Here is a 288,358-nt window from a genome sequence, read left to right on the forward strand (position 1 = left end):
GCTAAACTCCTGTACCTAGTGTTTAGACCTCTTCACAAATGATCAAGGAAAGGGGTGATCACTCACTTGCAATGCCATTGCCCAGTGTTAAACTGTGGAGACTAAAGAGCAACCCTCCCATTGAGGGAGAGGCTAGGCCATTGTCCTCATCCAAATTAAATAATTCTCTGCTATTTTCATTTTGTAACTGCTTGGGAAACCAAAGTACAAACAAATAGTTTCAGATCCTGGTTGGTGGAGAAGATAGGCGTTCCACACTCTTGACTTTTTCTATCTTATCTATCCAGCGTGCCCAGGTTTCTTGAATCAAGTCTCTTTGTTTTGCATTAGTGTTTCATCTTTGTATGAAGCCTCTCTCTACTCCACCTTTGGGTATAGTAATGTTAGAACACAGTTTGAAAACTGAACGTAACAAAAGACAAAAACAATTTTCTGTACCTGTGTTCCATATTTTAGATGGCGTTGGGAAATCACAAAAATAAATTGGGTACATCTTTAGCAATCGCAATACAACTCAGGAGGCATACATAGTTTATTGTTTCACACAGGTGCACTTAGTTGACCAAATAAAAGCAGAAACTAACACACAATAACACATCTGCATAAAATGAAAGGAGGTTGCAAGACATTTCAAAATTCCTATTTCTTCATTCACCTCATGCAAGTGATTTCTCTTATTTCACAGTGGACAGACTATATACATTCCTGCAGGCATATATACTATTGACATGCTAGATTTGGCTTCTTTGGCCTAAATCCAATCTATCTGTTTTAGATTCTGCATAATACATGCTGATAATAAAGACTCTTTGTTAGATGGCGTGGCATGCAGCAGGGAGAGTATGGGGGACACCCAAGGGATCAGTCAAAAGTGGTATATGAATATATATGTTAATGGCCAATTGTATCTTATTTTGTTAGCATATCTGAAGCATTTTATTTCCATTATGTGAACTGCCTTCAATGCCTTACACATAAAATTAAAGTGCAGGAGAGGAAGTGCATTCTTCATCTCCTTTGTAGCAGCACTGTAAAAGGTTTAATTTCTTTTACTTTCATAAATTTTGCATACTTAATAATATGCCCAATCACTAAAAGTATCAGCAGTAATGCTAGTACTACCAATAGTATAGTTGCTTCCAGGTTTACTAGTAGTATTGCTATCAGTAATAATAAGATCAATAAAAGTAGAATTGGTAATAGTACTATCATTATTAACAGTAGCAATAACAGTAGATCTACAACTCCTGCCACAACCAATTGTAAGATCACTATTACTAGCTGTAGTGGTGCTACCACTACTAGGAGTAGTTTTTGTAATGCTACTACCAGCACCAGCAGAACTGTCAGTGATTGCATATGTGGTGGTAATGCTACACTAATAGCATTGGTGTAGATGCAAATACTTGCCATGTGTGCTTATCTATAATAGATAGGAGCAGGATCACAGGTATATTGAGGGTAGTGGGCAAGATTACCAAATAAGTATATGACTATGTATAGGTGACGAGAAAAGAATATGGTGGGGAGGTGCAAGATATCCAGACAGGACTGGGCTATCAGATGCACAGTAACCATTTACATTGTATCTTTGCTATTGTAATGGCTCTGGGGACTGCACTTGATCTCCTGTTTTAGACTTTGAAGGAATGCCACAAAACCTAAGACAACTTAAGTTAAAAGAAGGCATACAAAATAAAGTTGGGAATTCAATAGAATCAACATGTTTTATTTCTGTACAATGTTTACTTCACCTGTACAAAAATGGTCGACTTCATACAAGAATGAAAAGCTTCACTGAGCCTCTGCTGGCCTACGCCCAGAAACAGCTATTCATTTAGAATAATGTGCTACCCTGCTACTCCTACTATTCTATACTCCCAAACATCACCTAGATATAGTGTTCATTCTCAATAAAGGGGTAGGTTTCCTAAGTTCTGAGCAGACTTTCCCCTTAATAACAAAATTGTGTATGTGGGGGCTGGGGGAGAGGGGGCATGAAATGTATCAATCATGTTTGAAAGAATATGAATTCATGTAACAAGAAGACCTTAAAGAGTTTGAGTTTTTTTTGTCTATCTTCCACATTAGATCTCACCCCCTTTCTCGTCCAACAATGTTCTGTGACTGTACACACTGGGGCTACCTAACTTACTGTAGTCAATTTTATTTACAATTTCGTTCAAATAAAATGGGAACCTAACCCCACTGGCCGAACCTTCCCTACACAAGAAACATAATGGAACTTGGATATGCCAGTTCCTAAAGAGGCAGCATATATCAAAATAAACCCTGTTTTTCACACAAGTTGAAAGGATTTCTGATCCTAAATCTCTTGCCATATTATTTTACTTGTGTTCAAGTGCAAACAATTTTTCATGGAAAAAACATAGCTTGTAGGTAAATTACATTTAACCAATGCACTCAAACTAATTAAACCTTAATAAAGGCGGATGAAGTACAGATACCGTACAATCTACATGCAGAAAATGGTCACAATGCCAACATCTTCAGACCAATTTCTTTGCTGTCCGACAACTTTTTGTCATTAAATATAAAGAGATCCGTCTGCAGGTCCAACATAGCCTACTCCAATTAACAAAACATCAATCAAAGTCCATATTCCAAGACCTCCAAAGCTGAAGAGTTTTCCAAGACCTTCACGCCACTGGCCCAGATAAAAACGATCTGCTCCAAATCCACCCAGTGTAATACTGCAGGAGAAAAAAGACATATTGAGACACAGTGATTGAACCCAAAAAAAGAACTTGCTTTCATACAAACGTAGTGACACATCAGGGATTCATCGTGGCCACTAGGAGAAGATTTTAAACCTTTGTTGAACCTAAGCAAAACTGACAGGATAGGGGTACAATTAAAATCAAAGTATGAGCTTCACAAGATCGCACAACATTCAACCCTCTAGTGTGTGTTTAATTTAAAGGGATAGTCCAGTAAAAATGTGTATTTAAAAAATAGATAGGCAATATTAAAAAAAAAATACTAGCACTTTTTGTTTTAAACTTCATATGTAAAATTTTGAGCTATTCAAGCTCAAAATTCGCAAAAGCAAGCACATGGGCGCATCCATTTTGTGAGATGGATGCCCACCTGTGCTGGCTTTTGCGGCACTGATGAAGGAAAAGCCAGCCAGCTTTAGTAAACAAAAGCTACCGCTGGGTGGCTTTTCCTTCATTGGTGCCGGGACTCGGACCGGAGACCAGAGCAGGAAAGCTGCAGCTGAAAAATAAGCACTAGTTGCAGTTTTTTTTCTAAGTTTTCCGGGCTGGAGGAGCCCGGAAAACTAAGAAATAAAACCGCAGCTTTAAAAACGATGTATGTATGTTTGCGGTCGCTTTTGAAGCAACCGCAAACATAAATACAACGTTGTGTTTGAAAACGCTGCGGTTTTTCTTTCCAAGTTTCTCAGGCTCCTCCGGCTCGGAGGAGCCTGAGAAACTCGGAAAGAAAAACCGCAGCGTTTTCAAACACAACCGCGTTGTGTTTCTGCCTGCTGTGGCTATCACTTTGGGTCTCCGGTGCTCCCCACGGGGGGCCTGAGAGCCCCAAATGGGAAAGCAGATTTAGGCAGAAACACAACCGCGTTGTGTTCCTGCCTGCCTTGGCTTTCACTTTGGGTTTCCGGTGCTCCCCACGGGGGGCCTGAGAGCCCCAAATGGGAAAGCAGATTTAGGCAGAATCACAACCGCGTTGTGTTTCTGCCTGCCTTGGCTTTCACTTTGGGTCTCCGGTGCTCCCCTGGGGGAGCACCGGAGACCCAAAGTGATAGCCACAGCAGACAGAAACACAACGCGGCTGTGTTTGAAAACGCTGCGGTTTTTCTTTCCGAGTTTCTCAGGCTCCTCCGAGTCGGTTTTCTTGGAAAGAAAAACCGCAGCGTTTACAAACACAACGTTGTATTTATGTTTGTGGTTGCTTCAAAAGCGACCGCAAACATAAAAACAACATTTTTAAAGCTGCGGTTTTATTTCTACGTTTTCGGGGCTCCTCCAGCCCGGAAAACTTAGAAAAAAAAAAACGCAACTAGTGCTTATTTTTAAAAAATAAATAAATAGCACTTACCGAGATTCAGCTGCAGCTTTCCTGCTCTGGTCTCCGGTCCCCCGTCCTCCGCGTACAGCACCAATGAAGGAAAAGCCACCCAGCAGTAGCTTTTGTTTACTACAGCTGGCTGGCTTTTCCTTCAATAGTGCCGCAAAAGCCAGCACAGGCGGGCATCCATTTCACAAGATGGATTGCGCCCATGTGCTTGCTTTTGCGAATTTTGAGCTTGAATAGCTCAAAATTTTACATAGGAAGTTTAAAAAAAAAAAAGTGCTAGTATTTTTTTTTTAATGTTGCCTATCTATTTTTTAAATAACATTTTTTACTGGACTATCCCTTTAACACATCATAGTGTGGCGAGTCAGAAGAAGAACGCGGACTCCTTACGGGCATTGTAGTCAAAGTTTTATTTAAACAAAACAAATAATGCCCATCTTTCCCTATCACTATGGGTGGTCCCTGCCTCCTATATTAACTAAGGTGCTCGTCAGTCGGTCGTGATTGTCCAAACCAAATAAGTCCACCGTCCAAATTACCCTCACTGACGCTACCACTATGTAAAGCTAACTTGAATCAGGAGAAGAACAAGTTACTTTCTTACCTGGTAACATTCTTTCGATGGGATGGTCCGACGACGTATTCCATATCTATGACATGTAATCACCACAGCTGTGCTGCTTCGGAAACTTTTCAGCGTCTGCGTCCTGCGTCGATGCGTCGATGCGCCGTCGTCGAGGACCTCCTCCGACGTCATCTGATGTGATAAGTAGGACGCACGACGCCCATAGCCTCAGTTGTAGTTTTTTCCCCCAGAACGTGTGACATAAGTCAACTGCCAGTCAGACACAAAGCCTTGCGGAACGTAAGCTGCAATCGCAAAAGAAATTCTGCAGCGGGGAAGGCAGGGCGGGAGCGATATGGAATACGTCGTCGGACCATCCCATCGAAAGAACGTTACCAGGTAAGAAAGTAACTTGTTCTTCGAGGGGATTGGGTCCTCCGACGTATTCCATATCTATGACAGACTCCCAAAGCAGTACCAAAGCAAGGAGGAGGGAAAGAATTTAGAATCAAAATTTAGAATAGCCAATCAAATAGCAGAGCAAAGGACCGCCTTGCCAAAGGCCAGATCCTGTGCTCGGATGGAATCGAGGGAATAGAGACGTACAAATGTATGTACTGAAGCCCAGGTGGCTGCATCACAGATGTTGCGAATAGGAACACCCCTCTGCAGGGCAGTAGACGCAGCCATACCCCTGGTAGAATGGGCCCGCAAGCCAGCCGGTGGATCCTTACCCGCCAAGCGGTAGCACTCCGAGAAGGCCAAAATAATCCAGCGAGACAAAGTCTGTTTCGTCACAGCTTGCCCCAAACGCTTTCCAGCGTAACCAATAAAGAGTTGATCATCCACTCTGACCCGGGACATGCGTGAAACATAAAAGCTTAAAGCTCTCCTAGGATCAAGCCTATGGAGCCTCTCCTCTTCCTTACCAGGATGCGGAGGAGGATAGAATGCCGGAAGAACAACCTTCTGGGCCAAATGAAATTCCGTCACTACCTTCGGAAGAAAAGAAGGACGAACTCTAAGGACAACCCTGTCCTTGTGAAATACAGTGAAGGGAGGCTTAACTGAAAGTGCCTGTAACTCACTCACTCTGCGAGCGGAAGTAACCGCAACTAAAAACACAGTTTTCAGAGTTAACAGCCTCAAAGGGCAAGAATGTAAAGGCTCAAACGGAGCACCCATAAGAAACTTAAGAACAAGGTTTAAATCCCAACCGGGCACCAGGAAAGGTGACGGAGGGAACACATTAGTGAGCCCTTTCAGGAACTGTGAAATCAAAGGGATTTTAAAGTAAGAACACTCTTCAGACGAGCGCTTAAAGATGGACAGCGCCGCCAGGTAACCCTTAACGGTACCCACTTGCAAGCCCATGTGGGCCAAAGAAAGTAAAAAGGACAGAACCATGGGGATGTCACATGCAAAAGGATCCACATTCTGAACTCTGCACCAGTCGCAGAACTTACGCCAACGGCAACGGTACAGAGACTTTGTTGCTGGCCTTCGGGCCGAAAGCAACACCTCCATCACGTCCTCAGGGAGGTCCCAATCCTTATACCTCAACCTTTCAGAAGCCAAGCGTGAAGGTTGAGGGATCCGACCTCTGGATGGAGAACCTGACCCCCCTCCCGTGAGAGCAGATCGTCTCGGTAGGGAAGACGACGTGGAGGGCAGATGGATAAGTCGAGAAGGTCCGGGTACCATGTCCTCTGAGCCCACGCCGGGGCAATGAGGATCATCCGGGAACCGAACTTCCGTAACCTCCGCAGCACTTGCGGGATGACGGGGACTGGAGGAAACGCGTACAGCAGCGGGAAGGACCACTCCACCACGAACGCGTCTCCTAAGGCTCCTTTTGGAGGAAATTCCCGCGAGCAAAACCTTTCGCACTTCCGGTTGACACTGGAGGTGAAGAGATCCACTTGAGGGGTCCCCCAAAGGGCGAAGATTTCCAGGAGAATCTCCTGAGCAAACTCCCACTCGTGAGAGATCGCGCTCTGCCTGCTCAGAGCATCCGCCGTCACGTTTTCGGCTCCGGCCAGATGAACTGCCGAGATCGAAACTTCCTGCTGGATGGCCCAGAACTCGAGCTGCATCGCCTCCCTGCACAGAGGAAGTGACCCTGCCCCCCCCTTTTTGTTGAGGTAGTGCATGGCCACTGTGTTGTCCGTCAGGATCAGGACATTCTTCCCTCGCACAGACGGCAGAAAAGCCTTCAGGGCTAGCCTGACGGCCCTCAGCTCCAACAGATTGATATGGAGTCTGGACTCCGACGGAGACCAACGACCGCTGACTGTCAGCCCGTTGGCATGAGCTCCCCATCCCGTGAGGGATGCATCCGTCACGATCGTCACCTCCGGCCAGGGAAGCCAAAATGGAGCCCCCCTCATCAAGTTGCCTTCGACGGCCCACCATAGAAGGTCCCGGGCGACCGAGGACGGCACCTGAATTGAGTCCGACATCCTGCCGGAGGACTGCGACCATTGCGTCTTGAGTGCCCACTGCAAAGATCTCATCCGCAGGCGAGCCTCTGGCACCAGAAGAATGCAGGATGCCATGAGGCCGAGCAACCTCAAGAACTCGAACGCTGGGAGCGTCTGGGCATGCTGAAACTTGTGCACCATCTGCTGAATGTGAAGAGCCCTCACCTGGGGAGGAAAACACAGCCCCAGGGAAGTGTCGAGCACTGCTCTGATGTACTGGAGCCGCTGTGTTGGCGTCAAATGAGACTTCTTTAAATTGAGGGAGAAGCCCAGCCTGTGAAGGGAGCGACAGGTGACCGACAGATGATCCAGGACTTGCTCGGGAGAGCTCCCCCTGATCAACCAATCGTCCAGGTAGGGGTAGACGTGAATCCCCCCTTGCCTGAGATGCGCTGCCACCACCACCATGAGCTTGGTGAAAACCCTCGGGGCGGAGGTCAATCCGAACGGCAGGACCCGAAACTGAAAGTGCGAGTCGCCAACCGCGAACCTCAGGTACTTCTTGTGCTTGGGATGGATCGGCACATGGAAGTAAGCATCCTTGAGGTCGAGTGACACCAACCAGTCCTGAAGCTGAAGGGCCTGGAGGACTTGAGAGAGTGTAACCATCTTGAACCTGTCCTTCCTGAGGAGTTTGTTCAAACCGCGCAAGTCCATGATGGGTCTCAATCCCCCGTCTTTCTTCGAAACCAAAAAATAAGGGGAATACCATCCCTTGTTCCTCTCCGCTACAGGCACCAGTTCTATGGCGCCTTTCTCCAGCAGGGCTTGAATTTCCTGCGCAAGGAGCGGATCCGGACTCTGCAAAGAGAGGTTCCCCGGTGGATTGTCGCAAGGCCTGTGCCGAAAGGGAAGACAGTAGCCGTGGGTTATGATCTCCAGAACCCACACATCTGAAGTAATGGTTTGCCACTCTACAAGATGCTGCGCCAGCCTTCCCCCAACCGGCGAACCATGGGACATGGCCTCACGACTGAGTGGGAGCGGCTGCGGCGTTACCTGAGGGCAAAGAGGCAACTGCCCGAGCGGCCTTGGCACCACGGGTACCCTGTCGTCCACCTCTGGTACCCCTGCGTTGGCCTCTTTGACTGCCAGCTCCTCTCGCTTTACTGAAGGATGAGTAATAGCGAAAGGAACCACCCATCCACTGCTGTCCCCTAGGACGAAAAGGCGAGGTTGGCGAACTGCAGCGCCCAACGACTCCGCTGCAGCTTTTGAGGTCTGCAACCTCTCAAGGCTCTCGTCAGCCTTGCTGCCAAAAAGGTGTTCACCGTCAAAGGGCATGTTGAGGAGCCGGGACTGCACATCAGGAGCAAACCCCGACTTCCGCAACCACGCAAACCTGCGCATCACGGTGCTTGCCGCCATGGACCTACTGACGCATTCAGCTAAGTCCAAACCCGACTGAACGGACTCACACATGGCATCCTTACCATCCTGGACCATAGCAAGGAAACCATCCCGTTCGTCCCCTTCGGGAATATGTTCAGCCGCTAACGCAACACAGTTCCACAGAGTGTGCGTGAAACGCGACAAGGCACAAATGGAGTTGGCCGCCTGAAGCGCCATACCACCAGAAGAAAACACTTTCTTCGCCCAGCCATCAAAACGTTTGTCGTCCCGATCAGGAGGGATGGTAGGGTACGACGCCTGCTTCGCCGGGGCCGTGGCCGCCTGCACCACCAGACTCTCCGGAGTGGGGTGCCTGGTCAAGTAGCAGGGGTCGCCACTGGCTGGACGGTATTTTCGCGACAAGGATCTGCCCACCGCCGGGAGACTCTCCGGAGCAGTCCAAGCCGCCGCCACCCTTCTCTGTAAAGCCATATGGAACGGCAGAACCGGGTCAGTTGGGGGACCAACATCAAGGATGTCCGTCAGATCATCCTGCACAAATTCCCCTGGGGGAGCAGACCATCCCAAGTACTCAGAAACCCTAGCCATAAGGCGCCGGTACGAGGAATCAGCATGAGAGCCAGGCTCAGGCCTACAAAACTCCACCTCCGGAGAGGTGTCCAATCCACTGGCATCATGCAGTGACTGTCTCAACTCGTCAAACTGACTATGGCCCGAGACAATTTCATCCGGAACCTGACTAGGAACCAGGCCATCAGAATCCTCATCCGCCTCTGAAATATAGTCCAGGTGGCGAAAAGAAGGCACTCGAGAGTGCTTGCTCTTAACCAGAGCCTTCCTAGGCAGGAGAGTTGCTAGGTCTGGAAAAGACCCGGGGCTAAGCTGATGTCAGTACTGTTGGGATTGGGGGCTAGCTAGTCTTTTGGCTGTAGCTCCTGAGATTCTATCCGGGGCTACAACCAAAAGATCAGGGGCTATAGCCCCCTTAGCCCCCCCCCTAGCAACGCCCCTGTTCCTAGGGTGTCCACCCGTGCCCTGGGGTACCTCCGACACGAAAGGCGTCGATGGCGTTGAGAACCGGCATCGAGGAAATCGGCGTCGACGTCAGATGCAGCGCCTCCAGAATCGGCGGCGTCGACACAGCCCTCGAGGCCGGAGCCCCGAGCGTGTCCCTCGACGACCTGAGCGTCGACGACTTCCTCGGAGCCAGAGCCTCGAGAAAGCCTGTCGACGCCCTCGACGCCACAGACGTCGATGCCTTCTTCGAAGACCTCACAGGTGCACACGGTCTCGAACGCGTCGAGGACCGGGACCTGGAACGGGTACGTCGAGAACGAGTCCCCTTGTCCGAACGGGACCTCTCCCGTGACTCGTGCCGACCACTCTTGCGAGCGGTGTCTCTCGAACTCACACGACCGACCCCACTCGGGGGCGCGGACGGCTGAGTACCCTGCGACTCAAGAATCGCCAGCATCTTCTTCCCGAAGGAAGCCCATTCCTCCGGCGTCGCACGGCTGGAGGGGTAAGCGACGCGCCGGGCAGAGCCCTCCGAAGAGGACCTGGAAGACGACCGGTGTCGGCGCTTCCGAGAATGCCTCGAAGAGGCTGAGGAGTGGCGAGACCGACTCCTAGAAGGAGACCCACGAGACTTCCGACGATGACACGGAGAGTCACCCCTCGAATCATCCGTCGAAAGCCCCGCAGACTTCGACTTCCGGGGCTTGGACACCCGACCTACCGACAACTTCTTCTTACGTTCGCGTAAGGCTTTGGACGTGAGCGACTGGCAGTCGATACAGACATCCGTGTCGTGGGCCTCCCCGAGGCACCAGAGGCAGGCGTTGTGCGAGTCCGTCACCGACATCTTGGACCCACACTCCCCGCACTTCTTGAAACCCGGACGCGGGGTCGAAGACGAAGTAGACATCTTCAGAAGGATTTTCACAAACGAACAGGTTCGAAGAACCGAGAAGAACAGAACTCCAAAGAGTCGAGGCGTTTAAACCGAGAAACACGAAGCAACACGTTCGCGGAAAAAACGGAACTGAGGCTATGGGCGTCGTGCGTCCTACTTATCACATCGGATGACGTCGGAGGAGGTCCTCGACGACGGCGCATCGACGTCATCGACGCAGGACGCAGACGCCGAAAAGTTTCCGAAGCAGCACAGCTGTGGTGATTACATGTCATAGATATGGAATACGTCGGAGGACCCAATCCCCTCGAATTACTCTTTTCCTGCGGTACTCCTATTACCAGACTACTTGTAGGTTAATCACAAAAATATAGTCTCCAGAAATGGATTCTTGAAACTGAAAAACCCAAGGGCTTTTCCTTATCAACTCCCTTGGTATGCTCTTCCGGGGTGGCTAGGGAGGGGTTATTGCTGTCGGGTCCAAACCTGGGGAGTGGACCAGAGAGGGAGGAGTCGTCCCAAAGTGAGACATGGTGTCCCCCTTTCCTTAACACCTCCCTACCAGACATTCCCTCTTCTACCCAACACCATTTTGAATCCTATACCGTTGCCCCCTCCCCAATTCCAACAGGTACCAACACAAAAGGGAGGCGTAAGAGACCCACCAGGAAAAGGAGAAAACATATCATCCAATGTTTTACAGCACCAGGATTGTTCCCCTTCTCCTAACAGCATTTTTTTTTATAATTTTCCTACCAGCACTTGGAAACACTACAACTCCCATAATTTCTCCCCACTGTCTTTCCCCAAAAACACTGGGACAAAGAAGAGGCAACTGGAGCTATGAATATTACCCACAGGAACCAATGTACCATGTATTCCTATGGCCAGTCTCCATCTTGTCCCATTAGGAGAGTTAGGCAAGTCAGGCAGAGTACACATGCACACTTTGAGCGAGCTGGGGATTCTGGAGGAAGAACAGAGGCCAGGAGGAAGAAACTGCAGCTGGAAGAACCCTGGACGGCCTGGAGTAAGAAGGACTGCCAAAATGCTGAGCCTGTGAATAAAGGGAAGGATGCAGTATGGCGAGGAGCTCAGTCTCCAGGGAAGCAAACCGGGAGCAGCTGGGGTAACCTGGCAGTGCCCAAGCCAGAGCTCCTCCGCTGGGTCAGATACTAAAGCCCAGACCACAGGAAACATCCTATTTTAAAACATGCAGCTCCCAAAAATTCGAGAATGCTGTTTTAGGGGAGCTGGTGAAGTGGGAGCAAAATAGGAACATTGCATTATGGGACTTTAAGTCCAAAGGTATTTTGTGTATGGTGGAACTTTTGGGCAAGGCGGATTTATTAAGACGGATTTCTGAACTCTGTCCTGGAGGTGCAGAGGTTCAGAAGGCCAGCCTAGTTTCTTGGAACAGGGTAACCTCTTGACAAGCCAGACCAATCAAGGTAGCGATCGCGGCGGTCAAGACTAGGTCTCAAGAGGGGTGAGGGTGACTGAAAGCCCGCAATGAACACACAAAGCAAGGACACTTACAAATTACTCCAAACAGGTGTTATATTAAAAATATATACACATTTATTACAAGGCCTTTGTAACATTGACCGTAGCGAGAAATCACAATAAAACTCCAGTAAACCAACACATACCAAACCAATATAATATATATACAAATACAAACGCGTATAACGAGTTAGACGCACAAAATGTGTAGACCACCTAGATGGGGAGGAAAACAGGCAGTGCGAATAATAATTAGACCCAGTCCGCCTTCAGAGGCACCTAACTAAAAGGAAGTCCAAGCCCTACAAAGAGTGGAGCCCTGTGCTCAAAAGTACCTGCACACGCTGGTGAAAACGGGCAAAAAGGGGAGTCTCTTCAAGGGAATCAGGCAGTTTAGTTCGGTGAACAAATGAAGATGAACAGAGCTCCGCGACTCAAGCGCAGCCTCCACTGTGGGCAGAAGCAGAGCGCGAGTACGGAAAGGCGTGCTGTTTGACACAGCGGGGAAAAGCTATGGGCTCCTGCAGGAGGGCGACCAGTTCCTAGCTATGCTACACACCGGTCCCCGATGCAAGCAGACCCAGGCTTCTCCGCGTCCGTTTCAGTACTGGCAGGTTCAGATAGGAGCAGGGGACGTCTCGTCGTCGTGTAGATTCCGCAGCAGCAGAAGTTAAGTTGGGGACGTCCCAAACGCAGTGAACCTGCACAGTTTGTTACCACAGCAGGGCAACGGAGCGGCCGTGTGTATTCCAGCCAAATGTACACTCCTCACTTCAGACCTGGGAATGCCAAGTGTACGAATCGTGTGAGAGTGACAAGGACTCGATATACAACATAACCTGACGGCGGTTACAGAGCAAGACTCCTGGGTAGGCTGGTCAGTCTGCTGGATGGCCCAGAGACACTTCCCAAGGCTTACGTGCAGGAGATGGTGAAGCTGCCGAGAATAGTTGTTCCCACTATTCCAAGGGTCAAAGTACCAGTACAGGCCTTCTTGTTCGATCCGAAGTAGAAAGGGTTTCACAAAGCGACAGCAATGCAGAGGAGCAGTCCTTCAGCGGGTCACCAGCGATTCCTCGGTTCAGCCTCGTGGTTGCAGGATACTTGGCTCCTGTATTCCTTTGTTCGTGAGAACTCAAGAGATCGACATGGTAGTGGCGTTTCCAGCCCCCTCTTATCCACGGTTCCCTTCGCGCCAAAACGAGGGGACCCAATGGGAGATCCGCTCATAAAACACTCACACTATCTGTGGACTTCATCACGGACCACAGGGGTCCCAGGTATTCACACCACCCTAGACTCTCTGGCGCCCAGGATGTGTATTGGGACCAGACATCCCAGCCCCCATCCTGGAGGCAAACACAGGCCTGTAGAAGCCCGCAAAAGCATCTGTGTTTCGCGGGAAAGTACATGCCCAAATAAGGAAGGCCCCGGGTCGGCTCGACCTGGGGGAGGTGAAGGGGGCAAGACGGTCAGCGGACAGGACAAAGAGCCTCGTGGTCTGGCCATTTTGGGAGCCAGGCCACCATTTTGGGCTAAGCGCGAGAGACGCGCTTAAAACGCCAAAAGGAGCTCAAAAACACAAGAAACAATCGCTGCCACCAATCCCGTCCGTGATTCACTTGCACCGTTCATTTACAATCCAAAGAGTGTATCTAGGGCCTGTAGAAGACTAGAGACCCAAGCGAGCAGTAACTTAGCTTACAGTGCCCTCTTGTGCCATGGTGCACGAAAGCTGCAACATGATAAAGAAACTGCGGAAAACAGCGTTTCCCGGTACTGACTGTCTTAAGGGCATGTCAGTTTCCCTGTAATAATGGAGCGAAAGCCCAGAGGAGTGCGGCAGAAGGCTGCACTTCTCTGGCAAAGTCTAAACAACAGCAAAAAGTTTAGGGGTTGCCACATGGAAGGAAAATTACCCACAATTAAGAAATCTTTCCTAACAGGCAAGGCGGTGCACAAGAAGGGGCATTTCTTCCAGGGTAACGGCGAACCAGGCCGAGCAGAGCGACAGGCCAAGGGACGGAACCGAGGTATTGAGAAACCTTGAACACCCCGGCGAGAGATAGTTACTTCTGAAGAGCTTTGAAGGTTGCGGCCCGATCTCAGACGAGGGAAGTCTGAGAGGCCTAGTGGAAAACAGCTTTCTGTGCAAAGCGAGAGGGTTGAGCCTGGCTGAGGGAGACCCATGAGACGTTAAGTGACCGAACTGTGATGTTAAAGGAGGGAAGTAAAACATGACCCGGACTTGGGAAAGTAAAGCATTGTAAAGAACTGTAAATTAAAGATGCAAAGTAACAGAGTGGCCCGGCGAAAGAGGATTACCCAATTGAAAGTCTCTGTGAAATATCCAAAGAGAAAGAAACTGAATTGCAAGATCTGAACTGTTGTTCGGTTTGATCCCGGCAGAGGGAAACCTTGATGTGAGAGATGTCTTTGAACTTCTCAGTAAGTACTGTGTTCGAAACTACATTTATCAAGAGGCCTTGGTGTAGGAGAGGAAAAAGTGATGTTTGAGGAAAGACTGTGCTATGAAGGTGTGATTGAAGCTTGGGCAAAGGAACCCCAAATCATTGTGATTGAAATGTTTGAGCCCGGTAGAGGGAGACCTGTACAGAATTTTGTTAACCAGAAGGAAAGAAACTTTTGTTGAACTGTATTCGTGGAAGGCAAGCTGGCCTTCGTCCACAAAACAAACTGCATCCTTGTGTCCAAAGCCAGAGTGTGTTGCAAGGTCCAAGTGTGCCAATTTAACCGGTTCTACAAAATGTGGGGAAGGGAGTTTACTCAGCCATGCTGACATTTATTTTTAACACTGATGTTCCTTTTTGCATTGCACATCCCTTTACACATATATTGTATTAGAAAGAGGGCAGGCATTAGGTTGATTAGTATAAGCCACTTTATTTTGACTAAAGACTGACTAGGACTGTATTTTCTTTTTGTTTGATGGTCGAGAATATCCCCAACTTAGTTCTAGGGCAAGACATGAGTTTTCCAACCGCTTTTAAACCATCAATAAAAGGTTTTGTAACTTGCAGCTCTTTGCTCAGTGTCTACTTGTGATACCATAATTCTCTCACAAAACTGAGGTCAATCTTTTGGGGTTCTCCTAGGACCAACCTTTCAATAGATGAATTATGAATGGTCTCCTGCGATTCATCTCGTTAAACTCTTCAAACCTTAATTGGATTACTTGACTTTTACGTCTTATCCCTCTAGGGATTCTCTCATTACTCCTTGTTTCCGATTCGGGATTCTCATCATGTGATTTTACAGACCCTTGATATACTTTAAGTTGTTATTCAATGGCCAAATTTCTCTAGACCTTTGCTCATATCTTATTTCCTTTTTAATCTTATTTTGAATGAGTACAGGATGTTGAGTTCACTTTATCTCTTCTATTTCTCCTTTGGTATTTAACCATTCAAAAGTCCGTTTTATAGAGTTCTCGTTCTTGGGTTCCCTTTTCCTCCATATCAACTCTTTTTCAGATTTGGTACTGGAAGAGTTAACTGATTGCTATAGCATTCCTTTGGGGTCTCCCCACGCCTCCCCTTCTCCTGGTTACCTTCCCGATGATAGGAGCATCTCCATGGGAGCATTCGTGGTTGTGGCTACTTCTTCGTTGTCCAGATTGTGGGTATCTCTCCTGCTATGGTGTCTCCTTTTTGCGTGGTTTCCCCATTTCTGGACAGTGCTGGGGTCGTTCAGCACTCGAAAGTAGCGACTGGGGCTTCCAGTCGGCAGTGGTATCAGCAATGTTACTTAACACCTGGTCCACCAAGGATTGCTATCCCTGGTCTCACCACCACCTTCGGATGGGCTCTGGCCCTTTCAGCTTATCGGGCTCTTCGCTTGTCCGTGTTCAAGACTTGATACACTTACGCAGGTTTGAAACTTGCAGGCTCTGGAGTGTCTCTCACTGGTTCAGTGTATGCAGCTTGGGGAACTCCCCAGCTGGCGTACAGCCTCTCTCCCTCTGGTCTGCATCACGCAGTTCGGGACCTTTCTCAGCTGACCCGAGGTGGTTTCTCTCTATCTTGTTCCCAAATGGAGTCCCTTTTATCCACCTCTTCAGGGATTGGAGCTTATGTTTTAAAGACATATGTTCTATTTCAATTGGATAACAATGTCCTTTAGGATTTCCCTCGTCCCAGTAGGGATAAATCACAGTTTATGGTGTTATTGCTTCCTCGTCCCAGTCTTAATCCTTGATGGAATCTGGTGTTCTGAAGCATCCCATATAGGTCATAGTGGGAGTCCTTGTCCCAAAAGGGGGGGGGAGGTGAGTGTAGGTCCCACTCACCTCTATCCATAGGGAGGGTTTTGCAGAGTGGGCTCACCTCCCTAGCCTCACAGGAAGGGGCACCCCATTGGGGAGAAGTGACAAGTTCCCTTGATTTGTCACAATAGGCAATAATAAAACAATTAAAGAACCTAAAAGGGAAGATGTGTTTTATTCAAATTAATTTGATTTCATAGTTAAGTTATTTCTTATGACGTGTAAGCCCAGAAACAATCAAGCCAGAAGTCCTTAAAAAATGAGCACCTACTCTAATCCCTGCCCATAACCCCATGCAACAATGTTTGCAGGATCAAGAAAAACCACCAACACATTGCATTACATGGTCAGGCTGTTAACCTAATTTCTTAAAATGTTGTTAGAAGCTGGTTAAGCCAAATAATGCTTAATCTGGTAAGCGCAACACCACAATTTCAAAACAAGTAGCAGAATTGACACAGTTACACTTGAAATCTGATTACAGCACGCACAATGGACAAGTGACGATGCAACAGCTCCCTAACTGCCAATCCAGGACCTGATGGTTAAGACGAGTGAAAGGACAAAGTAAATGTAAGTTAGTCATCTGAGTGACTCTTGTACTCCTAGTACGATGGTCCCTTTTACCATACTGATAGGATTTCCATCCACAGGGACTCGAGTGGGCACATTGCAGCTATAATTTGCAGGATGTACTAACACCCACACATGTTGTGCTCTTCTCCCCATCAGTCCTTTTCTACATGTTTAAGAGAATGGAATTTTGCACAGCTCAAATACCTAAATGGGGCAGAGGGAGTATTTTAGGGAGGAAATAGGGCTATGATGTAGGGAGTGTTACACAGAAAGAAACTTGAACTTACTTCTACATCCCATCCCTACGGATTCGGCCAAATGGGCCATTCTTTAGGATGGTGTGCACTTCTGTCTACAATCACATTTTACCTCTCTTGCCTTGCCGGTGGAGAACTAGTTATTTGCATCGTAGTCCGTGTGCCCAAAAGACAATTCCAGCTCTGAAATGTGAGTCAATCATCATGCGACACATGCTTCTGCCTTGTTCTGTCTCATCAGTAAATTGTGGCTGAGGTGCAGAGGCCTCTAGGCACAGACAGTAAAGATTCCATGTCTGCATTGCTTTTTCACCTTTGGGTGAAAACCCAAGTGTTTGAACATTGTAAAAGCCCCTCTACAGAGAACAAATTACAAACATGTTATTAAGTAAAGTCTCTCAGAATTGGGCAGTTGACAAAGAGATTGAGCATAGAAAGTATAGTTTCCAGATGGTGGGTCGGGGGGCCCATATGGGCACCCTACACATCACAACGAAGTACACACACCTTCGAAAGGCAACCAAATCGGCCATCACCATAAAGATAGCTTTTTAGCAGAAAGTTAAACAATCCAGCATTCAACAGACACCTTGGAAGCCAACATTACATTCATCAAAGGTAACAGTGCTGGTCAGAGGTATGTCGCACATTAGCATGGTGCAAGGTAAACTTAAGTGCTGCCTGGACGTCCATATGATGCATGAGTGGTCTCTTCAGAGGAAGGATTCAGGAGAATAGTAGGGAGGAAGATATCCTGGTTAATATAAAAAGGTATTAAAAGTAGATGAGAAAGGTGGACAAGTCTCAAGCACTAGCCTATCTGTAAAGAAAACCATACCAAGGTTCCACAGCTAAAAGACCCTGAAGTTCAGTCAAGTGGCAAGCACAAGTAACAAACACTAAAGGGCAGTCTTCCACGAAATGCACATGAGGTTACCAGAAGCAATGAGTGGAACAGGAATGCGCGCCTGAACCACTGGCACAACAGTGACATAAATGGGAAAAGAATATGCACAATACCATCGAAGTGCCTGTTAACAAAAGGTTCAAGGCAAAACACCACCATCTGCATTATGGTAAGCCAGAATAGCAAAGTGGGAGCACCAGCAAGAACTCACTTGAACCTCAAATCTACCCAGGCTTGAGACAAAGGACAAAACATGGTCAAGCAAAGAGATGGTTAAGCCCTGTGTTCTGTGAGCAGTGACAGAATATGATCTATTAGCTTGCATAATGCCTGTTTTGTTGTTTGCAAAATGCAAGTTGTGTTGAGAAAAGGCAAACGTGACCATAAGCCCAAGCAGCACCAAGGTTGGTGTGGAAGTGCTACAAAAAGTGACCCTCTCAGCCCCCACCCGTTGAAGGTAGGGATTCTTTCAGAATGGAAGGTGAAAAGGAGACTCTTGGTCAAAGCGATGGAACTTTAAGAACAAAAAGATGTTAGTTGTCAACGGGCTAGGATCACCATAATTAGCATGCAAGTGCAACTCAGCTTAAGCTCGTGTATCACTTTGTCAATGTGCAGGAGAGGAAGGAATGCATAGAAGAAAGCATTCTCCCATGCGACGTGTAGGCCATACCTCCGAGCCATCCCATATTCCCATCCACTACAATGAGCCTGGGCCAGTGCACCAAGAGTGACATTTAGTTTCTCCGGCATATCAGAACTTGGGATTCCCTGACCTTCATCAGAAAATGCTCAAAGAGGTAGGGGAATCCCTTTCAATTCCGGAACATCTATGTAGATTGAGCAGTGCAAGTGGTCTCATAAGTCATGATCCCAAAGGTTGTTTGGGGGGGGGGGTTGTTCAGGATGACACTCCTTGCATATTCCAAAGAGCTTGGGGTGATGGAGATCCCCCAGTTTGGAGGTGTAAAGAGGGACCCTGTTGCAGCAGATTAAGGTATTCAGTATATAACAGATGATTTCTCATAACATCCTGAGAGACCGGCAATATAAAGTATTTTTGCTGATAAATGTCGATTCCAACTCTCTTCCAGTAGAACCTGTTTCCTCCTCATTTTGAGATGAACATAAGGAGTGGCCAGAATACAACAGAATATGAACCCAATATTCTCTGAAAGGAAAGGGCCATGGCACTTAGACAAAGCTGGAATGTGCAGATTTCAAAGCCTGAACACTCTGGAGAAGTGTACTGCCCTTGCCCCACCAATCTGAAATCCCAGGTGCAACTGGTCGATGTCAGGGTTTGTCTGGTGACCAGAGTAGACTCATTTACAGTGAGGCTCAGAAGATTCAGCAGATTGAGGAAAGGGCAGAGGGGTGGGAGTGCCATTATGAGGCAATAATTTAGATTAGAGGTAAGCCTCCTCTTATGAGAAAGGCTGCCAACACACATCACCTTCAAATAGTTCTGAAGAGCAGTGCATAGCCCAAAAGGGGAGTACTTTGCAACAGAACTAAGAAAATTATATTGGGCCTCATCACAACTCTGGTGGTAGCCGTGCCGGAGTTCCATTTTTTCCAGCACCCGCAAATGTGCAAGAACCGGGTCATGACGAGTTCGGCGGACCCGGTAACTGCCCATTTGCGGGTGCCGGCAACAAGGGGCTGCCCATCCCCATTCGGCCCCATAGGGCTGAATGAGGATGGGGACGTCTGATGCACCGGCGCATTTAGAGTGCGGCCAGTGCATCCAATGTGCTGTGCTGGTGGGTCCCGGTCTGCCCGCCAGGTCAGTTTTGAAGGCAGTCCGATGGGTTCTGAGTGATGAACTTCTATGCCTGGAGTTGGGGGGGGAAACATAGCACTCGCCTATCAAAGTGGGATACAAAATCTAGGAGTAGTCAGGAGTCAATCTTTGGAATCAGGGTTGGGTTCCAAGGATGAGCCATTTGTTTATTTTGTTTATTGATTTATAGGGTCATGGCTAAAGAACAAGGTTCTGCTGCTTCCTGTGCTGCCCACTGGAGAAGCTCTCGACAACTACACCCATTTTGTAAGCCATGAAAATCAGACAAAGATCTGGATCTGTCCAGCTTAGTGGCAATGGAGTCTGGTTATGATCATATTTGGCAATGGTCACCAGCAATTTGAAGTTCTTCATGACCTCAGACAATTGCTTGCCTGTGGAAAAATGAAACCGGTTTAGGCCTTCAGTTATAAGGTCCAATATGGTGTCTTGAGCTTGCAGGAGGTTAGTTTGCTTGCGCCAGGCTAGTCCGCCTAACTACTCTGCTGTGCCCATACATAATAAGCTACCCCACATGTCAAGAGGAGACCTGCATGGCATCAGCCAGGCACCCTTGAAACCACTCCTTTAGAGAGAATGTAAGGTCACTGGAAAACTACCATATCCTTCGATAGCAAATGGTTCCAGCAAGCCACAACAGCATCCATTTTGGCTTGCCAGAGGTGCAAGGAACTGTTCTGGTCCACTTTTCTTTATCTCCTTTGCCAATATAGTTCTCCTCTGTGAAAACTGAACACTGTTTTGAGAAGTGAAGATGCTTCTCATTCTCACTTGGTAAAGGTCTAGAAAAGGCATCAGTCTTCTAAAGTGAGACATATTTTCTTATCCTCCTTGGGGACAATGGCTTGTATTGGATTGCCAGTTCTTTGCATGGCATTTGTATACCAAACTGGAGTTATAACAGTGATTCCCACAGGCTTAGGTCCAGTAACTTCAGTCACAAAAGTTCCATTACCACTTTCAATCAGTCATGGATAGACTTTTCTGACTTGTTGCCAGTGGCAGGTTGAGAGGATGAGGAAACCGACACAGGCCTTGCTGCTAGAACCACTGAAGTATGGAGTAGAGTGGTATTAGAATACTTGATCGAAAAACATGCGACCTATTCAATCTGACCGAATTCTTCTGATCTTTTTTCAGTCAAACTAAATTAAATAAATATATGGGGAGGGGTGAGGGTAAAGGTTAAGGTAGGGGGAGGGGTGGGTGCGGGGGGAGTGGGAGTGGATATCCCACCGTCATTTCAACAAAAAGAAAATAAAGAGGTTCATAAAATACTCCTTTTGAAAGGAGAAGTTATTAAGCATTTGTACAGCCTTTCAGGGAGGCATTCATGAACTGTTTTACCCTGCCCTCATCCCCACCCCTCCCCAGTGACTGGTATGACAATTCCTACCAAAGGATGAACTGCAGGAGTATCCCCCAAACCCTACATCATTCACAACTAAATGTACTGGAGGACTGTGGCTGTATAAAGAAGATAGTTCACATCCAAATGAGAAGCAGAGGAACTGATAATTCTCAGTTAAAATACTTCCAAGACAGCTGACAAACTCAACAGCAAACCAGAGTTACCCCTTGACTTGGAGTACCTCTTAGCCACATGCTGAACAGTAGGACAATAAATCTCTGCCAAAAGGCAATGGCACGTCTAGGTGCAAGAACAGGCACTGAGGGGATGGACTTTTCTTCCTCATGAGAGACTATCAAAATACTTCAAAAAGATGACCAGTATAACTAACTTAGACATAATTATTACTTAAAGTACTGCACTTCCCAGTGAAAATTGTCTCAGAAAGACATATTTGTAACCCTTACCTAACAGGTGTGGATGGGCAATGTCCATAGTTTTGACTCGTAAAGTAGACTCCAAGTATTGAGACCCAAGAGAAACTACCTAGTAATTGCTCTAGTGGACACCTGACATGTCATGCAAAAGGGCAGGAATGGTTTTCAAGATGGGGGGATGCTTCGGACAATGGAGGGAGTAATATTCAATCCGTATATCGTGTGTTTATTATGAAATGGTTTCAGGTCTGGATGTTATCCCAAGTCAAAATGGTGGATCAAAGTCTGGGATATCTTGTTAGCTGAGAGAGTATGCGCTGCAAAGGAAGGGAAGCTCCACCAATTCCAAGCAGCCTGGGCACTCCTCCTGGATTATGACCAAAACGTCCCAGTCCTGACTTTCAAACCTCGGCTGATACAGACATACCTCTGCCCGCTGGGACATAGATGGGAAAAGGGACTGAAGGATGGAGGGACAGGAGGCAGGGGATTGAGGGGGAGAGAAGGAATTATTGCAGTTTGTTTTACATTTCTGCAGAGGTTGCTAAATTCTATGTAATGTTGCTGCTCCAGCTGTGAAACGAATGCAATGCTTTAAAATAAATAAGATATTAGCCCTAACATTAAAAAAAAGTATAAACTACAATGGGAGGACAAAAAAAAAACCCTTGTTCACCCTCCGGTTGCACAACAAAAACAAATACATCTTAAAACTCTACTACAAATTAGGAGACACCTTGTTGAGCGATGGCATGAAACTGGCCCTTATAAAAAAAACGAACTCCTCGATGCAGAAACTGGATCAAGCAGCTTAAAAGATCTGTGAATACTGCCAACTGGACAATGCTGTTTGGATGGCTTAAAACAAGCAATGCTCAAAAATGTTGGTCTCATTACAATGAATATAGGCAGACTCTTCCCCCTAGGAGCTAAATCCAGTCTCTGAAGAAAACAAATGGTGTGCACATATTGCAGATTTATATCATGATCTTACCCCAAATTGTTGTAAAATGATTCTTCAGTTTGAGGATTTTAAATCTTAAAAATTGAACATATACGAGGACTCTCTAGTGAATATTATTACCAAACTACAGCTATCCCGTGCCCCAGGCCCGGATGGTATACCTAGAATCGTGATGAAGGCAGATCCGGACCTATGGGCAAAAATATTAAATAAACGGTATAATCATATACAACAAACTGGTTTGATACCAGTTAGTTGTCATAGTTCTGTGTTAGTGCCGATGTTTAAAAGGGGGATAGATTGGACCCGAATAACTATTGTCTTTTGTCAATGAACGACTCTAGCCAAAAGATTTTTGTAACAGTTATATTAACAGAAATTATCAACTGGGTGAAAACAGAAAACATCCTGTTGAGACTGTTTTTCGTAAATCACATAACACAATCACTATTATTCCGGTTCTGCAATATTTAATTGCAGAAACTAATAAATTCAAACCTAATTTGTACTGTTGCTACATTGATTTTATCCTTGTTTCACATACTCTATTTTGGAGCAAGCTTAGGGACTGGGGTACAGACACCTGAATTACAGTTAGATTAAATACTACTGGCTTGTATACTAAAAGTGCGGCACAAACAGGAGCCTGAAACAAGGCTGTGCCCTAGCCCCTATTTTATACAACTTGTACAGAGCCGATCTGGATCGAGTGCTATCTAATATACACAATTTTCCATCTAAAACCAATGGGGTACATGTGTTGTGGCTCGCCCATTTATCATATTTGACCAAACTGCTACTGGGCTCCAGCGTTCATTGAATGCTTTGGTAGAGTACACAGCTAGAAACTCCATGATGATAAATAAAACGAAAACAAAGTGCTTGGGTAATAGCATGAGCGGTAAGGTTTTCCAGGAAGGGAAATTAGAGGAGTACCCTCTTGAAAATGTTTGTGAATATACTAATTTGGGTTTTCCCCATTAGAACAAATCCACCTTTAACCTTTTATGAGGAGCGAATAACGAATATAATTTGGAAAAAATGGCTGGTTGTAAGACATTATGCGATACACTGTGGCGGCCATAATGTCCAAGAGGCTTGCTGGAAGTGTATTGCACAGCCATTATACCAGGTATATTATATGCGCTGGTGGTGATGTCATTAGTACGAGTGAAATGGTTGGATCGCCTGGAAGCGAGGATTGTGCGCACAGAATATTTCTCAATCCGTGCCAGTGGAGGCACAGAGGTTGGAATTTGCCCAGATGGCTCTTGACATTGTGGCAAGTCCAGAGAATCCTCCTATTGCTAAACTTAGGTAGAGCAATCAAAATTCTAACTGGTTGCTAAAGCTCCTTGGTATAAATATGAATAATGGGGGGAGGGGGGGTGGCTTCCGATTAGAGCTTAATCATTATGCTATGGTTCGCTTGGAACCACTTCTACTAGAAAAATACTTTTTTAACACTACCCCAAATTATGAAAGGAGAATAAAAAAGAAATCAAGACTATGGGATATGGCCAGAAACATTGATATGCTGCATGCTAAGAAAAGGTTGAGATCATTTTCGTACCAGAGTTTTATTATGAGTAAACCACGTAGTTATTTGATTAAGCTATGTTACCTGGAACGCAAACTTTTTCTATATTGCAATTGAGATTGAATATATTGCCTACAATGGAGTACATGGCCAAGTGGAAACAACTAAAGTATCAGACTGCTATTGTCGTCTTTGTCATTCATGGGTGGAGTCCAGCCACCTTATATTAACTATATTTATTTTAAAAACAGTATTATAAGGGCTATGCAGAATATGTTGTACAGATAGAAGACATTAGGAATGACCAATTTTGGCCTACCTTAGTCGGTGCGGCATCTATAGTTATAACATCTGCCACTTTTGCAATATGGAAAGAAGCACAAAATATTTTTTACTGATGTTCCTGTCTGCTATAGACTACTACCAGATCATAGTAATTAGGTTCTTATAAAGGAAAGGTACATAGGTATTCTTTTCTTATCCATTTTAATGTGTATATTTGTTTTAATTGTTTTGTATTTTGTTTTTAATGTGCTGAAAGTTTGTAATTAACTATTGTAAAATAAATAAAATTAAAAAAAAAAAATAATACTGACCACCTTATGGGTATCAAATGGCACCCGTATCAACAAGCTGATGAATAAGTAATGACTTGAAGATAGGCCACAATTCACTCCATCTGATGAAATAGTGGATCATCCTGAGGCTTCTTCAGGACTCCAAATTCAAGGAAGTCGCAAAGCTAGAATGTCCCAGGACAGTTTCAAAAAGGAGAGGTGTGCTACCTATGAAAAACTTTGGGGAGGAATCTGTCTGGGCCCCACATGGGGACCAGAGCCAGCTGGATGGGTGCAACCAAACTGCCTTTTTGGATCAGACTCTTATTACCATCTCTTTCTTCCCCTTCAAGCAGAGCCCATTACACAGTGCTTCACCACCTTAAGGTGCACCAGTGAAACCAATTTTAAAAAATCTCGGAGCGACAGGCTGCCAACTTGTGTTATTTGCATTTCTAATGATTCTGAAATGGAGTTTGAGTTTCAAAAGAACAGGGCATTCCACAACCCTGGGTCAGGTGTGCCACATTCATCTTACACCTGTTCTCAGCCAAACAAGGGAGAGTCAGTGGAACAGAGGAAGAATCTCAGAGGGCCCCAGGTATCTTGCAGATTTTATAGCCTTGTGAAGAAGCCACAGCTTACACAAGACTCCCACAGATGAACGAGAAGTGTGTGGAATCACACCCCTGTGCCTCAGTCGTTCCCCTGAGCAGCCTCACAGCATACTCTTGATTCAGTAATCACAATGGGTATTCTTACGGTCACCTCTGGAATAAAACCTAGAGGACATTCTGGAAGAAGCAGTTACACGTGAGGTTTCTGGGAGTAACACATAACGGATTGCAGTAGTTTCCTCATCACAATGTACTTAAAAGGCCAGAGGGGGCTGAAACCTTCCTATTTTTAAGAACACTCACCACAAAAAAAGGGTGCAGCCAGGCCAAAGATTGTATAGTGTAGTAGGACAGGTTGTGTGGTGCTGTATCAACAACATCAACAGAGCAGCCCTGGGCAACATTTAAAGACAGTCAACAATGGCATTAAAGACTACCCTTTTATTTTATTAAACTAGCATTTTCATTACAGAGATGGTAAAGTATTACATCAACTACAAATATTTCTGGTCTCTATATAGCTGTATGCAACTATGAATCTGATTCAACATTGTTGCACCCAAACCTTATTTCTAGCTTTGAGGTTTTATTAATATTTTTACCTACCTTAGAGCCAGAGCTGTTGACCATTTGTAGCCACCTGTCCAGTTGCAATACAACATCTTTGGAAAAGATCGATTACCTGAAACAAAATAGTTTAGATGGTAATTCCTAGGGGAGCAAATGTGTGAATACATTGGCAAAGTTCATTAAAAGAAGCTTTGCTGTGGGTGAAACGGCACACAACGTTATAGATCACAGGTGTTCCATTTTAAACATTTTGCAAACAATTAAGATTGATGGATGTAGCAACATTAAAATAAATCACTTGTCTCCCATTTCTGTTGAAACTTATTACACTAACAATATGGCAAAGTCTGAGTGAGGTATTGCATTGCAGTAAAATTCGCTTAAGTCTACGCATTATTATTAATTTCCCAAATAACTCTGCATTCTGGCTAGAGAACACTATAGCTATATTTTACTGACATTTTGAAAATATATTTATTTATTGGACATTTGTATGGGGGGTGGGGAGGACATGGGAATCATGAACAACAAAACAGTTATATTGACCTTGTGACAATCCTACCACGCAAGTGCTTGCCAAGCTGGTAATTGCAAGGGGAAGAGGGCTCGGGGTGGGGTGGGGTGGCGGGGAGGTGCTGGGGGGCCAAAGTGGCAATGCTGGGGGGCCAATGTGGCAAGTCCCAGTGGAAAAGGGGGGAAGGAAGGAAGAGTGCAGTGGACAGGGAGGACCAGGATGGGCTAGTCCGGTAAAGGCAACCCGAGGGCAAGTGCTGGCAGAGGATGCTGAGAGGACTGGTCGGCGTTGGTCTGGCCCCTGTATGAATCAGAAGGGACCAGGCCCCAGTCACAGCTGCAGAGGGAGAGTTAGAATAGGAGGGGGAGAGGGAAGGAAGACTAGGAAAGGGAAGTCTCGAGTAGTTTCCAGAACTTAACAAGATCCGGCTCAATTCAGAGGATGGCAGGGAGGCCGTTCCAGAGGGAGGAGCCAGGCGAGGAAAGGGATCTACCTCCCACTCTCTGCTTGGAGTTTCACATACAGAGAGTTGGAGCCAGAAGGACCGAAGGACTCTGGCCGGGAGGTATTTAGGGAGGCAAAGCTGGATGTAAAAAGGTCCCAGGCCCCAGACAACCTTGTGGATAATGCAAAAGGTCTTGAATTTAATCCTTGTGGTCACCGGGAGCCAGTGGATAGATGTTAGGGCTGGAATGATGCGGTCCCTAGGCTTGAGGCCAAGGATAAGTTGTGCAGTCCTATTCTGGATTAATTGGAGGGGGACGAAGGGAGGAAGGAGGCATATTGAGGAAGAGGCTGTAGACTAGCCTAGAGAGAACAGGGCTCTGGAGACGTTGAGCTATTTGGGGGATGGTGAGGAAAATTAAGATGTTCCTCAAAAGGTGGAGCTGAAAGTTGGTCTTCTTGGCAAGGTTTGTGATGTGTGGAGAGAAAGAGAGAGAGAGGAGTCAAAGATGATCAAGTTTTTTTTGCCTCACAGGTGGTTGGGGGAGGGGACCTAGGGAGTCAGGCCAGCGAGTGGGGGTCGGGGGGGTAAACAAGGAGCAGACATCCCAATGAGAAGGATCTCTATCTTGTTGGCATTAAGGCGGATATCAATGGCAGAGCGCCATGCCTGAATAGCAGTCAGATAGTCAGGTATGAGGGAGGAGTAGGGGGAGGATGGCAGCTTGAAAGAGCTGTGTGTCATCTGCACAACACTGGCAATGATGGGAGAAAATGGAGATCAGGAGGGCCAGAAGGGCCAGGTAGATGTTGAAGAGCCATGGCGAAAGGATAGAGTCCTGAGGGACGCCACAGGTGGAGAAAGGCGCATCTCTGGCAAGTACCGAGACAAGTACCGCTTTGCCACTGTGTTTATGCTGTTCTGACTTGCCTTGCTTTGGTGGACGTGGCGGACTTCTCCTGTTGCCAGGCTGTTCAGCGACATTAAACGTGAAAAAGGTGAGGTGTGCCTGTACAAGTCGGGCACTCTTGCTCAAAGGAAAAGCATTGAGCACTCGAAGTTAAAGGGACCAAGAGCGATCTCAAAGAAAACAAAAAACATGCCCAGTATTAAAGCCCACAGCAAGCGCCAATCATGGATCGCAGTGGGCAGCCACACATGCTATTATTGAGAAAGCACAATCTATGCCCAATAGGGTCAACAATGAAGGAAGGCATGACCATCACTCCGTTAACTGCCCCACCTATACATTCCCCTTTGAATGCTCTTGTTGACTCCTTGAGGTTGGCAGCAGCCGTAGACCAGCACACTCCCTTGGCCCCAGTGTCAAACCAAGACTCAAGGAGGATGGTAGATAAGATTACAAACAATCTACCTAGCGATAACCAGTCACAGTGGATGGTTTCATAAAAGAGATGATAGACATGTACTTAGCAGATCATCCAATTGTGTTGCCTGGTGTAGGTATTTGGAAATGAGAAGACCAGCCTTCAACACTTTAGACCTACTGACTTTTATTTGCAGAAACAACGAGCTTCTTTAATTCTGGGGAAAATGGGGCACATGTTGTTTGCTTTTCTTTCTCAAAAAGGTGAAGATACTGTTCACAAATCATTCTGTTGAGGCTAACGGTGTTCGGGAGTCTTCTCCAGGAGATGAGACTATTGCCTTTTATTCTCTGGAAACTGTTTTCCTAGGGATCATTCATCATCAATTCCTTAAAGTCTCGTATTGTCTCTCAAGCCTCTCTGTTCATTTCTCTATAGTTCTCCAGAGAGGTCTCCAGCTCACACCCTCACTGGGGTTGGTTGTACTCCAGCCTCCTTGGCCCAGCCCCTCCCCTTTTTGGGAAGGCTTCCTGGACAACTGTTAGCATGGTCCTCTGCCTCTCTGTTCATTCAGTCTTCCTCTCATTCACTCGACGCTCACCTTTGTTTCCGGATGACAGACGCCTCCAGCTGGGTCTCAAGTGCCGTTAGGGCCGTCAGCAGCAACTCTCTCACGGCTAACTTCTTCTTTGGGGATAAATGTCTTAGTAAGTCTCTATAAACGGGTTATAACAGGATAGGGAACAACGGGTGCAACTTGGACTACTGTTTCCTTATGGCCGGACGTCAATAGGCCCACTCATAGGCCACCTCTTCCTCAGGCCCCGGGCCCTCCTCCAACTCTTCTCTCTATTTCAAAAGACAAACACCAGAGACCTGTATCACTATGACATCCTTGGAATCTTTCTTGTTCTAGAGCATTACCATTGGTCCAATTGTCTGCCTCTCCCAGGTTGTAGCCTCCCTCCATTATGACCTCATCCCCAAGGTCTCCCAGGTTGTAGCCTCCCTCTATTATGACCTCATCCCCCAAGGTCTGATTGGTTTCTTGCTAGAGATCTTGTCCTGGCTCTGACGTTCCTTCCTTTCCTTCCTTTCCACCGCCTTGTCACACCTGGATACTTCAATTCAGGACCTCAGGAGGGATCATGCGCCCTGGGCCGCCTCAAATTGCAGATGTGCCGGCACAGCAATATTTGCATAATGAGAGGACATCATAGGTAAATACTTTGCCGGCAACCAATACCGGTATCAATATGCCCTCAACAAATGTGCCCATGTCTTTGCGGCCTAGAGGGAGAAATTCTCACTCCTTCATTATGAAATGTAGGGAAGGAGATTTCCCCTCGTATGAGTTGGATCGATATATTTAGTGACGTGCGCAGTCTGCAAGCTGTCTCTACAAATGCCATTGAACAAATGAATGTATTTCCCAATTCACTAACTCAGTAATCAGATTGTGGGTTCCATCAGGTGTTGTGGCAAATTTAATGTGGCAAGAAAAGATGAGATTGTTCGATATGGGTTTCTTTTTGGCTCAAGATCCCGAGTGTTTGACTACTCAACCACAGTGTGTTATTCCAAAACCAAACATCTATCACAGCACACAAAGCCTTATGCGTAGGGAGGAAGACCAAGACCAGAGAGTGTATAATTAACCACAAAACCTGCATGTGCCCTCTGTTCTGAACATTGCAAGTTGGAATACGAGAGGACACACATTTACGAGCCTCCTTACAGAAACTTCTAGTGCCGTATCACATCATTGTCCTCCAAGAAACCTGGTTGACCTCTCTACCATTATGGGATGGTTATGAAGCAATCTTGCTACCGGCCCTACTCACAGGAGGGCGTCCTTCGTCTGGTCTACTGGTTGCTGTGAATTTGAAATTGGGTTTAACTATTAGCAAATGGTCTACAGAAAGTGCATATATTCAGTTGGTGAAAATCAATGCTGGATCATGGCTTATAGCCATAATTAATCTGTATCGCAATCCGGTGGCTTTACCAGATGAGGCTTTCTACACTGCATTACACAGAACCCTGCATCTAATCAACATCACTCCTAACATAACACATACCATCAGATTAGGAGATTGAAATCTTGATTGTTGGAATCCAAATCGCCAAACGAAGAATGTGAAAATGGATGTTTCACATGGTCAATGGTGCCGTAAGCTATGATGTTCCAGCCCAGCCTACATGGTTTAGAAACAACAGCACTAGCACGATCAACTATATTTATGTAGACAAACCACTGTTTAATCTAGTAGAGAGTCTGCAAATAGTTGAATTACCACAGTGATCATGAATTACCACATAGTGATCATAAATTATTATCATTAACCATCACATGAGTCTGATCTGGAGGGAAGATCAGGCACCACCCAGGAGGTGGCAATTAACTGTGCAAAAAATAGAATAAAATGGTCTGAGGTGAAGGTGGGGGTGTTTAGACATCTGTTGGAAAATAACGCAAGGTTAGCTACTCTGTGCCATTAAACAGACTTACTACTACCCTTTATCAACACTATGTCGGGGCCCTTCAAACCCTGTGTGAAACATCTCCATAGTTTTGATCATGAAATACAATGTGTGCGTGCTGCATATCGGAAGAACAGAAAGTGTATTATTGCAGCAGGTAACAAATCCTGTCAACAGGAGTTAAACCATGCTAAATGAGTCTATAAAAACTGGGTAAAAGCAAGGAAACATCTCATGTACCAACATGATAAAGAACATATGTCTCACGCAATGGCAAACAAAAATTCATCACAGATGTGGATGCTACTTAATAATCAAGTAGGCAATTTGCAAGCTGACTCGCAATTGGTGGTCGTTAACGAACAAACATGGGTTGAATATTTTGGCGCTCGTATGCAGATACAAATTTTACGAACATAAAAATTAGTCGCTTCAAAGCAGCGAGATGGTCTCTAGAGTTCTCACCAACAAGTATTGAGGGTTTGATACGACAGGCCAGTACTTCCAGAGCTGCCGGCCCGATGGTATTAATACAGCATTAAAATCAAATATTCAAGAATGGGCGATCATACTAGATCAGATCTTTAAACAAATTGTGAAAGAGCGCAAGATCCCCGCCTTCTTGGAAAACCTCAATAATTATTCCCATATTTAAAAAAGGAAATCGCTCGTTGCCACAAAATTATCGGCCCATTGCCTTTTTAGACACCCCTGGCAAAATGTTCTCAAAATGAGTACTTCGAAATTTCAATGGGTGGACCAAGACCAACCAACTCTGATCCGTGCCAAACAGGTTTTGTTCCTGGGATGGGAACGCATATAAGATTGCTGTGTCTGAATGCCCTGAAGGCTTAGTGTCAAGCCACGAGACAACCCACATTCTTTGCATTTGTGGACCTACACTCCGCCTTCGATTCAATCTCAAGGGTATTGCTATTGAATGAACTAGCAAGAGATCAATGTCCTACTACATTATATGAGATCATTTTTGTATTGCACTCTGAAACATCGATTACAGTACGGCTTTCCTTAGATGGCATATTGTCTGCCCCGATTCAAACAGCTTGGGGATAAAAGCAGGGGTGTCCGTTGACCTCCTCCATCTTTAACTATTTCATACACAATCTTAAAAATGTATTTCCTAGGATATCAGGCTCACCAAAACTAGGCACATATGCAATCAAGGCTCCGATGTATGCAGATGACCTAGTGTTGATTTCTAAAACCCAAATGGGCCTGCAACATCTTCTTGCAGCATTTGAGACATACATACATCAAAATGAACTTTGAGCCAATACACAGAAGACCCAAATTGTAGTGTATGAACCAAAAAGGACTGGCCCTAGACATTTCAAATGGATGATCAACCAGGTAGAACTGCAAACAGTGGCTCATTATACGTATTTGGGAATGGGCTTTGAGTGTGTGAACCATGTGAGATCTCAATTGGAGTGGGTGGAGAGAAAATTGGAAACCGCTATTGCACAAACAAAACTAATAATGCATAAATATGGGAAGTTTTCTGTTAAGCCGGCATGGGTGTACTGGTACCAAAAGGCAATTGCAGCAATACTATATGGACTAGAGACTCTGCCTATTACAACTCTGTTTAAATTTGGTATGTGGGAAGCCAGATTTTGGAAACAAATACTGGGCCTATATCAGGTTGTGTGCCACATACTTGGATTAGATACGAGCTTGGCCTTGTTTCCCTTCACTCGCTCTACAATTGAAGACTCTGTTCCTTATTCAGGAAATGTCTTATTTCAACTCATGAAGATGTTGTAGTGCAAGTACTATCTGGGTACATGTTTAGAACTAAAGACCACTTTGTGACCTCTTGGGTCAATAAGGTCTGTCAAATTATGAGTTTTGCTGATATATCTATTGAACTACTAGTCTCCAATCCGAATAAAGCTAAAAAAAGGCTATATGGGGCTGATTGGATCAGCACCTGTGATGCATGTCTGACTTACCAAGGAGGTAACTTTAGCCAGTTCCCTCCCAAAAAACTGCATACACCGTTTCCTTATTTGCTGCAAGCTCCAACTCCTGCTTATAGATATGGAATCATCTGCTTACGCTTCAATTTGTGGCCTACAAAAGACATCTTGTTGAAACGGCGTATAATTCGAGCGAGTGATAACCTGCGTCATTTTTGTTCTCAAGAAGGAAGGTCCGAGTCTTTAGAACACTTGATCACTCAGTGCCCGTGCTTGAAGTCTCGTAGATAAATCCACTTTGCAAAGCATTGTAAATCCGTGGGAAATCTGGAAGAAAAAACATGTTGGTCTGTTATTCTGAGTTGTCGGGAACTACAGATTCAATTGGCCACTGTGAATTTTCTGACAAGTCTACGCTTGGGACCAGAATTGAATGCACAGTCCTAAAATACTTGGCCAATGGATGATTAGCTTAACGAAAAATGGGTCTGGTAGAGTCAGTAACATCATACATGGTTGTAAAAACAAGTGTTTAATGACTTGTGCTCTTCCGAACTCTGTTAGATCAGTAACTGGCCAGTTGTAAGCCCGTTACGTTTGTCAATCTTATTTAAAAAATGTAGTGATGTAATCATACATTTTAATTGCTTTTTAACTTTTGTATCTTTTGAATCTTATGAATTTGCAAAATGATGTATGTGATTGAAATAAGATTTTTGTATATTGTTTTTCTTTTGTATGCAATTTTTTTTATTGCGTTTTAATCTTTAAGATTTTTACAATTGAAGAAGTAGCTCAATTTCATAGAAGAGAACAGAAGTTTGAGGATAAAATTTACACTAAGAATCATCACTCAATACATCATTTAACCATTTGCTCAGGCACCAGGTCCTTTTGTGACGGGAAGTTTTTTTTTTAAAAACATCTTGTAGGATGTTGTATGTTGCCAACATCCAACTGGTTTTTTCTCCCGTCATCAGTCTTGACCAGCAAAGGTCTTCATCCTGCAGCGTGAAGTTTGAGAATAAACGCTTCAAGTAGAGTGATCTTGGCTTGAGGGTACCAGGGCAACACAAGAGTAAGTGGCGGATAGACTCTTTCGTTTCAGCAGAACCACAAAGTCTGCATCCGACTGTGTTGGCCAGCCCCCGTATAGATAGGATTTCGTTTGTAGGTAATAGATTCAGTCTTGCTCTTAAAAGCAAGTTTAGTTTTATTTTTGATGGAGATAATTTGATAAATGGTGTATCTCGTTTCATTTTTTGTGATTCCAAGGTAGGTGAGTAGTCAATCTATATGCCGATGCTTTCTCGCCCGTCCTGATCCAATCAAACTCCTTGAATTGTTTCAATACCTTCACTGGGTTATTCATAAGGGTTTCCTTGTCCAGCGCCGCCTCGTGAAGAATTTCTTGAATTCTCTGGGCCCATCTAGTAAGCATCTTGCAACCAGCGTCTTTTGTTTCTTGTATGATGAAGTTGTAAACAGAGGGTCTTTTCCGCAAGAAAACATTTGTTTGCAATATTATTGAAAGGTTGATTACGTGAACTAAATTAATCAATAAAATAAATAAATAAAAGAATGTGGTGGAGGAGAGAACACTCTTGAAAGCACTCTCCTGCTCAGTGAAAGAAATATATCTTTCAAGTAGCTAGACTGTATGTTTGACCATGTGAGCTTTACGGAAATAACAGAAGGCAGAGTCAACTGCTACCCCTCCCTTTAATACACAGATAGTGCAGATAGTGCTGGAAAAACTTGCAGAAGGCTAGAAACTATTTTAACTAACCGTAGAGGATCAAACTTACAAGATGAAAAAATACAGGTAAAACAAAATGTATTCTAAATCAAAAAACACATAGTAAAATCACAGAGGAGCAAGTGAAGATCATTACCATCAACTGTAGGTTTAAGGGAGGGGTAGCCGTGGACTATGCCTTATGTTCTTTTCGTATTCTCCCTCTTGAGCCAGGCCCCCCATAAACAAAAAAAACAGGGTCCCGCCCTAGATCTACTACTTGCCTAAGACAACCCATGTGAGCTTTAGCCACCCAGCAAACCCTTTGCTTTCTTTTCTTCTGCCAACTTTCTCAGCGGTCCTATTCTGTAACTTGGGCTGGACACAGCTCTTCCTCCCCCTCTTCTCTACGGTGCCCCTTAAGGTTTTATACTTGGTCCTTTCCTTTTCTCTCTCTACACATCCACCCTCTGCTCTCATTTCATCACTTAATCTTTCCTTTCATCTGTACGCAGATGATACACAAATCTATCTTTTTCTTCTTTTGACTATTCTGCAATCCACTCTATCAACTTGCCTTTCTGCTGTCCAAAACTGGATGTCTCCTCATTTTCTACACCTCAATCCTTATAAAGCCTGAGGTTATGTTTTTTCCATCTTCAACTATTCTGGCTCTTCCTCCTCTGCCTCTCTTTTTTTCCTTCTTCATCTCTGCCCTTGTCCTCTTCTGCACACAATTTGGGGGTTATCTTTGATCCCTCACTTTCCTTTGAACTGCATATCTTCTATTGCTCGCTCCGGTTGCTATGCCCCTTTAAAAATCCTTCAGTTCTGCCTGGTCTTTTTTTCGTAGCGACTACTGCTCCTCTTCTTGGCCTTACTGCCTAACATCATCTTCCTCTCTGATCCATTTATAATTCTTTGGTTCATCTTCTCTTCATCTGTTTGCTCCTCTAGAACAACATCTTTACTGTCCATTTCACTGCTTCCCTTTGAATCACGGCTTCTCTATCATTTTCTTTCTATTTTGCTAACGTACTCACAGTTTGGCTCCTCCTTATCTCTCTTTGCTACTCTCGTTCTCTTATTCTATTTTCTCTCTCGGGCTATCCAATCACAGAAACTGTTTCTTCTCACTGTCCCCAAACTCCCCTGTGCATCTTCCCGTTTCTGATCTTTTGCCTTCTAAGCCCCTTAACACTGGAATTCTCTCCCTCTCTCCAACCGATCCCAACCCTGTACCACTTGGGGGGAGTCCCCCAGGGCTCCTGCCTCTAACCCACACTATACAATACTTATACCAAACCCCTCTTTGACCTCTTGCACTCAATCGGTATCACGTACACAAGCTTGGCTGATGACACCCAAATCCTCATCCCCATCACTGGCCATTGCACTCAGGACACCATCACAATCAACAAAGTCTTCAGCACCATTCAAAACTGGATGGCTATACACGGCCTCTGTCTGAAAGATGATAAAACGGAGCTCCTAATTGTGGGCTCCCCCTCTCAACTAAAAGCACTTGACAGTAGCTACTCTTCCATCTGCACTGATGGCATATCAACCCCATTCCTCAAACAGGTGAAAACACTGGGGGTTTACCTGGATGCCGAGCTGTCAATGTCTAATCAGATTAACGCTCTATCTTCCTCCACAGCCTACACCTCCAGACTCATCCTTGAGCAGACTATTCATATCACCTGATAACTGCCTAACACTTGCTCGTGCTCCAATCCTTTCCAAACTGGGCTATTGCAATGCACTCTTTCTGGGCACATCAGCCTCTAACATATCCAAACTGCAGCATCTACAAAACAAAACACTAAGAGCCGCCCTTGGACTAAAACGCAGTGGCCACATCTCTGCCACTAGACGCAATGCCCACTGGTTGCCAATCAAAGTTTGGATTGTCTACAAAACATTTACCCTGGTCCACAAATGCATCTACGAAGAAGCTCTGCCCTACCTCAATGACTATCACCCGGAAGATACCTAGCTGCACCGTAAGATCCAGCGCCAGCCTCTTTCGTCACTCCACAGTACAAACGTAAAAGGGCAGGAGGCGCCAGCTTTGCTATTTCTGCTCCCACCCCCTGGAACCCTCTACCGTCTTCCATGAGAAATAAACAATCCTACAAAAAATTAAAACAATTTGCCAAAACCTGGCTTTTTGATAAATACGACTAACCTCTGTTTTTGCTATTACTATATCACTTTAATACTACTCACCGATTCAGTTACTGCCTGTAACAAATGCTGTGATACCCTTAGGTTTGGGCATTGCACAAATGCCATAAATAAATAAACCCGTCTTCATCACTTTGTATTTTTCAGTCTAACCTGAAATCTCATCTTCTCTCCCTTCTTTCTACTTAGTGACTTTCTGTTCTTCTCCCCCTCCTTCTGTTTTTAGTTGTTTTTTTGCATTATCATGTAAATTGTACCATTTTCTAATATTTTTTAATAGCGCTTTTGGCGAAAGGCGCTTTATAAATTCTATAAATTAAATGAAACTTAACATTTCCTACGGTGTGGCCTAACTGGCTTGGCCACCAACAGTTTTTCCTTTCTCCAGCTCCTCTCACCGAAATTACACCAGCTCTCTTTTATCGCTCTCAAAGTCTGGAGGCTTCTGCTTCTTTTTATACTTCTACTAGAGTAATACTTGTGGGTCCGCTTCCCCATTTGTTTAGGACAACGTGATTGGTGCGGGTCCAATGGCCCCACTACCACCATAACTGTATACCCCCTGTTATTTATATCCGGTCTGATAATCTAATCTGGCCTTTTTGGTGGCCTGAGGACCCAAATAGCCTGTCCACCATCATGGGATCAAGCAGTGGGAGTCATGCCGGTCAAGCGAGACAGCATTCTTGCTGGAAAAGCAAGTAGGTTAATTTGCAGTCAGTATATGCAGCAAGCCGAAGCATAGTCTGTGTGCTTTTCCTTGCTGCATGTATGTCTCGTTGGGATCCGTGGTCCATGCCAATGCTTGCACACTTTTTTTAAAAAAAATGTAACCATTTTTATTGATTTTATCTCAACAAACACCACAAACCAAACTTACAGTGCATATAATAAAGGCCACTGTTTCACCCATTCCCATCCCCCTTCTGAGCCTACTCCCCCTCATGTTCTGTTTCTCCGTCTTGCAGTAGGGATTCCTTTTCAATGAATGGTTTCTGTTGGATCCCGGTCACTTGACCCATCATGCATGGGCCCAAATAATTCAGCTATTAGTTGTCTCCAAGCTATCAAGGTTCCAGCTTCTTCCCTCCCGCCCCCACCATTGCTTGCTTCCTGCCATACTGTAGTTTCTGCCTCTGCCCATTTCTGTAGATCTTTCCACCATATTTCTATTCTTGGTCTATAACATGCCTTCCACCCCATAGCGATTCTTCTCTTTGCTAGTTCATACGCCAGGTCTTTCAATTTACTCACATGCTTGCGTTTACGTGGTCTAGGAAACCCTCCTATCAGGCAAGCCCACACTGTATCCACCTCTATTTGAATCCCTTCTTCTTCCATCCTATGTGCTATTTCTCCCCAAAATCTCTCTATTATTGGGCATGACCAGAACATGTTTACCATTCTGTTTTTTTCGTCACATTTGGGGCATGATTGTCGTCCTGCGTTTTTGAAGTTGGCTATCCTTTGGGGTGTTTTATATGCTGTGTGAGTTATATATAATTGTATCTGTTGTAATCTAGCATTTCCTGACACTTTTTTGTGATATCGTTGGGCCTGCTCCCACATCCCATCACTCATTGGGGCACCCACTTCCTCTTCCCAGTCCTGTCTGAGTTGTACCATTTCCTTGCTCACTTTGGCCATCATCAGGTCATATATTCTAGATATTTCATGTCCTCCCGCTATGTCATATATTGCGTCTATGGTGGCGTCCGGTTCAAGGCTTGCACACTTGAGGTGTGATCTGCACGCAGCTCTACTCTTTGCCCATGTCCTTCTAATCGCATTTGCCTTATCAGCGGTCAGGAATGGGCCCGCTCCTTCACTGCTTAAGAGATGCATTTCCTTTTAAGGGATCCTACGCTTCACATGCTGAGCTGATCTCTGGGCACTAAATGAGGGGACTAAGGAAGTTCTTGGAAATCTGCCGTTTCCCACCTACAGGGGTGGGCATTGTTAGATTGGGTAGTCTCCCACAAGGTGATCTAAAAAATAAATGGGATACAAAATACGATGCAAGCTGGATGGAACGGACGAAGTGGATGGAACGGATGGAAAAGATGGAGCGGATAGATGGATGGATCGAATGGAAGATGGATAGAGTAGATGGAGTGGACACAGCGGATAGATGGATGGATCGAATGGAAGATGGATAGAGTAGATGGAGTGGACAGAGCGGATAGAGGGATGGATCAAATGGAAGATGGATAGAGTAGATGGAGCGGATGGAACGGATGAAGGGGTTGGAACGGACGAAGGGCATGGAACGGACGAAGGGCATGGAACGGACGACGGGCATGGAACGGACGACGGGCATGGAACGGACGACGGGCATGGAACGGACGACGGGCATGGAACGGACGACGGGCATGGAACGGACGACGGGCATGGAACGGTTCGAAATGATAGAGTGATAGAGCGGATAGAGTGGATGGAACGTATAGAGTGAATGAGCGAATATGGAGTAGATGGATCAGATGAGAGAATGGAATGAAGGAAGAGAATGGAACGAAGGAAGTGGACGAAGCAGAACGATTCGAAAGGATGGATTGATAAATGGATGGAGTGGACGGAATAGATGGATAGATGCAGTGGATGGAATAGATGGATAGATGGAATAGATGGATAGATGAGTGGATGGAATAGATGGAATAGATGGAACAGATGGAGTGGACGGAACAGATAGAATGGATGGTACCAATGGAGTGAATGGAATGGATGGAGGGGATGGAACGGATGGAGTGAATGAGAACAATAGAGTGGGTGGGTGGAATGGATGGAGTGGACCAAGAGGATGGAGGAGATGAGTGGATAGAATGGATGAGTGGATGGAACGGATGGAGTAGATGAAGCGGATGGAGTAGATGGAACCGGATGGAACGGATGAAGTGGATGGGAAGGATGTCTGGGCGGGTAGAATGGAGTGAGTGGATGGAGGAGATGAGTGGATGGAACCGATGGAGCAGATGGATAGATGGAGTGGATAGATGGAATGGATGGAGCAAATGTAGCAGACAGATTGGATGAACAGATGAGATGGATGGAAAGCACAAAGGGGATGGTACGCACAAAGGGGATGGCACGGATGCTAGTAGATGGAACGAACGTAAGTGGATGGAACGGGTGAAGCGGATGGAACTGACAGAACGACTGCTATGTATATGTATCCCCATGTTACCCTATCCATCCTGTTGCTTTATATACGTATGCCACTATGTACGCCCCATGTCCTGTTCTCATGCCTGGCCGCAAGCTCTTCACTGATAAACCACCATATCACACTACTACGCTTACTCTCTCCTATACACCATCATTCATTCATCACCAACTAGAACACAGCTATGCTATGACACATTCGGCCTAGCTGTTCTCATACTAACATGACCCCAAGAACACCTCATCAGCCTAATAAAACATAGCTAGCTGAGCATATTCTGGCTATCTGAGGCATCTCCTCAGGCCTAACGCAGCCAGAACACCCTCCAGACTGAACACATCCAACTGATTTCCTCAGCACCACACCTACCGCTAAGAAGCAGCTATCATGCCACAACCACACCAGCTTTACACATATCCGGTGTGTCTATGCACCATACGACTCTCTCTCTCTCTCTCTCTAGTGACTTGAGCTGCGGTTCCCAAAGGCGTTCAACCTACCAGCGCTGAGGTCATACCAATGATACATAAGGCGCTATATAAATGCCAAGTAACATAACATAACAGAAAGTGGCATAAGAATGGTGGCAGAAGCTATGACTCATTGTAAGCAAACCATGAAACAAGAGGTAATGGTAAAGGAAGTGAAATGCATCCATAGAGCATGGTGTGAGGGGTCCGAAGTGAGGGATGACGTTTTCTCAAAGTTTGCCATATTTCTTCAAATAAAACGGGTGTGATAAACGCCTATCTGTCCCCATCTTAACCAGAATGTCCCTACCTAGCAAAGTAAAAACAAAAGAAACACAACCTTGTGTCCAAATGTATCTGACCCTCACGCTTAACATACACAATCAAAATATATAAAGGTAAATACATTGGCTTCCAGTTCAAAACAATGTATATGTTCAAACCTAAGTTTCCCACAAATGAATCCTTGTGACCAGGGTTTGTCTCCCTTCCCCCCTAAATCAATCCAGAAAGACTTTTACCAAAGTTCTGTGTCAACAATGTTCTATTCAGCTCAAGGAAAAATACTTCTCTCATTCAACACTTCTTCCAAATGCACAAAGAAAAGAAATGTCTCTTCCATAAAACACTCGTTTAGAAACTAAAACCCATTTCTTCCAGCAAATGTTATTTTCCTGCGGCAAAATGATCACTTAGTAAATTGTCAACCTTTCCTTTTTATAAGATTTCTGTCAGAATAGCATACCAAAGGTCTCTTGTTACATAATAAATTGTCAAAAGCATAAAGCAATTATGAAGTAAATATCTTCTTACTTCAGTCTTCCTTATAACATCCAAGTTTTCTACTTGAAAACAAATGTTCCCTTCCCGGTTCACTTGCCTGCCAGAAATGGAATTAAAGGGATAGTCCAGTAAAAAATGTTATTTAAAAAATAGATAGGCAACATTAAAAAAAAAAAATACTAGCACTTTTTTTTTAAACTTCCTATGTAAAATTTTGAGCTATTCAAGCTCAAAATTCGCAAAAGCAAGCACATGGGCACATCCATTTTGTGAAATGGATGCCCGCCTGTGCTGGCTTTTGCTTTTGCGGCACTAATGAAGGAAAAGCCAGCCAGCTGTAGTAAACAAAAGCTACCGCTGGGTGGCTTTTCCTTCATTGGTGCCGGGACTCGGAGGACGCGGACCGGAGACCAGAGCAGGAAAGCTGCAGCTGAATCTCGGTAAGTGTCATTTATCTTTTTTTAAAAATAAGCACTAGTTGCGTTTTTTTTTCCTAAGTTTTCCGGGCTGGAGGAGCCCGGAAAACTTAGAAATAAAACCGCAGCTTTAAAAATGTTGTATTTATGTTTGCGGTCGCTTTTGAAGCGACCGCAAACATAAATACAACGTTGTGTTTGAAAACGCTGCGGTTTTTCTTTCCGAGTTTCTCAGGCTCCTCCGAGCCTGAGAAACTCGGAAAGAAAAACTGCAGCGTTTTCAAACACAGCCGCGTTGTGTTTCTGCCTGCTGTGGCTATCACTTTGGGTCTCCGGTGCTCCCCCAGGGGAGCACCGGAGACCCAAAGTTAAAGCCAAGGCAGGCAGAAACACAACGCGGTTGTGTTTACATGCTGCGGTGTTTCTGCCTACAGCTGATTTCCCATTTGTGGCTCCCGGGCTCTCCACGGGGGGCCCGAGAGCCCCAAATGGGAAATGCTAAATGCTGCAGTGTTTCTGCCTAAATCTGCTTTCCCATTTGGGGCTCTCGGGCCCTGGAGCCCGAGAGCCCCAAATGGGAAAGCAGATTTAAGCAGAAACACAACGCATTGTGTTTCTGCCTGCCTTGGCTTTCACTTTGGGTCTCCGGTGCTCCCCTGCGGGAGCACCGGAGACCCAAAGTGATAGCCACAGCAGGCAGAAACACAACGCGGTTGTGTTCGAAAACGCTGCGGTTTTTCTTTCCAAGTTTCTCAGGCTCCTCCGAAAAGTTGTATTTATGTTTGCGGTCGCTTCAAAAGGGACCGCAAACATAAAAACAACGTTTTCAAAGCTGCGGTTTTATTTCTAAGTTTTCCGGGCTCCTCCAGCCCGCAAAACTTAGAAAAAAAAACGCAGCTAGTGCTTATTTAAAAAAAATAAATAAATAGCACTTACCAAGATTCAGCTGCAGCTTTCCTGCTCTGGTCTCCAGTCCCCGTCCTCCGCGTACAGCACCAATGAAGGAAAAGCCACCCAGCGGTAGCTTTTGTTTACTACAGCTGGCTGGCTTTTCCTTCATTAGTGCCGCAAAAGCAAAAGCCAGCACAGGCGGGCATCCATTTCACAAAATGGATGCGCCCATGTGCTTGCTTTTGCGAATTTTGAGCTTGAATAGCTCAAAATTTTACATAGGAAGTTTAAAAAAAAAAGTGCTAGTATTTTGTTTTTAATGTTGCCTATCTATTTTTTAAATAATTTTTTTTTACTGGTCTATCCCTTTAACTTTATTTACGCTCTTCTTTAGAACAAGGAATTGCAAATTCTTAAAAATCCCACTAGACCTGCAGGGCGAGCGACTTCCTTAGTTTACATACTCGACCTAAGAGAAATGCACTTACCCCAAAGTGACTGGTGATAAAATATTTACCAGTGCTTTTTGTAAAATGGTGCATGTCGCCATAAGCACTCCATTTGTTGCAATGCTGTCAAACATGCACAGTGAAACTTGTATTTTCCATTTACTGCAAAGTGTGTTTGCAGTAAATGAAAAGAACAAGTTACTTACCCCTGGTAACGTTCTTTCGATTGGCAGTTCCTCCCACGTATTCCTCATCTTATGATAATATATCTCTCCTGCTTTGGAATAATTTTTTCGACAGAGGGTGCTGTATGCAGTGTTGTCGAGTCGTTGTCCCTCGAGAGCCTCCGTCGACATCATCAGCAGCATAAATAACGTATGCAGCGCCCGTTGGCTTCAGTTCTGTTTTTCTTTTTCGTCTCCAACGAGGAATTACCAAGCAAACCCAAAACCGTAGACTCTCAGAAAGCGTAGAGTGCAATTACAAGTAAACTGTACAGCAGGGTAGGCTGGGAGGGGTGATGAGGAATATGTGGAAGGAACTTCCAATAGAAAGAACGTTACCAGGGGTTAAGTGACTTGTTCTTTGAATGTATTGTGTCCTCCCACATAATCCTCATCTTATGATAGATAATTTGGAGGTGGGAGTACCAATTAACTAGATCTAATCATGGACCGAATGGAGGATGGCTTTTGCAAAAAGCCATTCCCTGACTGGTGGAAGAATCCTGACAGTAGTGTTTTACAAAAGTATGAATAGACGACCAAGTGGCCGCTGAACAAATATTTACTGGGACACCCCTTTGAAGAGCCACAGAGGTTGCCATGCCCCTTGTGGAATGAGCCCTTAAACCCTCGGGCGGGTCCTTTCCCGCTAGTCTGTAGCATTCACTAATGGCCAGGATAATCCATCTGGATATTTTTTGTTTGGTGACTGCAAGACCCAATTTGGGACCAGTATATCCAATAAAAAGTTGATCAACCTGGTGAAATTTAGCCATCCTGTATATATCAAAACAGAGCCCTTTTTGGGTCTCGTGTATGTAGCCTCCCCTCCTCTTTTCCTGGATGAGGAGGTGGGCAGAATGTTGCCAAGGTAATTTTCTGTGACAAGTGGAAGTTGGAGACTACCTTAGGTAAAAAATAAGGTATTACCCGGAGAGTGACTGTCTTTGTCGAAAATGGTATGAGGTGGTTTGCAAGAAAGAGCGTGCAACTCGCTTACCCCGCTGATGTTATTGCGATAAGCAAAACAGTTTTTAATGTAAAGAGCCTTAAAGGGCATGAATGTAAAGGCTCAAATGGAATAAATGTCAAAAACTTTAATACAAGATTGAAGTCATAAACAGGAACATTAAATGGAACTGGTGGGTATACATTAGTAAGGCCCTTTAAAAAGTGGACAATTAAAAGGGCTCTTTTATGAATCCTCCTCCAAGAAGCATTTGAAAACAGAAACACTGCTAGGTAGTCCTTAATGGTTGGCCAGATTGGCTAAATTGAACAGAAAGGAAAGCACCATAAGTGTGTCACATAGAAATGGATCCACATTCTTATCCTTGCACCAGTTGCTGAACGTATTCCAGAGGCAACGGTACAAAGATTTAGTTGCTGGCCTTCTGGCCAAAAGCAAAATCTCCATTACGTCATCCAGGAGGTCCCAATCCTTGTATCTCAGCCTTTCAGAAACCATGCGTGGAGGTTGAGTGTCTTGACCTCTGAATGGAGAACCTGACCTTCCACTTACGAGAGAAGATCCTCTCTTTGCGGAAGACGTATTGGAGGGCAGATGGACAAGTCGAGAAGGTCCGGGTACCAAGTCCTCCTGACTCAATCATGAGCAATCAAGATCATGGATTCCCCGAACTTTCTCAACCTGCTGATCACATGAGGAATGACAGGGACTGGAGGAAACGCACACAGACCATGAACGCGTCTCCTAGAACTCCTCTTGGGTGAAATTCCCTGGAGCAATACCGTTCGCACTTCCGGTTGACACCGGTCGAGAACACATCCACTTCAAGGGTTCCTCCATAGGGTGAAGATCTCTCCAGGGACTTCCTGAGATAGTTCCCACTCGTGGGAGACGGTGCTCTATCTACTCAGAGGGTCCGCCGTTGTGTTCTGCTCTCCGGCTAGGTGAACTGCCGATGGCGATTCCTTCTTGAATTGCCCAGAACTAGAGCTGCATTGCCTCTCTGCACAGTGGTAGTGACCCTACACCTCCTCTCTTGTTGAGGTAGTACATGGTCACTGTGCTGTCTGTCATTATCAGGACATTCTTTCCCCCATACAGGAAGGCTTTCAATGCTAGTCTGATTGCCCTCGTCTCCAACTGGTTGATATGTAGTTTGGACTCCGATGGAGACCAACAACCGCTGACTGTCAGATCATTGGGGGCTCCCCACCCAGTGTGTGAGGCCTCCGTCACTACTGTTATCTCCGGCCATGGTTGCCAGAAACCTTCTCCCTTTAGGATGTCGTCTCTGCAAGCCCACCACAGAAGGTCCTGAGCAACTTTCCAGAGGATTGGGACCACTGAGTCCTGAGAGCCCATTGAAGGGATCTCATTCTCATCGGGACTGTCATGCACCAGCCCTGGAAATTGGTTCACCATTGGAAGTACTACTAACATGGCTTCCGGTTCCCCAACTTCAATGGTCTAGCTTATTTCAAGATGGCCGACGGAACCTATAACTGGCAAATCAGACCAGCGCACTGTGCGTTGTATCATTCCTTGTTACGTGCGCTGCCAGTCTCTCATACCAACTAGCCTTACTTCTCTTTCCCGTATTTCCCTTTGTTCAAGCCTTTCCTGACCTTTCTTTATACTGCCACTCGCGGTGACTCTAAGCTTGCAGGTAAGGTGACCGGGTCCTATCTAACTGTGTTTGCAGTCACGACGCGTACTTTCAACCACTACGCGTATTCCGTGTGTGTGTCTCTCTCGGCGACTTCTCTTAGCCTCAGCGATAGGTACCCGCTCTTGCGGGTTGTTAATTTCTCTTATCACTATTTACCTGTCTGGTTCTGTCATCTCCGTTTCCTTTTCTGTGCAGCTTTTGTATCCTGTTCGGAACGCCTCTTCTACGTTCTGTCTGTTAGGTGTTCTTCCCGGAAGACTGTGTGACCGCACTTTCTCTACGGTCTCACTACCCACCTGTCTACCTCAATCTGGAGGAGGAATGAGTGGAATCAGTTACCTGTTTTCCCCTACATCATCGGAGGTCTGTATCCGTGGGATCGGCAGACCAGATCCTCTACAAGGAGCAAGACTTCTTGTTAGTTATTGCTATCATCCTTGAATACGGACCGGATTCCAACCGGGTTTTCTTTTGCCAATCAGCTTTTTCCCCGTTTTAGGGTGTGCTCCTCGGGTCACCTCCGGATCTGTAGTATATTCAAACCACGGAGGCTGCCGGGGGAGCGTGGCCCTACCTATGACAAAAAAAAAAAGAGAAGAAACCTGGTAAAGGGGCAAGGATCAAGACGAAGAAGAAGAGAACAGTCAGCATGTGTTAGGGAGAATTCTCTCTTTAGGCTGAATTTCCTAACCTAGTGAGTCCCCCAGCAGCTTTGCTGGATTTCTGGAGTTTGTTTTTTTCTCCTGCCAAGAGTGAGACTCTTTCTCCCACTCTTGGAGATGATTTATGGTGTTCCTTTGACTGTCAATGTGTTTTATGGGCTATGGGGTCCTTTACTCCATAGGGTCTCATGTGTTTTTACTATGTGTGTTACACAGCACCCTCCGTGCAGTGACACAGGGGTGTCATAGTGACACCCCACCATAAACTCCCTACCCTGGGACTGACAACTGTCTCCCAGGGCATGTAAAGTCACAATTGGCTTTACTGGTCCCAAATTATTAACAGAAACCAGTACAAACCATCATATTGTGGACGTACTGGTCGGGGCAATTCAATTGCCCCGGGGTCTGTTAGTCGAGGGGGCATGTCTCCGTCCCCCCTGATCGAGATTTGGCTGGTGGCAGTGGAAACTACTTTTTATATTCGACCGCGAATATTTCCCTATGGGATTTTCCCATTGTTCGAGGCTACCAACTTTAATTATTTAATTCTCATACCTTCGAACATACCGCCAGTTTATTTAATTAATATTAATTTTCCGGTTGGTATTTTTTGTCAGGTCTCGATTCTAAACTGGCATTTGTGTTCTCTTCTGTGACTCCAACCCAAGTCGAGCCCTTTGTTCCACTTTTTGGCGGGCTTCTCCACAGAAGCCTCCAAAAGTGGTGCCACTCTGTCTGGGTACCACAGGGGGCGTGGGAGGGGGTTTAGGCACCCTGGACTGAGTTACCTTGGTAACTCAAGTCTCACTCTTGTGTGATTGGCCCAAGTGGTGAGCCGGCCGGCTCACCACTTAGCATGTTTGATTGACAGCTAGGCTAAGTGAATGGGGGTATGCTGCATAAAAGCAGAGCTTTGGGGACTGGAACTTCAGAAGTCGCCACAGGACCTGAGAATCCGACGAGGGAGAAGCTGAGCCGACCTACCACGACGACACCACCGGTGGAGCCCTGCGGAACCGACTCACCACTTCCCGACGACAGAGAAGATCTCCCGGCTGGAGAGGCTTCTTCCCGTGACTGGTGGGCACAACCAGTTTACCTTCTTTTCTTCGCACCCCAGACCGGTTTGTGGTCGAACTGCCCGTGCCAAGCACCCCGGCAGCCGGATAGCCACTTACCACTGAACCGCGAATCAACGGACCGTTCCTTGTACCTGAGAAACTCTGTGGCTGGTTTCTTCCCTGGCAGTGCAACAGACTCCTGTCTTCCTCCCCGACGAGATCCTCTCTTCCCCCGACTTGCATCCGCTGCCAGGAACAACTGCCCCCACTGGAGTGCTCTCACCACTTTAAGGTACCGTGTCCGCCAGGCCTCCCTTTCTAAAGATTGCTACAAGGTAATAATAACCCCTTAACCTTCTGGACTGGGCTGGCCGCCTTGACCCTCTAACTGGTCCCTTTCTTTGGTCCAACTCCTTTTTGACCCGTTACAAGACTTTTGTGCACTGAAACCATGTGACCTTGGACACATTTCGTTTTGATCCTCTTAAAGCGGATCCGGCCTACTGACCCTGAATTCACGGTGTTACTTTGCCTTCCTCTCTTGTTGTGTTCGTGAAAAGTGTTGGGATCTGTTTCAATTTATTCTCTGCTTTTCTCTTCCTTTTTTAAAACGAATTATTAGAGTGCCATCTACGTTAAGCGCTCACCGCTGTCTGAAAATAAGTGGGGCTTTACTTAAGACTTGTCTAATATTCTTCTAAGGGAGTGTATATCTTTTAGTGACTGTGGTTTTGAATTGCTTACTATTAGTGCCTGTGTGTTTTTCTAGATGTGGTTTTAAATAAATAATTATATCTCTTTTACACCAAGCCCTGGTCAGTGTTTACTTGTTCTATTGTGTTCTCTTGACCTATTGTGAATACTCTGTATACTGCCTAACTCTTCTTGAGGGAAGTCTGACTGCTCAGCCACAGCTACCAAGTGAATCTGTGTGGTACAGACTGCTACAAAGCGGGTTTACTGTCAAACACCTGTAGTCCTAAATCTTTTGCAGTGGTCCCAGAGGGAACTGCACAGGTTTCTGCCTAACAGCATGGAGGAGGTTCCTGAAGAGGCAGGAGGGGAGGAGGAGGTCCAGCCAGACACTCTGGCACCAGGAAAATGCAGGATGCCACAAGACCGAGCAACGTCAGAAAATCGAAGGCTCCGGCCTTGCTCCAGAATGCTCAGATACTGAGCATTCTGGAATTTTGTTATCGTCTGCAGAATTTGTTGAGCTCTCACCTCCGGTGGCAAGACTTTTCCTGAGGAAGTATCCAGGACTGCTCCAATAAATTGGTATTCCTTGGGATGGTATATGGGAATTCTTGTAATTGATGGAGAAGCCCAGTCTGTGGTTCGAGTGGCAGGTTATGCTGAGATGTTCCCGGGCTTGCTCGGGTGAACGAGCCCTGATCAGCCAATCGTCCAGGTCAGGGCAGACGTGAATTCCCCCTCTTCTGGGACCTGCTGCCACCACTGCCATCAACTTGGTGAAACCCCCTCAGGGCAGAGGTCAGCCTGAAAGGCAGAACTCGAAACTGATGAGAACCGCGAACTTCAGATACTTTCTGTGCTTGAGATGGATTAGCAAACGCAATTAAGCATCCTGAAGGTCCAACGATGCCAACCAGTCTTGGAATTGGAGAGCCTGAAGTATCTGAGAAAGGGTAACCATCTTGAACTTGCCCTTCCTGAGGAACTTGTTCAATTTTCTCAAGTCCAAGATGGGTCTCCATCCTCCGTTCTTTTGGGGGATTAGAAAATACGGGGAGTACCATCCCTTGTTCCTCTCCCCTACAGGTATATGCTCTATTGCACCTTTCTCTAGCAGGGTCAACATTTCCTGCACAAGGAGCGGATCTGGAATTTTGACAGTTGTATCCCAGTGGATGATCCAGATGCCTTTTTTGAAAAGGAAGGTAGTAACCTTGGGCTTCCGTTTCCAGTGCCCATGCATCTGAAGTAATGCCCCGCTATTCGTTCAGAGACTGAGAAAGTCTGCCTCCCAACAAGAGTATTGTGGGTGAAGGCCTCAGAGTTGCTTGGAGGTGGCTGCTGCAGTGGCTGAGGGTACAGATGCCGCTGCTGGGGCTGATTTAGCACCCCTTCCTTGTCCGCCACGAGGAAATCTTCTCTGACCCCTCTGTCCAGCTTGTCCTTATCCTCTTCCAATTGAGGAGTAGAAACCAAAGGACTTATATTCCGAATAGGGTTGTTGAGGTTGTCTACTTGCGGCACTAAGGGATTTAGCCACCTCCTATGATGTCTGCATCTTCTCCAAACTTTCATCCGCCTTGCTACCAAACAACCTTGAGCCATCAAAGCGCATGTTGAGCAGTCTTGCCTGCAAGTCTTGTTCAAGCCCAGACTTACTAAACCATGCAAATCTGCGTAATAACATGCTAGCAGACATGGATCTGCTGATGCTCTCTCCAGTATCCAAACCAGACTGGAGGCATTCACTCATTGCCTCTTTACCATCTTTAATGATCTCCAGGAAGCCGTCTTTGTGTTCCGGGATGTGTACAGCCGCCATAGCAAAACTGTCCCACAGGGTAAAGGTGAATCTAGACCGTGTGCAAGTCACAAGAGTAGATTAAGGCCATACTGCTTGCAGTAAAAACTTTACATGCCCAGGCATCTACCCTATTGTCGTCCCCGTTAGAGGAGGATGGAAGGATAAGCTGATTGTCTGGTTGACGTAGCTGCCTGAACTACCAAGCTTTCAGAAGTGGGATGCCTGGTAAGGTATTCCGGGTCACTGCTGGAAGACCTGTACTTCCTTACAAAGTTTTTGTTAACTGCAGGCGCAGCTTCCGGGGTATCCCAATTAACAGAGGGCCATTTTGAATGGTAAAATCTTGTCCTTCAGAGGACCCTGTTCCAAGATGTCTGTCATGCCATCTTGTTCACATGATGGAGCATGCCTACTCCACCCCATAAACTCAATGACCTTTCCGATTAGCTTTCTGTAGGATGAATCTGCATGTTCAGAGGGGTCAGGCCTGACAAATTCTAGTTCTGGCGAGGTATCCAAGCCACTTGTTGACTGGAGATTGTCATACAAATCTCTCAGTCTTGATTCATCTGAAATAAGTTCTTCCGGCACAATGGGAGTGCCAAACTGCAGACCAAACGGTGGTGAACCCTTATCAGAGGGTTGGTCCTCCTCATAGATTGCAGACAGACTTAAAAGTCTTTCTTAGGTACAAGTTCATAAACCTCGCCTTGAACCAATCGCTTCGACAATATCGAAGTAGTTGAAGACTGCTTGAAAATGGCACCGGTTTACTCGGCGTCAACATCGATAGCTCCGACTCTGATGGAGTCGGCAAAGTTGTCGAGGCCTTCGACGCTGTGTGGTTTTTTGTCGAAGCCAAAATAGGACTCTGCTCTGGACTCGTCGACATGCTCAACGACTTCTCGTCGGATCGAGAACTTTCGATGCAACACCGGCTTTGAGCTCGGTTTCAAATTTGTAGCTTTTGACTTCCATTTGGCGTCCCTCGGAGCGACAAGGGCATGGCTCTTTTGCATTTCTTTCGAGGGGGTCGAGGCAGCATTCACGAAAATTTGCAACATCTTCGAATGAAATGCGGTCCACTTCGTCAGGGAATCTGACTTCGTCTGGCATCTGATTACCTCTGTGGAGGAATCACTTGAGGTTGAAGGAGACCTATGGCGTCTCTTCTTTGCCTTCTTTGAAGAAGACGACGACGAAGACTGCCCCGATCGGCACCTTTTGGACTTTTTGCACCGGGATGAGTCCCTCGAGTCGCCAGTCTTTCTCCCGCTTCGAAGATGACTTCGATGCTAACCTCCACACCACCAGTTTACCTCTACGCTTCCCCAAGAGCTTTCTCCGTCATAGCCTGACAGGACCCACAATCGTCGGTACGGTGCCCGGAGCCCAGACACCAGAGGTAAATGCAGTGAGGATCCATAATTGACATTTTCGAGCCGCAGTCATGGCATTTTTTAAAACCCGAGTTGGGCATCAAAGGAGTAGATGAAGAAGACATGTTCTCATGAAAACTGAAGTGCACCGTAATTTCTTCGAAGTGTAAGCTTGGAAAAACAGAACTGAGGCCAACGGGTGCTGCAATGCGCTATTTATGCTGGTGATGATGTCGACTGTCGATGGAGGCTCTCGAGGGACATCGACTCGATGACTCTGCATACAGCGGCCTCGGTCAAAAAAAAATCTGAATCAGCAAAGCTGGAGAGATATATTATCATAAGATGAGGAATTCGTTGGAGGACACCAGCCACCGAGATAGGTTTCTAACATCCCAATACTCACCAGAAAGGTCGAGTATAATGCAAGATGGTACTCGCCCTGCATAAAAACTACTTGCCAATGCTAGTGGGTTAGTACATTTTTCTAGCCCCGATAACCACAATGTTTTCTGTTAAGACATAATTGCAACTGTTCCTGCCAGGACTATACTTCTACTTCATACATCTGGTTTCTCACCTAGTTTACTCTCCTGCCAGGAATGGGTTTCAATTTCCCACAACTATCAATGGTTTCCTCTCTTTTTGGTATTGGCAATGTGGGTTCCAGGTTTCTTCAAACTGATGTCCCGGATGACGGGAATTGTACCCCATTCGCCCTTCTCCCTCTGCTTTATAGGTTACTGGCTGTTGTCAATGTGGGTCCAAGGTTCCCCAAACTGATGTCCCAGGTAAGGGGAACTGTACTCTCGCTCTTGTCCCTTATGGAGCACCCTGGGGTTACCTTTTGCTTCAGGTAAACTCACCAACTTCTTTAGGTCTCTCCGGGTGATGTCAAGGGTCTACAGTGCTTTTCCGCTACAGTTGGGACCTCGGGTCACGGTCAGACCGTCTGCGGTCCCCCAGCACTACTGACAGCTTTTCCGTCATTGCTGCTGCTTACGCGGTGCTTCCCAGGAGCTTGCCAGACTACATCGGGATGTCCGGTAAGCCGGTCTGCGGAAGCAGCCCTCTGTCTCTCGGGAACGCTTCACTTTTTCTGCTGGGCTTCCCGCTGCGCACACTCTGCTGTTTCCTATTACTACTATGACTTTGGACGGGGCCTTCACTTCGGCTTCTGCTGCGCACATCCTGCAGTTTCCCGTAACAACTTCTACTGCAACTCCTGCTGCTTTGGCTGCTTTTCTTCTTCTTCACTCCTTCACTCCTACGTTCCTCCTCGGCTGCGGCTGAGCTTCCCATTTAAATGTCCTGCTCAGGTGTTCAGAATTAGTACAACTAGACTGCGCATTCTGTTTAACGTCATCAGTGATCCTCATCAACTCTTCTTTCTTCTTCTTCCTCGTCTCAGTACTAAATACATTCTGGGCATTAAGTCCTTAACATTTTTATATTTCCCAAAGTTAGGTTGTTTCAAATGATGGTTAGAGGAAGCATTAGATGTCATATCAACATTGTTTAATAACATTTCTTGGATTAGGATATTTACTCAAGACAGGACTCTTTAAGTTAGTGGTTATCACTTGTGATTCATATATTCCAGAAGTACAAACCCTATTCTGTTTTGTTAGTTTTTCCCATTTTACTGTTGGGGTTTTTACATGGGTGGGTGTTGCATAGTGGCAACAGGCCATCAGGTGTCTGGGGATTATAGGATTTTCATCCTTACAAAAGGATGAATACTGCGTCCCTCCCAAGGGAGTCACCACTTCTCCCAGACAGCCAGCTTCTCCCATGTGATCCTCCTGCATAATACCACCCCCAGCAGCTGCCTTACCCTGGTCACATGGGAGGAGATTTTAGGCTGGGATTATTGATGACTTTGTAGGAGTCATCACAGTGGCTACTCAAGAAGATATATGAACACCTCATTGTAAGTCCCCCGCTCCTATGAAATACCCAGTGGAGACTAGATTCAGAATTTTTGGATTCTCTTCTGAAGTGAATATTAGTGAATCATGTAACCAGAAAATGGGGAGATAGGTCTTAATATCTTGGTGGGATAATTGCCTTTTAGAAAGTGAATAACTATGAACCATATAACATAGAAATGAATGGATTAAATATCTTGCTATGTTTAGGGATGTTTTAAATTGTGCTCATATATTCATCACATGATAGTTTATTGATGATTTCTTATTTATTGTGAATTGTATAGTGTATGTTTACTTGTTTCTACACTTTATTGAATTTACTTTATTCGGCATAATCAGAATAATATTTCACTTATCAGCGGTCAGTATTGGGCAACCCCCCATTTCATTTCTTATGAGAGGCATTTCATTTTAAGGACCAGTACCGTACTTAGCATGCAGGGGTGAGTGCTGGGCACTGCATGAGGGAACTAAGGAAGCTCTGTGGAATCTGCCATTTACCACCTCCAGGCAGGGCATCATGAGTTATGAGGCTGGTGGTTCCCCCAGGAACTCCGAGATCTTCAGCCCCGCGTTGTGAACCCTGCATAGGTGACTATAATATACTCAAGCCCCTGGTTGGTCGCTGTGCAAGCGAGAGCCCATTGGCACCCTAAACACACCAACTACTCGCAGTGGCTCTTACATGGGCCTATAAGGCACATACAGGTGTGCTTTTCCCTTCCAGGTGTTGTCTCCTCCATCTTATTTTCTGCTTTGTTGATTATTTTGGTAAGCATTTTCCAAACTTTTTTTAAATGCTGGGCCTACCCTTGAATAAGAATGATATTGTCGGAGTCCCCCAAATGCAAAAAACAAGGGGGGTCCTGGGAAGTACCTCTGCCATACATTAGTCCTGGTTATGAGAGCCTTACCCAGATTCTTTAGCTCACTATCATTCAAATGCAAGACATGCTTATATATTCTATTAAAATCAGTCACTGTTCTCACTTATCAATGAGTTTTGTGCGCTCCCAACATCTCACTAGGATGCCCTTCAGTCTGCACTAAGGGGGCCATCCCTATATTTTGAGGAACACTTGTTTGAGTACAAGCTCAACTGCCTGTCCTCCTCAATTATCCTCCTTCACTGCAGATTCGGTGCCCGAGAAAGTGGTAAAAGGCCCTTCAGCCGTGCTAGTCAGTTAGAAGACCCAGCTCTCCACCATCCTGGCTTAATTCCAAAGCGAGGTCTGAATACCCTGTGATTTTGGTCTGCTTTCACCAATGAAGCAGTCCATTGCCAGTTCCTGCTATCATTTGCTAGATTTTCTGTAGCAGCTTGGTAAGGCAGTTCTGACTTTCAGAAAGCGCAGTCTTCAGTTGTTGCCGGGGGATTGGGCTGTCGCCTGCATATGTCTCAGTGGAGTTATCTCTTCAATGGCACTGGTCTTTGGGGTGCAACTATTTCTGGAATTCAAAGTTGTTATCTGGTCCAGCCATAGATGAACACCATGGCCACTAGTAATGACAATATTGATAACGCAATCTTGTTCGGATAAGACGTTGAACTTGCATGAATACACATCTAAGCACTACGTAAAGGCACTCCACCAGACAAGACAGCCCACCCATCTCTCATCCTCGGAGTCAGAGGCCACATGACTCAATCCAGGGGCATTGCCGCAAAAATGGTGGGCATCTCAGAATCTCTCTCCCTGCCCCACCTCCAGATAGCTCACAGCTGTGGCTGGGTTCCCCTGGTAGACCAGTCAGAGAGCCAACATTGTCACACTCCCTCTCGAACACAAACACCCAAAACCACACACCGCCCCCCTAATGAGGGGCCTACTGACTCAATTGGTATTGTAGATCAGCTTGGGCTCTGTCTGAAGCTGCTACATGAAAAGCATGCTAGCTGGTAGAGGACTTGCACTACCCATTGTTTCAGTGATAAGTCATGACTACATTTGGCATAACCCAAGGACCGCTAGGTATTTCAATTAAAAGTATAGATTATTTGGAGGCTGGTTCAAGCTGTATGTGGAAGTGATGAAATGTTACAAGAATGGTCAATCAGGTACTCCTAATGCATATCTTCTTCACAACTTGCTGTGAACGCTTGTGTTGCAGCTGGCTAGACCATACTGCACTTTGAAAGAATGAAAAGACAGTAGTCTTAAATAAATTTGGAAACCTGGCCACTAGGGGCCCCACACCTTTTTTTCTGCAGTCAACACCCCCAAACACGTGTTCCACAAGTTTATGCCAATCACAGTCTTTGTATCATATAAGCAAGGCGATGGCAGGGAGGGAGCTGTGAAGAAGGAATAGCTTTCGGCTTAGTTTACCTAAATCGCCATCTCTCCTTTAGCCTTGCTTGAGCTGGATCCCAACTTGTTAGGTCCAATTGCACAAAATCAGAATGCTGAGGGCAGGATGGGGAGAAAAACCACATATGCCAACACGTTTCAACTAAAGAAACATACACTTAACTTCTTTGCCAAAAGAAAATTCCCACCTGGGAAAGATGTCGGGTGAATAATTCTTACAAAAAATCATTGGCATAGCTAATATCGTTGAACTACACATTTCTGCAAGGAACACAAAACTGAACAACTACAGATGTTGCCTTAGGTCGTTGGAACACACATGAAGTCTGTGGGGAATGAAAAAGAACAATTGTATGTACAGCCTTTGAAAAAACAGGACACAATTCCCTTGGGAGTAGTGGATTTCCGCACCTTGTTATCTGGTGAACCAGAACATTTAATAAAAGGATTGTGACATATGAAAATCTCTCATTCAGTACAATAGATATTATGCTAATAAATTGTGCAGCCTGAGGAACATTAATGTCCTTATTTAAATGAAAATATGATATATTTAGGCATGAAGGAAGGAGGCCTTTAAAACTACTTTATCTGCACGAAAGACAGATAAACATGCCTGACAAGAGAACACATGCAATTATGTAGTTGTTTTCATTCGGTTAGCCAGCATACATTCCTCAGAAAGTTTATGACTGGGGAAAATATAATAATTATTTTGACTTTCCACAGAAGGGTATTTTTGTACAAGTCACTTGTATCATACCATGCTTCAGAACGTGCATACAATATTACAGGGATAGGTAACCCCAAATGAGAAAAGGAGAGCTGGGCGAGTGATTGAAAACAGAGCTGCATGAAGGATGAGAACAAATCTAGTCAGATTTTCCCCATATCTCCCCTTTTACTACACCCTTTTCCTAAAGGTCAGCATCAGAAAAAAGGAATGACTGATCATATTCTAATGGTGCCAGGCTTCAAACCATGCACCTCCTACACAAAATTATATCCTAGAGTTGGTCCCTATAGGCCTTGTCTTCAGTATCAAGATCACAAACAGAAAAGGTGCAGCCCTCTTGCATTTTTTATAACACACCTTTCTTCAGGGCTTTGTTCTTGCACCTTTTAGGCTCGTTACAACTCAATGTTCTTCCTCCACAGAGGAAGAGCGAGATGAATGGCTGGTCAAAGAGGATTCCCTAGTGGTGGACAAGGGAGGTGCGAAGCCCGCCCAAGAAGAGGCATTCTTACCAACAGCCCCTGCATCAGCCGCCTCAAAACCTCTCTGAGGCCTGAGTCACAAAACACCAGTGGGAGGCAGGCTGTCTCAGCATCTTAAAGAATGGCGAAACATTACTTGGGATGCTTGAGCATTGGAAACCATAGCCCACAGCTACTGCCTTCCTTTCATTCAGAAACCTCAGAACCATCCACCGGGGAGCCACTCTGAGGGTTCCAGATCCACTTCTTGTGCATGAAATTTTGACCCTGCTAGAGAAAGGCGCAATAGAATCGGTGCCTGTAGCAGAAAGGAACAAGGGATGGTACTCTCCATATTTCCTAATACCCAAGAAGGACGGAGTACTGAGACCCATCTTGGATTTGAGATACTTGAACAAGTTCCCCAGGAAGGACAAATTCAAGATGATCACACTTTCTCGGATCCATCATGCCCAGCAACGGTAGGATTGGATGTGGTCAATGGACCTTCAGGATGGTTACTTTCATGTGCTTATCCATCTCAAAACACAGAAAGTACCTGAGATTCGCCGTTGGTGGTTTTCATTATCAGTTTCGAGTTTTGCCTTTTGGGCTGACCTACGCCAAGGGTTTTTACCAAACTGTTGGCGATGGTGGCAGCTAGTCTCATGAGAGGGGCGATTCACATCTACCCCTACCTGGCTGATCAGGGCGCGTTCTCCCGATCAAGTCCTGGATCATCTCAACGTCACCGGCCACTTTCTTCAGCGACTGGGCAACTCCCTCAATTACAAGATAAAGTACCCCCTCTGAGGGAGATTCCTAGACATTTGAGGTTCTATTTTCGGTAGGAATTGTATTTAACTTCACGATTCACATTGAGGATTTAATATAAAACATTCGGAGCATCCCGAATCGAACTATGCGTGTAACGTCATCACGCCACGACATGATAACGTCATGCAGTAAATAGCTGCCATTTTGAAATCACTGAGACTCAGTCGGCAAAACCGATCAGACGTGAGAGGGCACAGGGAACACGTAGACCTCATTAAACAGAATCCATGAGATCTAGATATTTTGGCACACTGGTAATACATTGTTGTCAGGAAACCATGGGAACTTTAGTACATTAAGCACAATTTATTTTACACCAAAAGGCTCCATTTTCGATTGTGCATGGCATTACGAGTACCAAGACATTGGTAACATTACAAAGTTGAATAGTAGTTTGGTAGAAGAAAAAGAAGACACATCCTCCACTATGGGTGAGGATACCAAGGGATTTGGTAACTAAGAAGGACAACTAGTTTTGAATAGATCAAGTAGTTTACATTTTTGTTTTCTACTCATTAGGGATTACTGGATTTTCTGGTCAACTTTATCAGCTATAATATTACTCTCTGAACATAGTCCTCACAGTTTGGAGTGGGCTCAACCAACTGACACTAGGTGAATATTAATGAAAAATCATGATAGATATGGATTACCTAACGTATCTATAGAGTAAGGTTATGTATGGATGTTCGCACTAAATAAGTATACTCTCTGGTTTCAGGTTTTGGAAAGCAACAAGCAGCTTAATGCATGAAAAAGTATCAATAATAGCTGCTAGGGAAGGAATTTCCCGAAACGCGTAGAGCATATGATTTTTTTGTATTGATGGATTATGAATTGTTGATGTATGAATGTTTGATTTATTTTGCAAATGACAAAAAATATAAATATATGTACAAAAGAATCTGGCATTAATGCTTTCTTGTGAACAATCAATTACTGATTTATAAATTGTGTAAGAAAGTGACTACAGAAAGAAATTGATCTAGATGGTCTAAAATATTGCACTACATTACAATTTGGTGTGCAGGGGACGGGAGTTTTCCACAAGGTTGTGGACACCTGGTTGAGTGATTATGTAATTGGCAGAGTGAAGATTCTGCTGTGAAAGGCGAACAGTTGGGCCTTTTCCAGAGATGATGTAGATGTCCCATTTGTATTAATTAGGGCCAAGGTACAATTGTCTCTAGAAAGCACCTCCCCATAGGCCCTTCTGTATACTGAAGCCCTTACAAGTGTCAATTTCTGCATCCTCCTATGTTCCATTGACAAAAGCCTTGGGGGCATCCCTAGATTGCCATCTAAGCCCCGAAAACTAGGCATTGCGGGAGAAGGATAATCACAAAGAGACTGCATCTGGCTTTATCAGTGACTAGTGAGTCTATTTTAAGAAGTTTACATGCAATCAGGTGTTTACTCTTACAAGTGAAGACAAGCGAGCCTACTGTAAAAGAAAGAAACCATCATCCAAACAGCTTCCAGTAAATGTGTGCCTTCCTTCAAAGAGGTATTAGCCAATCACTTTTTTTTTTTAAAAGGGAACCTTTTTTTGCTGTTGCACTTCATCCCGTCTTCTGACCATCTCATTTGCAAGGTTATTTTTTTTTTAAAACTTTGGTTTTTATTAGCATTTTGTAAAACATAAAAACAGAAAAACGGGGCCTAGCTGAGGCCCCCTCCCCACTCTTTCACGGCCCTCCCCCTCCCACCCGCTCACCATGTCCAAACCAAACATAACAGCAAAAAAAGAGACCAAACTTTCACATATTTTCCTAGGTCTTTGGAGCGCCTCAACATGTGACCCATTCAGTTACTGGCCAGAAGCCGACATCGCCCCAGGCCGTGGGGATCCCCCGATTGGGTGCTGTCCTTCACTGCGGTGGTCGCGCCCCAGCCACCCGGGGACACGATTTCGGGACTAGTGGAAATCCCATCCCCATGCCTGCTGGACCCCATACCATTCAGCGAGGAATGAGCTTGAGTCATTGTTCACCAATGCAGTCAGTTTGTCCATCAAGAACATGTTCTTAAGTTTTTTGGTCCAGTCGTCTTTAGAAGGTGTTTCCGGGCTCTTCCACCTCTGGGTCAGGGCTACTCTGCCTCCTTTCAACATGGTTTCCCACATCCTAGGGTACCGGTGTATTTCCGTTTACTCCGGGGGGAGGCCCAGCAGCATGGTCAGCAGGTTGAGGGGTAGAAGTTCCTCAGTTACCTCCGCTATCCAATCTCTCACCGCTTCCCAATAGGTTTGTACCTTCGGACATGACCACCACATATGACTTCTAGTCCCTAACTGGCCGCAGCCCCTCGGGCATTCAGGGGATAACCCTGCAAACATTTTCGAGAGTTTTACTGGATCCCTGTGCCACCCCTGCAGGATTTTAAAGTTGTGTTCCATGTCTGAGGTAAAAAGATTGCCATGAAACGATATCTTGAAAATGCGAGCCCAGGCGTCCTCAGATATCTCCTCCCCCGCCAGGTCATTCCAATAACCCCGGAATCCTCGCCTAGCCTGGAGGTCATGAGTGTTTAGGACAGTGTACATGCGGGAGACCGCTCCCCCTTTCTGGAGGTTGCTGAGACCAGGAGTTTCTCGAAGGGCGTTAATTGTCTCCGCAGGTTGGGGCTCCACACGGGGTCGCTGAGGATGCCCTTGAGGCCGAGGTATTCGAAGATGGAGGGTCCCGCCTCCCAGTCCCTCCCGGAGGTCCTCATAACTCAAGAATTCTCCCTCCCTGAACAGCTGGCCCGCCCATTCCATTCCCGCATCTGACCAACTCTGGGATTGTCTGAACCTCTGCTGCCCAATTTCAGGGAGGGCCCCCACAAGGAAGTCATGGGGGACGGCCATGAGGAAAGATGTGCTGTTCGGGGGCACTCCCTCCAAATGTCCCAGAGAACACCCAGGGTCGGGTGGGATAGAGCTTGCTTCGCAATCGACCTGCGAGGAGCCCACAAGAGGTCACGGACTTTTAGAGGGTGGACATCCATGTCCTCTAGGTATGACCAATATGTCCGTAGACCTTCCTTCATGTGTTCTAGAAGGACCCACAGTTGCGCTGCGTGATAGTACAGTTGGAAATCTGGAAGACCAAAACCCCCCTCCTCTCTCGGAAGCGTCAAAGTGGCCCTGCCAATCCGCGGGGTTTTCCCCTGCCAAATGAAATCTCGGACCCCCTTGTGTAGGTCTATAAATGTTTGAGCGGGTACTCTGGTAGGGAGGGCTGTAAAAAGGTACAGAAGTCGAGGCAGTATGTTCATTTTGAGTGCCGTCATCCGACCGTACCATGAGAGGATCATTCCTCCCCATCTTCTCAAATCAGCAGCGATCTCGGATAGCATGGGTTTGTAGTTGGAGGGCCCTAGTTTTGTTAAATCCCTAGTGAGGAGAACCCCCAGGTATTTTATTTTGTTCTTGCTCACCGCTATCCCATGAAACCTAGTCAGGGGGTCTAGTACCGGGTCCACCAGTCGCATCGGAAGGAGGACAGACTTGGCGGTATTTATTTTTAGGCCTGAGAACCTCCCGAACGAACCAACCAGGGACAGGAGGGAAGGGACCGAAGAGCCCGGTTCCACCAGGTATGCTAGGATATCATCCGCAAATAGGGATAGCTTGAATTCCACCTCTCCCCTTCCGATACCCCTAATGTCTGGGTGGGACCTAACCGCTATGGCCAAAGCTTCCATCGTGAGGACATACAGGAGGGGGGAGAGAGGGCAGCCCTGTCTAGTTCCTCTAGTAAGGGGGAACGATTTTGACAGCACTCAGTTCACCTGGACCCTTGCTGTAGGGGCTCTCTAGAGTGCGGCAAACCAGCTCAGGATGTGCAACCTAAAGCCCATTCGTTGGAGAAGGAGAGTCATGTATCTCCACTCTACCCTGTCGAAAGCTTTTTCCAAGTCTAGGGACAGGATGCATGCCTCAAGATCAGAATTTTGGGCAAAGTGAACCAAGTCTAACGTTTTGCGGATATTATCCAAACCCTGTCTGCCCCTAATGAAACCCACCTGGTCCCTGTGAATTAGCTTCTGCATTATCCCCTCCATCCTCCTACCCACCACCTTAGCCAAGATCTTGACGTTGATATTGAGCAGCGATATGGGTCGGTAGGACGAACACTCCTTCGGGTCTTTTCCTTCCTTGGGAAGGACCACTATAATGGCTCCCATCATGGTGTCAGGGAGAGTGCCCCCCTCCAACACCGAGTTGAAAACTTTCGCCAGGTATGGAGACAGGGTGGATCGGAACCTCTTATAGAAATACACCGAGAAGCCATCCTCCCCCGGGGAAGTCCCCACCTTCATACCACCAATCGCCTTCTCCACTTCTTCCTCGGTTACCCGGCCCTCCAACCCCTCTGCCTAATCTCGTGAGAGGGAGGGTATCTGTATGGAGTCGAGGAACTCTTCGATATGGGCATCGCCGCCGTCGTATTCCGAGGTATATAGTGTCTCATAATATTGACGGAAGGCTTCGCTTATATGGGGGGGGTGTCAAATCCCATCGTGCCCCTGCTGTCCATCACTCCCTTCACCATTCTGCTTCTCTGGACCTCCCTCAGTTTCCAGGCCAGGATCCTGTCCGCTTTGTCCCCTTCTCATAGTTTTCTGTTTGACCATTTGGAGGCTTTTCTCCGTTTTATGGAGTAGGTTTTTCAATTGGAGCCTGTAATCCTCCAGGGTGGCCATGCGGTCACGCTCTAGGGTTCCTGCTGGGGAGCCCCCCGGTTGGATGCGCGCTATTTTTTCCCTCAGAGTTCTCTCCTGGGTCTCCCTTTCCCTTTTCTGTCGGGAACCAATTTTTATGAGCACTCCTCTTAGTGTTGCCTTAAAGGCGTCCCAGAGAGTATGCGTGCCCACCTCCCCATTGTCGTTAAGCTCGAAGAACTCTGTGATGGCCTCCAGAACGGTCTGGGCATGGATCTCGTCTCTCAAGATGGCGTCATTGCATCTCCAGCATCCCCTCCGTTCTTTGCACCAGTCCCCTGCCAAGGGCACCCTGACCAAGTCGTGGTCTGACCAGGGGACGGGATCTATCCTGTAACCCGCTATTTGTGGTCGGAGTACCTCATCCGCAAGGCTTTGTGGGAGGGGGAGTAGTATGAGAAAGAGTGAGCCCCCTCTCGGGGGGTGGGTAACGTGTCCACCAGGTTCAGGTCATCATTCACCCTTTGGAAGCAGCGGGACGTGGCGTCACCAGCGGGTCTGGGGCTCGGAGCACCTACCCGTTGTCTATCTCTGGATGGGTCTAGGACCATATTAAAATCGCCTCCCACCACCAATGGGCCTTGGACAAAGGTTTTCAGTCTTTCCCCCGTTCCCTTCCAGAATTGGGCCTGGCCTTCGTTCGGAGCGTATACAACCGCCAGGGTTATGGGTGATCCTTGTAGAGAGCCTCGTACAAAGAGGTAACGGCCTTCGGGGTCCTTTACGATGGAGTCTTTCGCGAAATTCAGCCCCCTTGCAATCAAGATTGCAACCCCTCTTTTTTTCCCTTTGTGAGATGCATAGAATATCTCTTCAATTCCACCACCCCGCAACCTGGGCTCCCTCCCCCTCGCCCAGTGTGTCTCCTGCACAAAAAGCAGGTCCAGCTTGGCCCTCCTAAATTCCCTACTGATTAGGGATCTTTTCGTGGAGGTGTTCAAGCCCCGCATATTCAGGATTCCCACCCCTAGGGCCGGTCGGTCGTCAGCCATAGTCGCTGTCGCCTTTCCCCTTGGTCACCGGTGTCGCAAGGGCGCTCACTCCCTGCTTACTGTATTTTCTCGTTTGGATCTCTTTGAAACGTTTCCACAACTTTCCCCCCCAACGCGTTCCCCACCCTAAATCCACCAACATGTGAACAAACCCCCTCCCCCCTCCCCAGCGTCCAGCCATGTAGTTCTTCCATTCCTGGGTTGTTGGCTGGACCACCAGCCGATTCCCCCTCAGCCAGGCGTCGGATCCCAAGCTTGCTACCGTAAGCCTCCCCCGGACCTCCTATTTTAGTTACTCTCCCGGGCCTTGGTTGGAACATCACTCGGTTCCCACAGTTATGGTCCCCTCTATGCCCCCTTATACTTGCAGTTCAAGGGGGTGCAGCAAACCAGGTATCTCCAGTGTCATTCTGCTTTCTAGGCCCGATGGCCTCCGTGGGGTCGCTGGTGTCACCCCTCTGAGTCGGCCCGGTCATCCTCCATGGGCGTTGGTGGTGTGTTCGGTTTCTTGAACTTTCTCGCGCCAGTTTTTCTCCTTCTGGGGTTGAGCTGCCCGGGGTGCCCCCTCTGAGCGCCTCCGGATCCACTGGTTCCCTCCGGGGGCGGGTTCGCCCACATAATCCTGAATAGCGCTTTTAATGTCCTCCTCGGTTACCAGCGTTGTGCGTTGGCCAGAGTATTCAAAGGACAGGGAGAATGGATATCCTCATCTGTAGGGGACCCCCTTCTCTTTCAGTTGTGTTAGAGGGCGGCACATCCTCCGTTTGGCTAGGGTGTAAGCAGAGAGGTCTTGAAAAATGGCGATTTGTGCGCCGTTGTATGTTATCGCCCCCGCTTTCCTCGCAGCCTCTTGAACTTTGGCTTTCTCCGTGTAATAGTGGAAGCAGGCCAGGACCGTTCTGGGGCCCCCGCTCTTCCCCCGGCCATGTGTACCCGGTCAAACGTGAGTTCCGTTGTCATTTCCTCAGCAAACAAGAGGGTGATGATGTCTCTCACCACTCAAGTCAGTTCTCTCTCCGTCTCACCCTCAGTCTCTGGAATTCCAAAGAACCTTAGATTGTTCCGCCTTTATTTTCATATTCGTCCATGATCCTGGCTCGCTCTTCGTCCCTCTTCTCCAAGGCTGCGAGCCGTGTGTCAAATTGGATTTCCTGAGATGTGGAGGATGTTTGATAGTTTTCCACTTGTAGGACCCTATCCTCAATTTTGTCTACCCTTTGGTCCAGCTTCTCGAACTTCTGGGCAATGTCGGATCTCATTTCTCTGATCTCCTGAAGGATGGAGGCGAAGCCCTTTTCCATCGTCATTGCGGGTTGGCCCGCAGGTTCCGTGTGGGTCATAGCGCCAGTGGGGAACGCAGTCGTGTTTGGTGGTTCTTGGAAGAGAAACGTTTGTAGGGCCTTCTTCCAGCTCATGGGGTGTCGTTGGTCCTTTGCGCGGGTCCGCTGCAGTCTGGGGGAGGTGGGGGGCGGGGGGGGGAAGAGTGCTGTGCCACCCCAGGTGTGTCGATTCACTCTTGCGGCGTGGTCGTGGGGTCTCCCTGCGGGGTTAGGGTGTTTATTGCCCCCCGGCTGCTTGGTGGATCGTAGCCCAGTGGGTCCCTGAGGGTATGCTGTGATGACCCGGGGGTCAAGCTGTTGAGGGTCTCCGGGACGTGGGTTCCGGTCCTAGTTTAAGGTGGGTCAGTCCCCCCAATCGGGCCTGTTGAACGGGAGGGGGCCTCTGGGCGGGCACTCGCCCCACCGGGTCCCGGCGGGGGCCACACACCCAGGTTCGCCTCGTTAGGTCCCGACAGGTTGTCTCGCGGTGTCTGGGGGGTCTTCTCTGGGCGGGTATACGCCCAGTATCCTCTGAGCCTCCGCCGCGCTCTTAGGTCCTCCTTGCTGGGGGAGGTGGGCCGTGCGGTGGCATGCGGCGGGCGGCGGGCCCGACCAGGGCCCGCCGCCTGTAGTCCTCCCCGGCAGTGGGGCTGGGGATCCAAGGCTGGTGGGCGGGAGAAGGCTGGGAAGCCGCCGCCTCCCTCGTGAGTGAACCGCAAGCCTCCCCAGGGGGCCTGAGCCGGCGCCCACGCCTCTCCGGAGGCCGATCGGGGGCGGCGCTCTCTTCTTCCGTTCGGGCGCGTGTCCCACGCGGCCCGCGCCGTCTTCGCCGGGGGGGTGCAGGCGGCCCACACCCTTAGGCTGATCCTCCAGATTCCCACTCCAAGCGCCACCTCAGTGGGGACTGCCCGCTGCAGTGCAGCAGGACGAGCCCACCCGTCTCCAACTCCTGTGTCGGCGGGCCTCGATTTTATCTTCCGGGTTCGCGGCCGACCGGGTCCTCTGCGGCGCTCCCGCCGCCAAGTCCACAGCGCCTGTTCTCCGCTCTCCCGGGGTCCTCGGACCTCGCTGTTTCGATCGGTGGGGGGCCCGGGGGTTCCCCCGCACTCCAGCCTCCTCTCTTGCCGCGGGGGGGTCTCGGGGGGAGGGCTCAATCCCCTCTTGCGACCCGGCTGTTGGAGGAGCACGCGGACCAGGCAGCCATTGCCTGCGCGCCCCCTGGTGGCCTCCGTGCAAAGTTATTTTAATGGATGTTCGCCCTTTTGGATCTCACGGGTATTGTGGTTAATATATGAATGTATTATGGAATGTATGTAACTACTGATCACCTTTGTGTCTGAAAAAAGTATTGTGCTTGCTCTGCTAAACAAATGAAACAGTTTGGTAACTTTAAATAAGCCTCCATCCTAGTCAGGTGCAATGCCTTATTTGGACCAAAATTCTGTTTTAAAGAGACACGTAATTCAACCAAGTCCTCTAATCAAGTGAATAAAAAAACAAAAACAGACCGATATCGAACCGTTTGTGTATGGGGCAGGATCAAAATGGACACAAATCTTTTTTTTTAAACTATCTGGTTTAAGTCAAATCTTACACTTACCAAGGCAGTGGATATAATCACGTACTATGCAAGTTGCATTGTAACGCTGCCGGGGACAAGAGACAGTCATGCAGTTTGTTGAATTACTGCATATATAATCGGTTGGTGGAAGCTGCCAGCAGAATTGGCATGTCATGTTAATTATGAAGTTCTGTTGTTTTTGCTTTTTCTGATCCTGTTGAATCAAGAACAATGGGATCCATATAAAATCATCAAGACAGTACATTAGCACACATTGCATATTACCAGTCTTTTTGTAATTGGCATGTTCAGTTATGTGCAAGTGAAGGAACGTTTTTCTATAAACATTTCTTATAAATCTTTGCCCTTCTAGGTTTCAATTTTATTCAAAATGTCATCTTTTAGGAACTTGGAAGCAAACTGCAGGTTTGGAGGTTAGAGTCATGAACTTTCTTTCACTAAATGAAGATAATCCTGATGTCTTAGACAACCCCACTACATAGAAACACAAGCCAACACTTTCAACCTCAGTTTCTCCAACAAAAGATGTGGAACATTTAAACACTAATCATTGTCTTTGCATATTCTGCTGTTCAGTTCAAATTACTGCTACATTTTCTACCTGGTTAGGTTACTTTGGCAGGGACAGAACATGCAACCTATTCATTGAAGAGACCGAGCATCATTCGGGTTATTGTGTTCAGTTTAAACGTTGAGCCCACAGTATAAGTTACTCACCAAATGGCCGTACTTAACCCCGGTTTCTCCAAACCCAAGGGATATCTTGACCACCACCCTCCCTCTTAAAGTGCATGCAGTTCTTCCAAGTCATTTCTTGCAGCAGAATGCACGATTACCTACTACCTTTCAAGAGATTCTCCATGCCCCTTACACAAAAGAGATTTTAAAGCAGTTCACTAACATGTCACTTTTAACCCAAGATCTTCTTCAGACGAATCTTGCAAAACAGTACATTGGACCAGAATTGATCATCAAAATATCAGTCATAGCAGAACACATGTGTAGCAGCACATGCAAAGGTACATGGCACTGAAAGCAAGGGCCCCCTAGCCCTGACTGCATGCTCATGCCGGTGTAGGTATAACAGCATTTCAATAGTAATCCAATTTGCAGGACACCACTGTAAGGAAGGCATGAAACAGTGAAGACAGACACAAGTGATCACAGTTCAAGGGTCTTTATTGAACTTCAATGGTTTGGCAGAACGCTGATCTAAACCTAAATCTAAAGATGGGAGCAAGCTACGACCATCAAATTAAAAAAAAACGCAGTCCTAGTGTAGTCTGTCAAAATAAAAGGATCTATACTAATAAACCTATTGCCAATCCTTACTTTTAAATACAAAATGGTGTGGGATAACAATGTATGCAAAAGAAAAGTGTTTAAGAAATGATATGTCAGGATAGTTGAGCAGTTGGGTTCCCAATTCCCCCATGTTTTCAGCATGGGTCAAGGCGGCATGTGCGGGCTTCGCACACACTCTTGCTTCTTGACCATGAGGTAACAGATCAACACACAGGCATAGCGGCCTTCCACCAAAGTCTCTCTCTCTCACAATGACAGTTTCTTATTGCAGAGGGCCTGATGTAACAAGCAAAACACAAGTTCCTTTCCTCTGTCAGGGTTTTCAATTTCAGAAATTCAAGACTGGTGTCTTTCCTTCGGGTTCGGACCACGGGTCCCCCTCGTCCGAGCTCAATTACTCTTTTCTACAATGTTCGCAACTTGGGTCTACCTTGCTCGGGCTCCACCCACCCCCCTCGTCCGGGCTCAGATCCCTTTTGATATTGGAATCGAAGACTTTCGAAAGTGCAATGTGTTTTGCTTAAACCATCACAGGACCACTTCGATTCACATCAATCTTCTACTTTCGTTTCTCTTGTCAGGATACTGTACAGAGACCTTCGACTGAGCACATTCACAGTGCCGAACCACTCTGTCGACGGTATCGTATCTTTACTTGTAACGTTCAAATATTCACCAGCAATTTAGTTTCACTCGCATCTTTCATCACATACGCTTAACAATATTAATTCCAGCACTCCTTTTACAATGTTGCCGCTTGCAACCTTGTCTTCAACACAGACTGGTCTGGCAACGGTCTCCCCAACTCACCGGCTGTGTTGTTCTCTGTCGGTTCGATATTCTTGGAGCCAAGGATTATACCATAGCGTGCGTTGCTCCTCCCCGCCTTGGTCAGTTACGAGGAAGGACCCTCGGTAGCTCAGACACAAAATGCAGGATTCTTCAGCGAGGTTTCGTGGTTTTACATTTTCTGCCTTGAAGGTTTCTTGAAAATAACGTCTTCCTGCCAAAAAGGTCGAGGGTATTGCCCCTCTCAAACCTCTCGTGTCTGGTCTTTCTCCCCGTGTTCAGCTGGCAACTCTAAACTGCTGCACCTTTGTGAGTTTTGCCTCACGCGGAGTGCACTCTCATGCTCCGCCTTTTATCCATGTGGGGAAGTGTAATGGAAGTCACGTGTGAGTGATTGTCGATAATTGCCTCACCTCGCCTGAGCATAGTATTGGGTCAGGTCCACGGCTCGGGTACGGGTCTGTTTTCTCCCAGAGCAGGTGTCCATGAAAAAGTGTTTGTGCAGGAAAAGGGGGTTGGGTTTCTAAATATCCCATCGCTAGGATAGGGTAAAGGAGTTACAGGAAAGGAGGATATCGCGTCTCACCATCTGGTGTCCCACACCCAGAGGAGCCCTCACCCAGGTGATCCTCTCGCACTGGTCCACCCCCAGCAATTGGATCCAAAGGCGATGGCCGTGCCCTGGCCACCTGAGAGATCCCCGGGGACTAGCGGGTGACACACCTAGTTTCTCACACCACCCAGTAAGCAATGGAGGTCCTGGACGCTTGCTTGCCAGAAGTATGTAACAATTTTATTGTAACTTATTTTTTATTATAAGTACCTTATAATCACAACAATTAAATATCCTATTTACAGTTAATTCCATACAATGTTCAAAATAGTTTCTATATAGATCCATCATTTCACCATATAATAAATTAATGCAACATAAGCATAAAATGTTTTCCAAAGCACTAAAATATCCATAGTAAAATCATGCCCATACGCTAAAAGGATAGTTCTGCAAATCTTTACAAGACTTTCACAGTACAATAACAAATGTTTAGTTGTTTCAATTGTCTGCAACCCACAAAGTCGGCAGTCGATTGTCTGTTTATTCCTAATATAAGTGTATGTAACAACTGTAGTTGTATTTATTTCAGTATGGGGTGATGACACAAACACAGAAAAGCATACAGGAAGCAGACGCAGACCCAGGATCGGGTGCCTTTAGAATATTATCAGGGCAGCTAGAGATCGGTGACTGGTTGATGGAGAGGTAGCAGGATACAGAAAACCTTGGACTTCAACAATATACAGACATACACATAATAAAGTGTTGTAATTCATCTTATAAAATATAATTGCAGTTGGGCATCAGAGTGGAGGAAGATCTCTGGGATAAGGCACTTCATGTAGTGGGAGCTCCTTCACAAAAAAACTCTGAGTATGGACTTGAACCATTCAAGAGAAGATTCCATTTTGGCACTCTTGCATTCCAGGAGAGTGGGGCAAGTAAGGAGAAGGAGCGGATGCAGCGCATGGGGTCTGGGGGCTAAAGTTAAGAAGGAGAGTTCTTGAGGGGTGTATGGAATTCCAGTCAACATAAGGCTGGTGCAGGGGTAGGCCAGGTGTAGATTTTTACAGAAGAATAAATAATTCGGCATTGAGCCAAAGGCAGTATGACAACAGTGAGCAGAGAAGGGGCAGGTACAAGGTAGTTTGTAGAGCGGTGGGTGGCAAAATTCAGGAATTTATTAAGAAGCGAGAAGGAGTAAAGAGGGAGACCAAATAGAAGGCTTGATGTAACGCTTATGTTACGCTCACCTGGTATCCACGGGGACGCCACCCAGCCCTGGTTGGATGATTTGCACTCTCAAACCCTCTCCCCGTCCCTGGGTAAGGCCTCTGGTTAAAGATGGGTCTGCAATATAGAAGAGCTGGATTCAATACCAAATTGTCTTTATGTTTTCCCACCTCCCTTGGCTTCAACTCCTTCGTCCCCCTTGGGCCCTCGCCTCACCTTCATATTGTAAAAAGTGGATTCTCCGTCCTGCTCCTCGTGGCAGGGGCGCGTAGATGTGGGGGGCGAGCAGCAACCAAGTTACTTCACTGGTACAAGCCCCCTTGTGGGAATCCAGGCCTGCTGCGACTCCGTAGGTTTGCTGCTTTATAGTCTTTATATGCAGTTCTTATGTTCCTCTTAGTTCGAATAATAATGTCTTGCTGCTTTCCTTTTAGGTATGGAAAGGTATTTTGGTGTTGTCATGCAGTTTGAAGATGAGCATGGGCCGGTAGGCGAAAGCGCGGTGTGCGTGATGCTGTGCGGTGAGTAATGCGCAGCGCTGTTTCACATTTTATATTGCTAACCTATGTCTTTTCTCTCCTTGCAGGTTGCAATGTTCCCCGCCGAGCGCCGTAATGTTCCAGCAATGATACTGACCAGGAGATGACTACCCAGGTAAGAATTGTGTGGCTTTCTTCATTCGGGAGGAAACGTGAGTAAACGCTTACTAATGCTGTCTTTCTTTCTCCTCTTTCCAGGTTATGGTATTCCAGGATGCATGCAGTGCCGGATGATGGAGTTCGTACCTTCAGGTGAGTGGAAAAGTCGGCGATGGATTGAGGACAGGATACTGTTCCAGGTAAGTTTCGTAGTGTTCTTGCTCTCTCTGCAGGTCCTTGGTTTCAGGTAAGCTGGCATCAAAGGACTGGACACAGTGAGCGTTACGCTACCCACAGCAGAACACCACAAAGCATGTTCTGCTGTTTGGGTGCGGTTTAAATAGCCTCAGGTAAAGTAGTCCAGGTAAAATAAGCCCAGGCCTGCCACACCCAAAGTAGTCCAGGTAAAGTAGTCCCAGTCCTGCCACACCTACAAGACTAGACCGCATAGCTCAGTTCCTTGTAACTGAGCTACGTGTGTGCCTCCATGTTGGCTGAACACCCCCCCACGCCCCAAGTTAAATAGTCCCAAGTAAATAGTCCCATTCTAATGTTGGTCTTCATGCTGGTTATGAGCCTGGCGCAGAAGGCACCAGGACTGACTCCAAGAGAGTCTTGTATGAGGTTTTAAGGCCTTTGACCTGGCCCTAACTGGAAGGCTGACTTGCCAGTGAGGGCCAGGGGCAAGGGTCATGACAGCTTACCTCTGGGGTCCTGCAGGAGTGCCTGGTCCGGATCGACAGGCGTGTTTCTCGGGATATGATGCGGTTCCAGGAACAGGGCGCTGACCCAAGCCACTCTCTCCCCACTGTTTTGCTGTCAGGCTATGGCCCAGCGTGCAGTGCAGTTGGGAGTGATTTGGCTCAAAGTAATAAGGAAGATGGATGTGAATTCTGATGGAACCCAAGGATAAACAAGTGAAGTGCGTTATTATTTGCTGTCTAAACCTATTACCCTTCTACCACCCATCCACTACCTCTTAGGTTGTTCATTAGGGGAGAACCAAGACTCACCTTCAGTGTTTTGACAGCTCACACCAGTCAGCATGACAGCAGAACCAGTTTCCTCACTGGATAGTTATGGCCCAGTCCTGCTGCGGCGCACAGGATGCTGCCTGTAACTTCCAACTCGACGAAAAGGTAGAGTCCTTTAAGGTCTTTCAATGTCCTCACTGTCTCTTTAAATGTTCTCAATGCCTTTAGCAAGTTCCTAATAAATGGCTTAGGATATGCCGAGTTCCGCAGTGCGCGCATTAAATGTATGTAATAACTGATCCCTCCTAATGGTTTTCTCCTGCAGCAGCCGCAATGAAAAACAGCATTTATCAGCTGTGCAGAGGAAGCGGCCGTGACGAAGAATGCTGCTGTCCGCTGTGTAGAGGCGACAGCCGTGATGAAGAACGCTGATGCCAGCGGCGCAGAAGCGGTATAAAACAGCGTTTGTCGGGATCCAGAGTGTGAATGTGGCGGTCGCAGGACTTAGTGTGTTTTCCTTTGCAGGTGCAGAGGAACGTTGCGATGGCTCCGGCGCGTGTAAATATGAAGGCGGGTGCTTCTTACTAGTGTTTGCACATTAAGGGTGTGTAGTTGAGGCCAGCTGATGTTCTGGAGAGCAAGCGGACTACTGCTTAGCTGGAAACATGTAAGATGGAAGAAGCTGCAGGCTCGGAAAGGTAAGCGGACCGCTGATCAGCGGGAAGCAGGTAAGTTTGCAGATAAAACCCTCCGGCACGTGCCTCAGGCGAATGGCAAGCGTTACACCACTTACCCTCTTGCTGGTAGGAACGCTAAACACTGGGTGTGGCCCAGGGTGGGGGTTTTATAACCCTGGGCTGCACCTGGCCACTAGACAACCAGAAATACAAGCTGTATGGGCTGCTTGGGGGCCATTTTGGTTTCCAGGAAAAGTCCCAACTTGGCAGCAATTTTGGCAAGGGCACTCACTATGTGCAAACAGATGCTTACGCCAACTAGACACCCTCATATTCCACTGCTGGCCAGTATTGCTCAAGTGTTTCTGACGAGAATATGAAATTCTGTTAGGGGTCATGACACTTGAGTCATGGCTAGTCAAGTTTACTGAGCACAAGAGTGCTTTGGCTGAGTGGTGGGCGAGATGGGGATGATTTTTTTGATGTTGAGAAGGTGGTTTCTGGCAGTTTTAGCAGTGGTAGTAATATACTTTGAATGTATGATCACTGTCTATCAAAAATGTCCCCAAAGGTTTGAGCCTGGGGTGAGGGATTGAGGGTGTCAGGGTAAGCTGCTTTTCATTTATCAAGTATGATGTAGCTATGGATTAACTTAGCGCATTTCAGAGTTATTGTAATGTTGTAACCCGACATCAGTGGTCTGATCAGACCCTGTTCTCTATGATGCTGGACAGTGGGGGAGGTGTGGGGTGGATTCTTTTCTTCTTTTCCGTCCACAAAGTATTTTGTACAGAGTTTTTGCCATTATAACAAAGAAACAAGTGCACAAGGGTGTCACAGGACTGGATGTATTATGTGCTATGTAAATATAACTAAAAATTCCCATTCAGGTCCTGAGTATGCAGAGCTCTTTCTCCTTCAGATGAGGGGATATAGAAAAGCTTATGGAAGGACAATCCAAATCTTAAAGAAATAGGAGTTGCGACCAGGCCCAATCCTTCACCTTGTCAGCAGGGCTAGAGGGTGCTCTGTCAACAAGACACACATGTTGGTTCATATCCCCATCCTTGCCAGCATGTATCTGTGCAGAACCATGCCTCCAAGTATGTATAATAACCAGTGTTTGTTTCCCGTTTCAGATACCAGCATTGTAGAGAGAAGGAAAAAAAGAGCTGCAGAACACGAGAATCGCCACGCATCGGACTGAAGCTCCAGCACGGCAGACACACAAGGGGGATGGTGGGGGGGGAGAGAAAGAAATCAACAGATGCCACACAGCGACCCGAAGCAGAAATCACACAGAACAGACCGGAAAAGCTCATCTGCGAACAAGGTGCAAACAAAAAGAAAACCACTATAAACTCAAAAGAGAATCATTTACAAAAAGGGACCCACGAAAACGAGCCCCAAACTACACATTTTCAGATCAACATTCCAACAATACCAAAACGACCGAGCGACATACCGAGCGGAGAAAGTGGGCAGGGCTAAGCCCGCATTTTAAACCTTTCCATGCATATATACGCCCTGGGAGGGGGTGGAGGCAAGAAAATTGGTAAAGGACAAAATGGTCAACCAGCACCAGGTCAGGGTTCGAATTTAAGATAGGAGAGAAAAGCAGCTCCTGGATATCCTGCATTAACCACCACTGGGGAACGAGGAGGTATTACAAAGTGTTCCACAAATCCAACTTCCACATAAGATGCAACCATATACTTTTGTCTATTATTTATGACCCCTTATGCTTCAAATGTTGTATAGATGTGTCCTAATGTTTATCGATTTCCCAAACGCACAATAAATTTACGTAGGTGTATTTGTTCAGCATCACATGGTCTGGGGAGCCAAAAGTAGCTTCTGTTTGCTGTTGGTGTGAAGCTAATCAGTCTCTTCTTGGCTACGTAGCTACCAGCTCTCCATAATTTCGAACCATGCAGTGGTAGGATATTTTGAAAGGGGATACGTAACAGGACATGTGGATGTATCAGGTGAGGTCAGAGGAGAAAATGGACAGCAACCAAAAGGCCAGCAGGAGGAAGAAGGGAGCTGTGGATTTTCGAGAAGAGTTTTGGAGCAGGTGAGGCATTGACATAAGAGGGTCAGTGGTTCTGTAGTGTAAGTGTGCTTGATTGTGAGAAAAAAGTGTAGAGTGTGTAGTACAAGGTGTGTATGCAAGAAGGCTGATGCAGAGAGAAAGCAGGATGAATGAATTGTGGTGTGAGAGGAGGAGTAGTGTGGGAGGAGGAAAAGCCGTGTCGGAGGAGCAGTATTGGTGTGGAAGGAGCAGTATTAGTGGGAGAGGAGTAGCAGTACTAGTCTGGTGGGACGCCCAGTAGTGTGGGAGGAAGATGAGGTGTAGTGTGGAGGATGAGTTGTAGTAGTAGAGTTGGAGAAGAAAGAGAAGAGTTAACATGCAAGGGTGGAGGCAAGAGTGAGGTGGAATGAAACAGCAGAGGGACAGAAGATTGTCGCGGAGGAGTCAAGGAGAGGAAGTAGGTAGATTAGAAGGATAAAGTAACGGTGATCACGAGTGAAACCAGATAAATCTTACAGAGCAATTACAAGGCACGACCCCATTCCCAAATAAAACAAGGGAAAATTAGGTAGTCCCTGAGGGAGTCAGGGAGCCTGCTTTTAGGGAAAACATAATTAGAATAGGCCAGATATCAGACACTAGGGGTCAACAATCGATAGCACAGGTCATCAATTGATAGCACAAGAGGGGCAGACCTACAAAGAACTCAATCAAGACGCTTAAACTGTCCTCGAGATAAAAAGTGTTTATGTGGCACCTGTGACAGAGTGAACCTTTCAAGGAAAGAAAAGTGAAGTCCTAAGAACAAAGGTGTAATTAAAAAAGTGATCCACACCTCACAAGAGGAAACCGCAAAACACAAAAAAAAAGGCATTTCCCAAATTACTCTTTTAAATCACTGGTTGTCATGGGACCAAACTGCTCATGTGTCATGACAAAGAATATTTATATGAAACTATGGGGTGGGGGGGGTCAATAGAGATAGAAACATGTTAAAACGCCACTTAGGATGCCCTTTAGTAGGGTTTTGCAAAATAAATACATCATTTTTTCTTTAGGCACAAATGGCTGCCAACTATTAACTGCAAGATGCTGCCTGAAAATGCTATTGAGCCAGGTCAAACAAAAAAGATAACACTTCATCCAAGGACTGTGTTGAGATTGTATGCTTTACCCAAATTCACTTACAAAACTGGAGCCACTATTTCCTATATTGTCTGCTTTAGTGTCCACACTCTCCTAAAACAAATTGAAATGGCCTCTATCGGTTATTAGTGGTTAAACATTACTGATCAAGGACAGGTGTGGAGACAAACCCTTGCCACTACGGCAGAATCAGGCTTTTAAACATTATCACGTTGTTTCATCCCCAAGTGTTTTTTCGATGTCATTTTTACACAAAAAAGTACATTGAAAAAAATTATCGAAATATAGAATATAGAGGGAGTTCAGGGGTTAAAAGGGTTGGGAGCCCCGAGTGGCCACCAGGGGGCACACGGATGAGCAACCTGCCTGTGTGAGCTCTCTCCTCAGAGGTCCGTAATGTGACTTGAGCCCCACATTACGCGCCCCCCACCCGGATCTATAGTGGAGCAGACGTTGGAAGACCCCTCCCACCAACTCACAGAAAACCCAACCAAAATTAGACACATATCAGGAGAAACCCGCATCCGAAGTCTCCTGCCCGTGAGGACAAAGAAATCCCAGGGACCACGGGACCTACACAGCTGTCAACTGAAGAGGCCGCGTGCGAACTCCCGCTGCCCGAGAACCCCCGAGTGAGTGTGCGGCGTCCCACCCCCCCCCTCTACACATCCTCTGGGGATAATTTACTGCGGCCCACAAAGCGATACACCCGCGGGGCGGGAGACCTGGCGGCGTCAGTCTGGTGAGCCCCCCTCGGAGGAACCCTCCCCCCGAGCTCTGCCGGAGTCCCTGGAGGTGTCGCCCTACCATATGGGCCCTGTCCCCGGCCTCTGACCGTGTCATGCCCTTTGCGGGCCTCCATCCGGGATGGCGCGACACGGGCGCTCTAACCACTGCGGGCGTGCCCCGGGTGCCTGTCTGCGCTGGGCACAGCCGCGGCGGCGTGGACGTGGTCCCGAACGCCCAAGCCAAGGGCACGCAACATCTACCTGCTCTCTTCCGAACCGCAGGGGCACGAGACTGCTGAACGCCCTGCTACCTGCAAGCACTTAGGAAAGCACCAGATATATGTACGGCACTCTCACAAGAAAACCTCCTACCCGGGACTGCTCCAGCAGCACAACGCTCTGCCCTGGCCCTGCAAACTGCAAATGAAGTGGTCTGCCTCAGAGAAAAGAGCAGTACCCCAGGTTTGGGAGCACCAAGGGAATCCCACTAGGAGGAAATAAGTATGGATTGCTCCAATTTAGAGGCAATAAGGGCTGTTGCCCGAAAGACTATACTTCTGCACTGTGCAAGGCCTCCCGGCCCTCCCACAAGCACCCCAGAGCATTGCGGCCCAACCCAGCAGCCAGATAGCCTCCATTGTCGGTGGTACCCCGGACCTTCGGTGATTTATAACAACCCATGAGTACCACCAACCAGTGAAAACCGAATCATACATAGACTGTACATGGGACTGCGCTTCCGTATGCTTGCCCGCCCCCCCTGGGGAAGGCACCCTCAGACGAACCCCCCGGAGAATAAGCCCTCTTGCACTGTGGATCGCCAATTTAATCCCTCAGGCACCTCTCCAGCCCCTTCACGAGCTGCACAACAATCTGAACACGTGGATCTGTCCAGTTGCCACCGATCCACTCTGCTGCACAGAGGGTAAGGCCCCCGACTTAGGGGAGTGTGCCTCCTCTGACCCAAGAACCATTCTATGACCGCGAAAAGTAGGCTTGCCAAATTCGCCTATGCCTCATCCTCCCTGGCCCCTGAACGTAAAGCAACAATGGCAACAAATGCCGCAGAAGCGGGGGCCGCTGCCAGCAAAGGGGACATTGCTGCATTGTTATCTGAGATAAAGACCATGGGAGCCAGCCTAGGTAGTAAGATCGACAGAATTACCCAGAGAATGGACAATTTTGAAGAGAGATTGGAGGGTGTCGAGAACAATCAGGCCTCGATTGACACCCTTGAAACCCAAATGGACAGGAGGATAAGAAACATCGAAAAGAAGGAGGAGGAGGAGATACGCCTGAAAATGGACGATTTGGAAAACAGAGAAAGAAGGAATAACCTCCAATTTTTCAGAATTCCGGAGTCCGAGGGAGAAACCGAAGACTCACTCAAAACCACAATACATATCATAAACATTTTAATGGCAGATGAAGAGATAGACGAGCCCAAAACTGAACGGATCCACAGGGCAAGTGGACCCCCCCGGTGGCCCGCGTTCTGTCCTTGCAAGATTCCACCGATACCATGACAGAAATAGGATCCTGGCAAAGGCCAGATCTGGGGACTCGCTCACAATGGGGGATGCCCAAATTACTATCTTCCAGGACCTATCGTCGCTGGCGTTAAGGCGCCTCTGCAGTCCCTTGACGAAATGGCTCAAAGAGCAGGGCACGAGATATAGGTGGGGGTACCCCTTCTCCCTCACATTTGAACACGGCAGCGCAAAGATGATCCTTCGGTCCGAGGAAGAGATCAAGGACTGCATTGCGGACATTCTTGGAACAGCCCCAAGAGGATGTGAAATAGGCGAGACTGAACACATAGGAATGCAATGGGAACTCCAGGGCCCTAGAAGAAAAAGTGAAAGGATCAAGAAAATATCGATGCCCAAACAACAAGCCCGAAAACGGGAAATGAAGATGGAGCTCATGAAAATTGCGAAACAACGGATTGAAATCCACGATTGAAATGTCTGGAAACAGTCACTCACTGGTACAGAGCGATATGATCACTGTCAGGATGGCAGCGCCTGGCTGCAGAGCCCCCCCCCCGAAGTAAGGGGGGAAATGAACTCCCAAAGAAAGGGCCAGAGAACGCACGTATTGTTACGCCCTTGTTTCTTTTTTATTGTTACTGTTGAAATATATGATGTTGAGGGGGGGGGGGGGACGGGAGAAGGGGGCTCAATTGTATGTCACGATGGTATACTCGAACAGGACCGTGAGGCAACGGTCCCCACTGGTGGTCCGATGCTGGACTGAACATTTTCACCAAGTCCGAGTCGGACGCCGTCAAAGTGCTGAAAATGGCACATCTTCAGTTCTTGGGTTCAATTGAACGCCATCAACTCAGGAAGGGGGGGAAGGGAGAAGAGAAAGTTGGGAAAAGTAGTAGCACCATCTGAACGAATCCACAATATCAATGACAGTATGGGACCGAGAGATCGAACAATGGTCTGGCCGCTGGAGTGAGCAATGCCCCAATGACACCCAAAGATGGCACCACCTGATGAACTCAAAGTGAGGGACTCGCTCAGAGTGGGGACCATTAATGTGAAATGCTTGAACTCGCCAACCAAGAGGTCATTGGTGCTCAGGGAATTTCGTAGATCCAATATTGACATACTCCTCCTGCAGGAGACCAAGTTTGCCAAAGGGGAGGAGCGAAGCATCCTGGGGAAGCGGGGAGGCCTGGAGTTTTGGGGTTCCGGCCCACTCAGGAAAGGAGGAGTCGGAATCCTACTCAGGAAGGGAATCAAATTTGAAGTGGAAAAGGCATGGTCCGACGTGGGGGCCGTACTCTCCTGATAACGGGAAAAATAGCAAAAGTAAAAGTACCGATTGCCACAGTATACGCACTCAACACTGGACAGACCGCATTTCTTGAGAAAACGATCCCTAAAATAATGTTAGAAGCCACAGGGCATATCATCCTGGGAGGAGACTTCAACCAATGGGCTGACCCGGATAAAGACTGGAAACCGGGTAAACCCGAAACGAGAAACCAATATAAGGGAGGGCGCACCGAACTGGCTGAAATAATGGAACTGTATGACATGAAGGATGTGTGGAGAATTATACACCCAGCGAAAGCGGATACACCTTCTATTCAAACCCCCACCACACATTTACGCGTGTTGACTACATATATCTCACAAGCAACCTCACAACCACTACACAACATTCAGACATCATCCCGATAACCTGGTCGGACCACGACATGGTACTAGTAGATATCACCTGGGCAGATCTACCTGTTATGGGAGGGAAGTGGCGGTGTAACGAGACCCTCTGGAAAGATTTGGTTTTCAAAACTGCCATGGAGACCGAAATTGATGAATATTTTAAAATGAACAATGATGGGGAAGTTTCCAAACAAATGGTCTGGGGGGCTGGGAAGGCCACATGGAGAGGCATTTTAATATGAGAGGGGTCCTCCAAGAAAAGGGAGCGGAAGATCATAGAACAAAGGCTACGGACTGAAATATGTCAATTAGAGGGAGAGATGAGGAAAGACCCTAAGGTAGACCCTGATAGAATGAAAACAGCCCAACAAAAAAAGGGAAGAACTACGGTTGCTGGAACACGATCAAGTAGTACACAAATTGCAGTTTTTAAAACAGATTTTCCGAAAAAAAAGGGGACAAGGCTGACGCTCTTAGCCGCCAGACTTAGAGAACAAAGAGCGGAACGCAAGGTAAACGAAATAATTGAGGACTCCACTCCCCCTACCTATACCCCCCGCACCATCCCAGAATCCTTTGCCAATTTCAATGAGAAGCTATACACCTCTGAAATAACCCCTGGCCAGTTAAATATAAACACTTATCTATCTCCAATCACCATGCCCACAATAACGCATGCAATAACCGAGCTCCTCGACTCCCCAATTATTGAACAGGAGATCCAAGATGCAATTAAAAGGTTAACAATGGGAAAATCTCCGGGGGAGGATGGTTACACTGCTGGTTTCTATAACACTTTTACTAAGCAATTAACTCCTTTCCTAACGGAATTATTTAACAAAATAATAGAGACAGGCATGGCACCAGACTCCTTCAAAAAAGCACTGATAATAGTGATCCCCAAGGATGGGAGAGACCCTAAATATTGTGGATCATACCGCCCTATTTCCCTCCTTAATCTTGATGCCAAAATCTATGCTAGGGTACTAGCTGCCAGACTAGAAACGCTAATGCCCCGCGTGGTCCATCCAGATCAGGTCGGGTTTATACTGGGGAGACAGGGAGCCGACTCTATGCGCAAAACATTACACCTTATCCACGTGGCCCACAACCTCCCCAACGACCCTGTCCTATTGTCAATAGATGCAGAGAAGACCTTTGATAGAATGGAGTGGGAATTTTTGGGAGCAGTCTTGCAGAAGGTTGGAATAGGCCCAAGAACTAGAAAGGGAATACAAGCGATATACACATCACCCAAGGCATCGATATTTGTAAACGGAGAATACTCCCGATGGTTCGAACTGAAAGGCGGGACTAGACAGGGATGCCCCCTCTCTGCAATCCTATTTGCACTTTCGTTAGAACCCCTGGCACAAAAGATGAGAGCTGACCCTTTGATAGAGGGGATGCAGTTAGGGCCAAAAGAATACAAAGTAGCACTCTATGCAGACGACATTCTCCTCCACATAACTGACTCCTCAGAGTCCATCCCTCACGCCCTGAAACGAATGGACGAATATGGCCAATTCTCCGTCTTCAAAGTAAATAGGACCAAGTCCATTTTGTTCCCCCTCCAAGGAACCGCAGAAGGGAATGACGCCAAGTTTCTCCCATTAGGCCTTAAGCTGGAACATACCGCTCTGCAATATCTGGGCATACACATCAACAAAACCCTGAATGACCTATTTGAAGCCAACTTTCCTCCACTCCTCCAGCGAATTGCAGCCGATCTTAAAAAATGGAACAAACTCACGATCTCCTAGCTCGGCCGAATTAATGCAGTCAAGATGGTATGCCATCCCCGTTTCCTATACCCCTTCCAAATGTTACCAGTACAGGTACCAAAAGGGTTCTTTATTGAAGCCAAAAAGATTATGGTAAGATTCATATGGCAGGGGAAGAAAGCAAGAATCCCATACAATACATTAACGCTTCCCAAGGACAAGGGATGGGTCGGGCTCCCCGACCTGAGAACTTACTATAAAGCTGCCCAGTTGCGCATCCTAATCCCACACCTCAGATCACAAAAACCTCCAAAGGGTCCAAATGGGCAACCACTATCTGTCCCCGGCCATGGTATCGGAATGGCTATGGACTCCACAAAAAAGGGTACAACGGAAAATCAAAGGCCACCCCATTGTGAGCACCATATGGAGTATATGTCGTACAGGCAAAGAAATGCGCAAAATCACCACCTGGCCATCCCCGCTAAGTCACTTATGGTCGCCTGGCATAAACAGCCATATACCCAACGTGGTTAGGTTCCAAACATGGTATGAGGCGGTCTTGGAGAGAGTGGGACTGCTGCAGAAGAAAGACTCGTTCATCACTCTACCAGAACTTACCGAAGCGCTAGGTATAGGCACCCTACCCAGATTCCAGTACATCCAACTGAAAGGGATCCTAACGAAGGCAGAATGGAAAGACAAACTGAACAGAGACCTGACCCCATTTGAGAAAATCTTAGACTCTAAATCCGAGATGAAAGGCCTCATATCTGTAATGTATCAAGAATTAATAACGGCAGGAGACGGATCCACAGAACCCCTGAGATCGAGATGGGAAAAAAAAACATTGGGGAAGAAATACACCCAGACCAATGGGAAACAATGTGTAGAGCGGCCTGTCTCCAAAACGTCTATATCCAGTCAATACAAACTTCATGCCATCAAACTCCTACACAGATGGCAATACGATCCACTTAGACTTTCCAAAATGTCCCAAACAATGAGTCCAACATGCTGGAGGAAATGTGGAGAAATAGCCAGTTACTGGCATATGTCGTGGGGCTGCCCGCGCATTCAAGTATTCTGGAACGAGGTCCTGGAGTGGATCAAAGAATTAGAAGGTATCCAAAGAGACGCCAACCCCTATTTAATACTATTCAGCCTAGAAAGAGATGAAGATGATTGGACCAGAGTGAAGGGTTTGACCCCCCACTTATTACTGGCAGCCAGGGCCCTATTGCTGATCAAATGGAAATCCGCAAAGATACCTGGAACGAATGAATCACCTTAGCCACAAATATCTACCTAATGGAAACAATAACCGCCTCTCTACACAGCAAGGCCGCCCAATGTGAAACCCTATGGATGGACTTTAAAAATAAATACTTTGCAACAAACCCTGAGTCCCAATCGGAGGAGCCTGGTGGGTCCTGATGGACAATGCAAAACCTGACTGACAACAATGGAAGAGAACTCATAATAGGTGGTCACAGAGCGACCAGACAACAGTAATATGACTAATATGCTTTCGATGTTCCCCATGTTTCTATAACATTCAATAGATGTGTGCTAAACCAAGGAAGGGAGGGGGGAGGGAGTGGGTAAAGTTTTCTAGTTAAGGTAAATACACCCTGAAATAAACAATGACACATATGGTGCAAATGTCTTTTGATACAATGTGCTCAGTCTTTGTCACGCAACCAAATGTTAACAACGGTGTACCTTATAATGTGTATTTTATCTTTTTGTTTCTTTGTTAAAACTAATCAAATCAAACTTTTAATAAAAAAAACGGTTGCGAGGGGTTTGAGGTAGGGTTAATAATAAAGTGATGGAGGGGCTTGGGGCACCCCCCCCTAAATATTTCAAATAAATAAAATGAAAAACTTAGTTTTTTGGGAAATAATTTATTCTATTATTTCAAATAAAAGTAAAACGACATAGAACCCTTTCAAGCCCCCTCCAATATGCATGCAGGAAGTAAGATACTGCGGCGAGATCTAGCAGATCAAAACAAATTCTTTGGCTAAAGTAGAACCAACAGACAGGAAAAAAGCAATGGCATGGGAAACTGGGCCACTACTTGCAAGCACATCAAACAGCCTTCATTTTAAGCTCTGAGTGAAGTAAGCGATCTATTGTGGGGAGACCTGCCTTATGAAACTGAAGGATGCCATAAAGGTCTGCAACTCCTCATCGTGGCAGTTTCCAGGATCTGTGCAAAAGAAGGGAAGGATAGAAATCAAATGCTTAAAGGCCCACAATCACAACTCCACAACAGTGTGTTGTCAAAGCAATGCAGCAGTCTTATCCATGGTAAACAAAATCATCTTCCTGTGTTTAGGAATGTTAAGTGGGCACTGAGGCTGAGAAATGGCCTTCTGATCTGCAAAGGCTGGGTATCTGGCTCCAAGGATAGAAATTGGGACCCTGGCAGTGTGTCCAGGAACAGCATCAGTGCGGATGGATCCCTGAGTGCCTCTGGCGATGAGGGGGACTTGGAAGGCGAAATCTCCCCTTCTCCGCTGACTTTCAGTAGTTTATCTTGCTGGAGGGTGCTGGTGGGCCCGGCAAGCAGCCGACAGTGATGTTTTGATGCACGGGGGGTGCCGGCATGGTGAAGAACGGGCACTCCGGAGTTGGATTTCGAGGCTCTCAAGATGGTGCGGCAATCACACTCAGCGCGGCCTGAGAGGAGTCTGAGCCACTGCTGGGTGTGCTGGAGGTGATTGTGGGAAGCGGCTTCCCCTGGCAGGGGTTGGAAATCCGCATAGCATGTGGCGACTGAGTGAGGGAGCCCCCTGATGCTCTGACAACAGGAGCGCTGTGACTGAATACGGGGAATGGGGCTGGAAACTGCCCGGCACTTGTGTAAAGAGCAGCAGGCAAGCTCCATCTTTTGAAGCTGAGAGGGCTCCGCGCGAGGTGCCTAGTGAATGGCCTGACACAGAATGGAACATGGGGTGCTTTGTGAACTGCCGGCAAATCAGTGTTGGTGGAACAGTGAGGCAACATGATGGCAGGAGCTGGACCGGGTTGATGGTGTTTTGATGGGACGACATTCACAGAAGCTAAGCTTTAACACTGCCAACAGAGTTTAAGGTGTGGTGCAGGGCAACACGTTGCGCAGTGTATGCATCTATAGAAGCAGTGTGTCACCTCAGAAGTGGAAGCATCAGTAGTGTAAGTCAGTGAAGTAGTGATGGAGTGCAGCATGACATATTCAATGCAGACACAAGGTTATTGAAGGAGTGTGGGATCGAAGGTGAAGCACTTGGAGACACCCCCATCCATTCCCTGATTACTGCAAGTGGTGATGGGGGGAGAGCGCCCATCAGCCCTCAGTCCGGAGTGAGCTGTTTGTAGCAGTGTGACTCCAGCTCACCGAATAGTGCCCAGACTATCCATCTTGGCTGTCCTGCTGGCGGTGGAAGAGGGAAATGGCTACACCCATCAAGTCTGCGAAACGGGGGTACATCTCCACAATGCTTCAGGAAAGTAGTGAGGTGGTGGTGGTGGCACAGGTCCACGCGACGGACTCCGGTGACCACCCAGGCGGATGTACAGGAGCTTCTGGCTGCCATTAGTAGGGAAATAAAAAAGCATAGCAGAACTTTCCAACAAAATATTGGCACTTGATAAAAGGGTGTCTGACGCAGAAACAAGAATCTCATAGGTTGAAGATACAGTGTGTGAGCAGTCATATGCCTTGGAGAAATGGTCCAACAAGATTAAGGCTCTGGTGGCTTGTTCCAAGGAACTGGAAGATATGCAGGAGGACACAGAGAACCGCTCCTAGATGAACAATATTCAAATCCATGGAATGCCAATTTCGGTGTGAGATTGGGAGTGCCCTGCCTTCATGGAATCTCTCTTTAGGTCCATCCTAGATCTACCACCATCAAATGCTCTGGAACTGAATCGGACACATCGCACGAGATCTCGACTTACAGTATCGCAGGTGAAACCTCCTGATATCCTATCCAGGGTGCAATTCTTCACCATGAAAAAGTGAATAATGACTGCTGCAAGAGCAACCGCGTCAATTTCCTTACGAAATAACTTGCTCACCCTGCACCAGGATTTGGCTTCATCCGCTTTGGCAAAGAGAAGGGCCTTCAGACCGCTAACTAAATGGCTAAGGGACAGAAGAGGCTTACAGATGGGGTGACCGAAAGCGCTGTACTTCTCCTTTCAGGGCAAGTTCTGGGGGGTCAAAACCACGAAGGAGGCGAAGAGCTTGCTGAAAGTGAGGACAGGGAGGTGGAGAAGGGGGAGGGAGGTGGAAGCCAAAGCCCCAGTGGGTGCATGGCAACATCTAAGAGGTGGTTGAAAACAGGGAGAGAGAGGGAGATTAAGGGCCGTCTAGGATGATTTGAAGGGTTATACGGTTGTTCACTTGTTTACTAGGCTGGGCGATGGGCCTGTCGGCCGTTGGTGCAGAACTGTTGTGTATGGTGGTACGTAGGATGACACTGTGGTGACTGGGCGGTGGGAGGAGACTTGAAAGATGAGGTGGCGGTTCCTCCAAGTAGGAAGGCCCTACGCGGTTAGACTTATGGGGGGTGGGTGGAGGTTGTTTGTTTATGTTTACATTGGATTGCGAGGGGCTGGGGGAGAGATAAATGTTGAAAATTGTTACTTTGAGCCAGGGGATGCAAATGTTGGTCAGACGAGCAAGAGCACCAGGGCTGGTTACCAAAGCTGTGGAGGTATGACGATCCAATGTCATGGCTCTGACTGATCCTGACCCCGCAGTGGAGAAGCGAATATGGCTGAGCTTAATTTTACAATAAATAGGAAGTCAGGCCTTAGGAGGATGCAAGAGATGTCATTCTCCACTGTATTTCTGCAGGAAACTCACCTGCTTCAGAGGGATGAGCAGAGCTCGAGACAATTTCTTGCTTTGGTGGGAGGGGGGAGGGGAGTTTGGCTATCTTATTGGGGGTTGTGGGGGAGGAGGCGTCCCAATCTCCAAAACAAAAATTCCTCAGGATCCTTTGGGGAGGTATATTTGTGTCAAAGGGTAGCTATGGGATCACTTGTTCACCCCGATTTCCCTTTCCGCTCCCAACACAGGGCAGGACCGGTTCCTAGAGGAGGTGGTGTCTCAGGTACTGCCCTTTGTTGTGGGTGATAGATTGCTGGGCGGGCGATTTTAATGTGGCACCTAATTCATTCATGGATAAAACCCTGCCTGCATCCAGAGTGGACCATAAACATTCCCTATCGTTTACTACATTCATTCCGGGAGTTGGGGTTGCTGAATGCCTGGAGGGTTTCCCATTGTGAGGACTTTCTACTCACATGTGCACGGGAGGGTTTCTAGGCTCGACCCAATACTGATCCCCAATGGGCTATTCCCAAGTGTACGGGCGGTTCAGATCAGACAGCGCACACTTTCCGACCATGTGCCGGTGAGGCTTTCTCTGGCGATTCTGGATAGACCCATGCCTACTAGAAGAACATGGAAATTGTATGATCCCATTTTGGCAGATCAAGTTCTGTGCAAAGACGTTGAAGAAGCCATTACAAATTACTTTCTGGAAAATGGGCATGTGGGCCTGTCTCGGGCAACTGTTTGGGATGCCATGAAGCCGTCATTCGGGCCGAGCTGATTAGTTGGTTGGCAGTGTATGTTACAGAGTGTAGGCTGGTTCAGTTGGAGAGGGGAGTGTCAGCAGCAGAGGCGGAGCATGAGGCATCAGGATCACGTGCCTCCTTGCAAGTGTTAAAAGTAGCACAGAAATGAGGAACACATGGCTGATGAGTCCGCACAGCTCCTGTTGTAAATGAGGCAATTCTGTTATGTGAATAGCAATAAGACTAACAGTCTCCTGGTTTCCAAATTAAAGATGCAAAGGACACAGAATAACATAGCCTTGTATAATGCTCATGGAGAGTTGCAATGGGCAGAGCCAGATAAAGTAGAGATTCTTCAGAGTCACTTTTCATCAGTATTCGCTGGGCAATCCCTATCCGAGGGGATGCAAGGTTCAATATTTGTGAGAAGCAGCAGACCCACGCCTGACCAACAAGCAGAGAGAATCCGTAGAGGAGCCTATACTGCCATGCGAAGTGGAGTAGGTGATCAAATCTTTGAAAAACAAGGCTCAGGGCCAGGATGGGATTACAGCCGCCTTTTATAAGAAGTTATGGCCCTTTCTCGTTCGACATCTGATGTCTGTGTTCAACTCATTCTTGGAATCCCAGGGATTGGGGTGGTGGGGGGGGGGGGGGACATCCAGACTATGGGTACATAGTCAGCGGTAATGATTCCTAAACCTGGGAAGGATCCGGCCTGATTTAACTTGTATCGTCCAATCACATTGACTAATAAGAATTCAAAACTCTACTCCAAGAGCCTAACTCGGCGCCTGATGGAGGTCTTGCGTACTATTATTGATGGGGATCAAATGAGTTTAATTTCAAGACAGAGTACTTATGATAATATTAGGAGGGTCCTAGACATCATTGAGATGGGGTGGAGTTGGGCATAGTGGTCCTAGACGCTTAGAAAGCGTTTGATAGGGTGGACTGGGGCTACATCGGGCATACCTTTGAGACTTTCAGGATTGGACCCAACTTTGTTAAGCTGGTTCTTGCCAACTATCTGGAGCAGTTCATTTCTCTTAGAGTTAGTGGGCACGTCTCTCAGAATTTAGCTATAACAAGAGGGACCAGGCAGTGCTGTCCCTTCGCTCCGCTGGTTTTCACGCTATCAATGGAGTTGTTTGCCTGTCATGTCTGGAATAAGGAGAGAACCACTGGGGTATCCATGGGGGAAGGTGATAGAAGATCCCATTATATGCAGATGATGTTCTCTTGACGTCGGCAAATCTCTGTGCAGCCTTGAGATCTACACTATTAGAGCCAACATCCCGTCAGAAATTAGCAGGGTTTACTGTTAACTATGACAAATCGCATGGGTTGGACATCTCAGTCCATCCAGAGAATCGGGCTAATATGGAGGCACTCTCGCCAATACGATGAGTCGAGGGACTATCCCTTATCTGGGGGTTCAGATACTGAATAGGATATCCAAGGTGTACCATGCTAATTTCCCCTCCCTCTTTAGGGAGTGAAAGTCAGATCTAGCTAGATAAGGGGGGGGGGCAGGAGATCTCCTGGTTCCGCAGGATTAATGCCTTTAAGGTGAGAGCAAGGGTTGCTAGAAAAGTCCCAACAAAGCCTTTAGGAGAGGGAGGCCTGGGGGTCCCAGACGTCTTTAGATTTAATGTGGCTGTGCAGCTCCCTCATGTATGTCCTGGCCGGGGAATGATCCTGCACCAAAGTGGAGAGAAATAGAAGAGGCTTCAATATGTTGGGGGCAGGGACAGCTTGTGGGGCGCTTCACTGCCAACTTCCACTAGACACCCGCTTAATTATTTGAAGCTCACACTGTGTAGATGGAACATTCTGGTGGGAACAAGCCGGCTTACACCCATCTAGAATAATCCCACCTTTCTGCCAGGATGTGATAAGGCGAGATTTGAGGCTTGGGTCACCATGGACAAGTGGGGGGGGAGATAAGAAACTTTGCAACAACTAATTACTGGATATAAGCAGGCTTTTTCTTACTGAACTGGAGAGGTTTTGTTAGGTACAGTTGCACCACTGGGCATCTCACCCATTAAAATTGGGGAAACTAGACCTCTAAGCCCCCTGGAAATGACTCACCAGGCGGGTGCCAGTAAAGCCAAATTGTTGAATCTATATAAGCTATTAAACACAGGGGTGGGAGTGCCCAGTCTGCCATATAGTAGTAAATGGGGAGATCTCAATAGAGGATGATGTATGTAATGCGCATTTGGGCCAGGATGTGTAAGTCCTCCCACTGTGCCACTGGCAAGGAAAGTGCATACAAAGTCTGTTATAGATGGTTCTGCTATAGTTGGTATCTCACCCCACAAATGCTTCACCATAAAAACCTTGCCTATCCTGCCAATTGTTGGCAGAGATGCAATGTCACAGGATCTCTCGTTTACATGTTGTGGGAATGTGTGAAGACTGATCACTTCTGGAGTGAAGTTTTGGCTAGGAGTAAAGAGATTACAGGGGTTCATTTACCAATGGAGCCGTTGGTGGTGGTGTTGGAGGACACAGGGATGGGGACTTTCCAATGTCTGGACATATAGCACATCCAATAGGACATTTGCAATTAGCAGCTAGATTGACCATTGCCCGGAAGAACATTGGAAGAGCCCGGAGGGTCTAATACTACAAACGTGGTGGGTGAACTGCAGGGACATCTTGGTATCGGAAAAGATCACAGCCATATGCGAAGGGAGATATGTAAAATATATGTGGTCACACGGAAACCGTTCACGGACTATGCAGAGAACTACCCGGCTGTTGCCATGAAGCCCCAGCTTCTTAAACAATTCTCACTTCTTTAAGGGGCTAGAGGGGATCTTATATGAAGAGATGTGTGAGCTATTGACTGCGGGAGGGGCGAAACTGGGGGTGGGGGGTGTTAAAGTTGGGCTTGGGGATATATATTTGGGAAGGACGATAGGATGGTGACCACCTTGATATGTACCTTGGATTTAATGCTGCACATTGCTTATATTTGTGTCTGGCTCACAACTGTTTAAATAAAAATGGTTTGAAATTGGGACCCTACCATCAGAAAAGGCTCCTCAGACTACTTCTGAAAATCCATTGATCTAGGCATGAGAATTGGGAATGACAAGGAGTCAAAATGCTAACAGCTGTTGCTTGGTTTATCGCATACTCGGGCAAGTGAAAGGCAGTCAGCACACCAGAAACTGAGACACAATGCTGCCAAAAATAATATTTCTATTTGTCTTTGGTTTCTCTGAAACTGACTGTCTCAGTTTAATAATTTCCTCGTTTTACTTGTCTTCTAATTCGTTGTTTATCATAACCTTCTTTCTTAGCTTAGATATAACAGAAATCTTTTCACATTTATAGATGCCATAATGAGAGTGCATTTGTTTGGGCCACTGGCACATTTTATGGGACTTCAATTGTTGGAAATTATGGTATGCTACTGAAAAGGCAAGTTCACCATTACACGGCTGGCACTAAATAATGCCAACAAAGCCTTTTGAGGCCCAGGCGCTTGGAGTAGTCCCGTAGTCTTGGCACTTGACCAATAGACAATTATGGATTTGAATGTATGAAATGGGGCGATCCAGGTTGATGAAAATAATGTGTGTATCCAAGAAAATGAACCACGAGGCAGAAGATGTAGAAACCTGACCAAGGGGATATGGTCAACTCAGTGGGAAAAAGGGGAACAGCCAGCCAACAAAGAATGGTTCCATTAAGAAGTCCTAGTACCGCCCATTTTGTTTTAGGGGCCTCCTTTGTTCAGGGCAACCATGAGGTAGGCCTTAAATGATCATTCTGCCCATGTGGGGACTTTGTGAGCTCAGTGAGACAGCCCTCATTTTGGTTTTCACTGATTTAGACCAGTCTCTGCCCCTGGGATGTCCATATTATATGCTGTGGGGGTGTGGTCTTGGTTGAGGGGCACATTCTTGGCCAACCAGATTGTCTGGCCTCCTGACCCTTTGTCCCTTTCCCATTATTGTGACTGGTGGGCTGGCATTGGCCAGCCCTTGTGAGTGTTGGTATTAGGAACAATGTTATTTTTTGCTGCTTTCCCCTCCATAGACATCTATGTAAGACCCCAACCTTTTGTTTTGAACCTATCCTGATTTTTTAAGTTGGGTACAGTCTTTCTGCTTTACTTACCTTGCTTAGTTCAACTGCTGGGGGGGGCACTGATCAGTCTCCAGTGCAAGGGGACACTGCCGCCATTATGAAATTCCTTGTTTATTTTAAGCGGCACACATCACCTTACAGTTAAGTGTGGCAGGGGTAGCTTATATCCCCTTTTCTTTTGCTTTAAGTAACATTTATGTTACTTGCGTGATGTGTCCAGGATGAGATGGTGGCAGTAGATAATTTTGTACCGTGTTTAGCTTTTCTCACATGCAATTTTGCATTTTACTGTGTAATGCCTTTTAGAGTCCTGCATACTCTAAAATGGCAGAGCCACAACACTTCATCTTGGCCTTTGGCCTTCTTCCTGCCCTCTCAGGGTTGATTTTTCCATGAGGCAAACCCTTTTGTAGGCGAAACAGTATTATGTGTTTGTGGCTAGATGTGGGGGCTGGAAATGTGTGGCCCCAGTCCACATCCTGATCATAGTGTGTCTGTTGCTGGGCAGTTGTGGTGGCCGGAGGGTGTCCACAGCCCATACGAGTTTGAATTTATTTATTTATTCATATTTGTTAAACGCACAACAGCCCATGGGCATCGTGGCACTGGTTACATACAGTGAGAAGCTTAGTTACAGTAGAAGCAGAGCTATAATTTTACACATGTTGCAGAATACATAGAGTTAGGTGCAGTGGGAAAAGAGGGGGTAAGAAGTTAATAGGGTTAGATGCTAGTTGGAGAGAGGTTTTCAGATTTCTCCGAAAGGCAAGGACGGAGGTTTCCGCTCTGAGGGAGGTAGGGAGCAAATTCCATAGCTTGGGTGCTGTGTACGGGAAGCTTAGCCCTCCTCCTTTGGTTCTGTTGATGTGTGGGACACTGAGTTGATTGGTGTTGCGTGTTCTGATGGGTCGGGCTGAGGTGGGTCTGGATAGTGTTTCTGATAGGTATGAGGGGGCCATGGCGTTGATGCATTTATGCGCGATAGTAAGGATTTTAAAAGTGATGCGGTCCTTGACTGGAAGTCAGTGGGCTGCCTGTTTGGCTCCAGAGATGTGATCTCTTCTAGGAATGCTTAGAGCTGCTCTTAGCACATTGTTTTGATAGAAGTGCCTGCTAAGAGAGCATTGCAGTAGTCTAATTTAGCACCTGTGGTGTTTCCTGCTATTGAAAGGTAATTGGACTTGGTTAGGAAGGGTTTTATGGCATTGATGAGTTTGGTGCTTAGGGCCGGGGCCGAGACAATGGTATTGACTTGCTTATCCATGGATAGCGTGGCGTCAATGTGAACCCCTAATGTTTTTACGGAAGATAGAACAGGAATGATGGAGTTTTCAATGTTGGAATAGCGGCTGTCTAGCTTGGTTAAAGTAGAATTTTGACCGAGGATGAGAATCTCCGTCTTGTCTCCATTGAGGCAAAGGCCATTCTCAGCCATCCAAGCTTGGATAGTGGCGTAGATTTGTTGTAGTGCTGCAGCATCTTGGACATAGCAGCTGGTTAGGGGTAAGAGTACTTGGCTATCATCTGCATAGTTGGTATGTGCAATCCCAAGAGCATAGAGTTTGTCAAAGAGCGGCTTTGTGAAGAGATTGTATAGCATGGGAGCAATGCATGACCCTTCTGGGACTCCGCAATGGATGGTGGTGGGTGCTGCATTTGCTATGTTAGAGAATACTTTCATTGCTCTGCCTTCTAGGAAGGAGGAGATCCATGAAGATGCTTGAGTGGAGAATTGTGCTGCTTGCGTAAGGCGAGTGGTGAGTGTTTTGTGGTCTGCCAAGTCGAAGACAGACTGAGAGGTCTAGGGGGAGGAGGAGGGCAGGCTTGCCTTTATCCAGAATTTGAGTGATTTGGTTTTTTAGGTCTAATAAAGCAGTTTCTGTGCCGTGCCCTTTAGGGAACCCAGATTGCCTCCCCCCTTCTCTCCCCCCTCCCCCCAAGATAGAATTGGTCTCAAGGTGTAGTTGAATCTGGCTGTGAGCAACCTTGTCCAGTATTTTTTATAACCACAAAAGTGATGTGTGGCAATGCTCTGGGCAACCCTCCACACCACCGTTTTTTAGCCCGTCTGCGTCATTGCAAAAGGGGTCCAGCCATATGCAAATCAGTCAGGTACTGCCACCAATGGTAGCACCCCAGCCCGAACTGCTAGGCCAGGTCCCCTCTGCACAGAAACACAAGCAACCTCAGACATGTTTCGGCCTTGTTGGGCCTCCTCAGTGAGGTGCAGCTTGGTTCCCTATGGCGCAGCGAGCAAGGGACCCACGTCTGGACATACCCTCTCTCACATATTGAGACAAACTGTGACCACAAAAGTGATGGGTGGAAGGTTTTGAACAAATCTGTACCACTGGTCTACCAAGTCTAAGACAGCCAAGAGGTCTAAGGTGGAGGAGGAGGGCAGGCTTGCTTTTATCCAGAATTTGAGTGATTTGTTTTTTTAGGTCTAATAATGCAGTTTCTGTGCCGTGCCCTTTAGGGAACCCAGATTGCCTTTACCCCCCTAACTCCCCCCCCCAACATAGAATTGGCCTCAATGTGTAGCTGGATCTGGCTGTGAGCAACCTTGTCCAGTGTTTTTTATAGAAATGGGACGGTGGTTATGAGCCGGTAGTTGTTGGGTTGGGCCAGATCTAGTGATGGTTTTTTTCAGGAGGGGACGTACCCATGCCTCTTTGAGACTGTCAGGGACTATGCCAGTTTTGAATGAAGAGTTGATAAAAGCCGTGAGGAGAGGGGCAAGGTCCTTAGCACAGTCTTTTTTGATCTTAGGTGGCAAATGTCTCCCTTGCAGAGGGAAGGTTTGAGAAGGTCTACAACTTCGAATTCAGAAATGTCTTTAAAGGAGAATTTAGGGAGATGGTGTACTACGTGATCATGCACAGTCTGAGGAGGCCTATTCTGGCTTAATAGGGCTTTGAAGTGAGCCTGGATTTTATTTTGTAAGAGGTCAATTTTGTTCAGCATAGCAGCTTGAATGCTTGTGCACCAGGCTTCATCCTTAAGAATTTCATCAGTGCTGGTAGGTGATGGTGGTGAGTTCCTTAAAGATGGTGAATAGTTCTTTAGTTTGTGAGTTAACATTAGCTATTTGTATGTTATATTTTTAGCATCTGCCTTTTGTTTGATCGCATGGTCTAAAGTTCTTCTGTGGACCAAGAGATCGAGTGAAAAGACTTCTTTTCCTTCTTACATTCTAGTGGTGCTATGGCGTTTACTGCGTTAGTGAGGGTGTCCCTAAAGATATCTGCTAGGATAGTGGGGTCTTGTGAGAAGGGAGGTGATAGGCATGGGGCATTGAGATATGGTCGGATATTATCTGCGGTAAGCTTCTTGGAGATTCTAGCTAGAGTGGATGGGGCGGACGTGTTGATTTTAGTGCATGAGGCTGCAGGAATAGTGAATTGAATGCAATTGTGGTCTGTCCATGGGTAGGCGAGGTTAGATGTGATGGAAGAGGTACAGTTGTGGTCAATAACCCAGTCAAGAATGCGACCTTTAGAGTGGGTGGGACTTTGTATTTTTTGGGTGAAACCTAGATCTCAGAGGTCTTTGGCAAGTGTGTTTGCGACTTTGTCATTGGGATCATTGAATCCTAGGTTTATGTCTCCTAAAAGTAGGGATTTAGTGGATTTTTTGAGATTGTCATTCAGTAAATGGATGATGTGTCCCTGGAAGTCTGCAGAGAGTCTTAGGGTGGCCGATATAGGAGGTGGATATTAATTGTATTATTGGGTGATAGCAATAGTTTTACTGATAATATATCTACGTTACCCTCCCATACATGAGGGCTTGGCCTAATGGATAGGGCTTCTTTGTAGATAAGTGCACATTCTTGTTATTGGTGGGTTCAAGGGTCAACTCCAGCTAGGATAAGAGGAGGACTCCTGTGGCCACTCTGCAGATGATCATTGAAGCCATGATCACTTTGAATAGAAGCATTCTGCTGAAGATCCGTGGATCATCATCACAGCCAACCAATATAGCCTCCAGCAAAGTCCCAGCAAATTCATGCTCCTTTGACTGATCTCCTGTAGGCCTTCAACGGTGCTGCAACCCCTGAATCGCTAGGAACTAGTCTCCGCCCCTTGCTCGAGGATCCTGCCCTTGGAGACCATTGAAAGTGTCCTTAGACCACAGTGTGGATTGACCAGCTCCATCTTCTTAATTGCAATGGTCACCATCCTGAGTTCAAACCTGGGACTCTGCAGACTCTCGGCTTGTGACACAAGAGGAATTCTCTAGTAGTCGCAAATCTCCAGCACGAAAAGAGGCCTTGGAAGCCCAGCTTCTTTTGTCTCTGCCATGAGGGTCGTTTTTCAGAGCATGATCACAGTGTTCATCGCTCTCTCTCGCCTGCCTATTTTCCTGGGGGGTCCGTGAGGTCATCTGCATTGAGATGGTAGCCTTCTCATCATCCCAGGGTTGTCCAGCTGTCCAGTCACAGGAACAGCCTCGCCAGAACATGGAACCCCTAACAAGCCAGACCCAATCCCGATTCCGTAGGTCCCCCTACTCCACAATTAAGTCAACTGTCCTTGTAGTGGCCGAACTAGATGTTTAGTTAGATGGCGAGGATTATGGTGATATGATGCAGACTATAAACGCAGAACAAATTGTCCGTCCCTTGTTTATCACTTGTTTCTGATATCCTTATTTTGTGAAACCAGTCATGTGTTCTTGATTTATGTTCACTAATCGTTTTGTATATATTAATTGGATTATGCACTATAACACATGAGCTTCTCCATTTGTCTGAACACATTAATTCATTTTTATAAATAAATAACCTGCAATTTGCAAGGTAAAAAAAGAATGAGCTGCAATTTTGATTTGCATAAAGTTGTAGTTCGCCTGCCTCGGATTGTGACTGGCATACCTGAGCAGAATTACATTTAGTATTCTGCCACCTCCACACAAAATAAATTAGAACAATTTGTGTTCAATGACAAAAATATTTCCTGCGGGACATCTTTATATGTTTGCTTATATTGTCCCAGTCCCGACCAGAGTTGGGGACGCCCTCAAGTTTAGAACATAGACCCCCCTACAGTAGAATCAACACAGAGTAAATTGGCCCAATCAGATTGTATTGTACTTGTCATTTATGTATTACCATTATTATAGTCCCTATGTGCTGGTAGCGGGAACAGCCTTGATGGACCATGGGAGTGTTGCCGGTCATGGAGTAAGATTAGAATGTCTGTTTGCATTTGGCCAAATAAGGCTTATCAGGGCTAACCAGGCTCCAGTAGAGAGCAACCCTTGCGGTCAGGCATGTGGACGGGTGCTGAGAGGAATCAGGGGATGGCGTGGTGCTAGAGATTCGCTATGCGTTCAGCGTAGCCACATTTTTCTTAGTTCTTTGCTGCATTCTATGTCAGAGTTCTTCGAGAAGCGTAGCCTGGTGTAAGTAGGCAGAGAATTAAGTGAACAGCACTACCAGATTTTGTCATAGTCCTTGCTGTATTCGGATATGTGCAGGTAGCCGTGCCTGCGTCCAGTGTCCACCAGAGTGGTGCGTTATACGTACCGAACAAATTCAGTGGCATATTGTTGTTTGTGTACCCAATCAGGTATTGGTTTCTTTTGTCGATTCTTGCGGCTGTAATAAAAACAGTCAGAGACAGCAACAGTCTGCCCTCCAACTATTAACAAGAGGAGCACAGGTTGCACTTCCAGGTTCTTCTAGGCAGATAGCGTGGCGAGTCTACCCATATATTGTGCGCTTACTGAACCTCCTCAATTGTTACCTTTACCATGGGTGGCCCATCCTATAGTTCATACATGCGAAATAACTGCTCATCCCTCAAGTCCTTCCAGTGCAATTATGGGGCTGAGCTTTATTGCCCTCCTGGAGTAATACACAAGATACCCCCACCTGGCCTTCTGGTGCGAGACATGGCCTTGGCACAATTCCTCCCATGATAATTCCCTGAAGTGCCTCCCAATCTGTCTGTTTGCGATGGAGGTGATTCTATCACAACTACTTAGTACGATTTGCCCGTTTTCCCATACATGCCAGGTGCAGTAACTAAGCAATACTGTGACATTTCATATATGAAGGACTATGTTTCAGATAATGGTTCTTGTGGGAAACCATGGTCTTGATTGGTGTAGGATAGTTTGTGTGGTCCTGCCCACTGCAATAACGGTCGGCGCTGCCTGGTGCTGAGTATTCCTATGTTCGGATTGGGTATTGGAAGGTTTAGAGGGGTTTCAGGATAATGCAGCAAATAGCCAGGTTTTTAGGACTTTTTTGAAGGAAAGGTAGTTCTCATTGCGCGGATGTGCAAAGGAAGAGTGTTCCAGATGGTGGGAGCTAGGATAGAGAAGGCCGAGCCGCCAACTCTAGTGGAGTGATATGGGGGAATAGCGAAGAGGAGAGCTGAGCCCAATTAGGGATTTCTTGGGGGTTGGTAGTGAATTAGTTTGTTCTGAAGGAACTCAGGTCCTGTATTATGTATGGCTCAAGTGTGTGATGCACATGGATTTGAAGGTTGCTCTTAGGCTAACAGGGAGAAAGTGTAGTCGTCTGGGTGCAGGGGTGATATGTTCTCTGGGTGAGAGGGCAAGGAGCAGCCTGGCTGCTGAGTTTCGGATTTGTGGGAGTTTCTTAAACTGGCATGCTGGGGCACCGAGATAGAGGAACTTGGTGTAGTCAAGGCGGGAGATGATGATGACCAGTATTGCAGAGACTCTTTGACAATAGGAGAGGTAGCAAAGGATGTTTTAGAATCCGTAAGTGGAAGTGGCAAGCTCTGGATACGGAGCTGATGTGTTTAAAGAGAGATAGGTCTGCATCCATGAGGATTGATGTTTGTTAGTTTTCTTTTTGTTTGCAGCAAACTGACCGCAATTAATCTGCTTGGGCCCACATTTTAAACGCAATTTTTTTTGGGTTCCCTGCCTCCAATGTTAAGGAACTGGGGAAAAACCCCTGCACCCTTGAAACCCCAAAATACCGAACATGGGGACACCCCCGCAACACCCACTCTCCATGTTCGGTATTTTCAAAAGCATGCGGGCAAAGTGCACAAAAGGTCAAACCAAACATGTGAAATACAATCAAATGTTTGATTCGATCAAACTTTTTTTTTTTCTTTTTTTCAAACGAATAGGCTAATGCTCGTCCATGGTGCATCCAAGATTTTTTTTTACCAGCGGTGGAGGCAGCAGGTGGGGCTCCCAGGGCTATTGGCCAAAGTAAAGTTTGGGGAATCAGAGCAGCTTTGCTGCATATTAGGATTTCTGATTTTCCCGGGTTGAGGATTAGGTGGTTGGTCGTCATCCATAGGTCGATACCTGAGGGGCAAGAGGAGAGGTTGAGAAGTGGGGAGGCTGGAGTCTTGGGAATTTTTTTAAATGATCTGGGTGTCGGCTGTGCAATTGTAGCAGGTAAGGTTGTGTGAGCGAAAGAAAACCGGCAGTGGGTTTAGGTAAAGTTCAAGAGGAGGGGTGAAAGGGAGGCTCCTTTGGCACCTCTTTTCTGACGGGGCGAGGGGAGGAGGAGAAAAGTGGGAGGAGAATGATTTGCGAGCAACTGGAAATAAAAGTGGTGATCCAATGAAGGGCAGAATCTTTGATGCCTAGTGTGGGGAGCTTGTTCATGAGTATTGTGTGGTCAATGGAATCAAAGGCCGCGAATAGATCCACAAGGATGAGTGCAGCACACCCTTCAGAATCAGCAATTGTTTTTAGGTCATCCCAGATAGAGACTATAGATGATTCTGTTACACAGAGGGGTGGGAACCCTGATTGGGTCGAGGAGTCTATTGGCTTCTGTGAAAAGACCAAGTTGCTAATATGTCGCACAGTCAATTAGTTTAGCCTAGAAGAAGGTGTTAGAGATTGGGCAGTAGCTTATCAGGAGAGTGGGTCGAGGCTGGGTTATATCAGTGGCAGTTTGACATCGGAGGTTTTGAAAGCCTCTGGGAAGGTGCTAGATGAGAGGGATATATTGATGATGGAGCGGGCTGCGCTACCAGCACAGGTGGAGGTAAGAATCTTTCTTTAGAAGGGGTGGTGGGCAAGGATCTCCAGGCGAGCCCGAGGGTCGGCTAAGTGCTAGCAGGTTGCAGAAATCCGCCTCGGAAAGAGGTGTGGACGAAGAGAAAGTTGGTAGGGAGGGCGAGGAAAAGTTTAGGATTGAGAGACGGCCAGATGTAGAGAGCAGGAGCCAAGCTAGTTTTGTGGTGATGGTACGATGTCTTTCAAGCGCAATGTTATGAAAGTAGTTGGAAAGTTAATCGCAGAGAGCTTCAGTTAGGGTAGGTGGGGGTGGGGGGTGGTAAACAGCTAGGGGAATTGAATTCACCTAGGATTATGTGGAGGGAATTGAATTCACCTAGGATTATGTGGAGTTTTCTACATGGATTGTTGGAGTTGAAGATTCTGTTTCCATAGTGTTATTTTGGGTTTTTCTTGATTTTGTACAGATGTGCGCTGTTCAGTCTTGTGGGCGAGTGGTGTTGAAGTGAGAAATGTATAGTGCGGTGATCAGAGTGGGGAGACTAGACCTGATGTGCAGAATAGTGCATCAAGGGTGTGTCCTGCAATGTGGGTCAGGTGGGAAATCAGTTGTGTTTGGCAGAAAGTTTCCAGATTGTCTGTGAAGAAGCGGTTCATAGGGTTGGCAGAACATCAAACCAGATAGTGTCCTAGAAAAGTGAGCCGAGGTGCTGGATCAGTAAGAGGGAGTGGCAGAGCGAGTCTGCGAAATTCCAGTCGTAGGAGGAGGAAACTGTGGGTAACGGAGGCCTAAGGTGGAACTTCACGAGAATAGATTTGCATTTAGTGATGCAAGGTAGATTCTTTGTGGATAGTACTGTGGAGGATGGCTAGACCTCTCCCACCCTCCCTTATCCCCGCTCTGCTGGGCCTGTTATGTACTAGCAGGGAGTAGCCATGTCAGAATGCCTTGTGTGTGGTGTTGAAGTCAGTGAACCAGGTTTCAGTAATGAATAGGATGTCTGGATTTTTGATGGCTATGAGGTCAAAGATGTTATGTGTATTTTTGGCGACCAATCTGGCATTGATGAGTACACAGGATAGCGAGAGAGAAATCTGGTGCGTGGTCCGCTTTACAAGTGGTAGTGTGTTGGGCCTGGTGGTGGGGTGCAGGGATATCTGAGTGCATGGAGGGAAGTTCAGTAGGAGGGAATTTTAAAGGGATATTGGTCTGGGATGGGTGTTTTGGACGGGAGGTGAAAAGTGCTAGGACAGGGTTGGGAGTGGGCGGGGAAGGCGGAAGAAAGTAGGGCTGGGATGCCCAGTGGAGGAGAAGGGGAGCGCAAAGTGCCTGTGGCGGTCTGCAGTGAGAATGCCCTGTGCAATTTGTGGGGTGTTTGCGAGGTACAGGAGTGTGTGAGAGGGTAAGAGGGTTTGCTGAATGGGCTGTGTTGGACAGGACGGCTCATGCTCTGCTGAGGGAGGGGAAGTGTGAGTTAGGTGCCTGAGGGGGTGGGGTGGAGGGCAGTGAGGTGGTAGCCGAGGGGCGGTGTAACATTGCCACACATGAGGGTGGGTTCAGCAGAGCGAGTGGTTTATAGTGCGAGATGTACGCTGAGGTGTAAAGATAGGGGAGGTGGTCACGTGCCAGCAAGCTGCCTTATTTCTGTGCTGTGCTGGTGGGGGCAGGCTGGGTTGGAGTAGGACGGGCGGAGTGAGTTGTGTGTGAGTGGGGATGGGTGTGGTACATCTGGGGCCGGCATGGCATGGCGAGAAGTGAAAGCTAAAATCACCTAGAATCAACTTTGGCACACCAGTTGAAAGACACTCAGGTTCAACTTTGGCATAGTAATTAACTTTGGCACTGTAATAGAACCACCTAGATTTAACTATGATGGAGCGAAGGGAAAGGGCCTACATTATTATTATTTTTTTTTAAATGTATTACCATTGGTTTCCATAGAAACTTTTTAGCTTTTACATGATGTGTTTCCAATCAACAAAAACGATGATGCAACACTGCAGTATATTTAAAAAAAGGAGAAAAATAGGAAATGAAGAATCAAAAGAGGAGAAGATCGAAAATAAATCCTTTTAACTATAGTGTAGATTAAAATTTTTAACGTTCATACATTTCCTTAAAATGAAAGTAAACGAACGACATAAAAAGTTAATCTTTCATTTTCTTCTCGTTTATACCAATTAAAAATTGATTTAGTCTTTCCTTTTCTACTCCAGTTTTGCAAATATGAATGACACCAAGTCAAGCAGGGAAATGTTAGTGACAGCCTAGTCCCTTGCAGGTGAAGTTGCCAAATGTCATCTTTGGTTAAAGTTCGATAGTCAGCAAAGAATTATCGTAGTAAATTGAATCGGATGTCACCCATTGCTTCACAATTCATAATCAGATGGCGTAATGATTCTCGTTTCTGTCCGCACAACCTGCACATAATCTCTTGCTTCTTTGACTTTCCTTGCTTCAAGAATCTCTTTAGTAGGGAATAAACTGAAGCACCCTACATTTACTTTGGCAACAGCAAAGGAAAACACTCACATTTTACTTTGGCACAGCAATAGAACACCTAGATTCAACTTTGGCAGAGCAACGGGGAAAGGCTGAAATTCAACTTTTGTGCAGCAACAGATACACCGAGATTTGACTTGGCACAGCAATAGAATACCTAGATATATCTTTGGTAGAGTGAAGGGCAAAGGCCTATGGCAACAGCAAAAGAAAACACTTGGATTTAACTTTTGTACTGCAACCGAAACACCTAGATTGAACTATGGTAAAGAGAAGGGAAAAGGCCTAAATTAACTTTGGCAACAGCAAAGGAAAACACCCTGATTTGAATTTGGCACAGCAATAGAACACTTAGATTTAACCTCTGGGTGTTTTTTGATTAAATGAATGGGCTGAATTTAAATACATTTTTCTGCCTCCTTCCGTACTGTTCAACGGGTACAGACTCATCAAAAACATTTTAAATGATTAGTTTATGTTTTTCTTCAAAGGGAATCTAATATTCAAGCCATGTATGGCTTTAAAGAGATCCAATATTTAATTATGATGGTAATCTGTATAGTTTTGCAAAGCACATACACCCTCCTGCCATCCCTTACTTTGTGTACTAAAGAGACCATAGCTTGGGCCTATATGCCTGCCCTCTTAAATGCAGCACACACCTGTACAGAGGGAAATGAAATGGATTCCCAGATCTAAGACTCTCCTAATGGAATGCAAACTTGCTAATTAGAATAGTTATTAGGTATGCAAAAGGTTATCCTCAAGGTTTGGAATACCCAAAGACTGAGGATGAACATCTGCATCACAGAGGAGATGGGAGGTATTCATTTTATTTATTTGCATTTTTAAAACACTCACGCAGCCCGGGGGCATCGAGGCGCTGTTACAGAAATGTTTGTTTGTTGTTGTCTTAGTTGCATATTTATAAGGCGCTTGAATACCCAAAGGTTTCTAAGCGCGGACCCAGGGATCGAACCTGTGTTGCTTCGCGTCTTCTTGCTTCCAAGGCGAGCATGTTGCCACCGAGCTATCCTCCCGGGAACTCAAGGTGCCTGTGCATGGTCGTTCCACCACGGCACATGAGCTGAAATTAATTTTCCATTAAAACTCTTACCTCAGGGATAATACATTTTAGTTGCAAGCCACTAGCCAGGCATAAAAAGTCATCCACCCTCTCAATTCTTCACATCCAGCACACCATTTCTAACTCATCTATTGTCATTCGCCAATGGAAAGTGGCAAGTACACATTTTAAGGCCTGGTTACATTGTCGAACATGGATGAGCAAGTGCTGCACTCATACAATAAAACAAAAGAGACTGGCATGATTCAAGAATCTGTGAAATAATGCACCGGAAGGTAGCATCCTTATATGGAGAAAAAAGTAGTGAATGAACTGAACAGCGTAAAACAGGTCAGCAGAAACTGTATGCATTACAAGTGTGCATATATAAATGCCCGGCAGTGGACATATTGTAGACAAATCTTATGACAGATATTTTAGCTCACTGAAAAAGTTTGCAACACGTCATTAAAACTTCTATAAAATAAAAATGTTTACTTACAACACAATGGACTTGTGGTTTCACTTTGCAGTCAAATGTGGCTGGCTTCCCATAAACACAGGAGTGGTTGGTTTCACATATAATACAATCTGGAGATAATCTGCTACAAAGTCCACCACTTGGACACTTAGCCAGATAAGAGGGTGATTCAGTGCTCTCTGTGGAAGTTAACAGACTTCAGTTTACAAAGCGCGTAGACAGTTCCACATAACTATTTATTTTATGAAAGCTGATAAAGAATGCAGGGATTGAAATGGAAATGTTCTTTCCAGGAGCTAAATACAGCTTCAAGGTATCCAGCAACACCCAGACTGCAGGTACTACCTCTGTGGAATGAGGACTTAGTAGGTGTCGAATTGCAAATCTAACTCTAAATGCTCCTTTAGACATATTTACAATGTTGGTCATTTTTTATCCCTCCCAAAAAATACCCTTATGTGAAGCCACCATTCCCCTCCTCCAAATACAATTTTGCACCCATTTCTTTTTCCTGTAGGATTGATGTGGAAATTACATAAACACAAAAATAAAATGGGCGCTTTTCATTTATATACTGTCTCACTGCACTATGGGTGCTATATCGTGCACTTTGGGACTGGGGCCACCCAGTCACCTTCAAATGTTTCAGAAACTACTATATGTATTTACAGCGAACCAAAAAGGAGAAATATCTGTAATGCTTTATTTTTTTTATTTTTTATTTTAGTATTTGTATAGTGCGCTACAACCCAAGGGCATGGAGGCGCTGAGAAGAATATGTATGCTGGCTTGCTTAAGATAGCGGCCCAGTACAATGGATTAATACAGTTACATAGTTTACAATAGGTTACATGTCAAGTACAGTAAGCAGTACAGTATTCAAATGATGGCGATAGGGGGAGGCGAGTCAAACAAAAAGCTTCGTCTTCAATGCTTTACGGAAGGTTGTGTGGGATTCGATCATCCCGAGTTGGGCAGGGAGGGTGTTCCAGTAAGTTGCAGCCAAGGTAGGGAAACTGGAGCCACCGGCTCACTCTTCGTGTATGAGGAACAATGGGGCGATTCGTGTATGCAGACCTGGAAGGTCTAGTGGGTGTTTTTTTGATGATCCTCTGAGCTAAGTAGATGGGTGCCAATCCATGGATGCATTTGTGTGCAATGGCCAGTGTTTTGAAAAGGGTCCTTTCTTTGACGGGCAGCCAATGAACCTGCCTTCTAACCCGCGAGATGTGATCCCTGCGAGCTGTACCAGTCGCGGCCCTCAGGGCATTATACTGAGCTACTTGAAGTTTCAACAAGTTCTTTTGGGATGTACCGGCATAGAGTGGGTTAAAGTAGTCTAGCGTAGATCCGATAATGGCCCTCGCAATGGTGATGCAGTTTTCTTGTGACAGGAACGGCCTAACTGCATTGATTAGTTTGGAGTGGTAGGCAGCCGAGGATGCAATAGCATTAACCTGTATCTCCATGGTCATGCTAGGTTCCAGGTATACACCCAGTGTCTTGATGGCTTGGGACACAGTAATGGGAATGTTATCTATTGTAAATGAGCTTTATTGCGTACCGAGTTTACTCAGTGTGACTGTGGATCCAATTACCAGGAGTTCTGTTTTCTCACTATTTAAGCACAGCCAGTTTTCTGCCATCCAGGACTGGATTGTGGAGTAGATGAGATTGAGAATATTCCTATCTGTAGGGTAGTCACCAGTCAGTGGGATAAGCACCTAGGTGTCGCCCATGGCGTCAAGAAGTTGGAACAGTGGCCTATGAAGAGGTTGTAGAGAGTGGGTGATATGCAGGTCCCTTGAGGGACACAGCATTTGATAGGGCTATGGACAGCACTCGAGGAGTCAGAGAACACCTTCATCACTCTCTCTTTGAGAAAGGATGATATCCGTTCACAAGCTTTCGGGGAGAAGTTGGCAGTGGAGGACAGATGATGACATAGGGTCTTGTGATCTACCAGATCAAATGCCGCAGACAAGTCTAGCACGAGAAGGAGAGCTGGCCTACCAGAGTCTCTTACATCATCGATTTGATTTTTGAGATCCAGTAGAGCTGTTTCTGTGCCGTGGCCTGAAGCCAGATTGGCGCAGACCTAGGAGTAGATTTTCTTCCAAGAATTTTTGAACTGGCAGGTAGGCTGTTTTATCAAGTATCTTTAGCAGGAAGGGGACTGCAGTGATCGGTCTGTAGTTCCCTGGTACCATTGGATCAAGGGATTTTTTTTTTTTTTTTTTTTTTAGGAGTGGTTGGACCCAGGCTTCCTTCAGGGAGGTAGGGACCTGGGCTGAGCGGAAGAATGAGTTAATGAAGGCGGTGATGAAGGGGGACAGGGCATGGGCGCATTCCTTACTGATGTGTGCTGGGCCTGCATCCCCTTTGCAGTTGGTTTGGTAGATTTGATAAGATCTATAACTTCTGCTTCAGTCATGTCAGAGAAGTCAAAAGTAGGTACCTCCTCAGCTGTGATGGTCAGAGGAGTAGGGGGACGTGTGTCTATGATGGACAATAGAGCTTTTTGGTGCGCTAGACTTTTAGTTTGCAGAGTGTCCAGCTTATCTAACATGGCAGTTTGAATAGTGTTGCACCAAGACTCATCCTTGATGATGGTAGATGGAGGGGTAGTAGGAGTCCCAAGTTCCCTGAATATTGCAAAGATCTCCTTGGTCCCAGATTTGGCATTGTTAATCCTTGTATTGAAGGATGCAGCTTTAGCCTGAGTGATGGCTGCTTTGTATTGTCTAGAACAATTTTTGAAAGCGGTTTTGGTGGTTTCGTTAGGGTTTTTCTTCCAGGTTGCAAGCAAGGTCCTTTTTAATGAACGTAGTTCCATAAGTTCTTGGGTGAACCAAGCATTGGAAGGCTTCATTTATTAAGTTTGAGAGGCGCTATGGTGTCTACTGCGCAAGCAATGACTTGATTAAAGGCATTAGCGAGGAGGCTTGGATCATTGGGGAATGGAGGCTGGAGAGCAGGAGCTAGGAGGTGTGGAAGAAGATTTTCTTTTGGGCCCAAATAGTTTATTTTGGGCAAATCCATCCTGCAGTTTTCAAGCTACATGGGTTCAATGGAAGAAAATGGTGTAACTATGGAGAAATAAATGGGAGAAGGCAGAAAACAGATTTTTTTCTTTGCTTAACAACTTTTGACACCTGCCCATCCATAGGAAAATATGCATCATTAAAATTCTAAGAGGTTATGCCAACCTGGATAATGAGCGGAAACACACTTGTGACGTCAGTCAAGGTGAGGATTAGAAATTGAGTATTTGAGACCCAAAACAGGCCGTTCCTACCCCTGAAAAGGAAGAAGACGGCCAAACACAGGCAAAGGATCACAGAGATAGTGTGTGAAAGAAGGTAGCACAGGCATTTTCATTCAAGGCGCGTGAGGGGGGCTCTGGGGCAGGGCCGTCTATGGCTTTGGACCTCGTAGGCCCCCTGTCCCATTTTGGGAAGGGTTTTTGTTCCCCTGCGGGTCTTCTCCTGGACCAGGTCCCACATATTCCTTGTTTTAGATATTATGCAGGTAACACTATGATTCAATCTAGGAATGTGCTGGGTATGCAAGCCGACATGATGGCCTATGCCATTGTTATGCAGGAAAATCAAAATTGATTTAAATCCCGGTATGTGCTAGGTGTGCAGACCAGCACTATGAGTCAATGGCCCTCATTACAAGTTGGCTGGTGCAGTATCAACGTGCCGGTATTAACGTTTACCGGCACGTTACCTCACTGGCCAACTACGATTTTGCCGGCAAGGTGGCCAGAATGACCTCCAGCTAAAGGGTGGAGGTAATTTCGCAAACCTTACTTGCAAAAATCATCGTTATTACAGGGGCCGTTAATGGCAGCACCTTTACTACTGGCACACTCCCCCATAGAGTCCAATCGGACTCCATGGAATGGGAAGTTACACCGCCACTCGGAATTCCACCAGACCGAGGGCTGGTAACGGTAATACAGTTTGACGGTATCCTGGTATATTTACTGCCAGGATACCGGCAAACTTGTAATGAGGGCCAGATGTATGAAAGATAATTGATTTTGTCAGCAAACGCAAAGAGACACTCTGGCAATGCTACCATTATGCCACAGGGCTGATGAATTAATTACTCTGAGAGCTACGAATGCAAGTAAACATACAGAGCTCTGTAGTTGTGATGCAGGTAAACAATAGGAGTCCAGCTTGCTATATTTTAGGGATGCAGGCATACAAGATGAGTTAATCTAGCTTAGATGTTTGGAATGCAGGCTTAACAGTTCGCTAAACACATTTCATACTTTGAAACCACAAGGAACCATCTAGCTATGTGGTTGATGTTCCTGTAGGAACAATGAGTTACTACTAGCTATCTGTTTGGTATTCGGCAAATACACAGAGGTATGCAACTGTTATGCAGGCATGCACAAAGGGTACATTTAACTTCACAATTGTTATGAAGATAAAACAAAGAATTAAAGTTGGTATGTGTTTTGTACTCGGGCTGAATTAATCAGTTAATCTAGCAACGGACTAGATATGCATTCTGAAATATGCTGAGCATTACAAATCTTTATTAAGGCAAACACAGTGTTTCAAACTAGAAATATGCTAGGTATGCGAGCATACAACTAAGTTATGTCATTATTATGGGACTTGGGAGCGAACCAGTATTGCTATGTGCATGGTATGCAGACGCCTAGAACTGAGACAATCTATGTGTTGATTATGCTATAGAATATAAGGACAATTTGATATGCTGAATATGCAAGTATACAACATAACAATGCAGTTTTATTACACTCAGAAACAGTGGATCAATATAATCTTGTGCTAAGTACACAAGTATCCAACTGACCCATACAACTGCTATGAAGGCATAGCTATATGCTAGGTATGCAAGCAAATGGAGTAGGCAAATGCAATGCAGGTAGTTAAATGAGGTAATATTTCTAGGATTTAAAGGGGTAGTTTGGTCAGAAATATTATTGGCCTAATGGATCGGGCAAGTATTTCAGAGCATATATCGATTGTTCTTAAATACATTTCAAATGCAACTTACTAGATCTTTTCTCTCTTTAACACATGCAAAAACGATGGCCGGGTACTGCCATCTTGTGATATTCTTATCCGTTGATCTATCGCCCTAAGTTCAAGTAGCCTCTCAGCACTGATTCGGTTCACCAGTCCCCAACGGTGACATCAGTAGACTCGCTCAGAATGAGCACCACCTATTTCAATGACTTTAGTGGGCAGCGTAGCCAAACATGCCCCGTCATCACCAGCATCATAACATTATCTAAGGCAGAACCAGGAACTTAAACACACACATCCACAAAAAACACAAAACTTTTGTTCTTTTTTACTAAACGGACATAAACATTTTATTTTGAAGAAAACAGGAATAGTCGGGAGTGTAACAAGTAGCTTTCATTTTCACACAACGATGAAAATAGTAAAGTTAATGAAAACTTTTTCGAACACAGTTCATAGCTAGTGAACGTTGCATCGCTCTAATTTTTGGTGCAACTGTGAAGAGTGATCTAATGCCGAATCCGATCATCGTTTCATTAATCCAAGTCTTTCCGTTCTTCACAGAAAGTTATGTTCCATGACCGATGAGTAATCTATGCACATTGCGCTCAATTACAGAGGAGAAATGAGTGCTTTCAAATTAAAATACATGCAACACTTTCACATCCGCACGTTTCTATAACCTCTAGGCTGCCATGTTGCTCTTTGTTAGTGCAACCGCGAAAGGATAGATTGTTGTCTGGCGATCGTTCCAGATGATAGTTCTAATATATTTGTTGTTGAGGATTATTGTCCAAAATACTGTTGAAGAAGCCGTCGGCCGGTAGGCTGTACCCATGACAGGCACACATCGGAATCAGATAACTATGTAAAATCGAGAATGCAAAAACATACTTCAGTACCCACTTTATAATTGAATATAAACAATTATATTCAATTACTTAATTCTTAAGTTGGCAATAAATTTAAGTTACAATTAACTTGAACAATGTCTGTTCTTTTGGGTCAAATTGAACATTCATCCATCACAACGTTCATCATGTAGCACACTTTCCATCCACACTTGGATAAATATTATTTAAAATATTGCTTACATTGTTTTTTGAGATTCCATTCTTCTGATGTGATGGAGGACCAACCGCTTCGAAAGACAGAAATAGAAACTTAACTTGATTTGGGGATTTGTATTGGCATTTCCCTGAGGAACCATGCAGCAAGCTGCATCGAGGCTCAGATATAGCATCTAGTGGGGAGAAAGCAATACAGTACAAACAGCTATTTGAAATGTATACAAACAGGTGTTTTCAGTGGCTTCCTGAAAATAGCCAGGGACTCGATCTGTAATAGAGCGGGAGTGAGTTCCAGGCACGGGGACCAGCCACCGAGAAGGGCCTATTCCTCCCAACAAGTGGTTTTAGAAGGGGTTGGGGGGGGGGGAGATTACCAAAAACCCGCCGGGAGTGCAGCACGTAGGATTGTAAATCATAATTTTTGATGTTAAATATGCTAGAGCCAAGCCACGAATAAATCTAAAAAACGAGGCACAGCAACTTAAACTGAATCCTCTGCTGGATCGGAAGCCAGTGAAGACTTCTGCGGAACTCAACTGGTGATTTCAGTTTTGCGCCACTAAGAGGCGCTGTAGCTGACATATTGGACTGCCTACAAGGAGCACATTACAATAGACTAAATGGCTTTGGTGAGAGTACCTACCACTGCCGATCGATCCTGCTCTGATATAAAAGGGAGAAGAGGTTTGAGAAGCTTCATTTGGAAGTATACAGACTTAATTATCTGATTCACCTGCAATTGCAACCCAAACCAGACTGCCAAAAGCATCCTAGGTTCTTTACAGATTCTGTTTATTTGGAAGCAATCCGAATAGTGTAAAACAAAGTATTATTGGAAAAAGCTTTGCCAATTTATTATTGGAGCCGAATACAATAATTTCCGTCCTAGTTGGGTTCAACTGAAATTTATTCTCAAGCATCCATAAGCAAACCCGTTCTACGCACTTTACTGCGTAAGCTTTCAATATAGTGACTATTATCATGTCTTTGTGGATTTTCGACATATTTAGTCCTTGAAATTCTTAGTGCAGTGGATTCAAGGACACAACAATGGGACCCTTTTATCTAGAGTTCACAGCATGCCCGAGACAATTTTGTTTTTGGTAACACATGCCACAAAAATGAAAAATATTAGTGGAGATCAGTGTACTGAAAAACAACAAAATATTGTAAACCACATATGATATTTACTTCTATTTTAACTGTACCAAAGCGCCTGTTCCCACTAAATTTTATTTTCTCAAAGATGACCTGAGGCGCGGTGCACATAGGCACGGATTATCCAATACATTAATAGTGATCTATCCCCCAGGTCTCAGCTTGGAGAAGCATTTGCCCAGCAGAGAGTTGGAGGGAGGGGATCGAAGGTATCGTGAAGGAGAGTAGTTTGCAAGAGAGCTGCAGGTAGCGTGTTCCCACATCCCAGACAGCCTTGTGGATGATGCAAAGGGTCTTGAATTTGATCCTTGAAGCAAACACAAAGGCATCAGTTTTTGTCCGGTAGAATGGCTGGAGCCTGAAGGGATAAAAGTGAGGGAGAGAGAGGTACAGGGATCATGAAAGAGTCTTCAGGCACAAACAGTGCATTCCAGGGGTAAGTGAAAGTCAACAAGGAGTAGTTTGGAGGCAGAAGTCACAGGAGGGGGTGTGAGGTCATCACATTCAGAAAGGAAGGAAGACAGACACAGGGCCATGGGATATGCACATAGTGGTGTTGGGGGGAGGAGAGAGGAGAGGAATGAGAGAGAGGAGAGAGAGGAGAGAGAGGAGAGAGAGGAGAGAGAGGAGAGAGAGGAGAGAGAGGAGAGAGAGGAAGAGAGGAGAAAGAGAGAGGAAGAGAGAGGGAGAGAGAGGAAGAGAGAGGAAGAGAGAGGGAGAGAGGGGAGAGAGGGGAGAGAGGGGAGAGAGGGGAGAGAGGGGAGAGAGGGGAGAGAGGGGGGAGAGGGGAGAGGGGAGAGGAGAGAGAGAGCCCCATCTTGCAGACACAAGACTTTCAAAGGAGGAATAGTGCAGGGTGGGTATGAGAGAGGTAGGGACCAACTCTGGGGAGATCAAAGCTACTCCCCCGCCAGATTGGTTGGTCCGAGAGTTGGAGAGGAACTTGTAGACCTCATTGAGGAGGGAGTCAAAGCAGTGACAAAGCTGGCATTGAACCACGCCTCGTTGAGTGTTAGGGAGAATTCTCATTCTATGGCCATTTCCCTTACCTATAGTGTCCCCCAGCAGCTTTGCTGGATTTGAAGGGTTTGTTTTTTTCTCCTGCTAAGAGTGAGACTCTTTTTCCCACTCTTAGGCATTTTTGCTATGTGTGTTCCAGGCTATTTTTGTGTTTAATGTCTATGGGGTTTTCTCTCACCTCCATAGGAACCATCTTTATTCACATGTGTTACACAGCACCCTCCATGCAGTGACACAGGGGTGTCGTAGCGACCCCCAAACATAGACTCCATACCCTGGGACTGACTACTGTCTCCCCGGGCATGTAAAGTCCCAATTTACTTTAATAGTAAATTTTTATGAACTAAACCAGTACAAACCATCTTACAATGGAGGTACTGGAAAGGTTAATAGTTTTTCCCTTATGTTCATTTTCGAGAGGGTACCGTATAGTCCCTCTCTCAAAAGTTTCTGGCTGGTGGCAGTGGATACTACTGTAAATATTCGACCGCAAATATTTTCCTATGGGATTTTCCCATTGTTCGAGGCTACCACATTTTCTGACAGCCTCTAACATACCGCCGGTGTATTTTAATATTAACTTTACTCTGGTAGGTTTTATTTGCCAGAACTTTAATATAACTTCTTTCTCGTGTCTTTCTCTAAACTCCTAGCTCAGGTCGGGGATCCTTTGTTCGTCCTTTTGGCGGGCTTCTGCCAAAGAGCCCTCCTTTCGGCGCCACTGAGTCTGGGGTGGGTCCATTGTGCGGGAAGGGGAGCAGGACCCCTGGACAGGGTTGCCTCAGCAACCCATGTCACACTATCCTGATAGGCTGGAGGGTCTCCCGCCAAGAGGACCACTCCACTGTGTGAGTGACAGCTAGGCTGTATGAATGGGGATCTTTATGCATAAAAGCAGGGTCCTGAGGACTCGAAGAGCAAGACGTTGCCACTGGAACTAAGAAGCCGAAGAGGAGTGAAGCCAAAGACATCTGCAACGACTGAACCACCGGTGAAGCCCTGCTGCAGCGTCTCACCACTTTTCTAAACACGACGAGAGAAGATCGTCATCTGAAAGAGCCTTCTTCCCTTGAGCTGGTGGGGCCAACCAGTTTGCCAATTGCCTTCCCGGACCTGCCTTGGTCGAATCGCCAGTACCCTGTACTCGGAGGCCAGATAGCCAGGCACCAGTGCACCCAGACCACGATTTAAAGGAGCGTACCTTTTATTCGTCGGGCAGCACCGCGGCTGGTTTCATCCCTGGGTAGTGCAGTAACTTGAACCATCCTCCACGACGAGAGCCTCATTTCCTCTGATGGATCCCCCGAACTGCATGGACTACCAGGAACAACCGCCACCGCAGGAGCCCCTTCATTTTAAAGGTACATTGTTCCGCCAGGCCGCCCTTTCTGCGTGGTAGAGCTAAAGGTGTTTTAAATTCTTTACCTACCTGTTGGGTTGGCCGCCCCTCTCTCTTAAACATTGTCTTTCACCTTCTGCATCCACCTTTTCAAAATCGTTAACCAAAGACTTGACTGCAGCTACAAGAACATTTTGCTCCTGGGCCCTTGCCCTGTACCACTAACTCTGGCACAGGCCTACTGACGCTGGCTAAATTTGTCAGAACTGCCTTCTCTAGATTGCTTCTCAACTAGAACTGTGTTGGTGTACCTACTTCTTATAACCACCCTTTCCTCCCCACTTTTAAACCTTGTGAAATGCCATTTTGCTCAGTTTTCATTTAAGTATTTTCTATACTGATGTACTGCCTTGCTTAAACTGATTCACAAACTTAGGGGGAAGTGTTGCTAGGGTGTGTAAGGAGATATTTCTGTATAACTTGTGTTTTCCCTCCCTCGTGAGAAATTGCTAGAGTGCCACTTGTGTTCGGTTTTCACTATGCCGTTTTGCTCAGTTTTCACTCTTGCTCAAACTTGTCTACAATTTAACTAGGGAGTTGTGTATACTTTCTTTGATCGAATTTAACTGGCTTTAAGAACGGTGATAGATGTGTTTAACTAGAAGTGTATAAAATATATATATATATATATATATATATATATATATATATTCTTTTTACTACAAAGCTTTGATCAGTGTTTCCTTGTTCCATAGTACGGAAGGCCTATTGCGTAAAACCTGAATACTGCTCATCTCCCTCTTGAGATAAATCTGACTGCTCAGCCACAGCTACCAACTAAATCTTTGTGGTACAGACTGATACCAAAGGGGATTTATTGCTCTCACCTATAGTCCTAATCTTCTGTAGTGCTCCCTAAGGGAAATGCACAGGATTCTGCCTAACAGAGAGCAAGGACGTCGAGATCAAAGTATTCAAGAAGGAGGCAGTTGTCACAAGAGGCTTACTAGCTTCTGTGTAGATCTATTCCCGCAATCATAATGATTTCTTCATTGATGCAGGCGCGCCTGGTTGTCATCCACATGTGGGCCTCCACAGCAAGATGTAAATGTGCAAAGACCACTGGTGCATGTTCATATTTGCACATTGGAAATATATATTCCTTCAACCGTTATTTAAATACTGTACACAGGTGTTTCTAGGTGCAACAAGACGGGGGAAGAGAAACAGGAACAGAACAAACAATCTTACTAGTCCTTGTGTTATTCAGATCGTGCAAGTGCAAGGGGGATGGAGAGGAGAGGTACCAGGGGGAGGGAAGGGGAGAGTGCTAAATGCTAGCTTGAGTAAGTGCCTCTGGGGTGGCCAGCTCTAAGTAAGTGCAAATAGGCAGGGGACTTTAGTGATTGCAGATACAGTCCATAGTTCGCTGTAGGCCCAGAGGCAGTGCATGGGGCTAGTGGTCATGAAGGAGCCTGGTCCACATAAGCTGTGGAACTGCTAGCCCTATTGGGCATGCATTCTATACAGTAAATACAGAATAAGCAGAAATGTGTTTTGTGTTGGCAATAAAAAGGCTGTGGCTTTTTATTAAACAGAATACTACTAAAAACATAACTTAGTATTATGGGTATTCTCCAATAAAAAGGTGTGCAGCGTTTTCTTAGTTCTGTACTTTTGGACACTTGGGCCACGAAATGGAAGTTGCCCTTATTTGCTCACAGGGTGTCCCCAGTGCAAGCTCCCAGGGTTGTGATTTTGGGACCTGTAAATTGGCTGATGAGTACTCATGTGCCTGATGGCAGTTTCCTTCCAGGTCCATGCTGCCTTTCCTGCTCTTCTTTTCCACAACTTTCAGACAACAACTGTTGTCCTGTGCTTGCCCAAAAGTACCTTTTCCAGGGGTGGGCGGTATCCGGGCAAACGAGAAGCCGGGTCTGCGAACGCAGAGTCAGATACAATTAGGTCAGAGTGTTCTTTCTGCAAGTCTGCTCCAGCAGCTCTGCCTACATAGGGCAAATGTGCCCTGGGCCCATGCCAGCATATTGCTACTTGCCCCCGCTCCTCAATGGCCGGCCTGTGCCGACAGCCACTTCGCACCTATATGCTTTGCTTCCTGCCTTTCCCCTCTTTTATTGTTAGAGTATTTGAAGAGAGGGTGAGACACTGGGGGTTTCGTTGTAGGCACAACCTGACTGATGGCACCTTTTGTTGTGTCCCGAGTCCCCTCCCTGTCCAACTCTTCCTGTGTGTCCTGCATCAGGAGTGAACAGGGGGCTTTGGGGGGTAGGTTGCCTTCCTTATGGTCGTCTATCGCCCCACCGCCCCTTATCCCTGCAGTACGCCGTGGGCAGCTCCAAAGCTTAAGGGCCTGTGCCCGTGAGCTCCATGGGGGTGCCCCCCTCATTCTGCGGCACTGGTCATAAGGTTCAGAGGGTGGCCAGGTAACCAGTTAGCGCAGCAGAACGAGAACATCAGCAGGGGAGAGAAAGCAAAAGAAAGCATAAGCGTAAAGGAATGTCTTCAGTTGCTAAAACCTGAGGTAGTCCTGCTAAAGTTTGAGAAAGGCCGGGTGGCTTTGCCAGAGGGAGGGACCAGCTGAGGAGAGAGATTTACCCCCCCACTCTCTGCCTGGAGAAGGGTCTAACCCTCAGAGTTAGAGGTGGATGAGCAGCGGGCTCGAGACGGAAAGTGCTTAGGAAGAGAGCTGGTTGTAGTGTTGTCCACGGATCCAGAAAGCCTTGTGGACAATGCAGAGTATCTTGAAATGTATCCTTGCAGCCACTGGGAGTAATTGGACATATCTCAGGGCTGTAGAGATACAATCCCTTGGCTTGAGGCCAAGGACAAGACTTGCAGTCCTGTTCTGGATAAGTTGCAGAGGGCGAAGAGTAGAGGCAAGAAGATTTATAAAGAGGCTGTTGCAATAGTCCAGCCTACAGAGAACTAGGGCTCTGGAGACAGTGAGCTTCTGGTGGGAAAGTGAGAAAAGGAATGATACCAATGATGAGGTGCAGCTGGTAGTGGGACCTCTTAGAGACATCTGTGATGTAAGGAGACAAGGAGAGGGTTGAGTCAAACAGGACTCCAAGGTTTCTGGCTTGAGTGGGAGGGAGGCGGGCCCATGGAGGGTGGCCAGAGTGAATTTAGGAAAGATCGAACAGCAGTCCTAATTGAAAGGATTGCAGTCTTGCTGGCACTAAAACAGAGTACATTTGAGTGAAACACTTGAAATAATTATACAAGCATTTATTGATGAAAAATAAATAATTTACTTCACAAACAGTAATTCACTAAAAAGCAATTTTTTTTAATCATTTACCTGTCAAGTCACGTGCTATTTAATTTTTTTGTACGATGAAAACTGCAGGCACTGAGTGGAAGCTTGAAACTGCCTTTGTTAAACATTGTAAAGAGAGCCACACATTTAAATCTCTAAGTCAACCTTTCCAAAAATTCTAGTTTGGGAGAGCAAACATCTTTTGCAATGTTACGTGGCACAGCCTGGGCCCTAGAAACAAAATCTGGTTAAATTCCATGTGTTTGCATGGTCAGCACATTCAATGTCAGGTCTTTCATGGATTCAAAATCCATCTGCTGGTAGATTGGCTTTGCCATCAACTGTTTGCTTCGTTTGGTATACTCCTTGTTGTAATGAGACATACCGAACATTCCTACAGTTTTTGCTTGTTCCCTTTCAATGTTCTTGTTGTGTGCAAGTACAGCCAGTCTTGTTCTGGCCTTCATACCATCTTATGCGGAAAAGTAACCTTTTAGGCCTGTACTTTAGGCACATATTGTGGAACTATTCACAATAAAGAAGATGGAGGTAAATCTGTTCAAGGGAGGAGAAACTGAAAGTTGGAGTTGCTTTCAGTGGTTAAAAAACATTTTCATCTTCACGTGACATCTTTGGGACTCATATTGAGCCGAGAGCCACCCTTGCGGCGTTAAGCCCGGCCGAGTAAAGCCCACTGGCTGTTGTGCGGCTGTTTGGCGCGTGGGCGCATCAGCCACTAAGCCTCACTGCAGAACGTGAAGAATAAGGTAAGCCTAACCGCACAATTAAGTATCATCTACCGGCATAGTCTTGGGGAGTCTGTGGAAGATTACAATCTCCTTCGATCCTTACTAGGAACTAATAACCTTCTACATAGACCCTCTAACCTGAATTATACGCATTTACTGCTGAACGACTTGCCACTGCTAAAGATTGGCTCTCTCTGCTTACTACTTTTACTTTCTCCCTCGCTACTCTTCGGAGCCTAAATGCCGCCTAAAGCACGCGGGGCAAAAGCGCCCTACAATTTACGGAAAGGCAGAACAAATCATCCCTATACACCTACTATCAATCCAAGTGGTGGGGACAGTTTGAAATCGCCAGCTAACGTTAAAGGCACCATTCCTGAGCTATTTAATTAAAAAAAAAACTTGCCTGAATGCATTGACGAACATACGGAGGTGATACTTCCAGCTGAACAGAACGCAAGCCGACCACTGGATGCTACATCCTTTGACGATATTGACAATAATTCGTTATTGGATTTATGCCGGTCCATACAAAAATCTATGGCCCCTCCTCCTAATTCAGGAGAATTAGGGATTATCGAGATGGGGACTGCCAAGAAAGCTGCAAGTATAACAGTGGAGGCTCAAGTGCTACAACCTGCCAATTCCCCTCAGAGAACTTTATGTTCTGGGCGACTGTCTGAATCACCAATTCTACTGATCGACTTAGAGGAGCTAGAGCAAAGTAAGGCCGACCAACCTAGTGAACTTTCACAGTTAAACTCTGCAGCTATTACTGAGATACAGGCGTCCTTATCCTCTCTCCAATTTGCCCTAAAAATTCTCCTAAAACTATGCGGTAGAATACACGTGAATACAATTCTACAGTTGAATCTCCCCGTTCCAGATTTAGATCATGAAGTAGGTCATGTAGAGGTAAAGGAGCCTCAGATTCCATCTAGCCAAATTAACGTCGAGGGCAACGAACACCCGACAAATGAAGGAAATGCTCGCCTGACTAAGAAACAGCGTAGAATGGCGAAAAGAGCAGCCTTAAGAAATGTTCCGGTAGAGGTGGCCTCTCCACTACCAAATACAGCAATTCCACAACAGAAATCTAAAAAGGCTAGAAAAAGGGCTCTTAAAAGAAAGAAAAACCGAAATAAAGGTCCGGGTACACTCACCAGTTGGATATCGACGGAAAAATCCAAAGAAATTTCCGCAGTGAGCAATGCTAGCCAAGACTCTATTCTTACAGAAAATCATTCAATTGACAATCAGTTTTCCACCCCTCAAAGGAATAATCCTAATAGTACATTTGAAAGCATGGAAACTGATAGGGATACACCGGCTCTAGCAAAGGAAGAGAATAGAGAAGGAAATAGGATTTGCATTGTGTAGAATCTGAATCAGCAATGCCGTGGTAAATGGCTTCCTCGGACAGGCATGCTCGAGAAACTTCACCTAATACCTCAATTAAGAGTTATTAGATCTGAGGATTTCTCATTTGTTGAGCCTTTATGTACCACTAACCCTAATGTTACAGCGCTGCATTGTACGGTCCTGGCCTCAGCTCAGCTGATCCGTAAGCATAAAGTCAACTTAGCGCAAGTAGGATTGGGGGTAGATGTGAATCCTGATGATGTAGACCCTCTGATCAAAGAGGCTCCCGAGTCTACTAAAACTGACAATAAAACTAAACCACCTCCTCTTGCTGGGACCAAAGTCCAAATGAGTGACATCCAGAACACTCTAAAATGGCTCGCAGAGGCTTTGCCCACGGTTATAAATCAACCCTGAACTTGCTCATTACTATCCTGGAATACCAGGGGTTTCAAACATATTACCGCAACTAATGGCTTGTTACCTTTCATTATGAACTATACCTTTTTTCTGCTGCAGGAAACTTGGCTAACCGCCCCAATTATAATAGATGGATATAAATTGTACCACACTTTTGCCAAAAAAGGCCAAAAGGGAAGACCTTTTGGGGGGTTGTTGATCGGTGTAAGTAAAACTATAGCATCTAGTGAAATTACTAACGATCATGAGGATAATATTAATGCGGTGGAGGTGATTATACCGATCAAAAATAGTCAGACGAAACTCTTGCTGGTCAATGTTTATAATCCATACGATGCATCAATGAGTGATCAAATACAAGATAGACTACACGATTTACTCACTAAGTGGACGAATGAACACCAAAATAATTTTTTTGTTATTGCTGGAGATTTCAATTGCGCCATCAAAGGGGATGGTGGTACATCTAATAACAAATATTTACACCCGTATCCCCTCATGCTTCAGAATTATAGCGATAAAGAAGGGGAGAAGTGGTTGTGTTTTATGAAGAGCTGGGACTTGGAATGTCTAAACGGTCGAACTATGAGCGACCGCCTGGGACATTATACTTGGAAAGCAGGTACTGCTCGCCGCACTCTTGATTACTGTTTCATTAGCCCGGAGGTGGCTTCCCGGGTTAATGACATGGAAATAATAGACAATGACTGGAGTGATCATAGAGGCCTGAGTTTAAGTCTGAAATGTGATCCGGTATCTCCTTCAACAATAGCTATAGGAAGTGTGTTGGTTAATCATGCTGGTTCACGATTAATATGGTCTGAGAAAAATATAGCTAAAGCATGTCAAGATTGTGGTGAATGGGATGCTGATTATCACACTATGTTTGTTAACCTCTCAATAGAACAACTCGAAGGGTGGATTTATAATTTTACGGGTAAGTATGCTACAAAAAAATCATTACTTGTTATTAGAGAACAGGGCTCGATTGAGGTTTATGACAAAACAATTTGTGATGCTAAGCGTACTCTGAGAGGGGAGATACGTAGAATCAGAGCCCACTCCCATCTAATTATGGATACACATACTAAGATCAAAAAGATAAAAAATAGGTATAGGACATGGTTAAAACACTGGAACAGATCGAAAAAATTGGTAAACTGGCAAAAAACTGTGAAGACTATTTGCTCGAGAAATCCCCGGAACATCTGGGCACTTCTAGGAGAAGCTAGGGGAAGCAGGGTAACTCCCCAAATAAACCCGATTGATGCGGAGGAATGGGTTAATTTTTTGGAAACGCGTAATGGTATGACAGCAGCTAACCCCGGAACCCTTCCAACCATCTCTTTAGTTCCAAAGCCGTTTCCTATTTCCCTAGAAGACCTGATAGGTAAGATTACTAAACTTAAAACCTCCCGAGCCCCGGGGCCTAACGGTCTCTCTAATTTACTTATGAAGAGTAACCCAGTTTTCTGGGCTAACCTTTTGAAAATCCTCTTTGAAAAAGTCTTAAAAGAGGGAGTAATACCCAAGACCTGGCAAAGAGCAATTTTAGTGCCTACTTTTAAGAAAGGCAATAGATCTGATCCTGCCAATTACCGTTTGCTATCTATGTTAGATTGCTCTGGTAAATTATTTGCCTCCTTACTGTTACAGAATTTACAATCTTGGACTGAAACGGAAGGGATTCTGGACCGCTTTCAAAGCGGATTCAGATTTGGTTACTCTACCACTCACAATCTTTTCATCATGAACAGCCTTAGAGATAAAGCTCTACTCCCCAATAATCCGCCACTGTATGCCTTATATATAGATTTTAAGGCAGCGTTTGACATGGTTAATAGAGAGAAGCTATGGAGGAAGCTTAGGGGCCTGGCGTGCCCTGAAGGCTTGCTCCATTATCTGCAACTCTTTACACCATAACACCACAGTCCAGTTGAGGCTTGACGGAAGTGGATCTACAACTAGGGTGATAGAGCAAACAAGAGGGGTGAAACAAGGCTGTGTCACCGCACCCATGCTATACAATTTGTTTGTCTCCGATATTCCAAAATGTATCAGAGAGGTGAGTAACTGCCCTCCCAAAGTTGGCTCCCAACACTGCTTAATTCTGGCGTACGCAGATGATGTGGTTATTTTTGACCACACATTTAGTGGCATACTACACTCGGCCGAGCGACTTTGGGAGTATGCGGAGGAGAATGAACTCACAATTAATCACACGAAAACAGAGTTGATCCTATATAGTCATGGCAAAGTGAGCCGCCCCAGAATGACTATAAGAGCTCAGGAAATTCAATATACCCATAGCTATAAATACATGGGAGTTGAATTCGACTCTAAGGGTAATTCCCAATCATGTGTACAAGCCCGCAAAACAAAAGCAGCGCAACTTACCTCCATGATATATCAGTTCACTCGTAAGAAGAGTGGATATTCCATGTGGGCAGCCCGCCAACTTTATATCCAGTGCCTGATACCCACGGTAATCTATGGACTGGAAGCCCTAGTTAACCTTAATTTGGACTGGCTGCAGAAACTGGAAGGACGTTTTTGGCGAAAGCTGTTGGGATTGCCACCGGGAATACCTATGGCGATACTAAGATTAGAGCTAGGTTTACCCTCTCTAAAAGCTCTGGTCTTGAAGAAAAGAGCCGAGGTCTATATTAAGATGCATACTAACCCGATTAATCCCCTTTTGATAACCGTGAAAGAAGAAATCGACAGGAATAAGCAGGCCCGTTTTGTGAGAGAAATGAATGCTCTATTTAAGGCGATAGAATGGATCCCTAACTGGGAGGACAATTTTATAAATCTAAAGTCCCAAATGGCAGAACGACTTAAAATTTGGGACTGGCAAGACAATTTTAGCCATCTTGCGAGTCTTCCCAGTTACGGATTTATAACTCATGTTTTATATACCTTCAGGAGAGCACAAGGATATCTCAACCTTTGCCCCTCGGCTAATTTAAGACGCTTCCTATTACTCCTACGTATCAACCATCTACCAGTCCTAGCGGTGTTGGGCCCTGAACGGGCCATTTCTAAAACAGAGCGTTTTTGCAGGGTATGTAAGAATAAAGACTTACCTGAAACTGCAAGACACGTTCTCACACTATGCTCTAGATTGGGATTAACTTACATAAAACATTATAGCAGATACGTACACAATCTCGACCATATTAAGTCCAAAGACTTCTGGATAGCATGTATTAACACTTTGAATCCTAGCCTACATTTGGCCCTTTATAGAGTATGGTATACAGTTAAGGGAATACTAGAAATTTGAAGGCTAGCTTACTCTCTTTGCATCAATAAATAATAATAATAAATGAGCCTTTATATGCTATCACATGAAACTGCACGAAAGTTAACTTCTGGCTATAACCTGTGACATTTTTAATAAGAATGAATATGAACATGATTTTCAACGTTTTTTTCTTTTCTTCATTTTAATGATGAATTGCTGTCTAAAAATTGCTTTTTAATAATTCAAAAAATGTCTTTTTAGACTTATGTGTAAAGTTTTTGTTTTTAAAAAACTATCACATTAAAAATAAATAAATTTTAAGGGTAAACCTAATTTTTTTTTGCACAAAACACAATGCTTAAACAAAACTATTGTTAAAAACCAAGGTATACATTGTAAACTCATTGGTCACATTCACTTAAAAATACAAAACGACCCCTTGATTTCTTCCTTGTCCACCCTCTCCATGCGGCTCCCCTAGTTGCGTGGCAACGCGTACACAACGCAAGCCGGTCGATGGATCGGGCTTGTGTGCGTTGTGATAGTTGCTGTGTGGACAAAGAGAAAGCAGTGAGCACTACTGCTAGTTCTCTGTTGATCGTAATGTGGGGCAACGGGGCTGGTTAGTAAAGCATACCTTTTCAAATAATCTCGGTCTGTAAGGCTCTCAGTCGAAATCAGCACGCGGCTCTTGCTGCCGTCGGCCATGTGTCCTCTAGTTGGTAACGGTCGCCATGGCAACACCTAATATCAGCTATAGCTCTATCCTTGGTCTATGTTGTTGTGTTCAAGCGAGCAGGCCGCCATATTGGAATGGTCAAAAAGACGAGGAAACCTCCCGAAATCAAAAATATTTGGGTGGCTGCCTTCTAGATGTGCAACCAAGAATACTTTTAGTTGTTAGTGAAGTTAATTAATATAAATATAACTCATCCTCAACAATCTTAAAATTAATTTAGATGTACATGTCAGGCGCTACAGTACGCTTGTACAAAAGTCGCAGAGCTGATTTACTAAATGCTGTAACTTTACAGAGACGCAGGCCTAATAGCAAATAGAGGTACCCCTCTTTATGTGCCACAGTTGGTTAGGTGTATTGTTAATATACAATCACTCAGTATACTCCAGTGTGCTCAATCCCACTCGACGGATCCCCTACTAGGTGGCACTCATCCCATGCAGGGGTGTAACAGTTGTATTTTTTTCAAAATGGATTTCGCGACGTGCCACACATCATATTGATGCTTTATGTCTGGAAACTGCTCTGGCATGGCCTTGGCAAGTGAAACTTGCTTGTCAGTGACCATCAGGCCTATGTGCAGTCTTCTCGATTGCAGAAGGTGAATGGATTTGATGAAACCATATTTTTCCATGGCACCAGAAGATGTACATTCAGTTACCTGCACAACCACCAAACTCACAATTGTTTGGCTTTCCAAGTCTTGGAAGTGGTAAGTGCAGTATTTAGCAGAAAAACTAGGACTCTTGCACTGTCCATCGATCGACAACTGTTCGAGTGTCCATGCATGGCTAATAGCAGGGAACAAGAAATCTTTCTGACATTTGTAGTATTGGGTTTTGAAAGGAACTGCAGTCCCACAAACTTGAAAGTGTACTGAACGTTGATTCGCAAAACAACAATGCAGATGAACAAATTACATTTGCAGCAGGCACTTTTCCAAGTATAGGTTAAGCAGACCATGAAAATGAGTTATGGTGGTGTACACGGCTACCCTTGATCTGCGCGTTGGTGCCTTTCGCTAAACGAGTCAACTCCACCAATGGCTCCTCACAAATACACCAACGCAATTTATGATCACATTTAACCATTTTCATGATCTCGATCAGGCAGCAGTCGAATACAATGTATTTTGGTTCCTTTAATAGCCAATAGTCTATGGGTACAGTGGATTGTGATTCGATTGAGGTGAATAAGTCCTCAACACTAGGAACAGTGTAGTCCACATCACAAGCACAATTGTCAATTAGTGGCAAAGATGCTTCCGTTATTTCTGTATGTGATACTTCCGATATGTCCACATGTATTGGGGTAACAGGTAACATGTTTAGCTTTCTAGAAATAATTTCTTTACAGGGTGTTGATTGTGTGGGCGGTTCTGCAAGAAATTCAGAAGCATCTGCCGAGTGTCTGTCTCTTCGGTTTGACCTTCAGTGGTGTAACAATGATCCAGACGCACTTTTCATGGGTCACCGCTGACATTTAATTCAAATTCTGGTCATTGGGCTGCTGCATCACGACACAGAATCTTGCGCGAACCATGCTCAGCCTCAACATGTAGCTGCTCCCAAGTCACGTCTGTTTGGCAACCGACATCATTGGCTAGTCTAGATGTCCGAGTCTTCGTCGCAGGCCTCCAATTTAAGAGAAAATAAACATGCTTAATTTATAGCGCACATACAGAATAGATCAATTACAACTTGAAAATGTAATATCAATGGAGCAAGTCCTAAACACATTATTTTTGTTTAAAAACCTTTATGTGGGGGGGCGCTGTTGCGTTCGGAGAAGATGGCCGCCTGATGTCGTGCTCCGCTCCATGAGGCACCTTCCTTCCAGAATCCTGCCTTGATGTCCGCTTAAACCTAAACCCGACCACCCGTTCTGACTGCTGGGGGTCTCGGGCGTGTGCTGCCTGACCACTGTCCTTTCGGATTGCCCCCGCTGCAGAGCTACAACCCGCTGAAATCGGGCCGGGAGCTGGCGCTGCTCCGGCCCATCTCTCAGTTCCAGGGGAGTGTGCCTGAGACCCGTGGCTTCGGGGCCTGCTGTGGGGGAGGGGCGCTGTGCCGCGCTGTGCTACCCTACCCTACCCTGCCCGACGCGGGACCGCGCCGATTCGCGCTGCAACCTCACCCCCCCTGATTGGGACCCGGGAGCCATCACCAGAGTCCAGAGCTGCCCGCGCCGTCGCCCCCCCTGGGCGGCGTGCTGCCTCCTGCAACCTCCAAAGACCTCGCCTGGAGACCAGCTTTTTTGGACGTCTCCGCTTTGGGCGGCCGTGGTGAGTCGGTCGGGGTCCCCCGGGCACTTCCCCCACCCGCCTTGCAGTGACATTGATCTGGGATTGCACCGCCTCTCTCCCGGAGGACTCTTAACGATGTTTGGGCCCCCTCGCACCAGCGTTCACTGCGGTGGCCTTCAGACTCTGCCAGCTTTACTGGGCCCCTGTCCCCAACGTGAACTACAAACACTGCTGGGGGGACCAGATCTCCTTGGGCGCTGGGCCCCCTCCATTCTCGCACCCCCTGGGTGCCAGTGTGCCATACCCAGTGTTTGCCCCCAGCCATGGATTTTGCTACCTTCTATACAACACTAGCGGCAGGCCTCCACGTCGGCGTTGCGCCCACTGCCCTCAGTCCCTTCATCCACCGGCAGATCCTCCATTGCTCGACACAGGGAGTGTATCCTCAACCCATTCTATTGCATTAGTGCCAGTAGCCTCTACTTGTTCCATCTCGGTTGCGGCTCACTGATCCGTGGGCCCCGGCCCCCACCCAGGATTATTCGCGCCGGCTGCACTGGTGGGCTCATCCATTGACTACTTGTTCCCACACGCTCCTGCTGGCCGAGGTGGTCCCCGTGGTCCTTGACCTGTTGGCCGCCGGCGTCCAGACCCCCTCCAACCTGTGACACTGCATTCTACCCAGATATAGAGGCCTCCTGTGCGTCCACAGCACCCCGGACAGCCCGATCGACCTCCCGCTGTGGCCTGGCCTCTCCCCTGCCCGGCCCCGGCCGCCACCTGGGCCTTAAGACCACCATACATTGGCATCATGACAAAGGGAACGGGAAAGAAACAATCCTCGATCAACATGTTTACAAAGACCCCGGTGGGACCGGCGGTGGAGACAGCAGGACAGGAACCATCCAATCCATCAACGTCAGAACCGCCCGATTCCAAGAAAATGATGGAATACATCCGGGAGGGGTTCACCACACTCCATAGCAAACTGGACAACATGAATGGCACTATATCCTTCATCAAGGCGCATATGCAAAGGACCGACGGTTGGGTGCCGAAATCGAGAAACGAGTGAGCACCACCGAGGATGACTTGGGCTCCCTCCGAGCAGAGGTCGCTACACTCTCTGCCCGAGTCACCGAAGTCGAGAAGAAAAATGAGGACCTCGAATCTCGCTCGAGGCGCAACAACCTCCGCATTATCGGTGTACCGGAGGATGACATACGGGAACCCATGGAGGATTATGTAGAGGGCATGCTACTACAATTGCTGGATTCCCCAAAACTCTCCCCACAATTTGCAATTGAGAGAGCCCACCGGGCACTCACGGCAAAGCCCAGACCGGGCGCGCCACCACGACCTATTATAGCCAGAGTCCTAAATTTCTGCGACCGTGACACTCTCCTTAGGGCAGTGAGAGCCATGGAAGAACTTCTCTTAGGCGCGGCCAGGATCCACCTATACCCGGACTTCTCGGTGGCGGTCCAGCGGGAGCGCAAAACCTTTCTGGCAGTGAAGAGGAGGCTGCGAGATCTGCAGGTTGAATATGCCATACTATATCCAGCCAAATTGAGAATTGAACATGCAAACCGGGTTTACTTTTTCACGATTCCTGAGGAGGCCTCCAGGTTCATTGATGAACATTTTCCTGGCTGAATCACATTCACAACATACATTGTTAATGTTTTGTTCCTTGTTATTTTTGTTCACAAATTGAGACATTGACTTACTACAACATAGACCATCTGTTGAGTGAATGGTGCTGGGGACCGTCCTAGCGCTCATCCACTATTATAATATCCCTTTAATATGTGTTGTTGAACCCACACATCGGTATGATCCGATTGAGAAACCATGCATCCCGAGTTTGTGTAAACTGTTTCTCTATTATGCGACCGTGCCTTGCCTACCCGGAAAGGTCCCCTCCCGGGTGGCACCCGATACCTTCACTAGGCACCATATTTACCCTTACATTGCCTTCCGGATCGGAGCATCACCGCCAGGCCAGTTCACAGGCCCCCCAGGCGTTGATGCCATTGGTTTGGATTTGGTTGTTTGGTTATGGGGTTATCATCCCTCTGTTTGGGGGAGGGATGTGGAAGGGGGTGGGGGAATTGGGTTCTATGTTAAAAAAGGCTTGGTATCCACAGACGTGGTAGAGTATGGGGCATTATGGAGCAGACGGTATTGCAGACAACTATGCTGTGCACCGACCATGGGGGGCACCGCTCCATTTACTCGCAACTTCCTACGACTACCCCTGGTCCGATGAGTGAGGACACCTTGACACTCATGAGTTGGAATGTGCGGGGGCTGGGAAACTATAAGAAAATGAGGCTACTACAGCTCCAAGCCGAACGCCACAGGGTTAAAGTCCTGTTCCTACAAGAGACACATGCCCGAACTGAGTATTGTGAAATGTTTGCCAATACATGGGGCTCTCAGAGGTATTATACTGAGTATTCTACCCAAAGCCGTGGGGGGATGACCCCAATTCACAGGAGCCTTAAGTTTAACCCCATAGCTACACTGATCGACCCCCAGGGTAGATATGTACTACTCCATGGTAGCCTGCAAAATAAGGAGGTGGTCTTGTTAAACATTTACGGTCCCAACATTGACGATCCCGAATTCTACTCACACCTCACGTCTCTCCTTGATAGTTTCCTGTTGTTACCAATCCTTTGGGGAGGCGATTTCAATACAATATTTGATGTAGACCTGGACAGATTGGGCTCCAGACCCAGTCAGCTTTCCAAAGCTGCTTACACTACACTCATCTCTCCCCCGCCTGGCCTTTGTTGATGCATGGAGGCTTCTCTATCCAGACTCTCGTGCTTACTCCTTCTAAGCCTCGGTACACAATTCTTAATCCCAAATCGACAGATGGCTGGCATCTGATATACTCATAAGGAGTGTACCTAGCCTAGCGTTCCTACCCAGAACTCTCTCTGACCATTCACCGGTGACTATCACCCTGCGTTGGGGCCCAGACCGTGATCGAACCAGGCACTGGAGAATGAAGCCACACTCTCTCCTCAAACCTGTTTTCAGCTCTGAGTTGGAGTCGGCGATTGAGGAGTTCTTTGAGATCAACACCAACACCAACACGGTGTCCTCACAGGCCACCCTTTGGGAGTCCTTCAAAGCCTTTCCAAGGAAAACGGCATCCTTGAAACTATTCGAAGGGAAATTGCCATAAGCGAGGCTACACTGGCCGCACTGGAAGCCCAATGCACGTTACACCAAACCCATGAAATCCTGGTGTCAATCGGTACAGAACTTGATACCTTCCGCTCCCTTGCGGACCGCGAACTGAGGTTTTTGGACAGCCGGGGCCTGGCGAGGAAATACGGCGAACACCCAAGCCGCCTCCTGGCTAGACTTCTCCGCTGAGAGCTTGGCGCCCCACCCATCCTCGGAATAGAAAGATCTGACGGAACTCTGGCCACTTCGCCCCAAGATATTAATTCTGAATTTCTCTCCTTCTATGAATCCCTATATGCCCAAGCGGACTCCGCTACGACATCGGAAATTGATGCTTACTTAGATAACCTCCCCCTCAAGATCCTTTCCCCCTGAGACCATCGGCTCCCTCGAGAATCCATTCACCCCCGAGGAGTTCTCGGAGGCTGTGGATTCGCTCTCTTCGGGTAAATCCCCAGGATCAGACGGAATTCGTGTAGAATTTTACAAACATTTTAAATCACTCCTTCTCCCTCGCCTGATGGCCCTTTGGGGTCAGTGGAAAAGGGCCAGTTCCCCCCTCCCCCCTCCCCCCTCGCTTCATGAAGCCATAATAACCGTCTTATTAAAACCTGGTAAACCCTCCACCCAATGTGGCTCCTACTGTCCACTTTCACTCATCAACTGCGATGTCAAGATCTATGCCAGATTACTTGCCTTACGTCTCGCGCCCTTCATGCCTCACATCATTCACCCTGATCAAGCGGGCTTTATTCCGGGACGCTCCACCTTCTTGAATCTGAGGCGCCTCTTCAACATTATAAGACGGGTGAGCCCAAATATCCACGCGGTAGCAGCGACACTCGACATGCAAAAAGCTTGAGACTGTCTCATGGAAGTATTTTTGGCAGGTAATTGACAAATTTAAGTTCCGCCCCCACCTGCCACTCCTGGGTCAAATTGCTCTACTCCAACCCTGTAGCCAGAGTTCGTACTGAAGACCAATGCTCCCCCCTCTTTCAAATAGCTAGGGGCATAAGACAGGGCTGTCCCCCCCCCTTATCTTCGCTGTAGCGATGGAGTCATTTGCGGACATGCTTCGCCAATGCCATGCACACAGGGGCCTGCGCACCACCGGTTCCTCGGATATAGTTTCCCTATATGCAGATGATGCCCTCCTCTTCATCCGCTCCCCTGATACTAATTTGGCCCCGATTTTGGAAGATGTTGTCCCCTTTGGTCGAATCTCCAGCCTCAAAGTGAATTGTTCTAAATCCACTGTTTCCCCTCACTGCTAGCACACCCCCCCTGCTGACACCCTGGGTTTCGCATGGGCCCAATCCGCCTTTACCTACCTAGGCATTGTAGTGTCACGCCAAACTGAACGGGTCTTTGAAGAAAATTACCAAAGTACCTCACAAATCTTACAGTAAAATCACTGGGCTGGAGCAAACATCCGCTTTCGCTGGCGGGCAGGATGGGGATACTACTGAAGATGGTAGTACTACCCCAGCTTCTGTACAGGTTCGCCAACATTCCACAGTGGCCGGGTAGTGGGTTCTTTCAGGCGTTGCCCCATACCCTCAACACCTTCCTCTGGCACTCGGGCGCAGTCCGGCTTAAACTCAAGACCCTAGCTGCCCTGATGGAGGTTGGTGGCTTCGGGGTTGCCAGTGAATTCGTCGAAAAAAATTGGTCGACCAGACAAATGGTCGAATCAAATTGGGCGAAAACCATTTCGTCGAATTTTTTTTTTTCTATTTTAACCCTTTTTTTTTTTTTTTTTTTGGGGGGGGTCCCCCCCCAACCCCCTTTTTTTCTCTAAAAACCCATTTTTTAACAAAACGAAAACCCAAAAATAAATATATAAATAAAAAAAAATTTTCGACGAAATGGTTTTCGACCAAATTGCGTCGACCAAATTGCAGTCGACCAGTTTTTTTTCGACGAGTTGACTGGACACCGGCTTCGGGGCTCCTGACTTCCTTAAGTACTGTCTGGTGGCGCAACTCCAATATACCGCGTATTGGTTCAATACATCAGACCCTCCCACCCCATGTCAGGCTCGAGAAGCTATCAGTAAACGACTGTGACATCCATTCCCTGGTGATTACACCTATGCCGATGGTGTTTGACCCTCTCGACCCGGCGACCTGCACATCACTGGCCCTATCCAAAACGTGGCAACTATTGGGCATCACCCATCCCTTTCATGGTAATCTACCACTTTGGAATTTCCTCCCAGAGGTCCCACAGGTGCCTCCCTTTATTGTTCGCTGGTGGGCTGAGGCGGGATACGAATTGCTCCGGGACATTTTCGAACAGGGCAACTTCATGGAGTGGCCTGACCTACCGCTGTCTCTTAGGCGGAGACCTTCCGTTTGGCTTCAATACTCATCCCTCCGGAAAATCCTTAAACACAAATACCCGAGCTTCCTGGCATTACTACCTGATGAATCTGCAATCACGGAACTCTCCTCACCCTCCCCCATGAGAGGCAAAGCCTCCAGACTTTACACTTTGGTGCAGACCAGATAGCCCCCCCACATTTTCCAAACCAAGCCATACTTGGGAGGCTGACCTCGGACTGGAGATGACCGACAAACGATGGGCCCATATGTGCGCACGCATTCATGGGGTCTCCTTCAACTCCCGCTTCAAACTGATCCAATTCAAGTTGCTCCACAGGTACCACTACACCCCGACCAAACTGCACCATATTTCGAATTACCTCTCCCCGAGTTGCCCCAGGTGTGGCTGCGGCGATGCTGGCTATATCCACATGCTCTGGTCCTGTCCCCGCCTTACTCAATTCTGGGTTGCAGTGTGCTCTACCATGTCAGATATCCTTGATCACCCTATCACCCCATCCCTGACGAAGTGTCTTTTTCATGACTTCCCAGAACTCCACCGAGACTCAATGAAGCTGGCTGGCCTCTGTATGCTTCTAGCAGTACGCTCCATCCTACTTTGTTGGCTCCGGCCTACCACACCTACTCATGCACAGTGGCTCAGGGCAGTCACATGGGCTTCGTACACCGAGGAATCCTGGCCGATACAGCAGCCCGCCCACTCCAGACCTAGAGATATCTGGTCAAAGTTCTGCTCGTTCATGTCTCCTGCTGATGCGGACTCAGACCCTGTATCTCCAGCCCTCTCCTCTCGCCTCTCCCCTTCTAACCCCTGAACAGCCTCCCCTTCAACCCGGTACTCACCTTGTATGTGTCCCCCATGTGTATAAACTGACTTTAGTACTTGCTCTATGTATCTGTAATGCCTGTTTTGCTTTGATTATACATGCCCTGTTTATTACTTGCCTGTACCTGTGCTGCCAAGATAAATAAATTTAAAAAAAAACTTTATGTTATGTAACCTTGTTTGTAGATTTTCTTGAAACTTTCAAATTGGATTTGGCAAACAAGCTCAAAAACAACATTTTTAAATTGTATTAACCTTGAGATTTGCTCTTCCACCTAAAGAATCTTATATCCCTATATCAAAATATAACAAAGTGTCATTACGGAAGCAACTAAAACATATGGATTATAAATGACATTTTAGAATAGGTTACGTATACCTCTTGTCCTTGTGTCTCTTGTCGGTCCCTTCAGTAGCACAGTCCTTGTGCATAATAAATTCAAAGAACATTGAATACATTTTCAAATAATGTAATGATAAAAATTTCGATCTCACAAACTACATCTTGAGAAAGTGGTTTTAATGATTGTCGACCTTGGAATATGAGTTAAACTATATAGAAAACCAAGTTTCATCCGCAGATTAACATTTCTAAATTAATAATAATGTGAAGTCGAACAATGTGTTTATGTGTAACATTTTTAAAGTACATACATGAAAACTGTACCGGATAACCTTTAGAGATGTCACAGGGAGTTAGTTCTATTTCACCCTGGAAAACATATTGATTAAATTGTGTCCCCTTTAATGCCTTGTAATGTTATTTTGTTTCACCTATTCCATTTTTCGCTAAGCAGCTAAAGTTTCTGACCTAAAGCAAACAATTAATATGGTGAAAGGGTCTATGTTATTCAGTGACCAAGTACTTTCTTCAGAAGGTTTACTTTCATTATTGCATGTATTTCTGCGATAAATACATCAAGGTTGTTGATTTAATGTTTTGCATTTGCTGACAGTATAGCAAATCACAACAAAAAATGGCAACTTAAATGTAAAAAACATATTTTTAACGTATAACCATTAGTATCAATCAATACATGTTGCCTTGTATTACCTCAACCTCCGGACCGGTTGCAGTAGAAAAATCGTAAGTTGTCGAAGTTCGAGGGTCCGCCTATGTAATGGTAATTGAAATAAGAAAGATGTAAAAGCAAAATCACAAAAAATTACATGAAAAGGGTTGGTATTGACAAAAAAAAAGCCTAAAAGTTAACATTATACATAACAATAATCAATATGTTTTAGGTGCAACTTGAACAAATACATATTTTGTGTAGTCGCATGTGAAGGATTATTCTAAAAAAAGACTTGAGTGAGGTCGCTGTGGACTCCTGAATAGTGGTCAATGTAGCAAGCTGGTCCTTTAATCGATGCAAATAGCCAGAACATTGTTAGAAAATGTACATTGGTATTATACCTTATACAACATCAAAAACAAAAAAAAATAGGTGTGTGCAAGTCTCACCATTAGGATGTTGGACGTGTCTGTGGTTTCTTCCATGCTAACGGTCTGCACTTCCATTTGTGTGGTCTACGTAAAGACAGACATGGAAATGTACCAAAAAAGATGACATTTTAAAAAGACGCAATGCGAGTATGTGTTTGGCAAGGCTCCCATTGCTTAGAGCTATTTCGCAGAGTAATCTAAAGTTACAAATGTTAAACCAAAGAAGATTGTGTCAAGAAGGAAAGACATGCAATGAAATATCAATGGAATTTTCCCCCAAAAGCTAAAAAAAACTTTATTTATGGTACCTGCCCACAGACTATTTCCATATGAGTGTTCACTTCAAAGACTTATTATACATGCAAACCTAGAAAACTGTAAAATACATGTAAAAATGTAGCATCCGCTACTCACCTGGGTCAGCTTGTGCCAAGATTCAGTTGGAACTGCATTGGGCAGTAGTTTTCAAATGACTTTGGGCAACGCTTTTTGGTGTATTGTGATTGCTCATACATATCTTCTGAGAAGTGCATACTGCGGACGCGGAATCAATTGCCCTTCACGTCATCCAAGACATCCTTGGTTCTGCTTTCAATTTTGGACACTGTAAATCTACAGTTGGAGAGCCATGCGTTTATTAAATTGAAATCCTTTGGAAAAACATTAAAGTACTGTACTATCACTTTTAGCATGGCTGGTTTTACTGCAACCGAAAATGATACAAGAAAGCATTGTTCGATTGCCCTTATGATCTGTTAAAGAAATATAAAAAATTATTATTAACAAAAAAGTATCTGTGGATACCAAGATGGCCACTGCACGTTGAGGTGCCGTGTGTGAGCGCGCCCCGTCTCAATCTTAGCTTAAGGTCCTCAATCCAGCCCTAAAAGCAAGGATTCCTTATCTGGGTCGCAGAGGAGGGCAGACAACACATGGTCTATTCCCTTGAGATACCTCCTCAACACGCTGACATAGAGTTCGGCAACCTTGCCGAATATGGGTGTGGCGGACCGTGTTGGGAACTGCTGCCCGCTGGCTGGGGAGGTGCCCCCAGTCTGCAGGAAACATGCCCCTCTCCTCTCCCACTGTGGTTGAATACCGCAGGGGCCGTGGATGGGCCCTGTTGATCGCCGCACAACCAGGAAAGTCCTGGAAATACTCTGGAGAGGGTGTCTGCAGCAAGGGAAGACCAGATGCCCAACACAAGCAACCCGACAGTGCGGGATCAGCAGGCCGGGTGGCGAGTGCCCCTCAGTGTGATGGACTTGGGAATGGGAAGAGGCGCGCACCCTGTGCAGCAGATGGGCAGTCTCCATCGAGGGCCACACGTGTGCAGCAGCAAGAGGGCAGGAGGTTGGTTACCTGAAGGTTTTCAAGCCAGGGATTTCAGGAGCCCTTCGACATGGTATGGTGGAGGCTGTGGGCTTGATGCCAGTTTTTATCTCGCCGGGGGGGGGGGAGGCAACATGTGTGTGCTCGGAACATTTCCTTAATGCAAGGCGCAAGGTGGAAGCACTGCTCGGGGCCGATCAGGATGGTGGTTGGATAAGTGCTCTGCGCCCAGTAAAGTACGCTTGACGTGGCAGTAGGCCCAGGGGTCGAAACGTTTCAGCCGACACTCCACGGTATGGGCACCGCTGTAGGGGAGTAGGCTCATCCCACCTGCTGAGGAGGTAGGGCAGTACAGGTGGGGCAGTGCAGGACCGTGGATCACTACTGGTCTCTTCTCTTCAAAACACATGCCAAGAGGCAGGAAAAAATTGGTTCCGGCAGCACACACTCATTCGCAGTCAAACCAACCCAACGCATTGGAAAAGTTCCTGGGGAGGCAAGTGGGTACACCCGCACTTACAGACATTTTGGTTCAGCCTCTCAAACTGTTCCCCCTCCGGACCCGGAAATGGCAGCTTCCAGGGAAGATTTCACTTCCAGCTTTTGAGAATTTCAAGAGAAATTTTTGGCCTCCTTTCAGTCACAAATTACCTCAGAGATAAAAGACTCACTGGCAAACTTTGCTTCACTGGGGCAGCGGGTGGACAACAAACTTGCAATTCAAGAGCTGGAGTAGGACAGCAAGCAGTCTGATATTGCATTGGAGGAACTGGCTAGATTTACACACAATCTGGAAATCCAAACAAGAAGATCTCGAGAATCGGTCCAGTCGCTCTAATATACGGGTAAAAAAACTGTCCGCAATCTGTGATGGATACTGAACTGAAAGAGGTCATCATGCAGATCTTTAAAGACATTATAGTATCTGAGGAGGAAGTGCACATACCACTCGACGGGGTTTGCAGGACGGGTCCGAAGAGGTCCGAACCAGGTGCTCGCCCGAGACATTTTGGTAGCTTGTGCACTTTATCCACAAAAGGAGCAGATATTGAGGGAGGCTCGTACGGCGACCCCGATAACTTATAATGGGTCAGCAATACATCTGTATCAAGATCTTTTATCTGTGACTCTTCAAAAGCGCCGGAACATGCAGGTTGTGGTTAAGAATCTTCAAACACTCGGGATTAAGTATAGATGGATGTTTCCTTTTGGCTTGCTTTTCTCGATTGAAACGAAAAAAATAGACAAAGGTATAGCACTACTTCAAAATGAGGAGGAGGGCGGACCCCACAGAATGTAAATGACTGAGGCAGCTAAATGGGCGTGGGGGGGGTGTTAGATCCCAACCTCCACAACTACTACATGGTGGCCCAGCTGACAAACTCCCTGGCATAGGCTAACGCAATGGACCACCCAAAATGGGTCAAGATCGAACAAGCCAGAAGCCTGATCCCGCTCAGCAATCTTTTATACACCCAAGCGGTAGCACACAGGCAATGGCTAACCATTCTTTCATCGACCAAGGCCACCTTGAGGATCTGGGATAGCACACTACAAAAGAAAAAGATCCCCTATGGGCTGGGCCCTCTTGCTCCAGTCATCCACAAACCAGACTTCACCCCGGGACTGCAAGCGGCAAACTTCCACAACTGGACCCAAGGAGGACTACGAACTATCTCACAGCTATTCAAAGATGCACCCCCCCCCCTAGACTTCTTGGAATGCAAGGCCTGCTTTAATCTACCGGAAACTGACGGGTTCACTTACGCACAACTTTGCCAATGGGTCTCCCACCCAGCAAGCAAACAGAAAGCCACCAGGGCACCCTCTCCACTGGAACTCTCATTATCGGAAGGCCGCAGGAGAGGTCAAATCACTAAACTCTACAAGCTTTTGCAAGAGGATATGCTGGTCATGAGACAGCATACAGGGCCAAATGGTAAACGGACCTAGGACCTAACATCAAGGACCAGACATGGGTTGACATCTCTGCCAGAAACAACTCAGCCTCCAGATGTATCACCAACAAAGGGGTGCTCAAACTGCTTTATCACTGGTACTAGCCACTGGAACGTCTGCACCACTTTTAAAGCTTGTTGGATCCAAAATACTGGAAACAGTGCAGGCTCGAGGAACATACTTCCATATGTGGTGGGAATGCCCGCAGGCACAATCATTCTGGGAGCAGGTACTCCAGACAATGGAAGCCATCACCCACCGCAGGCTGCCGCCGACACCGTAGGTGGTTCTTCTGGGCACCCTATCGCCGGACTGTTATCCAAGATCTGGACCTACTGCAAAACCGATTACCCATCTGTTACTAGCGGCCAAGATCTCACTCGCCCGCAGATGAGAATCCCAGGAAGGCCCCCTACTTCCCCTATGGTGGACCAAGGTCTGGGATATTCTGGTGTCAGAAAAGGTCACAGCAGCCAAAGATGGGACATTAACCCGCTTCACAGATTGCTAGGACCCAGTCTTGGAATATGACAGAGACTTCCCAGCCCTGATCTTCCAGCCACGACAAGCGAGACTCACCCTATGGCCCTAGGAGCAGTTGGAGAGGCCAATGAGAAGGGGAGAACTCAAAGGGAAAAAGGTTCAAGTCACCAGAACGATGGCATCGGGGGCGGGGGAGGAGGGGAAGCTATTGGGTTAAAAGCAATACCAGTGTCACTGTTCAATTGCGAAAACTGTAAACTGCTGCGTCCAGATTTAAATTAAGTTGTTAAAAAAAAAGAAATGAGGAAGAACTGCTGGAACAACGGAAGGAGTGGTGGCCTTGAAGGATCTCTGTCTCAAGAGGCCCAAACCTGGGGAATGGACACTAGCTGTTCGAAAGAGAAGGAATTTCAAAAGGTGCACACAAAAAAGACTGGAGAGCCCGACTCAGAGGCCCAATCTCTAAATTAGCAAAGTAAGTGGGCACACTGCTTCCTTGATGGGCCAGGATCAATGAGACATTGAAGATTTTGCTGAGTATGCAGAGACGGAGCGTGACATCCTGGAATCTGTCCGCTCAGGTAGTCGATGGGGGTGGTAGTATACCCCACACATGGCCTTGGTCTAATACAATAAACTATAGGTTCTGTGACTCACACCAGGGGACTCAAGGGAGGTAGGGGGATGTAATGGTTGGGGTAATGTTTGGGAAAGATAGTTGGAGGAGTAAGGGAAATCAGGGTAGGGGATTGTGCTGTGCAATAGATGCAATTAAGATGTCGCTAGATTTATCAGTTGATTTAGATGTCCCACATTGTGGGGTTGAGAAGTACCCAATTCAAATGCCCGTTAATGAATATTAGGGGCCTCAACACCCCGATTAAAAATAAGAAACCGGAGAGCTTGTTTTGGCGCTACCAACCAATGTGCTATTACCAATGTGCCATTTGTTCTCAAGATAATTGACAAACTTGCCTATTTACAGTTACAAGCCCATGTCGAAAAATATAACATCTTGGGTACCTGTCAGTCGGGCTACAGGGCTCGTCACAGGACTGAAACAGCAATGCTAGTTCTTCATTCTACCTTAGCTAGCATAGCTGATAACAATCACGCTGCTTTGCTCATGTTATTAGACCTCTCCGCAGCCTTCGACCTAGTTGATCACAGCTTACTGGTGTCAAGGCTCGGGGAGGTCGCCAACTGCTCCGTAATTGCATCCAGATGGATTGCTTCCTTTCTGGGTCCCAGAATGGTGAGGGTCTGTGTTGGCGATAATCAATCTTCTCCAATATCTCAGACATGCGGAGTTCCTCAGGGCTCCTGCCCATCGCCTCTGATTTTCAATCTTTATATTCGTCCCCTTCTTGACCTCTTAAACAAATTAGGAGTGCGATACACGAACTACGCTGATGACACTCAGGTGGTCATACAGCTAAGTGGCGCCTATAGCAGCGATACAGTAACCATCAATAAAATATACAAAGCCATACAAAATTGGATGGCCTGCAATTCACTTGCCCTGAACGACAAAAAAAACTGAACTCCTCATCGTGGCATCTAAAAACACCCGGGCGAAACTCGACTCCAACTATGCTAGTTTCCACATTGCCAACAATACCATTCTCGTCCAGAAGAAAGTCAAGACCCTAGGCGTCGTTCTTGACGAAGAACTTTCTATGAAGTCTCACGTCTCCAGCATTAAATCTAGCTGCGGTCTTATAAATAAAAGAATAGGCTATATTCGACCATTCATCTCGGAAGAAAACTGTGCCCTTCTGTCCACTGCACTGATCAATTCTAGATTGGATTATTGCAACAGCCTCCTAGCGGGCACCACAGCCTCCAATATCCAATCATTACAAGTGGCTCAGAACAATGCTGTTCGTAATATCTTCAATCAGTCCTGTCGTACACACATTTCCATCTTTAGGAAAAAACTTCATTGGCTTCCCGTTAAACATCGGATAACGCACAAGATATTAACCACGACCCACAAATGCCTCAGCCTCTGTAGCCCCACTTATTTGTCAGCCTGCATTAGCATTAAATCTAACGCGAGGAACCTTCGTTCATCCTCTGCCACTATTCTCAAGCATCCAAAATACAGGACAGCCAAATTTGGAGGTACCACTCTTGACGCTCAAGGTCCCCTTCTATGGAACAAACTCCCAGCCCAGATGCAGCAGATTCAGGACTACACTGCATTCAAACGTGCTGTAAAAACCCACTACTTCAATCTGGAATAACTCTTTGACACCTCTTTCTTCTTTGCCATGTGTGTTTGTTTGTTCAGTTTTATGTGCGCCCTGAGGCCTACGGGCATGTTGGCACATTACAAGAATTAAAATAAATAAATAAATACATAACCAGACTAAGTGGCTCTTCAAGAACCCCATATCCGGAAGCTGGACAAACGCAGATTACGATTGAGTCAATATCCTGCAATATTTCCAGCCAATGCACTGGGCAAGTTGGTGGGCGTGTTATAGCGCTTAGGCCTGGTACCCAATAAAAGTATTCTGTACACTGTCACATAAGGAAGGAAGACGCATATTTCTGATTTTAGATCTAAATGCCTTTACATTCACTCTAGCTACAATCTATGCTCCTAACTCAGGCCAGGAAGGTTTTTTGAAATACACTTTGGGGCAACTCTAACCCGGTTACTAGTCTTTCCATCAAAGATTTATCATCGAAGGCAAGTACCATCAAATTTTTTCCAATTAAAAATGTTGCATCGAATTCCCATACATAAAGTGCAAAGTGTTTGTTCATCGAAACCCTTGCATCGAATGGATATTCGATGAAACATAACTTTACAGGGAGCTGTCCAATCATTGAATTTATATTTTTAACACTGGACAGCTCCCTATAACTTGTGGTATTAGTTTAATGGGGGAGTCTCCATCCCCCTCAGCCCCCAGAGGTCCTCCTCCATGCCCCAACACCCCCCACCAACACCCATTTACAAAACGTAACCCTTGTCCAGTGCTGAAATCTTTAATGTATTTCAGCACTGCACAGCTCCCTGTAACTTGTGGTATTTAATGGTTATTGGGAGAGAGGGGGGAGGGTCTCCCCCTCGAACCCCCCTCAACTCCCAGAGCTCCTCCCCCTAACCCCCATTTTCAAACATTAACCCTTTCCTCAACCCACTGAATTTCCAACTCAAACATACATCTATTTTAAAGGTATGTTTGAGATTGAAATCCATCGAAATTCATTCAATGGAAGTGCATTTTCATGGAAATGCATTTCAATGAATACATTTAGTTGGATTTTAATTTGATTGAACATTTTTCGATGGAAAGACTGGCTACCCTCGAACCCTCTATGGAAGGGGAGCTACTACTCTTGGGGGACGTTAAAATGTCCTAGGACCCGGTTAGAGATCGAAGTATTGTTACGCGATACATCAAAGCGCCCCCCATTTGAGGCATTACAAAAGATGTGCACAGCTCTCTTTGGTGGATGCCTGGCTCTGGGAAAAAGAAAAGAGCTATACATTTTACTCACTTGTGCATCGTTTGTTCTCACGCATAGATCATGCTTGGGCCTCAGTCTCCCTGATTGATAGGATTACCCATATCGAGACCCATACGAGCTCGCTGTCGGATCGCTCACCAATAACGATAGACTTAAACCTATGTAAAAAGACTCAAACTTTGGGCATGGAAATTCCCACTGGAATGAATGCAAGATCCTGTGATCAGAGAGAAAATAGAGGTACATATACAAGAATTCTTTCAGCATAACCAGGTTGGGGACGCTAAATGGAGTGTAATATGGGATGCCTTGAAAGTCATGATGAGGGGGGTTCTAATAGTGGAAGAGGGCGCGAGATGTAAACCGAAGGAGCATCTCAAGCGGGTACTTAAGAAAATAGAAACAGACACTAGTGCGACTTTACAAAAAGAGTTCAGGGCCGCTTCTGGGAGGCTTAACCTGTGTGAGACAAAGAAGGCAGAGAAAACGTTGCTTTCCCTTAAGCAAAAATACTATATAAAAGCTAATAAAAAATGGATCGACTTTTAACAACTCAGCTTCACCACAGAGCGGCTTCCCTAATTATACAGCGGATCCAGCTTCCTTCTGGTGAGGTGGTTACCGAGACCTCCTCTCACATCCTCGCACGATTTCATGCGTTTTATACAAGATTATACCAGTCAGAACTCCCAGACGTTCAAATACAGCTAGAATATTTGGAGACAGTGGCCTGCCCTCGCCTAGCGCAGGTAGACAGTGAGCGCCTTGAAGGAGTTATTACTCTAGAGGGGGTACTGCAGGTAATTCATGATCTCTCTGAATAAGTCGCCAGGTCCAGATGGGTATCCCGCGGGTGTCTATATAACATTTCAAAATATTCTTTTGCCCAAATTAACCCAATTATATAATTAATTTGCCATCTCTGGTGGTATCTCCCAGACCATGGAGGAGGCAAAAATAGTCTTGTCTCCCAAAACAGGCAAGGACCCGACTAATTGTGGGTCTTACCGTCCTATTGCTTTAATGAACGTAGACGCAAAGATTTATGAAAGAAATGTAGCCAATAGGATGAAGGACCTACAGCCATCTTTAATTAGTACAGATCAGACTGATTTATTAAGTCCTGACAAACGCATGATAACATGGCACATATTAGAAAAAAAATTAAGATTACGGTGGTTCTTGTTTCCATCAATGCAAAAAAGAATTTGACCGGGTGGAGTGGTCATTTCTTTTTCTCACTTTGGCAAAAATGGGGTTTGGACCTAAAATAATATACAAAATTAGGGCTAATTACAGGCAACCCTTAGCGAGCATATCAATCAACAGCCAGTTATCTCCCCCTAATTGGTTATAGCGCGGGACTAAATAAGGGTGTCCTCTGTCTCCGCTTTTATATGCTATACATTTGGAACCGATACTAGCCAAAATTAGGCAGACAGAGGCGATTAAGGGAATTTAGTTCAAGGTTTTTCACATAAAATCATGGCATAGGTGAAAGATTTTGGTGGCTTCTGATCCATTAAATACCTTGCAAGCAGCAACACGGGAATTTGTGAAATTTGTGAAGGTGGCAGGGTTAAAAATAAATGAAATTAAATCAGAGGTTTTGAATTGATCTCTGCCCCCCTCGGAGATGCAGATGTTACGGTCTGGTACACAATTCGCATGGGCGCAAAAAGCGGTCACACTGTTAGGGGTAAACCTACAATCAAAGGGGTTTTCAATGCTAATTATCCCCCTATGTTGAAGACAATTCAATCTCATCTACTGGGATGCGGTCCCCTCACAGTATCTTGGTTGGGTAGGATCAACTCGATAAAAATGTTTATGCTTCCAAAAATTCTATATTTGTTTCAAGCATTACCTAGTCGGGTGCCCAGCTCATTTTTTTGAAATTTGCACAAAGCAGTCTCTGCTTTTATATGGAGAGGTAAACCCGCAAGGATAGCTTTGTGTATGTTAATGGGCTCTATAGAACAGGGCGGGATGGGCCTACCAAACTTAAGGTAATACTATCATACGGCCCCGATTAGGGTTCTCAAAGACCGGTGGGATGCAGACTCAGGGGAAGATGGGTAGAGTAGAGATGGAAAGGGCAGTGGGGGGTCCCAGGTTGGGGATAGTGTATGGCTACCTAAGCAAGACCGTCCAATTAAAAGCAAGCTAGTGTGATGGAGCTTGGTGGAGGAGGTCTGGAATACAGCTATGAAAAATTATCAAGTGACATCGTTTCCCTCTCCACTGACTCCATTATTTTTTAACTCCCAATTCGCCCCAGGGCTGGAACCTAATGCTTTTGCGGCGTGGAAGAAGACGGGGTGTATAAAAATAAGAGACATGTTTCAGAGGAGTGAGCCTAAACCGTTTACGCAATGCAAGCAGGAGCTCGCTTCCAATACTTTCAAGTGAGACATTGGATTCTAGCTCCACCAATACGAAATGCTGCAATCAGAGATTTTACTCCATTTGAAAAATATGTCACATCCAGCCCTGGCAATAAAGCCCTTATATCAAAAGTATACAAATTAACGGTGGATATCACTCCCGAAACATCAATAAGATGCAAACAACGTTGGCAATTTTCACGGGGGGAGGCGATTCCAGATGAGGTTTGGGAGGATCTGTGACGTAAAATACCTAAGCTTACCAGGTCACTTTAAATTAGAGTGTTTTGGTACAAACAGTGGCACTACACTCCAGATCGTGTAAGAAAAATGTTTACCACTAGCTCTGACTTATGCTGGAGAGAATGTGGAATGCTGGGGGGACTGGAAGTATATCTGGTGGAGCTGCTAAGGCTGACGCAATACTGGGGAGAGGTTAAATACATATATGATCCAAATGTTTAATCTACAGGGACCCAGGTCTTCAAAGATCATGTCTTTTGGTAGTGATAGAACAATTATTGAGGCAGAGTCCAAAACATACTGTGAAGGCATTTGCGATACTTCAGTTGGCGGCTTTGTTGGTGATCGCGCAGAAATGGGAATCAAAGAAGGCTCCTCACATCGCCGATTGGTTCTCCAAGGTCTGGAACTTTTTGGCTTTGGAATGGGTGACGTACTCCATCCAAGGGGAACATTTCAACTTTTCCAAAGACTGGAATACGGTGCTGAAATGTCTGCAGGAAGATTATAATGTGAGGTTTTGTCCGCAAACATTTCGAATTACGGGAATTATGTGATAACATCTTTAATAGCCTGCAACTGCATCGCAATATGTTCTACTGTACTATACTTTAAACTTTGCAAAGTGGGGTCAAATGGGGGAGGGGAGCAAAGGGGGAATGTTCATGTGATGTTTATCCAAAATGACAAAAAACATTTTTTTTAAATGATCAGTGAGTAAAACAAACATCTAATCTCTCTGATAATAAAAATAAATTTACTTTATAGAAAATGGCATTGAAAGCACATTGAAAACACGCACTGCTAAAAATTACATCTAAAAACAATACTCTAATGTTATATGCTAATTACAGAGATTAAAATGCTTATATTGGTTGATATTGGTGTAGACTTTTTAAATAAAATAAAGTGAGAAAAGGGTATACATTGCAGAGATTACTTAACCAGGACGGGAAGATACTCACTACCTTATTGGCCAACAGACTTAAAAAGGTGATAGACAAATTGAGACATTCAGACCAAACGGGATATTTCCCAAATAGGAATATCACATGGAACCTACGCAGGCTCCATCATGTCATCTACTGCACCAGGGGCAGTGGTGACTTATGAAGTGGCCTCACTGGACATGGTCAAAGCATTTGACTCTGTTCGATGGCCGTGACTCCTGGCTACACTGAGTAAATTCGGAATGGGACCTACATATATCAAATGGGCACGGCTACTGTACAGTAAGCTAGTCATGAGAGTGAGAACGGGAAATCAGATATCGTAACAGTGGGAGCTGGAGAAGGGCACGAGACAGGGTTGCCCTTGGTCACCTATGCTGTTCATATTAGCTGAAGAACCCCTGGCGGCATAGCTGAGGGAGGAATACCTGCAAGCGGGGATAGACATACATGGTGGGCGTTACCTGATCTCATTATATGCAGGCGACATGCTGTTATACTTACAACACCCTGAGACTAACTTGCAATATATTAGATGTCCTGGAGCGCTATGCAGACTTGTCAGGAATCACATTTGGAAAACAAAAATCGTGCGTGTTCCCTCTGGCTGGGTACAGCGGGAGGCCAGTGCAGTTTACTGGAGCTTCCAATACAGTGGGAGATAGACACGTTCCGGTATCGTTCCGGTATCTGGGGGTAGTCATTTATCATGACCTCGATATCAAACACACACACAATATTCAGAAAACTGCTGACACATGGCAAAGTCCATGGGTTTCTGGACAAGGTTGCCACTCTTGTTGATGGGGAGAGCAGCGCTGCACAAGATGGTTGTTCTTCCCAGGTTTCGCCACTATTTCACCAATATCCCGTATGAGATCCCAAAGGACTTCTTTAAGAAACTAGTAGCTGTGTGTCATGGGTTTCTGTGGCGCAACACTAGATATAGGATGGCACTCAGAAACTTGTAGAGACCTTATGATCAGGGCAGGATCAAAGTCCTCAACTTTGATGTGTGCTTTGTGGCAAGTCAATTGCAGTTTGTCACAGGTTGGTTGTCGGGGGGGGGGGGAGAAAGGGTATACATTGCAGTATAGAGCAATAGAAAGTGTCCTAGTAGGGATTGTTGACAATACAGAAAACTACACTAAAAGTGGACTAACCGTTACTTGTAAGCAGATTCATCGAGCAGGTTAAGAAATGGAGAGATGCCGATCTCCGTTGTGGATTTCACAGATGTTATCTTGGTAAGTGTTTGTAAAGGCTTACATAAGTTGGTGTGTATGTGAATGTCGGACTGTTTGTTCGCACCCACCAGACCATTATGACAATGTTTGATCACCTGAATCCAGCCAGTGCAGCCCCCTGCGAGGGCACCCCCACAGGTGCGAACTGCCATTGATGCTGGAGGGGGGATGGATGAGGATGGGGGGAGCACGATAGGCCAATGCACGTGTTATTGCACACCAACATTTTACAATACTCTTATATGTTTGGACGTGTAGTGGACTTGCAAAACATTTCTCACAACTGTTCAGCTTGAAATATTTTAATTTTTTTTATTGTGTTTGGTGAGGTGGATGTCAATGCCACTACAAATTATACTGCTGCAGCCGAGGTACCAGCTGCATAAATCCATGGTATTGTCCGCCGTCACTGGGGAATTCATCACGAATGGCTTGAACCACACAGGCAGGTATTACTCTTTGGATGCGAAATCCCAGTCTTCCATGAATCCACTAGGTAAACACGCGATAAGCTACAAGCCTATAGAACCTGTATAAGAGATACAGATGTAGTTTAGTGCAATTAACCAAATAATTGAATTTTTTTATTTGTACTATCTTGTAAAATGTACAGCATTGTTTTGATTTAAAAGGTACCTTTTCATACAACGTATTGACAGTACTTGTGATTTCAAGTAAGGATCAGTTACAAATGTGAACACACATTAAAGAAAGAAAAGTTAGGAAATTATTCAATTTACACAAACATTCTCACGTCAGTGATCCGTCGAACTTAGGTTATGTGTCTCTATTGTCAAATAAATAAGATATATAGAGTGAACATACTCATTACTTGTATTATAAGAGCAAACTGTAGCTTGAAGTTCGTGCATAAGGACCATCATCATTCGCAGCACAGATCTTGTAAGGCGGCAGCCCTGAAGTCATGCAGCTCAGTAACGCATAGTAGTGGTGTCTCTTCTTCAGCAATGTAGGCCAAGCAGCCAGAGTTTTCTCTGCAACACCAGTTCTCCACCAGAGTAGGCAAAACCTCACAATGAAAGCAGGTACACCAGGTGGAAACGTCTTCCGTACGACTGGGTTCAGGCTCCAGTGATTTCACCTAATTCCACATCGTCTCCAATTTTATCTCTTTCAAGGATCTCCTTTTCCGAGTATTTGGGCTTGTACATTCAGGGCTGAATTGTTGCCAAAGTTCCTGAATAGTGAAGAAGCACAGAATCAAAATGAACACCTTTTTGTTTGTGTAAAGCAATGAAAAGAGGTTTCCCCATTAACACTGAATTTTAAAGAAAGACAAGCAAAGAAACAGCCAATGTCACAAAAGCACGTCGTAAAAAGGCAAGATTAGTAGTCCCAAACTGTAAAAATTCCCATGGACACATGCCTAAATATTGTTGGGTAAAGACCTCTGTACATAATATAAGAAATGAAAAGCGACTACTGGGTTAATACATTTTAGGGCGTAGAAGTACTTGGCAGAGAGCTGAACAGAGTAAAAACAAGTCAGGGAGGATCCAAATTAAATACACTGACACGTAGGAAAAAGAAACTCCAATGATGTGCGATCAGAAATGGCTTGTTTATACTTGTCGAGAAACGAGGCGTCTTGCCATTTCCATGGAGACAAGTCAATAGATTGCGCACAGAGTACATTGACATGAGACGTGCATTGGCGTTGTGAAAAGGGGCGTGAGCATCTAGTGATAATGTTAGGGGCCGGTGAAACGCATCAGTGCCGCAAGGGCAGTTAAACTTTGGGTGATAGATCAAGGGATAAGAATAGCACAAGATGGCTGTACCCGAGCCGTTGTTTTCGCATGTGTTAAAGTGAGAAACACTCAGTTAAGTTGCAGTGGCAATTTATTTAAGAACGATCAATATATGCTCTGAAATACATGCCCGATCCATTTGGCCAATAATATTTATGACCAAACTACCCCTTTAAGGCTACTGGAGGCAAGGTCAACTGTTGTGAGTAATCAGTACTGCGCTAGTATCCCAGTGCGATTTGTATAGTAAAAGAGGATAATATGTACATCATATTACCTGGGTGTTGATGGTTTCATTTGTCAGGGGGTGCAGCAGACCAGGGTTTGGGTGCCATGCAAACAGAAGGCACACTTAGCCTCTGCCATTCACTAGCTTCCTGGACAGAGGCTTTCCTGGGAGACTAAGATAAATCCTGGCCTCCCAGTCAGGTTACCTGTTTTGTTAAATTATGGTTGGGTTGGAGGTGAGGAAGGAGGAGCGGACGGAAGAGAATGAAACAGAGGAGGGGGAAGGCTGGGGCGTGGGCTGCACTGAGAAGAGGGTCATGCCAAATACAAGATTGTGGCCAAGAGCAAGTACAAAGTGAAATCGGCTGCTACAGATACAGCTCTTACTTCATCCACTTGCAGGAGATAGCTGTACGCCTTGCCGAGATCAGACCAAGTCCTGCCCAAGGCTTCCAGGTCATGTGACGTGCCTCGTTCAACTTTAGAGCATCAGGAAAGGCAAGTGTGGCACTGGCTCTGCTGAGGTGAGAGCCGAGACAAAGGTTAGTGGCCAAGAGCAAGTACACAGTGAAATTAGCTGTTGAAGAAGCAGCTCTTACCCATTTCATGTGAGCAGAGATGCGTTGAAACCTGCTTTTCCTCAAGCCCATTTGCCTTATTTGGGCAAGAAAGCAGGCATATGTTAGGGTTCATTTGTTAAACTAGGAAAGCCTTTGTGTGATCATTTCAGATGTTCTTAGGAGCAACTGATATTTAAAAGTGGGAATTTAGACAGTGATAATTTGGATACTTACACAGTTTTGGCTTTGATTATGGGGTGCAATCCTTTCAGCAAAGGCTGTTTTGGAGCTGTGTAGTATGTAAAAGCATCAGAGGGTTAGCTTCCCTATTACGCTGCTCACTATAACATGGACATCGTCACTAGCCGCCACACACAGTTGCATACCCTTTAAAGCCTACAACTTACATTAAAGTTAATATTTCCAAACAGGGTAAACAGATCTGTAGCTGCTGAACATATATGGCATTTGCCATCCCTGCCTAACAAAGGGATATATATAATGAGACTAGATTATGTATGTTTGGATTGAATCAATGCAATTAAAAAGAATGCATCAGTCAAGGACGGTTTGCTGTCACAGCTACTACTTGAACAGTAAGAGGAGCCCTCTGCGACAAACTAAATTCTGTCCTAAACTATCTTCTTGACTTTTATGGACTTAGTACAATTCAATATGGAATGTCAAACACTTTTCTAAGGGAATGCAAACTAAAGGTCCCACAGTGCACTTGCTGGTAGTTCAGAAAATCTAGGTGTTTCTATATTACACCTTAAAAATTCAAATCAAATTCCCAGCTGTCAAAAAGGTTAGCTTTCCTTGCACTTTCCAAGACAGGGGGGGAAGATTACTAACAGGTCTCAATTCCAGTACTTGGTACCATTTTGTAGTTCCTTGGTTTCAGTCTGTAGTTTAGTCCATTAGTCATTGATGCTTGTCCATACCTTTCTATCTGCAAATTAGTACACTTGTTTTTAGTCTGCACTACTCTTGATAATTCGCTTGCTGCTCATTTTCTCTGCTTTCGTTGATTTTTTCCATCCACAGCTCTTTATTACCTTATCCAGTTATTTATTTATTTTAGTTAGTTCCTTGTGTAAGGTTGTATGTCTGTTGTCTATTGTGCCATATGTGTTAACAGTGGGCTGCTTCTGGTTTGAGAAGGGGTTCACTATTTTGCTCCACCAGGACGCATCTAGATCATTGTCTTGTGGGCATGTCCTAGTTTGTGCTTTAGAGACGTCTAACTAGTGCTGAACCTACCCAGGAGCATTCAGAGCGAGACACTGTAATCAAAACTTGCTCAGAATGACAGTCCCTGTATGGTGGAGGGAAATCCTGAGCCTATTCTGTCCACAATCAATCGGATGTTTGTTTTAGTAGTGTAAACCCCTTTTCCTTGGAGGTTTCAGCATAGAAAGGGCTCAGTGCCGTATTCAGAAGCAGGCTCTGAATTTTAGTCCTTTTTTTGTGTCTGCCACTCTCCACACGGTGGTGGTTTTGGGCACGTAGTTTACAGGACCATGAGAATGTGGGCACTACCAGCAGGGGGAGCGGGGCCATGTATGAGGTGATTTCACCTCAGGTTTGCAGGGAGCTCCCCTGCTGGTGAAGGAAAATGGAAACGCTGGTTGGGCATATCAGCCCGACGGAGGTTTGTAAGGAGAGAGAGGAATCCGGGTTGAAGCCGAGACTTCTCCAGAGGGCACCGAGGCCCTCTGTCAAGTCTGTGACTCCAGCCCCCTTCACCTCAGGCCATCAGCGTATCAGCGTATCGGTGTGGTTGGCAGCTCTTCCCCTTCCCCACCTAGGACGGAGAGTGAGAGCAAGCCATAACAGGGACCGTTCATTACTCGGCTCACGAGGCAGCCGGGGCTGAGCAGGTAAAAGGCACCCGAAGAGGCAACGGGAATTCCCGTTACCGCTAGGCAGTCAGCTGGGCTTTACCAACGGGCCGGGTGTTTTGCTTCATTTTAGCCAAACGTTACTTGGGTGATACTGGTTGTTTTCACCTCTGGGTGCACAGAGGTAGAAGGTTGTTTACTCAGCTTTGTGTGTTTTACATGCTCTCGCCTCGACCCTGTCGGTCGGGTGCCATATTCAGTCGGTGGTTATCGGCCATTTCGTCAAGAGAAAGATCAGTGACAAACTAAGTTGGTAGCCAGACACAGGGGGGGGGGGGGGGGAGCATTTTTCTCTCAGGAAATGTCTGTGACCCTAGGTGTCAACGAGATATCAAAGGTAAACATGTTCTGCAACAAGAAAAACTAGTGACAGGAAGAGTTATTTATTTGTCACATGAGAAACTCACTTCCAGGGTGCACCTGTAGGCTTTACTCCATTGTACTTATCAAAGGTAAAAGTGTCCGGTCAACCCTGAGACTGTATGTTATGTTAAGTTAAAGGTATTTATATAGCGCACAGTCACCAATGGAATTGGTCCTGAGGCGCTCTTGCGGATCTGCAAACAGGAAGGAGGGCGGGTAAGTTTAGTCGGGAGGAGGGGAGTAGGAGAGTGGTAGAAGTGCTGTGCTGTTGGCAGATTCAGCTCGGTATACACAGAGTGCTGGGCTTTTGTGCAAGTATCGGATCGGGCGAGACCTTAGGTTTTTATGTGTTTTTGCTGTGGTGTGGTAAAGTGCTTGCAGATTTCTGGGAGGGAAATGGTGGTGTGGGTTTTGTGTGGGTTAAGTATGCAGAAAGTCGAGGGTTGGGTTAGTGGGGTCTGTATTCTGATGCCAGGCAGAAAAAGATGTTATTTAACACAGTAGTATCTGACATCACCTAGGTAATATCTGTGACCAGCTATGTTAGGTATGTGAAAAGGGCAGGGTTCACTTAAAGAAGAGAAGTTTGACATAAGATGGTATCTATTTAGCGCATGTGCAAATAGGTCATACACAGGTATGTTATGAGAACCCCCGTGGTCAAAGATCTATGGTGATGTAGGGCCAATCTGCATATTGTTTTATTATTACGAACGGTCTTCCTAATAAAGATACATTCTGATAAAGCGGACTCCCACTCAAACAAAACAAAGAAGTCTGTGGTTGTTTATTGGTCGTTGACCCCCTATGAGTGTTGCTTTACAGGTCAAAACTCTTTGTCTTTACCTGCATGCACCCTCTTTGGGTAGCTCCTTCCTGATGGCCACCGCACTCCCTTGGGCTATATAGGACTCTGGCACATGTGTGCCGTGGAACAAGTTACTTACCTGTAACTGTTGTTCTCCAGCATGGGTCTGGCATGGATTCACATGCTCATGAATATTCCCCGTCGTCAGGCTGGGAATCCTCGGTAAAGAAAAAACCAGTATCAGTTTCGTTTCTGATCTGTCTTTCGTAGTAGTGACCAATCACTGGTCTCTGCGTCATACTGACCACAGCCAATGACTGCCCTCTACCTAAGCACCGCCTCTGGCAGCCATCTTCAGATTTGGAAGCACGTGAAGTGGCAGTATGACCAAGTGAAGAGCCGCAGAGGGGTAGGCGGGAGGGTTCGCATGTGAATCCATGCCAGACCCATGCTGGAGAACAACAGTTACAGGTAAGTAACTTGTTCCTTCTCCAGCATGGGGTCTGGCATGGATTCACATGCTCATGAATAAAGAATACATAGCAGTACACACATGCACAACCACGGGAGGTGGCAAAGGCTCAACATTAAGCATCACATCAAACTCAACATTAAGCATCTTACCTCCTCACCAGGCTCACCTCAGGCGAACAGGTTGCGCAGCACTGCTTGGCCGACCCTGTACTCCTCCCTGGAATCCCGATCGACGCAGTAGAATTTCATGAAGGTGTGCGTCGACCTCCACGTAGCAGCCCTACATATGTCCAGCAGGGGCACACCAGAAAGAAACGCCGTGGTAGCTGCGATCGCTCTGGTGGAATGGGCTCTCGGACGGCCAGGCAGCGGTCGGTTTGCCAACCGATGACATTGCATGATACAGCCGGAGAGCCATCTGGAAATGGAAGCCTTCGAGAGAGCCTTCCCCTGATTGACAGGTCCAAAGTTCACAAAGAGTTGTGACGTCTTCCGAAAACACTTCGTGCGGTCCACGTAGAACTTCAGCGCTCTAGCCACATCCAGCGAGTGCAAAGTCCTCTCAGCAGGCGACGGGAAGAACACAGGCAACACCAAGGGTTCGTTGAGATGGAAGTCAGACGGTACCTTGGGCATGAAGGAGGGGTGCGTCCTGAGCACTACCCTCGTGTCGTGAAAAGTCAAGTACGGGGCCTTGCAGGAAAGGGCCTGGATCTCTCCCACCCGTCGTGCGGAGGTGATGGCCACAAGAAACGCTGTTTTCCACGACAGAAACTTCAACGGGGACGAGTGCAGAGGCTCGAACGGAGGTCCCATGAGCTTGGTCAGCACCACGTTGAGCTCCCACGCCGGGGCCGGAGCCTTCACCGGCGGGAACAATCTGAACAGTCCCTTCATGAACTCTTTCACCAGACGATGAGACCACAAGGAACTCCGCCCCGTGGTTCTGGTGTATCGGGAGATCGCAGCAAGATGAATCTTGATGGACGAGTGTGCCAGTCCAGCTTTGGCCAGCGTCAGCAGGTACGGCAGTATCCGGGGAGCCGTAATCCGTAGAGGGTTAATCTTCTGTGCGTGGCACCAGACAGAGAACCTCTTCCATTTGTGTCTGTAGCATTTAAGAGTCGAGGACGCCCTGGCCTTTGCAAGAACCTCTCTGCTGTCGGCCGGTATGTCGTATCCTCCAAACTCTAGCGCTGCAGGAGCCAGGCCTGCAAGTTCAGCGATTTCGGGTCGTGGTGGAGGATGGCGCCTCCTTCCCTGGAGAGTAGATCCGCGTCCACCGGCAGCTTGATTGGCGGGGACGCTGACAAGTCCAGAAGGACCGGGAACCATATCTGCCTCGGCCACGCAGGTGCGACGAGGATCATCCAGCACCGTGACCTCTTGAGCTGGTTGACGAGCCGGATTAGCAGTGGCAAAGGAGGTAACGCGTAGAGGAACAGGCCCTCCCAGGGGAACGAGAAAGCATCGCCCATGCTCCTCGCCTGGGGAAACCTGCTGGCGAACCTCCGGCACTTGGAGTTCGTCGCCGTCGCGAACAGGTCGATCTGGGGTGTGCCCCACCGTCGGAAGAGGCGATCCACTAGATCCTGCCGTAGTTCCCACTCGTGGCACGAGCGCAGCTCCCTGCTGAGTGAGTCAGCAATGGTGTTTTTTATCCCTGCCAGATGAAACGGCACCAGAAACAACCTTTGGGCGACGGCCCAATGCCACAGGTCCTGCGCCTCCTTGGACAGTGCTGGGGACCTGGTTCCGCCCTGTTTCCTGATGTAAAACATGGTGGTGGTGGTGTCGGTGAAGATCCTCACCACCTTGCCCTTGAGGGACGGAAGGAAGGACCTGAGGGCCCAGAACACTGCACGGAGCTCCAGGACGTTGATATGGAGGGACTTCTCCGTCGGGAGCCAAAGGCCTCTCGCGTGCAGATTTTCGGTGTGCGCTCCCCACCCTTCCAGGGAGGCATCCGTGGTCACTGTCTCCTGGTGGTCTGGGGTCTGGAAGTCCATGCCCGCCATCAGATGCGCGCGGGTGCCCTACCACCGGACCGCTCGGCGGAAACTCTCGTCGAGTGTGATCCTCTCCTCGAAGCCGCCCGTCGTTTGGATCCAGCGCGCGTCCAGGAACTCCTGCAACGGGCGCATCCGGAGCCTGCACATGGGAATGAGGTAGATGCAAGAAGACATCATTCCGAGGAGGGACTTGATGGACCTCACCTTGGCCGCGTCGGAAGCCAACATCCGCTGTATCTTGCCCAGGATGGACCTGGTCCTTTCCTCCGACAGGGAGGCCAGAAGGGACACTGTGTCGAGCTTCGCTCCCAGAAACAGTGCGTTTTGCGCGGGTACCAGGTGGGACTTGGCGTAGTTCATGGAGAATCCCAGGTCCGTGAGAAGTTGGACGGTCCTTGCCGTGTGCTCCACGGCGAGCTCCCTCGTCTTGGCTCGGATGAGCCAGTCGTCCAGGTAGGGGTAGACGTGGATCCCCTCGCGGCGCAGCTGCGCCGCCACCGGTGCAAGGCACTTGGTGAATACCCTGGGTGCCGACCGTAGTCCGAAGGGGAGGGCTTTGAACTGTTAGTGACGCCCTTGGACCACAAACCTGAGGAATTTTCGGTGCCCCTTTAGGATGGGAATATGGAAGTAGGCATCCTCCAAATCCAACGACGACAGGAAGTCTCCTTCCTCCAGCTGACCCAGGACGTGCTGGAGGGTGACCATCCGGAACTTCTGCGCCTTGATGAATTTGTTCAGACGTCGCAGGTCTAGGATGGGGCGCCATCCTCCAGTCTTCTTCTTCACGAGGAAGTATCTTGCGTAAACTCCGGAGCCCCGAAGCCTCTTTGGGACGAGTTCGATGGCGCCCTTCCTGAGCATCGCCCTTACCTCCAGGAGAAGCTGAGGGACGTGAAGCTCTTTCCTGGCCACGGGGGGACGCGCGGGCACCTTCTTTGAAACTCGAGCACGTGGCCCCGGGCTAAGGCGTCCAGCACCCAACGGTCGGTGGAGATGGACTCCCACACGCTGACGAAGCTCGCCAGCCGGCCTCCCACCGGGGTGCATCGGTGGGGGCCCAACCCCACAGTCGGTTCAATCCTGTTTCGACGAGGCTTTGCCGCCTTGACCTCCTTGGCGACGACGGCGGGGTCCGGCAGACTTGCCTTGTCCTCTGTAGGCCTCCTGAGACGACGAGCGGGCCGCTTGACGGTAGGTGGAGAAACCGCCGCCGGAACCTTTGGAGGCGCCCTTGCCTCCGCTGCTCCGAAAGGGCGTCCGTCGTTGCTGCAGAACCCCAAGGGCCCGGGCCGTCTCAGTGTCCGCTTTAATGGCCTGAAGGGAATCGTCCACTGTTTTCCCAAACAGGTTGTTCCCATCGAACGGCATGTCCAGGACTCTGGTCTGTACGTCTTGACGGAAGTCCGTAGCCTTGAGCCATCCACGCCGCCTAAGGCACACGCCGTTGCCCAACTGGCGAAACCCAGTGTCGGCGATGTCCGTCGCAATAGTGATGGCGTGGTCCGACGCCACCTCACCTTCCTGTAGGATCTCCAGGGCATCCGCCCTCTTGTCGTCCAGTAGGAAGTCCAGCAGGGGAGCCAGTTTGTACCATAGCTCCCTGTCGTAGCGGGCCACGATAGCCAAGGCGTTGGCCGCTTTAATCGTCGTTGCTGCAGACGAGATGACCCTGCGTCCCATAGTGTCCAATTTCTTTCCCTCGCCGTCCGGTGGGGAAGTCGATGTGGAGGCCGCACCCCCCCCCCCGCTTTCTTCCTGGCCGCCGCGGAGACGACGGAGTCCGGGGTAGGCTGCGCCCGGAGGCACAGGGGGGCCGCGTCCGGGACCCGGTACTTCTTCTCGTACCGGTCTCTTCTAGCTGGCGTAGTGGAAGGGTTCTGGAGGAGGGCGAGGCCCTCATCCCAAATGTCGTCCAGTAGAGGCACCGCGAGGACCGTCTTCCTCTTGGCCTCGCGCCGTTGATAAAGGAATCCTTCCTTTTTCTTCTCCTCAGGGCAGAGTTGGAAAAGCTCGGATGCCCTGGCGATCATGGAGTGGAACGAACCAATCTCGTCGGGCGGAGAAGCCCTGGTGGGAGGTGACGACGGTAGATCCTCGTCGTATACCTCGTCGTCCGTACCCGTCGCTGCCCTGTCAGTCCCCGTATCATCCCCTCGGGTGGACGGGGAGGAGGGCTGGACGGTGCGCGACGGCTGAAAAGGAGGTGGAGGGTGAATCCTTCTTTTCTTGGGTGGGGGAACACCAGAAGGTCCCGATTCAGGATCCCCCGACGGGAGAGGTTCCTCCGTCGGCAACGGTAGTCTCGTCCTTATCTCTGAGCATAAGGACTGTATAGCCAACAAAATGGCCGCCGAGTTGTCTTGCGGCGCTGGCAGAGGGGAATCCGACGGGCGATCAGGGGCCCCGTCGGCACCCTCGACGATGTCGTCGTCACCTGCGTCGGGATCCATCCCGACGGGCCGGTCTTCTTCCACGCCAAGGCCGTGGCTTAAGACCTCGATCAGCTCTTCCTCCGAGATTGAAGCCGAATCTACGACGACGCCCTGCCCCCCCTTTTTCTTCCCCGCCGGATATTTCACGGGGGTCCTATCGATGGGCACAAAAGAGGACTCCCTCCGAGGTGGCAGGGAGACTCTGAGCCCCGAGGTCGCCACCACTGGTGTAGCCTCCACAGGCTGAGCCAGGGTCGCCGCGACAGTATCGATAGAGGGCTTGGCCGGATGGATTAAGGCCTTCACCACCTTAGGTGCGCCCACCGCCTTAACCTTGAGGGGGGGACACTGCCTCGCTCCCCCTCCGATGGGGCCTTTGAGCTCGACCGGGGCCTCTCCAGGAGCTTTGCCGGGTGCTCGCCCTTCCTCTTACCCGACCCAGAGCGTTGGCTCGTGGCTGAAGGTGCCGGGGAGGGTGCGCCCTGCCTGGCGCCCGTACAGCCCGACCGTTCGGCGCTCCCGGTGCCAGCGGACTCGCGGTGCTTGGCCTTGTGTTGGACCCCCGTCGCCGGGGCGTCCTCAAAGGTTTTAGAAGACCGCTCGGATTTCTTCCTCTTCTTCTCGCCTGACGGGCTCTTCCCTTCCAGCCAGTTGGCGAGACGTTGATGGCGGTCCTTCATGGTCCGCTCCGACATATTGCCGCAAAACGCACAGTCCTTCTCCACGTGCGTCTTGTCCTCATGTAAGCAGTAGAGACAAAAGGAGTGTTCGTCCTCCTTAAAGACGTTCTGCAGCTGGCATCCAGGGCAGACCCTGAACAGCTTTCCGGGCGTCGAGCTTCCCTTCTCCTGGGCCATGTCCGGGCCGGAGAAGCTTCTGGAGTCCTCCAAAAGCGTAGCTCGACGAAATCTTCACCCTTGAGGGGCGCAGACGAATCCGACACGGGTCCCCGTTGATCGGATGGAGAGTTGGTGGAGCTTGAGGCTCTTTTGACCGAAAAAACGAAGTTTTTTAGCAAAAAACGTGAAAAAATAGCACTAACGCTCGAGAGCAATAGCACGAGGATCCCAACACATAAATGTGCGGTAAAAATCTGAAGATGGCTGCCAGAGGCGGTGCTTAGGTAGAGGGCAGTCATTGGCTGTGGTCAGTATGATGCAGAGACCAGTGATTGGTTACTACTACGAAAGACAGATCAGAAACGAAACTGATACTGGTTTTTTCTTTACCGAGGATTCCCAGCCTGACGGGGAATATTCATGAGCATGTGAATCCATGCCAGACCCCATGCTAGAGAAAAGGTGTTACACCCCTCCACCCCCCCCGACCCCACTCCCCCATACTCCGGTCTCCTACAGGTAGCTATGCACTCATTGTTTTACAGGATGAAACAACTGTAAACATCATCACAGGGAGAAACACCTTATAGTTGGAATCCTTACCGCTGTTGTGACTGTGGCAGTCTTCCTTGCTCCTCTTGTGCACTATGCTCTCTACAGCTTTTAGCTATTAATAGGCCCCCTCTCGACCCACTGACATTGGCATACCGCCGGATTTTTCTTGCAATTGATCATACAGTAATATTCCTTGAGAAAAGGAGACTGTGGTGTGTAATTAATGTATGCAAAGGTTTCATTCAAACTGTTCTATCCATCAAAACATTGTAGAACAGTGCAGATTGGAATGTCCATTCAATCAAATCATTGATGTACTGAAGACCTTTCGCACAACAGCCACTTTCTAATAAAAAACAAAAATTCACTTCACCACGAAAACAAAACATAATCAGCTGTGGTTCATTCTCCCCCCAGCAGTGGCAAACATGACAATGATAACTATTTTGCAATTCATACTGACAGCATATAGTTGAGACCAAACCATTGACTTTACCTGCCGGTCTTGGTCCTGGGACCAAAGTGTATGGGGGAGTTGGATCTTTTAATGGTTGTGCCAGAGGCTGTGAGTGTTCAAAGCTCAACGATCCTGTAGAAAGAAAGGAGTTGCGCCATTTGTATTAACATACTTTAATAACATTATTTTAACGTACAGTTTAAGTTGACAAAGAGAAAGAAATCTGGGGTACAGGCAGGGTTCAGTTTTTAAAAACCTACTGCATGAATCTAATCTCATTCATATGATATTTTATTTATAGCGCGTCTATATACAAGTGTTTCAAGGCACAACGGGGCAAGTGAAGGGAACAAGGGGGAAAAAGACAACGATCTTACTAGGTCTAGTGACATTGAGATCACGCAAGTACAGGGAGAGGAAGGGGAAAGAAGTGCAGTACATAGGATCAACAAAAACACAAACAAAACAAGAAAAGTAAGTGCAGCCAGCAGATGGCAGTGCAAGGGTTAAGTGCAGGCAGCAGGTAATTGGGATAGGGTTACAGATACAGCCCCAAACCCAAGTGCAGGGTTGCCAGGCAGCAGTGCTGGTGTGCAACTGGGAGGGCAGGGATCTGGGCCCGAGGTTCAGAGGTCAGCCAGGTAACCAGTGTCGAACAGGAGATCAGCAGGGAAGAGGAAGAGAAAAGGCAGAAGCAAAGATGAATGTCTTAATGTCTAGCTACTTAATGACATCACAGGCTATTTGAATTTAATTTTGAAAAGCGACTGATTCAAGCTCTAAACCGTCCAGCAATGAATTACTCTTAGAATGTATACGATTCCATTCCATGTATGTCATAGACAACGGTTTCATAAACGACTATTACCCAACGAACCTTTCTGTGTGAACAATGCCGCAGCTCGTCCAGTGGGCCACAGATCACACAATCTCAGCAGTGAGTGCTAGACTAATTTCCCAGCTACCTTTTAGTCCTCCATTAGTACCTCTAACTGCACACGAATAAAGAGCATCATGCAATAAATCTCGTAGTATTATCCTCGTATCCACACCCGGATCCGTTTCTACAGAGACACTCCATACCATCTACAGTTTTTCCTTTTTCCCCCGCCAACCCCATCAGTTTCAATTTTATGTGAAAGGCCTTCCTTATACAACAATTGAAAATCTGGCTAACATACACACGAGCCACCATTAACGTTTATTTACATTACCACTCTCCTCCGTCACGGACCATTTATAATGAGCCATACAGTATATATGTATTCTATTGAATAACGCTGCCACTATTGAACACTACTTCTTTGGAAATAGGAAAACTCTGAACAGGTCTTTATATGTCTAGCCTTGAGACATACAGTGATCGGACTAGACATCGTTTACGGGGCACAGCTCTTTGCCTTTCTAAGAAGAACCCTATGACTTTTAAAGCCATGGTCTAAAAACAACATGCATTTGCCCGCAAAAAATACTTTCAGTGCCCTCAAAAAACTAAAACCTCACTAGTCTCATGAAACCCTAAGCACTGAAGATGTTACATAGGCAGCAGCGTTGATGGTTAAGTGTGCACGTTCATAGGAACACCACTTCTTGAAATACTAATGAAGGGGGTGTCTTTTGATGACATTGTCCCAAAAAACAAAAGGTTATATCTGGATTTTATTTGGAAAGCTTTGTGCTGATCCATCAAGGATGAGAGCAAAATTGTTATTTCCATTTGAAATCCCATGCGTCCTCCCAGAAGAAAGTTTTAAATCTGAAAAGTAATGTATTGGCAAATGACTATCTGGATTTGATTGCTAGAAGCCAGACATCTAGGATTTGTGAACTTTAACTCTCACTGTAAATGCCACGGAAGAAAAACGTTTCGACGCGAGAACATTCAATGCATCTCTCTCTTGCCTGGGCACCCTGGGTGTGGGCAGGGAGGTTTTGCATGCCCCACAGTGATGAATTCTGGCCCTTGCTTCATGTTTGGGACATCAAATTAGCTCTCTTGGGCGTTAGTCGACAGGTAAAACAATTGCCTGCTTCTGCTTTTTTCAACATGGAATAATAGGTTCCAAAAGGAACATTGAGTGAAGAGATTATAAAAAAGATCACATAAGGGAGTGACCTAAAAACCCATTTCAATTTTTCACAGACAAAAAAATATGGATACATCAACTGCATAGTAAACAAAAGCTATATAAATGTATTTAATACTTTTGGAAACATATCATTAGAATAAAGCCAAGAAGGGTCGAAGATGGCCGACATGGGTAGAGGACGTGTTTGAGAGCCTCTCCCCACTGGGTCGCATTGAAAAGGGGGGAAATAAAGCACGACAGCTGACTCCGGCTGACTAAAACACCATTCCGATCAGAAGGGGGACAACGCTCCACGGATTGCCAATATCCGGGTGCCCAATGACAAGTCAGGAGAAACAAATGCCGTGTTACTCACAAGGAGGGACGGGCGCCTCATCAAACAGCGGGCGACGTGATACACCATCCGAAACCTTCGAAAAGCAAAGCAGCTCTGAACAGGAAGGATTGAGGAGTAATGCCTCGGCCCTGATCTGATGTAGGGGGGCGGGGGGACCCCGAAAATCGAAAACAAAGTGCTTGCTACCGCGACAGCAATCAAGAGGAAGAATAGGAGTCCACAGCAGTGGACGTTTTCCCCATAGCTGGCAGCACAAACACCCGAGCACTGCCTGAGGCACTTCTGGGGGACGGATCGACAAAATTGTAGCAGGCACGAGTGGGGTGTGCCCCCCAGCCCCCCCACATAAAACGGCGGTCAGCACGGGATAAGGTAGGGTGACCAGACGTCCCGGTTTGGCTGAGACTGTCCTGGTTTCTGGTGTTTTGTCCCCCTTTCTCAAGATTAGGTTTCCATTGGAAACTACAATGGTCCCGGTTTTTGGTAGTCGGTCTTTATAGCTGACAAGCGTGAACGCACAATCTGACACAGAAGAAATTCTCCAATTTACAACTTAAATGGTGTTAGTTTATGATAAATTAATTATAATATATGTTTATTTGAATAGTAACTCTTAAACCCCCTTCTCCTCCAAACACTACTGAAGTGTAGTGCCTTGACAGCCACTTTCAATTGTTAGTCCTACTTTTATGTTAGTTGCCCTGTCCCGGTTTTTTACTTTTTAAATCTGGTCACCCTAGATAAGGAACAGTCCTGTGGCCCATGAAAAAGGTGGAAGGGTACATATCGCAGCAAAGGTGTTCATCAAGTCTCTGGTTGGAGCGGGCGAACAGGGGCAGTGGAAACAAGAACTATAACACAGGAGGAGCAGAAACCCCACAGAAGGTGGCACTGGGGAACTCCCAAAACTAGAACCTGGTTAAAGATACTCATACTGAAGAGGTGCATATAAGTTGGCAAGTAATGGTAAGAGGCCAGGACTGCTCCCAGAATAGGCCCATACTATAACGGACGCCGACACCCCCATGTCCAAAACAAGGGGGAAAAGCGGCAGCAGAGGCGACCCAGCAACCCCCCAAACCAAGCACACAACAAGGACCAAGCACCTCTGGGACACAGAAACAACAGCGACCTCAAGTGGTGGAGGGAATGAACAAAGCTTACAAGAACAAGAAATCAATCCAGAATGAACAATGATGCTGTAGAAAGAAGACATGCATCAATGGTTTAAGGAATTGCAGGACCAGTTTATGGCCTCTTTTCAAACACAATTTGAGACTTTAAAAATAGAAATAAAACAATCTGTGCAGGAACTAAAACTGGATGTCACCAAGCTGCAAGAAAGGATGGACACAATGGAAAGAGCAGTTCATATTTTGGAGGACTCCACCCAAAAGACGGAGGAGGCCCTGGAACATCTTGCACACACGACCCATAATTTGGAAATACAAAGCGAGGACCTAGATATTCACTTGCGGAGATCAAACATAAGAATCAAAAACCTCTTGGAAAAAATGGAGAATAAAGACTTGAGAACCACTACCCAAAACCTATTTGCAGAAATTCTAGCGGGTGACACAAAGACATGGTCCAGCTGGATCGGGTAGGTCCACGAACGTCAGGGGAACCTGGGAAAGCCCCCGAGATGTCCTGGTTGCAATACCATTTTATACGCAGAAAGAACTGATCCTACGGAAAGCAAAGATAGCAGGACAGGTACGAATCAATGGAGAGGAGGTGCAACAATATCAAGATCTCGCGCAAGCCACACTACAGAAGAGAAGGTAGATGGGCCCAGTGGTGACATTTTTAACATCTAAACAAAGGTACAAATGGACATTTCCTTTTGGACTGCTCTTTACGTGGGAGGGACAACAGTACAGGATCACTACATGCGAAGAAGGAGAACTAATTCTTAACTTGCAAGGAGATACTCAGGAGGCGGGAGAGGCACAACGAAGTGGAGACAGACTTGGAATGGAGCAAGGTCACGAACAACAGTAGAAAACCCAACAGAAAATGACTGGGAAAGAACATACCAGGGACAGAGAGCAATGATCGCAAGGTCGATAAGTAAGAACGAGAATGGTGACATTTAAGTGGCCCCCGAGGGGAATAAAAAAAGATTTTAAAAAACTGTCAAGATAATTAAGAACAAGCGGCCCATGGGGGTGGGATAGGAGACGGTTCTTGGAACTCGAGTGGGGCTTAGCATTCCCCACGCATATAACTCTGGAAGGTTTGAGGGCCAGGCGCGGTGGACATACCGTCCGATGCGGTCATAGGAACCTGAACCCTCCTCAGGGTGTTGGGGAAAAGTGGGGGGCAACATGTTGGGGAAGTTGGGGTTAGGTGGTGAATTCCAGAGGGAGCAGAGGCGGGGGTGTAGATCCAGGGACTATAAAACAAGCATGCATGAATAATAGGATGGCATCATTTAAAGTAATGACATAATGTAAGGGGACTAAATGCCCCCAACAAAAGGAAAAAGGTGGCACAACTGGTGAGGGGAATGAAGGTAGACATATGAATGTACCAGGAAACACAAATTAAGAAAAGACAACTAATGCTGAGAGGATTTTCTCAAACATATCAAGCTAATGAAAGGGAGAAAAAAAAGCAGGGGCAAAGATAGCAATACGGGATGGACTGGGAATACGGACAAAAGACACCTCGACGGATAAGGCGGGGCAATTCTTTTTCCTAAAAATATTATTTAGAGATCGGAAATTAACACTGGCCTCGATCTATGCCCCTAACACTGGCCAGGATGGTTTTTTGAGGGGGGTCCTCTCAAACTTGGAAAAGTTCGCCACTGGGGAAATTATACCGGCAGGGGATTTCAACATAGCATGGGACCCCCAACTGGATAGGAGCTCCACTACACCAACGGGGGAACAGGTCCCATCAAAGGCGCTGAAAAACAAAATGGAAATGTTGGCACTTCATGATACTTGGAGGGAGTTAAGGGGACAAGAAAGGGGGTATAAATATACTACTAAACATGTCCACTCCTCACAATTAAGGATGGACTATAAATTGGTCTCCACAGGATTAGTGGGCAAAGTAAAAGAGGTTGACACAGGATCCATCTCGCTCTTGGACCATGCCCCGATTATGGCAACACTCATTTTAAGCCATACCAAAGAGGTACTCTGGAAGTGGAAGTTCCCTATGGAACAACTACAAGATCCGATCATGGTGGACTGCATAAGGGCCAAAATAGAGCAATACTTCGCAGATAACACCACACGGGCCATATTGTTGGGAATGTGCTGAGTGGGGAATTGATAGCCATACAAGCAGGAAGGGAACAGAAACGCAGTTGGAAGTGGAATCGGAGGGAACATTGAAAGAGATTCAAGGAGGAATACCCAAGAATCTGAATAAGGGTTTGAAATTAGCACAGAGACATGTACAGGGCCAATTGGGAACGCTATGGAGCAAACAAGCAGAAAAAGCACTCCTACATAAGAGCCAACAAGGTAGATAAACTTCTTGCACGGCAACTGAGGGTTAAGGAGAAGAATAGAACAGTTATTTAACTCCGAATAGATAGGGTCATGAGAAGGCAAAAGACGAGGATAGGGGTGAGATATTAAGGGAGTACCATCAGACGCTATACACTTATGAAAATCCTAGAGCAGATAAGCAGGAGGAATATTTCGAAAACTCTGCCTTGCCCGGATTCCTGACAGGGAGATACTAGAGGGGGACCGAACGCTAAAGGAGGTTAAGAAAGCAATTAAAGACTTACCACCAAGAAATAAAGCACCAAGGCCAGACGTTACCTAGACTGCTTCTATAAAATGCATCAGGACATCTTAGCCTCAAAATTAACAGAGTTGTTTAATACGTTCAGAATAAAAGGCAATGTTACCCGGTCAAGGAACAAGTCGAAATTGGTAGGGTTCCCCAAACAAGGGAAGGATCCAGAGCTTCCAGGATCGTATCGTCCAACAGCCCTTATTAGCTTAGACGTAAAGCTCTACACGAAGGTGCTGGCAGATAGAATATCACATTTTCTCCCCGTACTCATAGCACAAGATCAGTCAGGGTTCATTCCAACAAGATGACATTTGATAATACGCGTAGGGTATGTCATTTGATAGAAACAAAATTTAAAAGATGCATATTTCGGCAGTGCCCTTTTCATTGGATGCAGCGAAAGCTTTCGATAGGGTGGAGTGGACGCAATTATTCTGCACAAACGAAACGAATGGGGTTGGACAGAATTTCCTCCATATGGTGATAGCCAATTATCACTCACCTTGTATGTGGGTTGCCCTTAATGGAATGTCAGAACCAGTGATCCTGGGGAGGGGTACAAAACAAGGGTGCCAAATATCGCCACTATTATATGCGATCTTCTTGGAGCCATTATTGGCAAATATTCAAGAGGCGTAAGAGGTGAAAGAGATAGTGTTGGCAGGAAGGGAACATAAAATGATGACATTCGCAGATGATATCCTGGAAGCACTAACTGTCCCGGAGCTCTCCCCCGATTGGACCATATGAAGGAATTGGAAAACTTTGGGGCAATGTCTGGACTAAAAATTAACCAACATAAGTCGGAAATATTGAACCTAATAGTAAAATAGGATATAATGGAAAGATTATCCCAAGAAACACAGTTAAAAATGGAATAACCCATCTATGGATAACATTGACGTCACCAGTAGGTCAAATATATAAAGCAAATTATCTGTATCTCTTAGAAAAAAATGAATCTGACATGAGGAAATGGAATCCCCTAATGAAATTGTGGTAGGGGAGAATGGTGGAAATTGAAATTAAAACTTCTATATTAATTTCAAGTCCTACCGGTAAGGATACCAGATGTATTTTTCAAATCCCTTAAAGCCGTAAAGGCGTATCTATGGAAACAAAAGACAAAGAACAGCGATCCCAACAATGACGGCACCAAGGCATCAGGGAGGGTTGGCTTCCCCCATTTCCGTAGATATTACGAAGCAGCTCAGCTGAGGGTGGTGAAGGAATGGGTAGCCGCCTCCCCACAATGTATATGGGCAGAGCAAGATAGGGCGTGGCAGAGTCCCCGCTGTCGGGACTACTATGGCTAAAGGGGCAAAACAGGCATCCGAATGTGAGGATTAGTGAAGTGGTGGGAGTGGGGGTTGAGGTATGGGATGCAGAAATCAAGAGAGGGTACTGACAACACACCCCTCCCCGTTCCAACCAATGTTTAAGAATCCTGACTTTAAACCAGGGATGGAGACAAGAGCATATAAGAAATGGGAAAAATCAGGATGTTGGACGATTCGGGATATGTATCAGTGGGGAAATATAATGACACTCCAGGAATGCACCCAAGCATTGGGGATAACGAGGAAAGATAGCTTTAAGTATACACAGTTCAAACACTGGTTAGCGGCCCCCCATATAAGGCAGGCAGCCACGACAACCGACACCCTTTGAGATATACATAACAAACACAGGTTTGAGGAAATTGTTCATGTCCCTTTATAGTTTCCTGAACACTCGGGGAGAGGAAACTCGGTGTAACTATATGGTGAAATGGGAAAAGACATTAGGGGAAAACAGTAACAAAACAAAAGAAAAACACTAGAATATACACAGGGACTCATCACAAAACGTACACGCTCAAGACAACTAAAGCAAATGTGGCAAAAAATACAATTCCAAAAGCACTATATGCCTGAGAGACTTCACACAATGTACCCAGGAACCCTGGATAGGTGTTAGAGGGGGTGCTCAGCTAAGGGAGACTGGAAACACGTATGGTGAAGCTGCCCGGTAATACAACAATTTTGGGAGGAAGTCAGGGTACAGGTTGGCAAGATGACACAAGGAACAGATTGGCACCGGGAAAGAGTCTGGATGGGAGGAATGTGGGAGCTGGATCTGGGAAATGTCACTAAAGCACAGAAAAGGGGCTTCATGATTCTTATAATAGCAGCTTGGCTCTCGATAGCCCAGCAATGGAAGAAGAAATTGGCACCTATGAATATTCAGAAAGTCTGGAACTTTGTATCCCTGGAGGGGGTAACCTACAAACTTCAATGAGCCCATGAAGGGTTTAAGACTGGGGACAAATAATAGTGCATCTACAGAGTGACTATATGCAACAACGGTGCCCACATAACATTAGAATAATTATACATACAAACCTAAGACTTTTTTTAGAAGCTGGAATTCTACACCATGGTAAGGGGGTGGGGGGCGTTGGGGAATGTTAATTGAATATGCACAATAAGTTTATGAAAATAAATAAGAATACAAATTAAAAAAAGAATAAACCCAAAAAGCCAAATCATAGCAGCACGTTTCATGCTATTTAATCTAAGAAAACAATATATTTAAAGTGCAAAAACAAATTGCATAACATTAAAATTCCTGTTGAAACTGTAACCATAAGTCAACTTCAAAAACAGCCTGCCATTCAATCTCAATTCAAATTTCTTAAATCCACATAGTAATGTTTACACTTATTGTCAATATTATTTACAATGCACATTTTAATCTGCACATTTTGTGTAACCTACATGTTTCTGTCCCAAGCTGCAGTCAATGCCGAACATTCTTCTGGAGTATATATTGGATAGAATATCTGCATATAATTCAAACTACATGATGGCTCACAATAAGTTATACAGGGAGAAAAAAAACATTTCCAGAGTTGTCACCAGGGGCCTTGAAAAGAGTAGTTAGCTTGACACAAAAAGTTAAGTTTGGCTCCTCGAGACAAATGGCACAACCTATCTATATCTATCTGATATTAAGTCTATGTGTGTGTGAATTTGCATGACATGCAAAGAATAAATGGTCATATGTACTGTAGTTGCGGCTTATCTGGTTAGGTTTGTTGCATTCTATGTATTAGTGACTCATTCTTCAGATGAGAGAAAGCGAGTGAGCAAGGTCACTTCACAGAATGATAGGTGTCAGAACAGACAAACATTTGTAAGCATAGAGAAAGTAACAGATTCATGCAGTAACAGATTTAGTGGCAGAGTTAGTAAGTAGCGGTAAAGATTAAATGAGAGGTAGCAGCAAAATTGACAAACCAGCAAAAAAGAATTGTAAAATAAATAGAAGGGAAAGTAATTTAAAGAGAATGCTAAAAGTGAAGGCATATAAAGCGACATTGCCATAGACCGAGGATTCAACAAACAAGTGAGGAATAATGTACAAGACTGCTCGGGAGAATTCTCCAGAATGGCTAATGTCCCTTAGCGATGGAGTCCCTCAGCAGCTTTGCTGAATTTCTGTGATTAATTTTTTCACCTGGTAAGAGTGTGAGCCTTTTTTTTTTTAACCACTCCTACATGTGTTTTTGGCTATGTGTTGTACATTTTTTGTGCTCATGGACTATGGCGTCTCACCTACTCCATAGGCATCATCTTTATACTGTGTGTCACACAGCACATTCAGTGCAGTGACACAGGGTTGTCTTTTTAGACTTTCCACTCTTTAAACTCAATTTTTCTGGGACTGACTACTGTCTCCCAGAGCATGTAAAGTTGCCACAGACTTTTACTAGTCTAAAAATGTACAGACCCAGTACAAACTATCTTCCATAGAGTACTGGAAGGCTTAATAGTTATCCCTTTCTGTCCGTTTCTCATGGAACACTATTTCGTTCCCCTTTCTCCAAGATTTGGCTGGTGGCAGTGGTATCCGCCATTTTTATTTTACCGCAAGCTATGAAAATAGCCTTGGTACTGTTAGAGGCTAGGGTGGTAGCCTCGAACTTTAATCCGCTGGACCCCTTTTAATTTTATTTGGTTCTGGCTGGGTTTATTCGCAATTTCTTTTTGTAAAGGTCTTTCTCATGTTTTACTCTGCGCGCCAAACCAGGTTTGGTTCCTTTGTTCGCCATCCTTTGGCGGGCTTCTGCACAGAAGCCCTCCTTAGGCGCCCGAGTGTCTGGGTGGACAGGATGTGAGGGAGGGGGTTTGAGGCCCCCTGCACAGTTTCTCCGTGGAGACACAAGTCACACTCTAGTTTGATTGGCTAGGTGACTGTCTTGCCAGGACAGCCACCCTGCTATGTGAATGGGAGAAAACTGCTTAAAAGCAGGTCTCTGGGACTTGGAAGGCAGAGAACCAACGAGGAGCTGAAGGAAGATGACTGCTGCAACTACTGGACATCCCAGACTTCTCCCCTTGAGCCTGGTCGGACCAACCAGCTCACAAAGCCCCTGGACCTCCCTCTTCAGCCTGGTCGAATTTGCTGTGCCACAGGAAACCGGATAGCCAGCATGGGATAGTCCCTTTGTGCTTTTAAGGAGCGCACCTTTTATTCATCGCTTTGGTCTGTTGCTGGCTTCTTCCCTGGGCAGCGCAGGACCCTCCAGTCTTCCTCCTCCTTGTCAGTCCAACAGTTGCTTGAGGAACCGTGCGCCTGCAGGAACTGCCAGTAACTACTGCCGCAGCTACAGCATTCTTCTTCATCTAAGGTACTGTTCAAATCTGGTCGTTCGTTCTGTCCGACCGCAGTGAAAGTGTTTTAAATCTTTCGCCTCTCCGAATGCTTGTCCTTCTCTACTCTTTTGAATAACTTTGCCTCCGACCAACTTCGTTTTTAACTCTTGGCAAAGACTTAACCGAGAACTACTCTGAACTGTGTGATCCTCTGCAAAGACTCTGAACCATTAACATTGGCCCAGGCTTATTGATTTGAATCCTAGTTGTAATAAGCCTTTTCTAGATTGCCCTGTCTATCACTTGTTGGTGGTGTTGATTTTTGATAACCTTGTCCTTTCCCTCCCTTTTTAAATTGCTGGAGTGCCATTTTGCTCACACTTCATTTTGAGCTTAACTTGTCCAGAATTGATTGGGTGTTGTGTAGTGTATTAAGATTGTTATTTTCTGCTGCTTTATATTAGTGGACTGTTTTATAACTGATGGTGTAAATAAATGTATATTCTTTTACTCAGAAACCTTGAGTCAGTGTTTGTTTAGTAATTAATGTCCTTTGTGTAACTTCTGATACTGCTCACTTCACTCTCGAGATAAGTCTGGCTGCTCAGCCATCGCTACCGCTTTACTGTGTAGTACAGGCTTGTACCAAAGGTGAATTTGTATTGCAATTGTAGTCTTAATTGTGTGTGGTGTTCCCAAAGGGTACTGCATATGATTCTGCCTAACATAGAAAGCAAATGAAAGAGGGATTCACAACATGCATTTTTTTGGGGAATACCACAGTTTGGGGAAAAAAGCACGTCGCACCATCTCTTGGGCACTCTATTTGTGAAACTAGACTTTAATTGCTCCTGGGTCACGATGAGTAGTTCCTAGTCAGAGGAAAATCCCGACACCCATTAGCTTTTTCTAGCTCCTGCTCCATGAATTCAAATTTCGACCCGTTTCACTACGACATGAAGTCTCTCTTTTTATGCTAAAACTTCTAATGTGTTTATAGACTATTAAACTCCAGCCTTTCTTTATCCCACATCACGTTACTTTTCTTCTCGTCAACTGTGTGGTTTAGTGATAATAGGGGAATTATTTCACTCAATTCTTGTTTAATTTTGCATGAAACAAGCTTTTTTAAATTGATTCGCAAACTTTCTATGTCCTATGTCAAAAATGAAAAAGCTAAATTGCTTTGAACACTGAAACATGAAACATTCTGCTGGTTTACTCAAATGATTTCTTTTCCAAAACGGGTGCCCCGCAGCCAAAACCCTTAACACTCCCAAATTTAATTTCACCAATTGTTTTGCCTAAGAAACGACCTTCATTCCCCATGTTGCGCCTCACTAAAATGAAGGAAAAAATGGAGTGGCTTGTGGTGGAATCCAAACCGAACTCCCAAACTGGCGTAGCAGATTGCGAAGGATTTTGCCTTCCCAAACTACTACAAGTACTATTAGCACCCGGCGAGGGACAATGAGATTGTAACAATTAATCTAATTGGCCCTCGCCTGTCATTACCCGACCGAGAATCACTGGAATCCTACTCCCCACTACGTTCCTTCTTTCCCCGGCAGAGGGGTGTGGCAGCCTCTCAGCCAATGAGGAGACTCAGAACAGGGTAACCACCGCTCCGAGCTACCACACAGCTGGATGCTGCCATAGTCTCCTGCTGGGGATTCCGGCAAGTGTTTTCCCTCCCCCCAGCTCCTTCCATCCAATTAATCCCCTCCCTGCCCGCCCAACCCCACTTAGCTTCTTTTTGCTCCGTTTCGGGAGCAGAAGCGCTGGGAAAATTTCTGTCACCAGCGTGTCTGCTCCCGATCTGCGATAGGCCATCATGGAAAGGAAGATGGGACTACATGTAGTTCCTTATCTCCTTTCCATGGCACCCATTTTATTTGTTTATCTTTCGATTGGCCGCCATTCCCCGGCGGAAATTCTTTTGAAATTTCTTTTTCTGTTCCAAAACGCTGGTGCGTTTCGGGACAGAATAAAAATACTTTTAGAACCCCGGACTTATGGGCCGCGGTACTAATAGCAATAAGCCCCGAGCCGCAGGGTCATTACCAAGTCTGGTAATGTCCCAGGGCTTTCGTTAAGGCCCTCGCTTCACTCGGGCCTTTAACTATGAGCCCAGGGGGCGTGGCTACATGGCCACGTAGTGGGGTGTGGAATCCGCAGGCTCCCGCTGATCTGACGAAAATCCTGCATAAACTCCCATATCAAACCGGCTGCTGGAGATGACCTTGGTGCCAAAGCAACATGAATGCCTGGATAATGTAGCGATCGCAATCGCAGCATTAAATACAGCTGAGGGAGGAAACTGCAAGCAGGCGAAGATGGTGAGATCCTACGGACGCGAAGATCAAGGTGGCGGCGTGGTAGGAACAAAAGAAAGTGCCTGGCTGTGCGGCCTCATAGGACCGAAGCAGTGTATCTCCCTACATGGAAGAGCAGCCGGAGCGGGTGCGCAACACGGTGAACAGCTGATCATAGCGGCCGTGTCGTGGATAACCGGCGGGCCATACAAAAAAGAAAGAATAAGGCAAAACGAGCCTGGAGGCTCGCAAGAGTGGCCCTGATACATTAACAGAAGCTGTGCGGATATACATGGTGAGCGAACCTGGCCGTGGAACAATATGGGTTGTTACATTGTTGCAGCCCGAGACTGTGCAGAGCACTAGCGGCAAACAGGGAGTGAAACTGACATCCGCATGGAGAGAGGCATTCGGGTGTGCAAAGGAAACCAGATTTCCTCACAGCACATGCAGTTGGGCCAAATCAACGCAATACAGGCAGGAAACAAGGAATTGCTTGTGCAGAAGGGGCGCAACTGGCTAGACATGCTGAGGGATGCGATTTTGATGGCTCTTGGGGCTCACCATTGATTGTATACGGTTCCTTGTATAAGTAGAACTGCAGTGGCGGATTACAAGATACAGACTGAAAGGCACACCCACTGCAAGAGACAGTCACACGCAGGCCACCTTCCAGAACTATGATTGGAAGGTTGGGTGAGGTCCTGTGCAAAGAGCCTATGCTGGACTGCGGGTCCTGGGGGACTGAGCAACTGGAGCATATCATAGTACCTGGGAGCAAGCTGGCAGCACCCGCCTAGCCTGACCACAAGGAATTGCCCGAGTTGGGCGATAAGTGCTAGTGAAGCATAGCCTCACACAGTGGGTGGCCTATAACGGAGGGGTTCACTGGATCTGGCCTGGTGAGTCACAGCGCAGTTCGGTTGCCTTGGGCCTAACTACGACTCAACACGCCAAGCAACACTAGGATGGCGTCCAAGATACCCAAGACAAAAGGGAAACAGTCAACAATGGATGATATCACGAAAACACCTCAGTCATCCGAGGGAATTCGAAAAAGAGAAAAGAACCCGCAAACTGACACAGCATCAGCACGAAATGACCAACAGATCCTACACACAATTGCAGACCTGAAAATTGCATGGGAAACCAAGCTGGAGGAAGCTATGGCCGAAATCAAAACAGCACTTGATTTCAAAATTGGAGCGGTACAAAAGGATGTTAACCTATTGAGGCAAGATGTAAAGAAGATAGCAGAACGCACAGGTGAACTGGAGAAGGAAGCAAACTCTAACAGTTGCCTGCACGTCACACGCCTCGGAGATCCACATACTAGGGCAATAATTGGGCAATTTAGAAAACAGAGCAGACAAAGCGGCAGGACGGGCCCGGAGAAACAACATAGGCATCGTGGGGCTCCTGGAAGGAGAAGAAGGACCAAACCCCACTGAATACATTGAGACCATGTTACTGCAAGAAATAGAGGGAGGAGTACTGCAAGCAGTTTGCGGTGGAGAGAGTGCACAGAGCCTTGATGAGGAAACCTCCACCAGGAGGATCCCACCCCCTCCCCCCCCAGCACCTACCCCCCTCACGAGACCCATAATCGCCAAAGTCCTAAACTACCGGGACAGGGAGAAGATCCTGGAATTCTTCAGAAAAGGGGGTACAATACAAGGGGCATCTGCGTCAATCACGGCATACCCAGGTGCAGAGAAGGAGACTGAATTATGGGACAGTGAAGAGGAGGTTGCGAGAGGCGGGTTTCAAGTACATTTGATGTACCTAGCGAAATTGAAAGTGTTTCACAGGAACAGGGCCCTTTTTTCCTTTTTTTAAACCCAGGAGGCGGCAATGGAGTGGCTGGATGGACAAAACTGCCCGTCGGTGACAGATACGCAGAAGGACGGCGGTACGGTACAGAGAAGTGAGGCGGCGGCTTCAGAGGCTGAGGTCCTGTATAACTAAGTCACTTGAATATAAGATAGAACAAGGGTAAACTGGGAGAAGAAACAGGTTTAAGTAGGAAGAATGGGCGCACATAATTTAAAGAGGCATGATTGCGGGAGACACAACGGACCCACTCCCACACCCCAATAGCTGGTTTAGTTAGGTTACCGGTAGTTTGGTAACCTCCTGCTGAGTTCCTAGTACCGGCAAGCCGGGATAGGACTAAATGCAGGATCGCCTGAGATCCAGGGATGGAGCTGGGCAACAGTTGGGGACGGGAAGGGCGGGGGGCGTGAGGGGAGTTGGGGGATTTGCAGTGTTAGTTGTTGTTACACACATGCGCACCTGCGCTTAAAGCAGATGACCGGGAGAGACAAATGGGGGGGGGGGGATTGGATTTGGTCGAAATATGGGGGACCTTAAGATAATTACCTGGAATGTCAAGGGGCTCAACAGTTACCTGAAGAGGAACAAGATTATGATGTACTTAAGAAGGCAGAAAATAGATATTGCTTTAATACAGGAAACACACCTTACCAAAGAGAAACAAGAGGTGATTCAAAAGAAATGGAAAGGCACCATCATAGGTACAACATACTCGGCCTATACCAGAGGGGTGATCACCTGGGTAGCACTGCAAGTCCCCTTCCAATTGCTACAGACCACAGTAGAGGCGCATGGGAGGGTGGTGGCAATACGGGGATTGATAGAAAATATAGAAATATGCATCATCAATACATATGCCCCGAATCAGGACACAGTGGCTTACTTCAAGACCTTATACAGCAAAATGAGCCCGTAACTGGGGGGGGGGGGGGTCGAGGGGGTCAGTGATATGGGGAGGCGACTTTAACTATACATTAGACCCTAGGGTAGAGAGGAAGTCAAACAAACCTGCACCCGCTGCCAAAGTCCTAAAGACCCTGTTAATAGACCTCCGGCTAGAGGTATGGAGGTTACAACACCCACACGATAGACAGTATTCGCATTATTCTGCCCCACAAAACTTGTATACAAGGTTAGATTATATGTTTGCCCCACAGGAGATGATGGCGGAAATAGTGCGATTAGAATACAAGGCGAGGGTCCTCTCGGACCACTCGCCATTGTTCTTAACATGGCAATATCTGCCTCCAAGGGCTAGGATCCCACTGTGGCAACTCAGAGCAGAAGCATTAAAAGACAGTGTTCAGGGAGGACCCGAGAGAAGAAATTATAGAATACTTTGAAAATAACACTGGGAGTGGGAGTATCGAATCGGCAGGAACCCTATGGGAAGCATTTCAAGTGGTAATGAGAGGATCAGCTATAGCCAAATCCAAAGGGCTGCAGGGAGGCATACTAAGGGAACTGCAGAAGGCAGAAGCAAAACTAGAGGCAACTTGGGGCAAAGGAGGTAACTCCGGGAGGATGCCAAAACCATAAGTCAACTGCAGCAGGAATGTGCAGGGCAATGGGAGAGATTGTGCAATCTAAACTATAGTAAATATATAGAGAGGCAACACGCGGGCGGAGACAAACCCTGGAGATTGCTAGCATGGTTGTATAAAAGTGAGACCCCCAGAGCAACGATCAGAGCAGTGATGGGAGAGAGTGGACAAATACTGCATACCCAAGAGGGCCTGAATGGGGAGTTCCATGAATTTTATAAACGGTTGTACGGGGACGAGGGAGGAAGTGATGGTAGCGAGATAATGGAAACACTGGAGGACATTGGCCTACCAAAAATAAGCGCTTAAGAGAGGGAGGACCTAGATGCCCCAATTACATTGGAAGAACTGGAAGCGGTGGTTGAGCAATTGCCCACCAGCAATACCCCGGGCGCTGATGGACTCCCCAGTGAATTTTACAAAATGTATAGGACTGAAGTGCTCCCTCCACTGCTCGCAATGTTAAATGAGGCGCTCGAAACAGGGACATTACCAGAATCCCTGAGAGATGCCGATCATTATCCCACTCCCCAAACCCAACAAGCCAAGCACGGACTGCGGGTTGTATAGACCGCTGCCTGTTAGGGCGAATTCTCTGTTTAGGCTGAATTTCCTAAACTAGTGAGTTCCCCAGCAGCTTTGCTGGATTTCTGGAGTTTATTTTTTTCTCCTGCCAAGAGTGAGAATCTTTTTCTCCCACTCTTGGACATGAGTTATGGTGTTCCTTTGACTGTTAATGTGTTTTATGGGCTATGGGGTCCTTTACTCCATAGGGTCTCATGTGTCTTTACTATGTGTGTTACACAGCACCCTCCGTGCAGTGACACAGGGGTGTTGTAGTGACACCCCACCATAGACTCCATACCCTGGGACTGACTACTGTCTCCCAAGGCATGTAAAGTCACCATTGGCTTTACTAGTCCCAAATTATGAACAGAAACCGTACTGGTCGGGGCAATTCGATTGCCCCGGGGTCTGTTAGTCGAGGGGGCACGTCTCCGTCCCCCCTGATCGAGTTTTGGCTGGTGGCAGTGGATACTATTTATATTCGACCGCGAATATATCCCTATGGGATTTTCCCATTGTTCGAGGCTACCAACTTTAATTATTTAATTCTCATAGCCTCGAACATACCGCCGGTTTATTTATTTAATATTAATTTGCCGGTTGGTATTTTTTGCCAGGACTCGATTCTAAAATGGCATTTGTGTTCTCTTCTGTGACTCCAACCCAAGTCGAGCCCTTTGTTCCACTTTTGGCGGGCTTCTCTACAGAAGCCTCCAAAAGTGGTGCCACTCTGGGTACCACAGGGGGTGTGGGAGGGGGTTTAGGCACCCTGGACTGAGTAACCTTGGTAACTCAAGTCGCACTCTTGTGTGATTGGCCCAAGTGGTGAGCCGGCCGGCTCACCACTTAGCATGTTTGATTGACAGCTAGGCCGAGTGAATGGGGGTGTGCTGCATAAAAGCAGGGCTTTGGGGACTGGAACTTCAGAAGTCGCCACAGGACCGGAGAATCCGACGAGGGAGAAGCTGAGCCGACCTGCTACGACGACACCCCCTGTGGAGCCCTGCGGAACCGACTCACCACTTCCCGACGACAAAGATCTCCCTGCTGGAGAGTCTTCTTCCCCTGACTGGTGGGCACAACCAGTTTACCTTCTTTTTCTCGCATCCCAGGACGTCTTGTGGTCGAATTGCCCGTGCCAAGCACCCCGGCAACCGGATAGCCACTTACCGCTGGACCACGAACAAAAGGACCGCTCCTTTTAACTGAGAACTCTGCGGCTGGTTTCTTCCCTGGCAGTGCAACGGACTCCTGTCTACCTCCCCAGCGAGATCCTCTCTTCCCCCGGATGAAGCACCGACTTGCATCCGCTGCCAAGAACAACTGCCCCGCTGGAGTCTTCTCACCACTTTAAGGTACCGTGTCCGCCAGGCCTCCCTTTCTAAAGATTGCTACAAGGTAATAATAATCCCTTAACCTTCTGGACTGGGCTGGCCGCCTTGACCATCTAACTGGTCCCTTTCTTTTGGTCCAACTCTTTCTGAACCTTTGAGACTTTTGTGCACTTTTTAACCGTGTGACCTTGGACACATTTCGTTCTGATCCTCTTAAAGTGGATCCGGCTTTCTGAACTCTAACTTCACGGTTTGACTCTGCCTTCCTCTCTTGCTGTGTTCTTGTGAAAGTGTTGGGATCTGTTTCAATTTATACTTTGCCTTTCTCTCCCTTTTAAAACTAATTATTAGAGTGCCATCTGCGTTAAGCGCTCACCGCTGTCTGAAAATAAGTGGGGCTTTACTTAAGACTTGTCTAATATTCTTTTAAGGGAGTGTATATCTTTTAGTGACCATGTCTTTGAACTGCTTAATATTAGTGCCTATGTGTTTTATTAGATGTGATTTTAAATAAATAATTATATCCCTTTTACACCAAGCTCTGGTCAGTGTTTGCTTGTTCTACTGTGTTCCTTTTGACTTATTGTGAATACTCTGTATAATGCCTAACTCTTCTTGAGGGAAGTCTGACTGCTCAGCCACAGCTACCAAGTGAATCTGTGTGGTACAGACTGCTACCAAGTGGGTTTACTGCCAAACACCTGTAGTCTTAAATCTTTTGCAGTGGTCCCAGAGGGAACTGCACAGGTTTCTGCCCAACACTGCCGATACTGAACCAAGACAGCAAGATACTCACGGCGGTGTTGGCAAATAGAATGAGACATAAGCAGATTAATACACCCTGATCAGTCCGGATATGTCCCATGTAGAAACATATCAGATAACCTTAGAAGACTTCACCCGGTCATAGAGTACACAGGAGGGGACTCGAGCAAGATGACAATTGTATCACTTGATGCAGTGAAGGCCTTTGAGTCTGTTAAACGGCCTTGGCTGATGGCAGCTCAGAGAATATGGCATGGGGCCCGGGTACCTTAAGTGGGTGGAATTACTGTATAATTCACTGTTAGTCAGACTTAAGACGGGAGCGATCATTTATGAAAGGTGGCAACTCAGTAGGGGTACCAGACAAGGATGCCCTTGGTCTCCGATGTTGTATATCCTAGCATTGGAACCCCAGGCGATATATTTGAGACAGCAATATGAGGTAGTCGGGATCTACACAAAAGAGGGGCCGCACTTAATTTCATTATATGCAGATGACATGTTACTATACTTGAGATACCCTGAGGAAAACCTCCAATACATTCTAGAAGTAATGGAGCGATTTTCGTTGCTCTCTGGCATTGCAGTTAATCCCAAGAAATTGTGTATATTCCCCTTCGGGAGGTATGTAGAGGTCCTGCGGGAACAACTGCCAGTTTTACAAATACCGTGTGAGAGCAACTCTTTCAGATACCTGGGGAATGACATTTATCACACGGTGGAAGCAGAATATAAGCATAATACAGAAAAAGCGGTAGTGAATATTGAAAATAGCATGAGGTTCTGGACTAAGCTCCCCTTAGCCACGATGGGAAGGGGGTGTTGTTGAAGATGGTTGTATTGCCTAGATTATTAAATTTTTTGGGGAACGTACCATACATGATACCAAAGCACTTCTTTGCCAAACTTCAGAGCAAATGTAGGGGCTTTATTTTGCGTGGAACTAGTAAAGAATTGCCCTATGGAAGTTGCAGAACACGTAAAGAGGGGGAAAAAAACTGCCTAATTTAGAGATCCATTACTTGGCTAGTCAACTGCAATACGTGACCAAATGGTTAACGGAAGACTCGACCTCAGAGTCCAGACTGTTGAGATCGGAGTGTGCCCCGTTTTTCCTGAAAGAAGTGATATGGCTGCCCAAGCCTGAGTTAAAAGGGCGCCATGGTATGTTGGAATTGGGATGGAAGATGTGGCGCAAAGCTCGTCAGGTCATGGAGAACTCAATCCCGTGTTCTCCGCAAGTGCCGCTAGTGGCATTGACCTGTGGAGAAGTGCAACTAAGAAAGACGATTCGTAGGCACTGGGAACCGGTGGGGATCACAACAGTGGGAGACATATGGCCGGAGGGGGAGGTAAAGGAATTCGGGGTGTTGGCAGAAGAAACAGGCCTACACGTAGGACAGTATATAACCTATACTAGAATGGTATGGCGAATCAGAGAGACATGGTCTGAAATAATACTAGAAGATCAACCTGACACGGCCATAGAAACGATTTATGTTATAGCAGACGGAGGGCATGAGATTTCTCGAATCTATGAGCTATTGATGTCCAGGGTGGGAAAGGAAGTAGCCCAATTAAGAAAAGATTGGGAAGAAGTAGTCGGGGAACCCATGAGTGACGGGTTATGGGAACAGGCTCAAGGGTACCATAAAAGAGTGTCTAGGAACACAAAGCTACAACAAATACAGCTATATGTCACACACAGGGCACACATGACCCCCCCAGAGGATAGCTCGGTTTAAGAACGCCGAACGACAAACACGCCCCAATTGCGGGGAAGAAAACGCAGGGATGACACACATGTTTTGGGCATGTCCAGAAATTGGGAAGTTCTGGGGGATAGGGGAGGGGGAGGGGGAGTAGCCCATCGACTAAATGAGAAAGGGATCAAGATAAATGTTGAATCAGTGTGGGCATGCATGATAGGGGGGTTCCCTAGACCACGCCAATTGAAACATGTGAGCAAGCTTAAGGACGTGGCATATATACTTGCATTTGCAGAATTGCCATGGGGTGGAAGTCATGTAATAGACCGAGGGTAGAAACCTGGTGGAGTGACCTTCAGAAATGGACCGAAGCCGAAACGGCAGTGTGGCAAGAAGTGGGTAGTAGGGGAGGGGAAGAGGAAACAGACACCCTGACGGCCTGGAAATACTTAGTCGCCACGTTGTATGGGTCCGCCCAGAACTGCTTAAGCGACCAGGAATCTGTTGAGAATATGAAGGGAGAGGTTCCCCTGGAAGAAGGAGAAGCAAAATGCTAAGTAGAGTAGGCTCGAGTTGGGGGGACGGCAGGGGGTAAACGGCAGATACTAAATGATATGTACAAGATGCTAAAGTATTATGATAAGTACTGCTGGTTTTGTTGAATGTTGATTGTTTGATTACCTGACTCGATAACGCCCCCATAGCGTAGGGCTTATTGCTTAAGTATTGGTGATTTTATAAAGCACACAGTAACCTAAGGGCATCTTGGTACGGACAATAACAAGTAGGAGCTTTAATTGTGAACAAAGCTGAAGTGCTGTTTATTTTTCTGAAAAGCAGAAGGTTATTTCAAAGTGAAGGGATAATGGCAGAGCATTCCATGCTAGACAGCCCTTCACTGAGAAGGAACTACCATTAGCTCAAGCATTCAAGTATTTGGGAAGTAGACAGGAGATTGATCTAAGCTTTTTGCTTAGGTAGTATTTCTACCACCCAATACAGATGGTGTTTCTAGTACAGAATATACATTAATGGGCCCGGGTTTAGGCTTTAAATACGACTCATATTGACTGGGAGTCAGTGCAAATACCCACGGTCCGGTGAAATATGTTCATATTTCCTACAGCTAAGTAAAAATCTGGTAACTGAGTTTTGAAATGTTGCAAATGTGCAATTTAGATGGTACGATAGCTCGGCAGGTTGAGAACTCGCTGCTGCTATCTGTAGGTCGCAAGCTCGATTCGCGGCAAGGCTAACTCCGCCTTTCATGCTTCTGAGGTCAATAAATGAGTACCAACTTCAGTTGGGTGATACTGTATGTAAATAGGTTCTTGATACTGTATGTAAATATGTTCTATGTAAAACTCTTTGGCAAATGAGCTATGTACAGAACAAATCATTATCATTAGTGTGTTGGGCAGAGCTAGATAAATACTGTTTGTAAAATCTAAATCTAATTAAAATTAAAACATTAATTACCATGCTCTTCTGAGAAAAGGAGAGAGAAGTTAAGGGATGCTTAAGTCCAGAGGGAAGGCAAAAGCATATTTTTTCCTACTTTGGATATCTGAGTGGAGAAATATAAGTATTGCAACTTGCTTTGTCAGATAATCAAAGTAGCTGGACGGCCAGTGTCCTTGAAGGTGTGGGATAGTTTAACATTCATAAACAACACAGCTTGCAATTCAATATAGCTATCAAGTGCCCTGGTATCGCCTCATACTCATTTTTCCAATCACATAACAAAATAATACATCCTTTTTTTTACTGTAATACCGCCCTTCCTTGAGAGCAACAGACCATTCTATTTGCCCGTTTTCTTTTTGCCCTGTGTCTATCGATGAAGTCTCAAACTATCCAAGACCTCAAAGCAAGTAGTACGCCAATGATTTATGTATGATATAGCATTTATAACACACCTATACACAAGTGCTTCAAGGCGCGACGAGGAACGAGGATAGGAAGGGGGAACAGAGGGAAGACAGACAACAATCCTACTAGGCCAGGTGTCATTCAGATCATGCAAGTGCATGGGAAGGAGAAGGAGGAAAGGGTGGGGGTTGGGGGAGGGGACAGTGCGGTACATGGGATAGTAAAATAAATAAAGTAAAAGTAAGGCCAGCAGGTGGCAAGTGCTGCTAGTGGGACTGTAGGGATACAGAGAACAGTCCCCAGTGTGGGGGTTGCCAGGAAGGCAGTGCAGAAGTGCGACTGGTGGGGCAGGGGGCCTGGGCCCAAGATCAGAGGGTGGCCAGGTAACCAGTGCAGTATCAGTATCAGCCAGGAAGTCCGCAAGGGAGAGAAGCAGAAAAAGCAGAAGCAAAGAGAAAGGTTTTGAGGTGCTTCCGGAACCGGAGAGGATTCTCCTCAAGTTTCAGGGAGGAAGGGATGCTTTTCCAGAGGGAGGCCCCAGCCGAAGAGAGAGATCTACCACCAACTTGTTGCTTGGAGAAGCGACTGACCCTGAGGGAGTTGGAGCAAGATGAGCGAAGGGCTTGAAAAGGAAGATATTTAGGAAGAGAGAGTTGAAGGTATTGAGGCCTCCAGGCCCCAGAAGACCTTGTGGACAATGCAGAAGGGTTTGAACTTAATCCTCGATGCCACTGGGAGCTAGTGCAGAGATTTCAGTCCGGAAGAGATACGATCCCTGGGCTTGAGGCCAAGGACAAGTCTCGCAGTCTTTTTCTGGATGAGTTGCATAGGAGAGAGTAGAACCAGGCAGATTTAGAAAGAGGCTGTTGCAATAGTCCAGCCTAGAAAGAACCAGAGCTCTGGAGACAGTGAGCTTCTGGGGGAAGAAGAGGAAAGGAAGAATGCCTCTGAGGAGGTGCAGCTGATAGCGTGACTTCTTAGAGACGTCAGAGATGTGTCGAGAGAAGGAGAGCGTGGAGTCGAAGATGACCCTGAGGTTTTTAGCCTCACAGGTTGAAGCAGGAAGAGGGCCAAGAGAGACCGGCCAGAGTGACAGGGAAGGAGGGAGCAGGTGTGTCGATGAGGAGAATCTCTGTTTTAGTGGCGTTAAGGCAGATCATTGGCGACACACCACTCCTGGATAGCGGACAGACAGTCAGAGATGAGAGAGGGAGAAGAGGTGGCTGAGGGTAGCCTGAAAATGAGCTGAGTGTCATCTGCATAGCACTGGAAGTTGGAGCAGAGCGTGGCAATGCAGTGGGAAGAAGTGCCAGGTATTGGTTGAACAGCCAGGGAGAGAGGTTAGACCCCTGGGGAACACCACAGGTAGAGATAGAGATAGATGAGAGGAAGGACCCATGTTGAACCTGGGAGGGTCGATCAGAGAGAAAAGAATTCAGCCACGCCAGGGCCTGACCGGTGATCCCCAGGTTGTCACGGAGATGGTTGAGCAGGATGGCACGGTTGACCGTGTCAAAGGCAGAGGAGAGATCAAGTAAGATGAGGACACAGGGGGTGTTGGAATCAAGGTTGGAGAGCAGGTCTTCACGGATGTTCAGGAGAGCAGTTTCCGTGCTTCTGGCAGCTCTGAAGCCAGACTGTTTGCCCATTTGATTATGTTTTTCAAGTCACCTATCTGTCATGTATTAAGTCACCTATTTCTATGCACTTGTACCTATGAGACCAATTTTGGTCACCTGTAACCCACTCAATCACACTTTCCTGCAAGATTTCATGTAACAGCACCTCGATGCCCCAGGGCTTTAAGTGTGCTATAAAAATGCAAATTAAAAAAAAAATAAAGAAATAACGCACAACTCCAGACTTCAAGATGGCCACCGACACGAGATAGGACGTGTAGACGGCGCTTCGGAGCATTCAGGCGGAGAGAAGCATTCCCCACCACCCCGCTAGATCATCCGCATTGGCAGGATCTCTAAGCCCGACAGGAGAAGACAGCCATCAGGCGTCCGGGAGGAGTGCGGCCCGCGCCAGGATGAGGGAAGCCCCCGGGCTGAAAGCGGCGACAGAAAGGGCCTGCTTGAACAGAGGGAGCCCCGGGTTACCAGCGGCTCCCTGGTAGTGCACGGCAGGTGGACCCGGCCTGTGATACGGCGGGTCCACGGAAACGTGCCGGACCGCAACCCCAGAACTGGGGAGAGTGAGCAAGTGGAGGAGCTCCCCAGTGGTTGGCGCCGACGTCGAAACGCGGTCGCCCCGGATAGGCTCAGTCAGCCGGTGGAGTGCTTGGGCTGTGTTCACGGGAAGAGGCGGCTCCCCCTGAGCAGAGGGTCTCCCGTTAGCAACGGTGCCCGTGGGGGGGAGCGGAGCCCGCTCCGGAGACGGGTGGGACCGAGGTGGAGGACCGCATCCCCAACACCTGAGCAGGAGGAGCAAGAGCACACTGCGGGTGTTACTGTGGGCCCGGGAGAGAGAAGCGAGCAGGGGAGGCCGGCAGCTGCAACCACCCATAAGGACAACAAGGCCCTCTGGAGGGCACTCATTGGAGCGGGTCCCTGGCGCAGGTGGCACCCCCCGGTCGCATGCAGTGATACTTGGCAGGACACCAGGGAGCGGATCTGCGGCGGAAAAAGTACTCTGTGTAGAGCAGGGGTGCAGGAGAGTCGGGGATTGGATGGGTGCCCCCGCAGTGCCGGTCCGGTCCACCTCTCGTGACTGAGCCGGTCGGCATATGTGAGCTCATCGCCCCACACTCTACATCTCGCTAATCTGGAAGTCACGGGAAGCTTTGGAGGAGCAGTGAGTGTTAACAGTGCTTACAAATACTGGCTGTGTGTTTAGAGCTGCAGTGCCTGTGATCATAATCGATGCAAGCTGGTACCCCTTTGGTCATAACTCACGGACTGGTCCTGGACTGTGATTTGGGCTGCATGAAGTGAGGTGGGCTACAGGAGTGGAAAATACCAGGGTCCTGCTCCCCCCAGCCTGGCATTACGACTCCCACGGTGAGTGGCGAATTATGAGAGGAGAGTTACCCCAGCAGAGAGTGTCATAGCCGTGGATAAGAGTCGGGCGGTGGGCTCGGGGTGCAGCTGGGAGTAGAAGCAAGTCAAGAGTCAAAGCTGTGTGACTGCTCGCGCCCCCCCAAAATAAATAAATAAATAAAAAGAGCTTATTGGAGAGCCAGCGGAGTGGAGCACACCAGGGTGGAGACACCCCGGGGGAAGGCGGCAGGGTGGGAAGCGCAGTGCTACAGGCAGTCCTAATTAAAGAAGTGCCCCCGCCCTACAGTGGACCATGTCCTCAAAGTATAAAAACAAACAGCTTAATGGTGGTCTTTCACAAGCAGAGACCCTAGGCACCCTTCCAACCTCGTGGCAGCAAAGAGAGGAATTAAACGAGCGGCCAGATCCCCAGGAGAAGAGCGGGAACTCGGGCCCCCTCGGGGTGGGGGGGGGAGAGGCATGGGGGGGCTGCCATGCAGGCCCCAATGTCACGACAGGACCTCCACGGTGAAATCTTAACACTCCAGAACAACCTGGTCAAAACTTTCCAAGAACAAATTCAGCTGCTTAGATCTGACATTAATCTGCCGGTGGTGGAAATGAAGCAGGAAGTGGGCCAGCTAGGGGAAAGAACGGACATCTTAGAAAAGGGCATGCAAGAGGTGGACAAAGAAGTCACGGAGAACAGCGAGGCGATTGAAAGAATCAACACAGCAACAAGAAATCTGGAGCGGAGGATGGAGGACTTGGAAAATAGGTCGAGGAGGGTCAACATTCGGGTGAAATGGCTACCAGAGGCAGTCTACGATAAGGTTTTAAAGGAGACACTGCAGGACATATTTGCAAAGCTACTGAATGAATCTTCCCCAGAATCAGTGGAGTTGGACAGAGTCCACAGGGTGGGCCGTCTCAACAGTGAAGCAAAGGCTATACCAAGGGATGTATTAGCAGCATTCACCAGGTATGCACAAAAGGAGGCAGTTTTGAGAGCTGCCAGGCAGAGGGAACCCCCAATCCATGACGGCCATACAATAGAGCTATATCAGGACTTGGCCAGAAGCACTTTGGTGAAGAGACAGCAAATGAGCCCTATCCTGACTTTCTTAAAAGATAAGGGGATCAAGTATACATTGACTTTTCCCTTTGGCCTTCTCTTTGAATGGCAGGGCGGCCAAAAAAGGATAACATTGCTGCAGGAAGGAGCAGACCTGCTTCATTTGGAGCTAGGCCAGGAAGAGACAAGGAGAAGGTCGGAGAGGTCACTGGGGACCGATCATGCACAAACATCTAGGGCCTGGGCTTGGTCTACGGTGGGAGAAAAAAGAAAAAGAAAAAAAAAAAAAAAAAAAAAGGAGGAGGAAACCTACTTTCATGGGACCTCCGGAGAGGGCAGAGAGAAGGGAACAACAGAATGGAGGGGGAGACACTGCCAGCAGGTCATCCCCCTGAGGGTAAAGCTCGGTTTAAAAGGGGTGGTGGGCTTCGAAGCTATTGTTAAGGCAAGGAGCAAACATGTTGGAGGTGGTAAGGGAAGTGATTCATTTAGCGGGGTTTGGGAGGCTCCTCCCCAGTTGGGCACAGGGGTGAGGGGGGGGGGAGTTGGGGGATGAGGTGGGAACACGGGCAAGGAACTCCAGAGCATAGGAAGAACTACATTATGGTTCAGAAGAGGCAGAGCAGGGAGTTTTTCTGACGGGCAGCGGACGAAGGGGACAGGAGGCCAAAGGGGGAAAGGATCACATTGGAGCGGCCCTAGAAATGGGTGGCAATAAGAGGTCTAGCAGGGATCTAGTCAGTTCAAATGGATGACCCATAATTTGCGGGGGCTTAACTCCCCCCTGAGCATAAAAAAGCTGGAGAGGTTTACGAAGAAGGAGGGGCCGGACATATTGGGTCTGGAGGAAACGCATCGGCTACATAAAGACCAAAAGAGGCTGAGAATTAGGGGCTTTGACCACATTTTCCAGGCCTCAGGGGTTACAAAAACGGCAGGAGTGGTCTTGGCGCTTAAAAATTCGGTGCAGTTCAGGAAGGAGTGCATAGTCCGGGACAAGGGGACAGATACCCCATTGCGCGTGGGACATGTTTGGGGACGGTTTGCACAATCACGGTTATATACGCTCCAAATACAGGACAGGAAAAGTTTTTGAAGCAATTCCTTTACATTTTAAGTGAAGTGGCAAGGGGCCCTGTGGTGATCATGGGGGGACTTTAATTTATCTTGGGACGGGGCTCAGGACAGGTCAGGGGAGAGGGGAGCAGGCATGGTGAGAGCGGTCTCGGCGGTTGTGCGAGAGAGAATGGTGGGGTTGGGCCCGAGGGACGTGTGGCGGGAGGCACGTGGGGATGAGGCGGGTTATACTTTTAGCTCAGGAATGCATGGCACCCAATCTAGGATAGATTACATCTGAGTTTCAGCGACCCTCTTGGGGCGGGTCAAGGAAGTAGTGGTGGGTCCCCTGGGTATAGCAGATCATAACATTCTTACTGTGCGCTTAGAACTAGGAGAGAGGAGGAGAGGGATTTGGAGCTGGACATACCCGGCGGCCCTCATGAGAGATCCGGTTCTCAGGAAGGAAATATAGGGTAAAATGGAAAAATTCATGGAAGAAAATAGAAGAGGGGATACATCTGAGGGGATAAAATGGGACGCGTTTAAGGCCACTATCAGAGGGAACTTATAGCGGCCAAGGATGAATCGGGATAGGCAAATGAGGGAGCTAGAGAGACAACTGGAGGGTGAAGTTGAGGCTGCCCGACTAAGAGTAGAGGCTGCATCGTATAGAGCCTCTCAGAGACTCTAGGTGAGCGGAGGGGCAACTCAGAATCCTCAGAACGAAAAAAGCCGAGGGGGCCTTACTGTTCATTCGACAAAGATACTATGCCAAGATGAACAAATCTGATGCCTTATTGGCCAGACTCTTGAGAGGGGAGGCAGCGAAGAAGGCAATAGGGGCCCTTAGGTCAGAAGCGGGAGAAAGGATAACACGCAATGAGGACATCCAGTAACTCCTCACAGCCTACTATGAGACACACTACACATCGCAGCACCTTGCCCCTCGAGTTCAGGAAGACCTGCTAGGGAAACTTAATTCGCGCAAAATCAATGAGGAGTCTCAGGGACGCATAAGCCAAGAGATTACAGAGGACGAGGTGAGAAAGGTTATATTAAATCTTCCCCCTGGTAAGGCTCGAGCCCTTACGGCTACAAAGCTGCGTTTCATAAAACATTCTTGGCTTTTCTTGTTCCGCAATTGACCTCCTTATGCAATACGTTTAAAGACATTCACTCCATCTATGGAGGAAGCTAAAATGTCCCTGATCTTGAAACCCCATAAGGATCCCCTGGAACAGTCTTCGTATAGGCCGATAGCATTGATTAATATTGATGCTAAAATCTACACTAAGATTTTGGACAAGGATTGCTCCCCGAGTTAATCCACCAGGACCAATCGGGGTTTATCCACGGCAGGCAGACGGCTGATAATCTACGTCGTATAGCACATTTAGTGGAAAAAACGCAGAAAGCAAACACTCCCTCGGTCCTACTCTCTTTAGATGCTGAGAAGGCTTTTGACCGCGTGGAGTGGTCGTATCTCTTTCGCACTATGGGGAGGATGGGTCTGGGAGAGAATTTTTTTTACAAATGGTGAAGGCCAATTATCAAGAACCAAAACCCAAATTATGGTGAATGGGACCCTCTCACGCACCAAATTTGCATAAATAGGGGTACAAAACAGGGCCGTCCCCTGTCCCCGCTGCTCTATGCCGTATATTTCGAGCCACTCCTGCAATTGATACAGGATGAAGAGGGGATACATGGGATTCCATTCGGGGGAATATCACATAAGGTCACAGGATTTGCCGACGATATGCTTCTCTCCATAACCAACCCAGTAGATTCCATCGAGGATAGCAAGAAGGTGCTGGATAACTTTGGGGAGGCCTCGGGACTTAGCATCAACTTGGGGAAATCAGAGCTTGTGTGTTTGTCCCTGGGTGGGGCCTTCAGCGATAGATTGAAAGGGGATACCCCGTTTATCTGGTCCCCACAAGAAATTTAATATCTGTGAGTCCGGGTTACCCCTACTCTCAGGAGCTGGTATGCGGCAAATTATCTCCCTCTGCTAGACCGGATTAAAAAAAAGACCTCAGGAGCTGGGGGTCACTACATATCTCTTGGCTAGGGCGTTTGGCCGTGATCAAGATGGTCACATTACCACATTTGCTTTATTTGTTTCAAGCCATTCCGCAGATGGTCCCAGAGAAATTATTTAGGGAGATCCGATGCTTAATAAAGGAGTTCATCTGGGAAGGAAGTCAGGCCAGACTCAGCAGACGCCTGCTAGCGTCCTCCAGGGGAGGGGGTAGAATTGGCACTTCCTAATTTTAGGCAATATTATGAAGCAACTCAGTTACAAATAATTAGAGAGTGGTTGTGGGAAGGCGAGGGACCATAATGGGTGGACATGGATAGGGCCATGACCAAATATGACCTGTGGGGGGGAGGGGGTTTATGGCTGAGGAGGGACCTTCGACCTAAGCATATGTATGAAAGCTCTATTTACAGGCTTAATGGCTTCCAACTGGGACCGACTGGCTAAGAAAAAGGGGATTACATCTTTCCCGTCCCCTTTTACGCCGATATTCAACAACGCTGACTTCACCCCCAGAACCGAAAAGGGAGCATTCATGCAATCGGAGGAGGGGAATATAGGCGAATGTGTGACATGTTTCAGAATGGGGAAATCCTGTCATTTGGAGACTGTAAGGAGGCCTTTGGGGTCAGCGAGCAAGAGGCGCTTAGGTATGCTCAATTGCGCCATTGGCTGCTCCATCCCCCAGAGGTCACTTCCCGCGAGAAATTCCTACACAAACGATGGGTCTAAAGGTTTAATTGGCAACCTGTACAAGATCTTGGAAGATGCTACTCCTCACGAACGATGGCCCTCCATGACAAGGTGGGAGCGGGTATTAGGGAGGGGGTTGGTTGATTTTTCCTTTGTTCTAGGTTACTGTTCATGTGTAAAAACGAATAAAGAGATGTTCAAAAAAAAAAAATACACAACTCCCAATTAATGTAACGCTCACCTGATTCCCACGGAGGCGCTGATCCCGGCTGGGCTGCTATCGTTTCTTCAATTGAGAAGCGTAGAGCTCTGACGACTCTCAGGACTGGGCTTCCTCTTATCGAATGTCTGACTTGCAGGGTAAGTTTTCTGCAGGTGGAAGAAAAAGGGTTAATGACCGTTTGATGGGATTCCTTCTCCCACCAATCGGCAGTTTCTCCCACAGCCTAGCTTTCTACTTGTCTCGGCGAGCTCTCACCTTAGGCGTATAAATGCTGAGCTCTCCATCCTGCGTCTGGTGCAGGGGTGCGTGGATTCCAGTTACGTCACTGGATGAGTTCAGTGTTGAGGCTCAAGTCTTTTGCGGCCTTAGTTGTGGCACTGGTGCTGGGATGCCGAAGAGCGATGCCGCCGTTACTGCACAAGCGGATGCCTGTAAGTATACTGTAGTCTTTAGGCTTTAAAAGATGGGCACCTCAATAATGTCCCTTTTCCTTTGTTTCAGGCCTTGGGATGCTGTGGGCGTAGTTTTCCGTTGCCGCTACACGTGCCGATGCACGCAAGTATAATGTTCGTTGGCCGCTTTTAATGGCACCTCTAATAATGTCCTTTTTCTAGTTTTCAGGTGCCGGGATGCTGCGGGCTTTATATCCGTTGCCACTGCATGCGCCGATGCACGTAAGTATAATGATCGTTGGCCGCTTTTAATGGCACCTCAAATAATGTCTTTTTCCTGTTTTTCAGGTGCCGGGATGCTGAGGTTGATGCGGCTGCTACTGCGCGTGCAAAAACTGGTAAGTTAAGATGAATGCGACTGCCTTCACCCGAACCCCTTTTTAATTATGTCCTTTGCCTTTCAGGTGCAGAGAAGCTGCCGAAGAGAAGGCCGCGGTTAGCTCCGTTGCAATCACGGATGGATTAGGTAAGCGGGCGCGGCTGCGAGCGAGTTGCACTTTTCTAACCTTATGTTTATTCTTTGCAGGTTTTGCCGGTGACTGGATTCCGGGATCTGGTAAGTATTGTTCTGTGTCTTTCTTCATCCACAGGTTGCTGCGCGGAAGCTGAAGATGACTCTGGACCTGGAATGCAGGAGCCGACTCGGTGAGCGTCCTGCTGCTGCTGCAGAATAACGCGAAGCACGTGTTTTCCATCGGGCGTGGTTTAAATAGCAGAGAAGTGCTTCCAGTGTGTGTTCTTCCACCGGTTCCACCCAGGTAAGAAAAGAGTTCCTGAATGGAGGGAATAGTTCCTCCCAGCCCTGATGGCTGGGGACTTCAACCACACTGGTTTGTTCTGGGTAAATATGCAGCATGGTCTGCCTCAGGTAAGTCCACCCAAGCATTATTACACTGTTTATCAATATGAGCCCGGCACCTATGGCGCCGGGACTGAAACCCTTCATGAGCCTGGCGCCAAAGGCGCCAGGACACGGTCCAAAGGGTCCCTGTAGGGGTCTGCTGGGTCCGGAGTAGTGGAAGACGGGTCTGCTTCCGAGGGCGCTGGGCCAGTCCTGGCCCCTCGGGAGTAGCGCCCATGACAGCTAATAACTCTACAAGCGTAGTCGCACTGGTAGCAGATCTCTCCATCTGCCTCACACTGTTGGAACATGTTACCACATAGTGAGCCGAGTCTTACGCTTCTAGAGACGTATCGACTTGAAGCAGAGGAAAACCTATTCATCAACCGTTGACACGTTCACAGATGCGACGTGGGTTTACAAACTCTGAACAAGAAGCAAGCCATCACGATCAACAAGTGAGTGACTGTCTTAGTATCACTTCTCTTCCAACTGCAACCCTTGATGGTGTAAGTGTAAATGTTGAGCCCTCCCAGAGTGTTTTGGAGTGTGCTGGGGAGGCGGGCAAAATAACGAGCGCTGAAGCAATCCTTGATGAGCCTGCACCTTCACTCACTGAGACAACCAGCTGGGGTGGGACTCTGAACGCCATAAACATTTGTTCTGGCGATATATCTGAAGCTTACAAAACTGACAGTGTTGTTTGTGGAGATTCAGCCAGTTGGCGACGTCCCAGCATGATAGTAGGTGGGGGTATGGGTGAGTGCCTTACACTCCCACAGACACGAGAGCCGGCAGGGCGCCCTGCCGAATCTGCTGAATCTGAATCCTTACTCCACCAACTGGCGGTCTCATCTTCCGTGCCTTGCCTGCCCGGCCTTGTGAGCCAGAGAACAAGTGGCCAGAAAACTCTAGTCCCAAATGGACTCAAAAATAAACTTACCGAGATTGTGGTCGGAACAGTGCTGACATTGACGGATGTAGCAGTTGTAGTTGAGGCCGCCGCTCATGCTGCTTTCGAGTTGCAGGAGTCGGGGGCTTGCGAAGTTCCTGTGGTGCTAACTAATGACGAGGTATTTAGTGTCATGATGCCTACCCCCGGGCATCTGGATCAAGCCCATCAGCCCTGGGAGCAGGCATCCAGACATTTACAAAAACCCCAGCAGCCCCAGCTAGGGGCCGTCTGGGTTCAGTCCTGGCGCCGTAGGCACCAGGCTCATAGACATTACTTACCTCATGCAGACCATGCTGCAAATAAATCCAAGCCAACTTGAGGCCTGGATGGGACTATTTTACTACAGGGACTATTTTTTACTCGGGTGTGGTCCTGGGGAACTTCTTTCCTGGGACTACTTTGGAGGCTATTTAAACCACGCCCGAACAGCAGCACATGCTTCGTGTTATTCTGCATCCAGCAGCGTGACTCTCACCGTGCCTGCAGCTAGCATCCAGTCTTCTGCCACGCCCGCCTCGAATCCGGAGCTCCTAGAATAAAGAGGAAGAAAAGGACAAGGTTAGAAAACAAACTTATTTCAAATTCCTCACCTAACTCCGGATCCATTTCATCTCCCGACCTGGAAAGTACATCAGTCCTGCACGCGTCGCTTCGCCAGCTCCAGCACGGCGCCATACTCCCCAGTTCTCACAGCATCTTTCGATCCGGCACTGTCTCCATCATTTCTTCGCCGTACTCAGGCACCTAGGGGCACAAGAATAACAAGGTGAGCCAAGGGAATCAACAAATACCTCTTACCACCATAGACTTACCTGATTTACCACCAGCGGTATTATTCTCCATATCGTCATATGCCACATCTGTAAAGAGGGAGAAAAACAACACGTTAACGCATGCAATAGTTACCGGACAGCGTTGGGTAATACAGACTCTTACCTGAACGCCAGCAGCAGCTACGAGTTCTTCTTCTCACAAACTCAGTTGCAACTTAAGGAAGGAAGGGGACAAGAGTGAACATCGGGCACATTGAACTCTTTAAACTTGATACTTGCCAGGCCCGCCTGGGACTTCAGAGTCAATGCTTACCGGAACTCTCCCAACGCCTTCAAACCAGTGAAGTAACTGGTATCTACGCGCCCCTGCAAGACACGCAGGATGGAGAGCTCATCTTTTACAAACATAAGGTGAGGTTACTAGGGGGATATCAGAGGTGATTAGTGGGGGAGAGCGAGAACAGTTGGGAGGCCATCACTAAAACTCACAGGTGGCTAATCCCTGTCTCCACTTGCAGGAAAATACTTCTTCTGGTCCAGCAGACAAGACTAGGTGGGCCAGTCCAGACAGTCATCTCTGCACTACGCATCACGTTGACAGAGACCGCAGCTGTCCAGGTCCGATCGACACCCCTGTGGGGTCCAGGTGAGCGTAACATTTAGCTCGTCTGATTTGACGCCAAAAACAAAGAGCGATACTGTAGCAGCCGAACCAGAGGTAACCCAGAAGATGGAAACATTGTGCTGCAAGACTTTAGGGAAGAAAGATGACAACTCCAGCGCACAAGCTGTGAAAGGACAGAGCATCTCAGCAAGTGATGCTGAAGAGCCAGGCTCGGCGGCGTATTTTTCAGCTGATCCCATCCCCTGTTTGCTTTCTGACCAAGACTTGCGAAGTGCGTTCTTCAAAGCAAATTCAATCCAGCGAACTGAGAGGAGAACTTCAATTGAACTTGTAAACAAGTTGCTCTGCGAATAAAATTCTTTCCAAAGCATTGGGAAAACTAATGACCATTCAGCCAACATATCAAATGGTATGAGTGAAAGTTTGAGTGAAAATTATCACTACCGCATTAAAAAAATTAAAGACTAATAATGAGCCTAAATGGCACAGTGGCGCCTTAAAACGGAGATGCATAGAAGATAGTGTCTCACCTAGAATTTATTACTCTCAACAAAGACACATGCAAACACGGGCAGATAAAGAGTCATCACAAAAGATGCCTGCATTTTGCTTGGAACCAAATGCAATAAAATCAGTGTAGGTTGCAAACAGCGTAGCATTGGGGGCACAATGTCTACTTGGTGGATCCTCATCTGATGACTCCAGTGCAGAATCCTCTCTGATGGAGCGTGAATACCCGAAAATTTGGCGGGTTTTTCACATGGCCAATACAAAAAACAGAGTGCTCCCACCAATCGGATGAATTAAAAAAAAAAAAAAAAAAAAAAAATCATACAGGACTTAAAACCTACACTATTGTCGTCTATGTCTATGACCATCTCCCCGTTCATAAAAATGTATGAATGTATGAACAGATAAATGACACAGTCAAGGATTTAACTACACTGGTCGCTCTGATGAATTCCAAATTGGTGAATATGTAGTGCGATAAAACCTGCTTCCTGCAATCGTCTCACGAGTTAACTAGCAAAATCGACTGTTCGCTCGTCGCTCTGGTGGAACAAAAAAAACGCAATAACAGCGAGGACAAAAGACTCCTTGCTGAGGTTGCAAAAGAAGCCTTTGGCTTGTTGAGACGAGATGGAAGCACTCTGGGTCATCTGCCAAAGTCCCCAGTTTTGAAATAAGGAAAGAATCTACAAAGAGCTGTAACAAAGAAACACACACAGAGGACGACTTCACAACTAGGCAATTGGATTCACCAAGGGTTTATGAGACTGTAGTTATTGACTTAACAGCAAAAGAAGTCTCACCGATCCAGACGGGCGAGGTCGCGTCTACCCTTGGGGTTACTCCTAGAAGTGTGAATGATGCTGAAAATGGAGAAAACCTAGACGTGCAAATACCATCCACATCGACAGAGAGGGCCCGTTACCCCAGTCCTCCGTTAGATAACGCACCAGCTAGTTTATAAGCAAAAAGAGTCACGGATGAGGTGTACACGATCTTTAATGGCAAACGTAAACACCAGGGAAAGGCTGGATTGAAATCATCGCAAATAAAAAAAAAATCTAAAAAAATCAAAGATCAAGGAAATCTTGCATGACGAACAGTTTCAGAAAGTTCCTACGAAACATCAAGTCTGAGTTTTACCCTAAATACACCATCGGGCAATGTTACGACAAAAAACAAGGAAATAAGCGAAGAAGCGAAACAAACTTGCAAATCAATGTGACTTACTGGATGAAACTAAAGGCACCACTGAAACTCCGATCAATTTGTTAAACCTGTCGACATACCAAGATGACGAGGGGATGATGTCTTACCAGACACTTTTGATGGTGAATCTGTAATTGGTCCCATCCCCTAACAAGAGGCAAAGCTTACTTCTTGCCCCCAGGCAGGTAACAAGAAAAGATCTGCAAGAGTTTGTATCTTGCTGCCTCTGAACAATGCACCCCAAATAAAAGACGCCAAAATAGATAGTCCTATGTTTAAAACGCTGGATGAAAAAATTGGCAGGAGACCAGAGCACTAAAGCGGAAGCAGTTATTCTAGGATCTCGAGAATCAAGTGCAGTAATACATTATGGAAGCCAAAATGGCCCCAATATTAAAATCTTGAATAGTCTTGGAACTCCGAAATTTACGCTTGAGGTTAAAGGGCACGATTGGCCTCCTCGTACATAAACAGCCCTGAAAAATAACTTTAAAAACAAGAAATGAAATAAATAGCTCACAAAAAGACAAGCAAAGTTACGGCAAAAAAACAGCAATATAAGCAGTCTTGTCTTGGAGCGTATTCCTGTAGGAAAGGATGGTCTAATGCTGAATCGTAACGTTTTACGCTGATTAAATTATGTGCCAAGCCTTAGAACAATTGAATCCGGGGACAGCAAATGCGTGGAATTTTTCAAAGAACCCCAAAATGACAGAGTGAAGCTACACATTGACTCTAGAATCATATGCAACATCCTTCTAGAGGCGGCCCCGGTGCTTCTCTCATTGGGTTTTGATATCTTTGAACCACGAAATGACCACAAACGAGAAATCAATGATAGTTTCAATAAGATCATGGGCCCATTTGAATCACAACGGAAATGAAGATGACATGGACAAAAGAATGAGTAAGGACAATGGTGAGGCCTCAAGACTCTCTAAAACAATTACAACAAAAACTACACAGAATATGCATAATGAAACTCCTCAACTAATGCAGCAAGGTGAGCAGATTAAAATCACGTTTGCATGCAACACTACAGGCAACAATGCAGAAATCAAAGACAATGATGCATTGTGTCATGATGATGAAGAATTAAGTAAGTGGAATTGGATTGTCACAGCCTTAATGAGACAAAATTGGAATTAATGCCAGGACTCACTCCCCAATTCTACAATTAACTATGGATCCTGGAACAACCGAAGGTTTTTACATTTGCTTCAATACAATTGGTTGGAAGGCTTGGACATAGTCTGTGAGCAGGAAATCTGGCTAACAGAACTTCCAACTTCAGATGAATTTGAAATTGCCATCAATCCAGCAATTAAAAAGGAAAGAAAAGGGGCAGCCCTATGGCTGGGCTCTTAACTCTTGTAAGAAAAGGCTCATGCTATAAAATCATGGAAACCAGAAATATCCCCCCCATACATTCAGATGACGCTCCTGATGCTGGAAGGTAAAAACAAAGGCTGGAAATGAGCTCATCCACATCATCAATGTATACTGGCAGCATAAAGCAATTGAACCAGTTTGCTTTATTGATCTAGTAACACAACTAATTGATGATATAAATGACCAAACATACTTAGCAAAAATCCTGCTGCGCGGGGACCTGAACATCAACTGCATAGATGCAAAGCCATATCATTTAAATGGCAACACAAACTCCCTGTCACGACGACTGCCCCTGGCCGGAACTACCCAACCAGATGGGCTGCATCTAGTATCCCCATCAAGGCCTCAGGGGCCTTAACATTCGCTCCCAGACTCACTTGGAGTCAGTCCTAGTGCCTTTGGTGCCAGGCTCATGTGATAAGGCAGTAATATGGGCCCAAAAGGCATTGCGCAACAACATGGAAGCTTCCACATGGCTCAGTTCCTGAACTGAACCATGCGGTCTAGCATTTTGGGTGTTGCAGGCCCAGGGATACCTGGGATACCTGCAGGCTATATAAACCACGCCCAGACTCCAGCACACACTTAGCGTTGCTCTGCATGTGGCAGCATGACGTTCACCGCGGTCAGCTAACATCTTTATCCACACACCGGCCCTGATCACCTGCGAGAACAAAAGGAGACATCATTAGAGTTTGCTTATCTCCTGGGAGCAGCCTAAGCATTCCGCTCCAGGATCCTGAACAGACAACATCTCTGCGGATCTCGTCCATCAGAAAGCCGCTACTCTGGAAAGCAAAAGACAAGAGAAAAGCAACTAAGTAAGCGTTTACTTGGACATTCTGAAAACATATCTTACCTGCATTGAGTGGAAGGCCCGGGCCCGAATCCAGAGTACCAGCAAGCAGTCCACTCTTTTCTACTTACCACTCTTCTTCAGCTTGGCAAATGCATTCCGGACAGCATTGCTACCTGCAGAAAGACAAAAGGTTAGCACAAAGAAGCACATAGCGCCGCGCTTCGCGCTAGTTTACCATCTTGTGCACAAACCTGCGCGACATCATAAGAACAGCATCCACACCTACAATATAAGGAAGAGAGAGAAGGGAACAATTACAAAACAAGATCATTCACACCTACCATTTAAGGAAAGGAGAGAAGGAAACAAGAAACGCATTCACAAGGCCGACTTACCTGAAGAAACAGAGTCGCAGCTGGCCTTGACCCGTAGTGTTGCCCCAGTGAAGTAACTAGGCAGTGACAACTAACCCAACGCGCCCCTGCTCAGAGAGGCAGGACGGAGAGCACTCCAAATCAAGAAGCAAGGTTAGAAAAGCGCCAAGGGGGTTCTAGGGCCCGGAAAGGGAGGCGGGTCCTGGTCCACCAGAGACAATTAAGCTAAGCTTTACTCCTGTATTTCAGACCTGGTCTTCAGCCACACAAGGGTCAAAGGGGAAAGGTCCAAGAGTGCAGCAGTCCAGGCTGGGTGACGCCCCCGTGGATACCAGGTGAGCGTTACACTCCCTGAAGGTGGCGGCACAATGGCGTGATGAAATGGAGTCAAGAAATATGCACATGTTAAATGGCAACACATCAGGAGATGTCCCAGCCAGAGCGACTTGGAAGAGAATCAATCAGGAGTCGATCCTGGACTACTATTTTGTATCTGAGAGTCTACACTGGAGAGTATCATCTCTACAAGTGCTACAAAAAACAGAGCAATCATAACCTGGTGAAAGCATGCATCTCTGAGTTAGCCACAAAGTCTCATGACCAATGGAATCATAACGTAAGCACTGATTCCAGTAGAATTAGATTGAGACTCGATGACAACAAAGTGAAATTCCTTAAACTTGATTACCAGAGAGAAGATGAGGAATTAGAATATCGACATCTATGGACTCAATTCCAGGAAAAAAACCAAGGTCTAAGAAAGACAGGGTTCAAACCAAAACATACGTTTGATCTGGAGGTCATGAAACAAAAACGCAAAATGAGAATGCAAATTCGACTATGTTCTAAACAAAATAATGCTCAAAGCATCATTGACAAAAAGTAAATAACCCAGGCTTACAAGAACTGGCTGAAATCGCACAAGGCAATTATGGCTCACCATGATGCCGAAACCATGTTGTCAAAACTCACGAACAAAAGTTCCAGAGAGTTTTGGAGTATCATCAAACAACTTGAGGGCTCCCAACATGCTATACAGTCTAATATGGTATAGGAAAAATAATGGATTACTCATTATAATCCGCTGTACAGTAAAAAGGGTAACATAAAAGAACCAACGCTTCCTATTCTGGCTCACTGGGACCTCAGATTTGAGAAGGGCGACATTTTGGATATTATCAAAAAACTATGCTCATCGTGAGCCCCGGGGCCCGATGGGCTGACATATTTCACTCTAAAAGGCAATGCTGAACAGTGGACTTGCTTCGGTCACTCTTTATTCACCAAGATTGCTGCTACTTGTTCTACTCTGACATCATGGAAAAGTGCAATTATTGTTCCTGTGTTTAAAACAGAGCCAACCCAAAGGACTATCGTCCTATTGCACTTCTTGATGTGCTGGGTACAATTTATGCGTCCATCCTTCAACATAAACTAACTCAATGGTGCCATGTAAGTAATCACATCGACATAAGAAAAACTGGTTGCGTGATAGGGGTTGGATGCAGCTTGAATCTCTTGATTGTGAAAATCATGAAAATGGAAACACTGCGTACTGGGGGAAGGGTCTATCTTGCTTTTATTGACCTTTCTCACGCGTATCGACAGTATAGACCGTGAGATTCTATGGACTAAACTACTCAGCTGGAACTGCCCTTAAGCTTACTTATGGCCATTAGGGAGCTTCACGCTAATGCAAAGATCAGAATCAATGCAGTGTAAAGCAAGGTTGCCCCTTGGCCTCTATTATTTTCAACCACTTTTCATCAGACTCTTGACAGTGCATCCTCATTTCCACCCAAAATCAATGGGGCTCACATAAGTCTACTTTATGCAGATGACTTAATTCCGTTAGATGCAACCCCTATCAGTTTGCAAAGAAAACTAAATGCACTAGAAGAATATGTCCAGACCAATGGACTGTGTATTAACACCTCTAATTAGGAAATCCTAGTCTTGGAAGACTTAAAAGGAAATAATAAAAGGCGACTAAGCAGATTTCGATGGCACCTTGAAAATAACACCTAGCACCAGATATCTGGGCATGATGATTGATTCTAACCTGAATGATGCCCCTTGGGTTACGAGCATCAAAATAAAATGTCATCAACTAGCAAATCAGGCAACAATCCTAAATAAAAAATATGGCAGTTACTCACTGCTAACAGCTCTTGCCTACTATAACCAAAAGGGCGTTCCTGCACTAATACATGGAGCGGAAAGAGCTCTGGGCTGCTCAGACCATCTTTGGAATACCCTTGAAAATATTTTCTGGTCAAAGGTTTTACGTCTGCCTAGAGGAACACCGACAGCATGTATCCGATATGAACTTGGCCTAACATTAATAGACACAAGAATTTGCTGTAACATGCTAAATCTGTACCGGAAAATTACAAAGACATCCTCCCGCAGTTTAAAAATCTTGAAAAACTGAGAAAATGGAGCAGAACAGTGCATACTAAGATTGTGAGTTGATCGATGCAAAATGATCTTAACGCGCCAGACATTTCCCTTGACACCATAAACACCAATCCAAATATTGCTAAAACAACACGGTGGAAAAGTGACTGGATCCAACTGGAGAACAAAGGTTGAAGCACAATATCTCGAAGAATATTCACAGTTCGAAAAGAGCAGTCAATGAAACACAAAATTATCTGAAGCAATTCCCTGACTACCATCATCGAGATCTCTACATGAAATTTCGTTTGAACTTGTTTAGAACAAAAGAGAGAGAAAGTCTGTGGGCAAAAAACGGTCTAACATCCAAAACCTGTAGACTATGTGATTTACATGATGAAACATTAAAACACCTTATGTTATTCTGCACAGCCTTGCGCATGGAATGAAAGAAGTGTTTGGGGAAAATCATTTCGAAAAGACCAAGCTTAAGTGCTAATGACTGGTGGCAAGTACTTTTTGTTGAAACACATAGAAAACTAACATTTGCTCTAACATTCTTTTTGGAGATACTGAATAACTGAATAAGCGACAGAAGAAATATGAGGTCTCGTGTAGAGGACCTTGAGCTGCTTCAATTATGCAGAACTGTTTTGTTCAATCTTTTCTTGTCAGGCTCTCTCCGTTGTTTTTTTAAAGTACTTGAGTATTATCCTCTCACAGTTCTTTTGGTAACAGCTTTTAACTGGCATATGTCTGAAGTGTGACAAAGTAAATACACTTCATTGCTTGTGTTGAAATCATATTCATATTTTAAAGGTTTGTAATAAAATATATAAAATGTAAAAAAAAAACATTAAAATTTAAAAAAAAAAAAAAAGAAAAACAGTTTGCGCCTGGATTCTAATTTTGTTTCCTTTAAAAAGAAACACCTGAAAACATCTCTCTTCTGAGAACATTTTACATCGTTTTCAGGTTCCCCCTCAGGTTTGACTTCCTTGTGACTAGCCTCCTGTTCTGTTATATTTCGTGTTTTGCTAGTCTTATTACTGTTTTATGTGTGAAAATGCTTTGAAGGCCATGGGTTTAAAAGCTCTACAAATGAATAATGTTCCAACTCCCATAACCTGTAGCATCTAGCATCTGACTCAACCTTGGTAATTTGTAGTTCAACCAACGTGTCTAGTCCAGGTGCCCGGTAGAATAGCCAATGTTTTGAACCTTTTCACACTCCATGCATTTGGAATTCTAGCCAAAGGACACCGTCATACATGCATCTGCCATTGTAGAGAAGCAGGTGAATGCCTCTGCGGGAAGTCCCGCCCCTATTCTGCTTATATGCTGGAAGCCGGAAATTGTGAGATGCGCAACGCCAGTGATGGTGTCTATATCTTTGAGACAAGGTGTTGAGAAGTCCCTGCGTATTGTACCCTTGCAGAGATGTCAATCTCTTGGAGGAGGTTCCGAAGGAATATGAAGATGAAAAGAAACTGGTGATGTCACAAGAAATTAGTAGTACATACTGAGAAGAATGGTCGAAGAATATGTTTCTTACACATTTATGACATCCTTTCGCTATGCTCCGACCTGACAGCGACCATAATCTTCATCTTCCCTATAACACATGCTCTTAACTTTGCATTATTCAAATTCAGTCACTGCAATTTTACAACACTCCACAGGGTTCCTTTTCACAAAACTTTATCCATCTGTGCTAATTTTCTGATTATGCAATACAAATAGATTCATGCAATACAAATAGATATTAAAAGAAAGTGAACAGTCAGAAACACGATATATGCCAAATATTCAATTATGATTTAGTTCATGCATATTAGCTATAAGAAGTTATCAAACCATTATATGAGCAAAACGGTGTGTATACATTAGAAGCGAAAATGATCATGCAATGTGGGTCAAAGCTTCAGTAAATCAAATCTGCTCTCACAGGAGCAACCATTGGTCAGGCTGCATCAGAGTGTCTCTCCTGCCTTTGGGTCTCTTATTGGTGTCATTGATTGTCTTTGGATGGTCCTATTTTCTGCTTGTGTGAGTGTGTATAGGTTGTTAAGTACTTGATAATCAGACAGGACAGGTGGCAAGTAGTGTTGCTTGCTGAACCGTTCTAGCACGTGGCGTGTTGGGTCATTTGGTTAATTAGGATTCTGGTAGTTTGTCACAGCTTGCTAGTCTTTTGTGATGAAAGGTGTTTAGGGTGAAGTCTTGTGCTAAATCTGTTAAGACTATGTGATTCTGGGTTTAAGTTTAGCATAGCGTTTCGTTATTGTGGACATTTGAGGTAAAACACCAATTACACAAATTTAGACCTTTCACTCTCTTGTCTTACCCTTTGTTATTAATTTAAAAAATGGTCTTCATTCAGCCTTAGGTCCGCTAAATAAGATTCTTAAAGTATTACCCAGGTGAAGATTATTCTGTGTCCTTGTATGGTTGGTGTGAAAATCATAATTTATGAAATAGCTGTACCTCGTCATTTGAATGAGTTATGGATCCAGTAACAATATTAATTGTAATCTATAAATCTACATGGTCACCTTACGTGTTTCTATCCTCTTACAGACAGACATGATAATGAAATTAAGAGTTCTGGTTTAAAGATGTTGGTCTTGTTGCATGAGTTTAATATTACGGAGCTGCACACATGAATACATTGTTGGTTTTATGCTCGAAGGCACCTGCCTGCTTTGTAAATAAGTCGTGGTAGAAGCACTTGTATATTTATAAGCATTCTAACAAAATGCAATTGAACTACCTTACACCTGGTAAGAGTTCCCTTTAACCAAACTATCTACCCAGCATAAAGAGCTCAAGTGATTATGGTGCCTTCTCCTGCGCCACAAGCTAACACCGTTCTTGTCCTACTGAGTCTTGTGGGGAAAGTTGCAGTGTTTACTCACGCCTAGATTAAAATAATGTTGCCAACACAGCAAACAAAACTCGATTACTCACACATGCCATCTGGTATACTCCATATGGTGGACACCAAGTAGCCTTCCAGCAAGAGTCCCCAGACGGTTTAGGCTTGTAGGCACAGAACAGCAGCACAACAGGGAAACCCTCTTCCTCCTCAGCAACCAAACGTGTACAAGCATTGTATCTGCTCATAAAACTCACACTAGACCTGCAGCGGGAGTTCCTTAGTTTACATAATCGACTTAACAATAATGCAATCGCCACATGGGGAAAGGTGGCAACATATTTACCAGTGCTTTCTGTCAAATGGTGCATGTCACCATGAGCACACTTCATATTTGGTGCAATACTGCCAGCCATGCACAGTGAAACTTTTTTTTCTCCTTGTACTGCAAACAAAGTTTGTTTTCAGTAAATGTCAAATAAAAGTTTCAAATATAGCCATATTCGCCAGCAAGGTCAAATACCGTGGATATGGTACTCACCAGTCACAAAATCTCCTCGACAACGTAAGTGGGCTAGTACATTTGGTAAGCCCAGCCAATGTAGGCAGATATACTCCAAGACTGTTGCCTATGTTCTGCAGGGCTTGCTTGTGTATTCCATACCGTAGGTAGAGTTAAAGGAGACATATGACTGTTAGCCACCTTCTGCAGTGTTACCTGGACATGCTCTGCTCCCAAGAGGGAGGTTAGACCTTTCCAACGAGGCGAAAGTGCCTGCAATAGGCTCGTACAGTCCACAGAGCAGATACCACTGAAAACACCTGTAGTCCACCAAAACGATATCGGCTGAGTTTAGAGATCTCACAAAGTTACACATTCACGAAATGGCTATGTACTACATAGGCATAGCTTGTACACTTGTGTCAGTAACAGCCAGCGCCCCCAGTTCCATGGTATTATATTGGTAACAAAAAAGCGAACATAATTTGCCTATTGTTGACAATGTCGTTTAAAAAAATAAAAAAATACTAAAAAGGAAGAGTCCGCTTACCTTTCCTCTTCTGCCTCTTCTTAACCCTTGCCCCCTCCTCCCATTATAACTAAGTAAACATTATTTGTGTTTATGTTCTTAAGAAAACTCCCTCCCACATGTTTCAGCACACTCAATACATGCTAATTATCCTAATCAAGCAGTGTCAGGGGTGGACCACTTTCCTCCACCCACCAGAATCAGCCTCAGAGTCCCCGGACTAACCTAACTCCCCTTGCGAGAAGATCTGGAAACGGAAAAGAAATACAATGAGATCCCACCTGGTGGGCTGTCGGGCGAGTGTCTAGGCTGGGAGAGCAGTTAGGGGTGGCAGGTTTAAAAAAAGTTTTTTTTATGCTGTCATTGTGTCAAAGAGCATGCAGCTTCCTGCGTCCCACCGATTTCTAATCGCTTACCATTCAACACTTAAGGTGAAGTCCCTTTAGATTCTCCTCTGGCTGCTGGGTCTGCAGCGGTCTTACGTTAATGACATTTTATTGAGCTGGCGCTCAAAATTAAGACAACTAATGTCTGAGAACAGCCGATCATTGTGAATGTGGTGCGTTACGACGGCTTGGGTCCCCCCCGCCCCTCGATTCGGAACCCGTTGAGACAATTTTTGCCCGAGTCGGAATCCTGGGAAATATCCTCCAATTCCTGCAAGGCTTGCAGGCAGTATACAATTATTACAAAATACGTAAGACCTGGCTAATCGCTACTTGTTATGCTCATCACTGCTGCTCCCTGTATAATGTTACATCGTGATTGTATAATATGTACATATACAATCCACTTGTGTTAGTGGGGCCATTCCTATGTACTCACCACGGCCGGAAAGGATAAAAAGCTGAGAAAGGAAGAGGGCCGCTCCACATAAGCGTCGAAACTGAGACAGAGCCTCCATCATTATTGCCTTGGCAGAGTCTAGTTCCACTTCCTGTTTGAGAAACGGACCTAGTAGCAACGACTCCCGCACGTCACGTGACTTTCCATTCTTTGGCAAATCAGTTTCACTGGTTGACAGCTGGTTTAGGATCGTGCACGTTATTCAAGCAGCTGAGATTATACACGAAGGCAGCATTGGCATTTCGGTTGGTACTAGGTCCCATCCGAGAAACGGACCATTGGTTGCTAGGGCCATTTCTCAGATGGGAAATAGCTCCTTCAGTGTGAGAAGGCTAGTTCCCATTAGAGAATTGGCTCTTTTTGCTCCTAGTGGCCAAGTCCTGCATAATAATGTTTTTTTTTTAATTCACACTGAGAAGGCTAGTTCCCATTAGAGAAAAGGCCCTTTTTGCTGCCCTAGTGGTCAGGTCCTGCATAATAATGGGTTATAGCTTACTCACATTGAGAAGGCTAGTTCCCATTAGCGAAACGCCCTTTTTACCCCTAGTGGTCAGGTCCTGCATAATAATGGGTTTTGGCTTACTCACATTGAGAAGGCTAGTTCCCATTTGAGAAATGGCCCTTTTTACCCCTAGTGGTCAAGTCCTGCATAATGATGGGTTTTAGATCATTCTCACTGAGAAGGCTAGTTTCCATTAGACAAGAGGACCTTTCTGCTTCTCCAGGTCGGAGGGCCGTTTCTCTAATGGGAAATAGCTGTTTCAGTGTGAGTGGGCTAGTTCCCATTAGACAAGGGGACCTTTCTGCCTCTCTAGGTCGGAGGGACGTTTCTGTCACGTGCCCCGTAGCATGGCGCTTGTGGAGCAGATGGAGGATACAGCGCCATTGAACTGGGACAAAATGTTCTTCGCCGCTTCCTTTGCTGCGCTCTACTTTATTTTTTCCCAACATGGCCGCCGTCGCCGGGCTGCCTTAGCCACTTGGCACCCGGCAGTCGGCGCGTTGCAACCCCTCGTAATCCCTTTGGATGAGACGCTAGGTTTCTCTTTTTCTCTGCGCTCCATGCGCTGGTTTTCTTCTCCTCTCCATACCGATCTCTCGCTCCTCTTGCCGCCCTCGTGCGGTCCTTGCACGTACCTCCTTTGGTCTGTCCTTCTCGGCGGTCGCTGGCTGTTTCTCTCTGTCTCCGGACGCACTGTCTATCTGTTACCCCGGCGATATTTCCGCCTACCGTTTAGGGCACCCCATTGTCACACTACTCTGTAGTGCATTTCTTTTCTATTGGACTCCTTCCTACCTCGATCTCGGCTCCTCCTTGTTATACAGCATTTCTTCCCTGCCTTGGCTTCCGCATTGCCATCACTGGAGTTTTCCTAACACACACCTGCCAAATCCCGACCGCACTCCTCTGGTTACCTGTGGGAACAGTCATCTTCAGCTACGCTTCCCACTAGAACAGCAACATCCCTGCCATCAAGAGGTTTTTTCAGCCGGACTGGGCTTTTTCATCTTGTAGGCTTCCTCTGGGAAGAGGCCACTTGCCCGCCCCTTACTTCAGGCAGGCATTGCGGCTTCCCTCCAAGGGAGACCATATTTCTTCCAAAAAAGGCGAGTGCCAAGAAGAAGGGGAAAGGAGAAGAACACACAGCTATCGGCCAGCGAATCAGGTGAGGAAGAAGGAACATTATCTGAACTGAGTGACAAACCCAGTGAAGGGGACATTCCTGTCAGTTTGCAAGGCCAACATACTCCTCCAATAGCTACTGCTGAACAATTCCAGGAGTTGTGTACAGCGGTACAGGGTCTGTCACAGGAAGTGCAGGCCCTTAAGACGGAGAATACAATTTTGCGGCAAATCCTTGCTGGCAGAGACCAACACGCCACAGAACTCCCCCCCATACCTACGCTTCAGACCATGCCCGGGTCGGGTACATGGTGTCTAACATGACCGGCAATGCATTGGCCTGGGTTACCCCTTTGGTGACCAGTGCTAGTCCGGTTCTTCAGGACTTTGGAGCCTTCCTGACCCTCCTAAAACAAGCCTTCGAAAGTCATGAGACTACCTATGTGGCCTGTGAGGAACCTTTGGACATCAGACAAGGTACTGCAGACTTACCTACATAACCGATTTCAGGCTTCCCACAGAAACTGGCTGGCCTGACGCTGCCCAATACACAATCTTCCATAGGGAGTTAAGAGAAGACATAAAGGACGAACTGGCAAGAACAACCCGTCCCGCTTCATTCCCGGATCTACTTTCGACAGTGCTACAGATTGATTACAGACTTGCAGAGTGGAGATCCGAGAGGAAGAAGGGCCGAACTCCTTGTATGTACCAGATTCTCAAGCTGCTCCTGCACCTATCACTCGACCTACTCCAGAAGAACCCATGCAAATTGGCACAACTCGTGCCCCATTGACGGCTGAGGAATGCAAGAGACGTAGAGACCGGGGGCCTCTGCATGTAACTGCGGATCCGAAGCTCATCTCCTGAGAGACTGCCCTGAGGTACCCCCTTGTTGCCTGGGAAATGGGCATCCTCGGAATTAGTTGGGACAGCCTTCCTAGGAGAGAGTCCTCGTCCCTTTGTGCCCATGTCAGTTTCATTTCCAACTTTTTCTGAATACAACAGACTCATGGTTGTGGCTATCCAGCTCCTGCTCCCGTTAGAAAAGGTGGATTCCCTGGCCTTAATAGAGTGTGAGGCCCCTGGGAATTTTGTAGACGTCCTCTGGGCTGAAAAGATGGGGATCCGTAGAGTGGAGAAGGCAGAAGATCAAAAGGTGGAGGGAGTTGATGGCAAGCCTCTCAGTTCCAGCCCTATCACTCATACCACTGAAGAGATCCCTATGGTGATCATGCAACACAAGGAAACCATCCGGTTTGATATCATCAGAGCCGCGCATTTCCCGGTGATCTTAGGGATTTTGTGGTTGCGCCAACATAATCCCTCCATTGATTGGGCCAAGAACTAATTACAGTTCAACTCAGCCCAGTGTCGCAAGGCCTGTCTATCGGAGGTGGCTTATGAAACAGTTAAGGCTCTGGCCACATCCCTACCTGACTCGAGAGGAGTGCATTGTCTGCCGACAGAGGTCCTTCAATTTCATTAAGTGTTCCTTGACAATGTTAAAGATGGCGTCTCTAGGGCGCTGAGTACCTGGGCTTCCGGTAGTAGTTCGTGGTGAGGTCGCCAGGCTGTCCGATAGGTTATTGTAGATTATGAAACGCGAGAAACCAGCGCACCCCTTCCCCTGAAGTAAACAGGGTTAGAGGTGGACCAGCTCCCAACGCCCCAAAAGTGCACCTTCCTTGTTCTTGCAGAATGTAACAATATGCCAGGTAGGATTGCAGACTGATTGCAGTAGTATATTACAGAAGACGCAATCTGGAGGCAGCAGGTAGGCGGAAAGGAAGAGGCAGGCAGGTCTTGGAAGGCGAGCCAGATGAGCAGGACTGAAGAGTAGATTTGAGGCAGGTAAGGACTGGAAGGCTGGCTGAGGCAGGTAAGGACTGGAAGGCAGGCTGAGGCAGGTAAGACTGAAAGGCAGGCTGAGGCAGGTAAGGACTGGAAGGCAGGCTGAGGCAGGTAAGGACTGGAAGGCAGGCTGAGGCAGGTAAGACTGGAAGGCAGGCTGAGGCAGGTAAGGACTGGAAAGCAGGCTGAGGCAGGTAAGGACTGGAAGGCAGGCTGAGGCAGGTAAGGAACTGAAGCAGCAAGGCTTCAGGAGCGAGGACACGATCCGCAAAACAAACCGCGTTGAGACGCGTTGAGTTTCGAGATCTCGCTGCTTAAATAGGACCGGCAGCACTCAGGAGGCTTGGAACGCAAGCCGTGCTGTCCCGAGTGCCGTCGCGTCCGGAACGAGGCTTGGGAAGCAAGCTTGTGGATTGCGCATGCGCGGAGACCGAGACGCGGCTTTCCGCGCATGCGCAGACCCCGGGACACAGAAACCCCGGAAACGCTGGGTGCCGCGGATGGCCGCGATCCCCCCAACCGGTATCGGGGATAACAACGCCAGGAGGGGGCGCGTCGGAACCCATAACCGCGCCCCCTCTGACAGGTAAGTGAGGTGGTAACACTTTGCCCCCTCCCAGAAAGCCCAGAAGCCCCAGGTTTCCAAGAAAAACGGCGATAGAAATCTCGGACCAGGCGGGGGGCATGTACATGACTGTGTGGTTCCCAAGTTCTATCACAGGCTGGGTAGCCTTTCCAGTCCACCAAATACTGCAACACCCCTCGCCTGATGCGAGAATCGCATATTTCCTGTACCTCAAATTCGGGAGACCCCCGGATCACAACAGGCGCTGGACGAGGAGTAGATCGGCCAAATGTGTCCACCACGTATGGCTTTAACAAGGAGACATGAAAAACCGGATGCACCCGCCAAGTTTGAGGCAGTTGCAAACGGAAAGCCACAGCAGACAGACGCTTAGTGATCTTGAAAGGGCCAAAATACCGGGGAGCCAATTTGGTGGGTAGATTGCGAATGGGAAGATGTTTTGAGGACAACCAAACCAAATCCCCCACCTGAAAAGCAGGTTCAGGTGACCTCCCCTTATCAGCCTGTCTCTTCATCCGAGTCTGGACCTCTGCCAAAGTACTGCGAGCCAAAGAGTGTTGATCTTGAATGGAAGTGATGAGCCAATCAGCAGAGGGAACCACACTCGAAGGTACAGGACAAAAGGGTACCAATCTAGGATGTAATCCAGACAAACAGAAAAACTGACTCAGTCCCGTAGCTGAATGGACTGTGTTGTTATAGGAGACTTCAGCAAAAACCAGGTGAGACTTCCAATTGGATTGAGTGGCATTGGCAAAACAGCGAAGATATTGTTCCAGAGTCTGGTTAGTCCTTTCTGTCTGGCCGTTGGTGTGAGGATGATATCCAGAACTGAGTGCACGATGAATGCCGAGATGGCTGCACAATTGACGCCAAAATGATGACAAGAACTGAGACCCTCGGTCGGATATGATTTTTTGCGGTAGTCCGTGTAACCTGTATATCTCCAAAAGAAATGCCGATGCCATCTGAGTAGCAGTTGGTATTTTAAAGAAGGGAACAAAATGCGCTGCTTTGGAAAAACAGTCCACTACAACCATGATACAGGTATATTCTTCAGATGGAGGAAGTTCCACAATGAAATCAACCGCTATGGTGTGCCAAGGGTATGGAGGAATCTCGGTGGGATGAAGCAATCCCAGGGGCCTCTTCCTAGGAATTTTCACCTGGGCACACACAGGACAACTCTTTACGTAACGTTCCACATCATTGGCCCAACCAGGCCACCAGAACTGTCTGGATATTATTTCTTGAGTTGCCCCGATTCCCCTATGACCACCAACTCGGGAGTCGTGAAACCCCTGAAGCACTAGAGTTCGAAGACTGGTCGTGGGAACATATAGCCTGTTCCGGAAGAAAAGCAGTCCATTATCTTCAGTAATCTGTGGACGTTTCATGAGGTTTTCCCGATCAGGATCGGATATTGTTTCTTGTAGTATCTTCTGAAGATAAGGTGAGAGAGTGAACAAGAAATGCTTTGGGGATATTATTGGCTCTTCTCTGTACTGCTTTCCTGCTTCTACCTCCAAGGATCGAGACAAGGCATCAGCCTTGAAATTCTGAACACTGGGAATGTATGTGATATGGAAGTCATAATGGGAGAAAAAAAAGGCCCATCGGGCTTGACGAGAGGTTCTGCACTGAAGGGACTTCAAATACTGCAAATTTCGGTGGTCAGTACGTACTTCCACGGAATGCTGACCTCCGAGGAGATGATGTCTCCACTCTTCGAAAGCAACTTTTATTGCCAACAATTCCTTCTCGATTACTGCATAATTCTGTTCGCTAGGTGTTAACTTGCGGGAAAAATATGCCACAGGGTGTTCCACATCCGTTTCTGGTTCTCTTTGTAAAAGGACTGCTCCCACCGCAAGGTCGGAAGCGTCGGCTTCGATAATGAATGGCATCTCGTCATTGGGATGACGCAAAATTGGAGCAGTACTAAAGGCCTGTTTCAAGACGTTGAAAGCCTTGGTGGCTTGTGTATCCCAGAAAAAAGGTGTTTTACTGCTAGTTAGTTGGGTTAAGGGAGCTGTGAGTTGGGAAAAATGGGGTATAAATTGCCGATAAAAATTAGCAAAACCCAAAAACCGTTGAAGGGACTTTACATCAGAAGGTTGAGTCCAATCCTGAATGGCTTGTACTTTGGCTGGATCCATGAAAATTCCAGTGCCACTGATCACATAGCCCAGAAATTCCATTCTTTTCTGGTGAAAAGAACACTTTTCAACTTTCACGTACAAGCGGTTCTGGGACAAACGTCGAAGCACCTCTCGAACATGTTCCACATGTTGTTTTAGAGAGACAGAGAAAATAAGGATATCATCGAGGTACACCCAAACAGATATCCCGATTAAATCACAAAAAATGCTGTCCATGAAACGCTGAAAGACCGCCGGGGCATTACATAATCCGAATGGCATAACCCTGTATTCGTAATGCCCAAAAGGGGTCTTAAAAGCCGTCTTCCACTCGTCTCCCTCTTTAATTCGGATTAAGTGATAAGCGCCTCGTAAATCCAACTTTGTAAACACTTGAGCAGTTCGAAGGGACTCCATGATGCTTCGAATTAAAGGCAATGGATACCTGTCTTTTCTTGTGATATAATTTAATTGACGGTAGTCAATACAGGGTCGTAGGGTTCCTTCCTTCTTCTTCACAAAGAATAGTGGGAATCCGGCTGGTGATTTCGAGGGAGTGATATAACCCTTCTTAATACAGTCTGACAAATAGTCTTGAAGAACTGCCTTTTCAGTAATGGTCAAGGCGTATACCTTCCCATGTGGTATCACTGAACCCGGTACCAATTCAATAGTACAATCAAATGTTCGATGAGGTGGTAATGGTATGTCTTTGGGTTCAGAAAACACTGGCTGGAATTCAGCATACTCCTGAGGAACAGACAATAGAGCACAAAATTCAGGACAGCCAGTACCCCTCGTGAGGGGTATGGAGGAAATCTCCTTCCTTGACACACCGGCCAAACAGCAGTCCTGGAGGCAGAGAACTGAGGTGAAATCCAAAAGGCGAGCTCCCCAATTGATGGTAGGATTGTGGTGAAGAAGCCAAGGTAAACCCAGGACCACGGGATAAGAGGGTGATCTGATGACATCCAAGACGATCTTTTCCCCGTGTTCTTTGATCTGCATATGAAGACACATGGTTTGTTGACGAATCGGACCGGAAGACAATGGAGTTCCATCAATAACCTCGACGGGCAAGATACTTCTCCGGGGAAACAAGGGTATTTCTTGGCAGACTGCAAATGTCTCATCAATATAGTTCCCAGATGCTCCACAATCCAGTAAGCCCAGCACCTCTGTCTCCTTGTTTAACCATGACAACTTGATCCTCACCACCAATAAAACAGCCGGTTACATGGGCTGCAATGAAGAGACTGAACTGGAAAGGACTGAATACGAATCTGGACCTGTCGTTGCCCTTCCTACTGACGACAGGTCAACTAGTTTTCCGACTTTCTTTGTGGGCGTAAAGGGCAAGTAACCAAGAAATGCCCAGCAGCCCCACAGTATAGGCAAAGTCTTAAATTCCGTCTGCGTTTCCGTTCAGCTTCCGAGAGCGGACCCATAACGGCTCCCAACTGCATGGGTTCAGGGCCAGAGTCCGAGGGTCCGGAATTTCCAGTTTGAGCGTTGGGTGGTCTTGTAAACAGCCGTTCAGCTCGTCTTCTTTCACCCTTCCGTTCTGCCAATCTGTGGTCAATTCGCAAGACTTGCTCTATTAATTGTTGCAGGGTATCAGGCTCAGGAATATGTAATAATTCATCCTTGTACTCCTCTCGTAGACCTCTTCGGAACAAAGTCTTTTGGGTTATCTCAGGCCATTGGGAGTCGGTTGCCAATTGACGGAAACGACCAATATAAGCTATGATATCTGTAGCACCCTGTTTCAGTTCCATCAATAAGTTCTGGGCAGTGGAGGCCAAATTAGGTGATTGAAAGACTTCCAGAAATGCTTTTTCAAAAGCTGCAAAGTCATTAAGTATAGGGCTATTGGTGGACACCAACGGAACGGCCCAAGCCAAGGCATTTCCGATCAAATTCCCCAAAATATATCCTATCTTGGCTTTATCGGAATTGAAATGTGAGGCTCTGAAGAGAAAATGTATTCTGCAATGATTACAAAACTCCGCTACACGTCTCGGATCTCCGTCAAACTTGATGGGCGTAGTCTGGGACATGGCCCCTTCTCCCTGAGACGTTCCTCCAGAGGATTGTGACATCATCTGTCTTAGACCAATGTTCTCTTGGCGGAGTGCTGTCATTTCGGCCCGGAGAACGCGCATCTCCTCCCGGAGTTCTTGAGTCTCGTCCATCTCGGAATCGGAAGGCAGGCGTCTCAATCTGTTAAAGATGGCGTCTCTAGGGCGCTGAGTACCTGGGCTTCCGGTAGTAGTTCGTGGTGAGGTCGCCAGGCTGTCCGATAGGTTATTGTAGATTATGAAACGCGAGAAACCAGCGCACCCCTTCCCCTGAAGTAAACAGGGTTAGAGGTGGACCAGCTCCCAACGCCCCAAAAGTGCACCTTCCTTGTTCTTGCAGAATGTAACAATATGCCAGGCAGGATTGCAGACTGATTGCAGTAGTATATTACAGAAGACGCAATCTGGAGGCAGCAGGTAGGCGGAAAGGAAGAGGCAGGCAGGTCTTGGAAGGCGAGCCAGATGAGCAGGACTGAAGAGTAGATTTGAGGCAGGTAAGGACTGGAAGGCTGGCTGAGGCAGGTAAGGACTGGAAGGCAGGCTGAGGCAGGTAAGACTGGAAGGCAGGCTGAGGCAGGTAAGGACTGGAAGGTAGGCTGAGGCAGGTAAGGACTGGAAGGCAGGCTGAGGCAGGTAAGACTGGAAGGCAGGCTGAGGCAGGTAAGGACTGGAAGGCAGGCTGAGGCAGGTAAGGACTGGAAGGCAGGCTGAGGCAGGTAAGGAACTGAAGCAGCAAGGCTTCAGGAGCGAGGACACGATCCGCAAAACAAACCGCGTTGAGACGCGTTGAGTTTCGAGATCTCGCTGCTTAAATAGGACCGGCAGCACTCAGGAGGCTTGGAACGCAAGCCGTGCTGTCCCGAGTGCCGTCGCGTCCGGAACGAGGCTTGGGAAGCAAGCTTGTGGATTGCGCATGCGCGGAGACCGAGACGCGGCTTTCCGCGCATGCGCAGACCCCGGGACACAGAAACCCCGGAAACGCTGGGTGCCGCGGATGGCCGCGATCCCCCCAACCGGTATCGGGGATAACAACGCCAGGAGGGGGCGCGTCGGAACCCATAACCGCGCCCCCTCTGACAGGTAAGTGAGGTGGTAACAGACAAGAACCCCCAGGATCTACCACCACAGAGGCCTGAAGATTGTAGTGTTGAATTGATCTCCTTCCAGGGGCCCTTATTCCATTCGGTAGGATGTATTCCTTCTCCCTTCAGGAAAAGAAGACCCTTCTGGAATACTTGGATGCCAAACTGCACAATGGACTCATTCAACCCTCCCACTCTACCGCTGGGGCATCACTTTTCTTCATTCCTAAATGAGACACCACAGAATTTAGGCCTTGCAGAGATTACCGCGGCCTCATCCGTGTCACCATCGGAGACCGGTATCCAATCCCTTTGATGAAAGACATCCAAGAGGCCGTTCAGGGAGCTCTGGTTTTCTCCAAACTTGACCTCAGGAGAGCATACCACTTGTTGAGAATATGCACCGGGGACGAATGGAAGACTGTGTTCTGCACCCCTTTTGGACAGTTTGAGTACACAGTGCTGCCTTTTGGGTTGGTTAATGCCCAGGCCGTATTTCAACTGTTTATAGACCGTCTTTTCTCAGATCTACTTTTTCATACTACTATCATCTACCTGGATGATGACTTGGTTTTTTCGCTTTCTCTTGATCAACATCCAGAGCATTTACAGCAGGTGCTCCAACGACTGCAAGAGAATCAGCTTTTGGCCAAACCCCAAAAAGTACCTGTTCCAGATCTCCCCCGTCCCTTACTTGGGCTTTATCCTGACATCCGTAATTGGCCGGCCCCCAATTCGGTAAAGGACGGTGAAAGGTTTTTGGGTTTGGCAAATTTTTATAGGAAATTAATTCCAGAGTTCTCCCAAGTCGTCCTTCCCATTAGAAGTCTGCTAAAGAAAGATCACGCATCCTTCAAGTGGTCAGAAGCCGCTGATGAGGCATTCCGTCTCCTAAAGAACCGCTTCTGCTCTGCACCTATCCTACGACAACCAGACCAAGCTCTCAGATTCATCGTGGAAATCCGATACTTCTGCTTCTGCCGTTGGTGCAGCCCTACTGCAAGAGGTCAACTGTAAGGAACCCCCCCGTCGCCTATCTCTCGAAGACCCTCACTCATTGTCAAATCAACTACTCGGTTATCGAGAAAGAACTGTTAGCGATGAAGATAGCTTGTGAGGAATGGAGGCATCTTCTAGGTGGAAGGTATCTTTTTCTGTTACGCACAGATCACAAGAATTTAAGGGTCCTGCAGCAACTAGAATGTACCTACTACAGTCAAGCCAGATGGGTGCACTATTTCACGCAATACGACTTTGAGATTACCTACCTGCCAGGTAGTAAGAACGTCCTGGCAGATGCCTCGCCTCGCATCCCAGTACCCAGAGTCAACCCAGAGCAGTCTCTGGCGAGATTCTTTCCACGCAACAGATTCATATTTCAGGTTTCCACATTCCTTCAAAAGGTCAGAGAGGCAACCGTTGCCACTGTCATGCCATCCAAGACCTCCCTTCAGGATCAAATAACCACTAAGGAAGGGTTGTTTTTTGTAAACCAACGGTTGTATATTCTGGACTATGAATCCCACTGTCGGCTGTTATTTCGGTGCCACGATAGTCCACTAGCAGGCCATCGAGGGAGAGCTAGTACTCTCAAACTTATTCGCTGCAGTTTCTGGTGGCCAGATCTGTCAACTGAAGTCCTTAAGTACGTGCAATCTTGCCCATCCTCTAACCGCAGCAAACACTGCACCCAAATACTGGTGGAACATGAGCCTGTTCCGCCCAAACGCTGAAATCATATTTCAACAGATTTAATTGTTGAACTCCCTCCCTCTGATGGGTGCATCTGTGTTATGGTTACATCAGACTCCTTTAGCAAAATGGTTAACCTCTCTCCCTTGCCTGGTGTTCCGTCTGCCTCGGAGATGGCAGCGAATTTTGCCAAGAATATCTTTTGCTTACATGGGCTTCCTGTGAAGATAGTCTCTGATCGAGGCAACCTATACACGTCTCGGCTCTGGAAAGCCCTCTGTGACCGTCTTGGCATTGGAAGAGCTCTTTCATCTGGTTTCCATCCCCAGACCAATGGGCAAACAGAACAACTCAGTGCTACTCTAGAACAGTATCTTTGTTGTTTCACCAACTATCAACAGGACAATTGGGTGTCTCTGTTGCCTACTGCAGAATTTGCCTATAACAACGCTACACATTCTGCTACAGGCATCATTTCCTTTCTATTGCGTCTACGGGCAAAACCCCATACATCTTCCCTTGGATCTCCCCAGAACCTCAAACATTCTGACTGTTGATCCGGTCCTTCGAACATCACAGAGGCACCAAAAAGCTTATCAATGCTTACGTGAAAGCAAGGTGTGCAACAGCAGACTGACTAACAAACATTGGGGTGATAATCCTAATTGGAAGGCTGGAACCAAGGTGTGGCTGTCCACCAAATACTTACCGTGGTGGGTTCACCCTTATAAGCTGTCGCCACACTATTTGGGACTTTAATCCATACTTGAAAAGATCAACCGAGTTGCATTTATGATTTGACTTCCAAAGCACCTTTGGCGCAAACATCCAGTTTTTCACACTTCTGTGCTTCGGGAGTACAATACTGATCCCTACAAATGACCCATCCGCTCCCCGCGCATACTGGTGGTGGACACACAGGAGGAATACGAAGTCTCCAGTATCCAAGATTCCTACTACCGCAAATGCCGCCTGGAATATCTGGTGGTTTGGAAGGGTTACACCCATGCAGAAGATTCCTGGGAACCGTTCTCACACATCCATGCCCCCTGCTTGCTTCGGGCCTTTCATAACAGTCCCCCGGGTAAGACGGGAGGGGGCAGGAATGGAGGGGGGCATACTGTCACACGCCCCGTAGCGTGGTGCTTGTGGAGCAGATGGAGGATACAGCGCCACTGAACAGGAACACCATGTTCTTCGCCGTTTCCTTTGCTGCGCTCTAGTTTATTTATTTTTTCCCAACATGGCCGAGACGCTAGTGTTCTCTTTTTCTCTGCCCTCCATGCGCTGCTTTTCTTCTCCTCGCCATACCGATCTCTCTCTCCTCTTGCTGCCCTCGTGCACTCCTTGCTCTTACCTCCTTTGGTCTGTCCGTCTCGGCAGACGCTAGCTCTTTCTCTCTGTCTCTGGACACCCTGTCTACCTGTTACTCCGGCGATCCTTCCGCCTTCTGTTTCAGGCACCCCATTTTCGCGCTACCCTCTAGTGCATTTCTTTTCTCTTGGACTCCTTCCTACCTAATCTCCAATCCTCCTTGTTATATGGCATTTTTTCCTTGCCTTGGCTTCCGTATTGCCATCACTAGAATTGTCCTAACACACATCTGCCAAGTCCAGACTGCACTCCTCTGGTTACCTGTGGGAACAGTCATCTTTAGCTACGCTTCCCGCCGGAACAGCAACATCCCCTCCATCAAAAGTTTTTTTCAGCCGGACTGGTCTTTTTCCTCTTGTAGGCTTCCTTGAGGAAGAGGCCACTTGCCCCCCTTACCTCAGGCAGGCATAGTGGCTTCCCTCAGAGAGAGACTGTATCTCTTCCAAAAAAGGCGAGGGTCAAGGAGAAGAGGAAAGGATAAGAACACACAGCCATCCTCCAGCGAATCAGTTGAGGGAGAAGGAGCATTATCTGAACTGAGTGACGAACCCAGTGAAGGGGACATTCCTGTCAGTTTCTCTAATGGGAAATAGCTGCTTCAGTGTGGGTGGGCTAGCTCCCATTAGATGAGGGGACCGTTTTGCGTCTCCAGGTCGGAGGGCCGTGTCTCTAATGGGAAATAGCTGCTTCAGTGTGAGTGGGATAGTTCCCATTAGAACAGGGGACCTTTCTGCCTCTCCAGGTCGGAGGGCAGTTCCTCTCATGGGAAATAGCTGCTTCAGTGAGTAGGGTAGTTGCCATTAGACGAGTGGACCTTTCTGCCTCTCCAGGTTGGAGGGCCGTTTCTCTAATGGGAAATAGCTGCTTCACTGTGAGTAGGCTATGTTAGGCAGAATTCTCAGGAATGTGCTAATTTCCCTTACCTTTTGACACACCCAGCAACTTTGCTGGATTTGTAGGATTTTAATTTTCACCCGGAAAGAGTTAAATTGACTTTGCTAGTCTTTTTAAATTCATAGACCCAGCACACACTATCTTCCTATAGAGTGCTGGACGGGTTTCCTAGCATCCCCTGGGACTAAACACTCATGTAACAGTCAAATGTTACCCTTTCCTCTTGAAATGGCTGGTGATAGTGGTTTTACAACAAACTACCATGATTTTTCCCGATCGAGAACACCGGTAGCTTGATTGGCTGGCTGACTGTCCGGCAAGGACAGCCACCCTGCTGGGTGAGTGAGAGCTATGCTGGAATGAATGGGAGAAAACTGTTTAAAAGCATGTCTCTGGGACTTGGAAGGCAGAGTCGACCACTGGAATGAAAGAACCGAAGAAGAGCTGCAACGACTGCTGCAACTCCTGGACTGTTGGTTTGCCCGGTGAAGCCCTGCTGGAGGTCCGAATCGCCTGAAACTCCCTCGACAGAGAAGCCCCTTCAAGGATGACTTCTTCCCTTGAGCTGGTGGGAACAAGCAACTCGCAAGCCACCTGGACACCGTCTCTATACTGGTCGAATTTTCTTCAGAGTGCTGTTGAAAACCGGATAGCCAGTGAGAAGGATACCAGTTTGTGGACTTTAAGGCACTCACACCTTAAAACTGACATTTAGTCAAGCTTGTGGCTTCTTCCCTGGGCAGTGCAGGAACCTCCAGACGTCCTCCTTCTTGTCCCCATGACTGAAGCTCAGGAACAGCGAGATTGGCAGGAACTGCCAGGAACAACTGCGTCAGCTACAGCTTTTCTTCATCCATAAGGTACTGGGCAAACGTAGTGTGGAAATCCTTTCTGCCGCAGTGAAAGTTTGTGAAATTTTCCCGACTTTAGAGTCGTGTTCACTCCTAATCCGACATATAACCTTTTCTGGAAACCTACTTCTAAGAAAAGTGGCAAACAAGAACTGTGCTATCCTACCCAAGACACTGAACCATTGACTTTGGCCCAGGACTATTGAATTGAATTGCCTCTTGTAGTGAACTGAAACTATTTGCCTGCCTCTGAAAGTAATTGGGCCTCATTACAAGTGCTCCGGTCCGGAATTAACACTGCCGGTATAACCATACCGGCACTGTTTCCACGTCCGCCCAATCATGACCCGTGGCCCCGGAAATAGCACCTCCCCCAACCGCCACCGCAGAATTAAGGGTGCCGCAAAGTGCACGGAAACCGCTCCATTACCGGCAATACGAAACACTGCGAGCATCACAACTAGTGCGGACACGGAAACACCGCCATAAAAATGGCGTTAAAACCGTGATCACGGTGGCGGTACCGCCGCCAATGCGAACATGACGTTAAACAGTGCCTGCTGAACTGAATCAGGGCACAGGTGCAGCAAATCAGCCCAGCTGGACCCAGCAGCACACTGGGAGCCTACAAAAGGGCCACACCCAGCCCAACACAACACAAAACCATGCAGGCAGCAGCTCTAGTTGCACTTGGACTGGGCCTACTCAACCAACAGGCAGCACTGCACATGATGGCAGTAATGGTGCAGAGGAGGAGGCGGAGGCGGAGGAGGCGCAGGCGCCAACCAGCCAAGCCTGCACCTATGGCAAACCCCATTGTCCAGCCGGCACAACCCTGCAGGCAGCCTGCAATACCACGCATCAGGGACTCACCCTGGAAACTTACCCCAGGACAGATCCACACACTATAACGGCTGGACGTCCAACAATCCTGTACATCACTGCCATGATTGAGGACAACATCAGCAGCCACATAGACACCCCCACCGCCATCCCCCCCTCCTGAAGTTTGTGTCTGTGCTGCATTTCCTTGGCACTGGCACCTATCCACACACGGTCGGTGAGCTGCACGGCATATCACAACCCTGTTTTTCAAAAATCCTGGTACAGGTACTGAATGCCCTGTTACGCCATGTGTCGGAACACATAGCCTTACCCCGTACCCTCCCCGAGGTCATTGCCACCAAGTTGGCCTTCCATGCCATAGCAGGCATGCCAAATTGCATAGGTGCAGTTGACTGCACCCACATTGAGCTGACAGTACCACGTGCAATTGAGATGGTGTTCTGCAATAGGAAACAGTATCACTCGTTGAATGTACAGATGGTATGTGATGCCACGCTGCTGCGCACGTTTCCCAGGCTCAACCCATGACTCAATGGTACTGCGGAATTCCACTTTGCCACGGTACATGGAACGCTATGCTGGAAAAAACACATGGCTATTAGGTGAGTACAGCTGACAATTCTCCAACCCTGTTGAAGTGGTGTGTGTGTCTCCAGGCCAATGAGCAATGTGAGTGTGCCGCTGTGACCGCACATGCATCACCCCCCCTGCCATCAACCAAATAGACAGCGGATCCCAAACATCACAAAGGAAGACATGACAGGTCAACACAGTGTGCCCGTACACACCCTGCCACATGACACACACAGCCGATACTGTCACTGTCCCATACGCCTTGTGCCACTGCAAACACCCACCCACAAATGGAACACTGCCCTCCCAATGCACATGATGCCTGTAAATGAGACGTCCTGCATTAACTACTCATTACAGTGGAGTGACTCTGCCATGTGTGCACATCACTGCACTATGCCATACTCACAATCAAATGTCACCCGCAGGGCAGAGTACACATGCACGTAAATGTGTAGGTCAATATCCATTTGGCTACATCCACTGTGATGGCCGATAAACACTTCCAACCACTGCATGGCACACATGCATGAAGGAACAATGATACAAAATAGCACAGCATCAGATTAAGACATGATACAACAAACACTGACATGTCCCCCCATCTACATCCCATGTAGGTGATGCTGGATATGCACTCATGCCATGGATGATGACACCTGTACAGAGACCAAGGAACAGGCATGAAGATGAGTACAATAGGGCACATGTCTACACACGTGGAATGAGTGAGAGGACATTTGGGCTGCTGAAGGCCCGTTTCCGCTGTTTGAGCAGATCTGGCGGATCACTGCTTTACAGCCCAGTGAAGACGGGTAAAATCACACTCGTATGTGCCATGATGCACAATCTCTGCCTGCGCAGGAACATCCCAATGCCCCCAGACGCAGAGGAAGAAGATGGGGATGGAGATGGGGATGGGGATGGAGATGGAGATGGGGATGGGGATGAGATGGCACCACCTCCTCCTGGGGGTCCACTTGATGGCCAAAGAGCACGGGATGAACTGATTCGCATTTACTTTTGAGACACAGCACATTCACAGCAATGCATGGATATGGTGATGACAATAAATGATTTGTTGTACTGGAAATGAAAAGATAGATGTCCACACATGTATATTTTGATTTGAAATGATGATATATTGATGAATTAACAACAGGGAAGGAGGTGCAATGGTTAGGGAAGCTGTACACCCGTGCCCACCCACCACCCAAACGTACCCACCCCCACCCAGGCCCCAATGTTCAAACACCCAAAACAACCTCCCCCACCACCCAAATGTACCCACCCCCACTCAGGCCCCAATGTTCAAACACCCAAAACAACCTACCCCACCACCCAAACGTACCCGCCCCTCACACCCTTCAAGTCCACGTGTGTCCTGCAGTGCCCCACACACATGCCATCACTTCCATGTGCGCTTCTGTGCCTGTGCATCCTTGCCCGAGAGCCCGGTTAGCCGACTCGAGCGCCTCCTTGGACTGGCAGTAGTGGAGATGGATGGGGTGGTGGTATTGGATGGCACCGAATCAGGTATAGATGGCATACGTGCAATATTTTCCTGTTGCCCAATCAACATGGACTCTATGAGCCTGGAGGTGTTGTCATTACCCTCCCGCACATGGCGTGCCAGAGTGACAATAGTGCTGGCAAAGCGTCCAATGGACCTTGATAGGCGACGCACTGACGTGCTGTAGTACTCCCTCTGCAGCCTAGATTCCTCGAGCTGCCTCTCCACCAGCTGGATGAGGGTAGCCTGCTGCTCCTCCACCCGCTGCATGCGGGAATTAAGCTCTGCCATAGATGGGGTGTTGACCTCATGGGACTTCGGAGTGATGTGGGACTAAACTCCAGCTGATGGAAGGATCCCAGGTCATCAAATGTGGGCATCCCCCCCTGTGGCCCAGTATCAGAGTGCTCTGCCGGGGCACTGTTGTCACTACAGGCCGCCTCCTCTGCAGTGCAGCTGCCTTCTGTGTTGGTTTGGGTGAGCACGATGGGTTCCCGTGGCACCTGTGTTAACTCAGGCAGCGTGGAGACGCTGGGGATGTTGGTGGTGGTGGCCGGCACATTTGTTGCAGTTGGTACTGGTGGCAGGGATGCCGAACTGCTGGCAGCATCCTCTTGTGCAGGGGCGGTGGCTTGGACACGTGCCGGTGCAGATTGCCTGGCCTGTTGTGCAGTATCACTGTCACTTGACACGGCTGTGGGGACACACAGGACATGCAATTAGTGTTGTGGTGGTGGCTGATGGGTGCATCACATGCATCAGAATGGTTGATCATTCAATAGTGTTAGTTGCATGCATCTGATTGTTGGGGGTATGCATTGTTGTGATATTGGTTGCCATACAGATCATGATGGGTCCTTTGGCCCAGTCATGCACTGCTTGGGGGGGTTGTTAATGGGTCCTTTGGCCCAGTCATGCACTGCTTGGGGGGGGGGGTTGTTAATGGGTCCTTTGGCCCAGTCATGCACTGCTTGTGGGGGCGGGGGGTTGTTAATGGGACCTTTGGCCCAGTCATGCACTGCTTGGGCGGGGGGGGTTGTTAATGGGTCCTTTGGCCCAGTCATGCACTGCTTGGGGGGGGGGTTGTTAATGGATCCTTTGGCCCAGTCATGCACTGCTTGGGGGGGGTTGTTAATGGGTCCTTTGGCCAGTCATGCACTGCTTGGGGGGGGGGTTGTTAATGGGTCCTTTGGCCCAGTCATGCACTACTTGGGTGGGGGGGGTTGTTAATGGGTCCTTTGGCCCAGTCATGCCATCAACATATTCTCATGTGGCATTCATGTTTCACCACTTACCAGCATCTGCAGGTGGGCTCACTCCTGCCTCAGCCTCCCCGATCCCATGGATGCCCTCAAGGTGTAGGACACTGCTGCAACGCTCCTCCCATGGTTGCAGCCTCAGTGGGGAAGGGGGTCCGCCACCTGTCCCACTGCTGCGTTGGCGGTGTGTGGAGATCAGGTTCCGAACCCTCAGCCTGAGGTTGTCCCACCGATTGTGGCAGGCCTTGACGCTCCTCACAGTCACGCCCACAGCAGTGCACTTGCGTGATGCTTCCGCCCACACTTCCTTCCTCCGCTGCTGTGTGGCACGCCGTTGATCGGCACTGAACAGCATCTCTGTATGCTCCACTATATGCTCCACCAGAACAGTTAGCTCCGCCTCACTAAAGCGCTGTTTGCGCTGCCTCTGAGCTGGAATCCTGGCAGACATGCTGGAGGTCCCTTTTGCCTTCTCACAGTGTGGATTCTGCTTGTGCTGACTCTGGATGGCAATGGATTGTGCTTTATATGATGGCCTCCTCTCTGTTTCCTGTTTTGGCGATCATGGTATTTCCGGTTCCGTGGCGATGGAGGCGGACACGGTTTTTGCGCTATTTGTGGCAGTGCTATGTCCATTTCCGTGGCTTTTTCCGTGATGGCGGTTACAACGTTTCCGCATCCGTGTGGTGCACGCGACTGAGAGCACGTAATCGGACGGTCTTTCCGCAACCTTGCGGACATGGAAACTTTGTTACCGCCGTCACGGAATCACCGCGGTCCAAACCTGACAGGTTGTAATGAAGCCCATTGTGTTTTGATTCTTATAACCTTCATCTTTCTACTCCTTTTCAAAGTTACTGGAGTGGCATTTTGCTCCCACTTCAGGGAAGCCTATGTTACGCTCACTTGGTATCCACGGGGGCGCCACACGACACCGGATGGGAGGCTGTGCGCTGCCATGGACCCCTTCTGCTTGTTTGCATGTTGGCTGGTGGACAGATACTATGACAGGAGAATGGAGGGTTAAATACCGAGCCTGTGATGGGGGCTCCCACCTCCCACTGACCAAGTCCCTTCCCTTGGAGGTTATGTCTCACCTTAGTTTCTTGTGCGTTGAGCTCTCCGTCCTGCGTCTCAGTGCAGGGGTGCGTGTTAGTTGTGGGCATTCAGAGGGCCTAGATGCTTCACTGGTCCTGTGCCCTTGTGTCAGGTTCAGACCGGCTGTGACACAGACTCTGTTTATGGAATTCAGGTGAGTCTTTCAGTCTCTGTTCCTTCTCCTGTCTTCTTTTCGTTCCCTGTGCCTTTTCGGTGTTCCTTTTCTCTTTTGTGCTCTTAATGTCTCTTTCTGTCTTCCACAGGGGTTGTTTGCGGTTGCGGAACTGCAGCGTTAGATGGATGAGTCTGAGGTAAGTAGTTTAGCGCGAAACGCGCTCAATGTGAGCTAGTTGCTAACCAGTATTTCTTTCTCTCCTTTTTGCAGGGTGCAGTGCGCTGATGATCCGGAATGAAGTTCGATTGACGACCGGTTATTCAGGTGAGCGGTTATTGGTGTTTTTGCTTTTTTTCTCCGTCACCTTTGCAGATTAGCGTTGCGCAATGTCAAAACCCGCTGCTTGCCGAGTACGTGTTATTGTTAAGGCTGTCCATTTATTTGTAGGTTGTGGAACACTCCGGAGATGACGAGATCACTGAGCGCGGATGGATGTAGGAGCTGTTACTCACAGGTAAATGTTCTTTGTTAATGCTGTTCTTGCAGGTTTCTGGTGGAATCCAATTTGATGGCTTCAGTTTAATCCGCCGGGAGAAGCTGATGAGCTGGAGCTGGACACGGTGAGCGTTACGCTGCAGGAGTGCAGAATAACGCGAAGCGTGAATCCCAGTTTGGGCATGGCTTATATAGCCAGCCACACCTGAAGATTCAACCACACCCAAAACAGTAGTCTGCATGGCTGAGTTCTTGGAACTGTACTGTATAAAGGACCTCCATGTTGGATTAAGGTCCAAAGTGGTGCTCGCCTCATTCTAAATAATGAGCCTGGCACCAAAGGTGCCAGGACTGACTCCATGTCGTCTGTTGATGGGTTTTTAAGACCCTTGGAGCCATTGTGGGGGTCTGTAACCTCACTGCTGTCAGGGGGCTGTTGCATCTGAGGGGGTCAAGGATAGGGGTCGTGACAGCACTCCCCCCTAAAGCCCCTCTCACTGTATTCCTTCCGACTGGCCCAGGTTTGGTTGGATGGTCCCGATGAAAACGTTTAACCAAGCGTGGTGCATGGAGGTGCTCACTAGGCTCCCATGTCCTGTCCTGAGGGCCGTACCCTTTCCAGTCCACTAAATAATATAACTTGGAATTTTTGAGTCTAGGATGTCTTTAACTTCGAATTCAGGCTCTCCATTAACCAGTATCGGATTTGGTGGTGTCTTAACCCGGGTTCCAGGTTGAACTGGTTTTAGCAGTGAGAGAAGTAGAAGACAGGATGGATCTGCATGTTCGATGGTAAAGCTAGTTTTACTGCCACAGGGTTTATGATAGCCTTGATGGTATAAGGTCCTAGGTACCTGGGACAAAACGTTCGAGATCCTCTTATGGGTCCGTGCCAAGATGCCAACCAGACTTCATCTCCAACTTGGTAGGTTGGGGCTCTTCGTCGGTGTTGGTCAGGTAACTTTTTCTGTCTTTCTTTGGCTTGAATCAAGTGTTCTGCCGCCCTTTTGAAAGTTTGAGTGACAGTTGTATGTAAAGTCTTTACCGCTGGCATTTCCAAGGTCGTGGGGAGGTCCAACCCGAAGTACGTGGATGCCTTCCATACATGGTATAAAATGGACTCTGCCCAGTGCTGGAATGTAACAAATTGTTGTAGGCATATTCGGCTATCCACAGCACATCCCTCCAACCTTCTTCCTCTTGATGTAACATGCACCTTAGGTATTGCTCTAATGTCTGATTCGTCTGTTCTGTTTGACCATCAGTTTGTGGATGGTGACAGGTGGATAGACGGATATCAATTTGGGCCATTGCACAACTCTTCCTCCAGAAATTAGACACAACTGACTGCCTCGGTCTGAAATCAGGACGGAGGGAAATCCGTGTAGTCACATGATTTGTTCCAAAAATACCTTCGCCAGACTGGATGTGTTTGCTAGACCCTTAAGCGGTATGAAATGGGCCATTTTTGAAAAGAGGTCAACTACCACTAAAATAGTGTTGAATCCTTGGCAGGGAGGTAGGTCAGTGATGAAATCGAGGGAGAGAGTGTGCCAGGATGCAAGTGGAATTTCCAAGGGCTGAAGAAGACCTGCAGGTCTTTGTTTTCGGGATTTGGTCTGTGCACAGATGCCACATGATAGAATAAACTGTATAATGTCCTTTCGCCAGGTTGGCCACCAATAATGTCTTTTTACTTTGGCTAAAGTTTTGGCAATCCCTGGGTGTCCTTCCATCAGGGAATCGTGATAGATAACCTGAGATGACTTGTTCTTGTAATGCCTTATTCGGTAGATACAAATGTCCCCGGAAATACGGGAGTTGATCCTTGATTGTGCGATGTTCACTTTGAGCGGCTCAGTCCTGTAATGCTTCGGTTTTCATTAGGAGCTGAATTTCCCTTTGCAGTTCGTCCAAGGGTAATGTGGCAGTGAGACCTAGTAGCTTGTCACCCAGAATGATGGCTACGGGATCTCGGGTTGAGTATGCATTTTCATCAACTCCCATGCGGGATAAGGCATCTGCCTTTCCGTTCTGAACTCTGGGTCGATAGGTGATTGTGTAATCGTACTCTGCGAAGAATAAAGCCCACCGGAGTTGACGAGATGATTGTGCCTTTTCCGTCTTGAGGTATTGAGGTATTGAGGATTAAAGTGATGGTATGTCTCGCGCCCAAGAGGCAATGTCTCCAAGCCTTAAAGGCTGCCTTAATCGCTAGGAGTTCCTTGTCTGTTATTGCGTAATTAAGTTCAGGTGCAAAAAATGTACACGACCAAAAGGCCATGGGATGTAATTGCCCGGTCCCGGATCCCTTTGGGAAAGAACTGCCCCCATCGCCATGCTGGAGGCATCTGTTTCCACTATATAAGGGAGATCCGGCGGGGGTGTCGCAAAACTGGGGCTGAAGTAAACCTTCTCTTAAGTTCTTGAAAGGCTTTTTCTGCCTCTTCAGTCCATTGGAAATGCTTATTATATATTTGTAATAAAGAAGTGATTGGGTGTACAATCTGAGAGAAACCTGGGATGAATCGGCAGTAAAAGTTTGCAAAACCGAGCATACTCTGGACACCTTTAACTGAAGACGGTGATGGCCAATTAAGAATGGCATCCACCTTGTGCATATCCATCTGGACGCCTCCTTCTTGGGTACAAAGAATAGGGGTGAGGCTGCTTGGGATTTAGACGGGCAGATGAACCCGTTTGCCAGATATTGATCCAGGTATGATTTCAGATGGATATTTTCTGGTTCTGTGAGTGCATAAATGCGACTACATGGGATTTGCGCACCGGGTACAAGGTCGATCTGACAGTCATATGGCCTGTGAGGGGGTAAAGTATTAGCCTGTTCTTCTGGAAAACATCTTGGAAGTCTTGGTATTTGCTTGGTAGCGTACTCGTTGCACCTAGAATCACTGCCTCTTTACCTTGAACTGGTGTTGATGGATCGGACATTGGCACTTCTACTTGGTAGCAGGTGTGAACAAAGTCATTGGAGAAGGTCAATTTCTTTGCACGCCAGTCGATGCTAGGATTGTGAGCCACCAACCACGGCATCCCCAAAATCACTCGGAACTGAGGGGCCTTGATAAGGTCGAAGGCTTTGGCTTTCCGATTGTCAGGGTTCCATTTGATACCTCTTTGTCTGGTCATAGATCGGTCTCACACAGGAAGAAACATTCCTGAATCTCCAGTAGATTTAAAAATGTACATTCGAATTCGGGATTCTCATTAGGACCTCAGAAACCTGGTTCATCCTTGTTTACGCGTGCCTTCAGAGAACGCTATGGGTTGCCTTGGAGACGCTGGCGCCCTTTGTATTCACATAGAGATTCAAGCCTACGGCAGCGTGTTGTGCGTTTGGTCAGCTGACCTGTATTTAAACCCCGCCCCCACTGCACGGCGGTGCTTCTGAATTTGTAACTTCAAAGCTACGCATCTTGTTACCTTGTGTTCAAGCTCTTCGAACCCCTAGTCTGCTCTGTGACCTCCCTTGCCTCGTTCTTGTCATTTGCCTACTAATTATCTGTTGTTGACCCGGAACGTCCACGGACTGCATTCGTCTCATCCCTGCATGTCTTACCTGCTTGTTGCCAAACTGGAACGTCCACGGACTGCATTCGTCTCATCCCTCACGTCTTACCTGCTTATTGGCAACCTCGGAACGGCCACGGACTGCATTCGCCTCATCCCTGCACGTCTTACCTGCTTGCTGCCAAACCGGAACGTCCACGGACTGCATTCGTCTTATCCCTCACGTCTTCCATGCTTATTATCAAACTCGGAACGTCCACGGACTGCATTCGTCTCATTCGTCACGTCTTTCATCTCTTACAGCTCAAAGACTCTAAAGAACTTAAAGGACATTAACGCAATGGTGCAAGGATCAACGGACATAGCGCAACTGCGCAAGGATGAAAAACTCTTTAGGCGTCCTCGTGCCGGCGGAAATAGGAAACAAGACACTGTGTTCCCAGGACTACCACTCGATTACAACAATTTCATCTTCAGAATTCATCCAGACCACTTATTGGTAAGCACACAACTGTCTGGTTCTTCCTTTTTCTTACTATTCTGTACTCATGGTAATAGCCACCTCTCTTGTTTCAGGATACTCACCAATCTAGCTTGGAACTTATCAATCCCAGTCTCCATTTCTTGCTTGTGAGTATCTGTTCATCACCTTGCTTAGATATTTCGTTGTCTTGAGTCATATGTTAATACTTGGTTAATTTCTCTTGCAGCTAGCTGTCTGGGTACCAGGGTGTACCAATATTTTCGGGCAATACTCACCTCAATCTGTCTTTTTATACTCTTCAGGGGTATATTGTCAGAAAGACTCAATTGCATCACGACGTGTCAAGCCACCACTGCTGGAGTTAGCCCTTGGGCCTTAACATATTCAGAAGCCTTTAAAATAGAAGAAGCCGCTGATCATTTGGCGGCTTTATCCAAGGTGGTGGCTGACCTCAGGGCCGACATGACAGCAGCTCATGATGCTACTCAACGTCGTATCAATGAGTTACATGCTGGCTTACAGTCAGGGACTAGAGCATCTAGTCCTGGAGCGGATTCGGCTGCAGGAAGGGCTCAATCGAGAACAGAGTCAGGCCCTCTCTACATGGCAGCACAGTTTCCGTTGGCTCCTCCAGAAAGGTTCCTAGGGGATCCTAAGACCTTTCAAACGTTCATTAATCAGAGCCGTTTACATTTCTTGTGCAGGCCTGCCTCCTTTCCGGATGCTACTACAAAGGCAGCTTTTGTTCTGTCTAATCTTGGGGGTACTGCTGTAGTATGGGCCAATCCCCTGCTGGAACAAAGTAGCACGCTACTCTATGATTGTGAGGCACTGATTACGGCAATGACCCGTGTTTTTGATACCAGATATAAATCACAGGCGACTGACCTGGAATTGCTTTCTTTGCAACAAAAAGACAGTCCAATCCTTTTTGGATTATTTGGCTAAATTCAACCAGCTAGTTGCAGAAACAGATTTGCCAGACGAAAAGAAAGCTGCTTTGTTCTATAAAGGTCTTTCGGAAGTCTTGAAGGACGTTTTAGCAACAGTACCGGTTGTTCCTAGTGGTTTCCCAGAACTGGTTGACCTTGTGTTGCAAATTGACACTCGCAAGGCAGAACGAAAGGGTGAACAAAGAACCACCCTAGCCGTCCCGCCTGTGTTGACACCTGTTTCAACATCCGAGCCAATGCAGATTGGTGCCATTCGAGGCCCACTTACCTCCACAGAAAGAGAGCTTTGAAGGGCCAATCATTTATGCTTCTACTGTGGTTCGTCAGAACACTTCTTGAAACTTTGTCCCAAGAAACCTAAGAAGGCGGGAAACGCCTAAGCTTGACAATAGACAGGGTCCCTGTGTCGAGTCAAGTTGTCATGGACCCCAGATCCTCGGTTCCTTTCTCTGTTTTGGCTACCTTGTCTTCTCCATCTGAGAAAACCTGGTTTGGTGAACCCATTCTTGATTCAGGTGCAACTGGACATTATGTGGACGCACAATATTTTCGTGATCATTTAATTCTCTTGCTTTCAAAGAAAATACCAGAGTTAGTTAATGCAGTGTACAGTACATCTCTGATCTCTGGTTTGGTGACGGAACAAAACATTGATCTTGTGTTATCAATTGGTGACAATCATTCAGATGTCATCCATTTTGATGCCATTCCAGCTCCCCAAACTCAAGTTGATTCTGGGACTGCCCTGGTTAACTAAACAGAATCCCATCATCGATTGGGCGTCACGTTCTGTTGAATTTACCTTGGACCAGGAAGTCTTGTCATGTATCTACGGTTGAATCAGGAAATCCTAGTTCCATGCTCCTGGATACAGCATTTGTGATTGGGGGTATCACTACAGTGCTCCTTACTAAAGAATATGATTCTTTCAGGGATGTTTTTGATAAAAAGGCGTCAGAAAAGCTACCTCTGCATCGTCCTTATGATTGCCCGATTGAACTACTTGCAGAAGCCCGTATTCCTTCTGGTAGAATGTATTCACTTACGCAAAAGGAGGACGTAGTGCTAAAAGAGTTTTTAGACCAAACACTCAGTACGGAATTCATCCGTCCCTCTAGGTCTCTAGCAGCATCACCTCTTTTCTTTGTTCCCAAAAAAGAGGGAGACCTACGCCTCTGTATCGATTACAGAGAACTGAACACAATCACAGTCCTGAACCAGTATCCAATTCCTCTGATTTCAGTCCTGTTGGATCAACTGGGTTCTTCCAAGTTTTTTACCAAACTTGACTTAAGGGGAGCTTATAATCTGGTGAGAATCAGAGAAGCTGACAAATGGAAAACAGCCTTTGAGACAAAGTACGGTCTTTTTGAATATTTGGTTATGCCATTCGGCTTATGTAATGCCCCAGCTACGTTCCAGTATTTCATCAATGATGTTTTCAAGGATTTACTGGACCGGTTCATGGTTGTCTATCTTGACGATATTCTCATATATTCCCCTACTTACAAAGAACATGTTCAACACCTCTCCACTGTTTTACAGAGACTGCGTGAAAACAGCCTCTATGGCAAATTGGAGAAGTGTGTCTTTAATGCTGATCAAGTGGAATTCTTAGGATACGGCATCACCAGTGAGGGTGTTAAGAAGAGTAATAACAAGATTAAAGTGATCTTGGACTGGCCTGTCCCAAATAATGTAAAATCCCTTCAGTATTTTTAGGGTTTGCAAACTTTTTCAGGTGGTTCATCCACTCCTTTTCTGCTATCGCAGCTCCCTTGACTGCACTAACCAGCTCCAAGACTCGCTTTGTATGGACTGATCAAGCCCAAGTAGTATTTGACATGCTTAAATCCACATTTACTTCAGCTCCGGTGCTACAGCATCCGGACCAAAAACGTTCATTTGTTGTTGAGGCTGATGCCTCTGATCAAGCTATTGGGGCCATTCTGTCCCAGAGATGTGAAGACACAGGTCTTCTACATCCCGTGGCCTATCATTCTAGAAAACGTACTAAGTGTGAGATGAATTATACGATCACTGAACATGAACTACTCGCAATACATGATGCATTCTTGGTGTGGAGACACCATCTATTGGGTACTATTACACCAGTACAGGTCTGCACCGACCACCGTGATCTTCTTGCTCTTAAATCAGTATGCTGTACCACCGCACGCCACGCACGTTGTCATGAATTCTTTTCAATGTACAACTTCCAAATCACTTACCGTCCCGGCAGTTTGCATTCTAAAGCAGATGCTTTATCCAAATTGAATGAAGGGGGACAGACGCCTGTCCGGGAAGGGAAGGTTTTACAGTCGTCGTTTGTCATTTGTTCTTGTACTGTTGATTCCTCTTTGAAGGGTTTGATTCAATCCTGGATGGCGACTAGTCCTCCAGAACTCCATGACTATGAGATGGAAGTCATCCACTCAATGCCATATGTACAAGGGTGCCTTTATCTTCCTACACCTGAAACCCGTGTGTTGGCTCTCCAGTGGTGTCATGATGCTTTAATGGCCGCACATCCGGGGAGACGCAAGACTCTTGAGCTAGTAAAATGATGGGCGTTCTGGCCTACCATGACTAAGGAGGTGTCGGATGATATCAAGAAGTGCGCTATTTGTGCTCAGTGCAAAGGTACGGTGTCCAAACCAATGGGATTGATTCATCCTATGCCTGTCCCGAAGAAACCTTGGCTAATGATTTCAATGGACTTTGTGGTAGAATGACCTCTTGTCAGAGGTTGTGATACCATATCGGTGGTCATAGGCTACTTTTCTAAGATGGCCTTGTTCGTACCTTGCCAAGGCATGCCTTCTGCTCCGGTCCTAGCAGAATTGTTCTTGTAGCACATTTTTTGTCGTTTTGGTCTGCCAGAGATCATCATCACTGATCGTGGTTCACAGTTTACCTCCCGTTTCTGGCGTCATCTAGTCACTGACTTGGGTATAGACGGATGTTACTCCACGGCCTATCACCCTGAAACAGATGGGCAGACAGAAAGGGCGAATGCAACTATGGAACAATTCTTACGCTGTTTAATCGCTCAGCATCAAGAGTCTTGGTTAAATGTTTTGGGAGCAGCAGAATATGCATACAATAATTCAGTCAATTTGTCTACTGACATCACTCCGTTCTTTGCCCTTTATGCTCTACATCCCAGGTCAATTCCTGGGGATATTATTCCTACCACTGACAATCCGGCAGCTCAGGGTTGCATTTGTGACTTCATTTCCCTGAGGGAGACGGTCTCTGATCACTTGGAGGCCGTGCAACGGCAAGCTAAACTCTATGCTGACAAGCACCGGACTCCTGCCCCCGATTATCAACCCAGAATGCTGGTCTGGTTGGCTTCTAAGAACCTCCATTCGCCTGGTCGTTGATGTTTGGTACCTTGTTTTGTGGGTCCCTTTCCTATTAAAGAATTGCTCAATCCTGTCGTGGTCAATTTAGAGTTGCCTTCCCAGTGGAAGATACATCCAGTCTTTCATGTTTCCCTTTTGAAGCCTTGCCCCGCAGGCACTCGCCTCCCTTCTCGTCCTGCACCAGTGATGGTCAAGGATGTGGAGTAGTACGAGGTTAAAGCTATCCTGGATACAAAGAAGATGCGTGGGGTTTGTCATTTTCTCATTGACTGAGAAGGATACGGTCCGGAAGAGCGTACATGGGAAACTGAGTCAAATGTGTATGCTTCTCTCATCCTGTCCAGGTTCTTGGCCTCTCACTCCGGGGATCCTTCTTTGGGGGAGGAAACTGTCAGGGTTCCATTTGATTCCTCTTTGTCTGGTCATAGATCGGTCACACAGGAAGAAACTTTCCCGAATTCCCAGTAGATTTAACCGTTTACATTTGAATTCGGGATTCTCATTAGAACCTCGGAAACCTGGTTTGTCCTTGTGTACTCGTCCCTTCAGAGAACGCTATGGGTTGCCTTGGAGACGTTGGCACCCTTTGTATTCATGTAGACGTTCATGCCTACGGCTGTGTGCTGTGCGAGCGGTCAGCTGACCTGTATTTAAACCCCGCCCCCGCTGCAAGCCGGTGCTTCTGAATTTGTAACTTCAAAGCTACGCATCTTGTTACCTTGTTTTTAAGCTCTTCGAACCCCTGGTCTGCAATGTGACCTCCCTTGCCTCGTTCTTGTCATTTGACCTACTAGTTATCTGTTGTTGACTTGGAACATCCACGGACTGCATTTGTCTCATCCCTGCACGTCTTAACTGCTTGCTGCCAAACCGGAATGTCCACGGACTGCATTCGTCTCATCCCTGCATGTCTTACCTGCTTGTTGCCAAACCAGAATGTCCACTAACTGCATTCGTCTCATCCCTCACGTTTTACCTGCTTATTGCCAAACTTGGAACGGCCACGGACTGCATTCGTATCATCCCTGCACGTCTTAACTGCTTGCTGCCAAACCAGAACGTCCACCTGCATTCGTCTCATCCCTGACGTCTTACCTGCTTATTGCCAAACTCGGAACATCCACGGACTGCATTCTTCTCATTCGTCACGTCTTCCCTCTCTTACAGCTCAAAGACTGTAAAGAAATTAAAGGACATTAGCACAACGGTGCAAGGATCAAAGGACATAGCGCAACTGTGCAAGGATCAAAAACTTTTTAGGCGTCCTCGTGCAGGCGGGAATAGGAAACAAGACACTGTGTTCCCAGGACTACCACTCCATTACAACAATTTCATCCAGACCACTTATTGGTAAGCACACAACTGTCTGGTTCTTCCTTTTTCTTGCTATTCTGTACTCATGGTAATAGCCACCTCTCTTGTTTCTGGATACTCACCAATCCAGCTTGGAACTTATCAGTCCCAGTCTCCATTTCTTGCTTGTGAGTATCTGCTCATCACCTTGCTTAGATATTTCGTTGTCTTGAGTCATATGTTAATACTTCGTTAATTTCTCTTGCAGCCAGCTGTCTGGGTACCAGGGTATACCAATATTTTTGGGCAATACTTACCTCAAGCTGTCCTTTTGTACTCTTGAGGGGTATATTGTCAGAAAGACTCAATTGCATCACAACGTGTCAAGCCACCACTGCTGGAGTTAGCCCTTGGGCCCTAACACCGATGTCCATCTTGGCAAAGAAGGATGAATTCCGCTGTGCGCTGAGTGACAGGACCCGAAGCTATCTTTGTGCTGTTGACTGTGGTAACCTTCTCAGTTGTCGTTTTCTGACAGAGGGGAAGCCCCATCCTTGTTGCCAGGCCTTGGTCTATATAGTTACCAAGGGCTACGCTGTCTATATAAGCCTCCACGGCTTGCATCCGAGACGGTTGTTGGTGACTGATCAAAATCACAGGCATAGCAAGGTGTGAGGTCTGTGGCTCTTCCTTTTCACTCGACAAACAGACCTCTACGCTTGCCGGGCCTGAAAGTTTTCCGACTCATGTTCTCCTCCTTCCTTTTCAGTAGCACCGACCATTCTCCTAGGAGGCTTCACTGGGCATTTCCTGAGGAAATGACCAGACTTCCCACAGTACAGGCATAGTTGCTATTGCCTTCTTTTGTCTCTTTCAGCCTTGGTCAATGGACTGCATATCCCCCGATTTGCATGGGTTCTGAAGTGTATTCTGATGCACGTGGACTATATTCGTTAAGACGTACATACACGGTACGATTATTTGTTCTGGCTTGATCTGTCTTTCGATCTTGCAGCCGGTGGTCGAGCTATACAAAGAGGTTGATGAATTCAGCACAGTCTCTTGGCGGGTCTACCACCTGGGCTAGGACGTCTTTCAATTCCTCCCGTAACCCTCGATGGAATAACGTGGTTCTTTTCTCCTCCGGCCACCCAGTTTCAACAATGAGTCTGTTAAAGGTGGCGATATATGTCAACACGTCTTGGCTGCCCTGGCAAAGAGACAGAAGTTTGTTATCCAGAGCTTGGCCCTTGGTGTGCCGGGTGAACCGCTTCTCCATTTCCTGTTGGAACCCTCTGAAATCTCGCAAGAGTGGATCATCCTGTTTCACTAATGGTACGGATCAATCTGTGGCACTGCCACTCAGATATAACAGAACAAAGGCAACCCGTGACTGAGGCCTGCAGAGAAAATGGAGGCGGCACTGGTTCATGAACACTGCATATCTTTTTGGGTCTCCGGTGAAACGTTCTGGTGGGGCCAAAGGATCAGCCCCAGGGAGGACAACTTGTACTGGATTGACAGATGTGGCTGAAACCAACGGAAAAATATTCCTGCCAATGGAGCCTGACCAGCCTGCGTTTGGAGTAATTGCCTAGCTAATTCATTGGTATGATCCTTGGCGACTATCAATTCCCTTCTAAGGACATTGGTTTCTTGCCGGGCAGAGTGTACTTCAGCCCGTAATTCCCCTAGTAACTGGGTTAGTTGATCAGTCTCTGATGTTTCCATGACGCCCAGGTGGATGTTTTAAAAGAGGCTTTGCGTTCTGTTACGCTCACCTGGTATCCACGGGGGTGCCACACGACACCGGATGGGAGGCTGTGCGCTGTCCTGGACCCCTTCTGCTTGTTTGTATGTTGGCTGGTGGACAGATCCTATGACAGGAGAATGGAGGGTTGAATACCGAGCCTGTGATGGGGGCTCCCACCCCCCACTGACCAAGTCCCTTCCCTTGGAGGTTATGTCTCACCTTAGTTTCTTGTGCGTTGAGCTCTCCGTCCTGCGTCTCAGTGCAGGGGTGCGTGTTAGTTGTGGGCATTCAGAGGGCCTAGTTGCTTCACTGGTCCTGTGCCCTTGTGTCGGGTCCAGACCGGCTGTGACACCGACTCTGTTTATGGAATTCAGGTGAGTCTTTCAGTCTCTGTTCCTTCTCCTGTATTCTTTTCGTTCCCTGTGCCTTTTCGGTGTTCCTTTTCTCTTTTGTGCTCTTAATGTCTATTTCTGTCTTCATCAGGGGTTGTTGCGGTTGCGGAGCTGCAGCGCCGGATGGATAAGGCTGAGGTAAGTAGTTTAGCGCGAAGCATGGCGCTGCTCAATGTGAGCTAGTTGCTAACCTGTATTTCTTTCTCACCTTCTTGCAGGGTGCAGTGCCCTGATGATCCTGAATGAAGTTCGATCGACAACCATTTATTCAGGTGAGTCGTTATAGGTGGTTTTGCTTGGTTTTCCGTCACCTTTGCAGATTAGCGTTGCGCGATGTCAAAACCCGCTGCTTGCCGAGTATGGGTTATTGCTAATGCTGTCCTTTTATTTGCAGGTTGCGGAACACTCCGGGGATGGCGAGATCACTGAGTGTGGATGGATGTAGGAGCTGTTACTCACATGTAAATGTTCCTCGTTAATGCTGTTCTTGTTCTTGCAGGTTGCGGAGCACTCCGGGGATGGGCGAGACCGCCGAGCGCGGATGGATGCACGGATGGACGTAGGAGCTCCTACTCACAGGCAAATGTTCCTTATTAATGCTGTTCTTGTTCTTGCAGGTTGCCAGTGGAATCCAGTTTGATGGCTCCAGTTTAAGCCGCCGGGAGAAGCTGATGAGCTGGAGACGGTGAGCGTTATGCTGCAGGAGTGCAGAATAATGCAAAGCGTCAATCCCAGTTCGGGCGTGGTTTATATAGCCAGCCACACCTGAATATTCGACCACACCCAAAACACTAGTATGCATGGCTCAGTTCTTGGAACTGAGCTGTATAAAGGACCTCCATGTTGGATTACGGTCCAAAGTGGTGCTTGCCTCATTCTAAATAATGAGCCTGGTGCCAAAGACTGACTCCATGTCTTTTGTTGATGGGTTTTAAGACCATTGGAGCCATTGTGGGGGGCTGTAGCCTCACTGCTGTCAGGGGGCTGTTGCATCTGAGGGGGTCAAGGATAGGGGTCGTGACAGCCTAACTTGTTCCGAAACGTATTGTTTGTGTACTGTAGTGTATTATAGTGTGATATTGAGCTGCTTCTTGCTAGTGGAATGTTTTCTAACTAAATGTGTGAATAAATGTATATTTTTTTACCAATAAACCTTGAGTGTTTGTTTGAACTACTGTAATTTCAAGTACTTTGTGCACCATCTTGTACTGCTCACATCACTCTTGAGATAAGTCTGGCTGCTCAGCTACTACTACCACATAACTGTGTAGTACAGGCTTGTACCAAAGGTGAGATTGTGCTTACACCTGTAGTCTTAATTGTGTGTAGTGTTCCCAAAGGTTACTGCATGTAATTCTGCCTAACACTGGTGGCAAGTGGTGAGGATAAAGTACAGTTATTACACTGAGAGTGCTGCTCTTACCTTTGTTCAAATAACCCACACAAGGCTAAGCACCACTAGGAAAGCAATTGTTTTATCATGCCTGACACGGATAGCTACAGCCAAGACACGCTAGTCATTTTAACAGTTGATTAGCTAAGAGAAATGTGTAAAACTAAGAATCTCACTTTTAAAGGCAAAAATAATGAATTGATAGAAAAGTTGTTGGAATATCAAAGTCTGAGAAGTAGGTCTGCTATACCTACTCCTTCAGCAAACGTGGAAAATTATGTTGAGGATGATAATGTTTCGGAGTCCAACTCAAATGTTATTGATGAGTTAGAAGAGACAGAAGATGTAGGCCTTACTGTACCTCTACCTGCTCTTAGGCCTCAACCTTTTACCACAGGGGCTCTACCAGGTCCTGTACTGAGTCCAGAGTTTGTCTCTCTTGAGAAGATGAGACTTAAGTTAGAATTCAAAAGAATCCGAGCTCAAATTGAAAGTAAACATCAAGAACTTAAACTAAGGGAAATGGAATTACAGCATGCACTTGAAATGAAGAAATTGTCTCTTGAGAATGGTTCTCTCCCAGAGTCTTCTAGGTCTTCCAGTCCTAAGAGGCCTCACATGCCCAAAGATGCAGAAAGTATGTATGAGGTTAAGCTTGATATTTTGGATTGGTTGGCAACATTTGAATATAACCACGGGATTCAGGAAATTACAGGGAATCAGCTAATTCATTGGCTCTTGTCTAGGCTACCCCCAGTTGCATCTGATGTTGTAATGGAGATGGGAGAAGTAGACAGGATGGAGAATTAAAGTGTGAAACTAGCTTTGATAGCTAGGTTTGGGAAAACTCCTTCCCAGTATCTTAAGAGGTTTAGAACCCTCAAAAACCATGATGGTATCTCTTGGGCTACCTGGGTGTGTGAATTTTTGAAAACCTTAGATGGTTGGGTTAAGGGTTACAGAGTTAACACTTATGAAGGTATGAGAAATCTGTTTATGTTAGAGTCTATCTATGATGCCTGCTCTCCTGAGCTGAGACAGCACTTGGCTGACTCTAAGGAAATTGATCCAAAGAAGTTAGCAAGGGATGCTGACTTGTGGGTTGCCAGCAGAGCTACTCACAAGGATTCTGGGGAAACTCAGAAGAAGAATGAGGGAAAGCAGCACAATGAAGATAACAAAGAGAATTCCAATACCTCCACTCCAAAAGAGGGCCACAAACATAACAAGGGTAAGCCACATGGGAAACCAAATCAGGCTAGTGTAACCCCTGGTGCTAAACCAGAGGTGGGTCAGGCCAAGCCCCCATTCATAAATACATTTGGAAAATGTTATGCTTGTGGGTCAACTGACCATGTGAAAGGGGATCCCAGATGTAAGGGTAAACCTTCAGGGATCCACACTGTCTCCTTAGCCTTCTCCCCAGAGGAAGAAGTATGAATGGCAAGCGGAAACTTTCACTTACTGGCTGAGGAACCCATGAATGTCTCAGCCAGTGTTTATTTAGTGTCCCTGGGTCTGTGGAAACAACAGAATTTAGATGTCTATAATTCAGTTCCAGACAATACTAAAGAGTATTACAAAGACTGTGTATTTGTGAATGGTCAGGAGACCCCTGCCATCAGAGACACTGGGGCCAGCATTACTGTAGTGGATGAATCTTTTTTCAAGGTAGAGGATGTTGCTAAGGCACCCAAATACCTCACTACGCTTGCTGGAGGCCCTGTTCAAATCCATCCACAGTTACCAGCTCTCATCCAGTGCAATGACATGACTGTCAAGATACCTGTTAGTGTGCAGAGTGAAGTACCTAGGAGAGTCCTGTTGGGGAATGACTTAAAACCTCTTGGAGTTGTATCAAGCACCCCCAGGCCTCCCAGCAAAAGGAAACAGGAGCAGACAAGGAAGGCCAGAGAGAGTACCTTACAAGGCTCTCTAGGGGAAATTATAGAAGAAGCTATAAACCCCAGTCCACAGGATTTACTGACTGCAATTTCTAAGAAGAAGGAGGAAAAGGGGAAACCTAAAACCTCAAGGAAGAATCCAGCCAGCACTCCTGTGCTACCTACAAAGACATCTGCGAGAGCACTGTCCAAAGTCACACCTGTGACTCCTCCACCAGCTGAGGCTGAGTGTGATGAACCACCTAGTGTGGCTGAATCTGTCATGACCCATAGAACTTGCCCCTTCTGGACTTCCTGGTCCTTATCGCGCAGGGGCTTGTATTCTTTGTTACTCCCAACATGGCCGCAACAAGCGACTTGTCTCGCACCAGCTTCCACGTCGCACACAGCACGTTCTATAAATTGGCCACGCCCCTGCGGCCCCGCGCATCTCAACGCTATCATTAGGTAGTGACTTGACGTGTGAGTGCTGTTCGGCGAATCCACTATTCCTAGATCCTGGTTCCTTCTTCCTTCCTTCACCCCTTCCCTCTAATCTGCTCCTGGAATCCCCATTCTTAGCGACCGCTACCTATTTCCTGGACATCCTGACACAGCGGCCTTCCCAGAACTCTGAACGCGCTCTGCAGCCGGACGAGACTCGAGCAAGCCTATACAAGACCCGATCCGTCCACAAGAGGAATCCTCCCGCGGAACAGAGCAAGAAGTGATCCCAGGTGAGACAGGGGGAGATTTACGACAGAATCAGCTGCTGAGGAATCAGAGCTGGAAGAGGACCTTGCTCCTGTTGGAGATCTGGATCCTACAGACCCTCCTGAGCTGCAGTCTTAACTGGCAGAAGGTGGACCCTGTAGAGCGTACTTCAGCAGAGGTCAAAGGGAGTGTCCTACTCTTGAAGGTCTTGTCCAACAGGCAGCTTCCCAGCTGGAACTGCCAGGGCCAGGGAAGCATAGGCTGTACTGGGATGATGGCCTCTTCTACAGTGAACCTACTGAGTCTATTCTATTCCAGGCGACTACAGAAGACTTGTAGTGCCTCTAGAGAGCAAACAACAGTTCCTACAGTTAGCCCATGATATTCCTTTGGCTGGTCACTTAAGTTTCAAGAAGACTTAGGAAAGGCTTTCTCTTTACTTCTACTGGCCTAAATTGGGGTCTGATGTAGACAAATTCTGTAGGAGCTGTCACACTTGTCAGACATCTGGCAAGACAGGAGCCAAGAATGTGGCACCCTTGGTGCCTCTCCCAATGGTCGGAGTCCCTTTTGAGAGGGTAGGAATCGACATTGTTGGTCCCTTAGACCCTCCAACTTCTTCAGGCAACAGGTGTATCCTGGTTGTAGTAGACCATGCTAATAGGCATCCTGAAGCAATACATATGAGGACTGTTACAGCTCAGGCTGTTGCTAAGGTCCTACTTGGTATTTTTACCAGGGTAGGTTTTCCTAAGGAAGTCATCTCTGACGGGGGATCCAATTTTTTGTCCCTCTACATGCAGGCCATGTGGAAGAACTGTGGAGGGACTCACAAGCTCTCAACTGCCTACCATCCACAGACACATAGATTGGCAGAGAGGTTTAACCATACAATGAAGAGCATGATAGGTGCTTTAGAAGAACCCCTTAGAAGAAAGTGGGACCTTCTAGTGCTCTGCCTTCTATTTGCTTATAGATAAGTCCCTCCAGAGGGAGTTGGATTTAGCTCCTTTGAGCTTCTCTATGGCCATCCAGTTAGAGGTCCCTTGGCCCTAACGAAGGAGGGGTTGGAGAGTGCTCCTTCCCCCAAGCCAGTGAGAGTCACTGACAATGTGATAGATCTCCGGAGGAGAATGTCACACATGATGGCAGAAGCATCAGATAACTTAAACAGCAGGTCAGGCTCTGGTGAAGCATTGGCATGACCAGAAGGCCAACATGGTTGAGTTTACTCAAGACCAGCAAGTTTTAGTTATGGTACCTACAAGGCAGAGGGCCTTACAGGACAAATTGATAGGACCCCTCAAGGTCGTGGGCAAACTTGGAGAGGTCTACTATCTGGTGGACTTAGGCAATCCTAAGGAGGCTCCCAGAGTCTTTCACACCAACGTATAAAAGCTTATGTCTCAAGACCAGGAGTGGGAGCTTTGCTTCTAGCTTCAGCTCAAGAGGAGGAGGAGAGTCAGGGGGCGTGGCTAACTAGCCATGGAATAGGACATGTCTTCTTGCACCGCTCCTGCCGGTCCGACAATGATTCTTGAAACTACGCTTCAAAATAACCCAGGTGTTCCAGGAATGAAGAATTGAGCGTCGGAACTAACACACTGCAATAACCTTCACAGGCGAGTGCATCGAGCCCGGCATCCAGGAGAAAATAGAATGTAAAGCAGGCGGCCGTGTGGAGACTTTGTCGCCAAGATGGCGGACAACAAAGGGATTGTGCCCGCAGCCTTGGAGGAGACCGAGGGAAGCTGAGCTGCAGGGCAGAGCAAGAGCAGTGAGCCGCTGCAGAACGCGCAACGCTTTGCCTTAGCAACTTGCTCCTGCTGCTTCCTTGTCGCAACAATGTGGCGGCGCTCCGGAGCCTGAGCAGGCGAGCTGATCGGCATAGAGGCAACAGTTGCCGTGTCACGAAGACGGGCGGCTGGTACCTACGCGGCTCCCTGCCGCTCGCGAAGGATACTGTGAAAGGCACAGACTGCAGGCAGCGGCGAGGTCCGTGTGGGAAATGCCAGCCGCGAGCGGCTTATGGATAATTGCAGGGAGCCTCGGCTGACTACAGAATGTAATAAACGATAACGAAGCACCCGCAAGCGTAGGGCGAATGGGTGCAGGAAGTGAGCTGGGTACAAACAAAGGATGGTGGCGAACCGCATGGGATAAATAACAATAAACATCCTTGGTGTGTAGTGGAGCACAAAACTCTGACTTATATGCAGCCCTATTGCAATGTTAGTTGTGTGCTGTGTCCCTATGGACGATTGTGACACTTTAGCACCTGGAGTGCGGCGGAAGCCTGCTCTTTGTTGTGAGGGGGCTTAGGAACTATATTACCACAGTGGGCAGTGAGAGCACTCAGAACCTGCACGAGGAGACTGGTAGTGCACCCAAGCGCTGCCAGGTAAAATGGATATTCGGGTGTACTGCCATTTCGGTAGCAAGAGCAGTCCATGTGCTGGCTCCTCCTGGACATTTGCCGGATGCTATGATAGTTATGAGACAGGTGGCAGGCATTGAAGTGCACAGGTAGCATTGGACATATTTACTGGTAGCACAGAAGGAGGAGCACCCAGCGATCTAAGGAAATAAGCAAAAGAAGGGCTGACCACAGCAGCCAGAGAAGATACGTGGGAGGACACAACCCACTCGAGGGTTTTGGAGACGTAGCCAAGCCTGTATGACACAGGAGGGACCGCAGCGGAAATAAGCAGTGGCATGAAGAGCAGAAGGAGCCCAAGAGATGGGTGGTCATGCTGGTGGTAGGAAGTAGTCTCCAGGAAGCAGTAAGATAATTAGAAACGTGGGAGGACACAACCCACCCAAAGACACAGCTTAACAAACACAAACTTATACAGGGGCTCCTCAAGGACAACTGCCCTAGGCCTGGAGTGATACACTGGTGTTACATCACGACAGAGAAGCAGGATTGATACGCCATAGACCAAGTAACCTCAGACACATAACTGAGATTGCAAGATGGCGGGGCGAGGGACCGTGAGTAAGAGCAAAAACAAACAATCCACGATGGAAGCATTTGCCAAGACGCAGCAGTCTCCTGCGGTGACAACGCACAGTGGCGCGACAGCACCTGCTGAGAGCACCTTAGCGGCTGAAAACCACCAGATCCTAGCGGCTATAACGGAGCTGAGAGACTCGTGGGGGATAGCGATGGCGGACCTGCGAACTTCCTTGGAGGCTAAAATAGACGCAGTAGGCATAGAAGTCACCCTGCTGCGACAAGATTTTAGGACGCTGGCAGAGAGAACGAGCAGCCTGGAGAGTGCGGTGAAAACCAACACAGACAGTAGCACCGGCAATACAAAGGAGGTTCACATGCTGAAGCAACAGGTGGCTAACCTGGAGAACCGTGCTGAGGAAGCTGAAGGGAGGGCAAGAAGGAACAATATCCACATGGTCGGACTGCCGGAGGGGGAGGAAGGCCAAGACCCTACAGACTATGTGGAGAACTTGATCCTGTAAGAAATTGGGGGCGACAAACTCTTGCAAGGATTCACGGTCAAGCGAGCACATAGAGCCCTCAAGAGGAAACCGAAGCCCGGGGCCCCTCCTAGTGTGATAATCGCAAAGATACTGAACTATAAAGATTGCGAGAAGATTTTGGAGTACTTTCGTAAAGGGGGAATGATCAAAGGGCCTCGAACACCATCACAGCATATCCTGACTACATAATGTTGGTCCAGAGGCAATGTGGCAATCAAGAGGAGGTTACGCATGGCCGGAATCAAATACATGCTTCTGTACCCCACAAAACTGAAAGTGTTGCACAAAAGCAGAATGTTCTTTTTTGACACCCCAGAGGAAGCAGCGGCATGCCTGGACCTACAGGGTTGCCCGGAACGAGATGCGGAGAAGGCCCAGGAGTAGCACGATAAGTGATTGGGATATTATATGCATATTGAAATGACGCAGAGCTGATACCCCAGTAGAGACTATGATAGTGATAAGATAAAGGGGTGCGAACGAGTAATGCTCATATTTGGCTGTGATATCTGTGACTTTGTTGAACTTAAAGGACTCAAATATAGAAGATTGAGTACATAAGTAAGTTGTGTAGCAATGTGTGGTTGAATTAAAGCGAACAGGAGCAGCAGGACGAAGGCACCCTACCCCCGAATAGTAGTAGTAGTGGTAGTCATAGGATAGCCATTAGGGCGACCTCACCCTGCTGAGCTGCGAGTACAGGCTATTGTCAGAAAGAGCTAGATGCGGGGGTGCCTGAGATCCAGGGATGGAGCTGGGCAACAGTTGGGGGGGTGATGTTGGGGATGGGAAGGGAGGTGGGAGGAGGGGATTGGGGAGTTTGGTGTGTTTTTGGTTAAGGGGAGTTTAAACTGGGGAACAAGCCTATATAGAATGAGATGGAACTTAGATTTGGACTGCATCGGTGGTGGCGGAGTGGAACTCCAATAAGCCATGGGGGACCTTAAAATAATTACCTGGAATGTTAGGGGGCTCAATAGTTATTTAAAGAGGAACAAGGTAAGGCTGTACCTGCGTAGGCAAAAGACAGACATTGCACTGCTGCAGGAGACTCATCTGACACGGGAGAAGATGGTTATGATTGCTAAAAAATGGAAGGGAGCTGTGGTGGGCTCATCATATTCTGCTTATGCTAGGGGAGTGCTTATCTGGGTGGCGCGGCATGTCCCATTTCAGAGGCTGCAGGAGATAGCTGAGGCGGATGGGAGGATGGTTATACTGAGGGGATTGGTGGAAAACAGGGAGATAAGCATTGTAAATACGTACGCCCCGAACCAGAACACAGCGGCGTACATCAGAACATTGTGTACTAATCTTAGCATGTGTATGGGGAGCGCTGTGATTTGGGGCAGGGACTTTAACTGTGTACTTAACCCAAGGGTAGATAGATCTGATGGGAAGATGGATAGACCAACCCCAGCTGCTAAAGCGCTGCAGACATTGCTGGGTGACTTTGGTTTAGAAGATGCATGGAGGATGAGACACCTCCAGGAAAGGCAATATTTGCATTATTCTGCCCCACAGCAGTTACACACGAGGCTGGACTATGTCTTTACTACACCTGAGGTAATAACAGAGATTACACAAATAGAGTATAAAGCAAGGGTCCTTTCGGACCACTCGCCCCTGATCCTCGGATGGCAATACTGCCCCCCTGAGAGCCAGGATTCCGACATGGCGCTTACGAGCGGTGGCACTGAGAGACCCCTTTTTAGGGAAGATATGAGGGAGGAGATTATAAACTATTTTGAGACGAATACTGGTAGTGTGGACTCGGCAGGAACACTGTGGGAAGCCTTTAAGGTTGTGATGAGAGGGGTAGCCATAGCAAAATCCAAAGGTCTGCAAGGTGGGATTCTGGCTGACCTATTTGAGACGGAAGAGAAAATGGAAAAGGCATTGAGGGGTGGAAGTGGCACAAAGGAGGAAATGGAGTTGATACTCAGGCTGCAGCAGAAATGCGCAGCGTACTGGGATAGATTGTGTAACCTCAATTATAAAGAATATGTAGAGAGACAGCATGCGGGAGGGGATAAACCAGGAAGGCTCTTGGTGTGGCTATATAAGAGCGAAACCCCTAGATCTACGATTAGAACAATAACGAGGGAAGACGGCAGCGTAGCGGACACTCAAGAGGGAGTCAACCAGGAGTTTGCAGACTATTATAGGTTATTATATGGAGACGATGGTAAGAGTAGTCGCGCAACGATAATAGAAACATTGGAGGATATAGGATTGCCAAAGATAAGTGCGGAGGAGAGAGAGGAGCTAGATGCACCGATTACCTTGGAGGAGCTAGGGGAGGTGGTGAGACAGTTGCCCACTAGTAAGACCCCTGGGGCGGATGGATTCCCAAGTGAATTTTATAAAGTATATAAAGAAGAGGTGCTTCCCCCGCTGTTAGAAATGCTAAATGAAGCGTTTGAGTTGGGAAGATTGCCAGAGTCACTTAGAGAAGCGATTATAATACCGCTTCCCAAACCTAACAAGCCTGGGCATAGCTGCGGCTCCTATAGACCCTTGTCGATGTTGATTCAAGACAGCAAGATATTGACAGCTGTTTTGGCAAACAGACTGAAGAGGGTTATTGGTAAACTAATACACCCCGATCAGATGGGTTATGTCCCAAACAGGAATATATCTAACAATCATAGACGACTCCAACGAGTTGTTGAGTTTGGGAGCGAAAACGAAGGTGAAATGGCAATTGTGTCCTTGGATGCAATAAAGGCCTTTGATTCGGTCAAGTGGCCATGGCTGCTGGTGGCCCTGGAGTGCTATGGGTTGGGGCCTGGATATATACGGTGGGCGAAAATACTATATAGTGAACCGCTGGCTAGAGTCAAAACGGGAACAGTGATATCGGAAGGATGACAGCTTTGCAGGGGTACCAGACAAGGATGTCCGTGGTCTCCAATGCTCTATATATTGGCCCTTGAACCCCTAGCAATATACCTGAGACAACAATATGATATTATAGGCATTGAGGTGAGAGGGGAACGTCATCTGATCTCCCTACACGCAGATGATATGCTGCTATACTTGCGGCACCCGGAACAAAATCTCCAATATATTTTAGAAGTGATGGAGAGATATGCGGGGTTGTCTGGTATAGCGGTGAACCCTCAGAAGTCTAGCATGTTTCCATTGGGTGGATACAAAGGGATTCTATTGGAGCAGTTACAGGTGTTACAGATACCATGGGCGGTTAGTACATTTCGGTATTTAGGGATAGATATATACCACACAGTGGAAGAGGAGCATAGGCGCAACACAGAGGTGTCCATTACAAAAATTGAAAATAGCATGCGATTCTGGGTGAAGTTGCCCTTAGCAATGATGGGACGTGGGGCAATGCTAAAGATGGTGGTCCTACCTAGGCTCCTGCATTATTATGGGAATATACCACACCTAATACCCAAGAAGTTCTTCACCAAACTAAACAGTATGTGCAGGGATGTCCTGTGGCATGGCACGCGAAACAGAGTGGCGCTATGGAAGCTACAGACTTTTTACAAGAAAGGGGGGATAAAACTGCCTAACTATGGGGTTTATTATGTAGCGAGCCAACTACAGTATGTTGCCAAATGGCTCTCTGATGAAGGGACCTCCGGATTCAGGCTGTTTGGACAAGATTGTTCCCCCTTTTACTTGAAAGAGATGATGTGGTTATCCAAGCAGAAATGAAAGGGCGTCCCAAGATGATGATACTGGGGTGGAAGATGTGGCGTAGGGCATGCTAGATGATGGAGAACCCGTCTCCATGCTCTCCGCAGGTACCACTAGTTGCATTAACAGGAGGAGAAGAACAACTAAGGATGATAATTAGGAATCACTCACTGGGAACCGGTTGGGTTGGCGACAATGGGGGATATCTGGCGAGAGGGATCAATAATAGACTTTGGGGTGCTGAGGGAGGAAACTGGGTTACACATGGGCCAATATATTACGTATTATAGAATGGTGCAGAAAATTAAGAGAATGTGGCCCGAAGTTATATTGGAGGAAGAACCAGATGCTGCCATAGATATAATATATGACATAGTGGAGGGGGGACATGAGGTATCTAGAATATACGAGATGATGATGTCTAAGGTAGGGAAGGAGGTCACACAATTGAGACAAGATTGGGAAGCGGAAGGTGGGAGCCCCGATGGAGGACGGGTTGTGGGAACGGGTTCAGGGGTACCATAAGAAGGTATAGAGGAATGCGAGATTAAAACAGATACAACTGTATATTACGCATATGGTGTATTTGACACCCCAGAGGATATCAAGGTTTGAATATGCAGGACAGCAAGCATGCCCTAAATGTGATGAGGAGAAAGCGGGTATGGTGCATATGTTTTGGTCATGCCTGGTCATTGAACGCTTCTGGACCGAAGTGGCGCAGAAACTAGCGGAGAAGGGGGTCAAGATTGTAGTGGATACAGTGTGGGCCTGTTTGTTGGGGGGGTTCCCAAGATCACAGAAACTCAAGCATGTGAATAAACTGAGGGATCTGGCATATGTGCTTGCAAAGAGAAGAATTGCTATGGGATGGAAGACATGCAACAGACCGCGAGTGGAGGTGTGGTGGAAAGATTTGCAGAAATGGGCAGATGCAGAAACCAGGGTATGGCAAGAGGCGAGAAGCGCAGGGGGGAGGAGGAGACAGAGACCCTGATGGCCTGGAAATTATTGATAGCAGAGTTGTTTGGGTCCATACGAGACCCGGCAGAACCCATGGAAGTGGAGAACCTACCACAAGATGCAAGAACGGGATGGGAAAAGTAATAGGCTGAGAACGGGGGTTGGGATAAGGGGAGCAGTGTTTAGAAGTAAGCAATGTACAATGGAACTGTTGATATATGCAGTGCTTGTTTGGTTTGTATTGTTTGTTTGAAATTAATAAAATTGTTTAAAAATTAACAAATTTAAAAAAAGAGGAGGAGGAGAGTGAACCTCTACCTGACCCACTCAGAAGACAGCCTTTAGATGAGAAGATAGAAGGAGTTAATCTCTCTTCTAATCTGTTACAGGAACAACAGGAGGAGTGAGCGTTTCTGTTAAATAAGTTTTCCTCCCTGTTTTCACTATCACCAGGCTTGAACCCTTGGGGCCAGCATGATATTCTAACTGGTGACTGTTTACCTGTTAAAAGCAGAGGTTACAGGATGTCAGATCATGTAAGAACCCACATAAAGGAAGGGGTGAACAAGATGCCTGATCTCAGGGTAATAGTGCCATCTACCAGTCCATGGTCTAGTCCAGTTGTACTAGTACCAAAGGCAGGATCCAAGGAGTTGAGATTATGTGTGGACTATAGAGCTCTTAAACCAGTCACAAAGACTGATGCCCATCCTTTACCAAGGACAGATGAACTGGTGGACAAGCTTAGTTCAGCCAAATACCTCAGTACGTTTGATCTCACTTCAGGCTATTGGCAAATAGCACTGACAGACCATGCCTAGGAGAAAACTGCATTCTCCACCCCAGCAGGCCTCTACCAGTTTAAGGTAATGCCTTTTGGTCTAAAGAATGCACCTGGAACATTCAAAAGGATGGTTAATCAAGTTCTGAATGGGATGGAGGACTTCTGCATGGCATACTTGGATGACATTGCAGTGTTCAGCCCTACTTGAAAAGAACATGTTGACCACCTAGGATATATTTTGCAGGCTCTTGAGCAGGCCCATCTGACCATAAAGGTGAGTAATTGTCAAATTGGTCACAGTAACGTGGTCTACCTTGGCCATGAGGTAGGAGGAAGTGAAATCAGGCCGTTGCCTAGCAAGGTACAAGCTGTATAAAACTGGGCCACCCCTACTACTCAAGCCCAAGTGAGGGCCTTCTTAGACCTCACTGGTTATTATATGCACTTCATAGAGAACTATGGGACCATAGCTTCTTCCTTGAATGTGATCTCCTCACCCAAATATCCCAAAAAGGTCAGGTGAAATGAGAAGTGCACTCAAGCATTTGAAGGACTTAAGAAAGCCCTTTGTCAAGCTCCAGTCTTAAGAGCTCCTGACTACAACCAAACCGTCATTGTGCATACAGATGCTTCCAATACAGGTATATGTGCAGTTCTGCGTCAGCTGGATGAGAAAGGTAGAGAGTAGCCCATTTGTTTCATCAGCAGGAAGCTGAAGGAACCTGAAACAAGGTGGGCAACCATTGAAAGAAAATGTTTTGCTATTTTGTGGTCACTGAAGTAGTTTAGACCATACTTGTATGGATCTACTTTTGTAATTCAGACTGACCACCAACCCTTGAGATGGTTGATGCAAATGAAAGGGAGAAACCCTAAACTACTGAGATGGTCAATCAGCCTTCAAGGGTTTGATTTTTTCCATTGAACACAGGTCTGGGTGTCACCACCAAAATGCTGATGGTCTCTCTAGGATGTTTGACAGACTGGAGTAAGGAGATTCATCCAGGAGTGGATTAAATACTCCCGTCCCTTAGTCTGAGGTGGGGGGGGGGGCGAGTGCTATGCTAGGGAGAATTCTCAGGAATGTGCTAATTTCCCTTACCTTTTGAGACCCCTAGCAACTTTGCTGGATTTCTAGGATTTTAATTTTCACCTGGAAAGAGTGTGAGCCTTTTTCCGCCCACTCTTTCATGTATTTTGATGTGTGTTTTACTTTTGTGTTCTTTGGAGATGGAGTTTTAGACAACTCCATAGACATCATCTTTTTCTTGTGTGTCACACAGCACCTTCAGTGCAGTGGCACAGGGATGTCTTTCAGATTTCCCAAGGTTTAAATACCTTCTCTGGGACTGAGTACTGTCTCCCAGAGCACGTAAATTTAAATTGACATTGCTAGTCTTTTTAAATTCATCGACCCAGCACACACTATCTTCCTGTAGAGTGCTGGAGGGGTTGCCTAGCATCCCCTGGGTCTAAAAACTCATATAACGGTCAAATGTTACCCTTTCCTCTTGAAATGGCTGGTGGCAGTGGTTTTAGAACAAACTGCCATGATTTTTCCTGACCGCGAACACTGGTAGCTAAAAATCGGGTCAGCCATGTTTTTCAATATGGTGCCCAAGACCCCTCTGTAAAAATAGACTGCGGTCATCTTTTTATGCCGTTTCTTTTAGGAAAGGTCCTTCTAGATTTTGTCTCTGTGCGCCAAACCAGGTTTGGTCCCTTTGTTCGATGGCCTTTGGTGGGCTTCAGTGCTGGAGCCCTCCTCTGGCGCCTGAGTGTCTGGGTGGACAGGATGTGAGGGAGGTGCCCGAAACTCCCTGTGCTTAGTCTCCTAGGAGACCTGAATGCACTCTGGCGTGAGTGGCTGGCTGACTGTCCGGCAAGGACAGCCACCCTGCTGGGTGAGTGACAGCTAGGATGGAATGAATGGGAGAAAACTGTTTAAAAGCAGGTCTCTGGGACTTGGAAGGCAGAGTCAACCACTGGAAAGAAAGAACCGAAGACGAGCTGAAGGAAGACAACTGCTGCAACTCCTGGACCGTTGGTTTGCCCGGTGAAGCCCTGCTGCAGGTCCGAATCGCCTGAAACTCCCTCGACAGAGAAGCCCCTTCAAGGACGACTTCTTCCCTTGAGCTGGTGGGAACAACCAACTCGCAAGCCACCTGGACACTGTCTCCATACTGGTCGAATTTTCTTCAGAGTGCTGTTGAAAACCGGATAGCCAGTGAAAAGGATACCAGTTTGTGGACTTTAAGGCACTCACACCTTAAAGCCGATGTTTAACCAAGCTTGTGGCTTTTTCCCTGGGCAGTGCAGGAACCTCCCGATGTCCTCCTTCATGTCCCCACGACTGAAGCTCAGGAACAGCGAGATCTGCAGGAACTACCAGGAACAATTGCCTCATCTACAGCTTTTCTTCATCCATAAGGTACTGTGCAAACGCGGTGTGGAAATCCTTTCTGCCGTTGTGAAAGTTTGTGAAACTTTCCCAACTTTGGGGTCTTGTTCGCTCCTAATCCGACATATAACTCTTTTACTGGCAACCTACTTCTAAGAACAGTGGCAAAGACTTAACTGTTTACTACCAGAACTGTGGCATCCCATCCAAGACACTGAACCTTTGACTTTGGCCCAGACCTATTAAATTGAATTGCCTCTTGTAGTGAATTGAAACTATTTGCCCTGCCTCTGAAAGTAATTGTGTTTTGATTCTTATAACCTTTGTCTTTCTACCCCTTTTGAAAGTTACTGAAGTGCCATTTTGCTCCCACTTCAGGGCAGCCTAACCTGTTCAGAAACGTATTGGTTGTGTACTGAAGTGTATTATAGTGTGATATGGAGCTGCTTCTTGCTAGTGGAATATTTTCTAACTACATGTGTAAAGAAATGTATATTCCTTTACCAAGAAACCTTGAGTAAGTGTTGGTTTGAACTACTGTAATTGCAGGTTCTTTGTGTAACATCTTGTACTGCTCACATCCCTCTTGAGATAAGTCTGGCTGCTCAGCCACTTCTACCACATAACTGTGTAGTACAGGCCTGTACCAAAGGTGAGATTGTGCTTACACCTGTAGTCTTAATTGTGTGTAGTGTTCCCAAAGGGTACTGCATGTAATTCTGCCTAACAGGCTAGTTCCCATTCGGCGAAGGAACCTCTTGCTCTCCTGTTGATCATCAACGTCGCAAATGTACTATTTCTGATAATGTTCAAAACAACACTTTATAGCAAACCCTCACAGTGCTGTAACAAACTCCTCAATGGTCTCACAATATTTCTGTTGTCTGATGGCAAATTGATAACAAGCAAAAATGTTATTCCCCTTCACCTCGTAATGCTTGTCCATCTTGGCTATGCATCAAACTGAGTCAGTTGCCCATCTCGATGCATTCAGGTAGTTTTAAGAAATTGTTGTCCAGCCCGACCTCAACAATGAAACAGTGCCTCTTCCTTTTTACTCAAATAATTATGACCATATACTGCCAACATATACTTCTGGAATATTTCTTTCCATTTAATAACCTGTGAATAACCCAGTTCCTGGTATATTTGCCATAATCTTTGAATTTGTTTCTGTTGCTTCCCTATTTTCGTGCCCTTGTTATTGGTCACCTTGTTCACAGGGACACATGTCTGTAATCTCCCTTTTAAGGTGCAATGAAAAAAACCCTTACAGAGTAACAGCCAATTGTCCTACAACATGCTCCCTTCTTTATGTGTGCAAGTGTTTCTTTCGGTCGCTACACTGCATGTGTGACGGGCACAGCACGGAGCACAGTGCCTGCAGTGAAGTGCTTCAGCTTGTTACATAGCTAAGCAACAGACATGTCAACTCCTTATCATGTCTCAAATTGCCAGGTAACAACTGGCAACACCGGACGATGCGTACTTGTATCACGTGTTCTGTCGTGTGCATGCACGGTCATGCTGCTAGGGGGCTTCCTGTGTCCTCATAGGCCCACGCACAGCCCAGATACTCCCCAATATAGGCCTGGAAAGTCCCAATGAGCCACCATTCGATTGCGCAACTCACCATGTACCTGCTCAGCCAGTTCAACCACAATCAATGGCAAGTGTGGGTTCTTTGTCATTGCTGCAACTCACCACCAGTTAAGGATGTGAACTAGGACACATCCAGTATGTGTGACTTAATTTCTTTTTGGTTCATCTTTATGCAGTAACAACTCTCTCTGTCCTCACCCTTACACCAACCACCGTACTACTTGCTTTGCATTTTCTTCTAGTGTTCTCTGTTCGCATTCCACACCCATAACATTCCCTCTGCTGACATTCCTAACACTGTGAGGAGGCCCCCTTTCTTCTAGAGGACTTTATTCCTATGGTCACTTTCCATATTCTAATATTACTTAACTAGAGTTGTATTTCCAAGTGTGAATGGTTCAGTTAGTCCTCCACTAGTGCTCTAGATGAGCATGGGTTGACCCTCCTAGGATTGACGACGCATTGGCCCTGTTAGGCATGAAGATTTGTTTGCTCTCCTGGCCAGAAAGACCATTTGTCTGTCCTGGGCTTGAAGACAAAGATTGGCCCTTCCAAGGGCTAGAAACTGATGATGCATTGCATCGGCAGGGCCAGAAACTGAAGAGGCACCACTCACCTTGGTGTTGAGAGTTAAACCACGGTCAAGTTGGTTTACCCAGGGTACTGTACTCCTCCTCGTCTTTCCACTACCCCTCTCTACTTTTGATGGGCTAGTTATTAGGTTAAGATGTACAACCAGGCGCCAGTTAGCAGACTTCTTAATGGACACAGGCCTTCTTCCACAGTATTTACCTCATTTTCAGGGTCCACCTTCTACACTTCTTCCTTCCTCCACTTCCCCTTTCTTACTCAGTACCTCTCCCAAAATGTTCCTCCATCGGTGGCCCTCATCTTCCTACACCGATTTTGTCTGTTCTTTCCAAACTGTTCTCCAAGTAATTGCCTCCTTTCTCTTGTGTCTCACCTTCCATCTCCTTTTGCCCCTTGCTAGTTTTCCCCTCATCACGCTGCTCTCCCCTTTCCCTTCTTTTGACGCATCTTCACCTATCTCTCACACCCACCTCTCTTTAAGTCTTACTCTCCTTCCACTCCCTTCGGCTTCCTTCTTCCTGTTTTACTCCGCTCTTTACTGTAACGCATGTTTCCAAACTCCCATACTAGGCCTTCTACCAAAGCCTCCCTGTACAGTCCTTCCCCTTTTGAAACTGGAAAAGGAAGGGTGTTAATTAATGTGCCCAAGTCCTTGTGTGTACGTGACAAAGTGATTGGCTCTTCTGAGTAACTCACCATCTTCGGATCTAGTGATTTGTATCAGTCATAAATTGTCAGCTGCAAACTTGAAGTCAAGCAGCGCTGTCATGGTAGCAGCCTGACTCCACCATGGTGCTTCCTGCAGGCAGTTGCACAATAACTCTGCCAACCTTCAACCTCCTCATCAGCCAACTTCATTGCATACGCTCAAGCTTAAGTAGGTTTTTTTCACAGTCCATCCTGCAGACTGTGTATTCAAATGTACTTTTAGTGGGATCAAAGACGATACCCACAGACCTTTTGGCCTTCTAATGCAAAGTTGTTCATTCTTCAAAACTCTACCAGGTCTTGCATTACAGACTGGTACCTGGCAAAGTATAAAGTGGATAGGGTAGACGCCTTGGGAATACCTTATATACTGGCTTTTATCTTTCTGAAGGTACAGCCCCACCCCCAGGGTCTCGTAGGTCCATTGCCATGTTTCCAACTAGAAACATGGTCACAGTTCTCTCATTATTTTATGCTGTCACTCAGTTCATTGTTGCACTCAATATGTAATTCTTTTCATTCACGGTTTCATATTTTCAGTCATTTATATTCCATGAAAGTATTTATATTGTTAAAGTAGGCCTTGTTTTCATTTATGATATTACTCAAGTTACCAGTTCATGGTTCTTACATATTTATCATATTCAAGATTATAACCATTTAATTGGGCCAAAAGTGTAAGATAGTTTAGCCATTGGCATAATTATGGATCTATGTGTTCAAATTGACGCTGAACTAGTTGCATTTTTTCCAAATGTTTTGTACCTACATTTTAAAATGTCAGTCTGTGGGGTAGGTCACCCCTCCACCACCCACCTCCCTTTGGTGATATAAAAAATGTAAAGAAATTGAAGGGATGGGACAGGGGATTTTCAACCAGTTTGGGGGGAGGGAAGGTCGACCAAAATCCATAAACCTATAATTATACTGTTAACTGGTGTTATGGTCACTAATAGTCTTAATAAAAATCTGCCCCTAGGAAGGGGCAAATGTGTTTTTACTGGCGTGTGAGGGTCACTAGACCACCAGGGATGGCTTGAAAGGGGGGGTGGTAATCGGAGCGTGATAGTTATTATTTGTTTTTGCTGGGCTGAACATAGGTAATTAATGTTTCGTTTACAGGTTTTTTTACGTGAGGAGCTGCAACGTTATGCAAGTAGTTTTTTTATTCTACGGCATTGGGGAGTGTGGGGAGGTATTTTGGTGGGCTGGGACACAAATGCATGGTCAGGCCACAAATTGCCCTCCATGCCAGCAAAACATTGGTGTTTCCCTGGGAGCGGCTGTCTCCCATGTGGGTCGACTGTCCACAAGCTCATGCTGCACCTCTGGCTGTGCTGTGTTACAGATTTTGCCCCCGGGGAGGAATGGAGACCCTGCGGGGTCTCCCCGGAACTGCCTCTGGACTTGGGGACGGTCGACCCACATGGGAGGCAGCCACCCAAGGCCAGAGACGTCTGGCTGGCCTATGTTACAGCTTCTCCCGCCAGGAAAGGACGGGGACCCTGCCAGGGCTTCCTGGGGCAGCCGATATGCTTAGGGATGGTAGACCCACATGGGAAACGAATGCCCAAGGCCAGGGACAGCACTCTACAACTGTGCTGAAGCTCTGGCTGGGTTGCTTTACAGCATCCCCCTCTGGGAAGGACACAGACCCTGCTGAGGCTCCCTGGAACCGCTGCTGGGTTTGTGAACGGTCAAACCACATGTGGGACAGCCACCCAAGGCCAGGGACAGAACCCCTGACCATTCTGGAGCTCTGGGCTGGCTTGCATTATGCAATTTCGTTCAGTGAAGGGGACCATAACGGGACCCCAGGGGCTGCTGCTGCACTTGAGGATGGTGGAGTCAAATGGGAGATAGATTCCAAAGGCTGGGGACATCACCTCTAGCCGTCTTGGAGTTTTGGCTGGGCTGTGTTACAGCTTTTCCCTCCGTGGAGGTATTGGCATACTGCCGGGCTCCCTGATGGGGAAAAGCTGTAACACAGGCCAGCCAGAGCTCCGATATGGTCAGAAGTGATGTCCCCAGCCTTGGGCAGCTGTCTCCCATGTGGGTTGACCATCCCCAATCATAGCGGCAGTCCCGAGGAGCCCCGTGAGGGTCCCGACATTTCCCAGAGGTAGAAGTTGTAACGCATAGGCAACCATAGCTCCAGGATAGTCTGGGGTAATGTCCCTGGCCTTGGGCAACTGTCTCCCATATGGGGCAACCATCCCCAAGTGCAGCAGCTGTCCCAGGAAGCCCCCGGCAGGGTCCCCATCCCTTCTCCAACGGAAATTCTGTAACACAGCCAGCCAACACTCCAGGATGGTCGGGGGGATGTCCCTGGCCTTGAGCACCTGTCTCCCATGTGGGTCGACTGTCCCCAAGTCCAGCGGCAGTTCCGAGGAGCCCCAGCATGGTCCCCATTCTTCCTCAGAGGGAAAAGCTGTAACGCAGCCCGGCCAGATCTCCAGGATGGTCAGGGCTATGTTCCCTGGCCTTAGGTGGCTGTGTTACAGAATTTCTGCAGCCAGCAGCGGTTCCAGGAAGCCCCGGCAGGGTCCCACTCCCTCAGGGAAGGGGACCCTGCAGGGGCTCCTTGGGATAGCCGCTGCTCTTGGAGATGGTCGCCCTATATGGGAGACAGCTGCCCAAGGCCAGGAACATTACCCCCAACTATCCTGGAGCTCTGGCCAGCCTGTGTTACAGCTTCTCAACTGGGAAAGGTTGGGGACCCTGCCGGGGCTCCCTTGGAGTGCCGCTGCCCTTGGGGATGGTGGACCCACATGGTAGAGTCGTCCAAGGCCGGAGACATCACCTCCGACCATCTGGGAGCTCTGGTTAGACAGCATTACAGAATGTCCCTCAGGGAACGGATGGGGACCCTGCCGGGGCTCCTTGGGACTGCCGTTGGACTTGGGGACGGTCAACACTTTTTGTTTTTCGCCCAGGTAGGTGCACCCACACATGAGGTACTGTTTTCATCCAGACACCTGTGGGAATGTGGGAAGGTAGGACATGTGTTGTTGGCGGTATGTTTCAGTAGTTTCCAGGTGGGAAATGTCTAAAAATTGAGTTTTTTCCCTGAATGTAGACTTTGACAGGCTTTTGGGTGATAGATTTGAGGGCAATTCACGCAAGTCTGACCTCTGTGGCTTCCCACGGGAGTCTGCTCTCCCGAAACACTTGGGTTAGCAGTGGTTTAGCTTTTTCTCTTTGCGCCCAGGTAGGTGCACCCACACATGTGAGGTACAGTTTTTGTCGGGACACCTGTGGGAACTTGGGAAGGTACATGTGTTGTTGGCACTGTGTTCTGGTGGATTGGAGGTGGGACATGTCTGAAAATTGAGTTTTTCCCCTAAACTTTGGACTTTGCCGGGACTTGCGGGTAATACATTCTGGGGCGATTCGCCCAAGTCAGACCTCTGTGGATTCCCACGGGTGCCTTCTTTTCGGAAATGCATTGGGTTCCGTTTTCCTTGGTGGCTGCGACACCCCAGGCCCAAATCTGTAGGTTATCCACAAGAGCAAATTCCTGCAAAATCTGCTCTGCCGAAACACTTGGGGTTACCAGTGGTTTAGCCTTTTCCCTTTGCGCCCAGGTAGATGCACCCCCACATGTGAGTTAACGTTTTCATTGGGACACCTACCTGTGGGAAGGTAGGACATTTGTTTTCTCTTGGTTTTCATACATTTGCTACTGCACTTTGTTACACAACCCTTTGATCTCCCAAATGTAAACTACATTTAGTTGCTGATTTAGGCACTGTATGCTTTTATAACCTGCACAGGTCACCTACCCTTTGAAAGGTCTGCCTGTGTTCTTTCAAAAATTGTATGCTTGCCATTCCTCAAATTTATTTTCTGTATTTACACATGCTAAGTACGCCTGTTAGACAGTCAGCATAAAAATCCTGTGTACCATGTCTCAGTTTTTGGCTTGTAGTATTGCTTGTTTTGTGAAACAATACAAAACATTTGTGATTTCCTAACTGGAAGAGTCGGGGGAATGTAGCGGGGTATTGCTTTTCGCAATATTCACAGAAGCCATTACCTTATAGGTCCAACCATGTCCAGCACATACCTTTTTATATCTGTCATTTTTCCAATTTTTCCACAGACTATGGGCATTTTCCCTACATAGATGACGCCTGACCTGCGCAAATCACCCTTTCCTAAACCTGGAATTTTGTCTACTTTTCAGAAATGTATGCCTTTCTGTCTTCCCATTCAACTTTCCTACTCTCCTCTTCCATTTAGTCCACGCATGGACTATTGGCAAAAAAGGGCAAAATCGCCTACCTCTCAGAAAATTGATGGTAAACTTATAAAAATGTTTTGTTTTGGTTTCCACTCAACCTGTTCTTGAAAGCCTGGAAAATTTCGAATTCAGCACAGCAAACATTTGTTCCTAGCTCTCACAAGGAAAAAACCACAGGCTTCTTTGTACATCATTTTATTGGCATTTTCTGAAAAAAACACAAAATGTGCTCCTTTTTGGTTATTTTCTCTCACCCCCATACAGCAAACTAGGATTCCTTGGTGGCGTTATGACCACCTACATGTGGGAAGAAAGGGGGCCAAATTTGGCTGAGATATCACACGTAACAAAAAAGTTACAAGGGATTGAATGGCAACATGCCGAAACCACCAAAAACGGGCTTGGCAATTAAGGGGTTAAAAACAAATAACATTAGCTTAAAGAAATAAATAGACAATTGGGTAATGGAAGTGTTTTTATTATGACAGGTGCCTACACTGTAAAGCAACAAATAGTACACATACATGTGTAGACTTGATACATACTATACATTACATAGTATATTTGGCAATTCCCTTTTTAAAACCAAAGATCAAATTGGTGGAGCCATATGGAGTGATCCTGCTTTACCTGGGGGGATTGGAAGATAAAGAAGCCGAATACTGAAGCATTTGTGGAAAAACAGTTCTCATAACGGCACAAGAAAAGCTGCAAGAATTTGATAGCAGAAAAAGCAAACTTTATTATTGCAAATGTTCAAAATCTTTTGTCACAATTGATTTATCGGACAGTGAGTTAAAATAACATGGAAAGCATCTCATGCAGCCTACAATTAAAAATGTGATTAGAGTGGAAGGAACTCAGAAGCACCTGGCACATTTTGAATCCGTTAAACTGTTTGCACTTTAGTTTGGCATTTCCAATATTTACGATTTGCCTTGGTGAAGTAATATGGTTCTGCGTTGACTTTATGATGCATTTTGTACTCAGCATGTTTATATGGATATATAATGGATGCATGTACAGGGCAATTTTGTCAGTATTTAACATCAGGCATTCGCCAAGCGTAGTGGCCAAGCAGAAATGTACAGACAGAATTTGGCCTGTAGATATTCTGCCCCATTTCCATAAAAGGCAATAAAGCACTAACACTTCCCGAGTCGGGCAGCCAAACCACATCGTCAACGTTGGTGACAGCACACCCTCTGTGCCACATCCTGGACGAAAACCGGATTGGGAAGTGTGGAAATAGAAAGATTACTCAAGAAAGGGCACACAAAGGCTTCAAAAAGCTTCATAAGAATATTCCAAGATGGCCACCGTGACGACTCTGCTAAGAAGGATTTCTGAACTGTGACCAGGAGGGGCAGAGGTTCAGAAGGCCAACCTAGTTTCTTGGAACAGGGTAACCTCTGGACAAGCCAGACCAATCAGGGTAGCTATGGCAGGCGGTCAAGACTAAGTCTCAGGAGGGGTGAGGGTGACTGAAGGACCTCAATGAGCACACTGAGCAAGGACACTTACAAATTACTCCTGACAGGTGCGATATTAAAAATATAGACACATTTATTACAAGGCCTTTGTAACATAGACCATAGCAAAGAATCACAGTAACACCAAGTAAACCAATTCATCACACTCAATACAATATACAATATATATACAAGAACAGGGGGGTCTAAAAGGTTGACTGCACAAAATATGTCGACAACATAGATGGGAAGGAAACAGGCCGTGCAGTTAATATTTAGGCCCAGTTCAACATCAGTTATTCACCTAACTAAGAGGCAGTCCAAGCCCTAAGAAGAGGGGAGCCTTGTGTTCAATCGTACATGTAGTGCCAATGGGCAAAACAGGGTCTCTTCAGGGGTCTCCAGCAGCTCGGGAAGGTGGATAAGGCGATGAAGAATATGTTCCCACTGTTCAAGAAGGACCTCCACTTGAAGGCAGAGGCAGTTCGAGAGTTTGGGATGGAGTCGCTATTTCACAATAGCAGTGGACAAGAGAGGGGCCACCAGGGGCCACTCATGCGTAAAAATGGGCTCTTGTGCTAGGGGCTACCGGTTGGGGTATTGATTACTCACCGGTCCCTGATGCAAGGAGACCCAAACTTTGGCAGGTTAGTCCAATTCGGTGGCACGTTCGAATGCGGCAAAAAGGATGTCTCAGCACCTTTTAGTTCCTGAGATCCAGCGAGGATTCCCTAACGGGACAGTGGCGATTTCTCCACTCCGGGTGGATGAATCGCCCCAGTTTCATTGCAGCAGGCTTCAGGGGCAAGAGGGTCACAAATGCAGCAGGGCAACATGGTAACAGCGTTTACTCCGGTCCGGCGCTCTCGTCTCACTTCAGACCTGGGAATGCCAAGTGTACGAAATTCGGTGTGAGTGTGCTGTGGACAAAGAGCTAGCAGATGGCAGAGACAGAGCAAAGGTCCTGCGTAAGCTGGTCAGCCCTCTGGTTGGCCCAGGGACACTTCCGAGAAAGCTTACTTGCAGGTTTTGGTGAAGGTGCCGAGAATAGTTGGTCCTACTATTCCAATGGGTCGAAGCGTCTTCGCAGACCTTCTAGGACGACCAGATGCAGAGGGGTGCCTCGGACAACAGCGGGCTCAGGGTGCCAAACCTTCCAGCGGGTCACCAGCGGTTCCTCGACTCAGCTTCGTAGTTGCAGGATACTTGGATCTTATCCTTTGTTCAGTGAGAATTCAGGAGATCGACATGGTAGTGGTGTTTCCAGCCTCCTCTTATCCAAAGTTCCCTTTGCGCCAAAACGGAGAGGACCCAATGGGAGATCTGCTCCCAAACACACACTCCATATGTGGACCAATCACAGACCATGGTGGTCTCAGGCATTCAGGACACTCCAGACTCTCTGGCACCAGGATGTGTATTGGGACCAGACATCCCAGCCCACATCCTGGAGGCACACACACAAGGCACGCAGAAGCCCGCAAAAGCATTGGGATTCGTGGGAAAGTGCATGACGAAATAAGGACTGGCCCGGGTCGACTCCACCTGGGGAAGGTGAAGGGGCAAGATGGCCAAAGGACGGACAAAGAACCTTGTGGCATGGCATTTTGGAGCAAGGCCACCTATTCGTGCCAAATGCGGTTAACGTGGTTAACATGGCAGGAAAGGGTTAAAAATAATGCGTAACGATAGCTGCCACCAATCCTATCCGTCACACATCTGCACAGTTCATAAAAAGTCTAGCGAGAGTATCTAGGGCCTTTAGAAATTACTATAGACCCAAGTGTGCTGTATTGTAAAATACATTGCACACTTGTTACATGTTGCACAAACGTTGCAACATGAGGAAAGGACTAAGGGAAACAAATTCTCCCAGTACTGAGTGTCTTAAGGGCACGTCAGTTTCCCCATACAAAGTGAGCGAAAGCCCAGAGGAGTGCAGCTGAAGGCTGTGCTTCTCTGGCAAAGTCAGTCAATGCTGTTTAAACAGCAGCAAAAAGTTTGGGGGTTGACACATGGAGGGAAAATGACATACACATGTGAAATCTTTCCTAACACTCGCCCCTCCCAGACTAAAGACAGGGGGAACTAATCCCCCCCTGGATGAGTTTCTTGTTCAGGTCGGTTAAACATTCTGGACAACCCATCAGCATTGCTATGTTGGACACCTGGCCTATGCTCAATAGTGAAGTCAAAGCCTTGCAGACCTATGGACCACCTAAGCAACTTTGGATTCTCTCCCTTCATGTTCATTAGCCACTTTGAGGGCTTATGGTCAGTTTTCACAGTGAAGTGGGTCCCATAGAGGTAGGGCCTCGGCTTCCTTAGGGCCCCACAACAGAGAAACATTCTTTCTCTACTGTGGACCATCTTAGCTCTCTGTCCTTAAACTGGCGATTAATGAAGCCAATAGGGTGTTCCTTACCCTTCTCATCTACTTGTGATAGTACAGCTTCTATCCCAGTGTCAGAGGCATCTGTCTGCACAATAAAAGGTCTTTGATAATCAGGGGCCCAGTTAACAGGGGCCTGGCACAAGGATTCTTTTAAGCCATTGAAGGCCTTCTCACACTATTCAGACCAAGTTACCTTCTTGAGTTTCTTTGGAGTAGTGAGATCAGTCAGAGGGGCAGCTATGGTACCATAGTCTGCCATGAAATTTCTGTAGTACCCAGTGAGTCCCAAAAAGGCTCTCACTTGAGTATGTGTAGTGGGAGCATGCAAATCTTGTACTGCTTGTACTTTACTGGGTATAGGCTGTATCCTCCCTCCACCTACTTCATGTCCAAGGTAGACCACTGATCCTTGTCCAATCTAGCACTTACTGGCCTTTATGGTCAAGTGGGCCTTCTGAAGAGCCTATAACACAATCCCAAGGTGTTTCACATGGTCTTCCCAGGTGGCACGGAAAACTGCTATATCATCCAGGTATGCTAGACAGAATTCATCCAACCCATTCAACACATGGTTCACAAGCCTCTGGAAAGTGGAAGGGGCATTCTTCAACCCCAACCCAAAAGGCATTACCCTAAACTGGTAAAGACCCTCTGGTGTTGAGAAAGCTGTCTTCTCCTTGGCATGCTCTGCAAGGACTATTTGCCAATAGCCTGCAGTGAGGTCAAACGTGCTGAGGTACTTGGAGGCACCCAAAGTATCCACCAGCTCATCTGTTCTAGGTAAGGGGTGTGCATCTGTCTTGGTGACAGCATTCAGAGCCCTGTAGTCCACACAGAACCTCAATCCAGAAGTACCTGCCTTTGGAACCAAAACCACTGGGCTGGACCAAGGACTACTGGAAGGTTCAATCACCCCAAGATCCAACATTTTGTTGACCTCTGTCTTTATGTAAGACCTTACTTTGTCTGACATTCTGCATCCCCTACTTTTGGTAGGTACACTGTCTCCTGTGTCAATGTTATGTTTGCACCAAAGTGTCAAACCTGGGGACTGTGAAAACAAGGGGGAGAACTGCCTAAGCAAAGTTTTCACCTCAGCCTGTTGATCAGAGGTCAGGTGAGGGGCCACTTGGACACCCTCAAAGGAGCTATCTGAAGGACCGCTTTGGAACAGGTCGGGGAGAGGTTCAGACTCCTCTTCTTTAACATCTGAAGCCAACAGCAGTGCTGCGATTTCAACTCTTGGGATGAAAGCCTTCAGCCTATTTACATGGAACACTTTTGGAGCCTGACCAGCCCTTCCAAGGTCCACTAAATAGTTGACCTCACCCAGTGACTCCACCGCTGTGTAAGGGCCTGACCACTTGTCCTGTAAAGCTCTAGGCCTTATAGGATTCATGATCAGGACTTACTGACCAGGGTTGAAATTTATGAGGGATGCCTTCTGGTCATACCAGTGTTTCACCAGAGCTTGCCCTGCCTTCAACATTTCAGACCCATTAGGAGTACCATCCTTTTTCTGAGCCCTATCACATAGTCCACTACGTTGGTAGTTGTGGGTGGAGTGGGCATCTCCCATCCCTCCTTGACTATGGCCAAGGGTCCCCGTACAGGGTGACCAAACAGAAGTTCAAAGGGGCTGAAGCCAACACCCTCTTGTGGTACCTCTCTGTAGGCAAATAGTAAGCATGGTAACAGAAAATCCCATTTTCTTCTTTGGGGTTCTTCCAGAGCCCCAATCATGCTATTAAAGGTCCTGGTAAACTGTCCAACTAGGCCATTGGTCTGTGGGTGATATGCAGAGGAAAACTTATAGGTGACCCCACATTCCTTCCACATGGCCTGCATATACTTGGACATAAAGTTGCTGCCTCTGTCAGACACAACTTCTTTAGGGAAGCCAACCATAGTAAATATGCCAAGCATAGCTTTGGCAACTGACTTGGCAGTTACAGTTTTCAATGGGATGGCCTCAGAATACCTGGTGGCATGGTCGACCAACACCAGGATAAACCTATTGCCTGAGGATGTTTGGGGGTCAAGGGGACCAAAAATGTCGATCCCTAACCTCTCAAATGGTACCCCCACACTGGCAGGAGGCACAACTCCTGCAGTGACTTTCTACTTGCACCCCCCATCTTGGGCCAGTAGAAGTGCATGGATAACCTTTGCTTGGTTCTCTTGATTCCAAGGTGACCAGCAAGGGGCACTTCACGCGCCAGCTGCAGGAGGAAGAGTCTTGCAGCAAAGGGAACCACCAACCTCCTATGGTCTCCTTCTGCAGACTCTGTAGGTTCACTATACAGGAGCCCACCTTCCCAATAAATCCTGTACTTCCCAGGAGGTTCACCCTCAAGCTGGGAGCAGGCCTGTCTCCTTAGGCCTTCCAGAGATGGGCACTCACGTTGGCCCTTACTAAATTCTTCCCTATCAGGACCACCTTCTACTAACAAATCATTTAGTTCAGGATGGTCATGTGGGTCAATTATTTCAGGTATCACCACCTCCTCGTCAGGTCCTGGTGATTGACCAACTACCTCTACCTCAGTGGTAGGTGAGTTACGGGGAATGTTTTCTTTCCCTCTTTTGGATTTTCTTACTCCTTTAGCCTTGGGTTTCCCCTTTGGCTGGGGCATGACATTGGTCTTGGCCAGTGCTGCTCTTGTTTGAGACCTTGTGCAGGGTCTTTCAGCTGTATCTCCCACAAGCCCTAAAGCTCTGAGATAATTTCCCAGCAAGACCTTTCCTGGGACATTCCTCTGTATGCTCACTGGAATTCTGACTTCGGTACCATTGATAGTAAGAGTGACAGGTATTACTGGGAACATGAGAGGTGGGTCATCAGCCAACTTAGTGGGGGCCAGAGGAGCTCTGGCAACTTCCTCTGGTCCTCTGGGTCTACCAAGGTAGAATCCACTACAGTTTGACTGCACCCACTATCCCTAAGAGCTGGAGTATCTACTCCATTGATCAGCACCCTGTCTTTAAAGTAGTGCTTGGTATTATCTGGAATCCTAGCATAAGCCTCTGAGACTTTAGGCTCCCAGGAACCCAGGGAAACTCAAGCTACCTCTGCTTCTATCCCACTGGGGAAGGAGACTGAGGAGAAGGATGCCCCTGTAATCTTTTCTTCCTCATAGGAGGAGAATGCCAGATTAGCAGAGTGGACCCCCAAGGTTTTGACCTTACTTCTGGGATCCCCCTTCACATGGTCAGTTGCTCCACAAGCAAAACAAGATCCACTGGATCTGTTTACATAGGGAGGCTTACTATAACCAGAGTTCTGTTTTGGAGGCTGACCTCCACTACCTGTGAGTTCTCTTTTGTCTTACCCTTATTTTTTATTGTGTGGCCCTTATAGGAGGACATTTTATCAGTTTCTCCCCCCTCCTTATCTTTGGACTTGTTCCCCTCCTCCTGCTTACCAGGATGAGTCTTGTCCTTATGGGACACTCTATGTGACACCCACAAGTCTGCTGCTATGGCACGTTTCTTAGGATCTATCTCCTTTGAATCTGCCAAGTGCTGGTTAAGCTCAGGGGAAGAAGATGCAAAAATGTTTTCCAGCATGACAAGACATATCATACCTTCAAAAGTAGAGACCTTATAACCTTCAACCCAGCCAGTCAGGTTTTTTAAGGATTCAGTTACATAAGATACCCCAGTACCACCTTCTTTCTTTTTGTACTCTCTGAATCTCTTTAAGTATTGGGCAGGAGTCTTTCCAAACTTTAAGACGAGAGTTTGCTTCAACATTGCAAAATCTGCTCTCTCAGCTTTTGACATTTCCAGAATGGCACTGCAGCCAGAATGGGGCAGTCTGCTAAGTAACCAGGAAATTTTATCAGCATTGTCAACTCCACAGGCATACTCAAATGCATTCAGCCAGTCCATAATATCATTATTTTCCTTATACACACTGAGCAGATCCATTGGCAACCTGAAGCTTGGCCAGTTCCAACTGGTAATCCCTGTCTTTCTGTTTTTCTGCCTGCTCTATTTTCAGTTTGGTCATGTTGAATTCAAGCTTCTTCTCCCTAAACAGCAGTTCTTGCTTTTGATTTCAAGCATGGCCTCACCTTCAGTACTGGCAAAGGAAACACTAGACATTACATCCTCCAAATCCTCATGAGTCCCATGAACAAGTGCAGCGACGGATCTGTCAGTTCTGCCAGTGGGAGCAGCCCCACCTCCTTCTGTACTGTCCACAGGAGCTATGGCACTAAGCTGAGCTTCTTGCCAGTCCATGATTCTTTGGATCATTTCCATTTTTGTGCCTCTCAGCACACATCCTTCTCAATGTTTCAGATTTAGAAGCATTTAAAGTTAACAAGGTACTTGTTTCCATACTGTTTGATAGGACTATGGCCTTTTTCAGTTATACTACAACTATTCACTATGTGTCCTGATAGAAATAACTTGAAATGCCTTCACTAGTATGCAACACTGGATACCTTCAGTCTTATCCCACCGCTTCCACCAATTTGTTAAGAAGGATTTCTGAACTCTGACCAGGAGGGGCAGAGGTTCAGAAGGCCAACCTAGTTTCTTGGAACAGGGTAACCTCTGGACAAGCCAGATCAATCAGGGTAGCTATGGCAGGGGGTCAAGACTAAGTCTCAGGAGGGGTGAGGGTGACTGAAGGACCTCAATGAGCACACTGAGCAAGGACACTTACAAATTACTCCCGACAGGTGTTATATTAAAAATATAGACACATTTATTACAAGGCCTTTGTAACATAGACCATAGCAAAGAATCAGAGTAACACTAAGTAAAGCAATACATCACACTCAGTTCAACATCAGTTATTCACCTAGCTAAGAGGCAGTCCAAGCCCTAAGAAGAGGGGAGCCTTGTGCTCAATAGTACATGTAGTGCCAGCGCACGCGGTTGTTCCAATGGGCAAAACGGGTTCTCTTCAGGGGACTCTAGAAGCTCGGGAAGGTGGATACGGCGATGAAGAATGAGTTCCCACTATTCAAGAAGGACCTCCACTTGAAGGCAGAGGCAGTTCGAGAGTTTGGGATGGAGTCGCTATTTCACAATAGCAGTGCACAGGAGAGGGGCCCCCAGGGGCGACTCGTGCGTAAAAATGGGCTCTTGCGCTGGGGGCCACCAGTTGGGGTATTGATTACTCACCGGTCTCTGATGCAAAGAGACCCAAACTTTGGCAGGTTAGTCCAATTCGGTTGCAGGTTCGAATGTGGCAAAAAGGACGTCTCGGCACCTTTTAGTTCCTGAGATCCAGCAAGGAGTCCCAAACGGGACAGTGGCGATTTCTCTGCTCCAGGTGGATGAATCGCCCCAGTTTCACTGCAGAAGGCTTCGGGGCAAGAGGGTCACAAATGCAGCAGACTTGCAAAGGACGTTGCCGGAGCAGGGCAACAAGGTAACCGCGTTTACTCCAGTCCGGGCGCACTCATCTCACTTCAGACCTGGGAATGCCAAGTGTATGAAATTCGGTGTGAGGGTGCAGTGGACAAAGAGCTAGCAGTATACCAAGGTTCGAGGGACTCCTCAAAACAACAGCGTAGACAGATCAGGGGTCCTGCGTAAGCTGGTCAGCCCACTGGTTGGCCCAGGGACACTTCCGAGAAAGCTTACTTGCAGGTTTTGGTGAAGGTGCCGAGAATAGTTGGTCCCACTATTCCAATGGATCGAAGCATCTTCGCAGACCTTCTAGGACGACCAGATGCAGAGGGGTGCCTCGGGACGACATTGGGCTCAGGGTGCCAAACCTTCTAGCGGGTCACCAGCAGTTCCTCGACTCAGCTTCGTAGTTGCAGGATACTTGGATCCTATCCTTTGTTCAGTGAGAAGTCAGGAGATTGACAATGTAGTGGGGTTTCCAGCCTCCTCTTATCCAAAGTTCCCTTTGCGCCAAAACGGAGAGGACCCAATGGGAGATCTGCTCACAAACACACACTCCATATGTGGACCAATCACAGACCATGGTGGTCTCAGGCATTCAGGACACTCCAGACTCTCTGGCACCCAGGATGTGTATTGGGACCAGACATCCCAGCCCACATCCTGGAGGCACACACACAAGGCATGCAGAAGCCCGCTAAAGCATTGGGATTCGTTGGAAAGTGCATGACCAAATAAGGACTGGCCCGGGTCAACTCGACCTGGGGAAGGTGAAGGGGCAAGATGGCCAAAGGACAGGACAAAGAACCTCGTGGCATGGCCATTTTGGAGCCAGGCCACCTATTTGTGCCAAACGCGGTTAACACGGTTAACATGGCAGGAAAGGGTTAAAAATAATGCAAAACGATAGCTGCCACCAGTCCTGTCCCTGACACATCTGCACAGTTCATAAAAAGTCCAGCGAGAGTATCTAGGGACTTTGGAAATGACTATAGTCCCAAGTGTGCTGTATTGTAAGATACATTGCACACTTGTTACATGTTGCACAAAAGTTGCAACATGAGGAAAGGACTAAGGGAAACAAAGTCTCCCAGTACTGAGTGTCTTAAGGGCATGTCAGTTTCCCCATACAAAGTAAGCGAAAGCCCAGAGGAGTGCAACTGAAGGCTGTGCTTCTCTGGCAAAGTCAGTCAATGGTGTTTAAACCGCAGCAAAAAGTTTGGGCGTTGACACATGGAGGGAAAATTACATACACATGTGAAATCTTTCCTAACACACTCCACCGCGAGGGGCGCGCTCCTCCCCGGCGACCCGAAAAAGGAGCAATAAGCAGCATTAAAACCAAGACCCCAGGGCAGCAAAAGCAAAGGGGACGACCCAAGAACCGAGCGGTCCCCAAGAACACTCCAACTAGAGCGTTTGAAGGCAGAGAGAGGCAGAGTGAGTGGACCTGAGACCGCCAGCAGTGATGCCTGCATGGGGACTGGCAGCCGGAGGTGATCAGAGAGAACCCCTGCAGGTCCTGCAGAAAACGTTCAGACACTGCAACATAGGCGAGACTGGGGAGTGTGAGCGGACCACTGCTGATCCCCGGCAGGCGACCTGGGGGGAGACGAGGCTGCCGGACTAGTTCGCCTGCTGTGCCTGGGCTCCGCTGGCACACGCACCGCGTCAATCCAGCAGAGCCGGCGCGGCCCGGACATCCAGCTACAAAAGTAAGGAGGGGGAGCGGGTAGTATTCCCCTGAAATCCTACACCTGCCTCAGCCCCATACAGCAAGCCCGGCAGTGCAGGGCCTCTACAAACCACACAGCGCAAGGCCCCCATGAGCTGTGATGCGCCCCAGCTGGCGGAGGGTAAGCAGGCATAAGGGAGTCAGCAGCCATGAAGCGGGCACGCAAGCCACTCCCCTCCCAAACAACGGACATGGAGGTTCATGAAAGCATCTGCCCCAATGCACCACAACCTACACCTGGAAGGGGACCCCCTACAGTGGGAGACACGCAGCATACCCGCATCCAAGCAAAGGCCGAAACCCAAACCATTCAGCAACATCAGAGGCAAACTGCATTCATAGAAGGGCGACAGCACTAAGTCTCCTGCAGCATCCCCCCAGCTAACGGCCAGGGAAGGAACCCGGTGGGGGGGGCGTGTGCTCCCAACCCCCAGCATTGGAATCCGCAGTAGAGCGCTGCTCTACTCCACCATCCAACCTCATGAAAATTAACATTGCCATGCAAGATTAACCGAGAAGGAACCTCCAGGGGGGAAAGAGTGTACTTAGAGGCCCAGGAGCGGTGGGAGCACGGGGGGGGGCCCAGGAAGAAATTCAAGAAGCTCCTGGGCTCCGGCCCAGTGTGACACCGCGACCTTGACCACTTCAAGGTCACCTTTGAGCATACTAGCCCCACAGCACCAAGGGGGCAACCAACCCAGGCTCTAAAGGGGAGCTAGACCCCTGCGGTGCGCAGGAAGGAGAGAGGAACACCCCCTACCTACAGAACAACTGGCCAATACCCTGGGGTCAAGAGGAACCTCAGGGGCCTGGGGAGAAGCCCCCCACAGTAAGGTGCAGGCACTCGCCATCACCAGGCAATGCCACGCAACAAGCCCGAGGAGGCCAAAGAGAGCCCCCAGGGGCCAAGACCTCAAAAAAAACAGGAAAGGACCCTCCAAAGGCTGTGGAGAAAGGAGGGGGAATCCCCGGAGGAAGAGGATCCAGCAGTGACAGAGAGGCAGGGGTCAGAGGAACCCCCAATGCTGCCACAGGAGCAAGAGGTCACAAGCAAGGTGCTGCAACAGTGCTTTAATTAATTCCTTTGCCATATAGTGACACGCACTTACAGCGTTTTGCATTTTGAAATCTTGGACATAAACTCTAATATTGTTCGGCCCCTACCACACGGCCGGATTATGACTGGTGACTTAGCTTTATTTACACTTTATCACCTAGTACCCCTTTAGCCGGGGTGAATTGGTCTGAAATAGCTGCACTCTTTTAATAGCCAGCTTGTTCACCATGAATAACATCCATTCGGGTGAGACCCTTGCTTAGTCCAGTATAGGTCTGTCCTGACACACTATGTGGTGGCACAGGCCACCTGTTTTCCCTTAACTGATTGAGGACGTGCACAATGGACCTTCATCATTATTATTTACTAGTTCCAACAGACTAGTAATAAGCATGGCAGTTGGTCGGGATATATGTACAGATGCATCGAGTTGGCATAAATGCAGATTTGTGACCCACTGATGTACATGTCTTTCTCTATTCCATCCCATTGGGTGTGCTTCAACCTTTTCTTTTTCTTTCTCTCTCTCTTTTTTCTTCAGTCAGCAGAAACGCAGTTGGCGGAATCTAGACAGAGTTCCTCTATCAATGAATCTCATCCTACTATGACATCTTAGCCCCATAATCTAGGGGTCTACTCTTTCCTGAGGTTTTGCCCAGGAAGAGCTGGCTTTTTCTAATTCTGAAGTTTTGGATTTTCATGTTGAATGTTTGACTGACTAAGTGCGCTATTCCAGCTTTTTACGCATTTGCCACTGGGATTGTAGTGAGTTTCCTCATTAATTTAGGCTCTCCTCTCCCGATGACTTGTGCTGTCGGATTTACTTTGAATATGCGCATCAGGTCCAATGGGATGGAATATACTTCTACATCCCGGACCCTATTATGGTTCCTATAATATCAGGGATGTCATTTGGGGTCACCAGAGGTCGCAAGAGCGACCGCTGGTGATTAGCCAGCGATCCCTGTCAATCTCTTGCGACCTGTGGCTGTGGACCAATCAGAGGAGAAGGGGGTGTGGCCACAGCGTGCTGCGACGCTTGTCCTCCATTTTGATTATTGATGCATGTGCACACCGAAACGCGTGCTTCTCCTCCAGTTTGTTTGTGTCCAGGCAGGCTGCAGGCATCCACCACGATCCGACCATCCACCCCCCGAGTGCCCCACTGAAGAAGGCCAGGCAGGCGCGGCAGGCCAGTGACTACTTCGACGAGGCTCAGGCTGCAGTGCAGGCAGGTGAGTGAGTTGACCGGTGGTCCATGGTCGCCACCGTCGCCGACGGTCACGGCCGCAGCACCAAATTCATTTTTACTAAAGTTACAAATAGATGCCGCCGGCGGCAGCTTAACCACATTGTAAGCCGCCACCGGCACATATTTGCAACGTTAGTAAAATGAATTTGGTGCTGCAGCCGTCCGACGGCAGCACCAAATTCATTTTACTAACGTTGCAAATATGTGCCAGCGGTGGCTTGTTAAGCTGCCGGCGGCGGCGCACATTTGCAATGTTAGTAAAATGAATTTGGTGCCGCAGCTGACGGCAGCACCAAATTCATTTTACTAACGTTGCAAATATGGGCCGGGCCGGCGGCGGCTTGTTAAGCTGCTGCCGGCGGCACATATTTGCAACGTTAGTAAAATGAATTTGGTGCCGCAGCCAACGACAGCACCAAATTCATTTTACTAACGTTGCAAATATGTGCCGGGCCGAGTCACGCAGGATGCAGCACCTGTTTGCCTTACCAACTGTCACAGTTGCCCAAGTCTTGCATCCAGTTAAATAAAAATAAGATGCTGGAATATGTTACTGGATGATTTAAAAACAATTGAAGTGGCTGAAAGCAACAGTGTTTTCCATTTTCCAAAATATGTATTGTCACTTGCTGAATGCCTCAGAATTGGTTACTCCAGCTATGCTGTTGGTGGTTTATTCATGCTTTCAAGTTGAAACCATTAAAACGGATAATATTAGAATAAAAATGTTGACTTGGCTTCAGTTTGTTAAAAGTTCTTTTTATTGGTATTTCAACAATACAAAATAGTTTGCACAACTTTGGCCCTGAAAATATATTGCCGCACGTGCGGATTGCATCATTTAGGCTCGCCGTCTAAGCAGTAAGCCTACTTCACATCCTTGCTGCATGCTGGCACTTTCCTCTGAGTCTATCTTACGCCTTGAAAAACGCATTACGCTCAGCCGTGCTGCTCTCCCTTCTCCCCTAAACCCCAATTTATAAACAAATAACAAACTATGCCCGCTTCTCCCTTGTCCCACCCGCCCTCCATCTATCTGTCTCCCCCTCCCCAACTCTGTTTTCGCTTTCACTTTGTCCTTTTATGGCAGAGGCACAACATACATTACCATAATGTCTTCAGCCTCTGTTATGCTTATTACTGCTTGACCTGTGCCCTTGCCTATACACACTGCTTCTTCTACCCACAATTTCCACTGGGTCGCCCTCCACATCTTTCTGCCTGCGAGCATTGACCACTCTGCCCATCATCGGCCCTCAGCCACAATGAAAAATGGCACGTGACTCCCAATTATTAAGGAGCTGGTTGTCTGCTACATGCTCCTGTTACTAAATCCCTCTACTCAAGGCCCGCTGAGGATTTATTTAGTAATCTTTGCCTCATCAGTTATGTTATCCTTTATTAAAACATGCTTTGCTTGTGCTAGACGAATCAAGGCCCATTTTCTTCTACGGATTGTGGGTAACCTATTGTCTGAGCTATGGCAAATGCAGATGAGAGCATCCCTTTGTTTTCTTTGTATTTTTGTGCATTTATTTTATTAAGACTTTTTATTTAGTGAAAAACGAGTACAGTAGAGTAAGGTGGTAAATACTGCCTGCACTGATTTACCACCACCACGACATAGGAAAGCCTAAACATTCCTTTATATGTTCTAACTTTGGACTTTTAATGGAATTTAGATTGTAATCATTGTATTTGTTATTAAAGGTTGAATAATAACCATATGATATATGAATGAATAAGTAAATAAATAAACATTCCATTGATCACTATATCTAGAGATACTAAGGGGGGTCTCATGGTCACTTTCCAGTGTTTCAGAATCTCAATTATTTCCACCATAAAGCTCGGTAGCACCACATCTTGTGTAATTGGGCATTTTCACAGTCAATTGACATCACTTCCCGTGGGGGTGTGGTCAAATGACATCACTTCCCATGGGGGTGTGGTCAAATAACATCACTTTCTGTGATGTCACTCTTGGGGGTGTGGTGCTGTGGTGTCACTTCCGCTACCCCTGGCATTTTGGTGAAATGACATCCCTGTATAATATGACTCTATATTGAGCTTTTTTTGGACTCTTGTTGAGTACCTAATTGTAATTAATTGTATCGAGTAACTGTGGGGTTGCTAGGGTAGGTCAAGGATTTTTAACTGTGTATTTTTTAACTTTGTCACATGTCTTTTTTTCCTTTTTTCCTTTTCCTTTTTTGTTAAATTTCTGATGCATTCTAGTGATGAATGGGATAAAGAAGGAACGCAAGGATTATTCATACATACAGATGAAGATTGCGGCTATGGAAGGACACAGGGAACAATATCAAGAAGTCCACCCATTGACTGTATAAATGAAGTGATGTTCCAACAGTTTATAACCATTTCAGTCCTGTCCTGAGGAAGACGACTGTCAAGTCGTCTCTCTCTTTCTTTAAAGAGACAAACGCCTTAGACACTCTTTGAGGTCGTCGAAACTACCTACTTAGTGATACCAGTGTAGCACATGAGAACGGTGGAAGCTACACTAGGTACTGGTGGTTGACTGTTGAGGTCGAAATGGTGACAAGTGCTGTAGGTTGGAATTTTTTATCATCTCTGCACTACAAGCCTGTCTGACTATTCTTAAAATTAAATTTTTCTATAACAAGAGGCTGGAGAGCTACTGTATTTTTGTATTTTTGCATTTAGCATTTTTCTTACTTACTACTTTTTATCCTAAATTGATTGAACAATTCCAGCCATACTTAGAATTGATTTTTGGACTGTGCATGCAGTTTAAAATCGGGGATAATAATAGGACCCCATATAGGGATCCTTTTTCTTCCCTATATTCCTTCTCCCTTTGTTAGGCAGAATCCAGTGCAGTTCCCTTAGGGAGCACTACACTAGATTAGGACTAGAGGTGAGAGTAATAAATACCCTTTGGTACCAGTCTGTACCACAAAGATTTAGTTGGTAGCTGTGGCTGAGCAGTCAGACTTATCTCAAGAGGAAGATGAGCAGTATTCGGGGTTTACACATTAGGCCCAGTAGACTATCGAACAAGGAAACACTGACCAAAGCTTTGTAGTTAAAAAGTATATATACATTTATTTTATACACTTCTAATCAAACACATGTATCACAAGTATCAAGCAAGTTAAATTAAGTCATGGAAAAATATACACACTCCATATATGAATTGTAGACCAAGTGAACCAGAGTGGAAACTGAGCAAAATGGCTCAGTGAAAACTAAACACAAGGGATCCTCTAACAATTCCTCACAAGGGAGGGAAAGCACAAGTTATTCAGAAATAGATTCTTATACACCCTAGCAACACTTCCCATCAGTTGTGGACCAGTTCAGCAAGACAGTGCATCAATATAAGCAATACTTAGAATGAAAACTGAGCAAAATGGCATTTCACAATGATTGTGCAGTGGGAAGAAAGAGTAGTTATAAGAAAGGGGTGCACCACACAGTTCAAATGTAGAATCAATCTCGAGAAGGCAGATCTAACAGATGTGACCAGAGTCAGTATGCCTGTGCCAGAGTTGGTGGTACAGGGCAAGGGCCCAGGAACAAAATGTTCTTGTAGCTGCAGTCAAGTCTTTGGTTAACGATATTTGAAAAGGTGGTTGCAAAAGTTGAAAGGACAATGTTAAGAGAGAGAGGGCGGCCAACCCAACAGGTGGGTAAAGGATTTAAAACACCTTTAGCACTACCGCGAAGAAAGGGCAGCCTGGCGGAACAATGTACCTTAAATGAAGAAGTGGCTCCTGCGGTGGCGGTTGTTCCTGGTAGTTCCCGCAGTTCGGGTGATCCAGCAGAGGAAGAGATGCTCTCGTCGTGGAGGAAGGTTCGAGTTACTGCACTACCCAGGGATTAAACCAGCCGCGGTGCTGCCTGACGAATAAAAGGTACGCTCCTTTAAAACGCAGTCCGGGTGGACTGGTGCCTGGCTATCCAGCCTCCGAGTACAGGGTACGGGAGATTCGACCAAGGCAGGTCCGGGAAGGCGATTGGCAAACTGGTTGGCCCCACCAGCTCAAGGGAATAAGGCTCTTGCAGGTGAAGATCTTCTCTCGTCGTGTGGATAAAAGTGGTGAGACGCTGCAGCAGGGCTTCACCGGTTGTTCAGTCATTGCAGATGTCTTTGGCTTCTCTCCTCTTTGGCTTCTTAGTTCCAGTGGTGACGTCTTGCTCTTCCAGTCCTCAGGACCCTGCTTTTATGCAAAATGATCCCCATTCATACAGCCTAGCTGTCACTCACACAGTGGAGTGGTCATCTTGGCGGGAGACCCTCCAGCCTATCAGGATAGAGTGCGACATGGGTTGCGGAGGCAACCCTGTCCAGAGGTCCTACTCCCCCTCCAACACAACGGACCCACCCCAGACTCAGTGGCGCTCAAAGGAGGGCTTCTCTGTAGAAGCCCACCAAACGGATGAACAAAGGATCCCCGACCTGGGTTAGGAGTTTAGAGAAAGACAGGAAAAAGAAGTTATATTAAGGTTCTGGCAAATAAAACCTACCAGAGCAAAGGTAATATTAAAATGCACCGGCGGTAAGTTAGAGGCTGTCAGAAAATGTGGTAGCCTCGAACAATGGGAAAATACCATAGGAAAATATTTGCGGTCGAATATTTATGGTAGTAACCACTGCCACCAGCCAGAAACTTTTGAGAGAGGGACTTTAGGGTACCCTCTCGAAAATGAACACAGGGGAAAAACTATTAACCCCTTCCAGTACTTCCAAAGTAAGATGGGTTGTACTGCTTTAGTTCATAGGATTTGACTAGTATAATCAATGGGGACTTTACATGCCCTGGGAGACAGTAGTCAGTCCCAGGGTATGGAGTCTATGTTTGGGGGTTGCTACGACACCCCTGTGTCACTGCACAGAGGGTGCTGTGTAACACATGTGAATAAAGATGGTTTCTATGGGGTTCAGAAAGATCCCATAGGCATTAAACACAAAAATACCCTGAACACACATAGCAAAAATGCCTAAGAGTGGGAAAAAGAGTGTCACTCTTAGCAGGTAAAAAGAAACAAACCCTTCAAATCCAGCAAAGCTGCTGGGGGACTCTATAGGTAAGGGAAATTAGCCATAAACTGAGAATTCTCCCTAACACTCGCCCCCCCCCAGATTAAGGGACAGAGGATGTAATCCACTCCTGGATGAGTCTCTTACCTCTAGTCGGTTATAAACATTCTAGAGAGACCATCAGCATTTTGGTGGTGACATCCTGACCTGTGCTCAATGGTAAAATCAATCCCTTGGAGGCAGATTGACCATCTTAGCAGTTTGGGGTTTTCCCCTTTCATGTGCATTAACCATCTCAAGGGTTGGTGGTATGTTTGAATGATGAAAGTAGATCCATACAAGTATAGTCTAAACTTCTTCAAAGCCCACACAATGGCAAAACATTCTCTCTCAATGTTGGCCACCTTGTTTCAGGTTCCTCCAGTTTCCTACTGATGAAGCAAATGGGGTGTTCCCTACCTTTCTAATCCAGTTGACTGAGTACTGCACCTACCTATATTGGAAGCATCTGTTTGTACAATGAAGGGTTGGTGGTAGTCGGGAGCTCTGCGAACTGGAGCTTGACAAAAGGCTTTCTTCAGGCTTTCAAAGGCCTGATTGCACTCCTCATTCCATTTGATCTTTTTAGGAAACTTTGGAGAAGAGATTACATTCAGTGGAGAAGCTATGGATCCATAGTTCTCAATGAAATTCCTGTAATACCCAGTGAGGCCTAGGTAGGCTCTCACCTGGGTTTGAGTAGAAGGGGTTGTCTAATTTTGCACAGCTTCAATCTTGCTGAGCAAAGGCCTTATTTCAACACCTCCTACCTCAAGCCCAAGGTAGACCACTTTACTCTGACCAATTTGACATTTGCTTGCCTTTATAGTCAGATGGGCTTGTTCCAGAGCCTGCAAAACATATCCTAGGTGGTCAACATGTTCTTTCTAAGTAGGGCTGAACACTGCAATGTCATCCAAGTATGCCATGCAGAAGTCCTCCATTCCATTCAGAACCTGATTAACCATCCTTTGGAATGTAGCAGGTGCATTCTTTAATCCAAAAGCCATAAAGTTAAATTGGTATAAAGCAACTGGGGTGGAGAATGTTGTTTTCTCCTTGGCATGGTCAGTCAGGGCTATTTGCCAGTAGCCTGACGTGAGGTCAAATGTGCTGAGGAACTTGGCTGAATCAAGTCTATCCACCAGCCCATCTGTCCTTGGTAAAGGATGGGCATCAGTCTTAGTGACTACATTTAGAGCTCTATAGTCCACACAGAATCTCAACTCCTTGGATCCTGCCTTTGGTACTACCACAACTGGGCTAGACCATGGACTAGTAGAGGGCTCTATTACCCCGAGGTCAAGCATCTTGTTGACCTCTCCTTTGATGTGGGTTCTTACATTTTCTGACATCCTGTAGGCCCTGCTTTTGACAGGTAAACAGTCATCACTTTGAATATCATGCTGGTCCCAAGGGGTCAAGCATGGTGCTAGAGAAAACAGGGAGGCAAATTGATTCACCAAAACTTTTCACTCCTCCTGTTGCTCAGGTGTCAGATTAGAAGAGCGATTAACTTCTTCTATTTTCTCATCCAAAGGTTTGCCTCTGAGGAGGTCAGGTAGAGGTTCACTCTCCTCCTCCTCTTGAGCTGAAGCTAGAAGCAAAGCTCCCAGTTCTGGTCTCGAGACATAAGCTTGTAGACGGTTGATGTGAAAGACTCTAGGAGCCTCCATAGGATTGCCTAAGTCCACCAGATAGTTCACCTATCCAAGTTTGCCTACAACCTTGAAGGGTCCCATCCATTTGTCCTTTAAGGCCCTCTCCCTTGTTGGGACCATAACAAGAACTAGCTGCTCTTGAGAGCGAACTCAACCATGTTGGCCTTCTGGTCATGCCAATGTTTGACCAGAGCCTGACCTGCTTTCAAGTTATCACTTGCCTCAGCCATCATGTGTGACATTATCCTCTGGAGTCATATCACATAGTCAGTGACTCTGACTGGCATGGGGGAAGGAGCACTCTCCAACCCCTCCTTGATCAGGGCCAATGGACCTCTGACCGGATGGCCATAGAGAAGTTCAAAGGGACTGTAACCCACTTCCTCCTGAGGGACTTCTCTATATGCAAAGAGAAGGCATGGCAGTAGAAGATCCCACTTTTTCTTAAGAGGGTCTTCTAAAGCTCCTATCATGCTCTTCATGGTTCTGTTAAACCTTTCTACCAATCCATTTGTCTGAGGGTGGTAGGCTGTTGAGACCTTGTAGGTAACTACACAATTTTTCCACATGGCCTTCATGTAGTGGGACATAACATTTGACCCCCTGTCGGATATTACCTACTTAGGAAACCCAACCCTGGTCAAAATACCAAGGAGGGCCTTAGCTACAGCCGGAGCTGTAACAGTCCTCTTAGGAATTGCTTCAGGGAACCTAGTAGCATGGTCTACTACAACAAGTATAAAGCTGTTGCCTGAAGAAGTTGGAGGATCAAGGGGACCAACAATGTTGATTCCTACCCTCTCAAATGGTACTCCCACCACAGGGAGAGGCACTAGAGGTGCCATGTTTGTGGAGCCACTTTTACCAGAGGTTTGGCAAGTGTGGCAACTCTTGCAATACTTATCTACCGCAGCCCCCATTTTAGGCCAATAAAAGTAGAGAGAGAGCCTTTCCTTGATCTTCTTGAAGCTCAAGTGACCAGCCAAAGGTATCTCATGGGCTAGTTGCAAGAATTGGAGTCGGTTTGCTTGGGGTACCACAAGTCTTTTGTAGTCCCCAGGGAGTGACTCTGTTGGTTCACTATAGAAGAGGCCATCTTCCGAGTGTAACCTGTACTTCACAGGCTCTTGCCCTTCAAGCTGAGAAGCTGCCTCGTGGCGAAGACCTTCCAGAGTTGGACATTCTCTTTGACCCTTACTGAAGTCTGCCCTTTGGGGTCCACCCCAAAGGGCTCAGGATGGTCCACAGGGTCAAGATCGCCAATGAGTTCCTGGCCTCCTGCTAGATCTGAATCTTCAGGCTCTAGTTCAACCACACAGGGTTGTACCTCACTCTCAGCCTCAGTTGGAGGACGAATCACAGGTGTGATTTTTGACAACCTAGGAGATTTCCTGGATGGTAGCACTGGAGTGCCTTCTGCTAGTTTCTTCTTTGAAGCCTTGGGTTTCCCCTTTGCTTCGGGTTGCTTTGAAATAGCAGTTAGTAACTCCAGGGGAGTAGGAGTGATTTCTTTTTCTATCATCTCCTCAGGAGAGCCCCTCAAGGTCCTCTCCCTTGCAGGTCTAGTAAGCTCCTGTAAGAGCTTACTAGGAGGTCTGGGAGTACTTGACACTACTCCCAGGTCTTTCAGATCATTGCCCAACAGCACCCTTCCTGGTACTTCAGATTGTACACTCACAGGTATCCTGAAAGTCATTTCATTGCACTGGATGAGAGCTGGTAATTGGGGAAGCATCTGCACAGACCCTCCAGCTAACTTGGTGAGGCGTTTGGGTGCCTTAGCAACATCCTCCACCTTTAAAAAAGATTTGTCCACCACAGGTATGCTGGCCCCAGTGTCTCTAATGACAGGGGTTTCCTGACCATTGACTAGGACACTGTCTTTATAATACTCTTTAGTATTTGGAGGGATAGAATTATACACATCTAAATTCTGTTGTTCCCACAACCCTAGAGATACTAAAGATACACTAGCTGAGACTCCAATGGGATCATTGGCTATTAGTTGAAAGTTTCCACTGACCATATGTACTTCCTCCTCTGGAGCGAAGGCTAAGGAGACAGTGTGGACCCCTGAAGGTTTACCCTTACACCTGGGATCCCCTTTCACATGATCAGTAGTGCCACAAACATAACATTTCCCAAATGTCTTTATGAATGGTGGCTTGTTCTGATCTCCTTCTGGTCTGGGACCAGAAGGTACACTAGCCTGATTTGGTTTCCCTTGTGGCTTACCCTTAGACTTTTGTTTGGGGCCCTCTTTGGAATTGGAATTATTTGAATTCTCTTTGTGGTCTTTCTTTGGCTGCTTTCCCTCATCCTTTTTCTGAGATACCCCTGAATCCTTGTGAGTGGCCTGTTGGCAACCCACAAATCAGCAGCCTTTGCTAGTTTCTTAGAATCTAATTCTTTTGAATCAGCCAAGTGCTGTCTGAGCTCAGGAGAGCAGGCATCATAGGTAGACTCCCGCATGACAAGATTTCTCATTCCTTCATAAGCGTTAACTCTATAACCCTTAATCCATCCCTCTAAGTTCTTCAAACACTCATTCACCCAAGTAGCCCAAGGGGTACTATCATGCTTTTTGAGGGTCCTAAACCTCTTAAGGTACTGGGAAGGAGTCTTTCCAAATCTAGCTATTAAAGCTATCTTTACACATTCATAATCCATCCTATCCACCTCCCCCAACTCCATTACCACATCAGATGCAACAGGGGGAAGCCTAGAGAATAACCAGGGGATCAACTGATTCCCTGTGATATCCTGGAGCCCATGGTTATATTCAAACATAGCAAGCCAATCTAATACATCCAACTTAGGTTCATACATACCCACAATCTCTTTAGGCATCCAAGATCTTTTTGGACTGGAAGATCTAGAAGATTCGGGGAGAGAAGCATTTTCCAAAGACAATTTCTTCACCTCAAGCTCATGGTTCAGCACCATTTCTTTAAGCCTTAGATCTTGATGTCTCTGTTCAGTTTGGGCACTAATTCTTTTGAATTCAAGTTCAAGTCTAATTTTTTCTAGTGAGATAAATTCAGGACTTAATTTGGGACCTGGTAACGGTCCAGTAGCCACAGGCTGTGGCCTTTGAGCAGGCAGAGGACCAGAGGGGGTGACATTGTTATCCTCCTCTTCCTCATCTGTCTCAACAATAACATCGTCAACATTATCCTCATTACTGTTTTCTACATTTGCTGGAGTAGTGGGCACTGCAGCACCACTATCCAGACTTTATTTCTCTAACAGTCTATCAATCATTTCTTGTTTCTTGCCTTTGACAGGAAGACCTTTCTGTCTACACAGATCGCTTAAATAATCAGCAGTATTAGTAAGGAGGGTCTCCTGGCTGTAACTTTCCATAATTTGTTTAAAATAAACTTGTGATAGTTAGTGTCGGGGGGAAGTTCTCCCGGGGTCGGCTCGGCCGTCCGCGGACCTCCGGGCAGGGAGGCCCCAACTCCTCCCGTATATCCCAAAAGGAATAAGTATGAGACACACGCAAGAAGCAAGGTGATTCTGCTGTTTATTAAACCAAACGGCAGGGATGGGTCAAGGATCGTACGCGTCCGTCCTGGCACACACAATCTTGGGGCTCGCAGACCCTTTTTACCTTAGTATGACGCGCTACTTGCGTCACCTGGGAAAATCAGCAAAAAAACCTATCGCCACTCTGGATTGGTTCCTCGAGTGGTAGGGTTAGTATAGCATACGTATAGAGAGCATTGTTAGTGGTCGAGGGTTAGTCAGGTGGTATACTTGGGTTGTCCCTTCAATTTGATACATGAAAATTGTTACATGAAGACCCCTGAGGATTGGTCAATGTTAATGGCGTCAGTGATAAGAGCCCCATGTTCTGATTGGTCCATTGCGAGCCCCCAGTGTGGGACCATCGCTGTTCCCAGCTCGCGGTGCACCTGTCATTTACAACAATGTTTCACTATAGGAATGTGCAGACAGTTTGAGGATTTATTCATATGCTGGAAGGCCGACTACTCCCACCGCTGCAGATGTTCATCGAGTCGCTTAATTGTATCTGCCTGTGTCTTGAGACGGGGAATCCAGGCGCCTCCCTCCTCCTGGCCTGGCACTCTGTCAAGTTCGGCTTGGTCACGTGAGGTGGGACCGTGGTTGAGGCATTATTCTGCACAATTAATATTGCTTTTTCCACTGTGTGTCTGGCTTAATTAGCAGGTGTGACCTTGGCGTCGGCTTGTGGCATGCGAGTTTGCAACATTGTGCCCTTGACTGTCTGCTTTCGTCGGGCTCCTTCTGCAGGGTCAGCAACTGAACTCTTGCTTATTAAATGTTCATGGAAACTCTTGCTTGCGGCCTACTTGGGCCTGGTGCATAGGTGGAGGCATTTGATGCACGGCGCTTTAGGTTATGGTATCATATTGCTTTATCCCGAGTATCATGTCTTCGTTATATTCCTCATTATGGCACATGGGTTTTAGGGGAAGCGTGAGCAAGCATTTTAGATGCGTTCATTGTGCGTCTTGCGTTTCTGCGTTTTGAAAACCCTATGTGAAAATAATAAAGATGCGCGTCAATGGGTGTATCCGTCACCTACGTCATAGCACTGAATATGTTCTTCGTGTGGATTGGTGTGGGGGTGTCCAGTGTGCATGTTTGCACGGGTGTGCTGACCGTTAGCTAGGTCGCCATGGCATCTCTAACGATGTGTTCATTTACTGTTAAATGGTTCAGTCGAGTTCGTCCATGCCGCAGGTGTCGGCATGGGCAGGGCAGGCTGGTGGGCGTGTTGTTGGGCACATCCGTATGTTCCTGTACCAGGGTATTTGGTCGTCTGGTAAATGGGCAAACTCCTCTCGTGGCGGGTGCCTGGGCCGTGATCCTCTAGGCCAGGGGTGAGAGGGGATTGGTGGGAGCCTTTTATTCCATTCTCCCACTTCATTAGCCTTGAACCAAAGCACTAGCAGAACTCTAAAATGTAAATCTAATACTTTTATCCTCACCGCTGTACACCAGTGTTAGGCAGAATCCAGTGCAGTTCCCTTAGGGAGCACTACACCAGATTAGGACTACATGTGAGCGCAATAAATCCCCTTTGGTATCAGTCTGTACCACAAAGATTTAGTTGGTAGCTGTGGCTAAGCAGTCAGACTTATCTCAAGAGGGAGATGAGCAGTATTCAGGGTTTACACATTAGGCCTAGTAGACTATGAAACAAGGAAACACTGACCAAAGCTTTGTAGTTAAAAAGTAAATATATATTTATTTTATACACTTCTAATCAAACACATGTATCACAAGTATCAAGCAAGTTAAATTAAGTCAAGGAAAAATATACACACTCCCTATATGAATTGTAGACCAAGTGAACCACTCAGTGAAAACTAAACACAAGGGATCCTCTAACAATTCCTCACAAGGGAGGGAAAGCACAAGTTATTCAGAAATATATTCTTATACACCCTAGCAACACTTCCCATCAGTTGCGACCAGTTCAGCAAGACAGTGCATCAATATAAGCAATACTTAGAATGAAAACTGAGCAAAATGGCATTTCACAATGATTATGCAGTTGGAAGAAAGAGTAGTTATAAGAAAGGGGTGCACCACACAGTCCAAATGGAGAATCAATCTCGAGAAGGCAGATCTAACAGATGTGACCAGAGTCAGTAGGCCTGTGCCAGAGTTAGTGGTACAAGGCAAGGGCCCAGGAGCAAAATGTTCTTGTAGCTGCAGTCAAATCTTTGGTTAACGATATTTGAAAAGGTGGTTTCAAAAGTTGAAAAGACAATGTTAAGAGAGAGGGGCGGTCAACCCAACAGGTAGGTAAAGGATTTAAAACACCTTTAGCACTACCGCGAAGAAAGGGCGGCCTGGCGGAACAATGTACCTTAAATGAAGAAGTGGCTCCTGCGGTGGCGGTTGTTCCTGGTAGTTCCTGCAGTTCAGGTGATCCAGCAGAGGAAGAGATGCTCTCGTCATGGAGGAAGGTTCGAGTTACTGCACTACCCAGGGATGAAACCAGCCGCGGTGCTGCCCGACGAATAAAAGGTACGCTCCTTTAAATCGCGGTCCAGGTGGACTGGTGCCTGGCTATCCGGCCTCCGAGTACAGGGTACGGGAGATTCGACCAAGGAAGGTCTGGGAAGGCGATTGGCAAACTGGTTGGCCCCACCAGCTCAAGGGAAGAAGGCTCTTGCAGGTGAAGATCTTCTCTCGTCGTGTGGAGAAAAGTGGTGAGACGCTGCAGCAGGGCTTCACCGGTGGTCCAGTCGTTGCAGATGTCTTTGGCTTCTCTCCTCTTCGGCTTCTTAGTTCCAGTGGTGACGTCTTGCTCTTCCAGTCCTCAGGACCCTGCTTTTATGCAAAAACATCCCCATTCATACAGCCTAACTGTCACTCACACAGTGGAGTGGTCATCTTGGCGGGAGACCCTCCAGCCTATCAGGCTAGAGTGCGACATGGGTTGCGGAGGCAACCCTGTCCAGGGGTCCTACTCCCCCTCCCACACAACGGACCCACCCCAGACTCAGTGGCGCCGAAAGGAGGGCTTCTCGGTAGAAGCTCGCCCAACGGACGAACAAAGGATCCCCGACCTGGGTTAAGAGTTTAGAGAAAGACACGAAAAAGAAGTTATATTAAAGTTCTGGTAAATAAAACCTACCGGAGCTAAGTTAATATTAAAATGCACTGGCGGTATGTTAGAGGCTGTCAGAAAATGTTGTAGCTTCGAACAATGGGAAAATCCCATAGGGAAATATTCACGGTCAAATATTTATGGTAGTAACCACTGCCACCAGCCAGAAACTTTTGAGAGAGGGACTTTATGGTACCCTCTCAAAAATGAACACAGGGGAACAACTATAAACCCCTTCCAGTACTTCCATAGTAAGATGGGTTGTACTGGTTTAGTTCATAGGATTTGACTAGTAAAGTCAATGGGGACTTTACATGCCCTGGGAGACAGTAGTCAAACCCAGGGTATGGAGTCTATGTTTGGGGGTCGCTACGACACCCCTGTGTCACTGCACGGAGGGTGCTGTGTAACACATGTGAATAAAGATGGTTCCTATGGGGTTGAGAAAGATCCCATATGCATTAAACACAAAAATAGCCTAGAACACACATAGCAAGCATGCCTAAAAAAAAGGGAAAAAGAGTCTCACTCTTAGCAGATAAAAAGAAACAAACCCTTCAAATCCAGCAAAGCTGTTGGGGGACTCTATAGGTAAGGGACATTAGCCATAAACTGAGAATTCTCCCTAACACACATTTTTCTTTTTCTTTTATTTCTCTGGTACAGCTGATGGGGAGTCGTTTTGTACTTTCCACTTTGCTCCCATCCTGTATTGTAGGGTGATTATTTGGTAGTCATGCACTTTACTTGTATATATTCAATATTGATTGTCTGGTTTTATGCTGTTTTATTATGGACTCAGCAATATGTGTTATGTAACTAAATATGTGAACAATAAAGATAACCTGATTTTATATCACCCTTGACCTGGCCTATCCCCTCATTGGGCTCTTATACTGATGGTTACCTATCTTGCTTGATTTTTCCATCAGTTTGTCCCACGTGACCCTCTTCGCATTTGCTGCTTGTTCTGTTACTCCCCTGGGTCTACGTGGTAGGGGATGCCTATCCTTGATCATATGGAACAGTGCTTTAAGGCATTCAGTGACCAAATGATGGCTACCCTTCAGATACAATTAAGCCGAATATGCACAGAACGTGCACAATCCCTGCAAGAGATCAAAGGTGACATAGTTGAATTGGGTGACAGAGTTGATGCCAATGAAAACGCCATTCAAGAACTCAATGAAGACACCCAGAAGATAGATGTATTAGCGGAGCAGCTGGCGGTAGCGACACACAACCTGGAGCTCCAAGCAGAGGACTTGGAGAACCGCTCGAGAAGGTCCAACAACAGGGTGAAGAAGCTGCCAGAAAGTGTGAGTGATGCCGACCTCAGGGAAACAATGCAGCACATGTTCAAAGATTTTCTGGACATAGAGGCTGGGGGAGAAATTCTCATAGACAGAATTTACACTGCGTGGGTTCGCAGCGAGAAGAACCCGGGGCCAGGCCAAGAGAAGTGGTGATGGCTTTACAGTGATACGACCAAAAAGATTCGATCCTCCAAGCAGCGAGGAAAGCAACCCTGATAAAGGTGAACAGAACCATCATAGAACTTTTCCAGGACCTGGTCAAATCCACACTAACAAAGAGGAGGCAAATGGGCCCGGTGACCAAAGCCGTTACCAAAGCCCAGATAAGATAAAGGTGGACATTCCCCTTTGGAATGGTCTTCAAGCGGGAAGGGCGCCAACACTGCATCACCACGTTGGATGAGGGACTCAAGATCCTTAATATTAAAGAAGAAGGGGATGCATAGGGAGGACATAATAGGAGGACGCAACATGAAGGCCACCAAGAGAAGCCATGGGAGTGGAGAAGAGTAGAGGGGTCAAAGACAAGACGCAAACAATTGCGTGGCCCAGGGGGGCAGCAACCAAACCCCCCAGGCTGAATAGGCCATCCACTTAACAGCAGCAACAGGGATCATGAGACAAGGGTTAATGTCAGCCTAAGGGTCGGCTTAGGGAGATGGGGTTGGGGGGATGGTGACGGATCTTGGAAACAGGGGAGAGCAGAGGAATGGCTCTCCACGCAGTTATTCTCCAGGATGGGAACGAGACCCGGCAACCTAGGACGACGTTGTGGCCAGGGGAAGTTGAGCCGAGTCCAGCTGAAGGGAGCAAGAGGATGGGAGGCGGGGGGACTGAGGGGGATCCCTGCAACATGGTTACTCTCAGGGCGCAATGGGGTATGGATAGCAGAAAAGGGATCCAAATACTAACACTTAATGTTAGAGGACTAAACACACCGGCTAAGAGACGGAAACTGGAGAACCTCCTCCAGGATACCAAGCCTGACATTGTGACGCTCCAGGAGAACCAAATTCGTAAGCAAGACAGACACAGAATGAAGTTGAGAGAGTACCCCAGGTTCTGCAGGCCAACGACAAGAGCAAGGCTCAAGGGGTCCGCATAGCATTTAGAAACCTACCTGACATCCAAATAATAGGCACAAAAGCCGACAAGGAAGGTAGATTCCTCTTCGTCCAGCTACAATGGTGGCCTGGGGGGGCGAACGTTTCACAATCGCCACAGTGTACTCCCGTAACTCAGGGCAGGATGGATACTTGCGGGGGGTTTTGTAGAAGCTAGACCAGTTCACAACAGGCCAGCTAAACTACAGGCTAGCATAAACAGAATGGCATTAGCGGCTCCATGGCATTAATTAAAAGGGGACTCCGAGGGTATACTTACTACTCACATGTGCACCAATCATTCTCAAGAACTGATTACATATGGATTTCGGTGACACTGCTTGGCTCTGGAAGTGGCGGTTCCCCTGCCATCTGCTGAGAGACGCAGTCATTTGCGACAAGATATGCAAGTCCATCCACGACTTCTTTGGGGAAAATAAGACTCCGGAGGTGCAGGAACATGTAGTATGGGACGCCTTTAAGGCAACCATGCGCTGAGTGCGCATAGCAAAGCAGGCATCTCGAGCCAAACAGGAGAAGGCCCTCCAGGTGGACCTAGAACAGCACTTAAAAGGGGTAATGGAGAGAATGGAGACCAATAGGGGGGGTAACGATCAGGAGGGAGCATAGGCATATCAAAGGGCAAATCAATATCCTTCTTGCTAAATAAGCAGTAAAATTGCTTCTATTCTTGAGGCAGAAGTATTACCTCCAGGCAAACAAGACAGGGCGGCCCTTAGCCAGGCAGGTTAAGCAGAAGGAGGCGGCAGGTGCCACATTCAGATGGTGGGGGCACAGGAAACCACACATACGAGGAGATCCTGCAGGCGTTCACCGAGTTCTATACGAGCCTCTACTCTACGGAGGCACCGGACAGTCACCTCCAAAAGGACTTCTTAAAATTTGCCGGCTAAAAAGATTAGAACAGAGCCAGCGGGACACTTTAGAAGGGACGATTACCAAAGATGAGGTGCGTGCAGCGATCCAAATGCTACCACCAAATAAATCCCCAGGCCCGGACGGGTACCCCACCACATTCTATAATGCATTCCAGACCACATTAGTCCCGTTAACAACATCCCTGTGTTAGGGAGAATTCTCATTTAGGGCTAATTTCCCTCACCTAGTGAGTCCCCGAGCAGCTTTGCTGGACTTCTGGAGTTTATTTTTTTCCACTTGGTATGAGTGTGAGCTTTTCCCCCACTCTTACCTGTGTTTTGCCATGTGTATTTCTCTGTTTTTGTGATTGTGGACTCTGAAGTACACCACTTCAGTAGCCTCCTTCTTTTGTGTGTCACACAGCACCTTCAGTGCCGTGGCACAGGGTTGTCTTTGAGACTTCCCCCCGACTCCATTTCTGAGGCTGACTACAGTCCCCCAGAAAAAGGGTAAAGTTGCCATTAACTTTACTTAGTCAATCCACCACAGATCCAGTACACCCCATCTCCCATAGACTACTGGAAAAGGGTTAATTTGTATCCCTTTTTATCTGTACCTCCTAGAGCATTGTTTCGCTCTTTTAACATTTAGACTTGACTGGTGGCAGTGGTATCTACCCTAACTTTTCTACCGCGATTATATTAGATAAACGTGGTATTGTTCTATTATATTAGCCTCGAACATTAACCCGCTTGACCAAATTGTCTTTCTTTTGGCTCCGGTTGGGTTTATTCACCATTTCTTTTTGTTAAAGTCCTTCTTGTGTTTTACTTTGCACGGCAAACTAGGTTCGCCTTCTTTGTTCACCGTCTTTTGGCGGGCTTCTGCACAGAAGCCCTCCACCAGGCGCCTGGGTGTCTAGGTGGGCTGAATGTGAGGGAGGGGTGTAGTCACCCCCTGCACAGGGTATCCTACGAAACCCAAGTCGCACTTTGCCATGATTGGCTGAGGTGGTTGTCCAGGCTGGACAACCCCCCTGCTGGGTGATTGACAGCCAGGCTGTGTGAATGGAGGTTTTGCGCATAAAAGGCAGGTCTCTTGGGCTAGAAGTCAGAGAGTCGCCACTGGAACTACAAGGAACCAAAGGGAAGCAGAGAGAATGACGACTGCTGCAACTACCCCGTCCCGGTGAAGCCCTGCTGCAGTCCTGAGCTATCTACCCTTCAACGACTAAGAGGAGATCCAGTCCGGAGTCTTCTTCCCTTGAGCCTGGTGGGGATAACCAGCTCATCTTCCACAGCCAGAGGATCCTCTTCCTTGGTCGAAATTGCTGCACACTGCTGTAGTGGTCCGGATAGCCATTTGAAGAGCCTCTCCTGTTTTTAAGGAGCGTACATTTTATTCGTTGTCGCTGCTGCCGGCTTCATCCCTGTGTGGTGCAGACCCCCTTCAGACGTCCTCCTTCACAACGAAGCTCCAGGAATCGTGGGTCTGCGGGAAACCAACAAGAACAACTGCCAGGGCACCAGCTACACCATTGGAATAAGGTACTGTGTTCTGCTCGAGGAAACTGGGT

The 288,358-nt window shown here is 46.9% G+C and overlaps 1 protein-coding gene across 1 annotated transcript; it reads right to left on the minus strand.

The window, feature by feature from the left end:
• Positions 1–514: 514 nt before the first annotated feature.
• On the minus strand, positions 515–202,657 carry TM2D3 (TM2 domain containing 3). Its single transcript, XM_069624763.1, has 6 exons — positions 202,525–202,657; positions 156,642–156,734; positions 102,643–102,800; positions 65,933–66,107; positions 25,789–25,864; positions 515–2,714 (listed from the first exon to the last, which is right to left on the minus strand). Exons 1-6 carry the CDS (start codon positions 202,604–202,606, stop codon positions 2,549–2,551), a joined length of 750 nt encoding a protein of 249 aa, XP_069480864.1. The 5' UTR covers positions 202,607–202,657; the 3' UTR covers positions 515–2,548.
• Between the last annotated feature and the right edge of the window lie 85,701 nt (positions 202,658–288,358).

Source organism: Ambystoma mexicanum, chromosome 11 (genome assembly GCF_040938575.1).
Source record: "Ambystoma mexicanum isolate Mex_15411 chromosome 11, UKY_AmexF1_1, whole genome shotgun sequence".
Classification (NCBI taxonomy): domain Eukaryota; kingdom Metazoa; phylum Chordata; class Amphibia; order Caudata; family Ambystomatidae; genus Ambystoma; species Ambystoma mexicanum.

Bases quoted from the DNA above. Each gene is read 5' to 3' on its own strand.
- TM2D3 (XM_069624763.1), bottom strand. From the start codon at position 202,606: ATGATGGAGGCTCTGTCTCAGTTTCGACGCTTATGTGGAGCGGCCCTC. The intron at 66,108-102,642 runs GTAAGTAAACAT...TTGATTCAACAG, and splicing joins AACCACAAGTCCATTGTGTT to GATCAGAAAAAGCAAAAACA. The intron at 25,865-65,932 runs GTAAGTGTAAGA...ATTTTGTTTCAG, and splicing joins TGATTATATCCACTGCCTTG to GTAATCGATCTTTTCCAAAG.